The sequence below is a fragment of the Theropithecus gelada genome, chromosome 20 (genome assembly GCF_003255815.1).
Source record: "Theropithecus gelada isolate Dixy chromosome 20, Tgel_1.0, whole genome shotgun sequence".
NCBI classification, from domain to species: Eukaryota; Metazoa; Chordata; class Mammalia; order Primates; family Cercopithecidae; genus Theropithecus; species Theropithecus gelada.
In genome coordinates, this window is record NC_037688.1 from 24,231,265 (window position 1) to 24,516,057 (window position 284,793).

At 47.5% G+C, this 284,793-nt stretch overlaps 8 protein-coding genes and 1 long non-coding RNA gene across 31 annotated transcripts; 5 read left to right on the top strand and 4 right to left on the bottom strand.

The window, feature by feature from the left end:
• Positions 1–6,597: 6,597 nt before the first annotated feature.
• Positions 6,598–78,581, top strand: BEAN1 (brain expressed associated with NEDD4 1). Of its 3 annotated transcripts, none has more exons than XM_025370063.1 (5): positions 6,598–6,729; positions 17,483–17,589; positions 52,942–53,205; positions 61,382–61,532; positions 64,486–66,288. In XM_025370063.1, the coding sequence occupies exons 2-5, from the start codon at positions 17,565–17,567 to the stop codon at positions 64,823–64,825; spliced, it is 780 nt and encodes a 259-aa protein (XP_025225848.1). In that variant the 5' UTR covers positions 6,598–6,729; positions 17,483–17,564; the 3' UTR covers positions 64,826–66,288. The 3 variants fall into 3 exon arrangements, with proteins under 3 accessions (XP_025225848.1, XP_025225850.1, XP_025225849.1); XM_025370065.1 differs by lacking the exons at positions 17,483–17,589; positions 64,486–66,288 and adding exons at positions 66,744–66,781; positions 76,252–78,581 and having other exon boundaries at positions 6,604–6,729; XM_025370064.1 differs by lacking the exon at positions 17,483–17,589 and having other exon boundaries at positions 6,675–6,729.
• On the bottom strand, positions 52,914–60,192 carry LOC112614013. Its single transcript, XR_003117027.1, has 3 exons — positions 60,054–60,192; positions 59,725–59,801; positions 52,914–53,402 (listed from the first exon to the last, which is right to left on the bottom strand). It is a non-coding gene; the product is annotated as an uncharacterized LOC112614013 (long non-coding RNA).
• Positions 68,728–69,335, bottom strand: LOC112614011. The gene is given in 4 exon segments (XM_025370067.1): positions 68,728–68,823; positions 68,826–68,862; positions 68,864–69,020; positions 69,023–69,335. Coding segments are annotated over 4 exon segments (603 nt in total).
• A 6,645-nt stretch (positions 78,582–85,226) lies between the features above and the next one.
• On the bottom strand, positions 85,227–127,240 carry TK2 (thymidine kinase 2, mitochondrial). 7 transcript variants are annotated; one of them, XM_025370055.1, is made up of 11 exons: positions 127,083–127,110; positions 125,997–125,999; positions 125,476–125,507; positions 119,228–119,302; positions 114,134–114,187; positions 106,876–106,965; positions 104,763–104,836; positions 93,519–93,607; positions 92,871–92,950; positions 90,545–90,625; positions 86,208–88,878 (listed from the first exon to the last, which is right to left on the bottom strand). In XM_025370055.1, the coding sequence occupies exons 1-11, from the start codon at positions 127,108–127,110 to the stop codon at positions 88,780–88,782; spliced, it is 705 nt and encodes a 234-aa protein (XP_025225840.1). In that variant the 3' UTR covers positions 86,208–88,779. The 7 variants fall into 7 exon arrangements, with proteins under 7 accessions (XP_025225834.1, XP_025225836.1, XP_025225838.1 ...); XM_025370049.1 differs by lacking the exons at positions 125,997–125,999; positions 127,083–127,110 and adding an exon at positions 126,388–126,619 and having other exon boundaries at positions 85,227–88,878; XM_025370051.1 differs by lacking the exon at positions 125,997–125,999 and having other exon boundaries at positions 86,146–88,878; positions 126,737–127,240.
• A 1,566-nt stretch (positions 127,241–128,806) lies between these two features.
• LOC112614012 (chemokine-like factor) lies at positions 128,807–143,682 on the top strand. 5 transcript variants are annotated; one of them, XM_025370070.1, is made up of 4 exons: positions 128,807–129,611; positions 135,044–135,202; positions 140,512–140,607; positions 143,485–143,682. In XM_025370070.1, the coding sequence occupies exons 1-4, from the start codon at positions 129,534–129,536 to the stop codon at positions 143,491–143,493; spliced, it is 342 nt and encodes a 113-aa protein (XP_025225855.1). In that variant the 5' UTR covers positions 128,807–129,533; the 3' UTR covers positions 143,494–143,682. The 5 variants fall into 5 exon arrangements, with proteins under 5 accessions (XP_025225855.1, XP_025225853.1, XP_025225854.1 ...); XM_025370068.1 differs by lacking the exon at positions 143,485–143,682 and adding an exon at positions 143,288–143,474; XM_025370069.1 differs by lacking the exons at positions 140,512–140,607; positions 143,485–143,682 and adding an exon at positions 143,288–143,472.
• A 108-nt stretch (positions 143,683–143,790) lies between these two features.
• Positions 143,791–157,198, top strand: CMTM1 (CKLF like MARVEL transmembrane domain containing 1). Of its 5 annotated transcripts, none has more exons than XM_025370058.1 (4): positions 143,830–144,359; positions 147,639–147,797; positions 154,784–154,882; positions 156,892–157,198. In XM_025370058.1, the coding sequence occupies exons 1-4, from the start codon at positions 143,907–143,909 to the stop codon at positions 157,060–157,062; spliced, it is 882 nt and encodes a 293-aa protein (XP_025225843.1). In that variant the 5' UTR covers positions 143,830–143,906; the 3' UTR covers positions 157,063–157,198. The 5 variants fall into 5 exon arrangements, with proteins under 5 accessions (XP_025225846.1, XP_025225843.1, XP_025225844.1 ...); XM_025370059.1 differs by having other exon boundaries at positions 156,908–157,190; XM_025370060.1 differs by having other exon boundaries at positions 143,887–144,002; positions 156,892–157,190.
• A 268-nt stretch (positions 157,199–157,466) lies between these two features.
• Positions 157,467–171,704, top strand: CMTM2 (CKLF like MARVEL transmembrane domain containing 2). Of its 2 annotated transcripts, XM_025370619.1 has the most exons (4): positions 157,467–157,929; positions 158,065–158,223; positions 170,450–170,551; positions 171,366–171,704. In XM_025370619.1, the coding sequence occupies exons 1-4, from the start codon at positions 157,693–157,695 to the stop codon at positions 171,546–171,548; spliced, it is 681 nt and encodes a 226-aa protein (XP_025226404.1). In that variant the 5' UTR covers positions 157,467–157,692; the 3' UTR covers positions 171,549–171,704. The 2 variants fall into 2 exon arrangements, with proteins under 2 accessions (XP_025226404.1, XP_025226405.1); XM_025370620.1 differs by lacking the exon at positions 158,065–158,223.
• Positions 171,705–186,961: 15,257 nt separating this feature from the next.
• On the top strand, positions 186,962–197,496 carry CMTM3 (CKLF like MARVEL transmembrane domain containing 3). 5 transcript variants are annotated; one of them, XM_025369703.1, is made up of 6 exons: positions 186,962–188,173; positions 188,349–188,570; positions 191,898–192,053; positions 193,031–193,126; positions 193,477–193,597; positions 196,205–197,496. In XM_025369703.1, the coding sequence occupies exons 2-6, from the start codon at positions 188,424–188,426 to the stop codon at positions 196,231–196,233; spliced, it is 549 nt and encodes a 182-aa protein (XP_025225488.1). In that variant the 5' UTR covers positions 186,962–188,173; positions 188,349–188,423; the 3' UTR covers positions 196,234–197,496. The 5 variants fall into 5 exon arrangements, with proteins under 5 accessions (XP_025225488.1, XP_025225491.1, XP_025225489.1 ...); XM_025369706.1 differs by having other exon boundaries at positions 186,962–188,161; positions 196,208–197,496; XM_025369704.1 differs by having other exon boundaries at positions 186,962–188,067.
• Positions 197,497–198,336: 840 nt separating this feature from the next.
• Positions 198,337–280,319, bottom strand: CMTM4 (CKLF like MARVEL transmembrane domain containing 4). 2 transcript variants are annotated; one of them, XM_025369701.1, is made up of 5 exons: positions 279,788–280,319; positions 219,298–219,474; positions 207,292–207,390; positions 205,612–205,772; positions 198,337–200,917 (listed from the first exon to the last, which is right to left on the bottom strand). In XM_025369701.1, exons 1-5 carry the CDS (start codon positions 279,971–279,973, stop codon positions 200,896–200,898), a joined length of 645 nt encoding a protein of 214 aa, XP_025225486.1. In that variant the 5' UTR covers positions 279,974–280,319; the 3' UTR covers positions 198,337–200,895. The 2 variants fall into 2 exon arrangements, with proteins under 2 accessions (XP_025225486.1, XP_025225487.1); XM_025369702.1 differs by having other exon boundaries at positions 198,337–205,772; positions 279,875–280,319.
• Between the last annotated feature and the right edge of the window lie 4,474 nt (positions 280,320–284,793).

Here is a 284,793-nt window from a genome sequence, read left to right on the forward strand (position 1 = left end):
TTCAGGAGATGCCAACGTTATTTTTCTAAACTTTTAAATTAGACTCAAATACAACATCCAAAAACTGTCAGTCTGGCAACTGACATTATTTTGAAGACTGAAATCTATTTTTGTAACCAAAGATGTCTTAGTCCTGTGGCCAGGGGAGCAACAAGCAAATAGAAAAGGCATAAGAAATGTTTTTTCTTTGCTCTTGTACAAATATACATTCAACATGTGTAGGCAACATTTATTGAGACGTTATTATGTGTCAGGAACTGTACTAAATACTTTGCATGTATTATTACATTCAATCCTGACAACAACCCTCTGAAATAGCTTTACTTGAATTACTCTCAATTTTCAAGCTCTGTCTGTGTCATCCCATCTTTCTCATCCTCAAGACTTACTGTGGGATCCCGTATAACCAGGCACTCAATAAATGCTTATTAAATAGAGCAATGAATGAATAACAGCAGCAACCATTTATTGAGCCCTTAGTATATACAAGGCACTGTGCCAAATGCTTACATCCGTTATCCTGTTTAATCTTACCAACAAATCTGTGAGGACATAGGGAACAACTTCCGGGTTTTTGCCAGGCTCATGAGTCCCACCTTTTCTGAGAATGATGAATGCACATGTCCACAAGCTGCCATATTTGTGCTACCTGATCCCATCCTTTGGTCACAGTTAATTGGACTGGGGTGCAGTTCCACCAGTTAGATTATTTCTTGGGAATTTGGACTTGTGGTTAAAAGATGGCCAGTTAGTCCTGCCTGTGGCTAGAATTGAGGAACTGTAAACTCATTCTCAAGCTGCAGTGAAGGCTTTTTTTTTTTTTTTTTTTTTTTACAAAATAATGGAAAAAGAAGGTCTGCAGGGAGAAAAAAAAATTAAGTGATTAAGCACAGGGGCACAGAGACAAGAGGCAGAGTCTTTCCTAGGTTCCTGTCTGTTTCTCTGGTTCTCACTCCAAGGCCTCCAAAAGCCCAGACTTGAGTTCTGGTAAATTCTCCAGGTTTTGTTAAAATGGCCCAAGTTGGTTCCTACTAGTTACTACCAAAAAAATAAAAATCTAAGCCAGGGACAGTGGCTCACACCTATAATCCCAGCAACTTGGGAGCCTGAGGCAGGAGGATTGCTTGAGACAAGGAGTTCAAGACCAGCCTAGGCAGCGTTGCAAGACCCTGTCTCTAAAAAATAAATAAATCTAAATGAGGATAAGTCAATATTATTTTTCCCATTCCACAGATGACAAAATGGAGGCTCTGAAGAAGTAAAGTGACTTGCCCAAGGTCACACATTCAGTGTGGCAGAGCAAAGACTTAAGCCCAAGCCCACCCAAGTCTCTGCAGCCTGAGCAGCCTCCCCTTCCACACACCAGTGTTGCTTGGTACATCTGTCCAAGCCGATGGGACATCTGTCTTCCCCCCACCACCCCCGCTAGTTTTTTGAGGGCTGGGGTCATGTCTGACTCACTGTAGCAGCTCCACCTAGGCTATACACCATCAGGTGTCACTTGCAAACCACCAGGGTGGAGATTTCACAGGGTTAGAAGAAACATCATGGCATGACTGATGGAAAATTAATGGGTTTTGGTGGCTGCAAATTGTAGAGGCAGAAAAGTGGAACATGGAACTGAGACACTCCGTGATGACCTGGACAGAGAAGCCAGTGAGAAATTGATTAAAGTTGGTGGCAATGGACTTTGGATCCTAGATCAGAAGAGGGACAACCATAGACTAAAGCCCTTGGTGGCAGTACTGTACGTCACTGAAAATAGAGAGCTCCAGAACCTTCCTCATGCCCACAGTCTCAGCCCAACTGACCTGACTTCGGCCTTGGCAAAGGAAGTGGTTTTGGGTCCAGGCCAAATGTGGGCCTGGGCTGACCCCAGAGGCTGGACTCAGAGAATCCTAAGTCCTCACTCTTCAGAGCCTGGACCATTTGATCCCCGCTGCATCCACATACCCCAACTTATCTTCCACGCAGCAGAGAGATCTTTCTAAAACAACCTGACCATGCCACCCCTCTTGAAGCCCTTATATGGCTCCCAAGGCCTTCACCCTGTCATTCAAGGCCTTTTACGACCTGCCTTTCCTGTCTTTCCTCATAACACACCATTCATTCACACTCAACTTTGCTCCCAATGCTCCGAGTTACCTGTGTCCCTGGAATCACCTTGGTCTCTCGACACCTATTCTATCATTGTACACATCAGCTATTCTGTCTCCTGAAACATCTCACTCACTGCATCCCATTCATCTGATGAAATCTTGATTGAACTTTAACCTCAACTCAAGAAACACACCCTCAAAGAAGCCTTTTCTGACCTCCACAGACTGGGTTAAATGTTCTTTCTTTGAGCACACATCTGGCACACAAAATATATTGTTCTGGGATCATTTGTTTATACATCTGCTTCTTTTAACACATTGTCAGCTCCTAGAGGGCAGAGACCTTGTTTTCCATACCCTTTTTTTCCCATCAGTTCACAGCAGAGTTCTTGGCTTGTAGTGAGCATCAGTAAGTATGCATGGGACATATGGGTGGATAGATGCAAATGGGGTAAGTTTATGGGTGATGGGAGTTTGAATGGATAGATGAGGAGTGAGGGAATGGGAGGAAGAATAAATGCATGTGTAGGAGGATGGGGAGGTGGTTAGAATAGAGGAAGGAAGGAATGAAGACAGGAAGGAAGGAAGGAATGAAGACAGGAAGGAAGGAAGGAAGGAAGGAAGGAAGGAAGGAAGGAAGGAAGGACTGAAAGATGGGAGGAGGCCTAGGTAGATAAGTGGGAGGACAGATGGGTGAATGGATAGATAAATGGATAGGTCATAGGAGGATGGAGAAAGGATAAGTGGACCCATAGGAGGATAGATGAGTGGATGGATAGGTGGGTGGATGGATGGATCAATCAGTTCTGCCTAGGCTTAGGGTTCAGTTCTTAGATTGTCTTTGTGGCCTGGACTCCTCTCAGAGTTCTGCTGCCTGCCGATGACTCCTGAAATTGAACGTGTGTATAATCAAACTCATATTCTCCTTCCTCACATTTGATTCCCTTCTAGCATTCTGTTCCTTGGTGACTAGCAACACCACCCACCTGGCTGCACCGGGTTGCCCTAACTTGTTTGGGGCAGGATTAGGTAGAAATCTGGGTTCTGCTCCTAATTAGCTATGTGTCCTTGAGCAAGTTACTTGAGTGCCATAAACCTCACTGCTGCATGTGAAATATAAAGAAAATATTACCCACCTCCTCAGGATGTTGGGAGGATGGAATTAAAGGCTGCAGGTAGCGTGACTAACTCATTGTCAGGCCTCTCTAAGGAGATGCCAGGACTGGGCTGGGGGCAGGAGAGGAAGTTCTATACCCAGTCCCTGCTCAGCCCTCAGCCACTTACCCTGAAATAAGCTCTACCCTGAATACAGACCTTCAAGAAGCCCCAGAAATAAGTTTCCCCAGAAAGGCCCCTGGAGATAGGAGAGGAGAGGCTGCCTTTTATACTTCAGCTCCTGGAGACCTAGCCCAGGGTCCCAGAGGAGAGGCTTCCCTCCTAAGGGGAGACAGAAGGGGCAGCCTGGCTGTGTTAAACCATTCTTACATTACTATAAAGGAATATATGAGACTGGGTAATTTGTAAGGGGGTAAAGCAAAGATTTCAAAGAAGGAAGGATGGTAGGGAGGTATGAGCTGATCAGGCTCAAGAGACCCCTCCAACATCTCCATGCCATGGGCTCTGTTTGGGATGAATGACATCATGGATACTGTTCTTTGCAAACAGAAAAGACGTTTCTTGGGATTCCCTGTGAGCAGCTGGGGTAACATGAAGCACACTCTAGGGCAAGCCCCAAAGCCCAGCACTTGAGGACTCTCTGGGCATCTCACTGTCCTGAGATCTCACTTCCTGATTTCCCTCAGACTCCTCCCTCCAGCATCCCTACCTATCCCTGGACCAAGCAAACACTAAACACCACTGTGCCTCCCTGGAACCCAGTAGATGCCCCTTCTGCAAATCTGACCCTACACGGAAGAAAGCCTCAAAACTATGACATACCTAGAGACATAAAGAATAGTCATGGGCATGCACAAGCCTCCCCATGAAGATGTCTGTTGCAGTGTTGTGTAGAAGTATGAAAAATGGAAACAAACTAAATGCCCAGAAACAAGGGATTGCTTTAAAAAATATGTGCAATACAACCATCTGATCCCATGCTAGGCAGCCACTAGAAGTGTGACATAGGAGAGGAGATATCAGTCAGCAAGCTCACTCCATTTAAGGACACTTGTAGAGTTACACAAGTAAAAAGAAAAGAAAACAGGAAACCTCAATATTCACAATGACTGGTTTTTCTTTTCTTCTTTCTCCTTTTGGTGTTTTCCAAGTGCCCTACACTAATATATATTTGCGGATGGATACATAGACACACAAAGATTGGTAGGCACGCTGTCATAAGCCAACTCCCGGAAGCTACACCCAACACCACTGGAAAACAATCCTGGGTTCCAGTCTGAGGCGCAAGCCAGATTTGCCAGGCCAGTGATGCACAAATAGGGCAGTGGAGGGGAATGACCTCTTTAAGGCTGGGACTCTCCGCAAGGACTCATTCAAAGTGTGCCACACACACTTACCCCCAGCCCCCTCACCCCCACCACAACGCACACACACACACACAGTCTTGCCAAAGGGGGCAGCTTACAGGTAAAACCATTCAACAACTAGAATATCCATCCTGGAACGGTCAGCTGGTGTCCTCAGAGAGATCAAGGTTATACCGTGGGCACAGCCCTCGCTTGGGAGTCATAAAGCCTCCAATCCTAGCTCTTTGACCCTAGCCTATCCCCTCCTTTCTCTGATCCTTCATTTGTTCATTCATAAAATAAATGCATGAGGTTGGACAAAGAGTCTCTCAGGTCTCCTTCGGTTCTCTGAGAATTGTTTCCCTTTATTCTAGCCTCATCCCTTACTCAGAGCTGATGCCCCCATGACAGCCCCAGTCTGCAGGATGGGTGGGGTAAAGCAGTGCAGGGAGCAGAGCTCAGAACGAACAGTTACCAGAGGAGGCTGGGAGATGTCCTTAGGCACCCAAGCCCTAGACCACGAAGCTTCCCCTGCCTGGCCCCAGGGAAGCCCAAGACGTGATGACTGGCAGGAGTGGGGTGGAGTGAGGTTTGTTTTCTCCACTGGAGCCTGCTCTGCCCCATCCTCCCTGCAGGGCCAGTCCCTGGCCAACTTTCCCTTCCACACCATCCCCATGGCTTCACTGCTTCCCCAAGGTTTAGCATCAACATGTTCAGCCCTTTGTCACCGTGCTTTATTTTTGAGAACCACTTTCCGGCCAGTGACAAGCCTTTGGGTTTTGAAACAAACCAGCTTTTGACTCCCCTTGCCTCCTAAGCCCCATTTCCTCATCAACAGTAGTGGTTCAGAGAGTATCATCAACAACACAGTTCATCAATTCCTGGAGCAAATTCACTGAGTGCCCACTCTGTGCAGACCCCTGCAGCCCTACCCAGACACTGCCCTCCTGGCGCTCCCAGGCAAGTGGCAGAGGTTAAATAACTAACTTCTCCATGCTGGTGAGCACCCCAACAGAGTAGGGGTGCAATCACTGGGATCAATATCCTAATGAGGACATGGAGGTCTGAGATATGGGCTGGGATTTATCCAAGGCCCCAAAGCAGGGTGGGGACAGAGCAGGTCCTGGAAGCCTGGAATCTCGGCCTGAGCCAGGCATCCCCTCGGGGCAGGCTTCCACCTGCCAGGGCTGAGCTCTATGCCCTGAGGTTTGGGCAGAGGGGAACGGGGGCACAGGGAGGGTGAGGGGGGTGAAGGAAACAGGCCTGCTGGTGGCTCCGAGGGAAGGTTTCGGCCAGGCCTAGCTGGCATCCCAAAACTTACCTGCCAGCAACCGCGAGCGGGAAGCCCTGCCAGGCTCGCCTGCCCCTTTCAGCGGCTCAGCCACTCTGGGTCCCCCTCTCCATCCCACCCTTTGCCCTTTGCCCGCGACAGGGGTCCCCTGCTCAAATGCCCAGTCTAGCCTTGATCCAACCCGTCTGGCTGTCTTCCCTGACACCTCGTTTGTCTACCCTTCTCTGCACGTGTCAGTGGCTCCCTACTTGCGTCCGTGTGTCATTCCCTACACACGCCTGTGTGTCCTCTTCACACGTCTGGCTGGAGCGCCGGCCTCCCGCATTTCCCGGCCTCCTCGCCACCCTGCCCCGCCTGCCGCTGTGTGGGTGTCGGGCTGGCTGTGCGCAGAGGGGCGCGGCTCGGCCCTCCCCCGCACCCGCGTCCCCCCATCTCTGAGTGACCCGGGCCGCGGCGCCGCGGTGCTGAGGCCCGGGAGCCGCGCCGCCGCCGAGGGAGGCCAGAGCCGGTGACGGTGGCGTGGGCGGCGGCGCGGGGACGACGGGCGGCCGGGCGGGGCTGCAGCAGGGCAGGGGCAGGGCCAGGGCCGGGGCCTGGGAAGCCGCCGCCGCCGCTGCCTCGGCCGGGGATCGCTGGCGGCGAGTCGGCCGGGCTCGCCCGGCCCCGCCTGGCCCGCCCCGCCCCGCCCCTGCGCGCCCAGCAGGCCGAGGCGTAGCGGCGCGCCCCCCGCGGCGCCCGAGCCCGAGCCCGAGCCGGAGTGCAGTGGCCTCCGAGCGGGAACCGGACTGGGAGCCGGAGCCGGAGCGGGAACCGGAGCTGGAGCCGAAGCTGGAGCCGGCACTGCGGCGCACGGAGCGGAGCGCTGCAGCCAAGCCGAGTAAGGGGCGTGGGGCCGGGCGGCGCGGGGGAGGGGCGGGCGGGGGTCCCGGCCCCCTTCCCCGTAGCTCTGCGGCGATACCGGCGAACGACACACCCGGGGGCGCGCCGCGCGGAGCCTGGGTGCGCGGGGCGGGCGGATGCGCGGTCCGGAACGGAACCGCAGCGCGCTCGGAAGGGAATGGGATCCCCGGTCTCCCGCGGACCCTCGACCCTGGGCTGGCCACCGGGATCTGCGCGAGCCGAGGCTGACCCTCAGCGCGCCCTCGGACCGGGGAAGGGGAGGTGTCCAGGGTTTCTGCCTGACTCGAGTCCCCGACGAGCATCCACCCCGTGTGAGGAACCCAAGACAGCCTCCCCAGCTCCTTGCCCTCGGTTTTGGGGACCCCTGAGCAACCCAACCGAGAAGGGAAAACTAGGGCGCACTCTTGGCCGGAGTGGGAGAGGAAAGGGACTGGGGCTTCGCGGAGTTTGGAGTTTGAACCCACCCCCACCCCTTTGAGCTAGGAAGTTTGTCGCCTGGGGTATGCCCCCGTCTCCATGCCTCTTTCTCAGCACCGAGCGTGGGAGAGAGAGCGCGCCCTCCGCACCTTCTTCCCCTTTGGGGCAGACTTTCCCTTACGCTGTCAGAGGGACCCGAGGCTGAGTACGAGGCGACAGCTCAGGCTGGCTGCGCAGCGCTGAGTGGCACCGCCGCGGCTCCCCAGGGGCAGGGCCCACCCCACCCCCGGCTGACTCGCGCTGCCTTTCCTCTCTCCCCATCGGGTTCCGCGGTCTGGAGGCTGGAGAGCGTGAGGACCAGGGGCTGCCCTCTCAATCTCAGGCGGATGCCGGCGTGGGTGGCCGGGCGCAGGCTGGGAAAGGGAGGGCACAAGTAACTGGTGCGAGAGGCAGGGGTTCAGGGATCCTTAGTCTTGAGCCACGATTTCCGATGGGCACCTGCTGAGAGCATGCCGCTCTGGACTCACTCCTCAAACATCATAACTGCTCTGCTGGAAAGAGAGACTTCACCACCCTGTGCCTCAATTTCCTCATCTGCAAGTAAGCAGGAGTCTGTTGTGAGCGGAATGTTTAAGGGCTTTGGAGCCAGAAGGTGGGCTTGGCTGACTTCCTGGCTGTACAACCTTAGGCAAGACACGAACCTCTCTGAGCCTCAGTTTCCCCATCTGGAACATGGGGAAGGTGAATTGGGAGCATTAAATGAGATGATGCTGGTGGGGCTATGTAGCCTGGTGTCTGGCACACAGCCTGTGGTCAATTGTGGTGGGCTACAGGTGTCATGAGGTGTCCAGCACCAGTAGATACTGAGATTGAGTGCCTCTGAATCTGAAGTGGTGCTTCCAGCCCCCTCCAAGGAGGCCTTTGAATTCCCCAAGTTGTTGACGTTTAATTGCAAAGCAAAACTTGCTCCTTAGGGCCCACCCTTTCTCAGACATTCCCTCCTCCAAGTTTCTCTGCCACCCAGTCTAGTTCTCCCCTGCTTCCCCCCAACTGTCTCCAGGGTGAAAAGGCTGCATCAGACTGTAAGGTGCACCCTTTTCCTCCTTGCCGTTGGCTGGTGCCTGCTGCCCCAGCGAGGGGCACCCGCCCATTGCTTGAGTTCTGTACAAGCGAATTTACACACCTCCCTCCACTCCCAGGTGGAGGATTGCTTTCCCTGAGGAGCCATCAGGCTGTCGGGTGGCTTGGACACACCAATAGTGACGGTTCAGATAGGCAGCAAGAAGCACCAGGGAGACAGCCTAGAGGTCTGAGGGTCCCAGCCTTGATTCCTCGAAGACTGTGATGTATTCATCCAGGCGACTGGGCCATGAGGCACCAGAAATGAAGGATGTCGGGGATGAAATGGAGCCAGAGATTGACTCCATCTGAGGTTCAAACTTCAGAGCGCGATGTCCCCAGGAAGGGATTTGCTCCAGTCTGTGTGGCTGGGACCTTAGACCCCGAGCAGAGTAGGGCATAGGCCCAGGGAATAGGGGAGGATGCTGGGATCCTGGAGGTGGCAAGGAGTGGTTAGGCAGGCAGGAGTGTTGGGAAGAAAGCGGTGGTCCAGTTCACACCCATGCTGGTCCCTGGCCACCTGTGGCCCAGCTGCCCAGAACAAGGATGAGGGAGGAATCTCAGATGAGGAAACATGTCCACATGGCGCCAGGGGACACCTGGTGAGACGGGCAGGATGCGCTGCCACCTGGGGACTCCTACACGGAATCCCCCCTCTCTCCTCTTTTTCCTCTGTAGCTTCCCCCTCCCCTTCCCCATTCACCCACTAGGGGTCACATCACTGCCTCTTCCAAAATCTTCACTTCTCATCTTCCCAAAGGAGTTAATCAGAACTAATTAGGCTTGAGTCTCCTGCTTCGCTCAGGATTTGGAACACAGCCAGTGGGGAACGTGACGGGGATGCAGGCATTACTGTCAGACTTCAGGAATAATCAGCCAGACACCCTCAGAGGACCATTGCCTGAAACCCTTGCCCTGGAAGTACTCAGAGGATAGAGTGAGGGGTATCTGCTGTCAGCCTCCTAAAGGGAGCAACTGAGGCCAGCAGGGCTTCTACAGTCCCTTAGCAAGCAGGCACAAACAAGAGTCACAGCTGAGAGCAGTTTTTTGGAGCTGGACTGCCTGGGTTTATAATATGTGATTCTGGGCAGGTGACTTATTTTTTAAAGCCTCAGTTCCCTCTTGAAAATGGGAATAAACATTACACACCTCCCAGAATAGTGTGAGGATGAAGAAATCATATACAGACAGCACATAGCCAGTAGACCTCTGCCAGTGGCCCGCGGTGTCGACATTGTGAACATGCGTCACGCACATGCTGTTTCCTAAACGTACACATTTTCTCTTTGAATTCTGATAACCAGCTCTCTGATTTAGGAACTATACTTGTCCTCATTTTATTGATGAGAACACCGAGGCTTAAAAAGTTTAAGGACCATCTAACTCTGCCAGGTATCGAATACTTAAAACATCACTGTGATTCATCATAATTGTACGAGTTTGTAAAACTGATAATTACCACATTGTAATTTAGATGACATGTAATCAATTATTAGAATGATTCTTTCATGTACATCTTCAATCATTTTATGTCTGAGAACTGAAAAAGAGTATATTAATTGTCCACAGGCTATAGAATTTTTGGACACCCTCATATTTTGTTTTCCTGTTAGAACAGTAATCAAACTGATTTAAAAGAGCAGCTCCCTGTTCATTACCTGTCCTTCTTCTCTCCATTTTTCTCCAGAGCATTTATTACCCCCAACATCTATATATCTTATTCATTTGTTTATTGTATGCCCATACCAATATAATGTGAGCCCTGCAAGAACAAGGACTTTTGACTGTTTTATTCACTATAATATCCTCAGAGCCTAGACTAGTGCTCAGCACTTATTGTGCCTTCCAAAATTAAAAAGTGTTTTACAAACATATGGTCTATTATTGTTATTATTTTTGCCAAGTGTATAGATTGATGAAAATAAAACATTAAGTTAATAGCAGAAACCATTCCCTCAAGTATTTGGCAAATAGAACTTGCTTGAGTGCCAGGGATAATTTGATAAAGGTTAAAAACAATGGATATTATTTTTCTAATATTATAATAAAGTTTATCAGTGAGTTCAATGACAAGTAAATTAAATTTTTTTAAATAACAAATGACATGTTCAAAGGCAATTAGATTAGCCTTAAATTTTTTTCATTGAGAATACCCCAGCATGGTGGCACATGCCTGTAGTCTCAGCTGCTCCAGAGGCTGAGGCAGGATCTCTTGAGCCCAAGAGTTCAAGACCAGCCTAGGCAACCCTGGCTCTTTACAACAAACAAACAAAAATCCCACCATTTCTAATGAATTAACGATCACTGACTTGCTCACTTAATTGCTTTTCATTTTGTTAGCACAAAATTTTTTTTGAGTCTTCATTTTAGTGATTTTTCAGATTATTAAAAGTCATACATGTTCATTGTAAGAAATAAATTGTAAAATTATTAAAAATGTAAAAAGCATAAAAATCCTCCTTAATCCCAACATTGCCCAGAGAGCACAATGACTGTGAACACGTTAGTGTTCTTTCTATCTGTGTTCTGTGCTTTCTAATCTTTTGCTATGTATTAATATATTCCCTAGGTTTTTTTTTTTTTTCTTTTACAAAATAAGGATCATGGTATATGCACAGTTCTACAACCTGTTGTGTGTGTGTGTGTGTTTTAAAAAATAACAGGGATTTTCCCCCCTTTAACATTATACTGAAAGTCTTTTTTACTTTTTTTTTTCTTTTTTCCCCCGGAAAGTTGTCTTTAGACTGGACTGAAAGTCTTTATGTTATTAATTTGTTTGTTTGCTTGTTTGAGACAGAGCTTCACTCTGTCCCAGGCTGGAGTGCGGTGGATTTCGGCTCACTGCAACCTCTGCCTCCTGGGTTTAAGCGATTCTCCTGCCTCAGTCTCCCGAGTAGCTGGGATTACAGGCTCACGCCACCAGGCCCAGCTAATTTCTGTATGTTCTGTAGAGATGAGGTTTCACCATGTTGGCCAGGCTGATCTCAAACTCCTGACAAGTCATCTACCCGACTCAGCCTCCCAAAGTGCTGGGATTACAGGTGTGAGCCACCGCACCCAGCCAAGCATTTCTTTAGAAACATGATTTCACAGCCATAGAATATTTCATTGTAAGTGTGTGCCATGGTTTGCTTAGCCTATCCTCCCTTGTTTGGCTTTCCTCCCATGCTTCACTGCTACAAATAATGCTTGTCTGTGTCTCTGTATTTTCTGAGCCCTGAATCAGGCTTCTCTATACATTTGGTCAGGACCTATTTACAACTCGCAGATGAACTGGTTTACGCAGATAGACAGTAAATCAAGCCTTCTAAGTTTGGGCCATGATGGTGGAGAAGAGGCTGGCAGTTGATTCTGTAGAGGGCTACTCCAGGTCCATTAAGGTAACATGGAGACCCAGTAATCTCCAGACATACCCTGGCCACCACTAGTAGAGCACACATGTGGCCAGATGTTGCATGGAGACAGAGGCATCCTTGCGGCTGGGCATAGTGGCTCACACCTGTAGTCCCAGAACTTTGGGAGGCCGAGGTGGGTGGATCACCTGAGGTTGGGAGTTCATGACCAGCCTGACCAACATGGTAAAACCCCCGTCTCTACTAAAAATACAAAAATTAGCAGAACATGGTGGTGCACGCCTGTAATCCCAGATACTCAGGAGGCTGAGGCACAATAATCGCTTGAACCCAGGAGGCAGCGGTTGCAGTGAGCCAAGATCGCACCACTGCACTCCAGCCTGGGCAACAGAGTAAGACCTTATCTGAAAAAACAAAGAAAGAAAGAAGGCCTCCTTACTTTGAAGGCTATCAAACACCTGGATCCCTTTTCTAGTATCAAGACCAAGTTACCTATTTGCAAACCTCAGTGCCTCCTGCCCACCTCTTTGCCACTGGCCTCTTGTTACTTTTCTCCCCAACTCCTAAATTCATTGATTCCTTTATTCAATCATGTGACAAACATGAGGGTATCCACACTGGCCAAAGCATGTTCTCTATTAGGGAAGTTACTAGCTGGGTCTCACCTCATATGAAGACCTTCCTGGGACAGGAGAAAGGTGTTGCCTGCTGCCTGAGGGTCCCCAACTGCAGCTCCACGAGTGAGCCCCTGCCTTGGTGAGGCAGATGCAGTCCTTTCAAGATGAGTGCAACTGACCAAAGTCCCTGGGATTTCTGAATTCCTTCTGGCTCTAGACAATCACATGCACACCCATAGATTCATGAAATCCCTGTGAGATGGCATCATGCATTCACTCAGCAAACAGTCACGGAGCACTTCCTATGCGCCAGGCACCATGCTGAGTGCCTGGGACACAGTGATTGTCTGAGCTGTCAAGACCCGGAGTCACCATCTCTCCCATCTCCGCCATCTGCTGGTCACCCAGGCAGACACAGGGAATCACCTTACACTCCTCCTTCTTCCTCAACCTCTCTATCAGATCCATCTGTCCCTAAAACCCACCAAGGGTGTTCCCGCCCCGAGTCCTTTGCCCTCTCTGCTACCTCTACCCAGAATTCTCTCTCCCCAAGTATCTGCCCACTTAGCTTGCTTCCTCCAGTCTTTGCTTACCTGTCACCCTCTCACCAGGGCTTTCTGCAGCCACTGTATCTAACCATCTAACAGTGCAATTCCCACCTGCACACAATGCCTCTGCTTTTCCTGTACCGTTAGCTTGCAGACTCCACCCTTACCATTGCATCTCCGGTCCAAGTCAGAAAGGGACTGTCAAAGTGTGGCTCACCTGTCTGTCCCCAGCACCTAAAACCTGCTGCACCAGGGACTTTCTTTCTTCGTTTTATTTTATTTATTATATTTGTTTTTAGATGGAGTCTCCCTCTGTTGCCTAGGCTGGAGTACAGTAGTGCAATCTCAGCTCACTGCAACTCCACCTCCTGGGTTCAAGTGATTTTCCTGCCTCAGCTTCCTGAGTAGCTGGGACTACAGGCGCACACCACCACACTCAGCTAATTTTTTTTGTATTTTTAGTAGAGACGGGATTTCACTATGTTGGCCAGGCTGGTCTCGAACTCCTAACCCCAAGTAATCCACCCTCTTTGGCCTCCCAAAGTGCTGGGATTACAGACGTGAGCCACTGCACTCAGCTGAGACTTTCAATAAACACTTGAACCAGTAGTGGCAGCCTCTGCCCCTCCTCTGCAGTCACCGTTGCCTTTGTTTAGGCCCCATCACCTCTGGCCAGAGCCTCCCATGCTCCCCGCCTCCTGTTTCCCTCACCTGGGACCCACTCTACCTTCCTAAAGAGAGAATAGCTGAGCAAGCCGATCTCCTGCTTCAAATCCTCCTACGAACCCTCTTGGGACAGGGGCTCACCACCTCATCAGGCCCCTTATTCTTCTGAGTCTCAGTGTTGTCATCTGTGAACTGGGGATTTGTTTTGAGGATCCAGTAAGCAGACAGCATGTGGTAGCAACTGAGCAGAGACTGTGTAAACAGGCGGCCATCCTGTGGCCTCTTTCACAAGGCCAGCCCGCCCCCACAGCCCATCTCTGTCTGCCCCACATGGTGCAAGGCTGGCCACTCCTGGAGCCTTCCAGCTCTGTGAGCCTCTGCCACGAGGATCCCCTGACACTGGCGTGTCAGCAGACCCAGGTTCTCTCCCCTTAGCCACACACTCCCCTGCCAAACTCTGAGTGTCACAGCAGAGCCCAGAGTGGAGATATTCCAGGAGCGGGGACATGAAGGGGAGTGGGAATGACGTGGACTTGCCACACACCATTCAGCCACTTCAAAGCCTGGAGTGCCACCCGCCCGCCCTCGAGTTCCCAGCCAGACAATCCAGTCGGAGATGAGTCACCGGCAGGAGCGAGCCTCGCATGCTGGGCTCAAAGAGAGGCAGGCAGGGGGAGAGGTGACCATGCTTGGCCCAGCAACTGGGGTGGGCCTGCCCCCAACCCTGACCCTGACCCTAGCAAAGGAACCACAGTCTCAGCCCATCTGTGCCCCTCATGGCTGTCTCCTCACAGCAGCTCCAGTCACATGCATGCGGGACACCAGGATGGGCACTTGCTCACCTGGACCCCCCACACCCAGCTCCTTTGTCTTGATGACCCGACAAAGCTCTACCCTAGCAGAGGGTCTGATGCCACCAGGGAGTGGTTTTCTTCTGGGTCCTCAGGCAGAAATCCTGGAGTGGGGGAAGGGAGAAGGAAACAGGCAACCAGGTTGAAAATCCAGCTCCTATTTTAGGACCCCAAAAGCCCCTCCGTGTGTTTTCCAAGGGTTTTGTGGGACACCATGTAGGTGCTTGGGAAATGAATCAATGGATGCAAGCCCGGGGTGCTAGGAGGTTGCAGCGGGAGCCTGTGTTTAAAGTGCTGATGGCATTGCAGGAGGCAGGGAGTGGCAGCCCGGGTTACTGTCAGCACCGTGGTCACCAAGGGTGACAAGATGCCTGGGAAGCATTTCAGTTCTTTGCGTAGAGATCCTCCTCTTCAGCAAGCCAAGCACCGTTGAAAGGCAGCCTCCACCCCTCAGTCGTGCATTTGCATCAGGCTGAGGTTGGCTTGCTCTAGTGTTTACATACACTTTTCAACTTCCCCTCAGTTCCCAGCCCTGAGCTAGTTTGCAGAGGCCACACTTACCCTCCACGCCCTCAAGGAGCTACTGGTCTAGAATAATTTAGATCCAGAGTTGTCCTGGAAGGGCATCCAGGTGTGACAGAAACACAGCCAGAGTGATCATTCTGTCTCCAGCAGTGAAGGAGGACCTCACTGAAGAGGTGTCTTGATCTGGGTATTGACAGCTACATAGGAGTTTGCCAAGTGGAAGGAATGGCATGCCGGGGAGAGGAACAGCCCAGAAGGATGATCAGCCCAGTGTGTCTAGGAAGCAGCACCAGGACAGCCAGTCTCTAGGGGTGTGTCCCTGGCAGTAACTGAGAGGTACTGGGGGTGACAGAGTCCCTCCGCACACAGCTCTTCCTCCATCTCTTCTCTGTGACCTTGGATGGGTTATTTCCCTAAGCCTGTTCTCTCATCTGCACAATGGAAATGATGTCCCCCACCTCAAAGGTCTGTTGCAATACCATTGGTGACATTAGGCACATACAGGTGTTTGGTGAATGTGAGCCACAGCTGGAGGCCCCAGTGCCCAGAAGGCTTCCTCGTAGGGAAATACAGCCAAAGTGAATAACTGTTTTTTGTTTTTGTTTTTGTTTTTATTTTTGTTGTTGTTGTTTTGTTTGAGATGGAGTCTCACTCTGTCACCCAGGCTGGAGTGCAGTGGCCCCATCTCAGCTCACTGCAACCTGCACCTCCCGGGTTCAAGCGATTCTCCTGCTTCAGCCTCCCGAGTAACTGGGACTACAGGTGCCTGCCACCATGCCCAGCTAATTTTTTAGCTGTGTTAGCCAGGATAGTCTCAATCTCCTGACATCATAATCCACCCACCTCGGCCTCCCAAAGTGCTGGGATTACAAGTGTGAGCCACCGTACCCAACCAAAATAACTGGTTTTTCTATTTAACATGAATCAGAGAACTGCCTATGGAGTCTCTGCTCAAAAGTCTAATCCTTCAGTGCTAATACCAACTCTGCCACTTCTTGGCAGCGTTTTGCCTCTCTGAGCCCTGGTGTCCTCACATTCTTCTTAGACCCCCAAGCAGGGATGGCAAGCCTCAATTTGTTTTAGGGATGAGGGATATGTACCCCATCATGACCCCTGCGGGGCCAAACTCTTTTCCCCTTGGCTTTGGGGCTGCCAGCTTTGCCCTGCAAAAGCCCACAGGGCTTGGCACTCATGGCCTCTGCTCACCAATCCCCACAGGTGCAGTTTGGCTTCTGCAAGGCAAGTGACCACGCTCCCAGGAACTAAGAACCTTATCTCTCTCCTGTTCCTATAGATCTTCAGCAACATGGGAGAATGGGTTCCTTTTTTTTTTTGAGATGGAGTCTTGCTCCATCGCCCAGGCTGGAGTGCAGTGGTGCGATCTCGGCTCACTGCAAGCTCTGCCTCCAGGGTTCACGCCATTCTCCTGCCTCAGTCTCCCAAGTAGCTGGGTAGCTGGGACTACAGATGCCCACCACCATGCCTGGCTAATTTTTTGTATTTTTTTTTTTTTTTTTTTTAGTAGAGATGGGGTTTCACTGTGTTAGCCAGGATGCTCTCCATCTCCTGACCTCGTGATCTGCCCACCTCGGCCTCCCAAATTGCTGGGATTATAGGTGTGAGCCACCATGCCTGGCTCCTTTTTTTTAAGAGAGGGTCTCACTCTGTCACCCAAGCTGGAGTGCAGTGGTGTGAACATGGCCCACTGCAGCCTTAACCTCCTGGACTCAAGCATTCCTCCCACCACAGCCTCCCAAAATGCTGGGATTATAGGTGTGAGCCATTGCACCCAGCCATGAGTTACCTTTTTAAAATGTTTCCTCCATTGCAAATTGGAGTCAAAGTGACCTGGCATTCCCTCCCTGCTCTAGACATCCACATGTTCATCGAGTTCATACTGGGGAGCCGGGAGGGAGGGAAAGAAGCATTTTCATTCTGTAGGCCTTTGTTTCTGAATCGGTAATTTAATATACAGGCGCCTTCTAAAGAATTGTGCTGCTGACAGTGTGGGCTCTGGAGTCAAACTGATCTGGACTCAAGTCTCAGCCTAGTTAGAAGCTATGTGGCCTTGGGCAAGCTGCATAACCAGTCTGAGTCTCAACTTCCTTGTTCGTAAAATGAGAATGAAAAGAGCATCCTATTATGTTGGGGCAATAATAATAATATGGTTTGGGCTAGGTGTCAATGAACACCCTTCCAAAGCCAGCTGTGAGAGCTTAAACTAGCCCCTCACCCTCTCCAGGTCTCAGTGTTTCCAGCCCTGATAGTTCCAAGTGGCTCATGATGCCGTGGTCTGTTGAAGTTGTCCGAGGCAGTGGGGTCTCACATTTTCATCATGAGACAGAAGAACTCTGGGATCCTAATTCCCACTCAAGGGTCCACCCAAGAGAGATATCTCCTCCCTACCACTCCCCGCTACTGGGACCCCAACACACACTTGCCCTACCCCTGTGTTCCTCTCCCCATGCTACAGCCCAGAGGTCCCCCAGGCCCTTGCCCAGACTGGGCACGTGCTCTCAAAGTCACTATCCTCTTCTGCAGAGGTTGACAGCTCAGGAGATGTGAGCGCCCAGCCTACAGGGGCTATGGGTGTGGCATGGGCACCCCAACACCTGCCTGTTTGTGTCTCTGCAGGTGAGTGGAGGGGCCTTCCCTGCGAGAAGTCAGAGCCGTGCCCGTGGGCAGGCTGGCTCCGCTGTTCTGCTCCAAGGATTACATGTCCTTCAAACGTCCCTGCCCCTGTAAGTTTCCTCCCTGCATCCTTCCGCCGCTTGGGGCCAGGCCAGGGCCGAGCCTGGAGTCGAGCTGCCGAGACCGGCTTGAGATGCTTGGCCAAAGAACTGCGGGGGTCCAACCAGAGGCTAATGTGGCATGCTGGGTGGGGAGAGGGCAACACGGAAGACCCCTGACGTCTGCGAGATGCTCCCTGAAAACTGAAAATTGCACTTTGGCCCATTCTCCTGTATCAGCCCTTCCCAAAGTGTGGATCGGAGTTCCTCTGAGGGATGTTAATGGGATGACACACACCCACACACAAATAAAAGACTCCATGGCCAAGTAAGTGGGAAAAATGCTGGGGGAGTCACGTTAAGAAAGTTTTGCTCCTGCAGGACTTTCCTGAGCTTTTAATATGGTGATGTGTGGCCAGCGTGGTGGTTCATGCCTGTAATCCCAGCCCTTTGGGAAGCCGAGGCGGATGGATCACCTGAGGTCAGGAGTTCGAGACCAGCCTCACCAACATGGTGAAACCCCATCTCTACTAAAAATACAAACATTAGCTGGGCATGGTAGTGGGTGCCTGTAATCCCAGCTACTCAGGAAGCTGAGGCAGGAGAATGGCGTGAAGTATGAACCCGGGAGGCAGAGGTTGCAGTGAGCCGAGATCACACCTTTGCACTCCAGCCTGGGCGACAGAGCAAAACTCTGTCTCAAAAAAAATATTAATAATATGATGATGTGTGTTGCGAGGCTCCCATAGATAAGAGAAAACCTGCTGCTCCTGTCAAACATTAACCACAAGGAATGTTTCATGGGATTGATGTTCCCCAGAACATACTTCTTGGGGTTTACTCTCCTAAGGAAACCCATCCCGAGCATCCCCCCCATGAAGTTCCTCATTCGCGGAAGCCGGTAGACGATCTTGCCCCTCAACAGTCTTCTCGTGGCTCCCTGAGGCCCCTGAGTCCAAGTGATGGGCTCAGTCAGGGGTACCCCTGATGTCCAAGACTGCAGCCCCCTTGACTTCTCCCCTAGTCTCCACCTGCTCGACTCATGCCACCACCCTTGCCCCAGCGTCCCTTTCGTTTCTCCCATAGCACCACCTGCTTTCTTCCATGATGTTCCCTGAGCCCTCCCAAACCACCACCACTTGCTATAATTTGGGGAGACATGCATGACCACCCCGTCCCTTCTCCTTGATAAGTCAGGACTGTGAGTCTGTGAAATCAGGGACCCCAGCCTCAGAGGGGGACCCTCTCCGCTCTCCTGTGCTTCCTCTGGGTAATGCCTCCCCCGCTCACCAATGTCTGCTCCAATCTGTGCCATTGATTACATGGATCACGGGGTGGGGGGCCTGTCTTCCAAAAAGTCAAAGCCCTGATTGTTAAATCATTTGGATATCAAGGAACAGCTGCAGTGGGAGGTAGGGGAGGCTGACATGTCCCACCTGGGTGAGATCATCACCAGGCATGCCAGGGGGATGAGCTGGCTGCGGGGTTCATTGTTCAAAGAGTGGTGTCCAGAGGGTGGCGGAGCTCAAACTGGCTGCTGTGGGTACCCAAGGAGGGTACAGGTTATTTCCAATAAGAGCTGATAAGATTATTTCTAATGGATAGTACAGGCTCAATACATTGTTGTTACTGTTGTCACTGTGGCTGTGGCATGATCAGGAAAGGAAAGCCCACGTCCCAGGCCAGGAGAGGAGGCTGCTATTCACGGCACCCCAGAGCCCAGGGACACCTGCCCTGCAGAGCGCTGGGATGGTCACATTCTTGCTCCTATCTTCTGACCAGGCAGGAGCAGCCTGGCATGGAGAAGCCTGGGAAAAGTCAAGGCTGGGGATGCTGGGTGCGGAGGGCTTTCCAGAACCTTTTGAGGTGAACCCCAGGCCATTGGAAGCTGGGTCCATCTCACTAACAGAGGCCATTCCGGCAGGGCAGCCCTCTGCGTATCCACCTCCTGAGGACTTCAGGGTGTGGTCACCGACATTCTAGGCCATTTAGAAGCGGCTCCTGCACATCTCTGAATTTCCCCCTTCCCCAAAGACCCAATACCTACCATGCAGTAAGCACTCAATAAATGTTTGTTGCGTGAACAAACACATAATTAAACACCTTGGAGGAGGAGCTAGAGGCCATTGGTCAGGGAGAAGCTGAAGACCCTGACTCTGCCACCAGATCCTTCCTTGACTTTGACCCAGACACATCTCTGAGACAAAGGGGTCCACCAAGCCCAGTGGATTCCAGGAGCTCAGGGCTGCTGCGAGGCTCCATGGAGGCTCTGTCATCGTCTCTGCCAAATTCTCCTCACATTGTCCAATCTGAACTTGTCCAAAAAGCACCCGCTGTCCCTTTCCAGTACCCACAGTTGGCTTCAGTCTGGCTTGTACACTTGCACCCCAACATCCCATCGACTTCCGTATAGTTAAAGCCATTCTATAGTTTCCATTTCTCAGCTGCGTCTGACCCTGTTGGGTACTTACTTACTTACTTATTTATTTATTTATTTATTTATTTAGAGACGGAGTTTCACTCTGCCACCCAGGCTGGAGTGCAGTGTCATGATCTCGGCTCACTGCAGGCTCCGCCTCCAAGATTCAAGTGATTCTCCTGACTCAGCCTCCCGAGTAGCTGGGACTACAGGCACCCACCACCACACCTGGCTAATTTTTTGTGTTTTTAATAGAGATAGGGTTTCACCATTTGACCAGGTTCGTCTCGAACTCCTGACCTCAGGTGATCCGCCTGCCTTGGCCTCCCCAAACTCTGGGGTTACAGGCATGAGCCACAGAGCCCGGCCCCTGTTGGGTGCTTCTGTTTGTGATGACTTCTCCTGCTTTGGGTTCCCTGACTCAGAGTCCTCCCCGTGTCCTCCAGCCAGCCGCTCGGACCATCTGACCTTCCATTGGTGGTCTCCTTCGGCGGTGGTAGAGGAGCGGGGATTCTCCCTGCACCTGCCCTGGGATGCTGGGCCCCCAGGGCCCCAGTGTAGCCCCCGCCCTTCTCGCTGTGCATGCCCCAGATCTTCTCATCCTCACTCTGCTTTCAGCTGCAGCCTCTAGGCCAGTAGCTTCCAACAGTCTTTCCCACCCTAGTTTCTTCCTGGGCTTTCGATTCCTTCTTCCTCCTGCTGTCTGTCTGCCTTGGGCAGCCCCCACCCCTAACCTGAGATTCAACCTGACCCAAACTGAACTCTTTGTCTTCCCCTGTAGGCCAGCTTTGCTTGATTTTGCTGTATTGGTTTGGGGCGCTCAAGTCAGAAATCTGAAAATGAACCTCAGTTCCCCTCCTGTCATACATCCATCACTGCCAGCTGCCCAAGGACACCCTTGGGGTTCTGAATTGACTCAACACATTATCATTCTGACCTGACCCCATCTCAGCCCCCTCTTCAGACCTAATCTAGAAATTGCTCATTCATTAAGTCTCTTCTGTTTGTTCACTTGTTTGTGCCGCCAGTGGACGGTGAATGTCCAGGAAGCAGGGGCCATGCCTGCTGGATTCCCGCTTCACCTGCAGCACCGTGCTCAGTGCCTGGCACATAGGAGGTGCTCAGTGTTTATTGAGCAACCGAACAAGCAAATGAGTCGAGATGAAGCAGATGCTTTGTGAGCAGCCTCCATGGCTCGCAGACCAGAGGCCCTCACACGGGTTATGGGAGGGATGCTGAACCCCGAGCACTCCGGACCCCCCAAAACAGACATAGGAACACTCCGGAAGGAAACCCGGAAATCCCAGGAGAGCACTCACATGGACACACACCCCTGTTTTTAACTCTTCATTCCAGACCTGGAGCTGTTGTGCATTTAGAAACATAGAGAATTGCTTTAACTTCCTTAGCCCCAAAAATGAGCTTGCCAGGTTCATGTGAAGATACTGAAGCCCCCACAAAATGGAAAAGTTAGAGCAGGAGCCCTAGCCTGTTCCCATTTGGGCTTCTCCACCCCTCCTCCCTGCCGGCTTAGAAGAGTAGCCAGAAAAGTCTGCAGAAGGTAAAACAAGCCCAGACGTTTCCCAAGCAAGACCCTGCCCCCAGGAGTCAGTGCACGTGAGTCTGGAGAGAGTGAACAGCTATGCCCTCGGAGTGCAGCGTGGCAAGGCGAGTGGCGCCAGCCCACCTGTAACCCGGGCCTGCCAGCTTCCATGGCTGCAGGCCCTGGGGGAGCAGGCTTGTCCATCAGCCCCTCAGGAGTCGGGCGGGTATTAATCGGCCAGGCTGGGGTGACCCCTCCTAGGTATTGCTCACACCCCAACTTCCCCACCCCTCAATACCATCTTACTTTCAGGCATTTCAGCTCATCCCTGCCCCTCACAGAGATAGTGCCAGCAGCTCTTATTAATCCCCTCCTTTCAATTTGGCAGATGAGAAGACCAAGGCAGAGGGAGGAGGCAAAAACAAGAAAGGGGAAGGCAGGCAAACCCTGATCCAGGGCAGCCCAGAGGGGTTTTGGCCAAGTGGCTGCAAGAGGGAGGTCAGTTTCTCTGCCTGCAAATGCCAGGCCTGTGAGCCATTTCCCAGCCTTCAGAGGACCTGCCTCAAGCACTGAGTGAGTAGGAGAACAAGCCTGGCTCTTCAGGAAGGCTGGAGGTGGAGGAGCCTTCTCCATCAGGCCCCAGCTGGGAAAGGTGGCCCAGGACTCCCCTAGGATGCAGGCTCCAAGAACAGATGCTTCACAACCTCTTTCTGCCACCGGCTGATGGCAGTTCCGTGGAGCTCCCTGAGAGATGGGGCAGCCCGCCTCCCTCTGGCCTTTGGGAACAGATCTGAGGAAGGAGGGGTTTGGGAGCCCCAGAAGAGACTGAGTCTGTAGCAAAGCAGGAAGAAGAAGGGTGGAAGGTAGCATCTGATCATCCACAGAGAAGTCAAGTGGGGCTTGTCTCTGCTGGGCTCATGGTGGCTGCCTGCAGGCTGGCAGGAATTGCAGCCAGGCAGGGCCTCTGGGTGGGCTTGGATCTCCCTTAGAGATGGTGTGATATACAGTGTGTGGGTTCCAGTGCAAAACCTGGCCCTGCTTATTATCAGCGGGAGCAAGCAGCCTAATTTCTAAAAACCTCAATTCGCTCATCTATAAAATAGAAATAACAATAGCACCCTTTTGGTTTCGTGCTCAAAATTGACATGCTACATGGAGAGTCTAGCTTGGTGCCTGGCACTGAGAAGATGCTCAAGAAATTTGAAAGTCTCGTCCTTTTAGCCACTTTCTCCCTACAGAAGTCTGTATTGAGGGACAGGGGGAAATAGAGAGAGATAGGGACTCTAGAGATGAATTTGGAGTTCAGACCAGATGTTGCTGTTTTTTTGCTCTGCTTATTGTGACAGTTATCTCTGCAGAGACCTAGCTACCAGTAGAAGAAAGGACTTGAGGGCAAGGAGGGCAAATGATGGCACACACTGCAAAATTCACCACTTCCGTGTCCAGAGCAGACATCACTAATCAATTGTAGCAGTTTTTCCCACTGAGCCCGGAACACATGCAGACACTGCCCAATGATCTCATTTCAATGGTGAAATGAAACCATTGTCCATCCTTTGCTGAAGTGTGACTTTGGAGTGGGCAAGGGGATAGAGGGAGTGACTTCAGCCAGTGCTCTGTCTCTGAGGGTTGCTGTGAGGATCAAATAAGATATCACAGGTGAAGGAATTACGAGGCCTTATGATCATTTCTTTGTGTGGCCTCCTTGCTTCCTTGAAGAAGTCCTGCAAGGGAGGGGTCAGTGTGCCTATTCCGCACATGAGGAAGCTGAGACTCAAGGAGATGAAGAAATTAGTCTAGATGGCACAGCTAGAAAATGGTGGGGTCAGGGCTACACCCCAAGTGACTTTGTCCGGGGCTCAATTTTAGCCAAACCACAGCTGGAAAAAGGACAAAGGTGCAGCCAAATCTATTCCTTCATCGCTACAACAGGGGTGGGGAATCCACTCTGCCTCAGGACTTCACGGCCCCTGAACATCCTGGCTTCCCCTCCTCACAGTTCTCTGGTCCAGCGCAGAGTCTGACCCTAGTGAGTACTCAGCATTTGATAGCTCATCTTAATTTTATTGATAGCTCATCTTAATTTTATTGATAGCTTATCTTAATTTTCTTTTGTTTTTGTTTTTGTTTTTTTGTTTTAATACAAACTCTTGCTCTGTCAGCCAGGCTAGAGTGCAGTGGCACAATCTCAGCTCACTGCAACCTCTGCCTCCCCAGTTCAAGTGATTCTCCTGCCTCAGCCTCCCGAGTAGCTAGGATTACAGGTGTCCATCACCACGCCTGGCTAATTTTTTGTATTTTTAGTAGAGACGGGGTTTCACCATGTTGACCAGACTGGTCTTAAAACTCCTGGCCTCAAGTGATCCGCCCGCCTCAGCCTCCCAAAGTACTGGGATTATAGGCGTGAGCCACCACACCCAGCCCACTCATCTTAATTTTCAGTGCACAATCATATCATATTCAGGTCTCTGGCAAGAGGGCATTCAACCTGGCTGGAGCACTAAATGCAGTCTTAATAACAATAGCCCCAACTGTTGCAGAGCACTCTAGGCTGGCAAAGTGCTTGCATTTCACTGCTCCCCACCCCCCAGTGGTGAGCTCACTGTCCCTGGTGGCAGCCCTGTCTGACAGCAGCTGGGTGGCTCTTGGCTCTTCCCCTGTGTCCACCATGCCCAGAGGAAGGGCTTCCTGAGCTCTTCCCCAGAGCTCCCTTTGTTCTCTGAACTTAGATTTTCCCCAATGTGATCCTTCCCTTTCCTCGTAGAGAGGTCTCAAGCCCCTCCTTCCTGATCTCCCTCCAGGACAAAGGGCAAGTCAGGGCTGCAGGCCAGAGGAACATCAGCCCTCATGGCTTTTAGAGGGGCTTTGAGGTTGCAGGTGGAGCCAGCCCATCACAGGTGGCTGGAGGCAGGTCCCCTCAGTGGTCCCCGCTGGTTACAGTGCAGGGGGAGGATGGAAGGGAGGAAGGCAGAGAGAGTGGGTGGCAAAGACCTAAGCCATCTGTGAAATTTGCAGTTGTTGGCAGGTCTTTCTGGGAACTGGGGCTTGAGGACACTGACTTGAGCTGTGTCTTTCTCACCAACAGCCCAGAAGAGGGTAACTGGAGCTGTGTTTTGGAGCACACAGACCTGAGTTTGAATCTTACTCATGTCATTTGTGTACTACCTGACCTCCCTGAGCCTCAGTTCCCCCAGGTGTAAAATGGGAGTATCCTGGTGCTATGAGAGTTACCATGAGGATTACCTGTCATGAGCGGAAGGTGGGGGCTTGAGCTAATATGTGCCAAATGCCTGGCACTGTGGCGGAAGCATTGCTGTCCTCCAGTTCAAGCTGGCCATGGGTTCCACAAGCCAGAAGGAAGCCTGAGGCTTGGTTATCTGCAATGTCACTCCATCATGGTTCCTGTTGTAAACTGTGGACAGTCATCCCTGATATCAGGCATCCTCTTCCATTCATTTATTCACTTATTCAACAAATATTAATTAAGCATATGCTACATGCTGAAACCTTTCTGGGTGCCAGGGTTACAGCCTTGAACAAAGCAAAGTCCCAGCTCTCATAGTGCTGACATAGCCAGAAGAGACAGACACAGACAAATGAGTATCTAATATGTCAAATTGGGGAAGGAGTTACGAAGCCAAAAAAAAAGCAGAGTGAGGTGATGGATCAGGACATAGGCTCAACAAGAAGGTAACACTGGAACAGAAGTTGCTAGAAGGAGGAGGGGGAGCCATACAGGTGTCCAGAGGAAGAGGGTCCAGGCAGAGGATTCTGAATCGGAGCAGGTTTGGCTTGATCCATCAACAGCACGAAGGCCAGGGTGTCTGAAGAGGAGAAGAGGAAAGGTACCAGAAGCAGTAGGGACCAGATGATGTAGGGTCTTGGAAGCCATGGGAGGACTTTGGCATCTAATCAAGCAGTCATTGGAGGGGTTTGAGCTGAGAAGGGACCTGATCATCCTAGTTGTGGTAGAAAAGGCTAGAGGAGGACCCAGCTGGAAGCAAGTAGACCAGTTAGGAGGTTAAGACAGTGGTCCAGGCCAGGCAGCTCATGCCTGTAATCCCAGCATTTTGGGCGGCTGAGGAGGATGGATCACCTGAGGTCAGGAGTTCAAGACCAGCCTGGCCAACATGGTGAACTCCTGTCTCTACTAAAAATACAAAAATTAGCCAGGTGTGGTGGTGCGCACCTGTAATCCCAGCTACTCAGGAGACTGAGGCGTGAGAATCGCTTGAACCTGGGAGGTGGAGGCTGCAGTGAGCCAAGATGGTGCCACTGATCTCTAGCCTGGGTGATAGAGTGAGACTCTGTCTCAGAAAAAACAAAAAAAAAGGACAGTGGTCTAGGTGATGACAATGGTACCTTGGACCAGGAGGTTCACAGTGGAAGTGTCAATATGGGGTCAGATTTGAAGGTGAAACTGGATTTGGGGTGGATGAGAAGGAAGGGGTCAAAAAGGACAGTGTCTGGGGCTTGAAATGCGAAGGACTGAGCTGCCATTTGCTGAGATGGGGAATATTATAGGCAGGTTTGGTGGGGGACTGTAAGTCAAGATGCAGTGTTTTGACATGTGGTATCTGAGACGCTTTGCAGGCATTGGAGTAGAGATACAGGGCAGACAGTTGGGTACATGAATGTGGAGTTCAGAGAAGAGTCTGGAGCTGGGGATGTAAATTTGGGGACTGTCAGTGTGTGAATGCTGCTCAGTGCTGTGAAGTGGGATGAGATCACGCAGGGAGCGAGTGTGGGAATGTGGGGAAGGGAGGGGTCGAAAGACTGAGCCTTGGACTGGTGAAGGGCAAAATGATTTCTGTATTTAGAAGTCTTGCCAAGGAAAGCATGACACCCTGGGTCGTCACCCATGGCACCCCAAAACCAAGTACACTGGGGAAGGGATTTTCCTACTAACAGGAATGAGTAAGGACATTTCTGTTTCTCTGCCAAGGGCTACCCTAAATTAGCTACCCTGACGCTCAGCTCTGCCTGCATCTGGACCTGTGCCCAGGTGATTGGGAAAGCCTGGTTGTCCTCTGCAGGCATCACTGCAGAAGCATACAGCCTGCATGCTTCAAAGACAAGAGAGAGGAACCCAGCCAGGTGAGGTGGCTCACACCTGTAGTCCCAGCACTTTGGGAGGCCAAGGCAGGAGGATCACTTGAGCTCAAGAGTTTGACACCAGCCTGGGCAGCATACCGAGACCCTGTCTCTACAAAAAATTTAAAGATTAGCTGAGCATGGTGGTACATGCCTGTAGTCCCAGCTACCCGGGAGACTGAGGTAGGAGGATAACTTGAGCCCAGGAGTTCGAGGGTGCCTTCATACCTGGGTGGCACCTGTGTCCCCCCTAAGGAAGAGGATTGGAGGCGAATGTGGCCTAATGTAGTAACAACAGCAAGAGCTAAGAGACCCAGGTTTGAAAACCACTGGAGCAAACGTATTTCAATCATCTGAGCCTTTGTTTTTTCACCTGTAAAACTGGATCATCAGACCTGGTTTCCAATGTGACTCTGAGAGTTTGGTGAACACATGGGTGCTCAGTGAGCATGTGTTCTTTTCTTTCTTTTTCAGAATGTTAATCCTACAGTGACTGTTGCAGAACTAACTCAGTCTTCCCTGCAGGATTCTACCCAGACTGCCCAGGGAGAGAACACATCTTTTCTCTCCCTTCCCTACCAACCCCAGGTTGGTGTTGAGAGGCAACTTGGCAGGGCAGCCCACCTGCATTTGCCAAGTTCCAGCAGGGGCCAGCCAGGTGCCAGCCTTGTACGTGACCCCATTACAAGCACCTGATGGGGTAACTCGGGCAAATAGATTCTCCCTACCTCATAGGTTGGTTGCAAGAGGTCATCTGCCAAGCCTGTGAGTCTTACCCTGGGGCTCTACCTTAACTGTCTCACACTATAGGTGTGGAAACTTAGTCCAGAAAGGAATGGGACCAGGTCACACAGTATGTTCATGGCTGAAACTTTAACCTCCCATCCTGAGTCCACGTAAGGTGCTCTTTCTACATAAATGTGGAAAATGCCCCAGGAGGGAGCCTGCTGCTCTGTTCTCAATGAAGATGCAGAGGAGAAGCCCTCTTTGGAAAGTAAAAAGACAAATGTTGTCACAACCCAGTCCCTACCAGCCACTTAGGAGGCAGTGGACAGTCATACTAGCAAAACTTTCCCCTCCTGCCTGTTGTAATCCCTCCCCTGTAGGCCCCAAGACATCAGGAGAATCTCTGAACATCTATAGCAAGAACTGAGAATTCCTTTTCTAGAGAGATGCTCTAGGCATTTTTTTTTTTTTTTTTTTTTTAGTAGAAATACCAGCTCACAAGAGCCAATAGCTAAATAAGCAGGAGTTTCATGAGCCAGTTGCTAAATCACTGGTAACTTGAAATTCACCACAGTGAAAGTGTTGACACTGGAAAATGACAAACGGTACAAATCGGGATTTTTTTTTTCTTTCTTCCTTTCCTTTTCATTTTTTCCTGAAAGCTGGTTTGCCAGCATACCACTAAATATAGCATACATACGGAAAAGTGCACCAACCATCGGTGCAAGCTCAAGGAATGTTCACAAACTGAACACACATATCAAGAAACACGGCTGGGCGTGGTGGTTGACGCCTGTAATCCCAGCACTTTGGGAGGCCGAGGCAGGCAGATCACCTGAGGTCAGGAGTTCAAGACCAGCCTGGCCAGCATGGCAAAACCCCATCTCTACTAAAAAATACAAAAATTAGCTAGGCATGGTGGCGGGCACCTGTAATCCCAGCTACTTGGGAGGTTGAGGCAGGAGAATCTCTTGAACCCAGGAGGCAGAGGTTGTGGTGAGCTGCTATCATACCACTGCACTCCAGCCTGGGCAACAGAACGAGACTCTCTCAAAAAAAAAGAAAGAAAAAAGAAAAGAAAAGAAAAAGAAAGAAAGAAAAGAAACACATCCTTGGCCAGGCTCAGTGGCTCATGGCCTATGATCCCAACACTTTGGGAGGCTAAGGCAGGAGGATTGCCAGAGTCCAGGAGTTCAAGGCTTCGGTGAGCTACAATCTTACCACTGTACTCCAGCCTGGGTAACAGAGTGAGACCCTGTCTCAAAAAAGAAAAAGATAAACACATCCTTACTTGCAACTTAGAACTCCCCTGATGTGTCCTCCTAGTCACTATCCCATGTCAAGGGTAATCATTAACTTGACTTTTGTCACCGTAAATTAGTTTTGCTTATTTTTGCATTTTATACATATGGAGTTGTATGTTTTCCTTCAGGACTGGCTACTTTTGCTCAGTATTATATTGTGAGATTCACCCATATGAGTGCACCACTGCGCTCCAGCCTGGGCAACAGAGCAAGACCTTGTCTCAAAATAAAATTCAGATTTTAAGTTAACTAAAATTTAAAAGATCACTCATGGGCCAGGCACGGCAGCTCACACCTGTAATCCCAGCACTTTGGGAGACCAATGTGGGCAGATCACCTGAGGTCGGGAGTTGGAGATCAGCCTGGCTAACATGGAGGAAACCCTGTCTCTACTAAATATACAAAATTAGGTGGGCATGATGGCACACGCCTGTAATCCCAGCTACTCGGGAGGCTGAGGCAGGAGAATTGCTTGAACCCAGGAGGCAAATGTTGCAGTGAGCCGGGATCGCACCACTATACTTCAGTCTGGGTGACAGAGTGAGACTTCGTCTCCAAAATAAAAAATCACTCATGAAACAATTGAAAGTTTTTCAAAAAGATTATATTTTTTCAAGATAAAAAGGTACCTCCAATACTTTAAAGTATCAGCAGTGATCCCAATAGTTCAAGGGCTATTATGAGTACATATGGCTGTTATACACACACAATATGTCACCAACACACTCTAAACACTGAGAATAGAGCACCGTGGCATTGCTCCCATATTATTCTTCCGAGGGAGTAGGATGATCAATTACACCTGCAATACTAGTGTGCTGGCATGTCTACCAAGTGTAAAATCCAATTATCTAAAATAATACGATGATCAAATTCCCAGACATTATGTAATTTATAACTGAATTTGTATGTTCAGAAACCTGGGGAGTTCTCTTTAAATTCCTTCAAACTAGAAATTATCCTGAGCATTAAATAAAAACACTGAACTAAATAGTGTAACCACAAGAGTGGCTGAAGTTCAGTATCTGGCTTAACAAATGTTTACCTATCATTTCAATATCAATTTTAGCTCAATCTTAGCACATCCAGGGTTTCTCCAGCAGTGGGGCTTATTTTTCAGTGTGCAAGAATAAAAGCCCAGCTCTACGCGATTGTCTTATTACGAGAGACGTGGGGATGGCGAGCTGATGAAACACAGGCAGGAGAACATAGGTGCTCACAGCACTTTCCCTTTGTCTGACATTGGCTTTGATTGGCTTTGATTTAGAATAGAATGCAAAAACATGTAAAAGCTAAATGAGGGTCTATTTCTAAGTGTACTGCAATAACCAAGACCTGTACTTCAACTGCAAAAATCTTTGCAGGGTAGGTCTGGATGGGGTGGCTCACACCTGTAATCCCAGCACTTTGGGAGGCTGAAACGGGAGGATTGCTTGAGGTCAGGAGTTTGAGACCAGCCTGGGCAACATAGCAAGACCCTGTGTATACAAACAAAATTTTGAGATTAGCCAGGTGTGGTGGTATACAACTATAGTCCCAGCTACTTGGAAGGCAAAGGCAGGAGGATCGCTTGAGCATAGGAGTTCGAGGCGGCAGTGAGCCATGACTGTGCCACTGCACTCCAGCCTCCAGCCTGGGTTACTGAGCAAGAAGACCCTGTCTCAAAAAAAGAAAAGAAAAAGAAAAAATCTTTTCAGGATGAGAAGTATTCAAGGGACACCTATACTGAAGCATAGGTGAGCAGAGGTATCAAAGGCACTGATAATATGAGTCATCATTAAAAGACAGTCTAGGTAAATATCACACATTTCCATTCAGCAGCTGCTGCGGCTGCATAGTTTGAACTGAAAAGGAATCCTATGGGGGCTTTTCACTTATCACTTATTTGAAGAAAGGCTGTTTTAGGCGCCCTCATTGAACACAAGGCCTAGGTTTCAAAATTAGTTTTCCAGTATCATCACCAGACATATTATACTCTGTTAATACTGTTTGACACTGAACTGCTATAATTGATGGTGCAACTACTCTCTTGTGTATCCAGCAAAGGACAAACCTATTAGAGTGAAAAGCTAATCATGAAAAAATGGATGATTCCATAAAGACATGAAGAAGGAACTCTTTGTGTCTGGGGATCTATTAACCACTTCCAGGCACCTGTACAGACAGATCCCTCCCTGAGAAACATTCTCCAGTGTTCTGGGGCAGGTTGCAAATAATGAATATATTTAGAGAATCTTCTTTCAAAAATCTTTCACTTGTTCCAGCCATGTCCTTGACCTTGACCCTGGACGCCTCAGTCCCTGTGCAGGCCCTCAGCCCTCCACCACTTTGCAACCCAAACTCCAACCAGAGTTTTTTATTTTAATATAGTCCAATGTATCCATTTGTAAATGGTTAGTATCTTCTGTGTCCTGTTTAAGAAATGCAAGGTCGTGAAGATGTTCTCTGATGTTTTCCACTTCAAGTTTTACTCTTTTGTCTTTCACATTTAGTTCTGTGTCTAGGAGATGTCTTTAAATTTTGACTATTTGATTGTCATATATTAGGCACCTATTATGAGCCGGGCATCCTGCTAGGCAGTTTGCTTTGATTAGCTCATAGCCGAAATTGCTGCTCCCATTTTACAGATGAGGCAATGGAGGCCTAGAGATCTGACTTGCTCAGTGAGCACTGCCAGCAAGAGGCAGCGCCAGGACTTGAACCCAGGATTGTCTGTGTCTTATTTAACCAGAGTGCTGTCCTAGTCCCAGAAGCAGGTCAGCTCCAGCAAAGGAACTCGGGGCTTTCACTGCCCAAGAAAGGTGGCTGAGTAGTGATTCTTTTCCAGAGACCCTAGAGCTGCTCACCTTCTCAGGATACTGAATGTTGGTGAACACAAGGCCTGGTACTGGGACTGGTTTGATTCTCAAAATAGCTCAGGCCTGCAAAGCAATCCGATGGGGAGTGGGGGATAAAGAACTTCTCCCCAAATGCCCCAGGGTTCAAATCCTGTCTCCCTCCCCACAACTAAAAATTGTCTTTGTGATCTTGGGCAAGTCACTTCACCTGCCTGAGCCTCAGGACCCTCATCTATTAAATCAGATTACTAGCACCTACCTCATAAGGCTGCTAAGATTTGTAAATTTTATCTTTTCAAAAAAACAACTTTTGGTTTCATTGATATTCTTATTTCCTGCCTTTACTTGCTTTGGGTTTTGTTTACTCTTCTTTCTCTAGTTTCTTAACATGAAAGCTTAGGTTTTCAAGTTGAGGCCTTTCTTCTTTTCCGTTCTTCTTTTCTAATGTAAGTATTTAAAGCTGTGAATTAGCTGTATTCCATAAATTTTGATACTATGTTGTGTTTTGTTTTCATTCTGTTCCATATATATATATATATACACACACACACACACACACACATTTTTTTGTTTTGTTTTTTGAAGACAAAGGCTTCACAAGGCTGGAGTGCAGTGGTGCAATCATAGCTCTCTGAAACCTTGAACTCCTGGGCTCAAGCAGTCCTCCCACTTCAGCCTCCCAAGTAGCTGGGACTATAGGCATGCATCACCATACCCAGCTAATTTTTATTATTTTTGTAGATATAGGGTCTCATTATGTTGCCCAGGCTGGTGTCAAACTCCTGGGCTCAAGTGATCCTCCCACTTAACCCTCCCAAGTATCTGGAACCATAGGCTCGCACGACCATGCCCGGCTAACTTTTTATTATTTTTTGTAGATACAGGGTCTCACTATGTTGCCCAGGCTGGTGTCAAACTCCTGGGCTCAAGCAATCCTCCCACCTTGGCCTTCCAAAGTGTTGGGATTACAGGCATGAGCCACAGTGCCTAGCCTAAAATATATTTTTATTTTTACTGTGATTTCTTCTTTGACCCATAGGTTATTTAGAAGCATGTAGTTTAATTTCTTTTCTTTTCTTTTTTTTTTTTTGAGACAGAGTCTTGCTCTGTCGCCCAGGCTAGAGTGCAGTGGCACGATCTCGGCTCACTGCAACCTCTGCCTCCTGGGTTCAAACGATTCTCCTGCCTCAGCCTCCCAAGTAGCTGGGATTACAGGCACATGCCCCCACTCCTGGCTAATTTTTGTATTTTTAGTGGAGACGGGGTTTTGCCATGTTGGCCAGGATGGTCTCAAACTCCTGACCTCAAGTGATCCTCCTGCCTCAGCCTCCCAAAGTGCTGGGATTCCAGACGTGAGTCCACCATGCCCGGCTTAATTTCTAAATAGTTGGGGTTTTCCCAGACATTTTTCTATTTTGGATCTCTAATTCTATTGTGGTCAGAGAACATATTTTGTATGATTTAAATCTTTTTAAATCTATTGAGACTTGTTTTATGGTCCACATATAGTCTATCCTGGAGAAGTCTCATGTGCACTGGAAAAGAATGTGTAATCTTCAGTTGGTGAAGGCTTCTAGGAATGTCATATTGGTTGATAGTGTCATTCAAGTCTTCTGTATCCTGGCTGAGTTTCTAATTGCTTTGTCAGTTATTGAGATTGAGACATTAAAATCTCCACTATTATTGTTGAATTGTCTAGATCTTCTTTCAATTTTCACAGTTTTTACTTCATGTTTTTGGGGGCTTGTTAAGTGCATATATAATACATATGTAATTGTTATATCTTCCTAATATGTTGACCTTTTTGTCATTATGAAATGTCTTTATCTCAAGAAATATATATCTTACCTTAAAGTCTATTTTGTCTAATATCAGCATAACCACTCAAGCTGTTTGTATGCTATATCTCCTTCCATCTTTTTACTTTCAAACTATATGTGTCTCTGAATCAGGTGTGTTTCTTGCAGCCAGCATACAGGTAGGTCTTGCCTTTTTATTTACTCTGACAATATCTGCCCTGTAAGTGGAGTTATTAATCCATTCATATATCTTCCTTTTATTTTATTTATTTTTTTTGTGAGACAAGGTTTCACTCTGTCACCCAGGCTGGAGTTCAGTGGCTCTCTATAGACCTCGCAGGCTCAAGCAATCCTCACAGGCACACACCACCAAGCCCAGATAATTTTTTCTACTTTTTATAGAGATAGGGGTCTTGCTGTGTTGCCTAGGTTCCATTCATTATCTCTGTGTTTTGGGGGTTTTTTGTTTGCTTGCTTGCTTGCTTGTTTTTTGAGACGGAGTCTCACTCCATCACCCAGGCTGGAGTGCAAGTGGCACGATATTGGCTCACTACAACCTCTGCCTCCCAGATTTAAGCAATTCTCCTGCCTCAGCCTCCCAAGTAGCTGGGATTACAGGCATTCGCCACCACGGCCAGCTAATTTTTGTATTTTTAGTACAGATAGGGTTTCACCATGTTGGCCAGGCTTGTCTTGAACTCCTGACCTCAAATGATCCACCTGCTTCGGCCTCCCAAAGTGCTGGGATTATAGGCGTGAGCAACCGTGCCCGGCCACCATTCATATCTTTTTTAAAACACAAGTTAATTTAATAAAATATAAATGTTGATATGGTTAGATGTTACATCAGCCATTTTGCTATTTGTTTTCTTTTTGTTTCATGTCTTTTTTGTTTATCTGCTCTTCCTTTACTTCCTTCTTTTGTGTTAAACATGTTTAATGTACTATTTTGATTCTTTTGGGGTTTTTCCCTGTTTAATTATTATTATTATTTGTTTTGTTTTGTTTTGTTTTTGAGACAGAGTCTTGCTCTGTTGCCCAGGCTGGAGTGTGGTGGCGCAAACTCAGCTCACTGCAGGTTCACGCCATTCTCCTGCCTCAGCCTCCCCAGTAGCTGGGACTACAGGTGCCCGCCACCATGCCCGGCTAATTTTTTTTGTGTTTTTTAGTAGAGACAGGGTTTCACCGTGTTAGTCAGAATGGTCTCGATCTCCTGACCTCATGATCTGTCCGCCTCGGCCTCCCAAAGTGCTGGGATTACAGGCGTGAGCCACTGCGGCCAGCCTTTCCTGTTTAATTATTTAGTTAGGGGTTAGTTAGGGATTACATATACATCTTACTTTATCACAATCTACTTTGGTATAATATTAAGTCAAATCCAATAAGATATCTAAAACTTGACAATGTATTTCATTTTCCTCTCCCCAGTTTTGTGCTTTTATTGTAATATATATTATACCTATATATATAAATCCAACAAAATGGTATTATAATTATTGTTTATATAATCTTATATCTTTTAAAGAAGTTATGAGAATAAATGAGAAAGAGCTGTAGAGAGAACCTTTGATATTTACCTATATATTTACCATATCCAGAACTTTTCATTTCTTCCTGCGGATTTAAGTTAGCATCTAGCATCAATCATTTCCTATCAGCCTAAAAGACTACCTTTAGTAATTATCATAAGGCATATCTGCTAGCAACAAAATCTCTCATTTTTTTTCTAGAAATGTATTTGTTTTACCTTCAATTTTGAAGCCCCTTTCTCTCCTTTCCTTCTGGGACTCCCATTACACATATTTTGCTATGCTTGATGTTGTTCCAGAAGTTTTTGAGTCTCTGTTCATTTTTTTCTTCAATCCATTTTTCTCCCTCTTCTTCACATTGGATTGCTCTTTAATCAATTCATTTTCAAGCTCATATAGAACTCTTCTTTGATCCGAACATAGTGTTTCACACCTGTAATCCCAGCACTTTGGGAGGCTGAGGTGGGCAAATCACTTGAGCTCAGGACCAGCCTAAGCAACATGACGACACCCATGTCTACCAAAAATACATAAAATTAGCCAGGTGTGGTGGGGTACACCTGTGGTCCCAGGGGGGACCTACTCAGGAGGCTGAGGCCAGAGGATCACTTGAGCCCAGGAGGCAGAGGTTGCAGTGAGCCGAGATTGCACCGTTAGGCAATACGGTAAGACTCTCAAAAAAAAAGAGAGAGAAAAGAAAAAACTCTTCTTTGTTTAGTTTTGGTTTTAGCTTTTGTCTCTTTTCTTTTCTTTTTTTTCCTAGCACTTTGGGATTGTTTGGTTTATGGAGTGGCGTGATCTCGGCTCACTGTAAAACCTCCATCTCCTGGGTTTAAGCGATTCTTGTGCCTCAGCCTCCTGAATAGCTGAGATTACAGGTGTGTGCCACTATGCCCAGCTAATCTTTTGTATTTTTTAGTAAAGATGGGGTTTCACCATGTTGGCCAGGCTGCTTTTGAACTCCTGGCCTCAAGTGACCCACCGGCCTCAGCCTCCCGAAGTGCTGGGATTACAGGCATGAGCCACCATGCCCAGCCTTTCCTAGCACTTTGAACATGTCATTCCACTGCCTTCTGCCCACCACTGTTTCTGATTAGACATTAACCATTAATCAATTGCTGTTCCCCCTGTTTGTGATGAGCAGGTTTTCTCTTGGTGCTTTCATGATTTCTCTTTGTCTTTTGTCTCTGGTTTTCAGTAGTTTGACTGTGATGTGTGTAGGTATGGATCTCTTTGTGTTTATTCTACATGAGATTTGTTGAATTTCATGGATATGTAGTTTTTTTGTCAGACTTGGGGAATTGTCACCATTATTTCTTCAAATATTTTTTCAGCCCCTTTCTCTCCTTTCCTTCTGGGACTCCCATTACACATATTTTGCTATGCTTGATGTTGTTCCAGAAGTTTTTGAGTCTCTGTTCATTTTTTTCTTCAATCCATTTTTCTCCCTCTTCTTCACATTGGATTGCTCTTTAATCAATTCATTTTCAAGCTCATCTGTTCTTTCTTCTGCCATCTCAAATCTGCCAATGAATCCCTCCAATGAGTTCTTATTTAAGTTATTGTATTTTCCAAATCAGAATTTCCATTTGGTTATTGTAATTTCTGTCTCTTTATTAAGATTCTCTATTCATTGAGACATTGTCATCCTACTCTCCTTTAATTATTTAGACGTGACTTTGTTTAGTTATTCAAACATATTTATAATAGCTGCTTTAAACTCTTTGCTAAATCCAACACCTGAGGACACTCACCCACAGCTTCTATTGATGGGTTTTTTGCTTTGGTTTTGGTTTCTTATTTTGTTATTTTTATTTTTTCCTGAATATGAATCATACTTTATAAGACAAAGAAACAAGAAAGTGTGATCCATTTGGATGGGCTCTTTCCAACAGTAGCAGGGAAGCTGCTGGTTTTCACAGACCGGGGAGCAGAGTTGGTGGGGAGGGGTATGGAGGCAGTCATAGGCAAGAACATTACAGGTTCACACTGTATTGAGTCTTTTTCATAATAAGTGCTTCTCAGTTCATTGTATACCTTTGGTCAATTTCCAGAGAACTGCAATGGTACTTTGACAATTTTGTCCAGCTTTATAGTTGCATGTATGGACTGCTAAATTATCTCCCTTAATCCTCACAGAAACACTCTGAGTGGTCATTACTCTGTTTTAGAGATGAGGAAGCTAAGGTACATAGGTGTTAAATACCCCGGTTGGTGTCATAAACCAGGTTCTTAAACACTGCATTTACCACTTCCAGGTACATCCTCTCCCAATAGCTTTTAGAGCAATGCAAGAAACACCCCCAAATCAGAATGATTATTCACAGCTACAATAGCAAGTAATGTAATGGTGATGTGCACATACCGTAAGTTGGCTCATTCTCCCAAATCTGACTCACAGAGGGAATCTGTGAATTGGCTGTATTGAATGATGCTAACTAGCACCAGAGAGCCAAAGACAGACTGGTTTCCTTTCCTTTTGAAGTTGAGCTACAGAGTGTCTCTGAGCTTCCTGGAGGCCAAAGCGAAACAGCAAAGGGGATCAGTTACATGATTCTCATGGTCTATAAGGAGAAAGTAGCTCTTTCCAAGAAAGAAAAGCTTTTCCTGGCCCTCATATCTTGGAGAAATTTATTACATGGAGCCTTACCTAGGGGTACCGAGAAGTATAGTGGACAATACCTGCAGCAACACACTTATAATAAAGCTACTTTTTTTTTTTTTTAAACAGAGTCTCATTCTATCGCCCAAGCTGGAGTACAGTGGTGCAATCACAGCTCACTACAGCCTTGACCTCCCAAGTTCAAGTGATCCTCCCACCTCAACCTCCCAAGTAGCTGGGACTACAGGCACACAACACCATGCCCAACTAATTTTGGTATTTTTTGAAGAGTCAGGATTTCACCATGTTGCCCAGGATGGTCTTGAGCTCCTGGGCTCAAGCAGTCTGCCTACCTCAGCCTCCGGGATTACAGGTGTGAGCCACTGCTCCTGGCTATGATAAAGCTACTTCTTAAGCTAGTCCCCTCAATACAAGCTCTGAGCATAAGGCCAAAGCCCAACTCCAAGAAGCTCGTTCTTGGGAAGGAGGTTCAATCACTGTGGCCTAAGAACACAGCTCTAGGCTGGTTGAACTTGTTCCAAGGACTAAAACTTTTACTGAGCAGAGCAGCGTGCAGATGACATGGCCTTCACACAATCCTTTGTATTCTGTCTCCCCTGGGTGGGATAGCTGATGAAAATTCACAGCATTCATGAATTTAACATTTTACATGTCAATTATTCACTAGCTTCCTGGAAAGTCCATATTATAGTCAAAGGTCATTTTTCTGAGCCATGATTTTGAGTAACAAAATGCAAGCTGGGGTGTGGGAGCAAATACCCTAGCTGGTAGGTGGGTCCAGCCAGCCCCCTAGAATCTGCTTCTCAACCCAATTGCACTTATCAGGCACGCACAGTAACTCCACTGGCATTATATATATACATACATGTATGTGTGTGTGTGTATATATACGTGTGTGTATATATATATTTATATATTTTATATATATATAATATATATATATATTTTTTTAAGCCTCTGGGCTGTTTGTGGAAAATGGCCCAAAAGCCAACTCTAGGTGGTGATGAAAGAGAAGAAAATATGAGCAGGTTGAGTCCAGTCATTATTCTAGCAAGAAAATGAGAGCTTGGTGTGGGTTCCATTGGAATGTTTAATTCTACTGTGGCTTGGTTCTGTGATGTCAACCAGTTTGCCACTTCCTCTGCAGAAATAGGGAAAAGTAATTTGTGAAATTGTTTCAGTGAGTTTTTCAGCCAATAAATAAGTTCTTTAAGCCGGAGTTAAAACCTTAGTGAATGATGACAAGGTGGTAAACTTAAGGAAGTTAGATACGCAGAGGAATATGTGAGTTAATTTTAGTGAGTTTATTTAAATAAACTCAAGTGGCAGAATGTATCTTAATAGTGGAATGAATTGCTTTCACCTTACATTTATAGAACCATTAAGGGTTTGTGGGTGGTCACTTGTATTTTTCCAGTTACGTTTTAACACAATGGTTGAAAAGCTTCTATTTGGCAGTGAAGTGCTCTCCTGTTCACTCTTGACACATTAAACAGATGGAAGCAGAGGTGGGAGCAGGGAACTCTGTGATGCACCAAGACTCCCCCCACGGTGCCAGGGCAGCTGTGTGGGACCTCTTGCTTTCCCCAGTTTTAGAGGTCCATTTTAGTCTGATTCATATTTGTGTTCCCAGTATCTAGCATATCTCCAGGCATGGATTAAGCGTTTGGTGAGTATTGATGAGGGGATGGATGGATGGATGATGGATGGATGGATGGATGGATGGATGATGGATGGATGGATGATGGATGGATGGATGGATGGATAAGGGGATGGTGGAGTGGATGCTGAGTAGATGCATAGATAGGTAAATGCCTGAGAGGACGGATGATTTGTTGGCTGGGTGAATTGATGGAGGATTGATGAATAGGTTTATGACTTCACTTTCCATTTCTCCTGTCCACTGTAATCTGCCCCGCTCCCAATACCACAAATGCCAGGTGGCATGGACCATGAAAAGACATTAGTTGACTTCTTGTAGAGATGCGTCCCCATTGTGAGAAGTAGTCTGAACACCCAGTATCCTTTTCCTCACCCAATGATCCTCATGTTCAGCTGCCATCAAGGTGACATCCCAAAGGCTCACCCCTCTGTGTTCCTGCCCATGCTCCTCTCTCCCTTTACTGATCCCGATATGCTTAGTTCATCCTTCGAGATCCAGCCCTTCTGTGTCCTCCTCTCTGAGATGTCCCTGGCCTGTCCCCAGACCTCCAACATCCCTCTATCAGTCTCCTGGTGACCAGAGGACAGGTATCAGCAAGTGAGCTAAAAAGTTGCCCGAAATAAACAGCAGCAGAGGAGACTCAGAAGTGTCCAATTCAATTAGCCCTGCCCTGCCATGTCCCCTCCCCCAGCCCTTCTTGAAGTCCCTGCTTGGAGGACGGGACCAGCCAATGGTGAACAGAGGGAAAATGGTGCCTGAATCATGTTCCCTACACTCCCTCCAATGACTCCACGCCTCACCCCGTCCATTTCAGCCGTGGAGGAAGAGTGCACTACTGAGGCCAGACTTGCCAGGGAAGTGGACCTGTGATAAATGTCTTTGGAATTTTTGTGACAGGAGCCATCCGTTAGTTCTGAGTCCTTGGCCCCCCTTCTCCCTCTAACCAGCATCTCTGAGAGAGTGGGCAGGATTGGCAGCCTGAAGGTGCTGAGTCAGCACTTCTGCATCTGTTCCTTCCCTTTGTCACTGCAGCTCAGGTAGCTTCAGGCTGCAAAGAACACTTCCCTGAACCCAGACAGATTGTCTGTGGAGCTGCCTCCATGCTACACTCAGCAAGGACTTGGGAGTGATAGTCTGCCTCAGTTTCCCTGCCCTTAATGTTCCCCAGGTTCCCCACACTGGAGCCAGCCCTGACCTAAGCCACCTGATATAGGCCTGGATCTCACTGCCTCCCCTCATAGTTTTTGGCCCCCTCCTCTCCCACCCTGGAGGGAGTTGAATAATCAGTGCCTCTTCAAACAGATAGCCAGCAGGTTCAGAGAGGGCAAGGGGCATGCCCAAGGTCACACAGTGAATGAGTGACAGAACCAGGAACAGAGCCCAGTTCTCCAGCCCCCAACCCAAACCCCCCCGCCCCACAAAACCCTGCTCTCTTCTTCTGCTCTGTGCTACTATTTGATAAATTATCAGATAAACCTGAGTTTAAACTCCAGATCTGCCACAAAACTAGGTGGGCAATCTTGAACACATAACTTTAGCTCACCAAGGCAAAATGTCCTCATCTGGAAATGAGGGTGACAATGGCATCCACACAGAGAGGAAGCAAGCCCCAGACTCATTCCCACATCCAGGTCTGCGGCATGTAGGACCTTCTGATTCCCTGCAGTTCCCAGTCCCAGCCCTGGACTAGAAGCTGGAGGAGCCAGAGCTGGCTTTTGCCTTGCATAGCAGAGGCCCATGGACCCAGGCACCACTCCTGCCTCGTCAGAGGACTTGGGGTCCCATCTGTGGAATGGGAATAATACCAGGGCTGTTTCTGAAGCCTGCTCAGAGGACAACTAATTGGAGAGGCCAAGGATCTCCCTGCAGTGTCATCCTGTGGCATGGAGTGTGCTCATCCAAGCCGTGCTCAGCTCTGTGCTCAGCTCTGTGCAGGGCAGGGGCTGTGGGCTCAGCCTCCTCTAGCCCCAGTTCCAGGCTCATGGAGACCCTTGCAGCAGCCTCCTCCCTGGTCTCCTACCCCAAACACTGCCTCTGCCCATCTGTCCTCCATCTGCAACCAGAGGCTCTCCTGAAACGCTCTGGCCACGCCCCTCTTTGCCCTTGGGGAAAAAGACAATCTCTCTCTCCCTCTCCCTCTCTCCCTCTCTCCCTCTCTCCCTCTCTCCCTCTCCCTCTCCCTCTCCCTCTCCCTCTCCCTCTCCCTCTCCCTCTCCCTCTCCCTCTCTCGAGGTGGAGTTTCACTCTGTCACCCAAGCTGGAGTGCAGTGGCACAATCTCAGCTCACTGCAACCTCTGCCTCCCGGGTTCAAGCGATTCTCCTGCCTCAGCTTCCTGAGTAGCTGGGATTACAGGCATGCGCCACTACACAAGGCTAATTTTTTGTATTTTTAGTAGAGACAGATTTTCACCATGCTGACCAGGCTGGTCTCAAACTCCTGACCTCAGGTGGTCCACCCACCTCGGCCTCCCAAAGTGCTGGGATTACAGGCATGAGCCACTGCACCCATCCCAAAGGACAGTCTCTTAATGTGATCTTCAAGACCCCTCATGGCCTGGCCCCTGCAAGCCCCTCCAAATTTAGCCCCCACCAGGCTTCCCTCCAGCCTCCTCCTCTCTTATGATTCCTCAAATGCATCAAGTCCTCAGCAGTGCCCCAAGGATCTCCTATAATGGAATTTGCCAAATCGATTTATCATTGATGGGTAGCCCATTGCAGACCAGGACTCTTTAATTTTAAGTCCTGACTTGCTCTTCTGGCTGAAAGCACCTACTCTGTTCCGACACTCTGCCAGTGCTTGTAAATGTCTGTGGATCCCACGATTGGGCTGTGGGGGTTGGGTGGGTGATGGATGGGAGGATGGGCCAATGGGTGACTGGGAGCAGCTCCCCTAGGACGCACTCAGCCACACCGTACACACCAAGCAACCAGTCACAGACTCCCCCTGGTCCAATTCAAATGGCTCCTGAGCTTCCTCTCTGCACCAGCCCTGCCCGGTATCCTAGGCAGATGGGGTGACGAGAGAGAGACACAGGCCCCACCCTGCTGGCGTTCTCAGTCCCCATGCAACCAGAGCGCTGGAGAGTGCCAGTTCAGGAATTGCAAAGAGCATTCCAGGCTCACCATTTTAACCAGCTCTGTGCTCAGCTTCCCTATCTTTAAGATGGAGGAAAGACAATCTCCACTTCTCGGGGCTGCTGTGAAGATTCAATGAAAGAAGCATGCACGAAAAGAGTTTAGAGCCTGATGGATGTTCAGTAAGTGCTGCCGGTGAGAGCTCTCTTATCACTATCATTGTTCCTCTTCGGTGAAATCACCCATGGGTCCCTACCTGCAATCTAGAACATCTCTAAGACATACCTAGAGATAGAACAGATACAGAACAGGAGGTCCTCGCACATCCCTGGATGATTTGCTTCTCCCCAAGCACCTGCCTGCTGTGGCCCATCTCTTCTAAGACACACAGGCTCCCATCTCTGGAATCCTGGTATCTTATCAGCAATGTTCAGCTGTTGATACTCCTTCATCCTGAATAGCCCCAGGTCATGGGTGGCTCTGGCTATATATCGAGTGGCTCAGAAGAAGCAAAACATCATTTTGGGGAGAAGAGCATTTTCCCTTCACAAGATTTAAAAAACCAGAACTCCCAGTACATGGTGCCTGGTAGCCACAGAATAGCAGCTAAGAGCACAGGGCTTCAGTTTCCCACTGACCCAGGTCTCTATCTGTGGGGCTGTGTGACCTTTGGAAAGTTACTTAACCTCTCTGAGGCTGTTTCCTTACCTGTTAACTGGGGATCCCATCATAGACCATCATGAGGATTAAATGAGATAATATGGTGCATGACAAATACCATGTATGGTGTAAGGCATCGTAGGTGCTCAGGAGATGGTAATTACTCATGCTGGCATGGCGGGGGAAGTGGTATCTCAGAGAAGAGCCTATTTTTTTTTTGAGGTTTCCACTTGATCATGAACACCTTTGTAAAAACTGCTCGGGAAGAAAGTCCAGAAAGGAGGCAAAGCTTGTTTCATCTTCTATCCTTGCCGCAGCTGGTACAGGGTGACAGGGAGGCCGGGGGTGGGAAGGGGGATTGTCATCATGTTATTTCTCTGCAGTCATATTTATCTTTTTGATAAAATAGGCCCTTGGTATGGAAATTGGAAGAATTTCCCTCATAATTTAAAGCAGCGCCTACCTCTGCCGGTTGTGGTGACTGGGAGATTAATTTCCTAGCCATTCAAGCAGGCAGATGCCTGCACCAACTGGCTCCGTCTTGCAGGCATGGGTGATGCCATCTCCCTCCCAGCTGGTAATGGACCTGGTGCTGCCAGACAAGGGCAAGGCTCTCATCTGCTGCTGAGGCAGGGAGGGGCATCTTCAAGGTGACCCAATGGGGCTGGTCCCAGAGGCAGGTTCTGCATGCTGTGCAGGGCAGGCAGACACACACACACACACACACACACACACACACACACACACGCATGCACGCACGCACATCCGACTCTAGGTTTGTAATCTAAGCACCTGCAGCCCTGGCATGGCCAGGGGTCATGGGGGATCGTGGGGTGACCAGTGTGTCCCAAACCACTGCAACATCTGGGGTCAGAAGACATTCCTGAGCCCCACTGGGGACAAGATTCTTGGAGCCAGCCCACTATTCTGCAGCAGTGTGAACCCCTCACACTACCCTCCTAAGGAGGGCTGGTGTCCCTGACACTCCCAAGTCCTGCCTGGGCTCTGAAGGTGAGAGGCTGCATGACAGAGAGCGATCAGAGTGGCCATTGGCTCAGGAGTAGTAGCAGGGAGGACTAGATCATGCTAGATGAGTGGTAGCCAAAAGCTCTATTTCATAACCAACTGTAGCCAGTTGTAGTCTCAGCATGGAGTGCTGTGTTGAGAAGGATGCTGAGGCTACCTTCTGAACCGAACTGGAAAGAGAACCATGGTCAATTAGTAATGTCTGCCATTGGCATAGACTTAGAAAGTGGTGGCAGGTATACTATAGATTCACCAGACAAGGACTAGATTTCTCCTAAGTTCAGGTCAAACAAGGCAAATTAAACTGATTCCATTTGCCTGCAAGAAAAAAAATGGAGGAGAGCCTCACCTTGCCACGTTTTCTCTGTGAGTCTTAAAGAAAAATGACAAACTTTAGTTTACTGTAGAGAATAAAAATTAGAGGTTGGCACTTCATCCAAAACTCAAGCTGTCACAATCAGTCAAAAAATAGAGAAGAAACTGAATTCTAGACTAATGAAGAGACAGACACAGAGCCAACTAAGTTCTCTGCAGTTCACTCAGTCACCCAACAAATATTTAATGAGCACCTATTATGTGCCCAGTACCTGGCTGGGTGCTACAGATTCACGCAATAAAAGAGTCAAGACAAGGCCAGGGGCAGTGGCTCACACCTGTAATCCCAGCACTTTGGGAGGCCAAAGTGGGTGGATCACCTGAGGTCGGGAGTTCGAGACCAGCCTGGCCAACATGGTAAAACCCTGTCTCTACTAAAATTACAAAATTAGCCAGGCATGGTGGCACATGCCTATAATCCCAGCTACTTGGGAGGCTGAGGCAGGAGAATTGCTTGAACCTGGGAGGTGGAGGTTGCGGTGAGCTGAGTTCGCACCATTGCACTCCAGCCTGAACAACAAGAGTGAAACTGTCTCAAAAACAAACAAACAAAAAAAAACTGTCAGGACAGATGGGATGTCTGCCTTCAAAGATCTAACAATCTAATGAGGTGGACAGGGAATCCAAAGACATCATAATTTAATAAACAAGTAAACAAATAAATAGGCAGGATGTTTAGGGATTGTGATGACTGCTGTTCAAAGAAAACACATGGGGTGATATAACATAGTGGCATGGAGGCCAATCAGGAGCAACCTCTCTGAGGAGCTGACTTTCAATGAAAGATCTAAAGGATGAGAAAGAGGCAGCTGTGCACCGTATACTTTGTGGGACTACCATGAATAATACTCATATTCATGTACAAATTTTTGTGTGGACTTATGTTTTTATTTCTCTTGGGCATATGCCTAGGAGTGCAATTGCTGGATCATGTGATAATTATGTTTAACCATTTGAGAACTGCCAGTCTGTGTTCACAAAGCACCTGTACCTTTTACATTCCCACCAGCAGTTGATAAGGGTTTCCATTTCTCCACATCCTCATCAACACTTGGCATTATCTGTCTTTCTTATTATAGCCATCCTACTGGGTATGAAATGGTATCTCATTGTGGCTTTGATTTGCATTTCTCTGATGGCTAATGATGTTGGGCAACTTTTCATGTGCTTACTGGCCAATTGTATCTTCTTTGGAGAAATGTCTATTCAGATATTTTGACAATTTTTAATTGGGTTATCTTTTTATTATTGAGTTGTAATAGCTTTTTACATATTCTAGGTACAAGTTCCTTATGAGATAAGTGATGCACAAATATCTTCTCCCATTCTACAGACTGTCTTTTCACTTTCTTGAAGGTATCCTTTGATGCACTAGTTTTTTAATTTTGATGTTTATCTATTTTTCTTTTGCTTCTTGTGCTCTTGGTGTCGTATCTAAAAATCATTTGCCAAATCCAAAATCACAACAACTTATCCCTATGCTTTTATCTAAGAGTTTTATAGTTTTAGGTCATACATTTAGGTCTTTAATCCATTTTCAGTTGATTTTTCTATATTATATAGGGAACCCAACTTCATTCTTTTGAATGTAAGCATTCAGTTATCCTAACACCATTTGTTGAAAAGACTATTCTTTCTTCCATTTAATTGTCTTGGCACCCTTGCTGAAAATCCACTGACCATAAATGTGAGGGTCTGTTTCTCAACTCTCACGTCTAGTCCATTTATTTATATGTCTATCTCCATGCTAGTACCACACTATCTTGATCACAGTAGCTCTGTAGTAAGTTTTGAAATCAGGAAATGTGTCCCCTCCAACTGTGTTCTTTTTTGAGGTTATTTTAGCTATGTTTGGCCCCTTGAATTTTCATGTGAATTTTAAGATCAGCATAAGATTATTTCAGTTTCTGCAAGGAAGGCTGGAACTTTGATCAGCATTGTGTTGAATCTTCAGATGAATTTGGGGAGTATTGTCATCTTAATATTTAGTCTTCTGAAACACAAACATGGGATGTCTTTCTATTTATATGGGTCTTTAATTTCTTTTGAAAATGTTTTAGAGTTTTCAGAGTATACATTTTGTGTTTTTTTTTTTTTCTTGAGACAGAGTCTCGCTCTGTCGCCCTGGCTGGAGTGCAGTGGCGCGATCTCGGCTCACTGCAAACTCCATCTCCCGGGCTCAAACGATTCTCCTGCCGCAGCCTCCTGAGTAGCTGGGATTACAGGCACCTGCCACCACACTGGGCTAATTTTATTTGTACTGTTAGTAGAGATGGATTTCACCATGTTGGCCAGGCTGGTTTCAAACTCCTGACCTCAGGTGATCCACTGGCCTCAGCCTCCCAAAGTGCTAGGATTACAGGTGTCAGCCACTGTGCCCAGCCTAAGTTTTGTACTTCTTTTGTTAAATTTGCTCCTGAGTATTTCATTCTTAATTTCATTTTAGATTTGGTCATTGCTACTATATAAATAAACTATTGATTTTTATATATCAGTCTTGTATCCTGCAACCTTGCTGAATTTATTAGTTCTAATAGTTTGTAAATGAATTCCTTAGGATTTTTTATATACAAGATTATGTCATCTGCAAATGTAGTTTTACTTCTTCCTTTATTGTATTTGACAATACATTAAATGCATATTGTATTGCCTTTTATTTCATTTTCTTGCCTAAGTTTCCCCATCTAGAATCTCCAATATAATGTTGAATAGAAGTGGCAAAAGTGGACATTCTTGTCTAGATCCTGATCTTAGGGAGAAGGTTTTAGTCTTTCACCATTAAGCACCATGTTATCTGTGGGTCTTTCATAAATGCCCTTTATCAGGTTGAGGAAGTTCCCTTCTATTTTTAGTTTGTTGAGTGTTTTTATCAAGAAGAATTCCATTTTGTCATGTTTTTCTCTGTTTTGATCATGTAGTTTTTGTCCTAAAGTCTATTGATGTGGTATATTACATTAATTGATTTTTTGGATATTAAACCAATCTTGCATTCCCGGGATAAATCTTATCTAGTCCTGGTGTATAATCCTTCTTATGTGTTAGATCCAATTTGCTAGTATTTTGTTGGGGATTTTTGCATCTATATTCCTAGGAGATATTGTTCTGTAATTTTCTTTTCTTGTAATGTCTTTGTCTAGTTTTGGTATCATGGGAATGCTGGACTTATAGAATGAGTTGATAAGTGTTCCCTCCTCTTCTATTTTTTAGAAAAGTGTACGGAAATTGGTATTATTTCCTTTTTAGCTTTTTGTGTTGTGATAAAATATATATAACATAAAATTTATCACTTTAACCATTTTTAAGTATACAGTTTGCTGGTATTGAGTACAGTCACATTGCTGTGCAGCCATCAACACTATCCATCTCCAGAACTCTTCTCTCATCCCAAACCAAAATCCTGTATGCATTAAAGTTATTATTTATTCTGTAAATTTTTGGCAGAATTCTCCAATGAGTTATCTGGTCCTGGGATTTTTTTTCTGGAAAAGGAAGCTGAAAAGTTTTCTCATGTTAATAATTCAATCTCTTTGCTTGTGATAGGACTCGTCAGAGTTTCTGTTTCTTTTTAAGTCTTTTTCCTTACTTTTGTGTATTTCTTGGAATTTGTACATTTTATCCAAGTTATCCAATTTGTTGGCATACAGTTAGTTGTTCATAGAATTCCTTGAAAATTCTTATTTCTGCAAAGTCTGTGGTAACACCTGTAACTGGGACCACAGGTGTGAGCCACCACACCTGGCTAATATTTTGTATTTTTAGTAGAGATAGAGTTTCACCATGTTGGCCAGGCTGGACTTGGAACTCCTGGCCTCAAGTGATCCACCCACCTTGGCCTCCCAAAGTGTTGGGATTACAGGTGTGAGCCACTGTGCCCAGCCAAATTTGTTAATCTTTTTAAAGAACCAACTTCTAGACTGGGCGAGGTGGCTCACACCTATGCTCCCAATTACTCAGGAGGCTGAGGCAGGAGAATCACTTGAACCTGGGAGGCAGAGGTTGCAGCTGCACTCCAGCCTGGGAGACAATGTGAGACTCTATCTCAAAAAAAAAAAAAAAAGAAAGAAAAGAAAACTTCTGGTTTTATTGGCTTTCTCTATTGTTTTTATATTCTTTATTTCACTAATTTCCACTCTGATCTTTATTATTTCCTTCCCTCTGCCCACTTCAGATTTAATTTGCTCTTCTCTTCCCAGTATCTTAAGGTAGAAGGTTAGGTTGTTGATTTGAGATCTTTTTTCATTTTTAATGTAGACATGTACATACACAAATTTCCCTCTAAACACTGCATTAGCTGCATCCTGCAAGTTTTTTCTTTTGAGATGGAGTTTCGCTCTTGTTGCCCAGGCTGGTGTGCAATGGCACAATCTTTGCTCACTGCAACCTCTGCCTCCTGGGTTCAAGTGATTCTCCTGCCTCAGCCTCCCACGTTGCTGGGATTACAAGCACCCACCACCATGCCCAGGTAAATATTTTTTTATTTTTAGTAGAGATGGAGTTTCACCATCTTAGTCAGGCGGGTCTCAAACTCCTGACCTCAAGTGATCCACCCACCTCACCCTCCTAAAGTGCTGGGATTACAGGCATGAGCCGCTGCGCCCAGCCTGCATCCCACAAGTTTTAGTGCAATGTCATTTTAACTTATCTCAAAGTATTTTCTAATTTCCTTTATGCTTTTCTCTTTATTTGACTATTTATTAGTGTGCTGTTTAATTTCCATGTATTTGTGAATTTCACAAATTTTTTTGTTATTAATTTCAAATTTTTTATTGTAACCAGAAACATACTTTGTACAATTTCAATCATTTTAAAATCTATTGAGGCTTGTATTATGGCCTATCCTTAAAAATGTTCCACGTGTGCTTCAGAAGAATGCATATTCTGCTGTTGTTGGGTGAAGTGTTCTATAGATGTCTATTAGGTCTAGTTTGTGTATAATGCTGTTCTAATCTTATATTTCCTGATTGGTCTCTGCCTAGTTTCTCTATACCTTATTAAAAATGGAATATTGAAGTCCCCAACTATTATTATTTTATTGTATTTTCCCTCAATTTGTTAAACTTTGCTTCATGAATTTGGGGACTCTATTATTAGGTGCATATATGTTTATAATTGTTATAACTTCCTGATGAATTAACTCTATCACTATAAAATGACATTTTTTGTCTTCAAGTCTATTTTTTCTGATATTATGGCCACTGCATCTTTCTTATTATTGCAATTTGCATGGCATTTCTTTTTCCTTCCTTTTAGTTTCAACCTATTTGTGTCTTTGGTTCACAAGTGAGACTCTTATAGACAGTATATAGTTGGATTCTGTTTTTTACCCATTCTGACAATCTTTCTTTTGATGGGATTATTTAATCAATCAAATTTAATGTTATTCATACAGCTGGATTTACATCTGCCATTTTGCTTTTTGTCTTGTGTATGTTTCATGTCTTTTTTGTTTCTCTTTTTCTCCTTTTTGCTTCCAGTGAATATTTTCTAATGTAATATTTTAATTTCTTTAATGATTTTTTCACTATATTTGAGTTATGTCCTTAGTGGTTGCTCTAGGGCTTGCCATATACATCTTAACTCATTAGAATCTACTTAATACTTATACTAACTTCATTCCAATGAGAATTAAGTTACTCCAATATAACTCTATTCCCTCATCCCTCTTTTTGTGCTATTTTTCTTATATATCTGAGAACTTCTTATCCAGCTCCTTAGGTTTACTGGGGAGAGCAAGACCCAGAGAGAGTCTGGCTGGGCTATGTACTGGCTGTCTGACCACAGATGAATCACTTAAAATTCCTTGAGCCTCAGTGTCCTCACCTGTAAAATGGCGAGAAAATGGCTGCTCCAAGAATGAAATGAGCTCTTATCACTTATCCTACACATAGTAGGAGCTCTGAAAACAGTGGCCTGTGTTTGACCCTCAAAGAATTCCAGGAATTTTTATACCCCATTGTTCTTTAAAAGGCCATATATGCAAAGCAACCCCCAAATGCAGAAGTAGCCAAGAACTCACAATGTGAGGCAGACAAATCTAATTTTTCAGTACAGAGTGACTTATTTGGGGAACTTAAGGATGGAAGCGTAGTCTTGGACAGCAGCAAAACAGGTAGATCTCCACACTGTTAATCCCCAGACCCAGGGCTTATATATCATAGGGAAAGAGTATACATGCTCTGTGCAAGACAATTAAAGGCAGCCCTCCAGAACAGGCAAGAATGCTACATGCGTCATAACCTATAATTTGTGCAATAACATCAAGGCTGACATGTTCTTATGCTAAGGACAGTAAATAAAGTGAGAATCAGGAGGCTTTCACAGGACTGGGGCTAATCAGAAGTCAACATGGCGGATTAGCATCTGTATTAGTCCATTCTTACATTGCTATGAATACCTGAGGCTAGATAATTTATAAAGAAAAGAGGTTTAATTGACTCACAGTTCCACATGGCTGGAGAGGCCTCAAGAAACTGACAATCATGGCAGAAGGCACCTCTTCACAGGGCAGTAGGAGAGAGAATGAGTGCAAGCAGGGGAAATGCCAGACACTTATAAAACCATCAGATCTCATGAGACTCACTCATTATCACGAGAACAGCACTGGGGAGAGAAACAGCCCCCAAGATTCAATTACCTCCACCTGGTCCTGCCCTTAACACATGAGGATTATAGGGATTACAATTAAAGGTGAAATTTGGATGGGGACACAGAGCCAAACTATATCAGCATCCAAGATGGAGTCACTCTTATCTCCACACCCCGCATTCTCACATCGGAGAGTCAGGAAGCATGCATGTCCAACCGAAGCCTTAGGGCGCTCCCTCTCTCCCGTGCATGCCTCTCCAGGGGAGCGTCTCACAGTGAACTTCAGCAAAGGCTTGGCTCTCAGGGTGGGATGACATACAGGCCCAGACACTAGGGCCTCCATCTCAGTCCCTCCTGATGAAGGCCAGTAGGCTGCAAGAGCCACCAGCATGGGTCAGACCTGCCCCAAGGGCATGTTTCTCGCCCCAGCTAAGGTCCTGAGTTTGTGCTTTACCACCTGTTCCTGTTGTAGGTTGAATGTGGTTGAGGCTTTTGGAGTCAGTGCTAGAAAGGTATGGGAAGGAGAAGCGATCACAGCTGAATGTCAAGCCTCTGATTGGTAGATGACCAGGCCCTCACCTGGGAAAAAAGCCCTTCTACAGCTACTTAGGCAGGTGGTCACCCATGCTGTCCTTGATTACCACCCAAGACAGAGGCGTTACTCTCCTGAGGCATCGCAAGGCCTCCCTGCCATTTCCCCATCTGGTCTCAAGACTGGAGCTACTCACTCAATACATGCATTAGGCAACTTTGGAGTGCCCAGCCCCATTGTTGAGTTTGAGGACACAGAGAGTGATCAAACACAAGCCCTGGAAACCAGACATGATCATATGTAACAAATGCAAAGCTGGGGCTTGAACATGGGCTCTGGGAGAATGTGCAAGGGGACCCTTCTCAGAACAGAGCCCAGGAAAGATCTGACCTTCCTGGTGCTTGCCCGTGACCCTGTGGTTCATTAAGTATCTGAAGCTGGCTCCCTACTGCTGTTCAGAGACCCGGCTGGCAGCCTCAGGAAGGGTTTGCACTGAGAGCAGGAGATGCACTGAGGGCAGAAGAGCAAGCACTGGACTTTGAAGCCAGATCTAGGTTCTAGCTTAGCTCTGCCATGGAGTAACTGAGTGACCATGGGCCAGTCACTTACCAGTGCTGAGTCTTAGTCCACCTATCTGTGAAAGGAGAAAGCTGCATCCTGAGTTGCAGGGCTGAGTTGGAGGGAATTCAGTGACACTCCAAGACACTCACTAATGAGGAGCTGACTGTCCAAGTGAGGCAGTGGGTGCCTATGGCTGCCCCTAGCTGACTCTGACCCCTCCCCAGGACCCCAGCTCCCAAGGCTCCATCATTTTTTCCAGTGGGAGGACTAAGTCACCTGTCCCCAGGAGTTTCTTTCTGTAGGACTCTCAAGGATCCAGCTGTTAGTCCTGGAGGAGGTTCCTGCACTCTCCTCTTGCTCCCACCACACCACATCCTCCCTGGAAGTCCCCTCCACCCCTCTGTGCCTTTGTCCCGCCTGGAATGCCTCTCCCTGCCTTCCCTGAGCTAACTCATCCTCACCCTCCAAGATCACCTTGGCCTTCCCTCTTCTGGGAAACCTTCTCTCATCTGATCCAACCCCCTGATGCAACTGGGTGAATTTCAGCCCACAGCCCCAGGCCTGCCTGAAGCCAGCAGAATCGTTCCTCATACTCTGTCCCCCTATACATCCCCCATTGCTTCCTAAGACATTGGTAAAATCATGTTGACCTTTCAACTTGTCTAGCTTTAAGAGTCTTGGATTCACTAATTTGCTGTGTGACCTTGGGCAAGTCCACTGCCCTCTCTGAGCTTCCCTTTTCCTATCTGTGAGGTAGTTCAGCTTGTGGGCAGAGGCTTCAGAGGAGAGGAGGGACAGTCAGCCCTCACTACCAGAGGCTCCTGTAGGCAGTGGAGTGAGGTGCTGCTCTCCTTCTCCCTCCCAGGAGCAGACAGGATAGAGTCTGTGGGCCTGAGCCCAGACCCTCCTCCATTTATTTAGGGAGCAACAGCTCACAGGGCAGCAGGGGCAGAGGAGGAAGGGGTGTGGCAGGCCTGGGCTCCAGCTTAGTGTCCTCTCTCTCTGTCCACAGTAGCACGATACAACCGCACCAACTACTTCTACCCCACATTCTCAGAGAGCTCAGAGCACAGCCATCTGCTCGTGTCCCCCGTGCTGGTGGCGAGTGCTGTCATAGGTGTGGTCATCATCCTCTCCTGCATCACCATCATCGTGGGCAGCATCCGCAGGGACAGGCAGGCCCGGCTTCAGCGGCACCGCCACCGCCACCGCCGCCACCACCACCACCACCATCACCACCGCCGGCGTCGACACCGAGAGTACGAGCACGGCTACGGTGAGCTGCTGCCCAGCCTGGGGCCCTGGGACCTCATCTGATTGCAATTGCAACCTAGGAGGCATCAAGGAGTTGGCAACTCTGCCCTGGGTGGAGCAGGGTGGTCGGGAAATCATCCTAGAAGTCTTGGGTGATCAGGAAGAGCTCACAGGTGCCCACCATAATGTTCTCAGTGGCATGAGAGGCCCAGTTGACTGCTAAGAGAGAAACTCAGGCCGGGCACAGTGGCTCACGCCTGTAATCCCAGCACTTTGGGAGGCCAAGGCGGGCGGATCACGAGGTCAGGAGATCGAGACCATCCTGGCTAACACGGTGAAACCCCGTCTCTACTAAAAATACAAAAAATTAGATGGGCACGGTGGCGGGCGCCTGTAGTCCCAGCTACTCGGGAGGCTGAGGCAGGAGAATGGCGTGAACCCGGAAGGCGGAGCTTGCAGTGAGCCAAGATTGCGCCACTGTACTCCAGCCTGGGTGACAGAGCGAGACTCTGTCTCAAAAAAAAAAAAAAAAGAAACTCAGAGTGAGGCTGAAGGCAGAGGGAGACTGTATCATTCCTCCCCTGCCACTGTTGGTCCAGGCTGCACCAAGGGCTGGTCCAGCTGGTGCCTGGATGGATGGACAGATGGATGGATGCATGGATGGATGGATGCATGGATGGATGCATGGATGGAGAGATGAGTGGATGAATGAAGAGAGGAATGGATGGGTGAGAAGGGAGAAGGACTCATAGGGAAATGGATGGATGAGGGGTGAGGCGATGGATAGATGGAGGTTGAGTGGAAGAGTCAGTGGATGGGTGGAGAGATGGATGGGTGGAGAGTATGAATGGATAAATGGGTAGATGAAAGGATGGATGAATGAGAAAATGGAGGGATGGATAGATGGGTGGATTGAGTGTTATGCCTGAGTGGAGGGATGGAAGGGAGGGCTGAGTGGAGGAATGGAAAGATAAATAGGTGGGTAGTGGGATGGGCTGATGGGGGTGAATATATGAATAAGTGAATGGATGAACTGATGGAATGAATGATGAGTGAATGAAACTATCCCTGGTGAGAGCCAGCAGAGTGCAAATAGAACTGATCTGAGGGTCTCCCAGTTGTTGGGATCACCCTTAAACGGAGTTGGTGGCTAATTCTTGGCTGACCAGTCCCAAATCTGTGCATGTGGCCAGAATGCCTGAACTTTTTACAGAACGCAGCCACCTGACTGTGTCACTCCTGGAAGGGGCCAGCTGTCGAAGGCAGCAGGAAAAAATTCAATTGCATTCCATTCTCAGACAATTTTCAACGGCAGGAAAAAGTCAGACTCTTCCTTCCCAAATCACCATCCACAGGCCTTCAGAGGCTTCTGCCTAGGCCCAAGGCCACCACCAGACAGGGAAAAGAAAAGCAGGACCTTGGAGATGCTGAACAGCAATAGGCACCCTTCACACTGTGGGGTGAAGTGATGCCAACCTCCTAGGAGCCACAGCCATGGCCAGACCTGAGGCGTTTCGCCCTCCAAGGCAGGAAGAGCTTGGGGAAAAGGAAGATAGGAAACATTTTTAAAATAGATTGAATTGGGCCGGGTGCGGTGGCTCAAGCCTGTAATCCCAGCACTTTGGGAGGCCGAGACGGGTGGATCACAAGATCAGGAGATCGAGACCATCATGGCTAACCCGGTGAAACCCCATCTCTATGAAAAAATACAAAAAACTAGCCGGGCGAGGTGGCGGGCACCTGTAGTCCCAGCTACTCGGGAGGCTGAGGCAGGAGAATGGCGTGAACCCGGGAGGCGGAGCTTGCAGTGAGCGGAGATCTGGCCACTGCACTCCAGCCTGGGCGACAGAGCGAGACTCCGTCTCAAACAACAACAAAAAAATAGATTGAATTGGATCTGATCAGCCCTGGCCTTTGGAGCCCCTCCTCCCCCTCGCAGACACACCCTGATTAGCCAGGTTTGGGGTATTTCCTGTCCTTTATCACAGAGTTAACTGATTAAGAAGGGGACTAAGGGGTAGCTGGAGTTAGTGAACAGGTGCCTGGTAGTAATGGCCAATAAGTAAGGAGTGCTTGCTGGGTGCCTGGCGCTGTTTGTGCATAATCTCACTGTGCAAAATCCTCACCATAGTCCTAGTGAGATGATAAAAGTCCTACCTTTTATCATCATTCCAATTGACAGATCAGAAAGTTCAGGCTGGAGTGATTAAGTAACAGGGTGGGACCACCCAGCCAGCGAGTTGTGGATCCCAGACTTGAGCCCAGGCAGCCTGACCTGGCACCCACAGGCTGCCGGCTGCATAGCACTGCCTGGAGGTGGAGATGTCAGGGAGACGCCCCTGGGAGCCACCCCATGGGCTCAAGGCAGTGTCCAGCAGACACGTACATGGCCACAGTGGGTGTCACTCAGACCTGGATGTCGCTCCCCTGGGAAAGCTGTTAGGAGAACCAGAAGAGCAGGAGGCTGGACCTTATGTAAGACACAGAGGGACATCCCAGGACAAGTCGGGACAAGTGGCCACAGCAGGCTAGTGGACTGTTCTCACTGTCCAACAATGAGGATCAAAGAGAAAGTTCAGCATAAATAAAACAGACGTCAAAAACTCAGACGTGGAAAACTCAGCCCACCCAGTCTCCGCAAGTCTCCCCAGAAGCCAGGGACTCCCCAAGGAGACAAGCCAGGAGCACTCCTAAGCCAGGACGGGCCAGTCCCACCCCCGCATCACCAGCCTGAGCCTGGAGAGTCCAGGGCTCCTGCCCAGAGCATGCCCATCCCCGCCAAGAGAAACCCAGGACCCCCAGCCCTGGAGGGTGTCGGGCAGACCCAGGATGGTCATCCTGCCGCCTGCCCTTTGCACAGCCTGGCCCTTACCCAGCTCCTCCCACTCCTCTCCAGTGTCCTGTCCATGCTCCTTCCAGCCCCTTTGCCTGGGCTCTTCTCTCTGCCCTGACTGCCATTCCCTGGGCTTCTCCAACCGAAAAAAGCCTTCCAGGCCCCACTCAAAGGCTGCCTCCTTATGGGAGCTTGTCTGGCCTCTCCTCACACCTACCAGGCAGAGGTGAATGGGTGTCCCCCTCCCCTGTACCTCCTCAGCATTGCACTCACGCCTGCCTCAGTGTCTCAGTCACGGGGTGATTATGCTGCATCCATGAGAGCAGGGCCCACAGGTGACTCCCGGCTACCCAGCCTTGGGCCTGGAGGAAGCGCTCCACGGGCAAGGTAGGAGCCACCATATTTTATCCTCAAGGCAAAAGATGTAGTGGCCCCCTTTAAAGACTAGGAAACTAGTCAGGTGCAGTGGCTCATGCCTGTAATCCTAGCACTTTGGGAGGCTGAGGCGGACGGATAGGTCAGGAGTTCAAGACCAGCCTGGCCAACATGGCAAAACCTTGTCTCTACTAAAAATACAAACATTAGCCAGGCATGGTGGCACATGCCTCTAATCCCAGCTACTCGGGAGGCTGAGGCACAAGAATCGCTTGAACCTGGGAGGCATAGGTTACAGTGAGCAGAGACCATGCCACTGCCCTCCAGCCTGGGTGACAGAGCGAGACTCTGTATCAAAAAATAAAAAATAAATAAAGAATAGGAAACTGGGCTGGGTGCCATGGCTCACCCCTGTAATTTCAACACTTTGGGAGGCCGAGGTGGGAGGAACGCTTCAGATCAGGAGTTTGAGACCAGCCTGGGCAGCACAGCAAAACCCCATCTCTACAAAAAAAAAAAAAAAAAAAAAAAAGTAAAAATTATCCAGGTGTGGTGGCACATGCCTGTAGTCCCAGCAACTCAGGAGACTAAGTCGGGAGGGTCCCTTGAGCCCTGATCAAGGCTTCAGTGAGCTATGATCTCACCACTTCATGCCAGCCTGGGTGACAGCAGAGAGAGACCCTGTCTCTAAAGAAATAAGAAAAAAATTAAGACTGGAAAACTGAGGCACAAAGAAGCAACTTGTTCAATGACTTATCTTGGAGCGCATGCTAGGAGCCCACAGTAGTTCCCAAGCTGAGAGGGCTGAGCCGTTGGCCTTGGCGCAGAGGAAAGAGATGTACCTGGGGGTGGGCCAGCCCCTCTGTAGCCTATGGTGGCCTCGGGACTGGTGCCAATGAACGAGGCCTCAGCTCTGTCCCTGGAGTGCGTGGGATGACCGAGGTCACAGCTCTGCCAAGCAGGATCAGGCCTTGGCTTCCCCGCTGTAGCCTGTGGTAGTGGTGACCCCTGTGGGGTTCTGGCCTCCCTGCCCCACTTCTGCTCTCAGCTCCAACTTTGGCACCTCCTGGGGCCTCGGCAGGGAGCCCAGAGGTGCTGTTGCCCCACACCTTCCCCTGGCCTTCTGGAGGGTGCGCAGGGGCTGCTGGGAGCCTTGGGAGGGTGTCAGGGAAGAGGGAAACACACTGTGAGCAGCTGTGGGAGGACATGAAAGCAGCACTACCAGGCATGGTTCCTAACACCTGTAATCTCAGCACTTTGGAAGGCCAAGGTGGGAGGATGGCTTGAGCTCAGGAGTTTGAGGCTGCAGTGAGCTATGATCACACCACTGCACTCCAGCCTGAGCAACAGAGCAAGACCCTGTCCCTTAAAAAAAAAAAAAAAAAAAATTAAAAAAGGGAGGGGCAGTGCACCAGCAAGCCCCAACCTTTGGCACTGGGCCCCTTCCACCTGTCAGACACACCCACAGCCCCCCAGCTCTGGTGACTGAAGCCCTCTTGGCCTCTGTCCCACCCCTCTGGCTATGGATTCCTCTCCTCTGTCCCTTTATAGGTGAAGGTCCCTCAGATCCCACACCTTGGTCCTGCTCCTCTCTCTACACCCACTCCCTGCTCCACCTCATCCACCATCCATCATCCTCCCTTACCTGGCTCCAGCTCTCAGGTCAGCTCCAGAACGACATGCCCAGAAGTCCCCTGGACATCACCCCGCGAAGCCCCACAGGCACCTCAGGCTCCAGGTGTCCACAGAGGCCTGATTTCCTACTTCCTATGCGCATCCTCAGGAAAGTTGCCAAAACTCTCTGTGCCTCAGGCGAGTTGTCTATAAAACTGGTACCGGAGGATCCATCTCAAATAGTTATTGTGAGGACTAAATTAGCACAGCACCTGGCTAATGGGTATATACATGCTCAATAAATGTGAGCTATTTTCAGCATCTCTTTTTCTCCAAGAAAACCTGCTCCCAGGCCACTGCACTAATGCCAGCTGTCCCTGCCTGCCAGCCACCAGCCTGGCACCTCTAAGGCATTCTCCACAAGGCGACCAAAGTGACAGGACTGTGACCACTTCCCAATGGCTCCCCATTGCCCTCAGGACAGAGCTGGCCCTCTGCCTGCCCACAGAACCTTTCTGTAGTCTAGCCAGACAGAGAGAGGAGCCACAGATGTTTGAGAATGAGATGGGGGTGGGGCAGGAAGAAGAAAGAGGGAGGGAGGGAGGGACAGAGGAAGGAAGGAGGGAGAAATAAAGAGAGAAAAAGAAAGAAAGAAAAGAAAGAAGAGAGAGAAAAAGAAAAAGGAGAAAGAAGAAAGAAGAAAGATGAAAGGAAAGAAAAGAAAGGCAAAGAAAGAAAGAAAGAAAGAAAGAAAGAAAGAAAGAAAGAAAGAAAGAAAGAAAGAAAGAAAGAAAGAAAGAAAGAAAGAAAGAAGGAAGGAAGGAAGGAAGGAAGGAAGGAAGAAAGGAAGGAAGGAAGGAAGGAAGGAGAGGGAAAGAAAGAAAGAAGAGAGAAGGAAAGAAAGAAAAAGAAAATTCTGTAATTCTGTTCCATTTTGAGCTTCAAGAGAGATCTGGTGGCTGACTCTGTCTCCTGTCACTTGCTGCAGGTTTAGAGCAAGTGACTTCACTCTCGGTCCCTTCATCTGGTGGAAGGGGTAACCACTGCTCTCCTCCCACAGTGGGCTGTGAGGTAGATGAGATCATAGAAATTGAGCACAGCAGGTCCTCATGGGTGCCAGTTCCTCTTCCTCCCTCTCCCAGAACCTGTCAAGGGGCAGTGAACTTGGAGTGATGTTAAATAATGAACCACGGTATTGGGGTGAAGAGGAGGTTTCACCTTAGTGAAGTGGGAAGCAGGGCTTCCGGATTCCTGGACTATCTGGGTCTGTGCTGACAGGGAAGTCAGGAGAGAAGGGAAAAGAAGGGATTTGGGAAGTTCGAATGGGGGTGAAGGGTGCTCGTTTCTTTCCAGTTGTTTCTCAGGAGCTCTGCCCAGCTGCATGTCTCAGGTTTGGGGTCTGAGCACCTTAGGGCAGCCTCAGTTTTCCCAAGATGCTCCCCTCTGGGAAGTCCAAGAAAAAGCAGCCCAAGAAGAAAGGGTAGATAGCAGCTTGCTTCAGCCCTAACAGCTCTCAGTGCTGCCCACCAGCCAATCCACTCAGATCCGGGAAGCAGCCCTGACTTTCCCCAGGGATCCCTGTGTGACCAGCACACCTGCTGCCCTGCAGGTGGAACCCTCCCCTGAACCCAAAACCCCTTCCCTGGCAATGCTGGCTAGTGGGGGGAAGGGGTGCCTGGCACCCGAGCCCAGCAGCCCTGGTTCAACTTCCAGCCTCACCTTGTTGCTGTGTGCTGTTGTCTTTCCTTAGTTTCTTCCCTAAGTTCTTCCAAAAATTCTGTCTCTCAGCTGGTGCCCTGAACAGGAGAAACAAATCTCATTTCAGCTCCTTTTTAACAGCATATGTTATTGACTTCATTTCTCCTAGTAGAAAAGTAATGTGTGTTCATTATAGAAAACCTTAAAAATATAGACAATATAAGAAAAGAAATATAAAGAAAGAAATAAGGGTCGTGATCCTGTCATCTGGACAGGGCCACCATCAACGTGTTTGGAATATTTTCTTCTGAGAGCTTTCTTGGTGTCGGTATATAACCCTGGAATTGTACCAGTAGATATCGTTTCATATCCAGATTCTTCCACTCACTATCATATGAAGAGTGGGGAAAAGAGTTTAGGGGAGTGGGAAGAGCAGTCTTTGGGTTTATACAGACTGCATAAATTCCAACTCCGTGCTTCACCACGTATGTGACCCTGAGCATCAGCTTCCTTGTCTGCAGAATGGGGGTGGCAACTGCGCCACTCACAGCGGAGAAAGGTTATAGCTCCGCCCCTGATGTCAAGCCCCACCCCCAGAGGGGAGGAGGCACCTGGGAGCCCTGGGCTGGGGAGACCTCGTGTCGGAGCCACCTTTGCAGCTCCCACTGTTCCCATCCAGGACTACACCTGTCAGAAACTAGGCTGTAGAGAACTTAGCAAGGAGGAACCAAGACACCCAGCTGCCCTCCAGCCCAACCACTCACTGTGCGTTGTCCTCCAGCAAGTCACTGGTCCTCCCGGAACTTCAGCTGTGGAATGAGAGGATTCTGCTCTAGCAGTATTTCCTAAGCAGTGTTACTAGGTCTAAGAAAGGAAGATTCTGAGGTCGAATGCTGGACAAGCACAGTTAAATGTGTTTCTTAGCTGCAGGACTTTTCAGAGCCTTTGATGTACTGATACATGGTAAAAAAAAAAAAAAAAAAAAAAAAAAAAAAAAAAAAAAAAAACGCAGAGGAGAATGCAGTGTGGGGAGGTGCCAGACTCATCACAGATGCCTTTTTCCCCCCAAGATACCTAAAGGGAATTGATTGTGGTTGGGGTGGGGGAGGGCTGATCCCAGAGTTCTCTGCAGCCCTCGTTCCTTGCTACTCTCCTCCCCATTTTCCATGCCCAGCCCAACTCCACAGAAAGCACTCTTCTTTCTTATCTCCCTCCTTGGAAAGCTATTCAGTTCCCTTCTCCCAGCCTTCCCCTCTTCCCCTGGTTAAATCCTAGACAAGACTCAGCTGTAGCAGCCCCTCCTCCAGGAAGCCCTCCCTGACTTCCCAACTGGTCAGGCCTGCCTCTACTCCCACAGTCCCAGTACCAGAGGTCCCTCTACCAAACCTCACAACACACTGCCCAGTACCAGGCTATCCCCAAGGCAGGCTGCCACCACCTTGGGAGCTGGCCAGGACAGGGCCAGCTCTGCTTCCTCTCTGTATCCCCATGCCCAACACGACAATGGCACTCACATTCTGAAGCTGTCACTGATGGATGAAGGTAGATGCGATTGGCGAGGAGAGGAGTGGTCAGGTGGGGAATCTGAGCCTCCATGGCCCCAGGTAGACCCATAGACCCATGAGGACCGTCCCTGCATGCTGGTCTGAGGCCCAGGCCGGTGGTCTGTTCCCTGCAGTGTTGGACGGGCACACATACAGCCACTCAAGCCACAGGATGCGCTATGCCTGCAGCTCCTCGGAGGACTGGCCCCCACCCTTGGACATCAGCTCTGATGGGGACGTGGATGCCATGGTACTCAGGGAGCTGTACCCAGATTCTCCACCAGGGTAAGGAGGCTATGTGGGGAAGGGGGCATTAGAGGATGGGGCCCTGGACACAAAGACCCCCCAACTCCATCACGGGAAAGAGTGGCACCTCTCCACATAGTATAAATGCAGAAAACACCTGCTCAGTGGGCATGGCCACCTCCTCCCCACTCCTGACCAAGTAGGTCCCATTGAGGCAGTGTGACTTAGCAGATGTCACCTGGAAGTGCTAGGAAAGGAAGAGACAAGCCCAGCTCCTCAGGCTGCTGACTAGGTGTGCCAGGAATGCCTTTGCAGTTTCAGGGGAGGTTCCATGGCAGCTGTCCTGAGTTCCCTGGGGATCTGCTCCTCCGGCTGTCTCCCTGGAGGTGGGAGGGAAGGCCAGAGAGTATTTGGTTATTTCAGTGACCATGGGATCAACTTCCCCTAGGGAAAAAAAGTTCATTGTGTTTCAATAAATAACACCAGGGACTAGGGCAGCAAAGAGGGGACGAACCCATATGCCGACATCTGATGGCCCCAGGTGCACTCGCTCTGGAAACTCTTTCTTGTATGATCATGAGCAAGTTACTTAATCCTGCGGTGCCTGCTTCTCCATTGTTGAAATGTCCATGTAATAATACCTGCCCCGGCTGGGCACGGGGGCTCACGCCTGTAATCCCAGCACTTTGGGAGGCTGAGGTGGGCAGATCACGAGGTCAGGAGATCGAGACCATCCTGGCTAACACGGTGAAACCCCATCTCTACTAAAAATACAAAAAATTAGCCGGGCATGGTGGTGGGCGCCTGTAGTCCCAGCTACTCGGGAGGCTGAGGCAGGAGAATCGCTTGAACCCAGGAGGTGGAGGTTGCAGTGAGCTGAGATCGCACCACTGCACGCCAGCCTTGGCGACAGAGCGAGACTTCATCTAAAAAAATAATAATAAAATAATAATAATAATACCTGCCCCAAAGGATACTCATGAAAATGACACAGAAGTGCTGGTAAAATGCTCAGCAAGGCATTGGCTCTTCCCACCAGTGGTGTCGCTACTATTTCGAGGCCACAGGTGATAAACTATCCATGCTGAGGAGGACGAGGGGAGGGGATCAGGGAGGATGGGCTGACACGGGAAATCGGCCTTTGTCAAGCATGTGTGGTGCTTGGGTTGGGAGGAACTGGGACCTTCAGAGATACAGAGGAGGGTGTGACCAGCAGAGGGCACAGATGAACAAAGGCCCAGAGGCAGGTGAGCTCGCGTGTGCCGCACTACAGTGGGCACAGTGGGGCTTGACCTCTTCTCCCCTTCCCCTGCCCCGGCTTTCCAGTCAGACCCACCTGGGTTTGAGCCCATCCTGGACGCTGCCCAGGTTGATGCTCTCAGGCATGTCACTGTGGCTCTCAAGGGCTCCATTTCTTCATTTATGAAATAGGGACAAATAACCCTGCTTCCTGGGTTTTCCTGGAGAGGAAGATACTGTGGGTATCTGGGGATGTGGCTCAGGGTTAGACCTGAGCCCTCGGCTCCTGAGGCCATAGCCTGAGGACACAGGCACCTCCCCCCACCCCTAGGAGTCAGTGGCTCTAGCCTGTGTAGGGAAGGGCCAGCTGGGTCCCAGAGACCAGGAGCTGGACCCCAAGGAGACTGCCTCTGCCCATGAGGCTCATCAAAAGGACAGGAACCGGTGGGGCTGCTTCTGATGGAGGTGGAGGCACACAGATGCCCTGGGGGTACCTGGGAGCAGACTTCTCCCTGAGTCAGAGCAGAGCATTGGGTTGGCCTCAGGCACGAAGGGGTGCCCCAGCTGCAGGCCTCCACTGTGGTCAGGCACCTCCCCCCAGGCTGGTTGGGTTCAGGGCCTGGACAGGGCTGGGCAGGCATGAGACAGGGGTGGGGAGGGGTGGGGAAGGTGGGGGCAAGACTAGGAAGACAGAGGTGATTCCCCCTCCAAACACACACACACACACACACACACACACACACACACCTGCCGAGACCTCCCAGGCAACAAGGTCTGGCTGAGCCCGGGGCCTCTGTGGTCTCATCTGCAGCCACCGAGGCAGAGACTGGCCTTAGAGATCAAGACGGGTTTGTCTCAGAGAAGTGGGGGGGTCATGGAGCTAGAAGGAGAGAGTTATGCCCCTCAGCTCCTGGGGGCCCCAGAGACAGTGGCAGTGGGAAGAGAAAGGGACAGGTGGAGCTTGTGGCCAGGAGGGCCCTGTGCCTGTGATCATGCCCACAGGAATGGCTGTGTCCAAACGGCCCTCGGGGCCCTCGAGCAGCCCCCTCCCCATGGGGAGCTCTTCTCTGGAGGGACTTTGGTCCCCTCCTGCCAGCCCCTCTCAGGCAGATCACCCATCAGTACTCGAAGAGGGAAAGGGGTCAGGGCCTCCACCATTCCGTGCTAGGAGACCCCTCCAGTCCTGGATGAATGGCCCGTGTCCTCCCCCTTGCCCTTCCACCTTCACCCCTGCCCCAGGGGCTTGAGCAGGGGTGGTGCGGCCAGTCCTTTCCAGGGCAGTGGGTGCTTTTTTGCTCTGCATCTGTAGGTTCAGAGGGGCCCAGGTCACTCTTTCCTAAACTGAGAATGGGAACTTTGGAGTGGCTGGAGACCAAGGTGTCTTGTAGCCTGAGGTTGGTCCTACCCAGCCCCCACACACCCAGTGCGCTGCAGGGAGATGCTCCCTAGACAGTGGTCCCTGCTGCTGCGAGGCTTGCGAGGCACCGGAGACCCGGGGCAGCTCAGTGTTCATGCGTTGAGCTCACACCGCACACGAGGGCTGAGTCAGGTCCCGAATCCAGGTCCTAGGGGTTCTGAGGTCCCCCTCTGGAGGTGGAGGGAAGTAGTAGGGTTTCACTGGAGCCAGCGTGGACAAGGCCCACCCTGGTCCACAGCCAGGACAGCTTGTCACTGCAGATAGACACCTAGGCCTTTGGGAGAGACCCAGCCCTAAGGCCTAGGTGGGGCACTGAGGGAGCCTCTTCTCTTGTAGCTACGAGGAGTGTGTGGGGCCAGGGGCCACTCAGCTGTATGTCCCCACGGACGCACCGCCACCCTACTCTCTGACTGATTCCTGCCCCACGCTGGACGGCACCTCCAACTCAGGCAGCAGCCACAGCCCCGGCCGACACCAGCAGGAGCAGAGAACCCCGGCCCAAAGTGGCCTCCACACGGTCTCCATGGACACCCTTCCCCCCTATGAGGCTGTGTGTGGAGCCGGCCCCCCATCGGGCCTGCTGCCACTGCCAGGACCAGGCCCAGGGTCAAGGGGCTCCCAGGGCTCACCCACCCCAACCCGGGCCCTAGCCTCCGGCCCAGAGAGGATTGTGTGAGGGACCCAGCCGGCCGGGTCCTGCTGGTCCCTATGGGCTGAACCACATTCTTTAGGCACACAAAGGCATGCAGACACACACACACACACACAGAGATGCACTCATGACTCATACACGCACAGACCAAACTTGTATACACACAGACATCTACACTGACATACCCCGTGTACACACACAGATCTAGACATGCTCCACGTGTGTGTGCACATGCGCACACACAGGCCCACCACAAACACAAAACCCACCGGCAAAGGTTTCACAGAATGTGGAGCTCTCCTGGCCTCCCGTCCCTCCTCCTGGCCTGTTGGTTGTGCCTCTGTAGACAGTGCTGCGGGGAAAGAGGCGAAGTAGGAAGTTGGACTTTCTCTTCCCTCTCCCAGGCCCGTTTGCCCCTACCCTTGCCGGCAAGCTGTGCCCAAATTCTGATTCTGCCTCTGGAAACTGCTGGACCATCCAAGGTCAGCCGCCTGCCCTGACCCCTACCCCAGGGCCAGCTTGTCCTCCTGGGAGGCGGGACAGGCCCCAGTGAGGTTCCATTGTGCGCTGTGCCTATCTCTCAATTCCAGGGCAGATGAGCCACAACATCACCACCCTGCCACTTACAAAGTGGGGGACCTGGGTCTGGGGGCTCAGGTGCAACCTGGAGGCCCTCACAGCCCACCAGGCCCCCTCCTGACCCCAGTACCCTCAGTCAGGTGGTGCTAGTAGAGCCATCTCCTAAGCTGCAGGCCCCAGGTGGATGGGCAGGGCCCTTCATGGGTGTGCAGTGGCGGTTCCCTCGTCAGTCCAGCCACTGCCCAGGACTAAGGGTCTTCAAGGAAGATGAGGTCATTGTCCTTCTCCAGGTGGCTTCACCGCAGTGCTGCCTGGGCACCTCTCTGAGGCAGAGAAGTGGCCCCTCGCTCAGTCCCTGCCCGGCCGACCACTGTGGCCTGCACGCAAATGGGTCAGAGCCAGATCCCGGAGCTGGTGCTGTCCTCCTAGGTGGCCGCTCATAGCTGGGGATGGTGAGTGAATGTGTTCTGGCCTTGCCCACGTGGGTGTTTGCAGAGACAAAATGAAGGGGATATACTCCCCATAAATACCACCTTGCCACCACAAGAGGACCAGAAGGCTACTTGGCCTTGCTGCCACAGAAGGGGATTTGTAGGGTCAGCCTGGCTGCAGAAAGGCTGGCTCAGATCTTGACCGAGAAACCCCAGTGATTTCCATCAAAGACCACGCAGGTAATGGAAGTGATTCCTGAAGACCCAACCCACCGAGGGTGGCAGCCAAGCGTCCTTGAGGAGTGTCCCCGCCAGCATCGCCAGCAGCCATCACTCTGCCTCCCTCCCACCTCTTGTCCCCCATCGTTAAACAACAGCACCCTACCCAGCCTCCCCACATTTCTGTTCCTGTAATGAAGGGCTAAGACGATTTAGTAATCTCTTTCTTAAGCAGAGGAGTGGCAAGGATGGCAATCTGTTCTGGTGTGGAGCCGAAAGGAACCCACCCAGAGGTTCTGTAGCATCCTGCGTGCCGCCTCCTGGAGCCCCAGACTCCACCTGGGGGAGGGACTTGTTTACAAGCAGTTCTGACCACCTTAGTGGTGTACTGTTTTCTAGGCAAAAAATATCTGTCTGTTGTACTGTATAGCCTTTAAAATGCTCCAGGAACGAGACTCTTTTAAGAAACACATCCTGCTTCTGCAACTCCAGAGAGTGCTGGGGGAAAAAAAGGGATAAAAATTCCTACCTACTCATCAGTGTTTGAACGATGGAGCTGAATCCTTGTTCCTGGACTAGGCAATGAATAAGCAACAATGTATCTTTTCTGTGTTCAAAATAAATATATCATCAATAAAATGTAGCAAGAAGTAACACTTTGAGAGAGTGCATTAGGGTTCTTTTTTTCTTTCTTTTTTTTTTTTTTTCTTCAGACAGGGTCTCTCTCAGTCACCTAGGCTGGAGTGCAATGGTATGAACATAGCTCACTGTAGCCTTGAACTCCTGCCCTCAAGTGATCCTCCCACCTCAGCCTCCCAGGCAGCTGGGACTATAGGCGTGCCCCACCACACCCAGCTAATTTTTGATTTTTAACTTTTATAAAGACAGGGTCTCACTATGTTGCCCAGGCTAGTCTCAAACTCCTGGTCTCAAGCGATCCTCTCACCTCAGCCTCCCGAGTAGGGTTTATACCTTCTGAAACTTGTAAGGAAAGGAAACACTAAATAGCAACAAAATAAAAATGCACCTCCAGCTAGCAATCCCTACTCATTCATTACCTCTCAACATGAAGCACCACTGAAGCCTTGTCAGTTTCCTGTCTATGTGAATATTTGGATAGTCAGTGCCTTACAGGAGTTGCTTTTTTTTTTTTAATCCCCACTGAAACTTGACATCATTTCTCTGGGATATGGCTGATGTAACGTCACGAGGATGGGCCATCAACTTCAGGACCTGACTCTAGGAACTTCACAGACTACACGTTTTACTCTAACAGTGGTTGGTTTGTAGCACCCCGATGGTCTGTACTACCAGGAAAGAGAGGAAAACGGCAATGAGACTGAAATGAGCTGTTGTCTCGCCCTCTGCAGGAACTCCCCTCTTCCTTTCCATGCCTTCCACAAGACCACGGCTTGAGCTATTAATCTCTTGGAGGACAGAGCCTGGGCCCCTTCCTCTGTCACATTTCCCTCCCAGCAGAACTCCAATAGAGCCCACTAACATAGTCCTAGGCCCCTTCAAATGCCTTGAAAGTGGGGTGCAATCCTGAAGGAGGGTGCAGCGGGGGGAAAGACCGTGAAATAGGCTCATCCTTCTGGTTCTCCAGCCCATGTCTCTGCTGGACAAGACAAGGCTGGCTCTGACATGGTCACCACCCCGACTCTGAGCCCACACTGCCACCTGCTGGCTTCCTGCTGCCACTGTTCAAAGTGAACAAGTCGGGTTCTGAAGAATGAGGAAGCCCCCTTCTATCACCTTGAAACACACTACCCACCGACACTCATAATTGCAGACAAAACCTGTCATTTTAATCCTGGGCTTTGCTTCCACCCTTGAGATGTTCCATAAGGTTTAACCCATTAACATCACCACCCTGCCATTTACAAAGTGGGGGACCCAGTTCTGGGGGCTCAGGTGTAACCTGGAGGGCCTCACAGCCCACCAGGCCCCCTCCCAACCCCAGTACCCTCAGTCAGGTGGTGCTAGTAGAGCCATCTCCGAAGCTGCAGGCCCCAGGCAGATGGGCGGGGCCCTTCATGGGTGTGCAGTAGCGGTTCCCTCGTCAGTCCAGCCACTGCCCAGGACTAAGGGTCTTCAAGGAAGATGAGGCCATTGTCCTTCTCCAGGTGGCTTCACCGCAGTGCTGCCTGGGCACCTCTCTGAGGCAGAGAAGTGGCCCCTCGCTCAGTCCCTGCCCGGCCGACCACTGTGGCCTGCACACGAATGGGTCAAAGCCAGATCCCGGAGCTGGTGCTGTCCTAGGTGGCCGCTCACCCCCGCCCCGCCAGCATCTCTCTCTGGACACAGCCAGACACTTATATCCCCTTCTCTGTATGCAAAGTAATCGCTCCTCTGTTCTGAACACCACTAGGCATGGCTCCCGTGCCACCTCTGTGCTCTGGGGCTCCACTTCCCGGGAAAGAATGCAGAAACTTCCACAGTGATGGCGTCCAGCCATGTGCTGCCGCCAACCTGAACCACCCCACACCGACACCCAGCTCCTACCACAAAGGCTCAGGATCCCACAGGCCTTTGGGACTGTCACGCTCTTGACTTTTCCTGCTCCTCCATCCACGACATGCCCTATGCTGTGGTGTGTCACATATGGCACCATATTCGAGGTCCTTTGCACATTCCTAAGGAGATACCTCCTGTCTGTGCTAGGGCCAAGGAGAACACCCCGGGTACCTGGGCTCATCAGAGGCCCAAGGAGATGGAAGGTGAAGCTGCATCACAGGATGGTGGAGACAGGAGCATCAGGGCCAGACCCTGGGATGAGGATGTGGGTGCGAGGGTTTGGTTAGGGAGGTGATCCCTGGAGTACCTGATGGAGAGGCAGTAAACAAGGAAGGCAAGGAAGCTAGTGAGGGGGTCACCAAGCAGGTCACCACTGCAGGCCACTGAGTGCAGTCCCACTGGTGACTCTGAGAGACAGAGTAGAACGCACCTTGAAGTGACGCCCGCCCTCGGGTGGCAGAGATGGGTTGTTTTATCCTGATACTCAGCAGACATTTTTGGAGGCTGCCCTTTGGAGAATGTTCATTCCTGCCCTTTGTGGAGGCGAAACGAGCTCCTCTGGCCAGAAAAAGTCTTCAGGCAGGGAGGTCACTGTGCTGGCGATGACACCATCGTGATAGTCCACAAGAGCCATCATTGGGTCCCCATGTATGGGCATGGTGAGGTCCCAGGTCTCTGCACAGCGCTCCAGCAGCTGCTGCCACACACAAGAAACAGGCATCGCCCAGAAGAGGGCGGAAAGAGGGTTGATACAAAGTAAGGCTGTTCACAGCCACCATGGGGAGCATCCTCTGTCACACCGGCCAAGCCCCATGCACATACACACACTGGGGCCCCTCCCATCAAGTTCCTAGAGACACCCCTGGCACACACTCACATGTAGCATCCCCTCAGCTCTACCTCCTGTGGTTTTGTGGACATTTGCTCAGACAGCTTTGGTGCACACACACTAGTGCCCTTCTCACTTAGAGCTTGTGCATGTACACACTTGGCGTCGCACACTCCAGTGCCACTGACACTCCCACTCAACTGTTCCTATCCGTTGATACTAGCGGTATCCTATCCGCTAATACCCACCTGCAGGTTCAAACAGGCTCTGTGTATTAGCAGTGGAGAGACAGTAAGTTTCATCGTCTGAGGAAGTGAATCTTCTGTCCTGGTCTCTGCTTTGCTTGACCCCACACTGCACCTCCTCGGGGCCAGAGGAACTCTCTGGAGCCCAGGAATGGCTGCCTAGATCAGGCCGGACATCTCTGGACTTGGGGGCTGGGCAGATCTCTACCCCCAGGGTGGCAGCCCAGTTGTGCCAGCCCAACATGTCTCCAAGAAATCCAAGGTTGCAGGTCCTCAGGCCCTGCCGTCCCCACCTCAGCCATACCACCACTGACCATCCCCACCAGCATGACTCCTGGGGGCCTGGGGCTGCCTGTCTCTCTTCCACCGCCAGTGGCTGCCTGGTCCACAGCCCACCACAAGGCTGGCACCACCTGAACTGTGTGGTGGAGTAGGAGGGCATCCCTTGAAAAGGACCCTTCACTCCCTGCCACTCTGAGCCTCATTATCCAACTGCAAGAGACAGAAACCCAACTGGAATCTTCATAAGCAAGGAAGAATACTTACTGAATTGTCCAAGTCAAGCATGGCTGGATCCAGAAAGTGCAGGAATATGGGCAGGTATGTCATCTCTCTCTGGACGCTGCTGTCCACCACAGCGCCTTCATTCTCCCATCAGAACAAAAGTATGGAAGCCCCAAGTCTACTTTGGTTGGTTCATAATCCAAAACAAAGATATCCCCTCTCCCCCAGAGAGCAAATACCAAGTCTCAGAGAAAACTGACTGGCCCAGACATGTCCTCATCCCTGACTCTCTGAATGGCTGTGGCTGGGATTAAGGTCTCTGTTGTTTGTTTGTTTGTTTTTGAGTCAAAGTCTCACCCCGTCTCCCACACTGGAGTGCAGTGGTACGATCTCGGCTCACTGCAACCTCCATCTCCCAGGTTCAAGCAATTCTCCTGCCTCAGCCTCCCGAGTAGCTGGGATTACGGGCACATGCTACTGCGCCCGACTAAATTTTTGTATTTTTAGTAGAGACAGGGTCTCACCATGTTGGCCAGGCTGGCCTTGAACTCCTAACCTCAGGTGATCTGCCTGCCTTGGCCTCCCAAAGTGCTGGGATTACAGGCATGAGCCACCGCACCCAGCCGGGAGTAGGGCCTCTGGCTGGCTCAGCCTGGGTCATGCCAAAGCAGTCCCTGCAGATCTCCCGTGCCTCCACCTCTCCTCCCTGCCTGCCACTCTGTAGAGGGTGAGGAGGAGGAGCCACATTTGTCTCTCCTGGAATGGGTTTTGCAAAGAAAAGAGGGGAGGAGGCTGGGAGAACTGGAGACACACAGATGAGCAGCCTCTGCCATGTTCCCTTGACAGGGCCAGGCCCTATCCCTCAGATCTCAGTCTGAGCGATGACCCCAAGCCACAGATAGGCAAGGAGCTGGGCAGTGAGTGAAGGCAGGTGCTGGGGCAGGGTCAGGCAGAGAGTGGTTGCTAAACAGGGCCCATGGCAAAGAAAGGAGGAAAGAGCAACAGCCTCCAGCCAGGCCTGGGGGCTCCAGGCTCACTGGACACCATCTTGAGTCTGTGCCAGCTCTTTCCCATGGTGGCCATAGCAGGGCGGGGGCTTAGACCAGAGAGGCCCAGCTCCACTGCCCACTGGCAGAGGCCCCAGCCAGCTGCAGGGAGCCAGTCGAGCTCCACACTGAGGGCAGTCTGTGACTTGTGGACTTACAAGACTCTCCCAAGGAATACACTCACCTACAGTGTATGGTTACACAGTTTTGTTCCTGAAGAGGAACATAAATTCGGGCAAAAGGTCAAGGTATGAATCTACGCAACTGGGCCTGAGACTCCACTCCAGGCACTGACTTTTCCCCAGGACAATCTCACCATGGGCTCCTGCTGCTTCTCCTCCTCCTTACAGCCCTTCCCTTCCTGGGCTGTCCCCAAGGACCTGAGTCATGCCTCCCAGACTAGGGGCCTGGAACTGTGGCCCAAGCTGACTCCTGTCCAGGTGGCGGGCCCAGCACAGAGCCCAGGAGGGTTATGGGGTAGATAATCAGCAGGAACTCCCAGCTCAATTATGAGAGAAATGGTGCTTCCTGCCAGTCACGTGTAGACTTGATGACAGTAAGTGCTGAGTTCCAGACATGAGACCCTCTGCCCAGCCAGCATCCCCATCCAGCTCCTCCTCCTCACCCTCTGCAGAGTGGGCACAAGACCCAGGCTCAGTCAGCCAGAGACCCTGTGGCCTCTGAGCTCCTAAGTTCTGCAAGGAACCTGGGAGCTGCTGTGAGTGAAGGCTGAGTATGGGGATCCAGAGGTCTGGTTTCTCTGCTTCTGTCATCAGCTCACCACGTGAACTTGAACCAGGCCTCAGGACCCCCATGCCCCATCAGCCCACCTAGGCCAAAGCAGCCCCTGCAGATCTCCCGTGCCTCCACCTCCCCTCCCTGCCTGCACTGTTCCCAAAGCCAGTCACACTGACAGGCAGAGAGAGCAGATTCTCACGAAGTCAGTCACTCCCCCAAGGACCCAGAAAATGTGAACAATGCAATTAACACCAAATCCAAAACAGTTCAAGGAGGCTGTAGCAATCCAATGGGAACGAGCAAGGCTGACTCCAGCACAAGAGGGCAGGGAAGGGGTGTTTCTAGGCACCATGCCCAGCGTTCTCACCCTCACTGTCTCAGCCACCCTGGGAAAGATGAGGGTGGCTGGCAGTTCACAGGCATGACAGGTTCCCCATGAGGGGAACTGGGGACTAAGATGTTCAGAATGAATGTAGTTAGTAAGCAACCAAAACCAATAGAAGAATCCCAGTGTGAGCAGGGTTGGGGGGGCCGGGCCTTAAGAGTGTACCAATTTGTGAAATTTTGGCTATTAACAAGAAAAAAACAAAGGCCATTCCAGGCCTCTCCCCAGGGAACAAATCTGCCTGGGGTCAAAAATGAGAGAAAAAGAGAGAACCTTGGCCTGGTGATTATACTCTACAACACAACTCAGGGAGGCCAGGTGCGGTGGCTCACACCTATAACCCCAACACTTTGGGAGGCAGAGGTGGGAGGATAGCTTGAGCCCAGGAGTTAGAAAACAGACTGAGCAACAAAGTAAGACCTTATCACTACCCCCCAAAAAAAAAAATTGTTTTATTTAGCCAGATGCTATGGTGTGTGCCTGTAGTCCCAGCTACAGGGGAGGCTAGGACAGGAGGATTGTTTGAGCCCAGGAGGTCAAGGCTGCAGTGAACTATGACTGTGCCACTGCACTCCAGCCTGTGAGTGCTCCAGAGTGACTGTGCCACTCACTCCACAGAGTGAGATCATATCTCAAAAAACAAAAAATAAAAAGAAACAAACAAAAAACTACACTGCTGGCTTTTAAGATGGAGGAAGGGGCCCTGAGCCAAGGAATGTAGGCGGCCTCTAGGAACTGGAAAAAGCAAGGAAATGAATTCTCCCAAAGGAACAAGCCCAGTGAGACTGATTTTGGACCTCGGTCTGACCTTTAAAAGTATAAGATAATAGGCCAGGGGAGGTGGCTCACACCTGTAATCCCAGCACTTTGGGAGGCCGAGGCAGGTGGATTGTCTGAGGTCAGGAGTTCAAGACCAGCCTGGCCAACATGGTGAAACCCCATCTCTACTAAAAAAAAAAAAAAAAAGATACAAAAATTAGCCAGGCATAGTGGCAAATGCATGTAGTCCCAACTACTTGGGAGGGAGGCTGAGGCAGGAGAATTGCTTGAACCCAGAAGGTGGAGGTTGCAATGAGCCAAGATCGTGTCACTGCACTCCAGCCTCATCAACAAAGCAAGAATCTGTTTCAATAAAATAAAATAAAATAAACCTCTAAATTGATTGAGATAAGCCTCCGACACTTTTCGGTTTACAAAAAACATACCTAAGAATTGGCCACCCAGGGGCAGGAAGCTGGGGTTTCTATCCAGTAACTCTAACCCTGCTGGCCCTTGGTTGGTTGAGGGTTGCCAGCTTCCTGGTGCTTCCAGCCTGTACCGCACACCAGCAGAGCATGCCTCTGGGGACATCCGGATGGGATGGTGGTATGGAAAGATGCTGGTGCTGATGTGCCTGGCCCTCATTTTTTGTGGGGCCGGAGGACAAGGAAAACACAAATCCTGACCTAGGCCCTGCTCTACCGGGAGGGGCCCGGTCACCCTGCAATCTCAGCCTTTCAGAGTGACAAGCACTGGCAAGGCCTGGCTGCACATAGCTTTATCTTTTGCTAGCACAACTTCCTCCTTTGCTTCCAGATTGGGCGTTGGAGCAGGACAGAGGCAGGACCCATCCACTCCTCCAAGTGCCCAGCCTAGGACAGGACTCTCTCCTCCATATCCAGCTCCCTCGGAGCCACCATGAACAGGCCCCAATCCCCAGGCCCAGGCGAAGCTGCTCTGGGCGAGACCCTCTTGGGCGACCTCATCAGCTACTACCGGGAGAGGGCAGGGGAGGGCCGGCTCCATGTCTGCAGGAAAGCAGCCCTCACCCACAGGGCCAGGTGGCTCCTGGGAAAGGGGGGCCCTCCATGGCTGTGTCTGCCAGAGTAAGTGGCCCTTGCTCTGGGTGGCTGCTGTTGTGGGGGTCCCAGTCCTGTCAGCCCTGTCCCAAAAGTTGGCCCCGAGCTGGTGCGTGCACTAGAGTTCCTGGAGCTGATCTCCGTCAACCTGCTTCTGTTTCCCTGGAGGAAGGAAATCAGGTCCCTGAAGGTAGGCACTGCCACACGTCTGAGCAAGGGGGGTTCAGGCAGGGGTTGGGGCTCTGCCTCTGGGGGAACAGCATGCCCATCATACCCACTGACTTCAGTCCCATTTCAGTTTAAGAAACTGAGGGCTCAAGAGACAGACGCAACTCATCTGTGGTCAACAGCTAGCAAGTGACACAACTGCTCCTAGCCACGAGACCAGCGGTCCCCAACCTTTTTGGCACCAGGGACCAGTTTCGTAGAAGACAATTTTTCCACAGACAGGGTGGAGGGATGGGGGTGGGGTTGGTTTCGGGATGAAACTCTTCCATCTCAGACCATCAGGCATTAGATTTTCATTAGGAACATGCAACCTAGATCCCTCTCATGCACAGTTCATAATAGGGTTCCCACTCCTGTGAGAATCTAATGCCACTGCTGATCGTGACAGGAGGCGGAGCTCAGGTGGTAATGCTTGCTTGCCCGCCACTCACCACCTGCTGTGGGGCCAGGTTCCTAACAGACCACAGACCAGTACTGATCCAAGGCCTGGGGATTGGGGACCCCTGCACTGGACTGTACTGCCTCTCCAAGGAAAGATGAACCAAGGAGCTCATAATAAACAAGGAGAGGAGTTGGGCTTTGGAGATCTAACGGAGAGGTTTTTTTTGTTGTTGTTTTTCGTTTTGTTTTTGAGACAGAGTCTCGCTGTCACCAGGCTGGAGTACAGTGGCGCGATCTTGGTTCACTGCAACTTCCACCTCTCAGGATCAAGCGATTCTCCTGCCTCGGCCTCCCAAGTAGCTGGGATTACCGGTGCCCACCACCACACCCGGCTAATTTTTGTATTTTTTTTTTTTTTTTTTTTTTTGAGACGGAGTTTCGCTCTATCGCCCAGGCTGGAGTGCAGTGGCCAGATCTCAGCTCACTGCAAGCTCTGCCTCCCGGGTTCACGCCATTCTCCTGCCTCAGCCTCCCAAGTAGCTGGGACTACAGGCGCCCGTCACCACGCCCGGCTAGTTTTTTTTTTTTGTACTTTTTAGTAGAGACGGGGTTTCACCATATTAACCAGGATGGTCTCGATCTCCTGACCTCGTGATCCGCCCATCTCGGCCTCCCAAAGTGCTGGGATTACAGGCTTGAGCCACCGCGCCCGGCCAATTTTTGTATTTTTAATAGAGATGAGATTTCACCATGTTGCCCAGGCTGGTCTCAAACTCCTGACCTGAAGTGATCTGCCTGCCTCAGCCTCCCAAAGTGCTGGGTTTACAGACGTGAGCCATCGCACTCGATCCCTACCAGAGAGTTTTAATCTCTTCCTGCTCCAGGCCCTGACTGCTAGGCTGGGAGGTGGGATACCTAGAGCCTTACCCCAGCTCAGTCACTATCTTTCTGCATTTTTTTTGTTTGTTTTTTGTTTGTTTGAGATGAAGTCTCACTCTGTGGCCCAGGCTGGAGTGCAGTGGTGCCATCTCAGCTCACTGCAACCTCCACCTCCTGGTTTCAAGTGATTCTCCTGCCTCAGCCTCCCAAGTAGCTGGGATTACAGGCACCCACCACCGCACTAAAAATAATCTTCTTGTATTTTTAGTACAGACAGGGTTTCACCATGTTGGCCAGGCTGGTCTCCAGCTCCTGACCTCAGGTGATCCACCCGCCTTGGCCTCCCAAAGTGCTGGGATTACAGACATAAGCCACCACACCCAGCCATTTTCTGTGTCTTTGGACAGATCCTGCTTTGTCTTTGAGCCTCAGTGTACCCCTCTGTAAAAGGGGACAGAGGATAACATGATCATGGACCAGGCTTTCCTTTGGCCAAATGCCCTCATCCACGTGCTTCTCAGGAGCCCCTGGTGTCCCTCGGCACCAGCCCTTGATCCTGCCTGGCCTGGCCCCTCTCAGCCACTCTGCTGAGGCCTATCCCACTCCTAACAAGCTCCCTTGTCTGTTCTAGATGTACACTGGGAGCTTTACCTACTGGGTGTGATCTGTGCTTTCCAGACACACAGTGGACACCATCCTGGGCAGGCTGGGCTACACGACCACCTTGGAGTCTGAGTTCTCACTGGTCCAGGCCATCAGTAAAGAGGATGTCAAGCAGATGGTGTTCAAGATCTTCCTGGTGAGGGTCTCATGTGAGGCCGTTCTTAGAACTATGGGCACACGGGTGCTTGAGCTGGGCACAGAGAAACTTGCCAGGCCCCACAGCAGGCACAACTCAAAGAAAAGGCTGGTGAAGCCCTGCAGCTGCCTCTAGGGGGTTCAGCCAGGCCCAGGTTGTGGGGGACCACAGCAAGGTTCCTCAGAAGGGGTGGGATCCGAGAGGGCCCTGGGAGAGGGCACTGCTGACCAGAGATCTCTGCCCATGGCTCTGAGCCCATCTGAGGTCTCAACAGCCCCCAACAGCCTCCCCAACAGCTCCCCAGTCCCCTGGGGCCCCCAGTGCCATGCCAGCACATGCTCGGACAGTGAGGAGGTCCTGCCTTGCTTCAGTGACCCTGTCTTATACTGGATGCCCTGGTTTCCCAAGGACATTTTCCTGAGAAGCCTGAAGGGAAACCAACTCCCAGGCCTAGCCCTGGCCCCTGGCCCTTCCTCGGGTGACGTGGTCACCGCCTCAGGGTGCAGCAGGGAGCAGTCCCTGGACTCAGATGCAGTTCTTGAGAGCAGAGAAGTCACCATTCTCAGCCAGCTCTGCCCAACACCAGGTCCCCAATCTCCAGGGTAGTCCTTAGACCAGAAGCCACAAGCATAGCTGGAGCTGGCCAGCCCCAGAACAGACGCCGCACCTCCCAGCACCTCTTCAGAGAGGAATGAGCTCTGAGTGCTCCCCTACCTTCTGGGCCCCTCAACTCCTGCAGGCCATCCTAGAGGCATCCCGCACCCTGGGGTGGAGGAAGATGGACAACTAGGGCCTCTCATGGGGCCCGCGTCAACTGGTGATGATGTCAGCCCAGAAAGTGGAGTTACTCCGCTCCGGAGGTCTACCCAGGCTCCCCTGCATGGATGAGAGTCCCCCAACACCCACTATACCCCCCAGTGGGGGCTGGTGACACCAGTTCCCACCCAAAGACACCATCCCAGCAATGGCTGAGGGAGTAATCTCTGGCTGGTACAGGGCAGGCACCCTGAATAAGCAAATAACTCTCACTGCAATGTCCACCAGGAAGTGACTGCTGGGAGAGGTGCTAGACCTGGGATCATGGCACGGGAGGAGAAGCAGGGCACAGGGGAAGAGTGGCCAAACCTATGGCTTGCTTGTGAGGCATAGGAGCCAATCTGCTAACCCCAAAAGCTCTCAAATTCCAGCCCTGCCATCGATGACTTGCGTGACTTTGGGCAACTCACTCCACCTCTCTGAGCCTCGTTTTCCTCATCTGTAAAGTGACTATGGTCAGACGTCTTCCCAGGAGGCTGGGAAGAGTTAGTGAGGTGAGGTGTGCTCAGAGCCCATTAGAGACCGACCCAGAGAAGGGTCCCTCCCTTTAGGCTTTCTGTCCCCTTCATGTCCCAGCTCAGTTGTGTGACCCTGGGTAAGTCATCCTGCAGCTCTGAGCAGCTGCTTCCCTCAGCAGCCTTCAGACCCATTCCACCAGTCACAGTGCAAATAAAGAGGGCAGAGATGTGTAGACAACTGGATGTGTAGTACACCCTTAATTCATCTAGGATCCACTATTGCCCTCCCTTTTCTCTCGGCTAATTTGTTGGGAGCCCAGGGTCAGCTCTCATGCCTGCTCTCCAACCAGGAGTGGGGGCACCCCCTCTACCTGCCATCTCCTTCCCCTTTATGTACACATATACATGCACACATGCACACAAGTGGGTACATTCAGCACGGCACATGCATATACACATGTCCTTAGTCATTCCTCATTGAGATCCCAACAGAGGGCATCCTCCTCCAACCAGGGGCTTCTTTATGCGGTGGCAGGTGTCACTAACCCAGGGACGGCCTCTCGGGCTTCCCATCTGTGAAATGGGAAACATTAAATAGGTGAAGGTCCCTTCAGGGTGCAAAGCAGGTGTGTAATAAATGTTGGTACCTGCCTTTGCTCTCCCTGAAACTGAGCATATAACCACACCACTTTCAGTCCTTAAGACCAAGATAAGGCCTCAGGCTGGAAGGATTTTAAAAGCTTTGGCTCCACCTCCATCCAAGTCAGAGAGAGTTGTCCACTAAGATAGCCCCTACACAGGCTTTTTGAGACACAAATCAGGAAGCAGTATGCACTGGGCAGCACAGGGCACGCTGGTTAATCACCCACTCATCCATCCAACCATCCATCCATCCCTGCCTTCCATCCTCCCTCCCTCCCTTGATCCTTCCTTCCCTCCATCCAACTGTCCATTCATCCCTGCCTCCCACCTCTCTCCTGCCCTTGATCCTTCCTTCCTTCCTTCCTTCCTTCCTTCCTTCCTTCCTTCCTTCCCTTCCTTTCCTTCCTTCCTGCCTTCCTTCCTTCCATCCAACCATCCATCCATCCATTCTTCCATCCATCCATCCCCACCTCCCACCCTCGATCCTTCCCTCCTTCCTTCCTTCCTTCCTTCTATCCAGCCAGCCATTCATCCATGCAACCATCCATTCATCCATCCATCCATCCATCCTAATCACTTAGCACAGCATCTGGTAGCCCACAGCCAAGCTGGAGAGCTGTCAGGGTGTAGAGCATTATGGGGAAAGTGAGGGAGCCACACCCCAGCCACAAGCCTCCATCAGGAACATCAAAAACAAGTGGGGCCAGGTGCGGTGGCTCACACCTATAATCCCAGCACTTTGGGAGGCCAAGATGGGAGGATCACTTGAGCCCAGGAGTTTGAGACCAGCCCGGACAACATAGCAAGACCTTGTCCCTATAAAAAAATATTTTTAAATCAGCCAGCCATGTAGTCTCAGCTACTCAGGAGGCTGAGATGGGAGGAATGCTTGAGCCCAGGAGCTCAAGGCAGGAGTGAGCCATGATTACACCACTGCACTCCAGCCTGGATGACAGAGTGAGACCCTGTCTCTTAAAATAAAAATAAATAAATGGGGGGGAAAAAAAAAGAACAGGCTGATCGGGAGGCAGAACAGGTCAGCAATCTCAGGAGAAAGATGAGGCAAGAGGCTGCATCGGAACCACGACAGCCACTCCAAGGCACATCCCCCAGGGCACCTGACCTGCAGCAAAGGAGCCTGGGAGAGCAACTTAGGCCAAGGATTCCAGGGGCAGGAAAGGCGAGCTAATTATTTTTCATTTTTATTCATTCTTTTCTGACCATTAACATAATAAGCATGCTTATTCCAAACCAAAACAGAACTTTTGCTCACTTCACTAAGCCTGCCCCTCCCACATTCCCCATCTGGGTGAAAGAGTCCATCATCCACTCACTCACTCCAATCCAATGCAGACATCATCCCTGACTGACATCTCTCTCTCTCCTCTCTCTCTCCTCCTCCCCCCGCTCTCTCTCTCTATCACATCCTTCATCCAATTCCTAGCTCCTCTCTTTCACAAGAGAGTCTGAATCCAACCCCTTCCCACCTCCTTCCACAGTAATCAAATTCACCGTCGTCTCTCACTCACGTCCCTGGAGGCTGCCAGCCTTCTGCAGCCTGTGCTCCACCCAAATGCTGAAGGATTCTGTTAAAACCTACATTAGGGCTCTGCATGGTGGCACATGCCTGTAATACCAGCACTTTGGGAAGCTAAGGTGGGAGGATTGCTTGAGTCCAGGATTTTGGGACCAGCCTGGGAAACACAGAAAGACTCCATCTCTATATATTTAAAAATAATAATAATAAAATAAAAATGTTTTAAAAAAAAAACCCTACATTTGATCATGATCCTCATGTGTTCAGTTCCCTCCAGGGGTACCTGAGGCCATATCAAGTCCCAGGCTCAGCCTCTCACTTCCCCTCTGAACTCATCTCAGGTCCCTTCCCCAATGTCCACTGTAGCCAAAGCCACCCTGGCTTCTGCAAGGTTCTGGAACATGCTGAGCCTGGCCCTATTCCCAGCCTCTGCACAGACTGTTCCCTCTGCTCTGTCTCCCTACCCCACCCTGCCATGTTCTCTTTCTTGTTATTCACATCTCCCCTTAAACGTCACCTTCTCAGAGAGGCCCCCTCTGACCAACCCTCTCTCTATCACATCAGCTTAGTTTAATTTTCTGCACAAAGATTTGAACTCATGTATTCATTTTCCATTTCCCCCCATTAGAAGATAAACTCCATGAGAGTTAAACTTCATCTTGTCTCATTCACCATTATTTCCAAGGATCCATCATATTAAACCATCAAATGAGCAGAAAACTTAAAAAGTACAGATGAATATGAAAACAAAAGCAAACATTACTATAATTTCCACCATTCAGAGATACCCAACATCATCAGATTCCTGCAATTCCTCCCAGTCTTTTTTCTATATACGCATATATTAAACATTTGGGATTGTAATATTTACAGTGTTGTGCTCTGCCTTTATTTCCCATGAAGGGCGTTATTCTAACTAATTTTAGACCGAGAGAAAAGTTATAAAATAGTACAAAGAACTCCTTTCCACTCCTGGCCCTGCTTCTCCTGAAGCTGACATCTTATGTAACCATAGTATAATGATCAACAACAGGAAATTAATATTGATACAATGTTATTAACTATACTACAAACATTATTTAAGTTTCCCCAGTGTTCCATTAATATCCTTTCTCTACTCCAGGAGCATATACAGGATCCCACATTGCACCGAAGTTGACATCTTATGTAACCATAATATAACGATCAAGAACAGGAAATTAATATTGATACAATGTTATTAACTATATTACAAACATTATTTAAGTTTCCCAGTGTTCTATTAATATCCTTTCTCTATTCAGGAGCCTATCCAGGATCCCACATTGCATTTATATATTTTCCTTTGTCTCCTCCAGTCTATAATAGTTCTTCAGTTTTTTCCCTGTCTAACATGACCTTGGTGCTTTTAAAGAGCTTTTTCCAATCAGTTATTTTGTTGAATGGCCCTCCATTTGGGTTTGTCTGGTGCTGTCTTATTACTGGAGTCAAGTATGCATTTCTGGCAAGGATACCACACCAAAAAAAAAAGATACTGCCAGGCACAATGGCTCACACGGTAATCCCAGCACTTTCAGAGGCCAAGGCAGGCAGATCACTTGAGCTCAGTTAGAGTCTAGCCTGGGCAACATGACAAAGGCCTACTCTACAAAAAATACCAAAAATTATCCAGGCCTGGTGGCATGCACCTGTAGCCCCAGCTCCCCAGGAAGCTGAGGAGGATCACCTGAGCCCAGGAGGTCGAGGCTGCAGTGAGCTGTGATTGTGCCACTGTTTTCCAGCCTGGGTGACAGAGCGAGACCCTGTCTCAAAAGGAAAAAAAAAAATGATGCTGTCCTCAATGCGTCTTCGTAAAGGCTTCATGATGTCACTATGTCTTATTACCTTGATCACTTATTAAGCTGGTGTCTATGGGGTTGCCATCTCCACTGTCAAATTAGTTACTTTCTTTCCCTTTTTACTTGATAAATAATATTGCGGAAAACAGAAACTATGCAAATCTTGTTTCTCCTCAAACTTCTGTCCACTAATTTTAGTATCGACAGGTAAATCTTGTGTATGTGTGCATATATATATGTGTATATATATGTGTGTGTTGTGTATATATATATATATATGTGTGTGTGTGTGTGTGTGTATATATATATATTTTAGGCAGTCTCGTTCTGTCGCCCAGGCTGGAGTGCAATGGCACGATCTCGGCTCACTGCAAGCTTCACCTCCCAGGTTCACGCCATTCTCCTGCGTCAGCCTCCAGAGTAGCTGGGACTACAGGCGCCTACCACCATACCCAGCTAATTTTTTTTGCATTTTTAGTACAGACGGGGTTTCACTGTGTTAGCCAGGATGGTCTGGATCTCCTGACTTCATGATCTACCCACTTTGGCCTCCCAAAGTGCTGGGATTACAGGCATGAGCCACCGCACCTGGCCTGTGATATTTTTAACTGTGGTGTTTGTGTAATGGCAAGTCTCTGTTTCTCTCTTGCCTTTTATGTGTATTAACTGGAAATCTATTATAAGGAAGCACTCCCTTTCTTCCCTGTTTATTTCTTCAATTGTTTATTTATAGCAGCATGGATTCATGGATATTTATTTTAGTCTATGTGTTAGAATCCAATACTATCGTAATTTATTTTTTCCTCAAACTGTTCCAGCTTTGGCCATTAGGAACTTCAGGCAAGCTCCATTCCCTTGACATGGTTTCATCACCCCCGACCCCCCTGCACCTTCTTTCTAGCACCACAAGATATTCCAGGCTCATCTTGTCATTCCCCTGTGGCATCCCTGGAATCAACCACATCTCCTAGGAGCCCTGGTTCCTTTTACAGGAGAATGATGTTTAGAGACCAAGAACTGGGTACCAGGTGTGCTCACTGTTACTGGGTGCCATTGCTTCTAGACCCACTCAGGACAGAGCTAGGAAACACAGGTATGTGTACTAAGCACACATAAACATACACACAGATCTATATTTCTGTATCCATCTATATATAATTTTATTTATTATTTATTTAGAGACAGGCACTTGCTTAGTTACCCAGGCTGGAGTGCAGTGGTACAATCACAGCTCTCTGCAGCCTTGAACCCCTGGACTCAATCTATTCTCACACCGCAGCCTCCCAAGTAGCTGGGACTACAGGCACACACCATCACACCTGGCTAATTTTTGTATTTTTTGTAGAGACGGGGTTTTGCCATGTTGCCCAGGCTGATCTCTAACTCCCGGGCTCAAGCAATTCATCTGCCTTGGCCTCCTGAAGTGCTGGGATTACAAGGGTGAGTCACTAGAGCCTAAAATTTTAAAATCATGAGTTTAGACTGACATCTCCTATTCTAACACAGCACCACAGGGTTTATTCTGGCCCCCTCTCTATTATTTATAACCTCTTTCACTAACAATAAGAAATCCAGCCCTCATAGTCCACAATCTATTTACTTGTTTGTTCAACTTTAGTATACATAGTTTCAGAATCACTAACCTATACTCCTGTGAGAAACAGCTTTTTTTTTTGCCCATTGCAACCTCTGCCTCCTGGGTTCAAGCAATTCTCATGCCTCAGCCTCCCGACATAGCTGGAATTACAGGCGTGTACCACCACACTTGGCTAATTTTTGTATTTTTAGTAGAGACAGGGTTTCACCATGTTGGCCAGGCTGGTCTCTAACTCCTGACCTCAGGTGATCCACCCACCCTGGCCTCCCAAAGTGCTGGGATTACAGGCGTGAGCCACCATGCATGGTCGAGAAACACTTTTAATAACTATACTATAACTTTTATGTTCAGAAATTTTTGCCTTTACTCTTACCATATCCAGTAAAGATACTGTTTTCCATAGTTATATGTTAGTTCTGTTCTTTCCTGCCCCTTCGGTATGGTTATGTTACTCACCTGTGGTATAGTGGAGTTCATCTTGTTTTCTGTTTTCCCTACATCCTGGTTGCTCTTATTTATTTTGGCAGTATGTGAAAGGTATGTGAAACATTGCTATATCACAGTATGTAACAGTCACAGTTATAGAAAAAGACATTTCAGGCTGGGCACAGTGGTTCACTAATCCCAGCCCTTTGGGAGACCAAGGCGGGCATGTCACCTGAGGTCAGGAGTTTGAGACCAGCCAGGCCAACCTGGGGAAACCCCGTCTCTACTAAAAGTACAAAAATTAGCCAGGCATGGTGGCACACACCTGTAATCCCAGCTACTCAGGAGGCTGAGGCATGAGAATCACTTGAGCCCGGGAGGCGGAGTTGCAGTGAGCCAAGAACACACCACTGCACTCCAGCCTGGGCGACAGGTAAGACCCTGTCTCAAAAAAATAAAAATAAAAAGATATTTCAGAGAAGTTTCATTCCCTTCTCATCCCTGTAGCCCAGTCTCATCATTTCCTTCTTTCCAGCCTTTTCCCACCAACTTATTTTGTCTCTGGGTGTCCTTCCTATATTTCCTTTGCATCTGTTTATTTTCTTCTATCGCTTTTTTTTAAAATTTATTTTTCGAGATGGAGTTTCATTCTTGTTGCCCAAGCTAGAATGCAATGGCATGGTCTCGGCTCACTCCAGCCTCCACCTCCTGGGTTCAAGTGATTCTCTTGCCTCAGCCTCTCAAGTAGCTGGGATTACAGGCACCCACCACCACGCCTGGCTATTTTTTTTGTATTTTTAGTAGAGATGGGGTTTCGTCATGTTGCAGGCTGGTCTTGAACTCCTGACCTCAGGTGATCCACCCACCTCCCAAAGTGCTGGGATTACAGGCATAAGCCACCGCACCCAGACTCTCTACTTTCTAATACAAAGTATCTATAGCAAACTATAGATACTCATTTGGGCATTGCTTTTTTCATATAACTTTATGTCCTAGAAATTATTTCATATCTATTCAGAGATCTTCCTCATTCTTCTGTACAGCTGCATAGTACTCCATCATGTGAATGGAAAATAGTTTACTTAACCACTCTCTTATATATGCATCTTTAGATTGTTTCCAATATTTTGTAATGATTAACTATCTCCCAGGATACCTGCGTTCCACAGAGCCCAGAGCCCAGTCTAGTAAACAGAAAAAGAAGAAGAAACACAGAAAGAAATTCAAGACAGCTTCTGTGGACAGCAGTAAATGGCAATACCCATTCTGGATTCCATGACATAGGCTTTCTCTTAGCTTCTGTTTAATGATAGCTTCTGCCAAGTTCACTGTCTTATGTAAACTAGAGGAACACGAAATTCACTCCAGCCTTAGGGAAGCTGAGGGGATGGGATTATTAGGAAAAGAAAGTGTGTGCCAGTAACCCTGAGGCCTTCAGTGAGTAATTCTGGCCAAGCCCAGAGCAGCCAGGGATGTATTATTACTATTCCATTCTGAACAATGGATGACTGACATTTGCAAGAGCTTGTCAATTATTTTAATAACTAACTCTTCAGGGTGGAGAGGGCCAAGGAGATGGGTGTTCCTCATTCCACACATACTTGAACACTTGAGGGAGCTCCCCACCCCAGGGCTCTAGGAAAACAGAAGTGATTCAGATTCCATAGTACCCTGTGGGTAGACAGGTTTCAGGACCACCTTTTACCTGCTCTGAGGTTTAAATGGCACCACCGTCCCAGGTCTAATGGTGTGAGTCTGCAGGAAGATTGTTCTGACTGATATATTTCCCCAGGTGGGGGGGACACTTCTCATCTAGGTGAAGAGCTCCTACGGAAATGAAAGGGGCAGAAAGAGAAAGTGAAAGGCAAAAACAAGCTGGGTAATGTTTCCAGAGGTCCACATTCACTCATTTGTAAATTCGGTCACTCATGTCATTGGAACAAGGACAAGGTGGTTTCATTCCTCACAGGGTTAGGCCTTGCAAGGGACATTACGGTGTGGGATGGGGATGGTGAGGGTGAGGATGAGGGTGGGATGACATGGGAGCAGAGGGGAGAGGGAGGTGAGGCCCAGAGGACTCCGCAGCGCTGATGCCAGGTCATGTGACCGGTTCTGTGGGTGGGTACTGCCCTCTTGCCTTTCCCCCAGCTCCCAGGGCCTCTAGCAAAGCCTTGTAGGAACCTTCCAACTTAACTTAGTTATGCCTTGGAAAGGGACATTATCAGCATCTGGATTACGGTGTGGATGGGGAGCAGTGGGCTCTGATGCCAACTGTGGCCAGAGCAGGAGCTCCAGGCACCATCCTGGACAGTCAGGCCCTGGAAGAAGGAAGCCAGGAGCCAAGAGGTGGAACCAAAAGAGAAAGGTGGGAAGAGCCTGGGACCCCGATGGCCCCTAAGCCACCACAAAGCCCGAGACCACCCCGCTACACACTTCTTTTGTGTAAAAGATAAATATATTTCTATCTAGTTTCCAAAAAAAACAGGTACATAAGATATTTTTAAATGGTTATAATCACGTATTTTACATGTACAGTCAAAAAGCTTAAATAAAAACTGGAATAAACGCTAACTGAAAGAAAATGTATATGACGTGCAACATTTTTAAAAAGTCAGCGAGAGGTAGAGCAGCTGAGCAGCTCTGGCGTGTACTGATTTCATGTCCCCATGGAACTACAGTCTCAAAGCAAGGATGAGGTAGGCCCAACACATCTGGAATGTCACTGCCCTGGGTGGCCCCTCTGGCTCTACAGGGATGCCAGCCCCTGCCATGCCCCTCCCAGCCACGGCCAGGAGCCTCTGGGGAGGACCCGCCAGTGCTCTAAGGACAAGGCCCCATTGTGCCCATGTCCCACCTGTCCTTCTCCTGCCCCGGTCCACAGTGTCCATGACTGCTCTGTGGCCCCTGCCCCCACCAGCCCTGCCTGCCACAGGGGGACAGCAGCCCTTGTGCAAGCTGGCTTCAGCCATTTCAGGTATGGTCTCTAGGATGGGAGGATTTTGCGACCTGCCCTGGCCACTGCTGATGCACCCAGCCTCCTCTCCAAGGTGGAAGGCAGGGAGGACAGCAAGCTCGTCTTGGACCCATACATTCCATGGTAGGAAACATGGGGTTTGAAAAATAAAAACACGTTACTCTACTGGCAAAAGGATGCTGGCAGGAGCTAAAATCACTGGCCCAGGAAGCACTTCAAAATCAACAACAGGGCTTAGGTGAAGGAGTTACTGGGTATCACAGAGTAAGAGAAAAATCATGGGTACATGTTCTCAGGACCTCTTGAGATTGTGCCTTGGGCAAAAAAAAAAAAAAAGTGGAAAAAAAAAAAAGAGAAATCACATTTGCCCCAAAATGGATGCGCAAAATGAGCCTAGGGGAAATATTGGACTGTTCATTTAAAAATTCTCAAGATGGACCCCACATGTCAAGATTCCTGGTAGCAAAGGTTCTGCCTTCCCCAGTTTTCCAGCTAATTAGCAGCACGTGGGCTACAGGTGCTGCTAGACACAGCTCCCGCCTGGCTGCTGCCTCTCATCCTGTCAATGGCACAAGAACTGGTCTGAACAGGAAGAACCAGCAGTTGAAGGCCTTGACTTCTTAACTCTCTGGGACTGGCCCAGCAGGGTCACTTGGCACCTCTGCAGAGTCGGAGCACTGCATGTACAGGTGCCCATACTCACAGGGGCCTGGGAGTGGCCTTGCTACCTCTATTTACAGCTAACGGCTGCTCTGAGAGCCCATGGCCTGTTTCTCCAGAGTTGAGCCTTAATCCTTCCCACGGTTTGCATCCAGTCTTCTTGAAGCTCGCTCTGCCCACCTCCGAAGCTTCAGGACTAGCAATGCTTCCAGAGCCTTTATTTGCGAATCCCAGTTTTCCAGACTGTCCCCAAAGGGAATATTCTTTCTTTCTCTTGTTTTCTGCTTGATCCAAGGGACAGCCTTGCTTTCAACGCAGTTCCAGCTGAGTGAAGCTAAGGTATTTTCTGAACCAACAAAGATGATTTCAGGCTCTATGGCTCGAGGCATTCCCCTGGATGAAAGAACATTTCAAAAAGACTTAAGGCCACTTGTATCTCTCCCTTGGGCCACAGACTTTCAGTAATTCCAAGAGCAAAGCTCCTTATAGAAGGACACAGATAGTACGGGAGCCTTGGAAGCCAGGGCTGGCTGCCCCTTGCCTCCGCTTGGCTCTGGGCAAACCAGCCACACACCAAAAGCGACTTCCCTGACATGGAGTTGGCAGCAGCTCAAGCAGGACCTTCATCGCCAAGGAGACAGAGCACCATTCAGGAGCCAGCGTGTGAATCTCCTAAGGTCAACATCCACAGGAGGACGTGGTGGATGGGCCTGCAGTGGCCTCGGGCAGGGAAACCACTGAACACCGGGCTCCAGTCAAATGCAGCACAATTTTGTGGAAGTCTAGAAATGCTGACTGTCCTTGGGAACTGCTCAACACTGAGAAAATGTTATCGGCTCCACACACTGCCAGCTCTCCCCAAAGAGACACGAGAGCCTCCAACCAGAAGAGGCAGGGCGGTGGGGAACAGCTCTCAGGAGGAGGCAGCCAGGGCAAAGGAAAGTTGTGGAGTTGGCTGAAAGTCTGAATGGTGCCAGCTCCACCGCACACTGGCTGTGTGACCTCTGGGGAGCCCTCAATCTTTCTGAGCTTCAAATTCCTCACCTGGGACATAAGACTCCTACCTCAGCCTCCTGATGAAGGCTGAGATGATTGGTGCACAGCTCCAGCGGGACGTCAGGCACACAGCAGGTGCTCTCCCTAAGGGCTTCATGAAAGCAACTCGGCAGCACGAAGCCACTGGAAGAGGCACCGGGGGAATGTGAGGCTGCGAACAGCAAAGGGCTTGGCAAACCCATTGGTCCCGTTTGTCACTTACCCACGAGGGCCAGAGACTTATGACAAAGACACTAGCAAAGGAGATGAGACTATTAGGAAAATCAAGCCGCCCAGACACAAAGCCCTCCTGGGAGCAAGTTTTTCCAGATTGCTCATAATAGCTAACTTGGCAGCAGCAGGCATTTTTCAGACATGATCCATAGACCTTCTGCCTCCTATGGGCCAAGTTTCCGATTCTCTGGAGTTAATATTCGATCCCGATTTTGTTCAAAGAGTTGTAACATCCTCTCCATGTGGTGGTCAGCCTCGATCACCTGGAAATTAGACACACAGGTCACAGGGCTGCACTGACCTCAGCAGCATCCTCCCTTCACAGCTGGAGAGAGAGACATGGAAGCAGGCAGCAGACAGCAGGGGGCAGGGGGCACAGAGAAGGTTGCAGGCAGATAAAAAGGAAGGTTAGAGCCAAACTGCTCTCAGCTCTAGGGCAATCTACATTTCCAATGAGGTTTTCACTTAAGAATGTACTATAAGAGCCAGGTATGGTGGCTCATGTCTATTATCCAAGCACTTTGGGAGGCTGACACCTGAAGATGACATGAGCCCAGGAGTTTGAGACCAGCCTGGGCAACATAGTGAGACCCTGTAAGCTCATGAATGATTTGCTTTTTTCCCTCATCACTTTCTACCCTCCTTTTTTTTTCATAATGAGGGAGAAAAATAAACTGTACTTATTTAAAAACCTACTACAGTAGGCCGGGTGCAGTGGCTCATGCCTGTAATCCCAGAATTTTGGGAGGCCGAGGCAGACAGATTACTTGAGGCCAGGAGTTTGAGACTAGCCTGGACAACATGACAAAACCCCATCTCTACGAAAAATATAAAAAATCAGTCAGGCATGGTGGCATGCACCTATAGTCCCAGCTACTCGGGAGGCTGAGGCAAGAGAATCACTTGAACCCAGGTGGCAGAGGTTGCAGCAAGCCGAGACTATCACTGCATTCCAGCCCGGGCAACAGAGCGAGACTCTGTCTCAAAAACAAACAAACAAAAAACTACTACAGTAATATCTCACTTTTCAGAGCCTCACTGCTTACAAGAGCCATGAGCAGAAGTGTTTGAGCCCAAACAGATGTTCCTATGGCCACGCACAAAAGCTGATGCATAGCCCTGCCTCACAGTCCATCAAACATTGTTCCTATAGCCATGCACAAAAGCTTGCACACAGCCCTGCCTCACAGCCCATCCCATGTTGTATATGTAACCATCTTAGGTTCCCTCCAATCAAGACTCAGAGGGACCCCAGACTCCACATTTCTTGGGAGCATCTGGGCCACTGTGCATTTGTGTGAGTAAAGAAATCTGGAAACAGCAAACTGGAAAACAAGGATGGGGAAGTGAGGAAATGCTGACAGGGGCAGATACATCAGTATCAGTCAGAAATGATACACGGCAGCAAGAGAAAGGAGGGTTACTGTAAAAAGTAAACACAGGAATGCAGAGACATTAGTGGGCAGGACAGACAGTTCCACACCTCAGCACTTCGTAAGGGCATCACCGTGTGGCAGCCCAGACCAGACACTGACATTCCTTCTGATGACCTGAGTCACCAAACAAAGGTGAAATGAGGTTCTGTGTCATCCACGGAAGAAGGAAGGTCACATCAGAGGAACCACCATCCCAAATGGTGAAAACTGAAACCCGGGTCTACAGTCTTCACTGAAGATGCTGGATCAGTGACAACCGCCAGGTGTGATGGCACTGACACAGACTGCCTTCCCTTGGGTCTGGCCAACTCACTCTGAGACTCAGCCCAGAAACAGGGACTAGGAGAGAGAGGACCAGCCTTCCCACCTTCCTCCTTCCAAGTTGTCAAACTCTAAAGGACTGTGCCCTCCCCTGTCTGCAAGATGGCTGACATTCCCTGGGTCACTCCTCTTTCTAGAACAGTCTCGTACCCTGTAAGGGAGTCTTACTTACCAGAACAGGGGCTGCCACGGGGAAAAGGCTGCCTTTGATGAGCCACTCCTCATGGAGATGGTGAATTGCTTCCAGGTATTCCTGCCAGGGAAACATAAACAGTCTGTCGGGAGTGGGCAGGGCACACCCCGCCCACCAAGGGTCTCAAGCAGAGGGGGACAAAATAGTCAATGACCCTGGGCAGTGACTCGGACAAAGCAACCCTGCAAGAGCAAACCTGGCTCAGGCAGACCGTGGCAGACGCAGCTGCACACTCGGTGGCCAGGTTGAGCAAAACGACAGCAGAAGTGTCACCAGCCACCCTGCTTTGCTCCACTGGGGGTTCATAGGCACAAACACTGGCCCTTCCTCCGGCACCTGAATCAAAGCCAAGGCAAAAGGCAGGACCCACACCTGCCTTCTCCCATTTACTGCCACTTCTGCAGCAGCAAGGCCTCAGTTCCTTCAGACAGGGGCCCAGCCCCAGGCAGCCTCTAAACCCTCCCCTCTGTCTTGCAACCAAGAGGACCACGACCCTCACCTCTTGCCCTTCTAGCCCCTCAACAACTCATAACCTGTAGACCCTCGAGACTATAAAGACCGCCAGCTGCAGAAAGCCTGATGTGGTGGAGCCCAAGGAAAAAGGGGCACAGGCCCTCTCGAGCCATGGGGCCTACATATCGGGCAGAGCAGATACTCGTGCTCTCCCAGGCACAGAGTGGGATGGCTCCTCACACAGATTTCACTCGCCAACAGAGGCTCGCGTGTCAACTCTGCAGCTGCCTTTTCATCTGCTGCCCAGCTTTCCCTTGGCAACAGGAGCCAGATGTGTCCCATGGACTTGGTCAAACCCTTAAGACAATGGCTTAGATCACAACTTGGAGGGACCCCAGACTTGGGGAGCATCTGGGTCACTGCAGAGTTGCTGTGCCCATCACAGCACAGTCCAGCCTGGCCCCATTCCACCACACTCCATCTTCCTAGCATTCTTGTCTCCAAGATTTCAAAGGAGCTGCCCGGAGTGAAGCCCGGGCCTTCATAGCAGGAATGCATCGTGCTGGCACCAGGGAAAAACAAGGCTGAGCAAGGCTTCAGGAGTTGGATGGGCCTCCCAGGGCCCCCAGTCCAGCCTATCCTGAGCTCAGAACCCCTGACGCCCCACTGAATGCTTGCCCAACTTCTGTCTCCCTCCAGAGGCAGCTTTTCACATGGGACATTCAGTTCAATACTAACTGAGCAACTACTAGGCACCAGGCCCCAAGGCACGTGCAGAGGACACAGAGAGAATAAGACCCAATCTTAAAAAGCCGATATTAATGAGGGATGGGGAAAAAAAGGTATAAACAAATAGTGTCAGTATACTGTCCTAAGGCCTGTGATCAAAGAAAGCCAGTGGGTGGGTTTGGGGGGGTTACAATGGAAGGAAGGTCAGGGGTGGCTTCCTGGAGAAGGTGACATCTGAGTAATACTTTAAAGTCAAAGGAAACAACAGTGCAAAGGCACATTTGCATAGCTCCACTGTGCGTGTAGATGTTTGTGTGTGGCCACAACTAGTTCCTTACAGCCACAGCATAGAAAGTAAGGAATGGAGGAAGATAATGCCAGAGAGGCAGTTGGGGCCAGGTCATAAGCCATATTACAAAGTGAGGACTGCATCCTAGCCAGCAGCAAGGCACCGAAGGGTTCTGGGCTGGGAAATTGCACGAGTGGTGATAAGTATTGGAAATATCAGCTGCGCAGCAGCCTGGAGGCTGGATTTTGAGGGAGATGTGAGGAGGGAAGGACCAGGGCAAGAAGCACAGCCCGGGCCTGTACTGGCAGAGTCCCCATGAGAGTCAGTGTGGCCTGAGCAGAACTCAGAGGGGCATGGCATCTGTCCAGTGGGCAAGCACTACTAAGCATGAGCACTGCCTCCATGCTGGGCACTGCGCTGAGCACTAGGGATGCAGCAGTGCACAAGGGGGCTGGTCCTGTCCTCCTGGAACTCACATTCTAGGGAGGACCCAGAGAGCACAAGGCCAGGCAATCTTCAGGAGGCAGAAGAGACAAGCCCTGGTGCTGACAAGATGGGAAGGGGCAGGTGGGGAGGGGAGGGGAACACCTCCAAGTAGGAGGGTTGCCAAACCATGAGTCAGCGACCACAGGAAGCCAAGCAGATCTGGACATCCACGTGGGTCTCTGGCCAAACAGGAAGTCAGAGTTCACCCCCTGATACACTTGGTTCCTGTTTCTCTCTCTGCAGACAAGGGCACAATGATCTCATGGGGGTGGGGCTAGGAGAGGAAGCCGGGCGTGGACAGAGGTGGTTTCCCAGTTTGTCTTTAACCAAGCCAAAGAGGCCTCTTACCAGTGGAATGACCTTCTCCTCTTCCCTGCATCTCCTCTTTAACCTCTGGTAACAAGTCTCAGGATTGGTCCGAAGATAAACTGAGGTTAAAAGAATACGTGGCTCTCAGGACTCTGCTCATGGCTTGGAAGCGAAGCAGGCACATGGGCAAAGGCGGGAGGAAGGTCTGCACAGTTCAAGCAGGAGGCAGGGAGGGCCAGCTCTCGGCTTGACCACTGACCCTCGGCCCCGATTTTCATTCTCTTTCTGTGTCACCAGCCCCGTGGGGTCGTTTTGAGGCTGAATGGGATTCTGTTCATAGACAGAGCTCAGCACAGGCCTCACACCAAGCAGGTCTCAGTGAATGTTCAGGCTCTGTCCTTCCTGTTCTTTACCAACTAGAAAACCCATCAGATCACAGTGGATTTGGGTCTGAAAGTAGCGGAGGCAGGGAGGAGGGAAGTTTAAAGAACAAAGGCCAGGGTTCTTCTCCATGACAGACCAGAAGCCCCAAATTCTGTCTGCCCTCAGGTAGAAGGCTGAACTCCTATGGGGAAGGAATTGCCGAGTGCCTCACCCATTGCCCCCAAGGGTTGGGGCCCAGCCAAGCACATCCTCAAGGGGCCCAGGAGAGAGACCAGAGATGGAGGTGGGAGGGGTGCATCTCACCAATCAAATCAATGGACACGTCCATGTTCCTCAAGATCCAATCAAACCATTCCGACAGAACTACATAGTCCACTTCTGGCATCTTCCCACTGCAATGAGAGTTGTAAGGGCTTATTCACCTAAGAGAAAGCTTCTGGGCTATGCAATTCCCCCAAAAGGATCTGGAGATGGCTCTCACTGAAAGGGAGTCACCAAGGGTACCAGGGCACAAAGTGATCCATGCAATACTGGACATGCAGTGACAAGGACCCTAAGCATTCCCGACTTCCTGCTGCCTGGGGGCAGCTTATGGTGCAATGCTGCAAGGGCCATGGCACAGAGTGATGGGAGAATTCACTTGGGATTGGAACTCTAGGCAGAGAAAGGGACTTTAAAGCTTGTGCCCTGAGAACAGAGACAGTGCTCAGGTTGGGCAATGAATCAGCAAACCAATTTCACTTTTAGAAATTTATTTTGTGGACCAGGGTGGTGGCTCCTGCCTGTAATCCCAGCACTTTGGGAGGGTGAAGTGGGAGGATCGCTTGAGGCCAGAAGTTCAAGACCTGCCTGGGCAACATGGAAAGACCCCCATCTCTACAAAAACTACAAAAAAATTAGCTAGGTGTGGTGGCACATGCCTATGGTCCCAGCTACTCGGGAGACTGAGGCAGGAGGATCACTCGAGCCCAGGGGTTCAAGGCTATAGTGGGTCATGATCATGCCACTGCACTCCAGCCTGGGCAACAGAGTGAGACCCCTGACTCTGACAAAACAAAAAATTTATTTTGTGAAAATAATCATGATGCTCACTGTTGCACTGTTTAAAACAATAAAAAACTAAATCTTGGTAAATCTATATAACAGAAAATTCATGCAGTAACTGAAGGATGATATTGTAAAATAATATTTAATGGCATGGAAAAATTTCAAATCTAATGTTCAGTGAAAGCAACATGATCTAAAACTGTGTATACCCCAACCACATTTCCAAAACTATTCACCAATGCATCTTGGAAAGGCAGGAAAGAAAAATATCAAAATGTAAACAGTGCTTTTCTCGAGCTGCAGGACTATGTGAGACTTTTATCCTTTATACCATTTTGTATTTTCCAAATTTTAACAACACATTACTTCTCAAATCAGCAAATCAGCAGTGGGGGTTGGGGAGCATTACTACACATTCTATTTTTTATTTTTTTAAGACAGAATCTTACTCTGTCACCCAGGCTGGAGTGCAGTGGCGTGATCTCAGCTCACTGCTCGGTTCAAGCAATTCTCCTGCCTCAGCCTCCTGAGTAGCTGGGACTACAGGCGTGCACCACCATGCCAGGCTAATTTTTGTATTTTTAGTAGAGACAGAGTTTCACTATATTGGCCAGGCCGGTCTCGAACTCCTGACCTCAAATGATCCACCTGTTTCGGCCTACCAAAGTGCTGGGATTACAGGCATGAGCCACTGCGCCCGGCCTACTACATATTTTAAATGTTAACTTTAAAAGAAAGAAAAGAAGGCAAGAAAGTGGGAAGGAAGAACAAGCCCAGGGTGAAGGAGAAATCTGGCATCTATTCCTGGTATTTCTGTGGGTTTCCTGTGACCTGGGAGGAAATCAACAGGAAAGAGAGAGCAGGAATGGCCACGGCTGGAGGGCACAAGCCTATCAGCAGGCAGATGACCCTCACAGGCCTAGCAGAGGAATTCTCCCTTTAACATCCTCCATTCCACTAGTGGCTCCATGTGGGACCCGCTCAGAGCTGGGTTCAGCAAGACTGGCCGTGGAGGAGTGATCATACCTGAGCCGTGTGCAATGGGAGGCTCCCAGGGGGGGAGGGCGAGGAGGGGCTGACTCCATCCCATGAGGGGATGAGGATAGAAGGAAGTAAGAGGCTGGAAAAGTGAGGCAGGAACTCTAGGAGGTCAAGGGCACAAGCAGCCCTGTCTTGGGGCCTAACAGCAAGGCATGACACCAACTGGGGAGGGACATTCTCCCCTAGTCTATGAGACCACCCCCATGTTCTCAGCAGAGAAGAGCATTTGACAGAGGAGCAGGACAGTGGACAGAGAACAGCAGGGGGGCCTGAGCAGACTGCAGCACAGAGGCCAGGGCAGACCAACCTGTGGGACTGCCAGGACTCCCAGCTGTGTGGGGGAGGGGAGGCGGGAGGAGTGGGAAGGAAATCCTGCAGCATTAGAGAGGGGATTCCCAGTCAACAAAACTCAGGCACTATAAGTTCAGGTGACGACTTTGTGCCCACAGGCTGCCTCCCTGCCTCCTCTCCACTTACCTCCTTAAAAGTAGCCTATTCTTTATTCAGGGTCCATCCACAGACACAAGGGCTTCAGGGAAACCTGACCCACCCCAAGCTTCCAAGCCTTAGGGTAGGCACAATTGATCTAAGGGAAGTCGTCTGCCCTGGTTCCAGCAATGTGTTCGGGAAGCCAAGCTAAGTCAATCAGTGCAGGGCCTCCCCCAGACAGGGGCCCGATTTGGATTAGGCAGGCATGAGGGAGGTTTGCAGGGACTTACAGAAAAGATACTTCCGCACGCTTGGGGAAGAGCCACTAGCAAGACACCTGCCCTTACTCCAACCAGCGAGTGAGAAGCCCAATGCTGCCGCGACTACATTGTCCCCCTGAAAGAATCGCACTGAGGACATGAACAGGATGCAGAGCAGGAAAATGAAGAGAAACAAGGCCAGAGGCATCAAATTAAGCCATCTGTTGGGAGTTGACAACAACTCATTGTTCAGGCTACCCTGAGTTGGGTTTCAGTTAGTTCAGCTCTGAATATTTGATGTTCAAGAAACCAAACCACTCTCTCTTATTTTCCGTTTCTGGAAAAATTAGACTGAGAAAAAATTGGCTCCAAGAAAATGAGGATGTGCAATGAGGAAGCTGCTGATTAGCTTCTCCCCTACTCCAGCAAACTCACAGCTTGAGGGCACAGAAGAGGTGGCACCGAGGGGGTGGAGCCAGTTAGCAGCAATTGAGGAGAAGTTAAGCTGCCCATGGGACAGTCTCCCAAGTCTCCAAGGCTGGACTAACCGCCAGAGGACCTCATGTGTCTACATAGTTCAAGGAAGACTGTCCAATCCCAGAGCTGGGAGGGTGCCCACAGATATGACCATGGAACTGAACCACAGCTCAGAACACATGAAGCAGTGTTAACTAAAACCAAACCGACCACCACTGCAGAACGGTCACAGTGCACAGAGGTCCACACATGGAGACATGGGGAGGGGGTCACACCTGTGGGGGACTCTGGGACTGAGAGATTCTGGTGGCTCTGCCCCCGCCACAGCTCCCCTGGGAATCGGCTCCAGGTAGTCACAGGGGCCTCCCACTCCCACCCCCACCATAGTCAAACAAAAGGCTTCCCCCACAGGGTTGGTGCCGACTGAGGGGCAGCCTCTCCCTTCCCAATGTTCTTGGAAGGGGTCCTTGGTGGGGTGGACTCCCGTGGGCAGGGTCAGTAGGCCAGACCTATCGAAAACCCTTCCATGACTGGAACTGTGTGCCGGAAGAGGCTGGGGGATCCAGGAGGACTGATTGACCAGTGGCTGAGCTGAGTGAGGAAACAGAAGCCTGATCTCCATGACTCCGAGGGACATGGGGCACGGCAGGCGCTATTCTAACTGTACTTCCTCCTAGGAACTCTGCCCAGCTCCTCCTGTGTCTGTCTCAAGCATGGGGCTCCCCACACCACCGACAAGACAAGCCACAGCCTTTATTTCTACAGAACACACAGAGAGTAATACCAAGCAAATCCAAGTCTGGCAAATCCAAGCACATGACTCAACAGTGGGCATGGGAGTCTCACCCCGCCCCTGACCCCAAGGGGGCAAAACCAAGGTCTTCGTCCACATGAATACATGAATCCTGCTGTTACATCAGCACAATTTCTTGCATCCTTCCTTGAGGCCCAGAGAGCCCCCAGTCTGTGTGGAATGGATTAGAAGAGCTCCCTTGTATACGTTATTTCCTTTTGTTTTCACAAGACCTTGTGAGGCTAGCTTCAGTCCCAATTTGTAGAAGAAACCTGAGGATCAGAGAAGTGAAGGCCAACTCTGTCTGAGCAGGGGTTCAAGCCTGGCTCTCCCTACCCCCAAACCCAAATGCTCTCCACTGCACCACCCGCCCGCCCCACTCTGTCAGCTGACCTGGATCAAGTCCAGTCTCTCTCTAGCCTGAGCTGCAGGAAGGCCACAGCTCTTAGGCCCATGACCCAGACAGAAGGCTTCAGTCTAGACAGGAGCTAGGAAGCGCCTAAGCCCCTGGGCCAATCAGCAGGGGAGGAGGCCCAGCCTGTGGTTCCAAACACCAGGTCTTACTTAGTATCTCCAACCACCAGCCACAGGTGAGTCAGCATGTCATTTCCTCAGCTGGGCCCCACTCCACGCCCTCACTTCTGTTCTTAGAAAAGGACGACCAGGCAATCTTGTAAAACCTTTGCTTCCCATTACTTGGCCCACACAGTCACCTGCGTGGCCTCTTTAGCTACATGAATTTTGCTCACCACCTTCAGCTTTTCATGCTAGCCAGCTGCCCGCCCCTTACAAGTTCCCGTCTTTGGCCAGGCACAGTGGCTCACTGTGGCAGGCTGAGGCAGACAGATCACCTGAGGTTGGGAGTTTGAGACCAGCCTGACCAACATGGAGAAACCCCGTCTCTACTAAAAATACAAAATTAGCCGGGCGTGGTGGCACATGACTGTAATCCCAGCTATTCAGGAGGCTGAAGCAGGAGAATCGCTTGAACTCAGAGGTGGAGGTTGCAGTAAGCCGAGATTGCACCATTGCACTCCAGCCTGGGCAATAAGAGCAAAACTCCGACTCCCAAAAAAAAAAAAAAAAGTTCCCATCTTTAAGGACACTGTGTAACTGGAATCTTCCTCTCCAGCAATTAACACAGCCCTCTCAAACCCCTGGTGGCATAACTGCACTTACATTCTGCACACCCCAACCTCGCCAGGGTAGACAGTGCCCGAAGAGGCGGGTCTCTCCCCTGACGAGCTCTTCATTTGTTCACGGCCCAAAGAGCAAGAACACCTTTCAAGAAATTTTACGGCCGGGCGCGGTGGCTCAACCCTGTAATCCCAGCACTTTGGGAGGCCGAGGCGGGTGATTCACGAGGTCAGGAGATCGAGACCATCCTGGCTAACATGGTGAAACCCCGTCTCTACTAAAAAAATACAAAAAACTAGCCGGGCGTGGTGGCGGGCGCCTGTAGTCCCAGCTACTCGGAGGCTGAGGCAGGAGAATGGCGTAAACCCGGGAGGCGGAGCTTGCAGTGAGCCGAGATCGCGCCACTGCACTCCAGCCTGGGTGACACAGCGAGACTCCGTCTCAAAAAAAAAAAAAAAAAGAAATTTTACTTTGAGGAGATGCAGGATTCCAACATGTGGGCTTTTCTGGGGACCTGAGCCTGCCGTACACCCTTCTATCCAGACCCCCACAGATCCCGAACCAAGGTTGCAAGAGTTCCTGAGAGGGAGAAAAAGACCAACTCGAGCACTGAAGGGGCAGTGGTAATGTGCCCTCCCACCTTGTGAAGGGCTCCCCATCACGGCATTTTGGGAAGCCTTTTCCTAGAGCATCCCAGGAAATGAGGAAACACGAGCTCCCAGGCAGGAGCTGACGCCCCACATGCCACCGTGTGGTTCCCAGTACCCAGCTGAACTCCCTGCAGGTGGGAACCAAGACACCTTATTCTAGGTATGGGCAAAGGACCCAGCCAAACTCGGTTTTATGCTACATTTTGCATAGGTAGTAACAATGATAGTAATCTGCATTGGAGGAGCAGAAACCTCTAAAAACATCTACTTTGGCCAGGCACAGTGGCTCACGCCTGTAATCCCAACACTTTGGGAGGCTGAGGTGGGCAGATCACTTGAGGTCAGGAGTTTGAGACCAGCCTGGCCAACATGGTGAAACCCCACCTCCACTAAAAACACAAAAATGAGCTGGGCATGGTGGTGGGCGCCTGTAATCCCAGCTACTCGGGAGGCTGAGGCAGGAGAATCGCTTGAATCTGGGAAGCAAAGGTTGCAGTGAGCTGAGATCGCACCACTGCACTCCAGCCTGAGCAACAGAGCAAGACTCCATCTCAAAAACAAACAAAAAACCCACATCTACTTTCTCAGTAATACTTCGTTGTGGATGACCGCTGCATCGAGGGCAGCTGGAGTTGTCCGGAGAGTAGCCAAGCTCTAGTATTCCTTCCCTTCATCCTTGCTGTGGCTCTGGCTAAAAATACTTTTTACTTTGCCCTATGGCTGCCTGACTCTTGGCCTAGGCATAAGTTCACAAACCTTAAAAACAAAGGTAACACAACATAGCCCTCAGCAACCCAAATATGAAGCAACAAAGGTGAAATTAAGAAACCACAGGCCAGGTGCAGGAAACAGGAAATCCTGCACCATGCAGAACTTTTCACCATGGCCCCGAAGACAATCCTCAGGCCAGGGCTCTTGCTCTTATGACCCCCAAAGGTCCAGTGAAGCCCCAAGGAAGCCCACCTCACCGTCAGAACTCCAGGGGAAAAGGGTCGCAGCACAGGGATGGAGGGTGCCCTGTGGACCACCTGGCTACCAGCCTTTTTTATTTATTAATTTATTTTTTAGACAAAGTCTCACTAAGTCACTTGTCACTTGGGCAGTGGCATGCTCATGGATCACTGCAGCCCTGACCTCCTGGGCTCAAGCAATCCTCCTGCCTCAGCCTCCTGAGTAGCTGGGACTACAGATGTGTACAACCAGGCCCAGCTAATTTTTATTTTTTTTTGTAGAGATGGGGGGTCTTACTTTGTTGCCCAGGCTGGTCTCGAACTCCTGGCTTCAAGTGATCCTTCCCCTTCTGCCTCCCAAAGTGCTGGGATTACAAGCATAAGCCACTACACCTGGCCCTGCCACCTTTTTGTAAGGCCCATATTCCTCAAAGTGTGATCCCTGACCAGCAGGAGTGTGGTCCCACCCGGGCACCTGCTAGAAATGTGGCCTCTCGGGCCCCACCTCAGTGCTACTGAAGCGGAATCTACCCGTAAACAAGATGCACAGGTGATCGTGGGAGAAGCTTAGAGTAAGGCCTGTCTGGAAGAGGCAGAGTCTCCCCCTGGGGCTAGTACCTCAGGATTCTCAGCTTTGGGGGCCCCAGTGGGCCCTGAAGCCTTTGGCCTTGATGAGAGAAATCTAGATGCCTCCTGCCACTTCCTCATTTGCTGCTTGCCCCCACACAGCAGGGTTCAAAAAACGTTCCCCTCCTGTGGTTAGTTCCTGCTCGATCAGGAAGGAGCACTGGCTTTGTAATCCTTTCTCAGTTCCGTATCTGCCCAATAGGGTCAACAACCAGAGAACAAATGCAGCTCCTGTCCATGGGTCCCTGCCCTGTTCCTTAACCATGAGAGCAGACGCCCCAGTTTCCAGGGAACACATAAGCAGGTGCAGTTCACAAGTGAATCACGCCCTGGGAAGGTGTTTTGAATGCCCCTACCCCTCTGTTCTCTGCCTCCTGGACCTAGGGACTCTGGGGTATGTGGCTGAGGGTGTGGGAACTCCAAGGCACATGCAAAGCATGGTGTTTAATACAGCATCCATTGTCCTCAATGGTAAGTATGTAAATTATTATTTTTAGATACAAAACAAGAACATACTATGGAGGAAAATGCAAAATCCTAATGAATTCTAGGTTAAAACAGGAGACTCCAAGAAACTTCCAGGTTGTTGGCAGGTGGCTGCTTTGGACCACAGGGGCTGGGAGGATGAGTAAGCAGTGCTATGGGAAGCTTTCCTCTGCCTTCAGAGGATTTCCATGAAAGGGTCTGAGGAACACCACCTTTTCTCATCTCCCTAGAGACCATGGTGGATAGCCTGGCCCTCCGGGCAGCCACAGTGCTCCCAGCAGCCTCTGGAGTGCCCGAGGCCACATGCCCACTGACAGCTTTTGGCTTCAAGAGATCTCAGTGATGGGTCTCAAGGCCCCAACAAGGTCTTCAGGGGAATCTGAGCCCCCGGAAAGCCATATGAACTTAAAACAATTAGATCCCAAGAACAGAAAGAAGGACACTGTAAGTTTCTTCTGTGGTTCACTGTCCCACAGAAATCCTAACCACAGAGGCCATGCATTCTGGGAGGGCCGGGGAGAGACATAAATATAAAGTCATCAGGGCAGGAAAAGAGCTAAAAAAATTGAAAGCTACATTCTCTTCCTAAACCACCCACAAAACAGCTCCAGGCGAGGCCCATGTCATCCGGACCAATGCCATAACCATAGAGATTGGGAGATACAGAACTGACACATCAGAAATGTGATGACACAGGACCATGGGTGGGAGTTACCACAGCCTGTGGCCATCAGCAGGAACTGTGACCCGGGCCAGACAAAGACAAATGGCTCCTGAGGAAATCTACCTGGTGCTGGGTGGCCTATAGGTTTGGGGGTGGGACTGGGCAACTCACAAATTTAATAAAGACCAAGGTGGGCAAGGACCCGCAAAAGGGTCCTAAGACATGAAGGAGGCGGCAGGTCAAAAGGCTCTTCAAAGATGGATGAGAGGAATCAGAGATGAGAGATGGGCTCAGAGAAATTTAGAAACTTGGTCTTCCTCATAAACAGAGCAAACTTCAGAGCCAGGATAGAACCCAGGCCCACCAAATGCCACACTCTATCCTCTCCCCTTAACCTCTGGCCATTCCATTCCAGATTACTAGCTTCAAAAAGAGCCATCAGGCCAAGCACAGCTGTAATCAGGCTCATGCCTGTAATCCCAGTACTTTGGGAAGCTGAGGCAGGAGGATCACTTGAGCCCAGGAGTTTTGAGACCAGCCTGGGCAACACAGGGAGACTCTGTCTCTACAAAAAATAAGAAATAAATTAACCAGAAATGGTGACATGTGCTGTAGTCCCAGCTATTCAGGAGGTTGAAGTGGGAGGATCTCTTGAGCCCAGGACATCAAGGCCACAGTGAGCCATGATCATGGCACTGCACTCCAGTCTGGGTGACAGAGCACGAGCCCATCTCAAAAAAAAAAGCAGTAAGAGTCACTGGGCCCACACAAAACAGGCCAAGCTGAATGTGATTCAGACAGACACAGCCCCACTCTGTGAGGTTCACAGGTAATCCTACCCCACCGCCAAGATCTGTTCCTCGGGCTACCGTTCTTTTTTTGAGACAGAGTCTCACTCTGTTGCCCAGGCTGGCGTGCAGTGGTGTGATCTCGGCTCATTGCAACCTCCACCTTGGGCTACAGTTCTAATCAGAGCAGTACACTTCTAAGCAGAGCAGTACACAAACATAACAGGCTCCCTTCTGCTCTCGCTCTCCTCTGTCCTGCCTGTCCTCCCTCTGGCTGAGGTGCTAAAGAGCAGGAGCTGAGGGCAGAGGGCTGGATAAACCTAGCAGTGGACACCTGGAAACCCAGGCTGTCAGGTGAAAATGGGGCTCTAAGGTCAGGAATGCCACCTGCTGAGAGGGCAAGCTGCAGCCCACAAGAAAAGTCTGAGGTCAGGGGGCAAAGCCACAGCCAGGACTCACCTTGGCTGCCAGCCTCTGAGCCCACAGCATTGCTCTGATGTTCTGAGCGGAGGCTCTCATTTTGGGGGGGTGATACAGGCTCAAAGGTATGATCCATGGCAGCTCAGGGCTCCTAGGAGAAGCCTTTTTAGCGGCCCCTCAAATGAAAGGTACAAAACAGCAGGGGGCCAGAGCCTGGGGAACAAGTTGGGCTGGAGACCAAAGCACAGTCGCAGGTCCCCTCATCCAACAATAGCTAACAAGTATCAACCAGGAGCTCGCGCTGTGCTGGGTCCACACTAGGCAAGGACACCAAACTTGGTGCCTGCCGTTAGGAGCTTATGGTCCCGTGTGGAGGGGCGGGGCAGGCAATAAACAATTAGACACATACTAAGTTGAACCACACAAAACTGCCATTTTTGTAGGTCATAGTTGGTTAAATCATTTCATATGATTGCCTTAAATACTACAAAGAAAACTAACAGAAGGTAGTCATTAAGAATAACAAGGGGGCCAGGCACAGTGGCTCACACCTGTAAACCCAGCACTTTGGGAGGCCGAGGCAAAAGGATCACTTGAGCCCAGGAGTGCAAGACCAACCTGGGCAACATGACGAAATCCTGTCTCTACTAAAAATACAAAAAAAAATAGCCAGGCGTGGTGGTGTGTGCCTGTAGTCCCAGCTACTTGGGAGGCTGAGGCGGGAGGATGGCTTGAGCCTGGGGGAAGGAGGTTGCAGCGAGCTGAGATTGTGCCACCGTACTCCAGCTTGGGTGATAGAGCCAGACCCTGCCTCAAAAAACAAAAACCAAAACCAAAAACGAAACAAAGACTAACAAGGAGCTTGCCCTATCTAGACAGGGTGGTCGGGGAGGGCTAGGAGACAGGGCGACATTTAGGAAGGCAGCTGCAGATGAGAGTGGGAGGAAGGGCCTTCAGCGCTGACATCCAAACAGCTCTGAGAGGGAGGGACAGCAGTATCCCAAGCTCACAGCGGGGACAGGTGGGGTCTGCAACCCATTTCCCCAAGACCCTGAGAAATCAGCAGTCTCTGAGCACAGGGATGGAGGGCCCCATGCCTGAGCCCTTGGCACTGACGGGCCACCAGAAGCCCCCTAACTAGGTATATATCACAGAGTCCGCTCTCATGAGGGAAGCTTTTAGCGAAAAACACAACAAATGCGATGCACACCATGCGTCTGACTTGCCCAACTCTCCACCCTTCCCTATAGCCTTGCACCATGCTGTGTAACTCACTGGACCCTCCCACCTTTCCACCCTGGGCTCATGTGACCATGTGACCTGCTTTGGCCAATGGAATGTTAGCTAACTTGGAGCAGAGGCCTGAAGACATGTCCTTGCATCTCTGCTCTTGCTTCTACCCTCTGTCACCGTGAGAAGTGAACACCTGGGCTGGTTTGCTGGTCACAGAAGGAGGGTGACAGGCAAGAGGAAGAGAGATAAGCCACCTCCAGTCACCCTTGCTTAGGCCCTCCTACATCAGCTGATTCCCAGACATCTCATTGAGCCCAGCCAAGGTCAGCAGAGCTGCCTGGTGACCAACCTGGCTGACTGGGCAACGAATGCAGATAGCTGTCTGCTATGAGGATTAGTGGCTGTTTGTTATACCACGTTGCTATGGCAATGGTTAACTGATACAACAGCGGGTACTCCGTATCTGTCAATCAAATAAACAAGTTTCTATTTCATTTTGAAAAATTAGTAGTTTAATAAATTATCAATTATGCAAACTACAGTACCTTCTATACAGGTTTTCTACAAAAATGTATCTTGCGCTGTGAATCGACCTCTCCATCAACCGTACAGATGACACCTAAAGGAAAACAAAAAGAGAATCACAAACTCAGGGGAAGAGGAGACAGCCAGGAGGCCTTGAGAAATGTCTGTTACTTCCCCTGCCTGGGGACTTTGCTGAATATGAGAATCAAGGCGGAGGAGAGAGTGAGGCAGGAGGACCTCCTCACTCCTCTGCTGGGAGGAGAAGCCACATCTGCCACCAGGCTCAGGCTATATGCCCCTTCCACCCTGACCTGCCCCACACCCCAAAGCTGCATACATGGCCCAGCAATGCTGAGGCTGACGGCTCATCAGCAGCCACCTCTTTGATGGGAGGTGAGGCTCAATTGGAACATGGCCATGCCCTGGAGAAACCATCCAAAGCTGTCCACTTGTGGCAACATGTGGTGACTATCATGGACCTAAATAGGGTGACTTTGCTTAAGTGGAGGGACCGCATGCATGAAGTACAGCCCCACGAGGGTCAGGTTGGCGGTGACGTTCTGGGGGCTCTGCCCATGGAAACTGGGAAGGACGATGCCCAAGAGGGAGGAAGACAGCCTGACAGCATCCCTCTCTGCCAGGATGCTCACACCCTCTGCAGACGATCTTGCCCTTCGTCCAGCATTCCTCTGGGAAGCAAAAGGTACCTGACCCTTGATGCCCGGCAGACAAACACCACTCTCACTTGGCCATGGCCCACAGCACCCATGGAACCTGGGCCAACAAATCCGAGGCAGATTCAAAGCATTTGAAAACCCAGGCATTTCTTCCCTCTCCCTGCTGTCCCTCTGTCCATCCATCCTCTGCCCATCCATCTTCCTTTCCATTCTTCCATCCTCTCTTTCCTTACTTCCTAGCTTCCCATTCATCCTTCTGTCTCCTTCTGCTCATCCCGCTCACATCTTTCAATTTGAAAAGACAGATTTACAGAAGAATGGTACCTATTGTTGCAAGTACCCAGACTGGGACTGAACTGTCCAGTCCAGCAGCTGTGCCAGTGTTAAATGCTGTAGGGATAGTCTGTCTCCTTCATGCAGAGCCTTAAAGCTGGCATCATAGGTTGTGCTTACAGCCTTGAAACAGGTGCCGATCAGGACCTCCTCAGCCCCCTTTCTTCTAAGAGACTGTCTCTAGATGCACCCTCACTGATGGAATAGGCCTAAGCAGCCATGTTTGTGCCTTGGGGTCCTGTACCCAACACCTGATTGAACCAGGGCTGGACACCTGACCAAAGCTGAACCAATCAGATTTTTTGTCTCAAGAATTTGAACTAAGAGCCAGACCCCATGAAGGTTAAATTAGTGGTTCTCAAATATGAAAACAAACAAAGCATGCATTCAAGTCACCTGGAGGGCTTGATAAAACACAGATTGCTGGGCCTCATCCCTAGAATTTATAATTCAGCAGGTCTGGGATGTGACCAGAAAATTTGCATTTCTTTTTTTTTTTTTTTTTGAGATGGAGACTCACTCTGTCACCCTAGCTGGAGTGCAGTAATGCAATCTCAGCTCACTGCAACCTCCGCCTCCCGGGTTCAAGCCATTCTCCTGACTCAGCCTCCCAAGTGGCTGGGATTATAGGTGCGCACCACCACGCCAGACTAATTCTTGTATTTTTTAGTAGAGATGGGGTTTCACCACGTTGGCCAGGCTGGCCTTGAACTCCTGACCTCAGGTGATCCGCATGCCTCGGCCTCCCAAAGTGCTAGGATTACAGGTGGAATCCACCACACCCAGCTGAAAATGTGCATTTCTAACAAGTTTCCAGGTCATGCTTCTGCTGCTGGTCCAGGGACCACACTTTGAGAAGAACTGAGTGAAACGGCATTGAGTCCAGCAGTGGTCCTGACCTGACAGGGGCACCACCTGGCTGGCTGAGGTTTGTGGGTAGGGGCACTAGAGGCTGCTCAGAAGAGAATTGCAGGAGCCAGTGACCTTGGCCCCACACACAGAGGCCTGCACAGCACTGAAGGCCTAGCCTGGCTTCCTTGTGAAGTTTCCCTTCCTGGCAATCACATACCCCAAGTCTGAAGAAAACGTTTAAGAAGGCTGAAACTGAGCATTTGAAACGTACCTGAGGACAAGTATGCCTGTCCAGCATGGTGAGCTGCACATAAGTCTGTAGCGTAAGGCCCCAGCGAGAGGCATCTTGGTACATCAGGCCCTGCAGAAGGGAAAACACAGCACTTTCCGTCAGAGTGGCATCTGCAGGAGGACCCTGGTCTCACAAGGCACTGAAGGACAGCTCAAGAAATCTACACACGCAGGGTTGGGGCTGAAGATGAACCCAGCATGATCACAGGGCTCTGACAGCAGGGTGGACAAAGGCAGACACTGAAACAATTAGAGGACGGTACGGTAACAGCTATCATAGGAGCCTATGGAAAGTCTCCAAGGGACCAGAGCAATTAGGCCAGACAAAGAAATGAAGGGCATCCAAATTGGAAAGGAAGAAGTCATCTTAACCTTGTTCACAGACAACATGATCTTACACTTAGAAAAGCTTAAAGACTCAGGCCATTATCCTAAGCTTATTAATGCAGGAACAGAGAACCAAATACTGCATGTTCTCACTTTAAGTGGGTACTTACAAGAGGGTACAATGGGTACTCATGGACATAAAGATGGCAACAACAGACATTGGGGACTCCTGGAGTGGGGAGGAAGGGAGAGGGCAAAGGTTGAAAAGTACCTATTGGGTACTATGTTCAGTACCTACTTGATGGGATCCATCATACCCTACACCTCAGCATCATGAAATATACCCAGGTAACAAACCTGCGCATGTACCCCCACAAAACGAAAATAAAAGTTGAAATTACCAAAAAAAAAAAAAAAAAAAAAAACCTTACAGACTCCACCAAACAACTGTTAGAACTGATGAACGAACTCAGTAATACTGCAGGAATCAAATCAACGTACAAAAATCAGTAGCATGTATACACACCAACAGTGAACAATCTGAGAAAGAAATCAAGAAAAGAATCCCATTTGCAAGAGCTACAAAGAATATAAAATAACAGCCAGGCACAGTGGCTCCTGTCTGTAATCCCAGCACTCTGGGAGGTTCAGGCGGGTGGATCACTTGAGGCCAGGAGTTCAAGACCAGCCTGGACAACATGACAAAATCCTGTCTCTATTAAAAATACAAAAAAATTAGCTAGGTGTGGTGGTGCACACCTGTGATCCCAGCTACTCTGGAGGCTGAGACACGAGAATCGCTTGAACCCAGGAGGCAGAGGCTGTAGTGAGCCGAGATCGCACCACTGTACTCCAGCCCGAGCGACAGAAGAGACCCTGTCTCGAAATATAAATAAATAAATAAATAAATGTAAAATACCTAGGAATCTATTTAACCAAAGAAGTGAAAGATCTATACAAGGAAAACTATAAAACACTGATGAAAGGAACTGAAGATAACACATACAAAAAAGGAGATATTCTACACTCATGGATTAGAAGAACTAATATTGTTAAAATGACAATACTACCCAAAGCAATTTACAGATTCAATGTAATCTCTATCAAAATACCTATGACAGTCTTTGCAAAAACAGGAAAAAAAAATCCTAAAATTGATATGAAACCACAAAAGACCCCAAAGAGCCAAAGCAATCCTAAGCAAAAACAAAAATAAAAACAAAACAAAGTTGGAAGCATCACACCGCCCGACTTCAAAATTTACTACAAAGCTGTAGTAACAGCTGGGTGCACTGGCTCTTGCCTGTAATCCTGTTACTTTGGGTGGCCAAGGAGGGAGGGTTGCTTCAGGTCAGAAATTCAAGCCCAGCCTAAGCAACAAAGTGAGATCTCGTCTCTAAAAAATTAAAATAAGGAAATTTAGCCAGACATGGTGGTGCACACCTGTAGTCCCAGTTACTTGGAGGCTGAGGCAAGAGGATCGCTTGAGCTCAGGAGTTCAAGGTTACATTGAGCTATGATTATGCCAACTGTGCTCTAGCCTGGGTGACAGAGCAAGACCCTGTCTCAAAAAAAATTTTTTTAATGCTATAAGTACCCACGTCAGCATGATACTCACATAAAAACAGACACAAAGACCAGTGGACAGAATAGAGAATAGAGTTGGCATTTACAGCCAACTCATCTTTGACAAAGGCACCAAGAACATTCAGTGGGGAAAGGACAATCTCTTCAATAAATGGTGCTGGGGTAACTGAATAACTATATGTAGAACAACTGAAACTAAACCCCTATCTCTCACCATATACAGAAATCAAATCAAAAACAGACTAAAGACTTAGAAATCTGAGACCTGAAACTAAGAAACTACTAAGAGAAACCACTGGGGAAATGCTCCAGGACATTGGTCTGGGCGAAGACTTTTCTGTGTAAGACCCAAAAGCACAGGCAACTAAAGCAAAACCAGACAAATGGGATTAAATCAAGCTATAAAGCTTCACAGGAAACCATCAACGAAGTGAAGAGATAACTTGAAGAATGGAGAAAGTGTTTGCAAGCTACCCATCTGACAAAGGATTAATAACCAGAATATATCAGGAGCTCAAACAACTCAACAGTAGGAAAAAAAAAAATTCTGATTTTTAAATTAGCAAAAAATCTGAATAGACAGTTCTCAATAGAAGACATAAAAACAGCCAACAGGTATATTTTAAAATGTTCAACATCACTAATAATCAGAGAAAAGCAAATCAAAAGTACGAGATATCATCTCACCCCAGTTAAAACGGCTTTTATCAGGCCAGGGGCGGTGGCTCAGGCCTGTAATCCCAGCACTCTGGGAGGCTAAGGCAGGTGCATCACCCGAGGTCAGGAGTTCAAGACCAGCCTGGCCAGCATGGTAAAACCCCGTGTCTACTAAAAATACAAAAAAAAATTCAGCTGGGTGTGGTGGTGCACACCTGTAATCCTAGCTACTTGGGAGGCTGAGGTAGGAGAATCGCTTGAACCCAGGAGGTGGAGGTTGCAGTGAGCTGAGATCATGCCACTGCACTTCAGTCTGGGTGACAGAGCAAGACTCTGTTTAAAAAAAAAAAAAAGACTTGTATCAGAAAGACAGGCGATACGTGTGGAGAAAGGAGAACCCTCATACATATTTGTTGGGAATGTAAATTAGTACAGCCACTATGGACAACAGTATGAAGGTTTCTCAAAAAACTAAAAATAGAGCTACCATGTGATCCAGCAATCCCACTATCGGGTATATATTCCAATGAAAGGGAATCGGTATATTAAAAAGATACCTGCACTCCCATGTTTGTTACAGCAGTATTCACAGTAACCCAAGTATGGAATCAACCTAAGTGCCTATCAATGATGAATAGTTAAAGAAAACATGGTATATATACATAATGAAATATTATTCAGCCATGAATAAGGATGAAATCTTGCCATTTGCAGTAACATGGTCGGAACTGGAGGTTATTAGGTTAAGTGAAATAAGCCAAGCACAGAAAGACAAATATCATATGTTCTCATTCATATGTGGGAGCTAAAAAAAAAAAACGGATCTCATGGAGCTAGACAGTTGCTGGGTTCGGTGGCTTGAGCCTGTAATTACAGCTACTCAGAGGCTAAAGTGGGAGGACCACCTGAGGTCAGGAGTTCCAGAGTGGATTACTGGTTACCAGAGGCCAGAAGGGGTAGGGGAGAGAGGGGGATGAAGAGAAGTGATTAAAGGGTACAAATATATGGTATGATAGAAGAAGTAACACCTAGTGTTAGATAGATCAATAGGGTGACAATAGTTTACAATAACCTGTTGTGAATCTCAAAATAGCTAGAAGAGGCCAGGCACGGTGACTCACGCCTGTAATCCCAGTACTTTGGGAGGCTGAGGCAGGCAGATCACTTGAGGCCAGGAGTTTGAGACCAGCCTGGCCAACATGGTGAAATCCCATCTCTACAAAAAAATACAAAAAAATTAGCCGGGTATGGTGGCGCATGCCTGCAATCCCAGTTACTTGGGAGGCTGAGGCAGAAGAATCGCTTGAACCTGGTAGGCAGAGGTTGGACTGAGCCAAGATCATGCCACTGTACTCCAGCCTGGGTAATAGAGTGAGACTTCATCTCAAAAAAAAAAAAAAAAAAGCTGTAAGAGAATAATTTGAATGTTTCTAGCATAAAGAAAAGCAAGCCAGGTGCAATGGCTCATGCCTATAATCACAGCACTTTGGGAGCCCAAGGCAGGAGGATCACTTGAGCCCAGGAGTTCAAGGTTACAGTGAGCTATCATTGTGCCACTGCACTCAAGCCTGGGTGATACAGCAAGACCCTCCAAATAAATAAATAAATAAATAAATAAATAAGTTTTAAATTTAAAAAAAAAAGTTAAGCTCTTTAAGATAATCCTTAAAAAGTAATGCTCTGGTTTGAATGAATCCCCCAAATTTCATGTGTTGGAAACTTAATCCCCAATGTGGCAGCATGTAGCAGGTGGTGCCTTTAAGAAATGATTGGGTCAGGAGTGCACAGCCCTTTTGAATGGATTAATCTATTCATGGATTAATAGGTTAATGGGTTATCTTACACTGGTGGCTTTATGAGAAAAGGGAGAGAGACCTGACCTAGCATGCTCAGCCCCCTCACCATGTGACACCCTGTACCACCTCAGAACTCTTTGAAGAGTCCCCACTAGCAAGAAAGCCCTCACCAGATGCACCCCCTCAACCTTGGACTTCTCAGCTGCTCTAACTGTAAAAAATAAATTCCTTTTCTTTGGAAATTCAGAAAATAAAATAAAATCACCAAGGAACATGCGCACAAGTCATTCAGTGAATGGCTTTGAGCCCTCTGTAGTCTGTTCTCTATCTAGCCACCAGAGTGAGTCTGTGAAACCTGAATCAGTTCTTGCCACTCCCCTGCTCAGAACCTTCCAGTGGCTTCCCATTGCAAGCAGAATGAAATCCAAACCCTTATCATGGTCCACAGGGCCTTCTCTCATTTCCTATAACTCTTCCTCTGGCTTCCAACCACATGAGCTTACTTAGCGTTCCTCAAACATGCCAAGCATGGTCCCACCTCAGGGCCTTTGCATCTGCAGCGCCTTCTGCCTAAACACTCTTTATCCAGGTATCTGCAGTGCTCACACCCTCATGTTTAGGCACCTTATCATAGACACGGTCCCTACTTATCTCATGTAAAACAGAAGCCCACCCACCTACTCAATCACTCTCCATCCCCTCTAGGTGCAAAACACTTCATGCTCCAGCGTACTTGCTAAGAAACCTGTTCTGCTCTTTTCCTCATTTTTAAATTAATTTTATTTATTTTTTATTTCTTTTAGAGATGGGGGTCTCACTATGTTGACCAGGGTGGTCTCAAACTCCTGGCTTCAAGCAATCCTCTGATCTTGGCCTTCCAAAGTGCTAGGATTACAGGCATGAGCCACTATACCCGGACTTTTCCTCATTTTTGCTTTTCATTTTTATCTTGGTGCAAACTAATGAAACTCCAGTGCTCTTCACTGAGAACTGCAGACTCCTCTGACAGCAGTTGAGAGAAAATCTCATAAAGGCTAGGAGAAACACTCCCTCTTGCTTGATGGCCGCAGAAACAGTCATGTTTCTGCATCAGAAAACCAATTCAGATAAAGTGATGAATTAAGATTTTTCAAAGTATCGATCTTTCTTTTGGTCTAGAGTGGAAACTTATATAAAAATAGCTACTTCTATTGTATTTTTTATTAGGAAACTCTCATTGAAAAGGCTATCTGTAACAAGGACACTCAGACTTCTGAGGCTGTGATTCTGTCCTGGGAAATGTCACTTATGATCCCTAACTCTAGTTGTCTTACTTAATAACCGAGCCTGGGTTCCTCCTTGGCTTCTAGAGAATATGAATGTTACAGAGGTTTCTTTGTGATATTCAAAGAAGATGACTGGCATTCCATCTTCTCGCGAATGCACAGAGAAGAAATTCTTCTCATGTCTCTTTAGGATTCTTTATTGAAAGACTGAGAGGTTTTGCCTTATTTAAGAAACATCATTTCACCTGCTTTAGTTTTCTTCCTAGCTCCTATCACCACCCACCAGATTATATGTTTGCCTTCTGGCTCCCCACACTGGAATACTAGGGGCAGGAGAGCAAGAGCTTCGAATTTCTCACTGCCATATCATCCAGAACAGTGTCTGCCACGTGGCTGACAAGCACTGAATATTGGTTGAATGAATGGATGAATGCACAAGCCCCTACTAAGTGCTAGGCAGTGCGCCTAGGTTTTAGCAAATAACAGTGAACAAAGTAGACACAGTCCCTGCTCCTAGTAGAACTCGGAGTCTAATGAACCACACAAGAGATGCCAATTGTGTTGCTAAAAATCAGGGGGCATGGCAGGGCACGGTGGCTCACGTCCGTAATCCCAGCACTTTGGGAGTCTGAGGTGGGTGGATCATGTGGGTCAGGAGATTGAGACCATCCTGGCCAACATGCTGAAACCCTGTCTCCACTAAAAACACAAAAATAAGCTGGGCATGGTAGCGGGCGCCTGTAGTCCCAGCTAGTCAGGAGAGTGAGGAAGAAGAATCGCTTGAACCCGGGAGGTGGAGCTTGCAGTGAGCCGAGATCGCGCCACTGCACTCCAGTCTAGAGACAGACTGAGACTGCATCTCAAAAAAAAAAAAGAATCAGGGGGCAGCACAGGCTTCCAAGTCCATTTACTAGCTGTGTGACCTCAGGCAACTTATTTAAGTGCAATCTCCTAAACTGAAAAATGAGACTAATCATCCCTACCTCACGGGACGGGAGCTCAGAACCAACATCCCCTTCTAACTCTTGCAGGACCCAGATTCTACCCATCTCTCTCAAGCAGCCAGAGCAGAACCTCAAAATGGGGAAGGTGAAGGAAGGGCCACAGCACACTACAACCCCTGTTGCTAGGTTCACCCTTGGGAAAGCAGGCTGGCGGCTTCCAGGTAAGCCAGAGGCGGCCCCTGTTACTAGACAGGGCCAAGTTGCAAACCCAAGTCAGGGGTCCACCAAGGATCCTGGTTACTTAGAGATAGGTCCTGGGGGGTTAGGTCTGAGAAGTCCTGGGTTCTGATAGGTTTCTTCTAGGGGAGGGGAGGATTGGAATGAGCAACAAGAAATGAACACCCCTAGTGGCTAAGGTTGGCCACTGGGAATAGTATGGGATAGGAAGTCCCTGGGCTCTGTGCCTAGCCACGCAGGCCTCAGAGATCCTTGACCTCAGAACACCAACATGCCACCATTTTCTGCTTGTCCCTCCCTGGTCTTCTCCAACTCAGCTAAGAGCACAGAGGATGCCTGGGCAGTCTCAGGCTCAGGCAGAGGCATCACCATTCTCGGGTGCTTAAGGGGAAGCTGGGGGTTCATGCAACCAACAACCCACTCACCAGAGGATTGTGGCCACGGACATTTCTCCACTTGGACACAGGCTCCGTTAACACCTGGAAGGAAAGAAAACATCAGAACTGCTGCTTCTCAGTGCTGAATCCTATAAAAGTATGTAAGTGTTGAGGGGAAAGCAAGGAGAGAAGGGAAAAAGAGAGAAAAAGACTATCCAAATTTGGGTGCCCAAGGTAGGCCAAAATAGCTGACAACCCCTGTGAGGTCACAACTCTATCTAGACACGGATTCATCACATTACTTCCAGAAACATCCTGAGAACAACTCTATCCATCCCTGTACCCAATGTGCCAAGCATAGGTACGTCCTACCTCTCTATTGCCCTGGTAGCCTCCCCAAGGTCAGAGCTGGCTCTGTCCATCCCTCTTCAATGTATTCTATCCCAGCCCTGCCTGCCTACCACATCAAGCTGGCAGGTGGGTGGGTGAAGCCAGGAGGGACACTGGACAGGGCTAGGCCTGGGCAGGCCACCTGCCTCCATTTCCTGCCTCTGATCACTGCACTGGGTGCGCTGGCTACTGAGAGTCCCTGTTTCTTTAGTACGCTCCCTGTCTCACTGATTGGAGGCATTCTTTCCCTCTGGTCCTGTTTGTACCTTTTAGGATGACTGCCAATTTCTCCAACATCCTGTGTGTTTTCAGACACATATCAGGATCTCTGCTGGGCATTTCTAGAGCCTCCATCTGTGGTCTAGACACACAAATCTAGGACAACCCCAGACTCTGCTAGAGCCTTTCTGGGTATGCAGGTGTGCGCTAGAAAAGATTTAAATGGTGTTCTTGAGGCCAAGATCTTTAGAGTGCCAGGATCCACCTGGGAACTTTCAGAGTACATGTGAGAAGGGGCCATAGGTGACAAAAGACCAAAGGCAGGCAATGCATGGAACTCCTGAAAAGTAACCACCCTGGCTGGGCGCAGTGGCTCACACCTGTAATCCCAGCACTTTGGGAGGCCGAGGCAGGCAGACCACTTGAGGTCAGGAGTTCAAGGCCAGCCTGGCCAACATGGTGAAACCCCATCTCTACTAAAAATATGAAAATTAGCAAGATGTAGTGGCGCATTCCTGTAATCTCAGATACTTGGGAGACTGAGGCAGGAGAATCACTTGAACCCAGGAGGCAAAGGTTGCAGTGAGCCAAGATCACACTACTGCACTCCAGCCTGGGTGACAGAGCAAGACTCCATCTCAAAAAGGAAAGAAGGAGATGCAAGGGGAGGGGAGGGGAGGGGAGGGAAGGGAAGGGATCACCCCTCACCCTCACACCTCTGTGTCTTTGCTTATGTTGTTTCTTCTGCCCAGCATTCCCACCCCATCCCACTTCACATCAACTTTCATCACATGGAAAACTCCTATATACTCTTCAAAATCCAGTTCAAATATGCCCTCCCACTGCCCCTCTCAAACCCCCTCTCCTTCTTCTAGATCTTCTTCCCAGCCCCTAAGTAGCATACACAACACCACACAGGCCCACCAGAGTCTGGGTCACAAGGAGCCTTGCTCCCCGACCCAGTTCAGGGGTGCTTCATCCATAGCATTGTCACCCAACAAACATTTATTGAGTGCCCACTATCTGCCAGATACCCATGCTAGGCACTGAGGATACAACAATAGCAAAACCAGTCCAGCCTTTGCCTTCACAGAACCTTAAGCCTACCAGGGGAAGCAGACATTACTCAGGTAATCACAGAAGCCAACGTTTTCAAACCCCAAGAAGTGGTATAAAAGAGAGGTACAGAGCGGCCAGGGAATGCTCCATCAGGAAGCATAACCTCGCTGGGAAGGTCAGGGGACACGGAGCTCAGATCTGAAGGGAGAGTGGTCTTCCTAAAGCCAAGAAAGCTCTTCATAGCACAGAAGAACCAAACAAGGGTGTGGCCCCTGCAGCCAGACAGCCTTGGCTGGGATCTGGCTGTATCACGCACTGGCCAAGTGACCCTGGACAAGCCACTAAACCTCACTGAGCCATGGTTTCCTCATCTAAAACTGCGGTAAAAATGGTACCTACTTCAGAGGGACTCTTCTTGGGAGGATAAGATCATTTAGTATTTATGATGAACCCTTAACAGTGCTGGGCAAATAGCAGTATACTTATTGGATGTTAACTATCATTGTTGTTAATCAGCTCCAAGGCCTTCAGTGAGACAATAAGCACTTCTAAAGTGCCATTAAGAGTCATATCAGTCAGGACAGGTGTCAAGAGTCCCCAAGACCCCCCTCCTCCCCAGGTTTGATGATCCATGAGAACTCACAGGACACGGCACACAGTCATACTCACAGCTAAGATGGATTACACCAAAAGGACACAAAACAAGATCCGCAAAGGGGACCAGGTACGGTGGCTCACGCCTGTAATCCCAGCACTTTGGGAGGCTGAAGCGGGTGGATCACTTGAGGTCACGAGTTCGAAACCAACCTGGCCAACATGGTGAAACCCCATCTCTACTAAAAATACAAAAAAAAAAATAGCCAGGCATGGTGGTGGGCGCCTGTAATCCCAGCTACTTGGGAGGCTGAGGCAGGAGAATTGCTTGAACCTGGGAGGTGGAGGTTGCAGTGAGCTGAGATCATGCCACTGTACTGCAGCCTGGGTGACAGAGCGAGACTCCATCTCGGGGAAAAAAAAAAAAAGAAAGAAAGCAAAAGAAAAAAGGATCAGCAAAGGGAAAAAGGGCAGGCTACAAAGTCTGGAGGAAACCAGGCACAAGCTTCCAAGGGTCCTCTCCCAGAGGAACTGCACAGTACACACTGAATTCCCCAGGCAACAAGATGTGACAATACATGTGAAATGTTGTCCAGCAGGCAAGCTGGCCTGAACCTGGGAGTTCAAGGTTTTCATCAGCGCTCAGCCATGCAGGCAGCCACTTCCTGACATGTACCAAAATTCCGCACTCCCAGGAAGAAAGCAGGTGTCAGCATAAACCACACTGTTTGCAGAAACAGTTTAGGCAGAGAGCCTGTTATCAGTTAGGAATGGTGGGGGCACTCCCAAGATCTAAGTTCCCAGATGCCAAAGACCACCCTTGCAAGCAGGTGTTTCTAAAGGGCAGAAGTCTTAGGTCTGCTATGTTAACTCTTTCCTGCACAGCAGCACATGAACACAGCAGGACAAGGGCTATACAATGTTTATTATTTTTATCAAACTATATATAGAGATATATTTCTTTTCTTTTTTTTTTTTTTTTTGAGACAGGGCCTCACTGTCACCCAGGCTGGAGTTCAATGGCACAATCATGGCTCACCACAGCCTCAATCTCCTGGGCTCAAACAATCCTCCCACCTCAGCCTCCTGAGCAGCTGGGACTACAGGCACGTGCCACCACCTCCAGCTAAGTTTTGTACTTTTTGTAGACATGTGGTTTCGTCATGTTGGCCAGGCCACTCTCAAACTACTGGGCTCAGGTGATCCTCCCCACTCAGCCTCTAAAGTGCTGGGATTACAGGCATGAGCCACCACACCTGGCCATACATATATTTCTAACAGAAGTAAAAACAGGAAAGGAAGGGAAGAAGGACAGAAAATGACTATAAAAGTATAGAAATTGTAGCTTCTGTAGTAACAAAAGAGAGCCATCAATAGAGAAGATTAAACCACTAAAATCTAGAACAAGTAAGACAGGTCAATGTCTTATTGTAGAGATGATTCTTAAACATCTCTGAAGTTAGTTTTAGTGACTACGCTTTAAATGAACTAGAAATTAAATTAATTGCCTATGCATAGTAATAATACCCACTGCTCAGACATTGCTGTCTCGGATGTCACACTTCTAGCCCTGCTCAATAGCCTGACCTTTCTTCTCACCCATGTAGACTCTTTTCCTAACCAGACTTTAGGGCAGTCAACACTTGCACTGTCCAATACAGTGGCCATGAGCCACAAGCAGCTATTGAGACCTTGAAATGTGACCAGTCCAATTAAGATATGCTCTAAGTTACACTTATTTTACAAACAGTTTGAGCGTCCCTAATTGAAAAATCCAAAATCCTAAATGCTTCAAACTCCAAAACTTTCTGAAAACCGACATGACACTTCAAATGAAAAATTCCACACATAAATACTTAAGACAAATTTGTTTCATTCACAAAATTATTTAAAATATTGTATAAAATTACCTTCAGGCTATCTATATATGAAACACAAATGAATTTCGTGTTTTGGCTTGGGTCCCATCCCCAAGATATCTCATTACGTTTATGCAAATAGTCCAAAATCTGAAAAATTCTGAAATCTAAAACACTTCTGGTCTCAAGCATTTCAGATAAGGGATGCTCAACCAGTATCATATTCCAAAGACTTAGTATAACAAGATAGAATGCAAAATAGCTCATTGGTGATTTTTATATTGATTAAATGTTGACAAGATCACATTTGTCATATGTTATATGAAATAAAATGTCCTTTTTATTTTCTGTGGGTTTTTTTCTTTTTTTGAGACAGGGTTTCACTCCTGTTGCTCAGGATGCAGTGCAATGGCGTGATCTCAGCTCACTGCAACCTCTGCCTGAGCTTAAGCAATCCTCCCATCTCAGCTTCCCAAGTAGCTGGGGCTACAGGCACGCCCCACCATGCCTGGCATATTTTTGTAGAGATGGGGTCTCGCCATGTGGCCCAGGCTGGTCTGGAACTCCTGGGCTCAAGCGATCCACCTGCCTCCGCCTCTAGCATTACAGGCTTGAGCCACAGCACCCGGCCCTTTTTGTTTTTTTAATGAGGCTATTAGAAATGTTAAATTACACCTGTGGCTTGCACTTGTGGCTCAAATTATAGTCCTATTGGACAAGGTTAGTCCACACCCTCTATAAATTATCCCATCAAGGGGATAATTTGTTGGCCAGGCCACTCGCAAACTACTGGGCTCAGGTGATCCTCCCCCTTTAGCCTCTAAAGTGCTGGGATTACAGGCATGAGCCACCACACCTGGCCATACATATATTTCTAACAGAAGTAAAAACAGGAAAGGGAAGAAGGAAAGAAAATGACTATAAAAGTATAGAAATTGTAGCTTCTGCAATAACAAAAGAGAGCCATCAACAGGAAAATTCTAGGTTACGGCTTCCTTCAAACCTAGCGTGGAGGCCGTACCTCAACGTCTGTCGCGTTGGAGAAGAATTCCAGGCATGTCGTCTTCCCACTTGCAATATTGCCCTCGACACAGATCTGGCAAAAGACAAATGCACATTAGAGTCAGAACTCAAGCGACCAGGGAAACCTCAGGGAATGATGGCTAGGGAAAGGGCTCAGGTGAACAGCATAAATGGTTCAGTACAAGATTTTCAAATGTAAACCAAAATCCCTCCTCAGGAAACTGGCAAGGTCCCATTGTTAGTAATAACAGATAAGCTGATCCTCCCCGAGTGGCAGGCTCAGGTTGGTCCCCCGAGACCAGACCCTCCTTTACGTCAACTCCTAAACCATACACAGCTTGTCTGCCCAGCCCAGCTCTGCCCTTCCCTAGTTCAACCCCACAGACTATTAGATTTTAGGCCTAAGTGTCCTGCCTCCTTAACGAGAGCTTAAGCGATGGCTTTGAGGCTAGGAAACACATACATGTTATCTAGAATCGAATTCACTGCTTTACAGAAAAAAAAGCACTTGGTCACTGACTGGAAATTATTAGGAAAGGGGAGAAGAAAAAAAGAGCAAGGACTTTGTTAAGCACCTTGTCACAGGCCAATCCCTGAGACAGGTAACACACCATTATCATATGTAACCTCACCAAAACCTGAGAAGGGTAAGTCCTAACATTTTTCACAGAAAAGAAAAATGAGGCTTGTAGGAGACAATAAAGCAAGGACAGCTTGAACCTAGACTCTGCTGACACTGACTGCACCTGGGAGGGAAAGGGGGTCATGGCACTAGTGGGAGGGGCCGGAAACAGCCATCTGGGGCCTACCTATACCAAAGACCAAGAAGCATCCTAGAAGTAACTCATCTTAGGGAGAGAAGGTATTCCAGGCAGCGGTTCTCAGCTCCGGCTATACGCTAGGACCACCTGGGACCTTTTAAAAATCTCTACAGGGATGCCACGGCCCAGACCAATTACACCACAATCTCTAGAGTGAGACTCAAGCCTCAGTAACTTTTTTTTTCTTTGAGACAGTTTCGCTCTTGTCGCCCAGGCTGGAGCAATGTCGCAATCGCGGCTCACTGCAGCCTCCACCTCTGGGTTCAAGCCATTCTCCTGCCTCAGCCTCCCGAGTAGCTGGGATGACAGGTGCCCACCACCACACCCGACTAATTTTTTGTATTTTTAGTAGAGACAGGGTTTCACCATGTTGGCCAGGCTGGTCTCAAACTCCTGACCTCAGGTGATCCACCCACCTCAGCCTCCCAAAGTGCTGGGATTACAGGCGTGAGCCACCATGCCTGACCAACCCTCAATAACTTTTGGGGGGCTTTTGTTTGTTTGGTTTTGTTTTTTTGAGACAGAGTTTTGCTCTTGTTGCCCAGGCTGGAGTGCAATGGTGCAATCTCAGCTCGCTGCAAACTCCGCCTCCTGGGTTCCAGTGATTTGCCTGCCTCAGCCTCCTGAGTAGCTGGGAATTACCGGTGCCCAACACCACACCTGGCTAATTGTTGTATTTTTAGTAGAGACAGGGTTTCTCCATGTTGGTCAGGCTGGTCTTGAACTCTGACCTCAGGTGATCCTCCTGCCTCAGCCTCCCAAAGTGCTGGGATTACAGGTGTGAGCGACTGCACCCGGCCAAGCCTCAGTAACTTTTAAAGCGCTCCAGGCGAATTTCAATGTGCAGGCAAGGTTGGGCACCACAAGGCTGGAGCAGAGCTTCTCCACGTCTAGTCCACAGACGCCTGCTTCAGATGCACCAGAGGAGCTGGTTAAACACGAGGTGGCACCAGGTAGCATCCAGACCCTCTAAATCAGACTCTGGGCTTGAGCCCCTGATCCTGTGGCCCAGTGATTCTGACCAAGTTCTGCTCAGCCAGGCACTGCTGATGACACAGGCCCAGTGGCTCTGGCTCCAGCAGATGGCCACAGGGAACGGGCAGCTTCAATACATAAGAAGACAAATTGGCCCGTGAGAACACATGATAGACATCCTCCAGGGGCACACACAGTCAGAGAGGGGCCCGGCTGCTGCACAGAGGCCTCTTCCTCTGCACTCAGGCTGGAGGCACCCAGAGAAACCTGGGCAACGTAGGTAACTTGCCCAAGTGCCAGACCTGGCAAGGGAAGAGTCAGAGTTAGAATTCACATCCAGGCCGCTTCTCACAACTCCTGATGGAGCCTCAGTCACACCTCACATAAACACCAGGTCACAGTGGGCCGTCTCACACCACTCCACTACAGTCTCCCCAGCAACTAGAACTCTGTCAGCTGGTGGAGAAGGTTCCTCCTGCCTTGATCCTAACAGGTATCCAGGAGACACAAGGCCACTCTCCCATCCTGGGTCCCTCCCGGCCCACTCCTTTCGAGCCCCGAACTACAAAATGAACCCAAGGGAATGAACAAAAGGGCATGAAAAGACCCCATTAGGGCACTAATGGATTTAATTTTTTTTTTACTGTTCTTTAAAGAAAACTTTTCCTCTTCCTAGATCTATAAAAAGAGCTCAAACTAGACATCATTCTACATAGCCTTTTTTCTTTCCTGTTCATTGCAGCATTTTAACAGGTTGTTCAGATAAGCCCTTCTCCCAGAAACGTGTTCCTATTCCCAGCATGAAATCCTGAAGAATTGGTGAATGTCAGGCCCTGAATGAGCTCAGCCAATCTCCCCTCCGGTTTAGAGCAGGCAACACAGGAAGAATCTCACAAAGTTCCCCTGAAATGGAAGGGGGAACAGGAAGCAAGCAAAGGGAGTCTTTACATTTCTTTTTAAAGTGATGTCTAAAAATATTATAAGAGGAGTGCATGCCCATTGAAGAAAATACAGAAAATCAAAAAGGAGAAACTATCACCATAATCCCAATACTAAGAGATAAACCCCATGACATGTGAGCATATTTCATGCCAAATATTTTCTATACAGTCCTCATCTTTGAGCACGTTTCAACTGCTTATTGAAGGCCTATGCTGTGCCAGGTACTGTGTACTCAAGACCCCGTTGCAACGGCTAAAGAGCTCATGAGTGTGTGGAGGAAAGCAATAAGAAACTGTGAAAAGGAGATGGTCCCCACGCTATGGAAGCACATGGCCGGCCTGGCCCAACGCTCTGTGACTGCACTACAATTTATTTCCATTTTCCTCTGCTGTGAGGCCTTGAGTACAATTTTCCATGATTATAACTGAAACTGTGATGAGCCATCTATCCCTATTATAAATAACAATATTTAATCTTTTCTAAAAATGGAAATTAAGCATTCTTGTGCTAAGAAATACATTCTCAGTGGCCAGGCGCAGTGGCTCAGGCCTGTAATCCCAGCACTTTGGGAGGCCGAGGCAGGGGATCATTTGAGGGCAAGAGTTCGAGACCAGCCTGGCCAACATGGTGAAACCCTGTCTCTACTAAAAATACAAAAATTAGCCAGGCATGGTGGCATGTGCCTGTAGTCCCAGCTACTTGGAAGGCTGACATGGGAGGATCACCTGAGCCCGGGAAGTCGAGGCTGCAGTAAGCCGTGATTGTGCCACTGTCATCAAGCCTGGACAACAGAGCCAGACTTTGTCTCAAAAAATAAAAAATAAAAATAAAATAAAATTAGATTGCAGTGGCATTTACTCTGTAGTGCTGTTTACTCTGCAAATTTACTAAAAATCAATGAATTACACACTTAAAATGGGTGAATTTTGTGGTATGCAAATTATAACTCAGTAAAGCTGTTTTAAAAAGGAACCCAGCTAATTTCATTTAACATTCAAATAACTAAGAGAAGACACTTTTACCCCATCACACCCCAAACTCTCTCTTACGTGCTCCTTGTTAACCCCACAACTATCTCTTAAATAGACTGAGAATTTCGGCATTAATGTTTATATTTCTTTCCTGTTTGTTTCCTAAGGACAGTTTTTTTTTTCTTTCATTTGAATCACACTTCATATACTTTTATTGGTTTTGTTGTTGTTGTTTTTTTTTCATCTTTTACATAGTGAGTGCCTTCCCAGGTCACTATTTTTCAAAAACATGGTTTTTAATGGCTTTACATATTCCACTACATAAGATCTGTCACAATTTATTGAACTCCTTACTATTTGATTTTTTTTTTTTTTTTTTTTTTTTTTTTGAGACAGGGTCTTGTTCTGTTGCCCAGGATGGAGTGCAGCAATGCAATAACAGCTCACTGCAGCCTCGACCTTCCAGGCTCAATCAACCCTCCCACCTCAGTCTCCCGAGTAGCTAGGACTACTGGTGCACACCACCATGCCCAGCTAATTTTTTTTATTTTTTGTAGAAACAGCATTTTGCCACGTTGCCCAGGCTGGTCTCAGACTCCTGAGCTCAAGTGATCCTCCCACCTTGGCCTCCCGAAGTGCTGGGATTACAGGTATGAGCCATTAGGCATGGCCCTGTTGGATATTGTTCTGTCCAGCTATTTTATTAAAAAATTTTGTTGTGATACTCAATTATTTGATATTGTAAACTGTGCCATGTGATGGCTGCACTATCCACCCAGACACCGTCAACACTCTGGACATCTCTCCTCACCCAGCAACACCAGTCAACCAACCAACAACTCCCCTAGGCCCTGCTTTCCCACTCAGCTGCAGGCTGTGTGCCATCTCTAGCTTACTTAAGGTCTCTCTCCTTCCAGTCTGGCCCAGCTGGGCCCTCCACTCATGGTCCCTCACATCGCTCCCTGAGAGGCAACCTGGATGGTGCTGGGTCGGAGTAAAGCCCTTCAGTGACTCTGGGTTTTAAGACCTATTCGCAGTCCCTCTGCACCTATCCTCCAGCCCTCCCCAGCTGCCTCTCTAGGGACTGGCCACATGCCCAGGCCTGCAGGTTCTCTTTCTTCTGTGACTTGTACCTGTTACAACACTCCTGCCTCAAACTCTCCTCCATCTCCCAGCAGGCAATAAGGCGCTGCCCAAAGCTCCTCTCAGTCATCAGCCCCCCTACTCACAGCCCCCATGCTCACTGCTATTCTAGTTCCACCATTCTCCTAGTTACTGCTGTCTCCCCCATCAGACAGACCGCAGATTCCCAAATGTCAGGGCTGTTTGACTGCCAGGTCCCCAGGTCCTAGCCCAGTGCCTCCCACACAGGAGCTCACAGGACTTGAATGGTTACAAACAGTCCTGAGCCTGAATGCAGGCTCCATACAACTTTCTATGAACTAGCTACTGTGTGTCTGGGGGCACATCAAACCACACCCAAAAAGCACAGAGAACAGGCCCAGCTCACATCAATGCTAGCTCAATAATGAATAAATAGCCAGGCACAGTGGCTCATACTTGTCATCACAGCTACTCAGGAGGCTGATGCCAGAGAATCACCTGAGCCCAGGAGCTGGAGGCCAGCCTGGGCAACGCAGCAAGACCCTGTCTCTTAAATATATAAACAAACAATAATACATTAATTACCATCCAGCTCAACTTTGCATTTCCCTCCCCTTCTATGACGCCTGCTGCCATATCCTTCTCCTAATTTCAACAAACTTCCACAAATCTCAAGCATTTCAATCCTTTCTGTGTGATTTCACTACTTCCCAAGAGCTCTCTATCACCCTGAGCACCCTGGGGGCCTGCCCACACTGTCTACCCTCTGCAGATCCCAGCCACGGTACTCCTGCCACCACTTGCCTAGCCACCCCCTTTCCAGCCACAGGAGCTAGGAACTTTCAGTTCTCTTAAGGAATTGAGCCTTGGTTGGTGACCAAAATATCACTCCCTACCCCAGCCAGTAAAGCACCCAACATCCCCGTGGACACCAACCTGACCGTCCTTTGACCTTCAACCTCACACTAGTCATAGCCCCAGCCCAGAGCCAGCATCTCAAAGCCACCCTGATGCCTGAACCCACATATGTGGACCCTCAAGGTTTCTCTCTGATCCCCTGCCCACCCATCAGTCTCAGCACTGCGGGGAGAGGGTGGTGGTCGATAGAGCTTCCCTCACATCTGAGCTGCCCAACCCAAGATGAAACTGACCTTCCCCATAACACAATGAGGGTTTTTCAAATACTTTCACAATCATCCCTTAAGCTTTAACCAAATCTACCTGAAGGATACAAATACCTGTGTGCTCCTACCTGTGCAGACTCTGGGGAAAGACACAAGAAATTGGTAACAGAGGTGGCCTCCTGGGAGGGTGACAGATTTCCTTCTCCCTGGAGATTCTCTTGTATTTTTGCTTTTTACTCTGCTTTTTTCTCTCTCCTCTTCAAAAAAATAAATATTATCCTAGACAGTACACATAAAAGAGGGACTTACCACTGATTTTTTCTCTTTTTCCCGTTCTTTATCTACAAAAGAAAGGAAATCAGTTTTTAAACTCACTTTTAAATAACTCTCCTCTGCCCTAATTTGCTACATGACCACAAAAACACTAATTTTTTTTTTTTTTTTTTTTTTTTTTTTTTTTTTTGAGACGGAGTCTCGCTCTGTCACCCAGGCTGGAGTGCAGTGGCCGGATCTCAGCTCACTGCAAGCTCCGCCTCCCGGGTTCACGCCATTCTCCTGTCTCAGCCTCCCGAGTAGCTGGGACTACAGGCGCCCGCCACCTCGCCCGGCTAGTTTTTTGTATTTCTTAATAGAGACGGGGTTTCACCGTGTTAGCCAGGATGGTCTCGATCTCCTGACCTCGTGATCCGCCCGTCTCGGCCTCCCAAAGTGCTGGGATTACAGGCTTGAGCCACCGCGCCCGGCCCAAAAACACTAATTTTTATGCTCACTCCCTGGCCTAAAAATATTTTCCATTTTGGGCGCCCTCCAAGGTTGGAGGCGCGCACCACCGTCTCGCCGATGTGCCGCCCTGGGCTGCGGCTGCGTGGGTCCCCAGTGTGCTCGGGTTCTTTCACTTACTACATTGTACTTTGTATTTTCCACGTTATCTATTTAGATCTTCACAGACTGGGTGTTAAGCAAGTGGAAAGGCAGAGCAGCCTCCACTCGCGGTGCACGGGGAAGAGTGGGCGGCGGGCATGGGTTTGGGCCTGGGACGCAGGTGCTCCTCTAGGCCCAGGGCGGGCATCGCTGCCCATCCGCCCCACAGGAGGTTCTCTCAACAGCCATATGGCGGACACCAGAACCCGGGTGTAAGAGTGACCCGTTTCTGAGTGGGTCCCCACTCCCGGGGAGGGCAGGAGAGCGCTGGGGGCGTAACCCCCTCCCCTACGCTGGCACCAGAGTGTGAGGAGAATCGGCTTAGGGTAGCTCCCAGTCCCCATCGCCCCCAAGGTCGAAAGAATCGCGCCAGGAAACGGGTCGGGGGACCCGAGTTTGGGCTGCTCTTTAACGCCTCTCTTCCCATCCCAGAACAAGAGCCGGGCGCAGAACCCCATCCCCCCCGCGCTCGCTGCGGTCTAGCGCCCGGGTAACTGCCGATGGCCGCCCCCGCCCCCGCCGCAGCCGGGGAGGAAATCCCGCGCCTCGGAGGAGGCGCTTCGGGCTCGGGTGGTTTCCGGGAGCCCAGGAACCGGGAGTAGGTGGGCACATAGGGGCTGCTGGGAGGCGGGACCAAGACGCGCGTTACCCGAAGGCCAGGCCCCGCGCTGCACCCTCCGCGACCCGGGGCCTGAGGCCGGGCTCCCGGGGCTTCCCGGCCCAAAGCAGCGCAGCGCCAGGGCGGCCCAGCCCCGCAGCGGCCGCAGCAGCATAGCTGGGCGAGCGGATCCAGAGGCCCTGGAGAGTTGATTCAGAGGCCCGGGCTTCCTTCCTCCTGTGAGAGTCGGCGCGGGCTACTGCTCGTCCAGCCCTTGCGCGCCGCCTGGATCCCGGCGCCTGGCCCTTAAAGAGACCCGGTCACATTTCATCTTCTCAGCGAGAGGAGAAATACTCGAAGGGAGAGGTTCGCCGCTGGCAGCCAGAAGCCTTCCCACTGCTAGGACGCTGGCAGAACGCACCCATAACTTGGCAACACTGGGAGGATGGATGGCACATAATACCAGTGACTGATGGGTTGATTAATGATTGCAGATTACTTAATTGAACACCTTCTGTAATCAGACTCCTGGCACACACTCATGTCACTTATTCCTCCCAACAACCCTGCATATAGATATTGTCTCTCCCATTCTTCGAGCTTGTCCTCAGAGAATTAGGTAACTTGTTCAAATGGTCAGAAGCAACAGATATAATTCCTTGCTCTACTCTTTCCCCTCTTCTCACTACTGCACTTGCCTAGTCTTTTTACAAAGTAAATTTTTTGGCCCAGGCGCCGTGGCTCACACCTGTAATCCCAGCACTTTGGGAGGCCAAGGAAGGCGGATCACCTGAGGCCAGAAGTTCGAGACCAACCTTGGCCAACATGGCGAAACCCCATCTCTACTAAAAATGCAAAAAGTAGCTGGGTGTGGTGGCGGGCACCTATAATCCCAGCTACTCCGGAGGCTGAGGCAGAAAAATCGCTTGAACCTGGGAGGCGGAGATTGCAGTGAGCCAAGATCGCTGCACTGCACTCCAGCCTGAGCAACAGAGGGACACTTCGTTCCCCCTGCCAAAAAAAAAAAAAAAATTTTTTTTTTTTTAATGATCAGAAGTGGCTGGGCGTGGTGGCTCAGGCCTGTAACCCCAGCACTTTGGGAGGCCGAGGAGGGTAGATCACTTGAGGTCATGAGTTCAAGACCAGCCTGACCAACATGGCAAAACACTGTCTCTACTAAAAATACAAAAATTAGCCAGGTGTGGTGGCACAAGCCTGTAATCCCAGCTACTCAGGAGGCTGAGGCACGAGAATCACTTGAGTCTGGGAGGCGGAGGTTGCAGTGAACTGAGATGTGCCACTGCAATCCAGCCTGGGTGACAGAGACTACGTCTCAAAAAAAAAAAAAAAAATCAGAAGCATTCATTAAGGGGTGAAGCTAGAATTCCAGCCCATTTCTCTTGCTTGGCAGCTGGAGCTCTTTCCTCTGAACTTTGACAGTTCCAACGTCTAGACTCTAAACGCACTAGATCCCTCCAGAGGACGCAACCAAATATTCCAACTGGACAGACAAGTAGGGGCTAGGAAGGAAGCATGTCAATTCCATCATACTCAGCAAAAATTCAGCCTAGATGTGGAGTCACAGTGTATTAGAATTCAACAGGCCCAGGTCCAGTAATCAGAGCTGTTGCCACTCTTGACTCTGAAGGGTCCAGTGCTTGCGTGGAGGGGTTTCTTACCTCTCCCAGGAGGGCATGATACTGGCAGTCACCTCTAGGCAGGGAGAAGGAAGTCATTTGCCTCTAGATCTGTTGCCTCATCTTGTGCTTCCTGCATATCTGCCACACACCTAGCAAGTGTGCTCTCTGTAAATAAACTTCAGGATTAAGGCCATTTTTGAGTGATTTGTGATGAAGCTGTTGGAGGTAACTGCTGATTAGATTTAAAGGAATGAAATGGACTGAAGCTGAGATGGGCAGGATCCAAACAGATCTGAATGAACTAGGGTGACGGCCGAATTATCCAAGACAGAATTTAAATCACATAAGAGGAGAGATATATACTTCCCATCCCTAAAAAGGAATGCCCCAAGACGGTGGCTTCATGGGAGCACTTGAGAAAACATGAATTGAAGTATCTCAAGGGACTCAGGCTGTTCCACGGAAGAACGAGTACCAGTGGGAGGCAAAAGTAAAAATATGCAGAACAAGTCCAGACTGTGATGCCCTGGGGGCTTGGATAGGACGTGAGGCTGCACACATTCTGCACCAACTATGTGCCAGAACCTGGACCCTGCAGGGAGAGCAGCAGACCAGTCCCTGCTTTTGTAGAATTTGTATTTTTATGATATACGTCAGCTAGCAATAAATGCTGAGAAGTGATGGTGGCTGCTCTACACAGGATTACCAAGGGAGATCCCCTTTAAGGAGGTGATATTCACGATGCCCAAGGTGTTGGGAGATGGGGCCGCCATTTCTAGACCTCCCTCCCTCTCCTCTGCTCCCAACCCTGGCAGGGCTTCTCGACAGGAAAACTCCTCAGGAAAGCTAGAGGGCTGCCGTCATTAACGCCAGGCCAGAACAGGGCGGGCTAACAGGGCGCTAGCCGGCGTGCCCACCTCTAGGTCCGCTAATGTATGCCCAGCTCCAGCTCCGCTAAAGTACTACGCAACAACTAAAAGACAGGACGAGCCAGAGCTGCCGGCCCAGAGATGCCGTGGGGGCGCATGCGCGAGAGCGACCGCGGCGCCGTGCGCATGCGCGCGGGAGAGCGGGAAGTCCAGCTGGGCGAGAAGTCTAGGAGGGCGGTGCTCCGCCGCGGCGGCCGTTGCTGTAGCTGCGCAGAACCTACTCGGGCAGCGTGCTGAGAAGAGTTGAGGAGAACTGCGGCTGCTCGGTCTGCAGGCGCGATGGCTAACGTGCAGCCGAAAATAAAACATCGCCCCTTCTGCTTCAGTGTGAAAGGACACGTGAAGATGCTGCGGCTGGTGAGGCCCCGCCGCGGAGGGCGGGAGGCTGTTGAAGCTGCTCGGGGGGCGGGAGATGTGGGTATGAAGTGCAAAGCTGAACGCCCTGTTTGCTTTTCAGCCTCGCTTTGATCAAGATTGAAAGGCAAGGCACGGCTTCGTGAGGGAAGAAGGAGAGAGATACGGCACCGTCCTCCCCTTAGGAGGGTTTAGGGACACACATTCATGAAAACCAGAGAGGGCGGGGCGCCGTGGCGCACACCTGTGGTCCCAGCACTTTGGGAGGCCAGGATGGGAGGATCGCTTGAGCCCAGGATTTCGAGGCTGCAGTGAACCTCGATCGCACCACTGCACACAAGCCTAGGCGACAGAGAGATCCTGTCTCTTTAAAAACAAAAACAAAAACAAAACAAAACAAAACCTTTTTTTTTTTAATTAAAAATCCACAGACCAGGTACCCCGGTTACCAGGCGAGACAGCCGCAGTTACACCTGTCAGAAGCCCACAAGATTTGAAAGGAAAAAAAAAGCCTCAGGGGTTTCGGGAAATGTTATGTGGACTTCTATAAGACAAACGTTTGATGTGATTGAGTTCAAGGCTGATACAACCCAGAACCAGGACAAAGAGAGAACTGCTCGTTTCTAGCAGCAGACTTCCTACCGGGAGCACTGCAGTCGCTTCTGAACAGTTTGGAGAAAGTTGATCATTTGGAGAGAAGTGACCTAGCTAGTTAGAGAAGTGGAAACTGTCCTAGTTGAAGGAATCTATCCTAGAAACTCATCATTGAAGGAATTCACAGAGAAACCTTAAAGGGAAGGAAAAAATAAATTGTTTTAAGTTTTAAAGAGTTGACATGGAAGAGGCAAAATGGAGATAGTTCAAAGTTACAAGGAAAACATTTCCAATTAATGTGAGGAGGAATCTTATATTGGGAGATCTCCCAAAACTAAATGGCCACTTGGGAAGGCAGTGCATTCCCAGACAAAAATACCAGGCATAGGTGAGCACTTGGTGAGGATGTTATAAAGGAGACTTAAACTTAAGGTGAGCGGGTTGAACAAAGTGCATATAAGATCCTTCCCACACCAAAAGTCTGTGATTGTGAGAAGTAGCTTTCATATCATGTAAGTTGAGATACATAAGAGATTTAGAAAACAACTCTGGAGTCGAGGGAAGGAGAGATCACTTTTGATTGGGAGTAAATACTCAGGACAAAAGTGACGAGAAGGTCTGGGATCTTGAACACTGAAAAAGGAAACATCTTGAACACTGAAGGGGGAACCATGTTCTGTGAGAATGGTTAGTTTTTGACATATTAATTTCCTCAACAAACCATTTGAATACTTACTATGGTCCAGACTCTGGGCTAGGAGCTGGAACAGCAAGGACAAACCAGGGCAAAAATCCCTGACTTACAGAGTTCTTTAGTTTAGTTATGAGACAGACACATGAGCAGATAGTTAAGATACGTGATAAGGTGGAGATAGAACACAGAAGTGAGGCGTCTAACCAAGGAGATAGGTGTCAGAAAAAAACTCTTCCTAGAGCAATCTAGGGTTGGATCTAAGAGCCACCTGACTAAAGGCATGGAGGCAAAAAATAGCACAATTGCTGCAGAGAAATATAAGAAGTTGAGTGTTACCTCATTTATTCAAATAATCTGTGTAATGCATGTCATGTGCCAGGCACTGTTCCAGCCTCCTGAAAAATACTAGTGAACAAAAAACAAAGATCCCTGCCCTCGTGGAGTACACATATTGGGATGGGAGGGCAGAGGAGGCAAACACAATAAATTTTAGTATTCTAGAAGGTGGTATGTGCAGTGGAACAAGAGAAAAGTAAAAGCCAGGTAAGGGAGTTTGTAAGGCGGGGAGGGAGTTGCAGAGAAAAGTTGCAATAATGAATAGAATTCTAGGCTTTGTTGAGATGACATCTGATCAAAGATTTGAGTGAGATGAGGGAGTTAGCTATAAGAATACCTGGAACAAGAGTGTTTGAAGCAGAGAAAATCCAGTGCAGTGTGGCCCTATGGCAGGAATGTGCGGGAAGGCATCAAGAAAGAGCAAGGAAACCAGCATAACCGGACTGGGGTGAGTGAGTGAAGATGAGGAAGGTTTTAAGTAAAGTATATGATCTAATTTGTATTTTTAAAGTATACTAGGCCAGGCCCAGTGGCTCACCCTGTAATCCCCGCACTTTGGGAGGCCAAGGCAGGCAGATCATTTGAAGTTAGGAGTTCTAGCAGCCTGACCAACATGGTGAAACCCCATCTCTACTAAAAATACAAAAAAAAAAAAAAAAAAAATTAGCCAGGTGTGGTGGCATGTGCCTATAATCTCAGCTACTCACGAGGCTGAGGCAGGAGAATCACTGGAACCTGGGAGACAGAGGTTGAGGTAAGCCAAAATCACCCCACTGCACTCCAGCCTGGGTGACAGAGTGAGACTCCCTCTCAAAAACAAACAAACAAAAAACAATATACTAGCTGCTATGTTAACTAGATTGGTAGGGAAGGACAGAAGGGGATTACTGCAGGGGCAAAGGTAGAACCAAAGAGACCAATTGTAGTAATCTGGGCAAGAGATGATGATGGTGGCTGGTAGTAGCAGAGCAGGTAATAAGAAGTGGTCACATTTGGAATATAATATTTTGAAAGTAGCACCAACAAGATTTGCTGATGAGCCAGATGTGGGGTAAATGAAAGAGGAGTCCAAGACAGCTTCTAAAGTTTTTGGTTTAAGCAACTGGAAGGATGAGTCGCCATCCACTGAGATGAGACAGCCTATTGATGAAGCAAATGTGAAAAGAGGATCAGGAGTTTGATTCATGTGGATAAATTGTGAAGTAAGTCTTTTCTCAAGAAGTAGACAGGAGCCAAATTGTGGAAGATCTTGAAAACATGGTGAGAAGCAGGCTCTATTCTAAAGACCCTGGAGAGCCATTGAAGAATTTTAAATAGATGAAGAAATGCGTAAACAAACCTGCATGTTAGAAATTTCGTCATGATAGTTCATGGAAAAGATGCTGACGGCAGTAGTTGTAAGGATGAAGAGGAGGGGGTGCCCAAAATGTTTAGGCATTAAGTGAGCAGGACCTGATTATTGATCAGTTGGGGAATGGGTAAGGACAGTGATCTTAGGTTCCTGGCATGGGTGATAAGGTAGACTGTGGTACCACCAGTTGAGGCTGTGAATCCAGGAGGAAGGGGCAGGATTTCAGCTTTAGACATGGTGAATTGAGATTCCTGTAGGTTATCCAGATAGGGATTCTAAATGGCTACTTAGGTGTGAAATGTGGGGAATGGACCTGGGTTAAAGACCCAGACTCATTGAGTGGAATGAGAATGACAGCATTTTACAGGGGTGAATAAAATGAGAGGAACCCACCAAGAGAGAACAGTAGCATTGGTTTAAAATCTCGGAGAAGTGACACAGGAGCCAAAAGAAAACAGTAGTAGGGGAAGGACAGCCAATGGCAATAACGTCATAGGGTTCACTAGGATAAGGAATGAAAAGTGTTCATTATAAAACAGCACCTCAAAGTACTGGAAAAATAAAAAAACATTCATTAAATTTAGTATTTCTGAAATCACTGATGTTAGCAAAGGCAATATCCATAGAGTGGTAATGTCTGAGATACTATTAGTGAGATATTTAAAAGATAACTGGAAACAAAGGCCAGGAGCTTAGGAAAGATGTAAGAACTGTAAATATAAATCACAGGAGAACCCAGTTTGACAGAAACCATAGAAAGGTTTAAGGAAATGGAATAATCACCAGTGCAAATTACCATGATGCAAAAAGGTTACAGAGGATAGGGACTGAAAAAGTGACCCTTCATTTCATAATCTGTGGGCTGAAGACCTTGGTCCAGTAGAGTAATTGGAGCAGTTTGAGATGATGTGTTGCTAATAGTAATTATATTAATTATAAAGAATGAAGTTACATAGTAACTAGTTATTAGTAATCAAACTGACCAATTTAGAAGTTTAAAAGAAGGGCATATTTATGCTAATAAAGTAATTGGAAGAATTATGAATAAGTAACCTATATGGACTTAAAGTTAAAATGAGTATGTATATATTACCAGCTGACAGGATATTTTACAAGTCTAGCCAGGGAAGACTCTTAACCAAACCATTTACCAACAGCACAGAGCTTTGGAGAGAGCTTTATTTCCCAAGAACATTGACAGAACTCCCCTGGGACCCACCAGCTTAATTTTTTTTTCACTTAACATTGCCGTGTTCTGTATCTTCATTTGGAAATGAAGAAATTTCAGAGTTGTTTTTTTTGTTTGTTTTTTTTTTGTTTTTTTCCACTTAAAATAGCATAGATTCTGATTTCATTGTTTAGGTAGAAGTGTATAAAAAGTGGTACTTTGGTAATAAAGCTATTAAACATCAGAATTGTTTTTCTCTGACAATTTTTTTTGTTTTTGTTTTTGAGACAGGGTCTGGCTCTGTCACCCAGGCTGGATGAAGTGCAGTGGTGTGATCTCAGCTTACTGCAACCCCCACATCCTGGGTTCAAGCAATTCTCCTGCCTCAGCCACCCGAGTAGCTGGGATTACAGGCGCCTGCTACCACACCTGGATAATTTTTGTATTTTTAGTAGAGACAAGGTTTCACTATGTTGGCCAGGCTGGTCTCAAACTCCTGACTTCAGGCGATCCGCTTGCCTTGGCCTCCCAAAGTGCTGGGATTACAGGCATGAGCCACCGCCCCTGCCCTGACAATTTGTTTTGAACTTTGCTCCTCAATATTTTTCTGGCAACATTCTAAGTTTAAATCTGACAGTAGACTCCAGATTGTTAAGAGTTAAGGAGTGATAAATGGATGGTAAGAAATTATAGACAGCCAGTATACAGACTTTTTGAGGAAGCATAACAACAATAGAAAACAAAACAAGGGTTTCTGTGGAGAGCAGGATAAAAGGAAAGAGTATGTGTGTATATATTTTAAAAGAAGACAACTGAGATGTTTCTAGGATGATGAGAAAAGGAGTTAGCAGAGGATGGATTGAAAGTACAAGAGGGAATGGAGGTATTTGGTGGAAAAAGATCAAGAGAACTGATGTGGGAAGTGATGGTGTCAGAAGCACAAGAGGAATAGTTAATTAGACTTAAAATAGAGAGGAATACTCAGTCCTCTAAAAGACAAAGAGAAGTCAATATCCATACACTCTAGCCATGGCTGTTTTATATGTGTGTGTATATGGCAGAAACCCCAGTATCTGGTTATTTTTGTTTATTTGGAGATGAGGTCTCATTATGTTGCCCAGGCTGGTCTTGAACTCCTATCCTCAAGCGATCCTCCTACCTCAGCCTCCCAGAATGCTGGGATTACAGGCATGACCCACTGTGCCCAGCCTATTATTTTAGAAATTATCATTTTTACAGTTTAAATTTGTATTCAGTTGTCACTGAATAAATCATGGGTTTTTTTCTTCTAGGCACTAACTGTGACATCTATGACCTTGTTTATTATCGCAGAAGCCCCTGAACCATATATTGTTATCACTGGATTTGAAGTCACCGTTATTTTGTTTTTCATACTTTTATATATACTCAGACTTGATCGACTAATGAAGTGGTTATTTTGGCCTTTGCTTGTAAGTGTTCAGTTTCATCCTTAAATTTTACTTTTTCCTACCATAATGAGATATTTTAATGAACTCTGTTTTTTGTTTCTCTTAAACCCTTAAGGTAATCTCTGATAGGCTTAGGAAGGAGGAGCCCTACCCATTGCTAGTGTGCCCTGTATTACCTTGTGAGAGGGTCTTAAGGATGCAGGGCAGCCACAGAGCATACCTTCTCTGTGCACATCTATCAGTAGATTCAGCTGATACTTCTGTTAGAATTCGCTTGGATACATCTTCTAAAGAAATTTAAATTTAGGACCATGTTAATAAAATTATAGTGCTTTCTTAATCTTTATTACCTATTTGAATGCATGTTAATATGGCCTCAAAATTGGGATAGAGATGGAAACAGATACACAAGTGTCTATCCTTGCACATCCTTGGTCACTAAATGGAAAATCAAACTAATTGAGGAAGCTAACGTACAATGTTATCTCACTTGAAAATATCTGTAGTTGTTAGTAAATAATGTTAGCACCTCTTATATTTCATAGTATATAGACTGCAACCTGCCATACTCATATCATTAGGAATAACTGCCCAGTGGAATGCCCAGATGGTTCTGAAAACTGTCAAATTGGGCAGATTAAAGTTATTCGTTAAGGTGTATGCAGCCCCTCAGACTGGACTAGAAGCTGACTCTAAGAAAAACTGAGTGACTTCTCCTCTGTCCTCTTGCAAGTCTCATCCCCAGCATCCTGTCTCCGTAGATCTCCCTCCTAAACCCTCCTGCTGCCCTTCTCCTCTTTGGCTGTACTAATTGCTGCCATGTCTTCCTTGGCTGCACTGGTCTCATCCTCTTGGATGCCACAGTGCTAATATCCAAGCTGATAATTCGTATTAACAAGAAAAGACTTCAGAGTTATTCTTAAACCATAAGCATGCCTTTAAATGATACCTTCTGGAACCAACTTCAAGGCCAGTGGCAAGCATTTCAGGCAAATCGTAAACTTTTTAAAAGTCCTAAAAGGGAAAAGCTGGGAAGTAGGATATTCATAGCACCTCTCAAAACTATTTGATCTACACTTCAGGGCTGGACTTGGTTGGAGGGAGGTCTAGGAAAAGAGATTGCAAAGTCTTCCTCAGTTGGACCTCATTTAGTGGCAGAAAGGGTTAAACTAAATTGTTCTAAAGATTTCTTCAAGAAGATAATGAACACTGGTCCACATCCTCTTTGTCTTGCATAGTTGCTCTTCACACTCTGCTTCTCTAGAGTTTAATAAAACTAACACATTTTAGCCTTTCTTTTTCTCCAAACATAATTCCTTGGAGTTTCTTACATGTCCCAGTAATAAACCTAGAGCCGGGAGTGTAACAGAATAGACTGAGAGAGAGTAGCTTATATGTAGCACACTAAAAGGAATAGTCCCCGGCCGGGCGTGGTGGCTCAAGCCTGTAATCCCAGCACTTTGGGAGGCCGAGACGGGCAGATCACGAGGTCAGGAGATCGAGACCATCCTGGGTAACATGGTGAAACCCCGTCTCTACTAAAAAAAAAAAAAAAAAAAAAAATACAAAAAACTAGCCGGGCGAGGTGGCGGGCGTCTGTAGTCCCAGCTACTCGGGAAGCTGAGGCAGGAGAATAGCGTAAACCCAGGAGGCGGAGCTTGCAGTGAGCTGAGATCCAGCCGCTGCACTCCAGCCTGGGCGACAGAGCGAGACTCCATCCCCCCCCAAAAAAAAATAGTCCCCAAACCTCTAAGGATCAAACTTTACTGATATTGTATCTCTTAGAAATGGGGTGTTATATGGGTAACTAAGTTTTTGCCCCGTTACGAAACCCAGAATCCTTTCTGATCTTTATCTAATGAAATTATTTATTCAGTAAATGTTAAGTATTTGCTAATCCTAGATTCTGTAATTGGTTCTTTGGTAAGACAAAACAAAAATCTTGTATCTCAGAAACTTTAAATGCACCCAGAAAGCAACACAGAGAATAGGTGCTGTGATAGATATACACCTAGGATGGCATGGATGCAACCCAGCAAGGGAAAGGGACCAGATCACAGTAGGCTGTGAAGAAAAACTGCCCAAACTGAGGGCTGAAGGATGAAACGTAGTTAGCAGATGACTGAGACAGGGAAGGGAAAGTGCTTTTCTGCTAGAAAAAAAGCAGCATATGTGAGGGTCTAGGTGAAGAAAGAGCATGACCCTCCAGGACCTGCAGGTGTATCTGAATGGTTGGGTATTAAGTTGTGAACAAGAGCCGAGACAAGAGTGAGGTTTGAGACAATGGGGTCAGGGCATACAAGGGTTTATGTGCTCTGGACTTTAACCCAAAGCCTAATGGGAGTTTTTGGGGGTTTTTAAGTAGGAGAGTGGCATGATCAGATGATCAGCCTCCATATCTTGAGAGGATACTGACAGAGGAAGAATATGTTTAAGGAAGGGTGCAGGAGAGCAGTATGTAATGAGTTTAGCTTGATAAATACAGATTTTAGTTACTTATGCGATATTCATATGGAGATGTTCAGAAATGGTGTGAAACTTAAGAGGAGCTAGAGCCACACTTTAGGAGTCATCACCTTGTGATGTTAACTGAGCTCGGACTGGCCAAAATGGCTCAGAAAGAGCGTAGAGAGAGCTGAAGGTAAAACTGGGAAACGCCAACATATGAGATGAGATGTGGCCAGAAAAGTCTCTCTGTCTCTCTCTCTCTCTCCCCCCCGCCACCCCGGTGACCTTTTCCAGAGGAGTTTGCCTCCAGTGGGCAAGTGACAGGAAAGTTGTGGGACTGAGAAGGGAAGGAAAGAGACAACTAGAGGGGTCATCTCTGAGTTGAGGAAATATGGCCAGGGACAAATAAAAGTAATGAATAGAGTGAGGTCCCTGCAGAGTGGAATTGGAGCCAGAGCACAGGTGGAGAAGTTGCCTGGGGCTCTTACCTAAAGTGTAGGACACAGAGATGGCTGACTGTTCCAATTTATCTGTAGGTGGGGAAAATGTAAGTTGTAAGTACTTCCATCTGCTAGCCACTGCCTTTGCTAACTAGGAGAGGGCTTGGTCATCTCCACTCAAATTGTCCCAAAGTTGTTGTCCCTGATACAGTCTGCAGAGCAGGCCTTCTCTGTTCCCCGCAAGAGCCTCAAATGACAGAAAACAGAAAAAAATGAGTCAACCCATGGCTTTGAGGTGGTATCTAAGCATAGGCTCAGAATTCCTTTGAAATCCCTATTTTTGTAATTAAGTTTACATTCTACTCTGTGACATATAGATGTTTCATTTTTAATATAAAAGAAATGGTCTAGGCCGGGCGCGGTGGCTCAAGCCTGTAATCCCAGCACTTTGGGAGGCCGAGGCGGGTGGATCACAAGGTCAGGAGATCGAGACTATCCTGGCTAACATGGTGAAACCCCGTCTCTACTAAAAATACAAAAAACTAGCCGGGCGTGGTAGCGGGCGCCTGTAGTCCCAGCTACTTGGGAGGCTGAGGCGGGAGAATGGCGTGAACCGGGGGGGCGGAGCTTGCAGTGAGCCGAGATCGCCCCACGGCACTCCAGCCTGGGAGACACAGTGAGACTCCGTCTCAAAAAAAAAAAAAAAAGAAATGGTCTAAATTACTCTTGAGGATCATTGGTGTTCCAGGGCAGGCATATCCTTTTTTTTCCCCCTGTGGTTCTCTGCCCTCCCTAGAACACTGCTTTGATCCAAAGCCATCTATAAACACTTGCCCAGATTGCTCACAGGAGGCAGGCTGCCTGTCTGAAGCAGGAGTATGGTCTGTTGCCTTTTGAAGCAGAGCAAAAAATCCAACACAAAAGAGAGTTAACCTAGAATAGTTGTCTCAGTGTCTCCTACAAATGAGAACTTTTTTCTTCCTAAGTATATCTGATCTTGCCCTGCCCCCATTGAACCTCTTCCTACTTTCTTCCTAATTGCTTTTCTAAATTACCAGAGTTTTGCAGTTTGCTATTTGTGTTATTCCTTCCCACCTGTGGTTATCTGCAAACCATACATAAGCCTTTCTCAGCTAAACAGTTTACCTTTCCCACACTACACATCCATTTTAAAAATGTAAAATTGCACTTCTTGACATCACAGTTAAGAATGAAACTAATTTTTACTTTGTAAAAGTATTAAGCGAATGAGCTGTATCATCAGCAATAATAGCATAATTGGTCATCCATTGCTAGAGATGTCTGTGGGGATTTCCTGAAAATTACCACTTTCTCTTAAGTGTGTGCTATTTTAAGTTTTATTAATTGCCTTTTTTTTTTTTTTTTTTTGAGACTGAGTCTCAGAGTCTCGCTCTGTCACCCAGGCTGGAATGCAGTGGTGCAATCTCAGCTCACTGCAATCTCCATCTCCTGGCTTCAAGCAATTCTCCTGCCTCAGCCTCCCAAGTAGCTGGGACCACAGGCGCCCACCACCATGCCTGGCTAATTTTTGTATTTTTTAATAAAGACAGAGTTTCACCATGTTGGTTAGACTGGCCTTGAACTCCTGACCTCAGGTGATCCAACCGCCTCAGCCTCCCAAAGTGTTGGGATTACAGACATGAGCCACAGCGCCCAGCATTAATTGCATTTTAGTAACTTAAAGTTTGATATACAATGTAGACTACTCTGCATTTTCTTATGTTATTAAAAATGAGCAGTTTTACTTCCCATGGCACCCCTTCTCCCTTAAACTTTCTACATAATACATCATCTACTTTATTTCCTAATCAGATGAATTTTCCCTCCAACTACATTTATGTTAAGTAAAAAAGAAATAAAAAGCTTTTTAAGTAAGATTGGCATATTACAGGTAAAAGAAAACCACTAGGTGTCATTATAGACCAGATACTATCTAGGTATCATTTTACTGTGATATTTTGGTTTCCTGAAAGATATGTGCTAAATGAATTTGTTTAATAAAATGAAACTTTCAAAATATTTAGGAAGCTGACTCCTTTTGTTGAAACAGAGTCTCACTCTGTTGCCCAGGCTGTAGTGCAATGGCGTGATCTCAGTTCACTGCAACTTCTACCGCCCGGGTTTAAGCAATTTTTGTGCCTCAGCCTCCCGAGTAGCTGGGATTACAGGCATGTACCACCATGCCCGGCTAATTTTTGCTTTTTTAGTAGAGACGGGGTTTCACCATGTTGGCCAGGCTGGTCTCAAACTCCAGGCTTCAGGTGATCTGTCCGCCTCCCAAAGTGCTGGGATTACAGGCGGGAGCCAGTGCATTCGACCTGCTGACTTTTGTTTTGTTTTGTTTTGTTTTGTTTTGTTTTGTTTTGTTTAGCATTGCTTGGTAGTCTTCATGTAAGACTCAGCTTTATTGTGTGTTTTTAGGATATTATCAACTCAATGGTAACAACAGTATTCATGCTCATCGTATCTGTGTTGGCTCTGATACCAGAAACCACACCATTGACAGTTGGTGGAGGGGTAAGTGGAAGTCTTTCTGCTTTCTTTCTTCAGGTTTTATCAGAATGCAAATTTATTTGGAAAACAGATGTAAGAATAGAAAGCTATACTGTATTCATCCTTGAGATTCTTAGGCCAATATACAGTGCCTAGTGGCTCAATAGTTTTGTCTGAATGCTTGCCCTGATTAACGTGAAGGAGTATGATTTTATACTAGAAGCAGAATTAACCCAATAAAGAGGTTCCTACAGATTTCTTATAGGTATGTAGGGCTAGACTAGACCAACAAAAGCTACTGGAATCAGTTACAGCACTTAGCTCTGAGAAACCTGATACCAAGCAAAACAAAACAAAAAGATGGATGAGTTTCATAGCTCTCCCTTTTATAGAAAAGGATACATACTACTTGTTAAGATGAGAGACTGTTTTGAGCTCAGTTATTTCTTGTTCAGATCCTTCAGATAGAATATAATAGATGATGTCCTTACAGTAAGGGAACATTGGCAGGGCACCTTGCAACTAAAGGATCATTTTGAACACTGCTTGAAGAGAAGCAGATCCATTCCATCAGACTTCATCCTAGAAAGCAAGCCAGAAAATGACTCAGGTAATTTAGTTATAGTTCTATCTGATATTCTTCTGAGATTTCTCATACAAGGTTCAACATCACTTAGCTTTTCTAGGTTCTGACCTAAAGAAGTGAATTAGAAAGTTCTTAAATAAATCTTCTTCCATGTTCTTTCATAGTATGAGTCACTTAGGAGAGTTCTCAGCCATATATGTCAGAACCCATGATTTTCATCTCCCTTAGGCCCTGAGCAACTTCATGAGGAGTCAGAATTATTCTAGAAATGAGATAGCTCTGTGTCAACTTCCCCCAGTTGTTTTTGAAGATAATACACATCTTTCTACTATGAAGGAGGAGGGACCAGGCATAGGATTTACTTTCATTCACTTTTTTACTCGTTCATTAATTTACTCATTTCTTAAGTGTACTTTGGCAGGGGCTGACAAAATATAGAGTTGTGCTGTTCAGTATAGTAACCATAGTTGCTAGGCAATGGGGCTACTCAGCACTTGAAATGTGGCTAGTCTAGTCTGAATCAAGATCAGCTGTAAGCATAAAAATACACATTGAATTTCAAAGATTCATTACCCCCAACAAGGATTGTAGAATATTTTGTTAATAACTTTGTTGATTACATGTTAAATGATAATATTTTAGATATACTGAGCTAAATATATTAAAATCTATGACTTTTCTTTCTTTTTTTTTTTTTTTTTGAGACGGAGTCTAGCTCTGTCACCCAGGCTGGATGGAGTGCAGTGGCGCCATCTCGGCTCACTGCAAGCTCCGCCTCCCGGATTCACACCATTCTACCTCAGCCTCCCGACTAGCTGGGACTACAGGCGCCCGCCACCACGCCGGCTAATTTTTTGTATTTTTAGTAGATACGGAGTTTTACTGTGTTAACCAGGATGGTCTCGATCTTCTGACCTTGTGATCTGCCCACCTCGGCCTCCCAAAGTGCTGGGATTACAGGTGGGAGCCACCACGCCTGGCTGACTTATTTTTTTCTTTACGTTGATAATGTGGCTGTTAAAAAATCTTTAATTATGTGGCTATGTTACATTGGTGACTCACATTATGCTGCTTTCAGACAGCACTGACTAGAGTGTGAACCCTGTCCTCAAGTTGCTCAGAACCTAACACAGGAGACACAAGTGGAAACCGCTGTATATAAGTTGTTGACAGGGAGCTGCAGAGGGCAGAAAAGAGGAAACTACCTCTCTGGCAGTGGAATTGCTGTTTGCTGAGAATAAGGGAGAAAAAAAGAGAAGAATTTCCAGGTAGAGGAGCCAATAGTGTACAGAGTGCTAGTCATGAAAAGATTGGTAGGAGGTATTCAGTGTGGTCAGAACCTAGGAGGCAGTGGCTTGAGACTCTAGGTGGAAAAGGAGACTGTGAGAGCCATGTCTGGAGCCAGGAAACCAAACTGCCTGACCACTGGATGAAGCTGACCAAACAGCATGCAAGGAATGGCATCCCCCTCCCCAACCAGGCCCAGCTCTCAGATAGCCATCAGAGAGTCTGAAGGTCCCCACGTGTTCTTGTTTATTGCTTTTATCTCAATTTTACTTTCTTAAGGCCCATTTAGAATCCTACCTCTTAAGCAGATGTAACCTAGCCTTTGAGAGTTCACTTTGGATCATCTTATTAAACTGATTAAAACATCATTCAGTTTTCTGGAGCTGCAGTCCCCATGATTTAATACTGAGCTGGTGTTAACTTTGACCTTTTCTTCTATAGAGTTTGTCAGTAGAGAAGTCAAAGAGTTGAACACTGAGGTTAGAAATATTGATAACTAAATATCCTCAGTAGGGCTTAAAAGAATACATGCAAGAGCAGGTCAAGAGATAAAAGCAAACAAGTATGAATTTCAGAGCCCACACTGCTTCATTATTTTTCTGCTCCCTTAAATTATCTTTCCTCTTTCTATAGGCAAGTATTTAGAGAACTTAGCAATGAAGAGAATAAGATGATCTCTGAAGTCTCTCCATGTTAGTATTAGGTGAAGCACAGGGAGCAATCCGAGTACCCTAGCAAGAGAGGAATCTGGTGGGCAGACCACTTAAAACTTGTGTGAACGACAGGAGTGGGGACCATGGTTAGGGCAGTGACGCGTGTCTTTCTTTCCAGGTGTTTGCACTTGTGACAGCAGTGTGCTGTCTTGCCGACGGGGCCCTTATTTACCGGAAGCTTCTGTTCAATCCCAGCGGTCCTTACCAGAAAAAGCCTGTGCATGAAAGAAAAGTAGTTTTGTGATTTTATATTACTTTTTAGTTTGATACTAAGTATTAAACATATTTCTGTATTCTTCCACATATTTTCTGCAGTTATTTTAACTCAGTATAGGAGCTGGAGGAAGAGATTTCCCAACTCTGCGCCCGGCTTAGAGCACTACTGTAACTTCCAAGGGAGCGCTGGGAGCAGCGGGATCAGGTTTTCCGGCTCCCCGGCCTGGGTGGCAGGGAAGAATGTGCCGGGATCCACCTCAGGGATCTTTGACTCTCTTTACTGCCTGGCTGGCTAGCAGCTCAGAGGGGTGGAGTTACAGAGTTTTGAGTTCTCAGGCTAGACGGTGGCATTGCACCCCCTGTGGCAATGAAGTGGCTGAAAGGCTGGGCTTATCGGTGGGGCAGCAGGTGCTCGCGCCGGAGGGGTTGCCAACAGCCGTTGGGACGCGACACTGGTTCCCAGGGGAGAGCCAGCCGCTGCTGCGGCCCTGGGTCGGACGGCCAGGCCCTAGGGACCCACCATGGATCCTGGAGACGCCAAACCTGGGTCGCCCGAGGCACCTTCAGGGAACCTGAAACAACCAAAGACTGCCACAGCCCTGCCAAGTAGCGGCAGCGTAGTGAGTTCTGTACCCAAGGCACAGCGCAACGCCTCAGCGAAGACCGCATCCGGGAAGCACCCTGCAGCCTCAGTTCGCACTGCGAAGTCCGCAGCCACCGCACGTCCCCAAGGCAGTGAGGGCACCGCACCCTCAAAGAAAGCCACCACACGCCCACCCCCAACGCCCACACTCCCACCCCCAACACCCACACTCCCACCCCCAACGCCCTCTGCACACACTGAATCCAAACTCTTAAATGAGACGGCGATCAAAGAGCGTGCGGAGGGCCGAGCCAAAGTCCCGTACGAATTCAGGGACAGCCTCAAGCGTTTTTCCTTCTCGCCCACTGGAGTATTGAAGATCCTGAGAATGGTGAGCAGAGAGCTGGTGAGATCTAGCTGGGGGATGTGGCCGGCAGTGGCCTCGGGGAAATGCCCAGGGGGTGCCAGCTCCAGAAAGCTTCCATAATTTACTTTGCCACTCACCTTTGTTTTGCTTCACCTTTCCTCCCCACCGCCCCTTGCTCCCCACACACTAAACCGTTCCTACTAAGCTTGCCTCTTTTTTCCCCCTATTTTTTTTTCTTTTCTTTATTATACTTTAAGTTCTAGGGTACACGTGCAGAACGTGCAGTTTTGTTACATAGGTATACACATGCCATTGTGGTTTGCTGCACCCATCAACCCGTCACCTACATGAGGTATTTCTCCTAATGCTATCCCTCCCCTAGTCCCCCACTCCCTACAGGCCCTGGTGTGTGATGTTCCCCTCCCTGTGTCCATGTTTTCAACTCCCACTTATGAGTGAGAACATGCAATGTTTGGTTTTCTGTTCTTGCGTTAGTTTGCTGAGAATGATGGTTTCCAGCTGCATCCATGTCCCTGCAAAGGACATGAACTCATCCTTTTTTATGGCTGCATAGTATTCCATGGTGTATATGTGCCACATTTTCTTTATCCAGTCTATCATTGATGGACATTTGGGTTGGTTCGGTTTCCTCTCACAAAGGAAATTAGGGAAGCAATGAAGATAATAGGAATTTATAAGTTAGGAAACAAAAATAATAGAATCAATCAATACAAGAGCTGTCATTTGAAAGTCCTATTAAATTGATAAACCATTGGCCAACCAAGAAAAAAAGGGGGAAGAAAGGACATATATTTAAAATTAGAAACCAGAAGGGGAAAAAAATCACAAACATCAGTGAAACTGAAAGGATCTACAGGAGTACCTTGCAAAACAGATGTGAATAATTGGATGGAATGGTTGATTTTCTAGAAGAATGTAAATTACCAAAACTGATCCCAGAATAAGGAAAAATCTAAACAGGGCAGTATAAACATAGAAGAAAATGAGAATTTTACCAAATGAGTATCTTTCAAAAATGTATCAGGCCTAGACCCTTTTACAAGTTAACTCTTTCAAGCCTTCATGGGATATAATTCTGACACTACTATAACTTTGTCAAAGAATAGAGAAAGAAGAATTACTTCTGAACTATCTTTACACATTCAGTATAATACTGATAGGAAAACTTGACGGAGTTCAGAAAAAGAAAACAAAGTAGAGATCTCACTTGCATCAGAACAAAACATCAATGTATTAGCAGATAATATTCATTAGTACTTTTTGAAAATACAATACCACAAGAAAGAAACAGGATGATTCAACATTAAGACTCTATTAAAATAATTAACTGTATTATAAGTAAAACGGAAAATGAGATTATATCTATCACATTATAAAAAATTAGAAGATTATGTCACAGAACATGTGACAAAATTCAACATTTGTCCCTGATTGCCAAGAATGGAGACCAGTAAGACAGGAGTATATAAATATTCCATTGACATTGTAAAAATAAACATTTCAAACTAAGAGTCAACATATTTAAACATCAGAAGTATTATTTATTAAGTGAGGGAAAAAATGATGCCTACTACACCATAAGTCAATTTTTTCTGAAACCACTAGTCATAATTAGGAAAGGGAAATACTATTTGAAAAGAGGTGGCCAGGCGCAGTGGCTCACATCTGTAATCCCAGCCCTTTGGGAGGCCAAGATGGGCAGATCACCTCAGTCAGGAATTCAAGACCAGCCTGGCCAATATGGTGAAACCCCATCTCTACTAAAAATACAAAAATTAGCCAGGCTTGGTGGAGCTCACCTGTAGTCCCAGCTACTCAGGAGGCTGCGGCAGGAGAATCCTTCCAACCCAGGAGGCAGAGGTTGCAGTGAGCTGAGATCACGCCACTGCACTCCAGCCTGGGCGACAGAGCAAAACTGTCTCAAAAAAACAAAAAGAGGTAAAATATATCCTTTCTTTCAGCTAATATGATTGTATATCTAGAAGAACCCAAATCAACTGGAAACAATTTAGAGCCAGATAATTTAGTTAGGTGAGTCATTATTGTGTTAATAAATAAAAGCTTTCCTAGACAAATAACCACTTAAAATAAAGAAAATATTTCAGCCGGGCGCGGTGGCTCACGCCTGTAATCCCAGCACTTTGGGAGGCCGAGGGAGGCAGATCACAAGGTCAGGAGATCGAGACCATCCTGGCCAACATGGTGAAACCCTGCCTCTACTAAAAATACAAAAATTAGCCGGGTGTAGTGGCACGTGCCTGTAATTCCAGCTACTCGGGAGGCTGAGGCAGGAGAATCGCTTGAACCTGGGAGGTGGAGGCTGCAGTGAGCTGAGATTGCGCCACCGCACTCCAGCCTGGCGATAGAGCAGGACTCCATCTCAAAAAAAAAAGAAAAAAGGAAAATATTTCTCTTTACAACAGTAATCAAAATGATCAAATATCTAAAAATAAGTGAAATGTGATATACATACAGGAAAAAAACTTTAAAACTCTCCTGAGAGATATTTTTTGAAAACCACTAAAATGACTGGAAGACATACTTTGTTCTTGAGAATAACTAAATTCTGTAATTTTTCCAAATTATAAGTGAGTATTTCATTTAGAAATCCCAACTCAAATGCCAGCAGGCTTAGTCTGGGGAACTTGACCAACACAAACATGGCAGACATAAAACAGTCTGAGAATTAGTAATAAGAGGAAGACTGGGCCAAACAATAACTCTGTATAGAGTGAATTGTCTATAACTTAGAGTACTAGAGAAGGAAGCAGCAATTCAATGGAAGAGAACAGTCTCAAGAGACCAAACTACATCTGAGAATTTAGTATACGATAAAGGTTGGATTGATCTGAAATCAGATCAGTGGGGATAATACTGGCATTTGCCAATAAATGATGTTGAGATAATCAGCAGCTGTTTGGAAAGAAAGAAAACGGAGGCTCTTCCTCATGGTTTCTACCAAAATCAATGTATATGTACTTTACCAGTATATATACAGACTTCTTTCTAGTATGAAATATAAACTGCTAATAGTGGTTACTTTTAAGGAGAGAGACTAAGGTTGGGTTGGGGGAAGATAAATAAATTGATTTTTTTTATCCTTCTGTACTATGTGCTTTTATTATTTTCATGTATTTCATTTCTTCAAAATATAAGAAATGTTAAAAATGTATGTGCAAAGCAGTATAGGCCACTGTACTGTAATATAATCATATTTATATACTGACAATGTAGATTTTTTTAAATCATGCATTAAAACAAATCCTGTTTCTTTTATTGCAGAGTCTTATCATAGGAGCATTAGCTTGTTTCATCATCGCCCAAGCCAATGAGTCATTTATAACAATCACAATTCTGGAAATCTTCATCGTCCTTTTTTTTATTCTAATATATATGCTAACCCTTCACCACTTGCTGACCTATTTACATTGGCCCTTACTTGTAAGTGTTCATTTTTACAATTCTTCAAATCCAAGCTTTGCCCTCAGCCCCAGAGTAAGGGCTCTCCTTAAGTGAAAACAACAGAGCTATCTCTCTAGACAAGGACATAGCTGAGCTGTGACAGTTAGGGTGTTGCCCTGGTCCAGAAAGATTCCTTGGACCCTTGTGCCTGCAGGACAGCCAACACACCCCTGCTCCAGCCCTCATTATGGCACTAGACACATGGTACTTTTCAGCTTGTCCTAAAAAAAAAAATCTACTTAGTACATAAAGTAGGTAAGCACATTTCTCACCCATTGCTTGTGAAACAGTGCATGCTTCTACTTTGCAGAGAGCACTCTGATTATAAACATTCTCCCCAAAAGCAAAAGTTGATATGATGGCATTGTAGAAAATTGCCGTGCATACCCTTAAAGATTGTACAGTCAACCTGTGTGTGTGTGTTAAGGTCCCTATCACAAAGAGGTGCCGGACTATCCAGAAAAAGACATTACAGAGCCTTCTTTAATAGCTTTTCCCAGACTTTCACATTCTTTTGAACAATTGCTAAAGCTAATCCCTCAGGTCTCAGACTAGAGAGGCAGTATGGTTTTGTCCAGAGACAGCCATGGGCCTGGATTCTGGCCCTGCCAGCTTACTAGCTATGTAACCTTTAGCCTCAGTTTCCCCATTTAAGAAATACGGAGAAGGAAAAGTGTGATAATAACTACCTCATAGGGTTCCTGAAACATTTAAATGTGTACAAAGCCAATAACATAGTATGTGACACAAAGTAAACATTCTAATGTCCAAAAAGAACAGCCACCCATCAGACCCATCAGATAGCTGGGTGGCATTTGCCATTCTATCTTGCGCTGTGAGCGATCCTAATTCAGAGCTTGGGCCTCTTCCACATCCCACTTCCTTATAGAACATTTTTCTAACCTTAAAGTCAGAATGTTCCTTTTGAGCTAAAAGTCAAATATTGTCTTCAAATCTCTGAGAGATTTTCTGCAAAGGCTGCTGAGCTCTCTCTGTCCCACAGAATGCGGAGTACAGGAAGCAGACAAAGCAAATTTGAGCAACTTTGATTGAACATGTGGAAGACCTTTTTAGTTATGGAGAGGTTTCTCAGGGGAAACTCAAATCTCTGTCCATGGAAATTTTCAAGAAGGGAAGGTAAAGTAACCATTTTTGAGCATATACCATGTGCCAGACACTTTTTCATGTTACCTTATTTAATCCTCACAACAACCCAGTGAGGTTATGGTCATCCCTCACCCCCCATTTAACAGATGAGAAAATTGGATTAAAGACATTCAGTTGTCCATGGCCATATGTAGGTGCCAGAAACTCAGATATGCACCCAGGTCTGTCTGACTCTAAAGCCCAGACTCTCTCCAGACTTTACAAACTATTATCTTGTGATGGTTTTCTATCTCCATTCTCCATTAAGGTAAGAAACTCAGTGAAACTACGACTCTATGTCATCCTCAGATTCTCTACATTTTTTCTCTGTATCTTGTTTCCTCATGATTTTCTTAAAATACAGCACCAAAGGTGAATTGGTTATCCTGGTGGGTGTACACAGGCCCTTGGGGGTGGGTGACTGATGGCTCCACAGCACCATCAGCTATGGTCAGGAGGACCAGAGCCCTCTGAGAAATGGACTCATGCAGGCTGGGTCCACACATAAAGCTGGAGAGGGCCAGGAGATGTCATATTTTGCTGTAGGGTCCAGCGGTAATGCCCAAGAAGTATCCCAGACAGAGGTAAGAACTAGGATCACCTGAGCATGAACCGTGAGTGTCCTATGAGAGAACCTGTTCTCACAGTGGTCACAGAAAGTTCAACCCAGCTCTTATAGGGTTACAGGCCCTTGGTCAACTCCAGTAAAGCCAGCCCCCCTTGCTGTGTCTGTCCTAAGTGACAGTATCCTCTTTTTGGGGGATGACTATGGGAGCCCAGAGGTGATTCAGAGCCCCTGTCTTTTCCTGCTACTGTCCTCAAGAGCACGGCCCAGACCTGGCACAGCACAGGATATGCCTTGTGAGCTCCCAGGAGCTTCATGGTGGGGAAACTGTGTTACCAAGATAGTTGCCCAGTTATTCTGATGTTCAGCCCCCACTATCAGGATACATAGGACACATACTGAGCAACCACACAGTTGGTCAGATGGTAAGTGATCTAATTAACTTGGGAGTTTTTGAAAAAGACTTATCAAAACAGGACCCAAATTGCGTTCTCTTCTCCTATCCAGTCCTTTCCTTTCAAATCCGCTCTTTCAGATTCTGTGAGATGAAGGATGTGTACCTACACAATTTTTCAGAGGGGCAAGTAGCTACACTGTGAGGCCTTGGCACAGCAGGAAATGTGCTAGTTTCGTAAGGGTATTGGTGCTAGGAGGTGATGACTTGGCACTTCAGAAGGTAGGCAGGCTTAGAATTAAGCTTCAAGAGTCACTTGGGACCTTATAATAAGGTCAGTGCGGGAAGCCATGGAACACACGGTCAATTTCATACTAGAACTGTTTTGAGTTGAGCTCTGCACAGCTTCAGAGACTTGCCCACAGCTGAGAGTGCCCAACATGCAGCTACCACTTCTTTCAGCCCTTCCCTCCAGGCGAGAAGGCTTGGCTCCCAGGAGGTATGGCATTAGGGTAAGGAGTACTGACTTTAAGTGGTGATTTCTAACTTAAAGGCTCATAAAAGGATAGAGTTCCTTATTTCCCTATTCCAATTATTGTCTGACAAAGGGGTGAGGGTAAAAGTCTCTACCAGGGAGATAAGAGTGTGATACATCAGGGCTTGGACTCAGCAGGGAAGCACCAAAGAGAACTGACTGCAGATACAGGTGACCTGCTGAGATCTGTGGGCTCTGGGACCATATTTTGTCAAGGCCCCCTCCTCTAGACAGAGGATGGACCCATACTCAGTCTCTGAGTTGCAGCTGTGAAGGGTATGCCGGGGACCCTGACACCATGGGGAAGGCACAGGTCCCGCTCTCAACCCCTAACCTATGTTAGGGCCTATGAGGTCTCCTCAGATGGACTCTTGGTGTTCTTGATTCATGTGAACTCACAGAATAAATGTGTCAGCTTCCACAGCACTGGTTTTACCTGCAGACTTGAGAGTGGAATTAAATCAGTAAATAATTTAAACCCATTTTTACCAGCATGAGTCTGCATCAAAGCTAGGAAAAGTGCAATTTTCCTCACCCCACACATACTCTTCATTTTTAGGTTTACCAACTCTACCCACTCTAGCCTAGTGTCAGGTACCAAGATACCTAAGAAATTATGAATTCGAATTATTGTCTTCTAAATAGCTGATATTTTAAACACTTCTACATCATAAAGAATATAATCCGGCATGGTCAGAGAAACTGAGTTCTGGTGAAGCAGATGTTTTTGCCAACAGAAAGCAATTTTTTAAAAAGAACATAATAAACATTTTAAACTAAAACAAAACAAAAAATGAAACCAATGAAAGTTGCAGTTAGTTGAATACCAGATAATATTCATTGTTTGTAAATTCCTATTACAAATACTACATTTTGTGAAACAATTCATGTTTAATGTTTTTCTTTTTTTTTTTTTTTTGAGATGGAGTATTACTGTGTTGCCCAGGCTGGAATGCAATGGCACGATCTTGGCTCACTACAAGCTCCACCTCCCAGGTTCAAGCGATTCTCCTGCCTCAGCCTCCTGAGTAGCTGGGATTATAGGCACGTGCCACTGTGCCTGGCTAATTTTTGTATTTTTGGTAGAGACAGGATTTCACCATGTTGGCCAGGCTGGTCTCAAACTCCTGACCTCAGGTGATTCACCCACCTCAGCCTCCCAAAGTGCTGGGATTACAAGCTTGAGTCACCGTGCCTGGCCTGTTTAACTTTTTTCCTAATATTCGGTGCTTTTTTTTTTTTTTTTTTTTAAATAATGAGCACTCACCATTAAGGCATCTTTCTTTTTCCCACTTATAATTCTACATGATTTTAATATCTCAGAGAATAGTTTGGAAGCTTTATGGAATAATTGTCAAGAAAAAACACATTTCTCATTTTAGTCAGAGAAAGCTACTTGACCCAATAAGGTATTTAAGGGGGAAAGAAAAATATAACAAGTAAGGATGATATTTATGAGGGAAGTGGAAGTCCTCCCGCACATGGCCAAGCTCGGCTGCAATTTTAACACAGCCATCAGGGATATCTGTCTCTGTCCAGATGAGGCAAATGAGAGGGTCTGTGTCTGAGGCAAAAGGGAGGAGGTTAGCAGAAGAAGGCCCATGGGTACTCAGATCAGACTGCCCAAGGTCACAGCCACTTACTGGCCGAACAACCCTGGGCAGGTTGCTTACCCATCTGTAAACTGGGGATAATGAGAGTTTTGTTGTGAGAATCAAATGAGATCACATATTAACACATTGGCACAGTAAGTGCTCAATAAATGTGAGCTAGCTATAATAGAAATGTTAGATGCAAGGCGAACCTTAGCTCCAGTGAACAGTTCAGGAGAGCACTTCTTTGTAAGTAAGGACCACAGTAAACTATAATGTCCATAGTCCCACAAGGAGATAAAATTATGACAGAAAGTTAAAGACTGGCTGGGCCTGATCTGTGGTTGGTTTATTATTATCATTATTGATGTGCTTTTGTTCAAATTGTTGTAATCTAAGACCACACCTGGTTAGTGGTCAGAGAAACTGAGCTCTGGTTATATAGATATTTTGGCCAACAGAGAGCAATTTTTAAAAAAAGAATATTTGATTTTTGAAGTTTACACTCTGCTTCTCAGTTGTAAAAGTCCTTGTTCACATCTTTGACTACCTTGGTTTATACAATCCTCAGGTGTAAGCTTCCTGCAAAGCTGCAAACCACTGTACCTGCCTCAGTCAGGCCTGCCCACTATGGGCAGACCTCTCGCTTAGCCTGCAGAACCCCGCTGGGACTTACTTCCAACCTCCACCAGCCCTGCTACATACCCCTGTTCCAGCGTTAACTACCAGGCACCAAAACAGTAGGCATTAGTGCCTTTCCAAGAGGCAAGTCACATTCCACAATAGGGCTCCTCGGTTGCCAACCCCAACAGGAAGAACACCTAGAGTTTGCAGAGAGTTTATTATCTGTTAACATTTTGAGGGCAGATATGAACCTATATTTTGATGCACTCCCACCAGCTACAAATGCCAGGCATGTTATCAGATGCTTTCAGATTCATTATGCCATTTAATCCTTAGACCCAATGAACCGCAGTCATTGTCCCCATATTACAAATTAGCAATTTGGCAGACTGGTGATAAAATATGCCACATCTAGGAATTGGCAGGCCAAAAGAGTTCATCAACAAAAATACTCAACTGATTGGTGCTGTATCATTTTGACCCTCCAGACCCATTCTGGTCTGGAGGGCAGAAAATGCCAAAGATGGATTGGACGCTGCACTTCCAGACTAGGAGAATAGCTCATTTCCTCCTTATTTGGGTGTCACTGATGGGAGGCAATAGTGAGATGAGTTCTGATTCCACCCGTTATTCAGTCCTAGGCAGCTGAAAAACTCCAAGCCTCCACCATGTCCTTTGTAAACGGGATGATGACAATTCTGACTCTGGAGGCTGCTTTGTGAGGGTTAAATGAGGTCAAATGATGGACTGGGAAATGCTTGGCACATCAAAGAGCTCCATTGGAGCCATTGTGATTCCATGATAACATACACTGGATGGCAGTGCTCCTTGCTGTGTTTGGACTAGTGCACCAGAAAGATGACATTACCAAGGCAGACCATCAAGACTCAAAGACTTAAGCTATTCAGATAAGGTGTCTGGCCAATATTGTGGTTATGTTCTCTAGGCTTTTGCCTCTAGCCATACACTGCTGCCACTGACACACTGCGTTCTCGTTCTTCCATTATTGTTTTGCTAAGAAAGCTCAGCCACTGCTCACCCAGGAGGGCACTGCCACCCACTCATCCTCACTCTTCATTTCAGCACACAAAGAAGCAGATTGGGCTAGCAGTTAAAGAACTCAGGACTGGCCAGGCACAGTGGCCCACGCCTATGATTCCAGCACTTTGGGAGGCCGAGGCAGATGGATCACCTGAGGTCAGGAGTTCATGACCATTCTGGCCAACATGGAGAAGCCCCATCTCTACTAAAAAATACAAAAATTAGCTAGGCGTGGTGGCAGGCACCTGTAATCCCACCTACTCGGGAGGCCGAGGCAGAGATTTGCTTGAACCTGGGAGGCGGAGGTTGCAATGAGCCAAGATCGCACCATTGCACTCCAGCCTGGGCGACAAGAGCGAAACTCCGTCTCAAAAAAACACAAAAGACTCAGGACTGAAATCCAGTTGAAACGCAGAAGGGGCACAATGAGCCTGCAGATGTCGGGGCACACCCAATTCTGGCCATCTTTCAGGAAAGAGCAAAAAACATTCACTCCAGAATATCAGGCCTGCTCCTCAGATGAGTTCATATGCTCCTGGGACACGTGAACTCACAAAATAAATGTGGCCTAATTTCCAGAGCATTGGCTTTACCTGCAGATTTGGGAGAAGTAAACCAATAATTAAAGTGCTCATCTAAAATTTTATTTTTATGTTAAAACAAATGAGTTATGGAATAGAATGCAGAATTTACATTAAAAAAACAAGACTTTCCAAAAAAATCACATTTATGGAGAGCCAATTTGGGCTAGGCCCCTTGACCACTAGGTTTTTTCATGCTCACTTTCCTATTCCCTTTATAGAAAAAGTTGTCAGCTTTTTTTCTAATGGTATTCTTTAATGAAAATAAACCTGTTTCTACAGACAAAGTCATATCTAGGATCTTAAAATCACATAAACTCATGTCTCTGGACGATGTAAGAATTATGCCTCTGAGGGTGCCTCCTCATCTTAATCAAATGGAAAGTTTTTAAAAGGCATCTATTCTTAGATGTGTAATTGACCAGTTTTAATATTTATGAAATTATATTTTTGTGTAAACTTGATAAATTTCAATTCTTTATTACAGGATCTTACCAACAGTATCATTACAGCTGTGTTCCTTTCAGTAGTTGCCATCTTGGCCATGCAAGAAAAGAAAAGAAGGCATTTATTCTATGTCGGAGGGGTAAGTAGAGGCCTTCATGACTCCATTTAAGATCAGTATTCCGGCCAGGCACGGTGGCTTACGCCTGTAATCTCCGCACTTGGGAGGCCGAGGCGGGCAGGTCACAAGGTCAGGAGATCGAAACCATCCTGGCTAACACGGTGAAACCCTGTCTTTACTAAAAAATACAAAAACTTAGCCAGGCATGGTGGCGGGCACCTGTAGTCCCAGCTACTTGGGAGGCTGAGGCTGGAGAATGGTGTAAACCTGGGAGGCAGAGCTTGCAGTAAGCCGAGATAGCGCCACTGCACTCCAGCCTAGGCGACAGAACGAGACCCCGTCTCAAAAAAAAAAAAATTCAGTATTCCAAGACTTTGAAAAGGGAAATTGGCAGACCCCGTTATATCTTTAACCAAGCGAAATCCCCACTACCACCCACTCTCCTTCTTGCACTGACTTCTTCAGGTGATATGAAGTTGCACAAACTCTGAGCTCATGAAAATCTTAATTCTAACATGCATTCTCCAAATAGGTACAAAAACAAGAGTCTGCTAACCCCCTTTTGAGACTTGTAGACACTATTTTTGAAATGTTAAGCAAGATCTTTTTGTCTATAAATAGGACTTTGATTTTCTGGACTAGAGAATTGTATTTTAAAGACAGATAAGAGAGATTGTAAGGGGGGAAAAGTGCACTGTCTAAAGTGAATAATCCAGCCTATTCAGGAAGGAAGGAAGAGGAAGGAAGGAAGGAAGGAAGGAAGGAAGGAAGGAAGGAAGGAAGGAAGCAAGCTAGCTNAAGGAAGGAAGGAAGGAAGGAAGGAAGGAAGGAAGGAAGGAAGGAAGCAAGCTAGCTGCCACACATTGAAGTGCCCAGTATATGCCCTGCACCAGGCGAGGCACACTCTGATTTAATCTTTACAACTCTCATTTGTACAGATATAGGAACTGAGGTTAAATACCTTGCTCTGGGTCACAAGACTGGGACAAACTGGCACTCAAAAGAAATGGCAGATCAAATGCTTGGAAGATTCAGGGGGTCAGGAGGGGAGGTAGGGCTTTGCAAGAAGTTAAACAATGAGAACATAAATTAATGCAGAAAAAGGAGTTTATTTGAATTCATTCCATAATCAATAAATATCTGTCAATCCCATTGGATCGTGCCAGACATGAGCTCAGTGCTGGGGATAGAGCCCCTTCCCCTTTGGGTAAGCTCACAGATTCGCTAGGGCAAGACACCTAGGAAAACTCATTAAGCAGCCAGGAATTAAGTGACGGTAAAGAGAGGCATCCAAGGCTGTCAAGAGTCCTGGAGTGCACAGGGGAATATCTGTGCCATGGGCCTCTGGTCCCCATCGGCTGACTCCGCAATCACTCCTTCTACTGCCAGGAGTTCCCACCCCCAGTTCTCCATTTCTTGCCTGGAGGGCAGCATCCCACCACACCCCTCACTGGTCTTCCGGCCTCCAGCCTGGTTCACTTTCCATTCACCTCATGGCCACTGAAAATAGGTTTTCGGAGTCTCACACCTGACCTCTTTGATAGAGTCCCAGATCCTGCACCTCTCCAGCCTCAACTCTGCCCACTTCTCAGCTGGCTCCGGAGGTCCTGGGCACACCAGATTCCCTAGAGACCCTAGTCCAGTGCCTGGGTTCTCCTCCTCCCCTTAGGAATTCCTTCCTGCCCTTTGCAAACATAGCCCAAAAGTCTTTCCACGGAGAGGCCTTTTCAGGACCTACCCCTACCTGCAGCCACTGCCCTTCCCTAGTCCTTTCCTGGTGCCTCAGACATCAAGCGAGGCTATAACTGGCAACAAAATCCCCCATTTCCAAAATCCCTTTTTCTGGGAAAGGCAGAGTGGACCTGCAGCAGCTAACTGGGCAGGCGCCAAGAAAGTAGTGAAGGGTCGGTCAGAGAGGACAGGAGGCCGCCCGCAGCGCCCACCCTGGATAGGGATAGGTTCAAGGGGTTGCTACCGACCTGCAAAATAACCCGGTCTTTCCTTCTCGCATATGGTCTTGTATCTGACAGTCCCTGTGTCTCACAGCGGTAATCGTGTGTTGCATCGATGCGTTTGTGGTCACCAAGATGATGAGGACTAACTTGAAAAGATTTCTGGGAATCGAATTTGAAAGCAAGTTTTCCTCCGCCAAGGACGCCTACCCCGAAACCGGCCCCGACGCCCCGCAGAGGCCCGCCTGAAGCCAGCCCCGCGCCCTAGCAGATGCACGTGTCTGTCCAATCTCTGCCTCCGAGCCCACCCCCGAGCTCGCGTGCTGTCACCCATTCCGGCCTAAATGTGACCATAAAATTAGGGCTACTGCTTTTATTCAGAACACCTGCTTCCTCTCTTTGCCTTGTGTAAAAGTCGTGTTGTATTTTCCTGCGCAAGTCGCGTTGTATTTTCCTGCGCGTGGCGCTGCGCCCGCGGAGCTCAGGGTGGTGACCCGGTGCTCGCAGCCCCCCGACCCGGCAGCGGAGCGGCGGCTTACAGACCTGGGGCTGCCTGGAGACGCCGGGATGGGACCGCGAGGGCAGCTCCGCGCCGAGGTGGGACCAGCGGTTTGAGAACGGAGGTGGGGCCCGTCGGGGGCCGGCGCGTGGAGGGTGGGCGGATCCGGCCACTGCGGGGTGGATGGGAGCTGCGCCAGGAGACGGGCGCGCGTGGAGAGGGCGTGGGAGTTGGCATTCGGTGGTCCTGGCAGTTAGCTGAGCGCGCCGTCTGAGCCGCTCGGTTGACACCAGGCTCTCTAGTAGGCCTGGCCTACCCAGAAACAGCAGGAGAGAGAAGAAACAGGCCAGCTGTGAGAAGTCAAGGACACCGAGTCAGTCATGGCACCTAAGGCGGCAAAAGGGGCCAAGACAGAGCCAGCTCCACCTCCAGCTGGGGCCAAACCCCAGGAGGACAAGAAGGACGATAAGGAGCCATTGGAAAAACCTCAAAAGTTGGTGCAGCCCAAGCACGAAGTGGGCACGAGGAAGGGGTGTCGCCGCTACCGGTGGGAATTAAAAGACAGCAATAAAGAGTTCTGGCTCTTGGGGCACGCTGAGATCAAGATTCTGAGTTTGGTGAGTTAGACTGGTATGCCTGGATGGGGGGCTTTGGCTGAGGGTGGGGAGAAGGAGGAGTAGGCTCCAGGAGTCCTCACAGAGAGATGGTGAGAGGCCCTTGCTGCTGGCTGAGGTGTCTATGTCTCACTGCAGGGCTGCCTAATAGCGGCAATGATACTGTTGTCCTCACTCAGCGTGCACCCCATCTTGACGCTTATCATCACCATGGAGATATCCATCTTCAGTTTCTTCATCATAATGTACAGCTTTGCCGTTCATAGATACATACCCTTCATCCTGTGGCCCATTTCTGTAAGTAAGGGGCGATGGGGAGTGCCTGAATCCGGAACGCTGATTATGTGTGTGTCTTGGCACCTGGAAAGTCACAGAACGGAGAGACACACCTCACCTCCCATATCTGTGCCTGGGTCAGGGGCTCACAACATCAGTGGGGCCCAGGCAGAGGCAGCTGGGTGCAAGAGGGGTAGCTAGGCAGAAAATGCTCCAAAAAAGCCTGTGTGTGTGTTGGAGTGAGAGTGGGGAACTCTTACCTACCCGGTGGTCAAAGAGAGCCTGAGCCTTTGGTCTCTTTAGGGGAAGGGGAGGTATAGCAATCAGTTGTTCCTCCGAACTCCTGTGCCAGCTCACACTTGACAGGAAATCACCCCGGAAGGACCCCATTCCCAAAATTCAAAGAAGAAAATTACTCTCCCGTAAGTCAATAAAATAAGACAAAAATGGGAATTTTTTTTTTTTAAATCACTTCTAAAGCAGCGTTAGGTCTCCAGTGAATATCCCTATAAAGAATGCTTGGATCAGGATGTTCAACCCAAAGCAGTCATCTAGTGGAATGAGACAGAACTGAGCAAAGTACTCATTCCTAGCCTGTTTCCTCATCTGTAACATGGGGACAGTCATATGCCTTGCAGAATTGACGTTCAATCCTGAGGATTAAATGTAAATTGCTTGACACCGTGCCTGAGGACTCATGGAGTTGAATCCCTCACCTGTGTAATCACAGGGCACACCCACCTAACCCCTTGCCAGTCAATGAAGACCCCAATTCCCAAGTCCCTTTGTTCATTGCACATTCACAGCCTGCCTCCAGAGCCCTCTTGTTCACTGTTTCACTCACGTTACACTTGAGGAAATTGGCTTTGAATGGCCAAGTAACTTGCCCCCAGCTCACTCAGCTGGTAAGTAGCAGAAAAAAAGCTTCGAACTTAGCTTTATGAGTACATTTCATCCTGCCTTCTTGTTAAAATCTATTAGGGTCCAGGGATCCAGAGGTCTTGGTGAGGTAGATGAGGACCTCCAATACAAGGAGAAAGGACAGGAGGGCCAAATAAGGACTCTCAGAAAAGGGACAAGCAGAGGACAAGGTAAAAGGACAGGCAGAGGACAAGTTCCTAAACAAGGAGCCTGAGAAGACATTTTTAGTTCCAGCAAGATGAAAAACCAATGAACCCTGAAAATCTTCCTGCTGTGCTTATCTAAAAATACCAGGGGAAATGTAACCAGTATTGCTTTAACTGAATGAATGGTGGACAAAAAAGAAATGAAAACACAGAGGCACCAGAAATGGAAAACGGGGCAGTGATCACATAAGCTGCAAAGTATGAGTGGGAATGGTCCACGAGGTAGTGTCTCAGGAACCTACAGCATGAATTTTCATGCACTCTCAAGTCAGGAAATAAGGCCTTGATCCTAAGCAAAGTGGGAATTTAGAACTGAAAACCCTGTATAAAGCCAGCACCCTGGAAAGACTACCCACTGAGGGAAAACATGGACAAAGACACATACCCTTCTTATTCCCAACACAGAGGAATAAGAAAACATGTTCATCTGTGCCTGAGTGTTGAGTGGGCAGAGAGGAAGTCTTCCTTGAGAAATAGAAACCTTAAGCCTGCCCTTTGTACAGATTGGAGTTTGAATTTTTGTTACCTGCAGCCTAGAAACCTTCATGTAGCCCAGAAACCTTCATCCCTGGGAATTGCCATAAAAATTGATCCCAGTCTGACGACATTCTGCTGATATCCTCGGACTCCTGATAGAAACAAATGCAAAATCACAATCAGGGCATGAAGAGATTCTTACAGAGGGGCAGGGGGAAAACCTTGTCAAAAATGAACTAATAATTCAAAACTACAAAACACCTAATTTTAAAAAAATCCCCATTACTTAGAATCAACAAACACAACAGATGGATTAGAATCCTGAGAATATGAGATAATAGAAGAGCTATCTGAGAATAATAACATATTTTAAGTGATTATAGACATAAGAGTCCTGAGAAAAGAATAAAACACTATGAGGACAGAATAGACAGATTTTTTTAAAAGTACAGTGTCTAGAATAGAAAATATAGTTATTGAAATAAAAATGTCAGTAGATGAACTCAAAAACAGATCAGACATAGCTGAAGAGGGAACTGTTAACTGAAAGGTACGGGGAAATTACCCAGAACACAGCACACAGAGAGAAAGAAAATAAGAAAGAGATTGAGACAGAACATGGAGTGAGAACATCCATCAAGGTTGTTGGGCTGGGTCTGGTGGCTCATACCTGTAATCCCAGCACTTTGGGAGGCTGAGGTGAATAGGTCCCTTCGGTCCAGGAGTTTGAGACCAGCCTGGGCAACACAGGGAGACCCTGTCTCTACAAAAAAAAATTTAAAAATTAGCCAAGCATAGTGGCACATGCCTGTCGTTCTAGCTACTCAGGAGACCAAGGTGGAAGAATGACTTGAACCCAGGAGGTCAAGGCTACAGAGAGCTCTGATGGTGCCACTGCACTCCAATCTGAGTGACAGAGCGAGACCCTGTCTAAAAAATAATAAAAGAGGTGTCAAGAAGCTAGGCACAGTGAGTTGTGCCTATAGTCCCAGCTACTCAGGAGGCTGAGGCAAAAGGATCTCTTGAGTCCAGGAGTTCAAGGCTGTAGTGTGCAGTGATCACACCTGTGAATAACCACTGCACTCCAGCCTGGGAAACAAACAAGACCCTATCTCTTAAAAAAAAAAACAAGCAGGGGGAGGGGTTGGCATGTGGTTCACGCCTGTAATTCCAACACTTTGGGAGGCCGAAGTGGGAGGATTTCTTGAGGCCAGGAGTTCAAGATAAAGAAAAAAACTTCAATAAAAATTTTTAAAACTTATTAAGAGAATAGATGAGAGGAAATATTCAAGAGAATGGAGATCCAGAATAGTGGCTTACACCTGTAGTCCCAGCACTTTGGGAGTCCAACATGGGAGGATTGCTTGAGCCCAGGAATTCAAGACCAGCCTGGACAACATCATGAGACCTTCCGCTTGTCTCCACAAAAAATTAGCCAGGCATGGTGGCATATGCCTGAGGTCCCATCTACTCAGGAGGCAGAGTTGGGAGGATCGCTTGAGCCCAGGAAGCTGAGGCTGAGTGAGCTGTAATCCCATCACTGCATTCCAGACTGGGAGACAGACAGAGACCCTGTCTCAGAAAAAAAAAAAAAAAAAGTAGCAAGAATGGAGAAGAGGAAATATTCATACTGATAATGACTGAGAACATTCCGTATTTAATGAGAGTGGTGTCACTGAAAAATGGCATAATAGGGAACTCCAAAATTTTGTCTCTCTACTGTAGTGATGAGTAACCTAGCAAAAACTGTCAGAACTAACTTATTCAGAAACCAAATCTAATTAAAAACTTAGAACAGCCAGAGGAGTGCTTAATGAAGGAAGAAGCTGCTGGATTTTGGTAAGAGAGGACTGTGCACTTTAACTTACCTGCTGGGCATCTCTTACCCCCACAGCTTGGCAATGGCTATGAAGACAGCAGCCCAAATTCCTGGCGAAGTCTGCTAGTGACCAGCATAAAGAGCTATTTTCGCGTGTGTGTTGTGAGACAGGGTCTTACACTGTCATCCAGGCTGGAGTGCAGCGGTGCAATCGGTATCTCATCACATTACAGACTTCGTTCTCAAAGAATTGTGGTTGTATGTTTGTTTGGACCTGTCTGATGATTACCTAAGAGATTGGTCCAGGGACTTGCCTTTGTTTCACCTGCCTCAGAACTTTCTCAGGGATGAAGCAGCCTCCCAGGTAGCATTTGTCAAAAACATTTAAAGGGAAATATACTTGCCTCACCCACTTGAGACAAGAGAAAACAGGTGAGTCAAGCAGTAGACAGACCAGAAAGTCTGGGAAGAAAGAGACTGAGAAAGGAGATATATTAGGGAATCTAGAAGACTACACACATTCCCAGGGCTGGACAAATACTCAGAAATGACCTAAGAAGACCCTAAGCTTCCACCTTTGGTCGACCATTAGGCTCTGCACAATCAGGAGGTGAGAACTACGACAGAGTTGTAAACAGCCTGGCCAAATGTTGATAAAGTGCCCCAACACAGAACCAACCTGCAAAGACCAGTAATGTTTTTGTTCATTTGTTTCCAAGCATTTAGGGAAATCTCTGTCAAATCACTAGCTGAGGCCGGGCGCGGTGGCTCACGCCTATAATCCCAGCATTTTGGGAGGCCGAGGCGGGCGGATCACGAGGTCAGGAGATCGAGACCATCCTGGCTAACACAGTGAAACCCTGTCTCTACTAAAAATACAAAAAATTAGCCGGGCATGGTGGCAGGCGCCTGTAATCCCAGCTACTCGGGAGGCTGAAGCAGGTGGATCACTTGAGGTCAGGAGTTTGAAACCAGCCTGGCCAACATGGTGAAGTCCCATTTCTACTAAAAGTATTTAAAACTTAGCTGGGCATGGTGGCGGGTGCTTATAATCCTAGCTACTCAGGAGGCTGAGGTAGGAGAATCCCTTGAACCCGGGAGGTGTAGGTTGCAGTGAGCTGAGATCGTGCCACTGCACTCCAGCCTGGGCAACAAGAGTGAAACCCCGTCTCAAAAAAAAGCTGATGTAGTTTTTGTTTTGGTTTTTTTTTTTTTTTTTTTTTTTTGAGACGGAGTCTCACTCTGTCGCCAGGCTGGAGTGGATCTCAGCTCACTGCAAGCTCCGCCTCCTGGGTTCACATCATTCTCCTGCCTCAGCCCCCCGAGTAGCTGGGACCACAGGCGCACGCCGCCACGCCCAGCTAATTTTTTGTCTTTTTAGTAGAGACGGGGTTTCACCGTGTTAGCCAGGATGGTTTCGATCTCCTGACCTTGGGATCTGCCCACCTCAGCCTCCCAAAGTGCTGGGATTACAGGCGTGAGCCACCGCGCCCAGCCAAAAGCTGACATAGTTTTAATACCAGACTAAACCAATTTTATATATAAAAAAAGAAGATCACTACATATAGTAATTTTGAACTTGTGTGTACCTAACAATATAGCCCCAAAATATAAAAGCTAAACATAGACTTAATTATAAGAAAGAATTAACAAATAGTAACCACAGCAGGAGATTTTAACATGTGTCCCTCAGTAATTAACAGTTTGATCCACTGACATGTAAAACATAGAACCATACATCCATAATAACAGGCTTTATATTCTTTTTAAGCTCACTTGAAACAATCATAAAAATTATCCTCACATAAGACCACAAAGCCAATATAAATAAATAACAAGGAACTGACAAAATATAGACTACATTCTCCAATTCAATGAAATACAGTTAGAAATCAGTAACTAAAATGTAACTAAAGCCTTGTATGTTTGGGGGATAAATCTACTGTTTTTCCCTCAGTATATGAGGATTTAGTTATATGTAGTATTTGCAGATACTACCTGTAAAATGCAGATAATTCAAATTCAAATCTGTATACTTAGAAAAGAAGAATGAACATTAACAAATCAAATGTCTATATGAAGATGATACCAAAACAAAACAAAATAATGAAATTAAGGAAATGCCAAAGATAAGAACTAAAAATTAATGAAATAGGAAACAAAGATTTATGGGGAGGATTAATAAAACTAAAAATCTGGTTATTTGAAAAGACAAAAGTAGACAAACTTCAAGAAAAAGAAAAGTAGGAACAAAAACAGTACAAAGATCAAGAAGAGATTTTAAAGATCACAAGGGAAGCCAGCTGGATGGCTCATGCCTGTAACAGCAATGTGGGAGGCTGAGGCAGGAAGATCAGTTGAGCCCAGGAGTTCAAGACCATCCTGGGCAACACAGTGGGACCTCATCTCTACAGAAAATAAAAAAAGTAGCTGGGTGTGGTGGCATGCACTTGTAGTCCTAGCTACTTGGGCTGAGGTGGAAGGATCGCCTAAGCTGCAGAGTCAAGGCTGCAGTGAGACAGTGATTGCACCACTGCACTCCAGCCTGGATGACAGAGTAAGACCCTGTCTCCCAACAAACACACACACACAAGGGAAAATAGGTGGGGTTTTTTGTTTTGTTTTGTTTTGAGACAGAGTCTCACTTTGTTGCCCAGGCTGGAGTGCAGTGGCACGATCTCAGCTCACTGCAAGCTCCGCCTCCCAGGTTCACGCCATTCTCCTGCCTCAGCCTCCCAAGTATCTGGGACTACAGGCGCCCACCACCACGCCCAGCTAATTTTTTTGTGTTTTTAGTAGAGATGGGGTTTCACCATGTTAGCCAGGATGGTCTCGATCTCCTGACCTCGTGATCCGCCCGCCTCAACCTCCCAAAGTGCTGGGATTACAGGTGTGAGCTACAGGGCTCACGCCTGTAATCCCAGCACTCAGCCGGAAAATAGCTTTTTATACCAATAAACTAGAAAGTTCAGATAAAATAATTTTCTAGAAAAAAAATCATTTACAAAAATTGACTCAAAAATAAATAGAAAAACAGGTTATAAAAGAATTCATCCATGTTTTCATCTGGCACTTTTATTGTTTCACATTTTACATTTGATTCATTTGAGTGATTTAGGGATATGATATGAACCATGGTTCCATTTTTATATCCTGATGGCTTTCCAGTTGTTCCACCCCATTACCTGATTTATTCTTGTATTGAAGAGTACGTCTTTTCCGCCATGGATTTGAAATGGCATATTTGTTAAATGCTAAAAATTCCATATGTAGGGTTTATTTCTAGATTTTATATTCAGTTCTATTTTGTCTATCTCTTTTTTTTCTTTTAAAAAGTGTTATAATATGTCCTACTCTCTGCTAGCGCCTTGATCTTAAGACCAGACATTATAAGGAAAGTAAACTATAGGTCTATCGTATTTGAAGATAGCCATAAAAATTCTAAATAAAATATTATCATAGTGAGGCCGGGCGCGGTGGCTCATGCCTGTAATCCCAGCACTTTGGGAGGCCGAAGCAGGCGGATCACTTGAGGCCAGGAGTTTGAGACCAGACTGGCCAACATAGTGAAACCCGTCTCTACTAAAAATACAAAAAATTAGCTGGGCATGGTGGTGGCCATCTGTAATCCCAGCTATTCAGGAGGCTGAAGCAGGAGAATCGCTTGAACCTGGGAGGCAGAGGCTGCAGTGAGCCAAGATAGCACCACTGCACTCCAACCTGGGCAATAAAGCAAGACACCTTTCCAAAAAATAGTAATAATAATAATAGCATAGTGAATCAAGCAATATATAAGAAAGCAATACATCATTATGAAGCAGCATTGATGCCAGGAATACAAAGATGGTTTTGCCATACATACACACACACACATATATAAATTATTATATATAATATACATATTAATATATTTCACTATAATATATTCACATAATATATTTTACTGCTTTATTTAAAGGAAAAAATATATCCTACAAGCTGCAGCAAAACCATTTAGTAATATTCAATACCAATTTTTAGAAAACTCTTAGCCAACTAGGAATAAAGAGAACTTCCTTATCTTAATATAGGTATCAGGGCCAGGCGCGGTGGCTCACGCCTGTAATCCCAGCACCTTGGGAGGCCTGGGCCAGCAGATCACAAGGTTAGGAGATTGAGACCATCCTGGCTAACACAGTGAGACCTCATCTCTACTAAAAATACAAAAAAATTAGCCAGGCGTGGTGGCAGGCGCTTGTAGTCCCAGCTACTCAGGAGGCGGAGGCAGGAGAATGGCGTGAACCCAGGAAGCAGAGCTTGCAGTGAGCCAAGACTGTGCCACTGCACTCCAGCCTGGGTGACAGAGTGAGACTCTGTCTCAAAAAAAAAAAAAAAAAAAAAAAGGCATTTATCCAAACCCACACAAACTGTATTTTATAGTGACACTCCAGGAGCATTTCCTTAGAGATGCGTACTAGCTTTTCTTCTATTCAACATTGTGAGGGAGATCTTAGTACAATACGATAAGGAAAACAAAAGGTAATAGAAATTGGGAAGAAACAAAATCTCATGGAATTATCTACACAGAAAATCTAGGAGAATCTACAGTGAAATCACTAGAACTGATTGAGTTCCACAAGGTTACCAGACACAAAAGCAATAGTGTTCCTGAATACCAACAATGAACAATGAGAAATATATGATTTTTTTTGGCTGGGCGCGGGGACTCACGCCTGTAATCCCAGCATTTTGGGAGGCCCAGGTGGGTGGATCACTTGAGGTCAGGAGTTTGAGTCCAGCCTGGCCAACATGGTGAATCACCGTCTCTACTAAAAATACAAAAATTAACCAGGCATGGTGGTGCCTGCCTGTAATCCCAGCTACTCGGGAGGCTGAGGCAAGAAAATCTCTTGAATGCAGGAGGCGGAGGTTGGGATGAGCCGAGATGGAGCCACTGCACTCCAACCTGGGTGACAGAGTGAGACTCTGTCTCAAAAAAAAAAAAAAAAAAAAAAGCTCTTTAAAAGAAACCACTTAAAACAGCAAGAGAAACTACAAAGTGACTAAGAATAAACCTACTGAAAGATATGTAAGACGCTACATAGAGAATATAAGACTTTATTAATGGATATCAAAGGAAAATGTAAATAGAGAAACATTCCACATTCATAAATATGAAAACTTATTATCATAGAGATATCAATTCAATTCTGAATTAATCTATAAATTAAATAAAATTTCAACCTAACATGGGTTTTTCATGGAACTTTACGGGGTGATTCTAAAATTCTTATGGAGGAAGAAAAAATACTAACAAGGATGGACTCAGACAACAAGATATCAGATTTACCATAAAGCTTTGGTACTAGCTCAGGGACTTGACAAGAAGACTAATGAAATTGTTACAGATTGAATGTTTGTGTCCCCCACTCTGCAAAACCATATGCTGAGGCTCTAACCCCACTGTAGCTGTACTTGAAGATGCGGCCTCTAAGGAGGTAATTAAGGTTAAATGAGGTCAGAATATTGGGGCCCTGATCAAATAAGTGTCTTGTTTTTTGTTTGTTGGTTTTGAGACAGAGTTTTGCTCTTGTCACGCAGGCTAGAGTGCAGTGGCACAATCTCAGCTCACTGCAACTTCCACCGCCCGGTTCAAGCATTCTCCTGCCTCAGCCTCCTGAGTAGCTAGGATTACAGGCATGCACCACTGCACCCAGCTAATTTTGTATTTTTACTAGAGACAGCGTTTTGCCATGTTGGCCTAGCTGGTCTTGAACTCCTGGCCTCAGGTGATCTGCCTGCCTTGGCCTCCCAAAGTGCTATGATTACAGGTATGAGCCACCACACCCAGCCAGTAAGTAAGTATCTTTATAAGAAGAGAGCAGAGAATTCTCTCTCCCTCTTGCTCTCTCTCTACACACACACACACACACGCACACATGCACACACACATACACACGCACGCATCAAAGAAAGGCCATGTGAAAACGTAGTGAGAAGACAGCCATCTGCAAGCCCGGAAGAGAGCCCTCACCAGAAACTGAATTTCCTGGCACCTTGCTCATGGACTTCAGCCTCCAAAACTGCGAGAAAGTTAATGTCTGTTGTTTAAGTCACCCAGTCTGGGATATTTTATTATGGCATCCTGAGTAGACTAATACAGGAATAGAAAAGAAAACTCAGAAATAGATCTACAAACATATGGCAACTTGGTATATGACGGAGGTAGCATTATAAAACAGTTGAATAGAATATTCAATAAATGTCCCTGGGATTTGTGGAGAGAGAGGAAGGGAGGGAGAGAGACAGACTATGTATCCCATTAAAATTAAAACTTCAACAGAAGACATCATAGGCCAGGTAGTGGCTCACACCTATAATCCTGACACTTTGGGAGGCCAAGGTGGGAGGATCACTTGAGTCCCGGAGTCCAGGGCTTGGAGACCAGCCTGGGCAACATAGGGAAACCCTGCCTCTACAAAAACAATTTTTTTTTTTTTTTTGAGATGGAGTTTTGCTCTTGTTGCCCAGGCTAGAGTGCAATGGCATGATCTTGGCTCACTGCAACCTCTGCCTCCTAGGTTCAAGAGATTCTCATACCTCAGCCTCCTGAGTAGCTGGGATTACAGGCATGCACCACCACACCTAGCTAATTTTGTATTTTTCGTAGAGATGGGGTTTCTCCATGTTGGTCAGGCTGGTCTCGAACTCCCAACCTCAGGTGATCCGCCCGCCTTGGCCTCCCAAAGTCCTGGGATTACAGGCGTGAGCCACTGCGCCCAGCTTACAAAAACAATGTTTTTAATTGCACAGTGGCAGGCGCCTGTAGTCCCAACTGAGGCTGAGGTGGGGAGGATCGCTTGAGCCCAGGAGTTCAAGATTACAGGGCATGGTAGAAACACCCTGAGTCTCATTTTGTTCATTCCTATAGTAGGCTACATCAGTTAAAATTAATAAATCTGGCCATGCGCGGTGGCTCACGCCTGTAATCCCAGCACTTTAGGAGGCCAAGGCGGGCGGATCACGAGGTCAGGAGATCAAGACCATCCTGGCTAACATGGTGAAACTCCATCTCTACTGAAAATACAAAAAATTAGCCAGGTGTGGTGGCAGGCGCTTGTAGTCCCAGCTACTCAGGAGGCTGAGGCAGGAGAATGGCGTGAACCCAGGAGGCAGAGCTTGCAGTGAGCCGAGATTGGGCCACTGCACTCCAGCCTGGGCAATAGAGCAAGACTCTGTCTCAAAAAAAAAAAAAAAAAAAAAAAGGAATAAATCTATATTTCTCAATGTGGATAAATCTCAAAAGGCAAAAAGCAAGCATTGAAAGGTAGGATACTTTTTATTTAAATATATAAAAAGTGTATTTTGAAATACACAAAATAGTATACATTGTTTATGAATATATAATATGTAGAAAAGCACAAATTCAGACAGGAAAACTACACATCAGCTTCCAAAAGTTGGAGGAGGGAGGCATGAGGGACAGGAAGAGGGAAGGAAGCGAGGGGGCTGCAGCTCCATCTGTGAAGTTGGATTTCTTGATTTCAAAGAGGCCTAAAGGGGACATTGGCAAGACGGTAACATCTGTTAAATGTCAGTGGCTCCTGGCCTGGTAGAGGTGGGAGTTGGAGGTAGGATGTTCTATTATTTTCTGGGCATTTGAAATGTATCAAAATTCAAAACATTAAAAAAGAAAAGGCCTGAAGCAAAGTGGCCAGGGAAGGACAACAGCAGGAAATGGCATTATAGAAACCAAGGGGAATGGCAGGTGTCTTCCAGCGCTGCAGGATCAGCTGCTTCTCACCCCATCCTCTAGCCCCAGGAGAGATGCGGGAGGAAGCCAGCCTGCTATGGCCATGGTTTGGCCAGCTCTGAGAAGTTTGGCAATGCCTTGCCAGTAGCGGGAGGGAAACGAGTATATGGTATGGGGAGGGTGAGACTGAAGTCACAGGGGATGGGCAGGAGGGTTGAGGAAGGAAGAGGTGGTACCACCTTGTAAGGAGGGAAAGGGGTCTAGGAAGTCAGGCTGAGGGCAGCGGGTTGCAGAGGAAGCTGCCAGGCTCCCATTGAGATGCTAAAGTCCATCAGAGCCAATGCAGCCCACCCAGCCAGAGCGGGGAGCTGGCCCTGGGAGCTGAAAGTCAGTGGTGGGGTCCTTAAGAGGGACATCATGATGTTTTATAGTTGTGTATTTATTTAAATGAGTATTGACTGGGTGCTGTGGCCCAGGCCTATAATCCCAGCGCTTTGGGAGGCTGAGGAAGGCAGATCGCTTGAGTCCAGGAGTTTGAGACCAGCCTGGATAACATGGTGAAACCCTATCTCTACTAAAAATACAAAAAAAAAAGAAAAAAAATTAGCTGTGCTTGGTGGCACACGCCTGTAGTGGCAGTCGGAGGTGGGAGAATCACCTGAGCCTGAGGAGGTCGAGGCTGCAGTGAGCAGAAATTGCGCCACCACACTCCAGCCTGCGTAATCAGAGTAAGACCCTGTCTCAAAAAATAGAAAATAAAAATAATAAATGAGTATTGGTGGGAGGAGACATAGGCAGAAACCAAATGTGTGATTTCACAGAGAGATGGTAGAAGAGGGGGCTGGTGACTTCACAGGCTTCAGCATGAGGGCATTTTAGCATCCTGGACTTTTTAGGTTTCAATTTAAAAAGCCCAGCTGGAGGGCCACAGATATGTCCACCTAGCCCAGTGTGTGTTTATCTTTATGCATACATTTTTAAATCAGGTGGAAGTTTGCAAATCATTCCTTTGGAGGAAGCTAACCAGGGTGCAGTGTTTGTTGCTGGGAGGGCCCGGCTTTGGCTGAGGCTGACTCACCTCTCCACCTTCAGGACCTCTTCAACGACCTGTTTGCCTGTGCGTTCCTGGTGGGAGCCGTGGTCTTTGCTGTGAGAAGTCGGCGATCCATGCATCTCCACTACTTACTTGCTGTGGTGAGTCTTTCCAGGCTGGGCCGTGCATTTGCTCTGAATTCACCTCTTTTGGAGGATGAGTGTTGTCCTCTGTTTAAGGAAAGGGCTTCTTTATTTTTCACAAAAATCTTGGGATCAAAGTAAAGTTTAAAAGTGAAGTAGGCCGGGCGCAGTGGCTCATGCCTGTAATCCCAGCACTTTGGGAGGCCGAAGCGAGTGGATCACCTGAGGTCAGGAGTTTGTAGACCAGCCTGGCCAACATGGTGAAATACAAAAATACAAAATTTACAAAATTTAGTAGAAAATGTATTTTCTACTAAAAATACAAAAATTAGCTAGGCATGGTGGCGCATGCCTGTAATCCCAGCAACTTGGGAGGCTGAGGCAGGAGAATTGCTTAAATCCAGGAGGCAGAGGTTGCAGTTAGCAGAGATTGTGGCACTGCACTCCACCCTGGACGACAGAGCAAGACTTCGTCTCAAAGGAAAAAAAAGTAAAGTAGACAGATGTTTCCAATGGAGCCACCATTTAAATAAAGATGATGTCTGGGGAACCAGCCCAGGTTCCTTCCTGTAGCTGCCGACCCCAGAGCAAAAAGTCCCACTCTGGCTGGGTTTCAAGACAGAAAAGAAACAGGTGAGATGGCAGGATGGGGGAGTGGAGAAGGCCGAGGCTGAAGGAGTAGGCATGCTTCTAGCCTCTCAGGGCTGGTTGACATTTGAGGGGACATGGGGGACATGTGAAACAGCACCCCCTGATGAACGAGAAACCAGGAGGGAAACTCACCACGTTTGGAATGAAAAGCAAAAGTCATGAGGACCCTTTTGTTTTCCAGATCCTGATTGGTGTGGCTGGAGTTTTTGCTTTGATCGATGTGTGTCTTCAAAGAAACAACTTCAGAGGCAAGAGGGCCAAAAAGCATATGCTGATTTCTCCTCCAGGCAAAGAAAAAGAACCCCAGCAGGGCAAGGGACCAGAGCCCGCCAAGCCACCAGAGCCAGCAAAGGGAAAGAAATGACTTGGAGGAGGCTCCTACTGTCTGAAACGGCAGTGTATTTTACAGCAATACATTTCCACTCTCTTCCTTGTCTTCTTTCTAGAATGGTTTTCTTTTCCATTTTCATTACCACCTTTGCTTGGAAAAGAATGGATTAATGGATTCTAAAAGCCTAAAGTTGATGTAAGCATTATTTTGTTCATTCAGCAAAAGTTACTGATTGGCAGGGTGCAGAGGGTAATGCCAGGACAGGGCCCAGGAGCCAAGGCTTCTGAAGTGCTCCCAGGCTACTGGGCACCAAGGGCCTGGGGGACCAGAAGTGTAGCTGTTTCCGGCTAGCGACCCCAACCAACTGGCAGGGGGCGGGGGCCAGGGCGCCGGGGGCAGAGGAAGATGAGAAACCAGAAAAAAAAAGGATTTTGTTCACACTGATTATTTTAATTTTACTTTTTAAAAAAAGCATCCGCCGGGCGCGGTGGCTCAAGCCTGTAATCCCAGCACTTTGGGAGGCCGAGACGGGCGGATCACGAGGTCAGGAGATCGAGACCATCCTGGCTAACACAGTGAAACCCCGTCTCTACTAAGAAATACAAAAAACTAGCCGGGCGAGGTGGCAGGCGCCTGTAGTCCCAGCTACTCGGGAGGCTGAGGCAGGAGAATGGCGTGAACCCGGGAGGCGGAGCTTGCAGTGAGCTGAGATCCGGCCACTGCACTCCAGCCTGGGCTACAGAGCGAGACTCCGTCTCAAAAAAAAAATAAAAAAATAAAAAAATAAAAAAAATAAAAAAAGCATCCAAGCAATTGTTATGAGAAAAATAAATTTGATGGCCTTCCTTGCAGTTTAGTTTTTAGGTTTTTTTGTTTTTTTGTTTTTTGTTTTTTTGGTGAGTCAGAGTTTTGCTCTTGTTGCCCAGGCTGGAGTGCAATGACGTGATCTTGACTCAGCTTACCGCAACCTACACCTCCCAGGTTCAAGCAATTCTCCTGCCTCAGCCTCCTTGAGTAGCTGGTATTATAGGCATCTGCCACCACACCTGGCTAATTTTCTGTATCTCTAGTAGAGACAGGATTTCACCATGTTGGCCAGGCTGGTCTCAAACCCCTGACCTCAGGTGATCCACCCTCCTTGGCCTCCCAGGGTGCTGGGATTACAGGCGTGAGCCACCGTGCCCGGCCTGCAACTTAGTATTGATCCTCACTGAGGTTCACTCCGGTGGAGGTGAGGAGGGCAGGGGGTGTCAATTCCTCAGAGATCAGGGTCTCTAAGGGTCTGAGTCAGGCTGGCATATGGGCTGAGCAGGGTGGGCACAGGAGAAGCCTAGGGGCTGTTTCCCTCTGGGACCTGGAGTGTCTCCCTCCACTGACGACCTGAGCATAAGGCCTGGAGTCCCCACATGCAGGCCTTGCAGATCTTTCCAACAGAGAAGGCCCTGCTCTCACTGGACAGTCCAGCCATCCTGGCAGGGGAAGGGTTGTCTCCATGACAGGAAAGCCAGGCCCCAAACTGACCCATGAGGAGCTGGAAGGGGGCATGTAGGAGGAAGCGTGGAGCCCCGAGCGCAGCCTGGGCAACAGGCTTGGAGGGTCCACTGAGCTTTGGGGACAGGATCATGACTTGGGCCAAGGGGATCACTGAAGGCTGTGAGAATGCCACGTGCTTAGCTGCTGCCTCAAAGGTGTGTGAGAGGAAGGAGGGCCCTGCAGGTCCTTCAGGTGGGCAGACGGGCAGCCAGCGGCCTCTAGGGGTGAAGACCTGGAACTTGGGGTGGCCCCAGGCTCCTCTACCCTTCAAGTCCACTGTCCCCTCTGTAGCCTCACAGCGCCTCCTGCAGGCCAGGCAGTGTGAGGCACACCTAACTCTAGCTTTGTAGAGAAAAACTCAAAAATGCACACTATCCCACCACATGACCCAGAATTCTTCTCCTATGTATTTAGCCAAGAGAAATGGTATACTAGAATGTTCCTAACAGCCAAAAACTAGAAACAGCCACATGTTCAAAAGGAGGTAAATGTGCTACATTCAGAAAACGGAATGCGCTACTCAGCGGCAAAAAAAAAAAAAAAAACTATGAATACGACAAAACAAGGAGGGACTTCACATTATAGAAACATACCAGATGATTCCATTTCTAAGCAGTTCAAAAATAGGCAAAAATACAGTGAAAGAAAACAGTGGTTGCTTGGGGATTGATTATGTAAACCAAAAAGTATCTGAGACAGGCCACAATTGATTTAGAAGTTTATTTTGGCCAGGTCCAGTGGTTCATGCCTGTAATCTCAGCACTTTGGGAGGCTGAGGTGGACAGAGCACTTGAGCCCAGGAGTTTGAGACCAGCCTGTACTACATGGCGAAACCCCGTCTTTTCTAAAAATACAAAAATTCACCGGGCATGCACACACCTGTAGTTCCAGCTACTCTGGGGGCTGAGGCAGAAGAATTGCTTGAACCCGGGAGGTGGAGGTTGCAGTGAGCTGAGATCACGCCACTGCACTCTAGCCTGGGTGACAGCAAGACTCTATCTAAAAAAAAAAAGAGGTGCCACAGTCAAGGACAATGCCTCAGAAACAGGTCTGTGCCTTTCTCCAAATCATCCAAATGTGATATGAGGGCTTCAATATTTACAGGGGCAAAGCGGGCTGAAAGGGAAAGAGAAAGAGTCACATTCAGTAGAGTCACATTACTGAATCCACAAGTTGTAAGAGAAAAGGAGCAGGTAGGGAAGAGTGAATGATGTCTTCTTCTGGCACTCAGGAAACTGGCATTTGACATAAGATGAGATAAACATAGAGCAGCTACCTGTGGAGGTATTTCACCTTTCATCTGTAGCTCTCTTGTTAGGAACAAAAGGAAAGGCGGCTTCTTGCATGACTCAGCTCTCAGCTTAATTTGTTTCTTTTGGCACAGTGAATCGGGGTCCCAAGTATTTTATTTTCCTTTCACGTTTCCAAAGAGACATAAGGGAGCTTTTGTGGGTACCAGAAATGTCATCTCTTCTTGGAGGAGCTGGTCACACAGGTGTACACTTTTGTCAAAACATTCAATAGTATACTTAAGATCAGTGCATTTCATTGTATATAAATTTTACCTAACAATGTAAGCTCAATATGACTTATGCTCAGAATCCTGTGGAAAAGTGTCAACTTTCCTAAACGACTTTGGTCACTCCTCTCAACTCCAAGGGTGACACTTGTGAGCAGGCAGGGTTTCTGCAAATCTCAGGGTATAATGAGCATGAAGTGGGGGCTGGGCTGGGGCTGAGCAAGACTTCAGGTATCATGCTAAGAAGAGGACCCTGGGAGAGGGACATGGGCTGTAGGAAGATGCCCCTTCAGAACAAAACTACATCAGGTAAGTACCTGTCTGGAGCAGGGAATGGCCTGGGTGTAGAGCATGTCACTTACACATCTGGTTGGAATGCGGATTCAGCAGAAAGCCTAATTAATTAATTAATACACACAGAATAAAAATAGATACTGTGTCCTTCAGACGAAAGTGACTCAAAAAGGGCAACCAGCAAACAAGAGTTCCTGGGGTAGGAGTGTGGGAAACTACAACAAAGATTTTAAATTTTTGTTGCTGTTGTTATTGAGATAGTCTCATTCTGTCGCCCAGGCTGGAGTGCAGTGGTGCCATCTCGGCTCATTGCAACCTCTACCTCCCTGGTTCAAGCGATTGTCCTGCCTCAGCCTCCCAAGTACCTGCGATTACAGGTACCTACCACCATGTCTGGCTAATTTTTTTTTTTTTTTTTTTTTTTTGTATTTTTAACAGAAACGGGATTTCACCATGTTGTCCAGGCTGCTTTCGAACTCCTGACCTCAAGTGATCCACTCGCCTCAACCTCCCAGAATGCTGCGATTACAGGCGTGAGACACCACATCCAGCCAAGATTTTAAAATTTAACAGAGGGATTGAATAATAGAATAGACATAATTTAAGATGCCAATTCATGATTTGAAAAATAAAGGAAATCTAGAAAATCCAGCAAAAAGGCAGACTTTTCTCTTTTGGAAAAAAAGAAAGACATAGAGGATAAATCCAGGAGGATTTATCCAACAACCATCTCAAAGGAGTCACAGGGGGTGAGAAAATGAAGAGAAGAAAATAAATAGAAAAAAAATTTCAGTTAAATTAAAACTAACCCACCAAGGCAGGGTGCGGTGGCTCACGCCTATAATCCCAGCACTTTGGGAAGCCAAGGCAGGCGGATCGCTTGAGCTCAGGAGTTAGAGATCAGCCTGGCCAACATGGCAAAACTCTGTCTCTACAAAAAAAAAAAAAAAAAAATTAGCCAGGCAGACTGGTGCGCGCCTGTAGTCCCAGCTGTTCCAGAGGCTGAAGTGGGAAAATCAATCACTTCAGGCTGGGAGGTCGAGGCTGCAGCGAACCAAGATTGCAACACTGCACTTTGGGTGACAAAGCCTAGGTGACAAAGCAAGACCCTGTTTCAAAAAAAAAAAGAAGAAGAAGGAAGGAAGAGAGAGAGAAAGAAAAAAAGAAAGAAGGAAGGAAGGAAGGAAGAAAGGAAGGAAAAAGGGAAGGGAAGGGGAGGGGAGGGGAGGGGAGGGGAGGGAGAGGGCCTACCAAATGTTGAGCAGGTTTACTGGGAAAGCATCCTCACCTGCCTACACATTTCTTGGTGAAATATGGGAATTCTAAAGATTAAGAGAAAATCCTAAATGTTGAGAGAGAGAGAGAGAACACAAAGATGACACTGACAACAGAAAAACCCAAACATCAGAGTCCACTCAGGACATTAGAAAACAATGGAGCTGGGCTGGACACGGCTGGGAGCAAAAAACTCCATCTCAAAAAAAAATTAAAGTGAAATTTTAATTTAAATGAAAATTTAAGTGGCTTTTAGTACATTCACAGTGTTGTTCAACCACCACTTCTATCTAGTTCCAAAACATTTCTATAATTTCATTTTTTATGGCTGAATAATATTCCATTGTATGGCTGTATCACTTTTTTTTTTTTTTTTTTTTTTTTTTTTGAGACAGTGTCTCACTCTGTCACCCAGGCTGGAGTACAGTGGCATGATCTCGGCTCACTGCAAGCTCCGCCTCCCGGGTTCACACCATTCTCCTGCCTCAGCCCCCCGAGTAGCTGGGACTATAGGCACCTGCCACCACACCAGGCTAATTTTTTGTATTTTTAGTAGAGACAAGGTTTCAGCATGTTAGCCAGGATGGTCTCGATCTCCTGACCTCATGATCTGCCCTCCTTGGCCTCCCAAAGTGCTGGGATTACAGGCGTGAGCCACCACACCCGGCCTCACTTTTTTTTTTTAAGAGACAGTGTTTCGCTCTGTTGCCAGGGGGTTTCCTGACCTCAGGTGATCCACCCACCTCAGCCTCCTCAAGTGCTGGGATTACAGGTGGGAGCCACTGTGCCCAGCCCATAATGTTGATATTTTAAAACTTATTGAACTTGTTTTTTGTCCTAACATATGGTCTGTCCTAGAGAATGTTCCAAGTGCATTTAAGAAGAATGTGTATTCTGTTGTTGGGTGGAGTGTTAGGTGGCCTAGTTTCTGTCTTTTAATAGAAAAATGGATTCAGGCCAGGTGTGGTGACTCACACCTGTAATCCCAGCACTTTGAGAGGCCAAGGTGGGCAGATCACAAGGTCAGGAGATTGAGACCATCCTGGCCAACATGGTGAAACCCTATCTCTACTAAAAATATAAAAATTAGCCAGGCGTGTTGGCACACGCCTATAATCCCAGCTACTTGGGAGGCTGAGGCAGGAGAATTGCTTGAACCCAGGAGGCAGAGGTTGCAGTGAGCTGAGATCAGGCCACTGCACTCCAGCCTGGGCTACAGAGCTGGACTCCATCTCAAACAAACAAAGAACAACAACAAAAAAGACAGAAACTATCAGATTGTTGAGGTTTTCTAAATCCAACTTCATAATTTGTATACGAGATACACCTATAACAAAATGACACAAAAAGGTTATAAATGCAACAATTTTTTTTTTTTTTTTTGAGACGGAGTCTCACTCTGTCGCCCAGGCTGGAGTACAGTGGCACGATCTCGGCTCACTGCAAGCTTCGCCTCCCAGGTTTATGCCATTCCCCTGCCTCAGCCTCCCGAGTAGCTGGGACTACAGGCGCCTGCCACCTCGCCCGGCTAGTTTTTCGTACTTTTTAGTACAGACGGGGTTTCACCGTGTTAGCCAGGATGGTCTCGATCTCCTGACCTCGTGATCCGCCCATCTCGGCCTCCCAAAGTGCTGGGATTACAGGCTTGAGCCACCGCGCCCGGCCAAATGCAACGATTTTTAAAAGCCAGCTCTGAGGAAGATGGAGGAGGCATATCACATTCTTTCTCCTGCTGAAAGCAATGAATGCAACAAAAAGCCTTGGACAGAGTGCATGGAGCAGCTGTCTAGTGCTTCTGAAAAGCAAATAGTAGCAAGTAGTTTGGGGGAAGAGACCAGAATATAAAGTTCCACTTAACCAGCAGTACATTTCCTGGGGTTTTTGTTTTTCCTTTGGTGTCTCCTGCCCTGGACTCATAGGTAATCCAAATCCAAAACTACACATTGGGTATGGACAGAAAGAGTTCCAAGAGAAACCTTCTATTCCTAGTTTTTATTGCCTGAACGTGTCTGCCTCCCAAAAAAATCATATGCTGAAGCACTCATCTTTAGTGTGAAAATGGAGTCTCTAAGGAAGTAGTTAAGGTTAAATGAGGGAATAAGGATGGGGCCCTGATCTGATAGAATTAGTGTCCTCATAAGGAAAGACACCAGGGTGTGTTCTCCCCAACCTAATACGACACAGAGGAAAGACCGTGTGAGGAGACAGTGGTACAGGCCACCTGCAAGCTGAGAAGAGGCTCCTCACCAGAAACCCAATTTGCTGGCACCTTGATCACGGATATCCAGCCTCCAGAACTGTGAAACAATAACTGTCTATCATTTAAGTGATGCAGTTTGTGGTATTTTGATACAGAAGCCTGAGCTAACAAATACACTAGTCCAAGGAGCAAGAAACAGAGCCCTTACAGATCAGGGAGGAGGGGAAGCCCTGGGTGGGGTGGGGGGAGTGGAAATAGTCTGTTTTTATCATTCTGTCTGGCCCCAGTCCCCAGACAACGTCACAATAGCAATGGCAATGATGGCAGCAGTTTAACAAGCAGGAACTTGGCAGGGCGCGGTGGCTCACACCTGTATCCCAGCACTTTGGGAGGCTGAGGCAGGCAGATTGCCTGAGGTCAGGAGTTCAAGACCAGTCTGGCCAACATGGTGAAACCCCATCTCTACTAAAAATACAAAAACACTAGCCGGGTGTGGTGGTGGGTGCCTGTAATCCCAGCTACTCGGGAGGCTGAGGCAGGGGAATTGCTTGAACTAGGGATTGCAGTGACCCAAGATTGCACCACTACACTCCAGCCTGGGCGACAGAGCGAGACTTCGTCTCAAAAAAAAAAAAGCAGGAACTTGAAGGTCCAAGGCAGGGGAAGCTTTCTCTCTGACCAGAACTGTGAGCCCAAGAGTGTGGGGGGAAATCTCCTTGACTTTTTTCTCTATCATCTCACTGCTCTCCTCTGAAGGCGTAAGCGATGTCGGGAAGTGTGGAACAGAGTGGAGAAACGAAAGCCCACGCTTTCTAAACAGGGGACCCCTAGGAACTTGAAAGTGTCAGTAAGGCCATGGACAGGAGAGAGCTGAAAGAAGAGATGCTGTCAAGTTGTCCATGAATCCTGGGATCACCCTCAAACTCTGTATGCATGGATTTGATCCTAGACAGCACAGCAAAGTCCTATAGAACTAAACTACAGGGTATACTAGGACTCAGATCCTAGACTGGTCGCTCAGGCACACAAATGACAAATCCAAATAGTACTGCAGAGAAGGGATAGGTCATCTAGCAGAATAAGAATACGGAGGACCTGAACAACACTAGAAGCCATCTAGACCCAACAAATGTGCATTGAATACTCCACCCAACAGCAGAATACACATTCTTCTTTTTAATTTTTATTTAATTAATTTATTTATTGAGATGGAGTCTTGCTCTGTCGCCCAGGCTGGAGTGCAGTGGTGTGATCTTGGCTCACTGCAAGCTCTGCCTCCCAAGTTCAAGTGATTCTCCTGCCTCAGCCTCCCTAATAGCTGGACTACAGGCACCCACTACCACGCCCCGCTAATTTTTTGTATTTTTAGTAGAGACAGGGTTTCACCGTGTTAGCCAGGGTGATCTCGACCTCCTGACCTCGTGATCCACCCACCTCAGCCTCTCAAAGTGCTGGGATTACAGGCATGAGCCACTGTGCCCAGCTCCAAATTCTTCCTAAGTGCACATGGAACATTCTCTAGGACAGACCATATGTTAGGACACAAAACAAGTTCAATAAGTTTTAAAATATCAACATATCAACTAGGCACAGTGGTTCACACCTGTAATCCCAGCACTTTGGGAGGCCAAGTCGGGTGTATCACCTGAGGTCAGGAGTTCGAGACCAGCCTGGCCAACATGGCGAAACCCTGTCTCTACTAAAAATACAAAAATTAGCCAGGCATGGTGGCACGCACCTGTAATCCCAGCTACTCAGGAGGCTGAGGTATGAGAATCTCTTGAACCCGGGAGGCAGAGGTTGCAGTGAGCCAAGATCATGCCATTGCACTCTAGCCTGGGCAACAAGAGCGAAACTCCATCTCAAAAAAAAAAAAAAAAAAAAAAAATCAACATTATACAAAGTATCTTCTCTAGTTACAACAGAATAAAGCTAGAAATGAATAATAGAAGGAAAAGAGCTGCAAAAATATACAACAGCAACCTACTAGAAATGCAAGAACAGCCTGGGCGCAGTGGCTCACCCCATAATCCCAGCACTTTGGGAGGTTGAGGCAGGTGGATTGCTTGAGCCCAGGACTTTGAGGCCAGTGTGGGCAACATAGTGAGACCTCGTTGTTCCAAAAAATACAAAAAATTAGGCTGGGTACAGTGGCTCACATCTGTAATCCCAGCACTTAGGGAGGCTGAGGCGGGTGGATCACCTGAGGTCAGGAGTTTGAGACCAGCCTGACCAACCCGGTGAAACCTCATCTCTACTAAAAATACAGCAATTGGCTGGGTGCGGTGGCTCAAGCCTGTAATCCCACCACTTTGGGAGGCCGAGACGGGCAGATCACGAGGTCAGGAGATCGAGACCATCCTGGCTAACACGGTGAAACCCCGTCTCTACTAAAAAATACAAAAAACTAGCCGGGCGAGGTGGCGGGCGCCTGTAGTCCCAGCTACTCGGGAGGCTGAGAGAGGAGAATGGCGTAAACCCGGGAGGTGGAGCTTGCAGTGAGCTGAGATCTGGCCACTGCACTCCAGCCTGGGCGACAGAGCGAGACTCCGTCTCAAAAAAAAAAAAAAAAAATACAGCAATTAGTCAGGCGCAGTAGTGGGCGCCTGTAATCCCAGCTACTCAGGATGCTGAGGCAGGAGAATCATTTGAACCTAGGCAGCCAAGGTTGCAGTGAGCTGAGATCGTGCCACTGCACTCCAGCCTGGACAACAAAAGTGAAACTCCATCTCAAAACACACACACACACACAAACACACAAATTAGCCAGACATGGTGGTGTGTGCCTGTGGTCCAGCAACTCTGGAGGCTGAGGTGGGAGGATCACCTGAGCCTGGGAGTCAAGGCTGCAGTGAACCATGGTTGCACCACTGCACTCCAGCTTGGGTAACAGAGTGCAACCCTGTTTCCACCCCTAAAAAAGAAAGAAATGTAAGGACAGAGTGATAAATCTAAAATTTTAGTTAGCAGCTTTAACATACCTGTTTTAATAAGTTAATACATCAAGTAAAAGCAAAAAGTATGCAGAGGGTTTAAATTACACAATTAGCAAAGTATGATAGATATACAGATAAACTTTGTACCCACTGAAAGAGAATATTCAGTCTCCTTTTTTTTTTTTTTTTTTTTTTTTTTTAGTGAGACAGGGTCTCACACTCTCAACCCAGGCTGGAGTGCAGTGGTGCAGTCATAGCTCACTGTAGCCTAGAACTCTTGGACTCAAGCAATCCTCCCACTTCAGCCTCCTGAGTAGCTGGGACCACAGGGGTGCACCACCAGGCACAGCTGATTGTTAAAAATGTTTTGTAGAGGCAGGGTCTCCATATGTTGCCCAGGCTGGTCTTGAACTTCTGGGCTCAAGCAATCCTCCTGCCTCAGCATCTCAAAGTACAGGGATTACAGGCATGAGTCACTGCACCCAGCCTTATGTGTTTAAATATATCAATTTTAAAGACCAGCAATTCAAAAGAAAAACATACAAAGGATGTGAACAGTCACTTCTCAGAAAAGGAGATGCAAATGGCTCTTACACATGTGAAAAATGCTTGATCTACTCATAACCAGAGAAATGCAAATTCTCTAATGCAAACTGCCCAGAGAGACCTTGGTGTCTAAATACCATTCTCCAGTGAAAAGAACCAGAACTTCTGGAGGAATGGGTGATTCTACAGCTGGGATGCAGAGAATACAAAATGAACCTGGAGCATCTTACAGTGTTATAAAATAAGGAAATGGAGAGGGGAAGATGGGGGTCATGTTAAGTACACAGGAGCTCACTTACATACTGAATGAAGTCCCTAACGAAGGGGGCCTAGGGGCCAAATCGAAACAACTTAGCTAACACAATTAAGTATGATGGGTTTTGTTTGTTTGTTTTTTTGTTTTTGAGACAGAGTCACGCTCTGTCGCCCAGGCTGGAGTGCAGTGGCATAATCTTGGCTCACTGCAATCTCCTCCTCCCAGGTTCAAGCAATTCTCCTGCCTCAGCCTCCCGAGTAGCTGAGATTACAGGCGCATGCCACCAAGCCCAGCTAATTTTTTTGTATTTTTTAGTAGAGACGGGGTTTCACTATGTTGGCCAGGCTGTTCTCTATGTTGGCCAGGCTATTCTTGAACTCCCTGATCTTGTGATCCACCCCCTTTGGCATCTCAAAGTGCTAGGATTACAGGAGTGAGCCACCGCGCCTGGCCAGTATGATGGTTTTTAATTATAACAAAAAGAATTAAATAAACAAATGAAGAAGAAAAAAATCTTCCTCACCGGAGGCATGTGGAGGAAATAGAGCCACCCTGCCTTCATTCCATAGCAGACATCTCCTGATGTCATCCTATGTGACAGGATCTGGGCTGGGGCTGGACTATGACAGGCCCCCTCAGGAGCTCACAGTCTCCTGGCAGGACGGAGGTGACATCATGAGTGTGCAGTTATCTTGTATACAGGCACCCACCCACTTCTCCTCTTTCAGCTTCTCTAGTTGAGTGCCATATTTTGCTTTTTCTCGGTACTCTTTTTGTAAATTGAGATATAAATTACATGAAATAAAATGCACCCATTGTAAGTATACAGTTTGATGTGTTTTGACACATGTAGGTCCCTGTGTAACTGCCACCCTAATCAAAACAAAGAACATTTCTTAGCACTCCAGGAAGCTTTCTCCTGCCCCCACCTCAGGCAACCACCAATCTAATTTCTGTTACTGCAGCTTACTTTTGCTTGCTCTAGAATTTCATAAAAATGAAATCATGCAGTATGTACCTTTTGAGTCTGGCTTCCTTCCCTCACCTTGCTGTCGGAAGAATGCATCCACATTGCTTTGTTTATTAATGGTTCGTTCCTTTTTCTTGCTGAGTAGTATTCCATTGTGTGGATGTACGACAGTTTCTTTATCCCTTCACCTGTTGATGGCCACTTCACCTGTTGATGGACTACTTCACCTGTAGTCCCAGTTACTTGGGAGGCTGAGGCAGGAGAATCGCGTGAACCCCGAAGGTGGAGCTTGCAGTGAGCTGAGATCATGCCACTGCACTCCAGCCTGGGCGACAGAGTGAGACTCTGTCTCAAAAAATAAAAAAAATAAAAAAATAAAAAAAAAAACAAGATTAGGAAACAAAAAGAAGCCAGAAAGAGCCGAACCAGGACTGCACAGGCACAAGTGTCCCAACTCCCCACATCCTCACCAGCAGCTGGTAGTGCCTCCTTTTGAAGCCATGTCAGTAGACGTGCAGTAGTATCTCATTATGGTTTTAATTTGCATTCCTAGATGTCTCATGATGTTGAGCACCTTTTAACGTGCTTATTGGACATTCATATATCTCTTTTAGTGAATCGTCTGTTCAAATCTTTGGCCCATTAAAAAAATTGGGTTGCTTCTTCTTAAGAATGAGTTGCAGTTCAGAGCCATCACTGTGTGTGTGTGTGTGTGTGTGTGTGTGTGTGTGTGTGTGTGTGTGTGTGTGTTTGAGACGGAGTCTCCCTCTGTCACCCAGGCTGGAGTGCAGTGGCACGATCTCAGCTCACTGCAACCTCAGCCTCCCAGGTTCAAGCAATTCTCCTGCCTTAGCCTCCTGAGTAGCTAGAACTACAGGGGGCACGCCACCACACCTGGCTAATTTTTTGTGTTTTTAGTAAAGATGGGGTTTCACCATGTTGGCCAGGCTGGTCTCTAACTCCTGACCTCAGATCAACCTGCCTCGGCCTCCCGAAGTGCTGAGATTACAGGTGTGAACCACTGCGCCCGGCCCAGGGCCATGTTTTTAATAACACCAATGGGAACCAGATTTCTCTCTGTTAGAACCCTCACCTGGCCTCCTCCTAGGGAATTGTCAGTAAAATCCAAACACCAGGTTCTGGTCCTTCACAGTCTAGCCCTGCCCCTTCTCTGACCAGCTCCCCCCATCTTCCCCCTCCCGCCACACACCTTGGCTCAGTCCTTTCTTTGACGCTCCCTGCCTGGCTGTCCTCCCAACCAGCCAGACATCGGTTATCTATTACCAGGAACACCTTAATCAGGATTCTCTGAATATGTTTAGTGTTTATTTCACCACCACCACCAGTAGTAGCAGAAAAAGCCGGGGCCTTGCTGTACCCTAGGCTGTTGGATGAATAAATGAATGTCAAGAAAGGCTTCTCCGAGGAAGCAGTACTGCATTACAGTCACTGAAGAATAAGGAGGAGTTAATTAGAGAAGAAGGTGGAGAAGCATTCTGGGTAGAGGGGTCAGCATGGACAATGGCTCTGTGGCATAGTTTGTTTCAGGAACTGTAAGAGGTCCATGGGAGAGGTAGGGGAGGGAAGAACAGCAAGGGGTTATGTTTTCCTTCTATACCAAGACCCTGTACAGGATGGGAAGCTCCCAAGGTTTTGTGTGTGTGTGCATGTGTGTGTGTGTGTGTGTGTTTATCTTTGTGGGGAGGAAATGGAAGTGTTACGGGATCTCTGGGGTGTTAATTTTCTGGTTGGAAACCTCTGTGGCCAGTGTGGCACCTTTGCCTGAGTTCTTGTCTTGCCACCAGGAAGAATGAGGTACACAGACAAGTGGAGGGAGAACAAGTCAACAAGGAGGTTTACTGAGTGCTAGAAAGCTCAGAGGAGACCCACAGTGGGTAGCTCTTCTCTGTAGGGAGATCATCCCATTGAGTGTTCAGCTCTCAGCAGAGAGGAGGCCCTAGAGAGTGTGGCTCCTCTCTGTAGCTGGTCCCCCCAACCTCTGCTCAGCTTTGGCTGAGCCTGGGGCTTTTATGGGCCTCAGAGTGGAGGAAGTGTGAGCCCAGTTGATCTATGGGCAGCCATGGGTGGGCCAGAAAAGGCAGTACAAGTTCCCACTCTGGTTGGTTGGACTGGCAACCTGGCCCCCAGCCTTCAGGCGCCTGGCCTGAAGGTGGGGCCTCACTGGGACCTGCCCGCTTCCAACCAGGAATCTATCTGCCTCTTGCTGCCATTCATGAAGCCCAGGCTTGCCCTGACTTTGCTCCCAGATCAAAGCAGGTGTCCAAAGCAGGAAGAAGCCAGGCAGCAGCAGAAGGCACTTCTGAGCCTGGGAGAGCAGGTGAGGGCCTTCCTGGGCCCCTAAGAGTATAGGGATGCCTGAGCCTGCAGCTGTGGTTTGGGTGGCTGTAGCTGTGGGAAGAGGGGGCTGGGGGCTCCTGTCTGCCCCATGGAGGAGGCCCCAGTCTGCAGCTGCGGTTTGGGTAGCTGCAGCTGCACCTGGGAGGGCAGGGCTCCTGCCTGCTCCATAGAGTGTGTAGCCCAGGCCATGCCTCCCTGCTGTGGCTGAGTGTTGACAGCAGCAGGTTGTCTGGAGCCATGGCTGCCATCAGAAGTGACCAATGACTGGTGATTGTCATGAGTGGTACAAGGTCAAGAGATAACCAGGTCTGGCCAGGGGTGGTGGCTCACGCCTGTAATCCCAAACTTTTGGGAGGCCAAGGCAGGAAGATTGCTGGAGGCCAGGAGTTCAAGACCAGCCTGACCAACATGGTGAAACTCTGTCTCTACTAAAAATACAAAAATTAACTGGCTGTGGTGGCACAGGTCTGTAATCCCAGCTACTTGGGAGACTGAGGCAGGAGAATCGCTTGAATCTGGGAGGCAGAGGTTGCAATTGCAATGAGCCAAGATCATGCCACTGCACTGCAGCCTGGGTGACAGAGTGAGACTCTGTCTCAAGAAAGAAAAAATAGATAACCAGGTCCACACATGTTTGTGTCTTTCTACAATGTCAGATTTTTATTCACCCTATACCCAAGAGTAAAAAAACAAAAGCCACGAGATATCCCAAGGAGCCAATTTGCTGCTGCTGCTTCTTTTTTTTTTTTTTTTTTTTTTCGATACAGAATCTCACTCTGTTGCCCAGGCTGGAGTGCAGCTGGAGTGCAGTGGCACAATCTCAGCTCACTGCAACCTCTGACTTCCGGGTTCAAGCAATTCTCATGCCTCACCCTCCCAAGTAGCTGGGGTTACAGGCCTGTGCTACCATGCCCAGCTAATTTTTGTATTTTTAGTGGAGATGGGTTTTCACCATGTTGGCCAAGCTGGTCTCAAACTCCTGACCTCAGGTGGTCTGCCTGCTTCAGCCTCCCAAAATGCTGGAATTATAGGCAAGGGCCACCATGCCCAGACCCAAGGAGCCAATTTTCCTTAGTACTTCCTGTTCACTCAGTAGTTAGCACACGGGCTCAAGCCACTATACAAGTCAGTCAGTCAATATTGCAAACCATACCTAATAGTATACTTAATCCACAAGTAAATGTTATAGATTAAACATTCCACAACAAACAAAGTAGCATTTAGCATCAAGAGAAAAAGAGATAGGAGAAATGGTTAAGGAACCAGCCCCAGGGGAAGGAAGCAGACAAAAGGAATCCTGGTCTGGGCTTGAGGGTCTTGCAGTCTTTGAGGGGCAGAGCCTTGGGAGGCAGATGCAGAGTTCTTATCAAGTATGGCAGTGGGATGGTTGTCAGTTAAGGCTGCTGGGCTGCTGTTTTGTACTCACAGAGTGCTCTGGTGAGAAATGAGAGTGGAACAGTGTGCTTCATTGGATGCAGTCTTTATTTATTTATTTATTTATTGAGATGGAGTCTTGTTCTGTCGCCCAGGCTGGAGTGCAGTGGTGTGATTTCGGCTCACTGCAACCTATGCCTCCCGGGTTCAAGCAATTCTTGTGCCTCAGCCTCCCGAATAGCTGAGATTACAGGCATGTGCCACCACACCCAGCTAATTTTTGTATTTATAGTAGAGATGGGGTTTCACTGTATTGGCCAGGCTGGTCTTGAACTCCTGACCTCGTGATCCACCCACCTCAGCCTCCCAACGTGCTGGGATTACAGGCATGAGCCACAGCACCTGACCTTCTATTTTTTATTAAACAAAACATCTTGTCCTTGTTGACAAAGCACCCTATGAAATATAAAATGAAGTCTTTCTAAGATGGAGTTAATTATATCAAGGGTGCGCAGTACTGTGGTACAAGCTGTCTCCCGGCTGCTGAGAGAGAAAACCTAAGGGCCTCTTAAAGACACCATCACAGCAGTTCAGCAGGTAGCGGGCAGGAATGGTTTCGGATCTAGTGGTGGTGAGAAGTGGACAGAGATCAGAGAAAGCTACAGGAGGTGAAAGTGGGAGGACCTTGGTTACAGACTGCCAGTGAAGACGGACAAGGACAACCTGCAGGTCTCTGCTAGTCGGGTGGAAGGAAAGGAGGGGGCAGTGCCCTTCACAGAGGCACAGCAAGCTGGGTCTTGATCACGCTGAACTCCAGACACTCTCCAGACGTGCACGCATGAACGTGGCGTGTGTGTGTGTGTGTGTGTGTGTGTGTGTGAGAGAGAGAGAGAGAGAGAGAGATGTGTTGGGGTTGGGGGACTGCAGGTCAGGAAGTCCTGCAGATGTGCCTGCCTGTGTGTGTGTGCGTGTGTGTTTGCGCGCGTGTGTGTGTCTGTGTGTGTGCCTGGAGCTGCGCTTGCAGGTCTGAGAGTCCTCCAAGAATGGGTTGGGGGAGGCGGGTGCAGGACCGAGGCCTGGAACAGCCAACAAAGAGGCCCTGGAGGAGGGTGGGGCTGGCCGAGGACTGGAGGGGTGGCCAAGGAAGTCGCAAGAAAACTCCGGCCCCCAAGAAAGAGAGAGGACATGGGGTGCGGAGCTGACATCACGGCCGGGGTCTTTGCTGTTTAGACGCCTGGGTTCCCGGATTCCAGACACGCGCACGGGCAGGAAGTTAGACCAGAGACAGCGAGTATAGACAGCCCTTGTGGATAGGGGCAGACGGCTAGGAGCTCCGAACGGGTGCCGCGGCGGTGATCGGGAAGCCTCCAGCGGCCCGAACCAGGGTGAGGGAGAAGGCGGAGTCTGCAGAGGCCCCAGGCCCAGGCGCGGGCGGGTCGGACCCAGCATCCCCCGCCGCTGGGGTCCGAGGGGGAGGGGCGGGCCGGAGGAGCGGGTGGGGGCGGGGCGGGGCGGGGCGGCGGGGGATGCGCCCCTGCGCTAGGCAGTGTCGCCTACCCTCCTTCCGCACAGCCCGGGTTTCCGCTTCCCTCCGGGCGTGAGAAGAGGGGTTCCAGGCCGAGCCCCGGCCGTGCCGCCGCCGCTGCCATGTGGCCCCCAGACCCCGACCCCGACCCGGACCCCGAGCCCGCCGGCAGCTCCCGTCCCGGCCCCGCTGTCCCCGGGCTCCGCGCTCTACTGCCGGCGCGCGCTTTCCTCTGCTCTCTCAAAGGCCGCCTCCTGCTGGCCGAGTCGGTGAGTGCGGCGGGACCCTCGGCCGCCCGCTGAGACTGCGCGGCTCCTTTTGGAGGAGGACGTCGGGGCGCGGGTGGGGTCCGGGGGCGGCCGCTGTACTCCGATACCTCCCCTCCCCGCGCCGCCTCGGCCGATTTCTCTTGGGCGCCCGGCGAAGTTGGGCCGAGGTCCCCAAACTTTGGACGGCGGGGCGGGGCCAGAGCCCAGGCCATCCGCGGTGCTGTCCCCGCGAGTCCAGAGCTGGGGGCCTTGGGAAGCGGGCGGGGCCCGGGGAGGTGGGTCCCGCTGTGTGACCCGGGCGCCCCCGCCCTCTCTGGGCCCCGGGGACTCAGGCCGCTCGGTCCTCCTGGACTCCCGGGCCGCGGCGGGGTCCGCTTTCCTGCGCGCGGGGAGGGCGGGCCGGGGCCTCGACTTGAGGGGCGGAGGCGGGGCCGAGCGGGCGGGGGCCGTGCGGAGCGGGAGGGACACCCCCACCCCCGGGACTGGGTGAGGCGGCCCCGCGGTGACTTCATCGCCCTCCTCCCCTCCGCGGCCGGGCTCCTTCCTACTCCGCGCTCGTCCCTACCCCGGCCGGTGGGGATTCTTTGTCCTCTGGACATCGTAGGCGCCCGCACTGTTCTCCGTGGGGTGGTGGTGGCGCTGGGCCGCCGGGGTTGGTGAGGGAGAGGCCGGACCAGAGGCAGGGGGATGCGCACGGCGGCGGCCACTTGTTGCTTAGATCCCAGCGACTTGGCCCTTCCTGCCCACGTCCCCACTTTACAGATGAGAGCGCTCAGGCGCCTAATTTGACAGGTGGCTCAACTGAGGGGCCCAGTGAGAGCGGGTGGGAGGGTGGGGGCAGGAGGGAGGGGGATTCTGCTCCGGGACCTCTCTCTGGTCGCTCAGGGCAGAGGGTAGAAGGTGGTCCTGCAGCCTCTCCCGCGGTCAGCCCAGAGGCCACCTGCCCAACGCCCAAGTGAGACACCAAGTCCACACTCCCAGCCCCACCCTGGAGACCACTGGGAGCCACTTGAGGGGAGAAGCCTCGAATCCACCGTCCCCTGAGGGACTTGAACCGCCCCCCATCCTCACCCAGGACCACCTCATGGGGGGAGGCATATGCCCAGCAGGAGCATAGAGGCCACCCTGGGCCCAGCAGATGTCAGGAATCCAGGTCAGGGAGGATAAGGAAGGGTGAATGGTCGGCACTCAGGGTTCACAGGAGCCGCTGAGGGCACTCCTGCCTCCCTAGTCCCCTCACTCCCACCCCCAGGCCAAGCAAGTGCAGAGGCTGACATGGACAGAAACAGAGAGAGGAAGTGGCCCCAGAAATCGCGGGATGAGAAAACAGGAATTGAGAGGGGAATCCCCAGAATTAGGCTTTGGGGCCTGGGCATAGGAGACAGGAAGGGGAGGGCCAGGGCTGGGTCGGTCCCACGGAAGGCCTTCCTGGGAGGCCCCAGCAGCCTCCCAGCCCCTGTCTATGCCTTAGTCTATCTGTCCAAAGGGGGCTCAGCTGCACCCAAGGCCATGTGCAGAGCGAATGGGGGTGCCCTGGGGACCCCCTGGGATCCCTGCAGTTCATTTGTCTGAAGCAGCCACAGTGCTTCCTGTGAGGCATCTGGGTGTCCCCATGGGGCCTCCAGCACCCACTAGAAGCTACTCAGCCATGGACGTGTTCAAATGCAGCCACAGTGACAGAAACCAGGACAGATGGCCTCCCCAACACCCACAGGGCCAAGTTGCTTAAGAACTCTGTCTGGGACGGGTGCGGTGGCTCACACCTGTAATCCCGACACTTTAGGAGGCCGAGGTGGGTGGATCACCTGAGGTCAGGAATTCGAGACCAGCCTGGCCAGCATGGTGAAACCCTGTCTCTACTAAAAATACAAAAATTAGCTGGGTGTGGTGGCGGTCGCCTGTAATCCCACCTACTCCGGAAGGCTGAGGCAGAAGAATCGCTTAAACCCGGGAGGTGGAGGTTGCAGTGAACTGAGATTGTGCCACTGCACTCCAGCCTGGGAGACAGAGCAAGACTCCATCTTGAGGGCAGCGGGAGGTGGGTAAGAGAACTCTATCGGGGGGGTCGGCCAGTCCTGGGTTCAAATTCTAGTAGCCTCTGATTAGCCATGTAACAGAGTCTTCTCATCTGTAAAGTGGGGCTGTGCTCATGGGTGGATGTGAGGGTCAGAGGAGATGCCCGTGAGCCTCAGGGCACCAGGCACTGTGGAGCCCCAGGCTGGCCAACAGGTCACCTTGGCCTGCTCTGCAGCGCACCTAAGCTGCAGGACTTACCAGGGCTGGACATCCTCCTGCATCAGCTCTTCCCACCTACAGAGTTGTGGGCAAGACCGCAGTGAACATTTATTGATTCTTATAGTTCAAGTACAGCTGGCCCTGTGTGAATAAGGCAGCAGGGCCTGAGGTCAGTGCCAACGCACCCTCTCTTGGATGTTCCTTTCTTACTATTATGAAAATTTGCAAATACATTAAAATGCTAAAAGGTTTTTTTGCTTTATCTATCTGTCCATCAATCCATTTTATCTTTTAACACAAAATAAATTGCAGACATCAGGACATTTCAACTCTGAACACTTCAGCATGCATATCATTAACTAAGATTCAAGATTTGTTTTTTGTTTTCAAGGTGAAATTTACATTCAGTGACAAGCGCACGTCTTCAGTGTTGGGTGTTACTTTTTGGAAACTGGTTCCTAACTTTGATTTCCCTCCACAGGGCAGAGTGGAGTGGATGTGCTTGGGAGGCTGGGGCTTTCTGACTCGGTCCTGGCAGGGAGCTGGGGTGGGGTGAGGTGAGGACTTAGGGCCATGCCCAGGACTGGGAGGCAGCATAGGCGTGGGCCTGGGCCATGCTGGGGTTCTTTTTTTTCAGCAGGGGGGGCGGACAGAGTCTCTCACTCTCTCACCCAGGATGGAGTGCAGTGGCCTGATCACACCTCACTGCAGCCTCAACCTCCCCGGGCTCAGGTGATGCTCCCACCTCAGCCTCCCCAGTAGCTGGGATTACAGGCACACACCACCACGCCCAGCTAATTTTTGTATATTTTGCAGAGATGAGGTTTTGCCATGTTACCCAAGAGGGGGTCAAATTTCTGGGCTCAAGCAATCCACCTGCCTTGGCCTCCCAAAGTGCTGGGATTACAGGTGTGAGCCACTGCGCTTGGCCTGGGATTCTAATCTGGCTCTGCCACTTCCCAGCTGTGGGACTGAGCAGTTGGCTTCCCCTGCTGGAGCCTCCTCTATCCTGACCACAGGGCCTGGCTCAGAGGAGCACTGGGCAAGGAGCACGAAAAGGCTCTGACTTTACCTCAAACTCCTTCCCTGCAGGGTCTCTCGTTCATCACTTTTATCTGCTATGTGGCATCCTCAGCATCTGCCTTCCTCACAGCACCTCTACTGGAGTTCCTGCTGGCCTTGTTCTTCCTCTTTGCTGATGCCATGCAGCTGAATGACAAGTGGCAGGGCTTGTGCTGGCCCATGATGGTGAGGACAGGGGCCCCAGGAGGGAGGGGTACCCTGCACAAAGTGACCAAATGAGGAGTCTGGAGTCATGCACTTGGGCCCTTATCCTTTCTCCAGTGTGCTGGAGTTTGCAGTTGGTTAGAACTGGATGGAGAGACCAAGCTTCAGATCATCCCAGCTCCACTCCTTAGCAGCCCTGTGATCTGAAGTGGGCTCTGGTGCTTCTAGAGCACGTCTTTGAGGCAGGGAACCCGGAGAGGGGTCTCTGGCCACCAGGTGGCGCTGGTGCTCCCCACGGGGCTTGCAGGAATGAGCTGCCACCACAGGAATTCAAGCCATTTCCACGCGGGCAGGACAGGTTAACTGAGGACTTGCAGGGCTTACCCAGACCTCAGCCATCGGCAACCCTGACCTCGTTTTGTCACCTGTGAGGGCCCAGACCCCAGTGGACTTCGCTGAATGAAATGTGTCCTAGAGAAAGGGCAGCAAAGGCTGGACTTTAACCCTTGTCTCTTGACTTCATATCCAGCATCTGCTGCCTCAGGAGGGCTGCACCTCCCAAGTGTCCCCATCTTAAGGACAGGTCAGCAGAAACTGTGATCCATAAATGGATCGGCCACAAGAGTGTGGCAAAGCCGAGGCGCAGAAACAGATCTCCCCATCGGAGAACAGCAAGGGAGCAGGTGGAGGTGTTTCCAACTTCTGCTTCCACCGCGTCGCAGGGCAGGCTGCAGCCTGATCCACAGTTTTTTGTCCAGAGCTTAGGACAGCAGTCCCACTGGACCTGGGATAGGGCAGTGTCAGCTGCTGGCAGGGCAGCAGAGGCACCTGGCGGGTGGGACGAGGGCCTAGGCATGTGGGTAGGGCCAGGATGGGGTAGGAGCCCTCAGGTGCTAGGCCTGGGGCTGGGAACAAGACCAGGCTGCCAGGCCTCCTCCCCATGCTGTGCTCAGCTCCAGGGGGCTCAAGGCAGCATGATGGTGTCCCTCTCTCCCCAGGACTTCCTGCGCTGTGTCACCGCAGCCCTCATCTACTTTGCCATCTCCATCACGGCCGTCGCCAAGTACTCGGATGGGGCTTCCAAAGCCGCTGGGGTGAGCAGCCGCCCCACCCCTCCGGAAACTGCAGATGCCACTCTAGCTGCTCACTTAGGGTGGGACCTGGGGCAGAGCCTTTCCCTGCTGGGGCCCCCCTGGGGTCTCATGTGGGTCCCGATGATGATTCCAAAGTCCTCTCATTAGAGATTGACTCTACCCGGAGTTTTGAAAGGCTGTTTGTCAAACCAAGTTCACAGCTCATTTTCCCACTTCTGTTACTCAGAGGGGTCTGTGCCTGTCACTCGGGCTGTCTGTCCAAGCAGGTCTGAAATGGGCCACAAGGCTGGGGCAGCCCTCCCGGAGCAGGGAGTCAGCGCTGTGATACGTCCCATCCACCCTGTCCACAGGTATTTGGCTTCTTTGCTACCATCGTGTTTGCAATTGATTTCTACCTGATCTTTAACGACGTGGCCAAATTCCTCAAACAAGGGGACTCTGCAGATGAGACCACAGCCCACAAGACAGAAGGTGAGCGGCCGGCCTGAACACCCCAGCAATGCTGCAACAGGGGCCTGTCCTCCCTTGGGGATGGCCGGCTAGTTTGAGGCTGGGGTGGGATCATTTCCTCTCTCCCCATGGCAGTGTTTTTACAGCCCATTCTCACCTACTCTCATGCAGCACTGATCCAAAGCCAGTTTCATTCCCCTTGTGCCCCTCACCCCAGCCTTTTTAGGAAGGGCAAGCAGTGGGCATGGCTGAGCCAAGTCTCCCTGGACGACCCCCCCTGGGCAGCCAGTCACTCTCAGGGCACCTGTCCACCTGGGATCCAGAGTGGCCACCCCCCCAACCCAGCCCCTCTGCTGTCTTACCCATCCAGGCCTGCCCTGGGGAGCTCAGAGGCCAGAGAGCAGTCAGACCCAGAAACCATGGCAACGGACACAAGATGTGTCCCATACCAGGGGAGGGGCCAGATGGGACAGCAATGACAACAGTAAAACAGGAGCCGATAGAAGTAGGGATACAGTAGCTGAAAGCAGGCCCACACTGAGTGCCAGCCAGCCTGAGGCTCCAGAGGGGACGCTAGAGCTGGGTCTTGATGGATGGCGGTAGAGGGTGCAGGCAGAAGAGACCAGGCTGGTGCGGGAAGAAAACTGAGAGCAGAGACAGCAGGTGCTTCTGCCCGGGAGATGCTTCTCTGGACCAGGCGGATGTGCCCCTGTGCTGGCAGTGCCTGTGGCTGGGCAGGTAGACAAGGGCAGCTCTGGAAGGGCCTGCAGGCCCCACCCTGTGGTTGGGATCTTCCCCAGGCAGAACCAGGCTTAAGAGACACTAGTTTCCTAATAGCCAGGTGCTGGGGCCATGGGGATTCGTGAATCCCAGAAACTGTCCTTTTGCTCAAAATGAATGCCACTCATCCCATTCCATCCCTTGGCAAATACTAGGTTAGAGCTCCCAGGCGGTTTCCTCTGGCTCTGCAGCCTGCTCCCAGTTGCCCACAGCAAGTGATCCCAGCCAGCCAGCCCAGGGAACAATTAGTAAACGTCAGTGGAAACTTGGGAGGTTTTTTTTTTTCTTTTTTTACTATTTGAAGAGTTTCACATATGTAACAATTATTTTGCTGTAAAATTATTCCTGACTTGTATGTTAGAATTGAATGCAGCGGCCAAACACAGTGGCTCATGCCTGTCATCTCAACACTTTGGGAGGCCGAGGTGGGTGGATCACTTGAGGTCAGGAGTTTGAGACTAGCCTGGCCAACATGGTGAAACCCCATCTCTACTAAAAATACAAAAATTAGCCGAGCATGGTGGTGCCCACCTGTAATCCCAGCTACTTGGGAGGTTGAGGCAGGATAATCGCCTATTTTGGGAGGTGGAGGTTGCAGTGACTTGAGATCACAACATTGCACTCCAGCCTGGGCAACAGAGCGAGACTCCGTCTCGGGGGGAAAACAAAAAATTGAATATAGCAAATCCCACAAAATCTGAGGAGTGCAGCCCAGGAAGAGGAGTAAGGGGCAGAGCTGGGGTTTAGGGACTAGGCTGCCCACACCCAAGCCCTGGGCCCGGCCATGAGCCAGTGACAGCGTGGGGACTGACTGGGGTTCTGAGAGACAGAGGCTGGCCAAGGAGGGGATGAACATCAGGAAGTAGCAACCAGCACTGGGGCGGAGTGGGGGGTTAGTGACTCTGGTGCTTTTCCTTCTGGGGTGGAGGTTCCAGAAGGCTCTACAGAGCTCCCTTCAGTATTGGGATTTCAGGAACCCTCGAGGCACACCTCATAGGCAGACCCTTACCATTATAAAATTGTTTCTGATTATAATATTAAACAAGGATTGGGAAAGGGGATTGAAGATATAAAATGGCTAAAAAGAGGCTTGCTGATTTTCCAGGATATTTAGTTTGGGGGACAAGAAAATCATCATCCTTACCTTGTCCTGCTGAACCTGGGGGTGGGGATAGAGCTGGGATGCAGAGGTAGAGCCCTGACCCGCCCAGCTGAGAACAGCCCAGGGAGACTCGGGAGGGGCTGGGCCTGAGGAAGGGGTACCTGGGCTTCAGTCTTGGGGTGGAAACACCCCCACCTGCACCCGTACCCACACCCTGGAGGTGCAAGTGGCTGCTGTGGCCGGGCACGGTGGCTCACGCCTGTTACCCCAGCACTTTGGGAGGCCGAGGCAGATAGATCACCTGAGTTCAGGAGTTCAAGATCAGCCTGACCAATATGGTGAAACCCCATCTCTACTAAAAATACAAAAATTAGCCGGGCGTGGTGGCACACGCTTATAATCCCAGCTACCAGAGGCTGAAGCAGGAGAATCGCTTGAACCCGGGAAGGTGGAAGTTGCAGTGAGCCGAGATCGTGCCATTGCACTCCAGCCTGGGTGATGAGCAAGACTCCATCCAAAAAAAAAAAAAAAAAAAAAAAAAACCAACAGAAAGTGGCTGCTGCCTCTGGAAGGCCTCAGGCCTGGGGCCTGCCCTGATGCCAGCGATCACTGGGAATGGTAGCGTCAGCTGTGAGCAGCCTACACCCAGGCTCCTGCCAGCAACCCAGCTGTGCTTCCCCAGAGACCATTCCCGGGCACCACTGCCCTGAGCCTCCTGCCAAGCATCGTCTCTGCTTTCCTTTCAGAAGAGAATTCCGACTCGGACTCTGACTGAAGGCCTGGCGGGTGCCCTGGCAACCTGAGCCACACAGGCCTCCACTCCTGCGCCTCACAGGGGACACTGGCGTTGGAGGGGAAGCCTGGACTTCTGAGTTGCAGAGGGGGCTGCAGACACAGCAGGCCCCCACAGCTTCAGGTTCTGCCTGAGCCCAGCCTACCAGGCTTGCCCCTCAGCTCAGCACTGTTGACCATGCTGCGTGTGAGGGCATCTTGGGTGTCCCACCCCTTCTCCCCATTTCTGTCCCACAAGCCTTCAGCCCTTTAACCTCTCTGCCAAAAACCAGCACAAGGAGACAAAGCAGAGCCTTGTCTCCACCTGGGCAGCAGGCGTTCCAAGCTGCTAGGTGGTGGGGGTCGGGGGTCTTCTGTTTCACTAACAGGAACAAAGACAGAAACCGTGACAGGGCTGCCCCGCCAGGCCCCGCTGGGTTTGTCTGCACTTGGTGCTCCTGCCCACGCCAGGCACTTTGGTGACAATGACCCTTCCAAGAATCTTTGGTTCAAGGAGCACCAGTTCCCTCTTCATTCGTGAAGCAGGGAGAAACTGACCTTTGCCTTGTCGCTCAGGAGAGTGGGGCTCCACACCCATAACTGACACCTCCCACCCTTGGAAACCATGTTTTCTGGGGGTGAGATGACCATTCTGGGTCTAAGACTGTTTCAAAGAAGAGCTCATAGACTAACTGGACCAGAAGACAGAGGGTACAACAGTGACGTCACAGTGACAGTGTCGTCACAGTGACAGTGTCACGGGCAGCTGGGCGGGCCCAGCCAAACCCTTCTTCTTCCTAGAGCCCAGGCAGCAGGCAGGAGTTCCTGGACCCTCAGGACAGTGAACTTCCAGACCCCAGGGCAGGTCTATGGGCCACTGCGGGAGATGAGACCAGCCTTCTGTGTTCACCTAACGACTTATACTGTGTATCTGTCTTTGATGGAATTTTGTAACTTTTTATATATTTTTTATACAAAAGCAGCTTCTTAACAGATGGCATTTTCTGTGACTCTAGGCCTCACAAAAGAGCCAGAGTTCTGGACCCATGTTTGGAGCATCTGTAGCCTTATTCTCTTGCATGTGAATCTCTTACCCTGAAAAAAAAGCCATAATGAATTAAGCCAGACTGACCACTTGCTTGGAGTGTGTGTTTGAAAAAACTGGAGTAATACTGTTGGGTATCATGTCAGGCTTCAGTACAAGCTGGTAAGGCCAGTGTGGATCCTGTCAGTTTTCAGTGTTAGCAAAAATACACATGAAATCTGACTACCATTTAATCCTTTATTTCAGTGGTCCCTAACCTTTTTGGCACCAGGGACCAGTTTCGTGGAAGACAGTTTTTCCACAGACTGGGGATTGGGGGGTAGGTTGGGGTGAGGGTGGGAGGGGATGGTTTCAGGATGAAACTGTTCCATCTCACATCATCAAGCATTAGATGTTCATAAGGAGCACACAACCTAGATCCACAGCATGCACAGTTTACAACAGGATTCGTGTTCCTATGAAAACCTAATCCCACTGCCGGGCTGACAGGAGGTGGAGCTCAGTTGCTTGCCACTCACCTCCTGCTGTGCAGCCTGGCTTCTAACAGGCCCCATGGTACCAGTCCACTGCCCAGGGGTTGGGGACCCTGGCTCTAGTTCTCACACTATCCTGTTTTACAAACAAAGAAACTGAGACAAAGGTCGGGTAACTGGCCCAGGGCCCTCTCACTTACATATCAGGATAGTGTCTCACAGCAGCCTCAGGCAGCGGGAACCCTGGGGCTCTCTAACAGCCCAGAGAACTGCAGCCCTGGAGGACCCAGGTCAGCGTTCTTGTCCAGGCTGATGGGAAAAGACAAGACATTCCACCCAAACTGTCACACACCACATATGCTGAAAATGCATATGAAAGCTGGGTGTGCAGGAGCGGAGAGGCCCCTGGTGGAATTTACGTTCCACCTTGTCAGCCCTGGCAAAGCGGCAAAGCTGGCGTCACAGAGGCCTTGTTCCACCGAGGATCATGGCTCTGTTCAACCTCCACACAGCAGCCCTGTTTCAGGAACTGGATCCATAACCTTTAAGGGGCAGAGGAGGCCAGCCAGAGTGAGGAGAGACAACGACATCCTTACACGTCCATTTATTAAACAAGAGTTCCTTCATGACGATTTAATACAATAGTTATTAACGATTAGTGTTGAGAAAATTATTTTCCTCTACATACAAAAATACAGATTTGAACACTATGAAAAAGATCAAGACAAGTACCGTGAAAAATTGGTCCTTCAAATGAAAGGGGGAAAATTGAGGGCAATGTGAGGCTTTGCCTGCTGTCGGGGACAAATCAATAGCAGCAAAGCTTTGGGGCCCCAACCCACTCCAGACATACAGACTTGAACCCGAGAGCCAGGCCAGCCAGGGGGCACCCACCCAGGGCTTCCGTAGCTGAAAAACCAAACACATAAACCTAAGTTTGCCCAATGGGCATTGCCTCAGAAAGCCCACAGTTGTGTCTTTAAACTGCCAGAATGAAAGAGACTTAACAAGTAAAATGTGATAGTTGTTAATATTGCCCCCCAAAAGTGCCACCAGGTGAAGTACCACGGATAAATCATATTGGAAAGTTACTACTTAGCCATCTGGCTTGACTTCCTTGGTTATCAAATAATTACATATTCTGACCCTTCAGAAGGACATCAAAAGCTACGATTTTATGTTTCAATCCATCTGTACCTTCATTTGCAATGGCTCAGCTAGTTTATTCAAGGGTTTTGGGACCAGCCATAACTCACGCCCTGCAGGAAGGAGAGGCGAAAGGAGCTGCTAAAGAGTATATGTCTGTGTCTTGGTGTCATCTAGCTCCTCACAGCAAGCAGCCTGTTTTGTTCAGGCCTGAAGCCTGGAATATGCTACCAAGCCTAGCCAGAGCATCCACAACGAACCAATACGAGATCCGAGTGGAAGGTGAGAGCTCCGGAGCCGGCTGAGGTCCCCCGGGAAGCTTCCCACTCTGTAGTGGCAGGAAGGCTGCGCCTCTGCAGGACGCCTGCACTGATCCTGGAAGGGGCCCGGGCCAGAGAATACACCTGGGCTCAGTTCACCAGCCCAAACCACAGGGGAAGGAGCCAGACGCCGGCCTTTCACCATTTTACACCCAAAGACAGGTCAGGGCTCTGATGCTACTCTTTTGTTTGTAAAATATGGAACCACTTTCTTTGTACTGTTTGAGGTGAGCAGTGGCTCCAAACTGAGCAAGTGGTTAAAAAATGCCAATGCAATTATACTGACTTATAATTATTTCAAAGAAATATACTCTTACTCTCAGACTATTTAAATAAGCAGGAACAAGATGTGGGAGAAGCAGCAGCAGAGAGGAAAGAGGAATAGCCAGGGAATTTTTTTGTTGTTTTTTTCTTCTTTAAAATACATACGAAGTGTAAAGAGAAAATGGCCAAAACCTCAAAACTACCATTGTTGAAAACAATATTAAAAGGACACAATCTAAAATCATGCTACAAAAATAGTGTTATCTGGCTTAACTAAATGTACATCTTTTTTTCCAATTCCATGATTGACAAGAGTGCTTATGCGACGCATGGAAGGCACCAGAGGTGAAGTGATTATTTGCCTTAAAATATACAAAGACAGAATTGCCTACTTTGAAAAAAAAATAGTCATACTTGTAAATAAATATGTTTCTGCCATGGGTTCCTGAACCCCTACAAATTTCAACATATACAAATAGTTTCAATTCCTAGCATTCTCTTAGAGGGAACCATGTCAAACAAAATCAAGTTAGGAAAAGCACTGATTTTATCCAAGTAGGTCAATTTGAGGCAAGATTCAAAAACTCATTTTAAAATGGGTTACAGAGTGAAAGAGTTGGGAGCAGGCAGCCCCCTTTGGGCCTGGGCCAGCCTACAAGTCCATCCCAGGTGTCCTGCCCTCGCATCTGCCAGCCCTCGAGCCAGCCAGGTCTCTCTTCAAACCCTGAGTATTTGCCTTCCTCACTTCTGCAAAGAGGGGAACAGAGTCTTGAAACTTGCAAAATCGACTCTGGAAAAAGCAGGCAAGCAAAGCAGGGCCTGTGGGGGGAAGCAGCGTGAGTCAGGCCTCACCCTGGTGCAAGGGCACCAAGTCTCCCTCCTCTCCCCTCGTCTCCTCACCATCCCTTCGCGTGACTGACTTTCCTGATAAAAATGGGGTACTTCCTACTGGGTGTCTGCACTGTCATCCTAAGGCAACTCAAGACATGATAGTTTTAGACTATGATCAAATCTCACACAAACCATTATCAGAATCTTGTTTCACACCATCTCTCTTTTCAGCAACAGTTAGGAAAAGAAACTCTGGCCTGGCCCTAAATCCCATTAGCAAAGCTGACTAAGGTGGTCTGAGATATGTTCTTACTCCTAAACTTAAACTTCAAAAGTTTCGATAGCTCCCTGGGGTCCAAGCCAAAGGCTCCCTGGCCTTTCTGTATTATGCATCCCAAAGAAAACACGCCACCCCAGGTGTCTAGATAGCAGTCACCTGAATTAAAGCCTCAGCATAAAAAAACATAGACAACAAACTTACCCTATGAAATAGATACACCATTCAAGGACCCATCATCTAAACTTTTCTAGGCAAGCTGCGAGTGATTCAAACTCAGTGGGCTTGTGGGTGATTTTTTCCCTTACTGTTATGTTTGTGAATAGGAAAAACTAGAAAGGAAAAAAAAAAATCCCAAAGGTTGAAAAACTGTATTCAAATGGAAAAAGAATATATCCCAGACAAAAGAAGAGAATATAACAGGAGCTATTCCGCTTCAAGCTGAAGAGTGTACAAATGCTACTCACTCACATGAAGAAGAATTAAACAGAACATTCACTTTCAGAAGAACATTCTTCTAGACGTAATAGATATTGAAGGTATTTTCTCTCACAGTTTCTAAATAAAAGAAACATAAAAGGTCAAATATTTTAAATTACTTTCTCGACCAGACAGTTTTGTGATTTGAATGACATCTGCTGAGAAGAGAAGAAACACAAGATTCTATAAAGCGCCAGGGAAGTTTACAAAGCTGAAAGCTGAGGGTGTCAGGCCTGCGTCCTGTCTGAGATGGCAGCCAAGCCAGCTTCAGAGTCACCTGCTGGACCCACATGTTCCTGAGCCAGATGCCAGGAGCTCACCCATAGCACGGGGAAGACCTGTCCCCAGCATCCCACTCTTGCCCTCAGGCTGACTGTGGAACATGAGACAGCTTTCAAAGACAAGAGGACAGGAAGGCAGTTAACCAAGTACACGTTTCCAAGATAGCCTGAGCTGTCTAGTGCTGATGGAAGACAGGCGGGGTGTTCCAGGCCACCGCTTCCTCCCTCATCTCCCAGACCTGACTGTGTGTGGACCTCACCAGCCTACCAAGCTGTTGGGCCTGGACATGGGTGCTGATAAAATAAGACAAACCTGGAAAAAACCCTGGATTCTGCAACTTCACTGGGAACTAACAAGGCACCTGGAGACCTCACAAGCTAATGGCAGTCCCTGGAGCAGGAAGCAACTTGTTATTCTGCTCAAGAGAATCCACCAGTAGCTCTTGGCCTAGAAACTTTTTTCCCCTTTCTGATACCTGTTTAACGTCATTATTTCTCTGTAAACAAGATCTGGAGAAGATGACAGTCAGGCAGTGGCACAAAGACTTCATGATTGCTTTGTTTTGAACACAGATGAGACAACGGGAACCCTTAAATCATCACTGCCTTGCAGAATCACTAAATTGGTCAGGTGTCTCCACGCTCTATTCATCTCCTAGGTGTTAAGACCAACCCACAGAAAATCTGGCGATTTACCTTGCCAGAGAGGGATTAGACCTCAGTCCACCTCTTCGAGCACATGGATAGGTGAGGTTTTCTCATGTGAATCTACAGGAAAACACGTCTGGGCCACACGCAGGACATGGCACACACTAGGGTTGTTCAGGGCTCATTCACTGCAAGCAAGAATTCATATACATGAGTGCACAAAGGTGTTGGAGCTTGGTCTCCTCAGGCTTAACCCAATGCTGACTCACTAGGACAGCTTCCAAGAACCACAGATGAAACTGCAAACTTGAAGAGAGTCAAAATGTTTTCAACTGAGTCACGAAGCTCTCCCAGAAGCACCCGACATAGGGTGGAGGTCAGACACATTCTGTGGCTGCCCACAGGCGTGAGCCTTCCCGCCAGGGGACAGTAACAGGACCCAAAGGGCTGCGGGTGCCGCCGACTTCCCAGGGCCAAGCCCTCAGAGCTGGGCTGGCCTTGCCCATGCTGGCTTTAGCTCACGTTGCCAAGGAAGATGTGTATTGGGGCTGTGCAGGGTGCCACATTCTTGCTTTTTCTGTAGACAAAAGTCACCTCCCTCGGATGGCTGTTCACTTCAAATCGAACTTATCTGACGAGATTTTAATCTGTAACTGCATCTGCTCTTCCCAGCTTTATGTGGGGCCAGCAAGTATCTTCAGCCTTTCATGACTGCAATCCCTCTTTAAGGCAGGGAAAGCGTATTTCCCTCCCCTGCCTTCAGCAGTGTGAAGGAAGGATATCAAAGAGAATCAGAGGGAAAAAATACCAAATCCACCCAATCAGTGCCAAAATAAACTTTCTCTGAGGACGTCAGTGTTTGCATCCATCTAAAACCACCAGAGGTTCCACCAAATGCTTGAGGGTTTCAGCTGTACAGTGTCCAGGAACAAATCCAAATGCACATAGCAACTGCAGTTTCTTCAAGTTTTGCTTGAAATGTGAAAACCTATATCAACCCACCAGAACAGTGAGAAAAATTAAGGTCACTCAGCCTTCAAATGCCCCAAACCAAACTGATATTGGTCCCTACTGAAACTATTAAATGCAAAAACACTTCCTTCAATTTGCCAAGAGGTCATTTTAAGGCCCCCAGATATAGATTGTCTTCTGTTTGCACAGAGGCAATATAAGAAAAATATAGGCATCTTCACGTTCACCGTGGACAACCCTATTCCCTCCAGAACTTTCGTCACCACATGGTCTATACATGATGAGATGTGCAACCACACATTACATCAACTAGAAAGTGTCCATGGCACCACTTCCGGTCCTAGTGGGAGTTAATTAAATACAAGGAGAACATTTACAAAACCACGGGGGAGCCTCATGGCACAAAGGATATTAAATAGTTACAGGGACATAAATAATTCTGAAGAGTCTATCACGAAGATGCAAATTGACTCGTAAGTCACTCTGTGGCGTGGCATCCTTTTTGGTCATTCATCTGCATTTAGTTTCAGTGACTTCGGAACTATTTCTTGCAGCTGACAACATATCCTCGGGAGGCCGACCACCTGCTCCCACTTTCACCAGATGATCAAGTGGTTTTACTGAAGTGAACTGGAAAACTTGGGCAACAAGCCCACCTGAATGGTGTTGTTTTTAATCCCACTTCAAAGGTGGCCTTTTTTGGGGGCCAAGTAACAAGATTCCCAGCAAGAGATTTCTGATAAAGCTCAGGGTGGTCCTTCCAAGTGGGCCCCATTTAATGCAAGGCTGAGCCTCTATGGCCCTATTTTAAAAGGGACTCTTAAAGGGAGATAAGCCCAGTTTTGACTTTGCAAACACACTCAACAGACCTGCCAGGCAGCACACCCAGCTGTGAGCTGGCTTGGCTGCCCTCTCTGTGGGACCAGAGGGGAGACAGTTGTTAACAGGCTAGCAGGGTCAGCCCGAGACAGACATGGTGCTCAGCCACATAGCCTGGGCCACTGCTCTGAACTCAGATCGTACTCAAGGTGTTGGTGCAGGGAGCTAACCCCAGCTCCGACCCCCAGCCCAGCAGTGTTGCCTGATCAACACTGTGAGATCAGATGCTATCCTTTCCCGGGGAATGAGATGCCACATGTGCATAAGGGGACGCTTTCTCACAAAGACCCCCGCCGCCCCCTCAGAGTTATTTATTACGCAGTACACTGCTAAAGCTGTCAACATTTGCCAGCACTTGATCTTGGGGATTTCTCCACATTACTGCAAAATCTTCCTACCACAGTAAGTGCTTTTTGGTGAGGGCTAAACACAAAATGTTAGAGCTAGAGTGAGGTTTGTAAACATTAAAAACAGTTCAAAGAGTGAAAACCTGACAAACTAAACCAACTTTTTTCCATAAAAGATATAATTAATCTCTAATTAAAAAAAAAAAAAAACTACTGCATCATGGGGACTCACTGAACTCATTCACCACACACAGTAATCTTCACTTTATCAATAATCAATCAGAAACCTTAAGCAGCTAGGATTTTTCACCCCAACAACTCCCAAGAATGATGTCTGTAGTTATGACACTGAGGCGCCCAAAGCAACAGTTAGTGCCTTTTGAAACATGGGTGGAAGGGTGTGTTCTGGTGCAAATTCAAGTATTTTCAAATCCTAGACGAATCTGCTCAGAATCACGTTAGAACTCTTTGCAGGCATTTAGAAAATTAGCACACAACCCTAACATAGAGGAGGGTGTGTGTGTGTGTGCGTGCGTGCGCATGTGCATGCTGTTTTTTAACACAACCACATACCTCCCACCTGCAGTCCATGAAGCCAGCAAATGGGCAAGTGCTTTGGCTGGTGGAATAGGCTTGTTTCTTTCATGGCTTTTACCTGAGAAGGTAAAATGACTGAAAATCTGCAGTTCAGCCTCAAAGTACTTAGGGTAGGCAGGAAACTGGAAAACAAGATGGTCCCCATATTCCTGGAGAAGAATCTGGGGTTCAGGAAGCTGATTCATTTGAGGAAGAATCAAGTGATTTCTCATCAGAGTAGGAAACAAAAGGTAACCCTCCCATGAGTCACAGGTCCCTGGGAGCCATCCCAATAGGACATCAGCTTTCCCCAACCCTGTGGCCTTTGGGTTGGTGCTGGCTGCCTGGGGGCCCTGGCATGGAAGACGAGGAGTGGGTTGGATCCTGGCAGCCAGACTCAACACTGACTTGGAGCAGGTGGTGCCTAAGGCTGCCTGAGAACCACTGCCGACTGACCGTTCCAATGCTGTCCCTTCATTCCTTCATATTTCCCCCCCTTTTAGCAGCCCCATTTAATCCAAAGTCATCTTGTTACAAATACACATGACAGGGTGGCTCAAAGTCAAAGGAAGCCTGTGCTTCAGGGCAGGTAAGACCACAAGTGGACCTGGGCAGTGACACTGGCTGCTCCACAGCCCCAAACACCAAGGAACATGGGTCTCCTGACTCCACCGTGGACCCGCCCACTGGGCCACTCGGGAAACCCTTTCCCAAAATGAACTTTTACCAAAGAGGACAAAATTCAACTGAATCACATGGAAATCTGACACAACAAGGGAAAGAAAACTTGACTGAGAGACGGGCACAAGGACGGGAGGGAGGAGGATCCAGGCAGGTCCTCACGTGTCCAGGCGCTGGATCTCAGGGCGACTGTCCACATCCCTGGACTCTGTGCGGGCTCGGATGTAGTCATTGGTGCTCTGCTGGCGGACGCTGACTCTCCATTTCTGCACTGCCAGGAATGTGTTCACTGCATATGCTGCAGTCGCCAAGAAGCCAAATATCTAAAACACACCAGCACAGTTAGTCCTCGGGCACGTGGCCTAGCCCCCCCAAGGCTTCTGTGGTGACCCAAGCCACGTGCAGCCCCTTCCTGCTCTGCCAACTGACCACTACAACCCTGTGCCTTCATTCTTTGATCTCTTTCCCCTCTCAGCAGCCCCATTTAATCTAAAGTCTTGTTTCAAATACATATGACAGGGTGGCTCAGAGTCAAAGGAAAGCCTGTGCTCAGCCCTGCTGGATGTGTGGCTGTCACACCACGGCTGAGTCTCTAGTCATGTGACACACAGAAAATCTTGCCTGACCTAAAGACAGCCTAAGGTTTCCTTTGAAGTATTGTGGACCTATAAGAAAAAAAAATCACAAAAGTACCTCTTTTACTGCACCTTCAGGGCCTCTGGTCCCAGATGAGAAAATACAGTGCAGACAAAATGTAACGTAGACAGAAAATCAGGGTTTTGCATGTGGGTCCCAAATCAAGCCACAGGGCCAAACGTTCCACATCACAGCCCCCATCCCACACCTGCCTCTCACTGGGCAGCTCCAAGGAAGCAGCTCCAGAGTGAGAAGCACAGAGTTTTAATTATTAAGACTGACAAATCTCCTGAGTGGTACCTGAGAGAACAGCTAGTTTAATCATTTATAAACCTTTTAATCCCCCCATTACAAAAAGGATACCTGTTCCTCATAAACTGAGAGCAATACAGAAATGCAGGGCATGCAGAGGGAAAGTCCTACATTATCTGGTCCCCACCCGCCATGGCATTTCCACCTTGAAATGTCATGTGACTGCTAAACGGCATCATGACTGCATTCAAGAACCCTCCCCTCCCTTCCCCAGGCAGGCAAGGCTCTTTCTTTTTTTTCTTTTTCTTTTTTTCTTTTGAGACAGAGGCTCGCTCAGTCGCCCAGGCTGGAGTTCAGTGGCATGTGATCTCAGCTCACCGCAAGCTCCGCCTGCCAGGTTCACGCCATTCTCCTGCCTCAGCCTCCTGAGTATCTGGGACTACAGGCACCTGCCACCACACCTAGCTAATTTTTTTGTATTTTTGATAGAGACAGGGTTTCACCGTGGTCTCGATCTCCTGACCTCATGATCCGCCCGCCTCAGCCTTCCAAAGTGCTGGGATTATAGGCGTGAGCCACCATGCCCGGCCAGGTAAGGCTCTTAAACAACATCACTGACAATCATCAAGGACTGTGTTGGAAATGAACCAAAGCAGGGGTTCTTGAACTTGAGTATGCATCTGTATCATCCAGAGGGTTCATTCAAATACATTTCTGACTCAGTAGCTCTGGAGTGGAGCCTAAGGATGTCTAACAGATGCTGAGATTGCTGTTCTGGGGCCCATACTTTGAGAACCACAGCACTGAAGGGACTGGGACCCCCACTGGCCCAGTAACATCATCTTTAGCAAAGAAAAAGCCATAGGAGGGGGAGCAGGACAAATGCCAGGGACAGGAGAGCAGGTCACAGGAGGTCCCCAGATCAGCCTGCTTTAACCATTTGAGTTTGCTTACCACGGCAGCAATTTCTGCTCCGGCTCTGTGATTTAAAGTAGCCAGTACGATTGAAGCAATAAAGAAAAGGAAAGTGCTGAGTCCAGTGTTGACCAAATCCTAGAGAGAGAGAGACAAAATAAAACAAATGAGAAGAACCATTCCATCTTTGCTCTAAAAGCAACTGAAGAACTTTCAAAATAAGACCTACAATACCCAACCTCCCTGGTGGCTCCATATTTCAGTCTCAGTGTCACAGGGTTACTGGTCACACAAAAGAAGGCAAAGTTTATGACACTACTTGATAAATCACCACCACAAAATCTTCATTTTCACCAACCCCACTACCCTTTCTGAAGAAATACTAACCAAAATTGATAACAGTAATTACCATTTAGAGGTCTGGTACCATCCTTTAAAAACCACACTCAAATCATCTTGCTATGGACAAAGCTCTCCAGGGGTCCAAATGTACTAAAACTGGTGAAATCCCTCCAGCATTCCCCACACTCACATGTGACATTCAAAACAAACTTTCACACATAGAAAGCACACAGCCAGACCTCACGCTCTTTCTCAAGCAGTCTTTCAAGCCTCTATGTCACTAAAGCCTGGAGAATTTTCTCCTAAGCTTCTTGCACAGCACACATCCACCGTTTCACAGATTTAACTCCTGTCTTATTTGTAGAAGGGAACATAGCACGGTAATGAAAGGTCACAGCCTAAGCAGGGTCCAAACCACCCATATGACTTTGGACAAGTTACTTTGTTTCTGTGCTTTACCTGAGAATGTACCCCATTCCTCCCAGAGTTGTTGAAGGAATTAAATGGAACTATACAGGTAAAGAGCCCAGCATGGTGCCTGGCCCACAGCTACGGTTGCTTACACATTTACTGTCACTTCTATTATTACCACTTTGGCCTGAGGCCCCCAGTAGCCTGGGTCATAACAGAGTACCTCTAAAACCTCTATAGGAAAAAAAAATTCAAGAAAAAGCCTAAACTGCCTGAGTGCCAGGCTGATTACACTATAAACACCTGATGGGTCCTCTGGTCTGGCCTGGCTCCAAGGTCGATTTCCTCTTTTTGAAGATGTAAAGATGGCTGGTGTGGTGGCTCACACCTGTAATCCCAGCAGTTTGGGAGGCTGAGGTGGATGGATCACTTGAGGTCAGGTGTTCGAGACCAGCCTGGTCAACATGGTGAAACCCCATCTCTACTAAAAATACAAAAATTAGCTGGGCATGGTGGTGCACACCTGTAATCCCAGCTACTTGGGCAACTGAAGCATGAGAATCACTTGAACCCGGGAGGTAGAGGTTGCAGTGAGTTAAGATTGCGCCACTGCACTCCAGCCCGGGTGACAGAGCAAGACTCTGTCTCAATAAAATAATAAAATAAGATGTAAAGAGACAATGCTGGCATCGTAACAGTGCTGAGCCTTGCAGCAGACACCCAACCTGCTCCTGGCTCACGGAAAGCTCTGCTCAGATACATCTGCCAGCAGGATGGGTTTCAGCTACGACCTGCGTAAGCCAGGGCAAATTTTTCACAAATTCAAACCAGAAAGCATTTAGTTACACTCAGCTCTGGTAAGATGCTATAGGGGTAAAAAGAGAATATAGAATATACTTCCCAAAGCAAAGACTATTCAGAAACAAGGGGAAAATATAATACACTGTGAGGTCAAACATCAAATAAAACAGTATCGACATTAACAGTGACTTTTTAAAAATAGAGATGCAGCAAAGGGCTAGAAAACAAACAGGCCAGGCGTGGTGGCTCATGCCTGTAATCCCAGCACTTTGGGAGGCCGAGGCGGGCGGATCAGCTGAGGTTGGGAGTTCGAGACCAGCCTGACCAACACGGAAAAACCCCGTCTCTACTAAAAACACAAAATTAGCCGGGTGTGGTGGCACATGCCTGTAATCCCAGCTACTCAGGAGGCTGAGGCAGGAGAATTGCTGGAACCCGGGAGGTGGAGGTTGCCGTGAGCTGAGACTGCACCATTGCACTCCAGTCTAGGCAACAAGAGCGAAACTCCGTCTCAAAAAAAAAAAAAAGAAAGAAAGAAAAAGAAAAGAGAAAACAGTCAAAAATGTTAAAGTTGTAGGAGTATCCATAGTTTTAAATTTGTGTTAGCAATGATCATTAACAATAGTGAATGGAGAATGAGATGATGAATGGGATCAGCGAATACAGGGAAAAAAATTTCAAAAAGCCTATTTTAAAAAGATACAAAATAATCTTCCAATATGATCTGAGGCTAAGGGACCAGATTAAACCAGGGGAAAAAAATGCCAGCAACTGCCAATAAGAGCATAACATATCTGCCTCCTCAAATCCCACTGAATTATATTTAAATACTGAAGCACTTGCTTAAAAGATGAATCTAAATATAATTGAGCTTCTAGGACTGTGCTGTCCAATAGGGCAAACACTAGCCATGTGTGACTAAAGTTAAACTAATTCATATAAGATAAAAAATTCCACTCTTCAATCACACTAGCCACAATTCAAGTGCTCGGTAGCCACATGTGACAAGTGGCTGCCTCAAGGGCAGAGCAAATCAGAAAACATTTCAATTATCAGAGCAGCTGCTATGGCACCACATTGCCCTGAGACCAATGACTAGGTCACAGAGATGGGGAAAGAAGGACATGTGAAACACTACCATGAGGGTGCACACAGTCAACTCAACTGCAGGACCCTCTACAGGATAAATGACCCAGTTTTTCTAACAAGTCAACAGAATAAAAAGAAAAAGGGGGGCCAGGTATGGTGACTCACGCCTATAATCCCAGCACTTTGGGAGGCCGAGGTGGGAGGATCACCTGAGGTCAGGAGATAGAGAGACCAGCCTGGCAAACATGGTAAAACCCCGTCTCTACTAAAAATACAAAAATTAGCTGGACCCCATCTCTACTAAAAATACAAAATTAGCCGTGGCCAGGTGTGGTGGCTCACACCTGTAATCCCAGCACTTTGGGAGGCTGAGGTGGGTGGACTGCCCGAACTCCTGAGCTCAGGAGTTCGAGACCACCCTAGGCAACACAGCAAAACCCCATCTCTACTAAAACACAAAAAATTAGCCAGGCACAGTGGCATGCACCTGTAGTCCCAGTTACTCGGCAGGCTGGGGCAAGAGAATCGCTGGAGGCCAAGAGGCGGAGGTTGCAATGAGCCAAGATCTCGCCACTGCACTCCAGCCTGGGCGACAGAGTGAGACTCCCTCTCAAAAAAAAAAAAAAAATTAGCTGGGCATAGTAGCATGCGCCTGTAGTCCCAGCTACTCAGGAGGCTGAGGCAGGAGACCTGCTTGAACCCGGGAGGCAGAGGTTGCAGTGAGCCCAGAATGTGCCACTGCACTCCTCTGAGCAACAGAGAGAGACTCTGTCTCAACAACAACAACAAAAGCGCAGGGCTGGGGGAATGGAGCTGTTTGCGGGGACCTTGTGTGCATCAAGATTTGAACAAAACAAATGTTGGCCGGGTGCAGTAGCTCACGCCTGTAATCCCAGCATTTTGGGAGGCCGAGGTGGGCGGATCACAAGGTCAGGAGATTGAGACCATCCTGGCTAACATGGTGAAACCCTATCTCTACCAAAAAATACAACAAAAATTAGCCAGGCCTGGTGGTGTGCACCTGTAGTCCCAGCTACTGGGGAAGCTAAGGCAGGAAAATGACGTAAACCCGGGAGACGGAGCTTGTAGTTTGCCGAGATCGCGCCACTGCACTCCAGCCTGGGCGACAGAGCAAGGCTCTGTTTCAAAAACAAATAAAAAAAAAGTAAAAAGACATTGTGGGCCGGGCCCGGTGGCTCAAGCCTGTAATCCCACCACTTTGGGAGGCCGAGACGGGCAGATCATGAGGTCAGGAGATCGAGACCATCCTGGCTAACATGGTGACACCCCGTCTCTACTAAAAAATACAAAAAACTAGCCGGGCGAGGTGGCGGGTGGCTGTAGTCCCACCTACTCGGGAGGCTGAGGCAGGAGAATGGCATAAACCCGGGAGGTGGAGCTTGCAGTGAGCTGAGATCCGGCCACTGCACTCCAGCCTGGGTGACAAAGCAAGACTCTGTCTCAAAAAAAAAAAAAAAAAAAAAGACATTGTGAGACAAAGGGGAAATCTGAATATGAACTGGATATTAAATAAAATTAAATATTGCTAATTCTATTGAGTATGACAATGGAATAGTGCCATTTGAAACACCGTGCTGTATTTTAAAAAGAAAGGTAGTGAGGAAACAAATGACAATGTTAAGCAACTATTGAACAAATACTTTTAAAAATGTGTATTCCTACCTAACACCTTAAAGCAAAATAAATCAAAGAGAATAAAAATTACGTTTAAAAAGCAAAACCACAAAAGTATGTGTGTGTGTTTAAATAACCCTGGTCAAGAAGAACTTTCTAAGCATTATACCAAATGTAGAAACCTGCACGTATAATCTTGACAAATATTAAACCTTAAATAACCATTTGACAAAATGGTCAATATTGGCCAGGCACAGTGGCTCACGTCTGTAATCCCAGCACTGTGGGTGGCTGAGGCAGATGGACCACTTGAGGTCAGGAGTTTGAGACCACCCTGGCCAACATGGTGAACCGCTGTCTCTACTAAAAACACAAAAAATTAGCTGGACATGGTGGTGGGTGCCTGCAGTGCCAGCTACTCAGGAGGCTGAGTCAGGAGAATTGCTGGATTCTGGGAGGCAGAGGATGCAATGAGCAAAACTGCACCCCTGCACTCCAGCCTGGGTGACAGAGCAAGACTCTGTCTCAAAAAAAAAAAAATTTGGCCGGGCGCAGTGTCTCATGTCTATAATCCTAACACTTTGGGAGGCTGAGGCAGGCAGATCACCTGAAGTCAGGAGTTCAAGACAAAACTGGCCAAGATGGTGAAATCCCATCTCTACTAAAATACAAAAATTAGCCAGGCGTGATGGCAGGTGCCTGTAATCCCAGCTACTCGAGAGGCCGAGGCAGGAGAATTGCTTGAACCCGGGAGACGGTGGTTGCAATGAGCCAAGATCGCGCCACTGCACTCCAGCCTGGGTGGCTGAGTGACACTCCGTCTCAAAAACCAAAAAACCAAAAAAAAAAAAAGTTCAGTATCTTTAATTTATAAATAGCTCTTGCAAATTAATGAGAAAAAGTAACAAAGTGAGAAAAGGACATACATAAGCAATTTGAAAAAGAATACTACTGGGTAATAAGCAGGAACAAATATTCAAATTTACTTATAGCCAAAGAAATGAAAATTAAATTGGCAATCATATACTACTATTCACCTGTGGGACTAGCAGACTATACACCTGGGGTAAGCATGTGTGTTGGAGACAGTGAGAAGACCAACAAGAAGGGCTTCAATGACACAACTTCCTGGAAAACCACTGCCAATAGGTATCAAGGGTTTTAAAGAGGTTCATGTCATTTTCCTATGAATCCTACAGTTGGAAATCCATCTTAAATATCATAGTGGGGGCTGGGAGTGGTGGCTCATGCCTGTAATCCCAGCACGTTGGGAGGCCGAGGCAGGCGAATCACCTGAGATCAGGAATTCTAGACCAGCCTGGCCAACATGGCGAGACCACGTCTCTACTAAACAAATACAAAAATTAGCTGGGTGTGGTGGCACATGCCTGTAACCCAGTTACTCGGGAGGCTGAGGCAGAGGAAACACTTGAACCTGGGAAACAAAGGTTGCAGTGAGCTGAGATCGCGCCACTGCACTCCAGCCTGAGAGACAGAGCGAGACTCCGTCTCGGAAAAAAAAAAAAATCATACTGGGGGCCAGGCACGGTGGCTCCTGCCTGTAATCCCAATATTTGGGAGGCTGAAGTGGGTGGATTGTTTGAGCTCAGGAGTTCGAGACCAGCCTGGGAAACACGGCAAAACCCTGTCTCTACAAAAAATTCAAAAAAATTAGCCAGGCATGGTAGTGCATTCCTGTAGTCCCAGCTACTTGGAAGGCTGAGGTGGGAGGATTGCTTGAGCCCAGGAGGTCGAGGCTGCAGTGAACGAAGACCTCGCCTCTGCACTGCAGCCTGGGGGACAGGATGAGACTCTGTCTCCAAAAAAGTAAATAAATAAATGATATAAGGCAAAAAGGTCTAAGTATAAGGAAGCACGCAAAGTGCTCAATAGGGGAGTTGTTCAATAAAATGGGATTTCCATAATGGAACACTATGCAGTCATTAAATATAATGATGTTGTTGTATATTTAACATGGAAGGTACAATAATTTAAATGAAAATGCATGACTTTAATGGTTCTATTTTTCTGCACTCACATATCACAACACAATGCATATGCGAAAAACAGCCTAGAGAGAACAGTTTAGGATTCATACTCAAGTGTTTTAAGTGGTTACCCTTCAGTGGGTCATATCACTTATTTTTAAACAGCTTTATTGAGATATAATTCACATACCATAACATACACCCAATTAAAGTATACAATTCAATCACAATGTAATTTTAGAACATTTTTAGCACTCCAAAAACAGCCTCGTACACATTAGCAGTTATTCTTCATTCCTCCCCCAACCCTAGGCAACCACCAATCTGCTTTCTGTCTCTATGGATTTGCCTATTCTGGACATTTGTGTGTGTGTGTGTGTGTGTGCGTGCGCGCGCACGTGCACGCGTGTGTGTGAACTCTGCCACAAATATACAAATATTCTGGACATTTCATACAAATAGAATGATATAACATGTCTTTCGTGCCTGGCCTCTTCCATTTAGTATAATGGTTCTAAGGTTTATTCATGTTGTAGCATGTATCAGTACTCATTCCTTTTTATTACTGAATAATAGTCCATTGTATAGATACACCACATGTTATTTATCCTTCATCAGTTGATGCACATTTATTTCTACTTTTTGGTTATTACAGATAATGTAGCTGTGAACCTACAAGCTTCTGTGTGGACAAGTTTTCATTTCTCTTCAGTCATCAGATGATTTTTTTTAAATTACCTATTATCTTCTAGTTTTTGGGGGTTTGTTTTTTGTTTTGTTTTGTTTTGTTTACAATAAGCACTTATTATTCACACAATTTGAAAGGCTCAATACTGGAATACTGCAAATCTTAGTCAGCATCAAGCACTTGAGTTCCTGGGCCATGAAACAAATCAAGGCTGAACTGATAACAGATGAAATATTTGTACACAGAATCAGCCTGGGACTGTCACTGCAATCCTGGTTGGCCCTCAAACCAATGTGCTGTGTGGCTGGCTCTAGCCTCTGTCCTACACATCCAGGAGACAAGAACGTTTGCAAGCACTCGGCCCACGCTTTGCACTCACTTGTACTTGAACGGCCCCAGGATCAAAGGGATAATTATAATGTTGATGACAGTAGCAGCTACTATCTATGGAGTCACTGTGCCAATCACATCACTCCCAGTGAATTCTAAATTATGATCCAAAATGAACAAGTTTTGTTCTACTTTCATAGATGAGGAAACTGGGTCCCAGAAAGAATGAGTGTGCTACAATGAAAAATATTTAATCAAATCCTTGAATCTCGTGAGTGATATGAGCGTCTTTTGTTATTCATAATGAGTCCCTTTCAATCATACCCAAGTTTACGCTAATGAAGTGACTTTTGTGGGAATAGGGTGGTAGACAGCTTCAGGATAAGGGCAGGTCGCCAGAAAAGCCAGCCAGGTGATTAGAGAGTGGGAATTTTCAGCCCCATCCCCTGGACCTCCAGGGAAGTTAGAGGAGCTGGACATTGAGTTCAATCACCAAATGGCCAATCAGTCATGCCTACCTAGTGAAATCTCCAGAAAAAATATCTAAACGATGGGGTCTGGGGAGCTTCTGAGTGGAGCTCATTCTGACTCCATAAGGACGGAGGCTCCTGCATCTGACGGCCTCACCCTATGGATCTCTCCCATGTGGCTGTTCCTGAGTTGTATCCTTTAAAACATATCAGTGATTGTTTAAGTAAAGCACCTTCCTGAGTCCTGTGAGTCACTGCAGAAAATGACTGAACCTGAGGAGGGGCGGTGGAAACCATCGAATCTGTACTCAGCCAGACAGAAGTGCCTCTGCGCCCCTTCTGCAGCTGGTGTCTAAAGTGGGGCCATCTTGTGGGACTGGGCCCTCACCTGTGGGATCTGTGCTAACCCTGAGAGTTAGTGTCAGAATTGAATGGAACTGTTGAATATCCAGTCAGAGTCAAAGAATTACAGAACAGCTTGGTGTGGAAAATGTATTTGGTATCAGAAAAAAAAAAAAAACACAAGGGCTCAGGGCTCAGCCAGTGGACCCTACGGGTGATTGCCAACTGTTCTCAACCCACCACAGCACCCGGCCTAGGTTCTGAGATAGAGGCCTAAGAGGTCTCCTGGGCCACAGATCCCACTAAGAAAAGGTGACCAAAGCGGCAGAAGAAAAACAGAACAGTGTGGGGGGTCAGGATGCGAGATGAGAGAGTATGGCAGGAGGGACAGAGTGCCCCATAGCAGACACTGCCAGGACGTTGGGTAGGGTGAGAACCCAAGAGCAACCAGAGGATCCAGGAACACGGAGGCCCCATCCCAGGCTCCTGACCAGGGGACTTCAATGCCGCCGGACTGGAGTGGGCTGAAGATGAACTGGGCAAGACCACCACATAGTCAGGATGGTGGACTGGGGGAAGGGGCAGGAGGTGTGTTTGGCTGGAAAATACACATGGGAAGCTTCTGGGGTGTTGACAATCTCCTATTTGTTGACCCAGGTGGTGACTGTATATTAAACTCCATATTTACTTTCATAATTTTTTCAGAATTTGACAATAAGAGATTAGAAAAGAGAGATCAGGAGAGGGGGAAGTAGAGAAGGCAGGTGCAGAGCTCCTCTTCAGGGAAGTCTGGCTGAGCTGGCCCTGGGCTCTAGGGCCAGTTGAGTAGGAGCCACTGGCAGGCTTTTGGGATGGGGGAGGATCAGACATGCCTTTTAGATAGCACCACATCCCAGAAGGGAAGGGGAGGAAAGGAGGAGCCCTGTGGCACTAATCAAAGTAAACAGGGGTGGAATATGTGAGTGTGTGAGCTCCTAGGACACAGAGCAAAACAAATATCACCAGGCGTGGCGGCTCACGCCTGCAATCCCAGCACTTTGGGAGGCTGAGGCGGGCAGATCACCTGAGGTTGGGAGTCCAAGACCAGTCTGACCAACATGGAGAAACCCCCTCTCTACTAAAAATACAAAAAAATTAGCTGGTCATGGTGGTGCATGCCTGTAATCCCAGCTACTCGGGAGGCTGAGGCAGGAGAATCATTTGAACCAAGAAGGTGGAGGTTGTGGTGAGCCAAGATTGCACCATTGCACTCCAGCCTGGGCAACAAGAGCAAAACTCCATCTCAAAAAATAAAAAAGTATATATATATATACTTTTTTGAGATATATATATATCAAAGAACAAGTCCCACAATCCATCCAAAAAAGAAAACACAACCCAAACCAAAAACTTGACATTAACAGAATCTTTCAAATTCCATCAAATTATGCTTGCAGAAAATTATGCATTGTCCTCCTTATTTATCATTTCTCATCCATATTTATGTCAACCTGGGCTCCGGGAATGACCTGTGTTTTTAAATCCATACCAATCATACCCTATTTTAACCATCAGGCTGGCTCTGCTGGAGACAAAAATACTCCCAATACTCCCACCACCTTGTTATAGAAACACAACACAGCCAAGGCTAACCCTTCTGCAGCGAGTTGATGAGCTAAGATGGGCCCTGAGGAGCTCACTTTTTCACCCCTCTCAGAGAACACTGGACACGAGCTGCCTTTAATAGGTACCATCTTGGCTGGACGCGGTGGCTCACACCTGTAACTTCAGCACTTTGGGAGGCCGAGGTGGGCAGATCACCTAAGGTCAGGAGTTGGAGACCAGCCTGGCCAATGTGGCGAAACCTCGTCTCTACTGAAAATACAAAAATTAGCTGGGCATGGTGGTGCACGCCTGTAATCCCAGCTACTCAGCAGGCTGAGACAGGAGAATCACTTGAACCCAGGAGGCAAAGGTTGCAGTGAGCCGAGATCACGCCATTGCACTCCAGCCTAGGCGACAGAGCAAGACTCCATCTCAAAAAAAAAAAAAAGGTACCATCTCCTCAAGTTCATGTAATATATATGGCCTTTTGTTGGGCAAACACACAGCTTTTATCTGCTCCAAAAGAGTAGAAAGCCTGGAATGGATCCCAACGAACAGGATGGTATTCTCAAGTGATCACATCACCACCCAGCCACAGGCCCAATCTTAACCTTTCCAGCAGCTGCTTCTTTGTCAAATAGGTCCTCCCGCAGGATTTCACAGCCCAGTCCCTTACTTAACAAGTATTTATTGACAGGCTTCAGGAACACCAGGCAAGTAGGATAGCAATGAACAAGATGCTGACCTTGACCCTGACCCTGCATCCATGGTATGAGCATTTTAACTGCGGGAGGTTTGCAAAGTTCTCTTAAACTGTCTACTACATGCTCTGTAAGCATTTTCTTATGGATAACATAAACCTCATTTTAAAAATAGTTGAGACATTACAACCTGTCACAAAAACTCAGACAAAATGCTTCTAGTTATCTTGAGGTTTTAGAGCTTAAATTTAAAATACCACCACATTTTTCTCAGCTTTCGGTGCTAAGACAAAAAACAGCTAAGTTTTTAACTGACATCTACTTTTCTAGATCAGCAGCTCTCCTTTTTCCTCCTTTAGGAGTCTGTGCCAGGTAGGACAACCCAGAAAACACCTGTAAGGAGGACCTTCCCCACCCAGGGCACACCGGGAGAGCAGCCCTGCCAAGGAGATGGCAGCTCCAGCCTCCTCCTTGGGGCCCACACTTTGTCATGGGCCCAGCAGCAGCCACACACAGAGCCATGTGTGGCTTCTGTGTGGCTCCCGATCTCAGGGAAGGGTAGCTGGTCTGAGGCATTCTCCTCCTGCTTCCCCCTCAGCAGCTGAGGTTTCCACGGCATTTTCATCCCACAGGCACAGCAGGGTGAGGCAGCCGACGATGCTTACGTGGATTTCCCTGACTGACTCTCTTTAAGCTCTTGCACATGCTAATTTGCAAATAAATATCAAGAAAACCAAATGATATTAAAATCCCTTTCTCATTCAGCACAGTAAGGACACAGTCTAGGAAAGGGAGTCTAGGACTGACCAGCTCTGTGCTTCCTGTCTGATTAACAAGGGTGGCCAAACAGGGCTAAGAACCCAAACCATGGGGAGAAAAGGGCAGGTTTCCACTCAAGACTTTCTGATCAAACCACCAAACCCCCCAGGTCCTCCTAGCTGCTTTGAATTTAATAATATTCCTAGGCTCAGGTTGGGCACGTGGCTCACGCCTGTAATCCCAGCACTTTGGGAGGCTGAGGCGAATCCTGGCTAACACGGTGAAACCCTGTCTCTACTAAAAAAACACAAAAAAATTAGCCGGGCATGGTGGCAGGCACCTGTAGTCCCAGCTACTCGGGAGGCTGAGGTAGGAGAAAGGCGTGAACCTGGGAGGCGGAGCTTGCAGTGAGCCCGAGATCATGCCACTGCACTCCAACCTGGGCGACAAGAGTGACATTCCACCTCGAAAAAAAAAAAAAAATTCCTAGGCTCTGTAAGTTATTGGCATTTTCATTCACATTTTCAATTCTTCCAGAATCAATATTTTTATAAATGGCTTTTAGGTGCAGTCTGAAAAATATGTAAATGTCTACACCGTATTATTTCCCATATTCTCCAAATATCAACATGACCAGTCTTCTCAGATGATCGCAAAACTGAAATGACATATTTAAAGTGGCCAAAATAATTGTTACGATGTTTCCCCCATTAGTTAAGATTCAGCTTATTTTGTAGTTTTACTCAACCCAGTAAAGAAATTTAAAATTTCACAGTTGAATTAAAATGGAATATTTAAGGATCAAAATGAACTAGAACCAAACACAACCTAGAGAGATTCCAACTTTTCCTTGGAGCCAACCGGCACGTGATCCTTTCGTGGCCAGAGTGGCCACTTGTACTCACTGTCAGGTTCCAGTTGATCTGGGGGATCCTCATGTGCAGGTTGAGACTGAACATAATCAGCAAGACGCCAGTCACCACAAACGCACTGCAGCTCACAAACTCAAAAAAGTAGAGGCCTTCACACGGGGAGCACGCCATGATGGTCTCTATACAGATGAATGCAATCAGGGCCAAGATCTAGGAAGAAAATTGGAAACATATATGTATGTATATATTTAATATACATCTGTGGACATACGTACCTGCCATGCTTAAATAACACTGAACAACAACAATATACTGCCCCAATATACTGGGGACAGCATTGTAACTGTCGGAAATCAGACCTGCTTCAATTCTTACACAAAGAATAGGTGCAGGGGTCTTAATGAAAGGATCAAATTACTAATGTAAACAGTGAAGGCCCACCACATACACTAAAATCAATCTGGTGTGATGTGGCCCGCGGGTGTAAACTGCTGGCCCTTGGGAGGAAGCAGAAACATCTCTACGATGTTTCTAGGTCTTCCCCTGCCACCAATAAGTAAGTGGGTATTGCCTATGTGTGTTTCTAATTCATGGTCTCCACCACAATTATCCCAAACACTGCAAGAGCAGAATTCTGATGGTACCCAACTTAGGCCATCTGCAGTTACCTTGGTGGCTCCTGCTAAAGTTACACAGGTTAACTGAGACTCCTGACAGCTTTAAAATGATGACTGATATAATCTCCTCTTCCCCCAATTAGGCAGGAACAAGAGGCCCACCTCATTAATTCATATGGTTTTTGTTTGTTTGTTTGTTTTTTTGTTTTTTTTTTTTTTTGAGACGGAGTCTGGCTCTGTCTCCCAGACTGGATGGAGTGCAGTGGCCGGATCTCGGCTCACTGCAAGCTCTGCCTCCCGGGTTCACGCCATTCTCCTGCCTCAGCCTCCCGAGTAGCTGGGACCACAGGCGCCCGCCACCTCGCCCGGCTAGTTTTTTGTATTTTTTAGTAGAGACGGGGTTTCACCGTGTTCGCCAGGGTGGTCTCGATCTCCTGACCTCGTGATCCGCCCGTCTCGGCCTCCCAAAGTGCTGGGATTACAGGCTTGAGCCACCGCGCCCGGCCCATATGGTTTTTAAAAATATATTTTTTGAACTTGATCACAAGAAGATGGCAGCTTATTAAAAAAACATTAAGAAATCTACCAATAATAGAATAAATTTCTAGGCTGGGCACTGTGGCTCACGCCTGTAATCCCAGTACTTTGGGAGGCCAAGGTGGGTGGATCACCAGAGGTCGGGAGTTCGAGACCAGCCTGAACAACATGGAGAAACCCCATCTCTACTAAAAATACAAAATTCGCTGGGCATGGTGGCGGATGTCTGTAATCCCAGCTACTCGGGAGGCTGAGGCAGAAGAATCGCATGAACCTGGGAGGTGGAGGTTGCAGTGAGCTGAGATTGCGCCATTGCACTCCAGCCTGGGCAACAAGAATGAAATTCCGTCTCAAAAAAAGAAAAAAGAATAAATTTTTTTCTGAAGGACCAAAGTAACATTCTGGCAATATGTCCTAAGAGTTCACAGATCATAAAATCAAACAGATATCGACGGAAATTACCAAGTGAACTTTTAAAAGAGGATTTCAGGAGAAGGAGGAGGCCCAAAGGCAGAGTTAATGGCCCTGTGATCAAAGAAAGGTTTCGAGCACCTAAAGCCAGATCAGTCTTGGGCTCCCGCTCCGCTCAGTTCAATAGCATCTGAAGCCTGTGCCGCTGCTTCCAGGCTGGCCTCCACTTCACAGGACAAGGAAGCAGAGGCAGGCAGCTCTGTGGTCCTCTAGAGACTTGTCCTTTAGAGCTTGTGAGAAATGTAGAATCTTTGCTTCCTCCCCTTGAACTACAGAATCAGAATCTGCTTTCTGATGAGATCTTCAGATCATTAAAATGCCAGCAGCATCCAAGGCACAGGCTGTTCTGGGGCCTTTCTCCACCTGCTGAAGTCCTACTGGTGCTTTCCAGTGCTCCACTTGATGCTGCCGCCGCCTCCTCCCCATGTCTTCCCTGACTGCTTCTCCCTGCCAGACATCAGCTTATCCTACTCTCTACCAGGAAAGCTGGTTCGCCTGTGATTGCATTCTATCCTTACCATCTTGCAGCCTCTGCCTCCTGAGCTTTTAGGGGGCAGGGCAGTCCATCCCCATCTACTCCCAAGACACCAAGCACAGTAACTTGCACATAGCCAGCAGACGGGGGCTGAATGAGCCATTAGAAAACCCACATCTACAATTCCTGGCTGCCTGGTCAGTGTCTTCAGGTGAATGGAACAGTGGTTATGCCTTTCCCATTGTCAACTGTCTTCTACACAGAACCTCTTTCCTAACAATATGTGGTCTTTTCTAAGTCAACACATTAAAGATGCCAGTCTTCTTAGTCAAAGGATACAAAATTTCAGTTAGACAGAAAGAATAAGTTCAAGAGATCTATTGGACAATATGGTGACTTAGTCAACAACAATGTATTGCATTGTATTGTTAAGAGTAGATTTTAGATATATAGTAAGAGTAAAGGCAAAAATTTCTGAACATAAAAGTTGTAGTATAGTTATTAAAAGTGTTTCTCCACCATGCGTGGTGGCTCACACCGGTAATCCCAGCAGTTTCGGAGGCAGAGGCAGGTGGATCACCTGAGGTCAGGAGTTCGAGACCAGTCTGATTAACATGGTGAAACCCCATCTCTACTAAAAATACAAAAATTAAGGCCAGGCACGGTGGCTCAAGCCTGTAATCCCAGCACTTTGGGAGGCCGAGACGGGTGGATCACGAGGTCAGGAGATCGAGACCATCCTGGCTAACACGGTGAAACCCTGTTTCTACTAAAAAATACAAAAAACTAGCCTGTAGTCCCAGCTACTCAGGAGGCTGAGGCAGGAGAATGGCGTAAACCCGGAAGGCGGAGCTTGCAGTGAGCTGAGATCTGGCCACTGCACTCCAGCCTGGGCAACAGAGCGAGACTCCATCTCAAAAAAAAAAAAAAAATACAAAAATTAGATGGACATGGTGGTGGGCGCCTGTAATCCTGGCTACTCGGGAGGCTGACGCAGGAAAATCGCTTGAAACCCGGGAGGCGGAGGTTGTGGTGAGCCAAGATCGTGCCACTGCACTCTAGCCTGGGCGACAGAGTGAGACTCCATCTCAAAAAAAACAAAAACAAAACAAACAAACAGAAAGAGTAGATTTTAAGTGTTCTCACCCCCCACCAAAAAAAAAAAAAAAAAAAAAAAAAAAGGTAAGTATGTGAGATAATGCACGTTACCTTGCTGGATTAAGCCATTCCACGTTGTATACACATTTAGAAACATCATGCTGTACACAGTAATATAGAAATTTTTACTTGTCAATAACACCAAAGATATGCGTCATTAAATATACACACTGTGCTTCTCCTAATGGCTCTTCTTAAAATTCTCTATGGCACCATAGACTTTAATTCTCCATCTGAATTACATGCCTAACTTGCAATCAATTCACAAAAGAAATAGTTCACATAAGGGAAACTCCTAAACTTTCTCCTTTTTTTCACCCCAGTAATCAGATCTAGTAATCCTGGGCAAGAAATAACATACTGTACTGATGAGTTACAAATGTTTCTGGTATGCTAACTTCAACCATATTTGTGTGGGGAGGTAACACCTACATTCTTAAATATTAACATAAAAATGGCTTCATGGATATGCAAATCTAATAGACCATTTGTTGTGGCAGTGAACAAAATGGACAAAAATTCCTGCTCTTAGCTAACAGTCTAATAAAGGAGGTTTTTTTTTTTGAATTACATTTAAAAACAGAGTGAGTGAGACAGTGATAAGAACGAAGGAGAAAAATGGAAGCAGGAAAGCTGAACAAAGCATAGCTGGGGCAAAGGCGTTTGAAACTTTAGACACAGAGACCAGGAAGAGTGGCTCACGCCTGTAATCCCTTTGGGATTACAACACTTCAGGAGGTTGAGACGGGTGGATTGCTTGAGGCCAGGAGTTCCATACCAGCTTGGCCAACATGGCGAAATCCTATCTCTACTAAAAATACAAAAATTAGCTGGGCATGGTAGTACATGCCTGTAATCCCAGCACTTCAAAAGGCTGAGGCGGGTGGATAGCTTGAGGCCAGGAGTTCTAGACCAGCACGGCCAACATGACAAAACTTTGTCTCTACTAAAAATACAAAAATTAGTTGGACGTGGTGCTGTACACCTGTAATCCCAGCTACCAGGGAGGCTAATGCATGAGAATCTCTTGAACCTGGGAAGCGGAGGTTGCAGTGAGTGGCGACTGTGCCACTGCACTCCAGCTTGGGTGACAGAGTGAGACTCTGTCTAAAAGAAATTTAACATAAAACAAAATAAAGTTTAAGGCGGGCGCAGTGGCTCATGACTGTAATCCCAGCAATATGGGAGGCAGAGGCAGGTGGATCACACGAGGTCAGGAGTTCGAGATCAGCCTGGCCAACATGGTGAAACCACATCTCTACTAAAAATGCGAAAATTAGGTGGGCATGGTGGCACACGCCTGTAATCCCAGCAGTTTCGTAATCCCAGTAGCTGTAATTCCAGCTACTCAGGAGGCTGAAACAAGAGAACTGCTTGAGCCTGGGGGCAGAGGTTGCAGTGAGCTGAGATCGCACCACTGCACTGCACTCCAGCCTAGGCAATAGAGTGAGACTCTGCCTCAAAAAATAATAATAAAAATAAATAAAGTTTAGACAGAGTGTCCCTGGAGGGTGCTATTTGAGACAGCTGTCTGGAAAAAGAGCACTGGAGGCAGAAGGAGGAGTGAGGTGAGATCCCTGGGAAGGGGGTCAGGTGGCCCCTGGGGAGAATCACAGGAGGGATGTCAGACCCAAAGAGCCCTTGGGTGCAGCGACATCTGCGGCTCCCACTGTGAGTATGATGGAAGCACCAGAGTGGCAGGATCTCCTTTGGGTCGTAAAAGGCCACCAGCTACTTCGTGGAGAACAGACTACAGTGAGGATGAGGGCAGAAGCTGGGAGGAGAGTGAGAAGACCCGTGCGACAATGAACAGGGCTGACCTATTACCTTGCAGAAATGACTTCACAGGTGTGTGACTGCACAGGCTGAATCAGAAAAGTTAGCATGGTTCCTGCCTTGCTCTCTCTTGGATCATTCATGATGGGGAAAAACCAGTTGTCATGTCTTGAGGGCACTCAAACAGCCCTATGGAGAAGTATAAGTGCCAATACCTAAAGCCTCCTGCCAACAGCCATGTTGAACAAGCCATCTTAGACATGGGTCCTCCAGCCCCAGGCAAGCCTTCAGATGACACAGCCCTAGCCGAAAGCTTGACTGCAACCTCCTGAGAGAACCAGAGCAAAGCCATCCCCCAAATTCCTGACACACAGAAATGAAAAGAAAATAAAGATCTGATTTTTGTTTGTTTGCTTTTTTAAGACAGGGTCTTCCTCTGTCACCCAGGCTGGAGTGCAGTGATGCAATCATAGCTCACTGCAACCTTGAACTCCTAGACTCAAGTGACCCTCCCACCTCAAACTCTTGAGCAGCTGGAACTACAGGTGCACACCACCATGCCCAGATAATTCTTTATTTTGTGGAGACAGGGTGGTCTCAAACTCCTGGCCTCAAGCGATCCTCCCACCTCAGCCTCCCAAAGCACTGGGATTATTGGTCTGAACCACTGTGAACCACCTAAGATGTCTTGTTTTAAGTCACAAAGTTTTAGGGTAATTAGTTATGCAGCAACAAATAATATATCAGGGAGGGAAAACTCTTGTTGTTATAAAACATTAATATTCTACTCATTACTCATTGATTACAAGTACCTACAAATCCAACACCTGATAGGCACTTCTTGTTTATCATTTAGTTCCCCAGCACAACCTTATGAGGTAGATATTAGCCCCATTTTACACACAAGGAAATTAAGGTTCTGTGACACCTAGATAGCAAGAAGCAGTGCCAGGATGTAATAGCCAAGATTTGATTCTCAATCTCTCCAGTTCTTACTGCCTCACTATGTTATTTCCCTATTAGCTTTTCACCTATAAAATGATACCTGCCTCCTCTCCAAATCTCAATGGTCACTGTGTTCAAAACCCAAGCAAAAATATATGTAAAAGGGATCTACAAATGATAAAATGCTATATACCAAATAAGGAAATAACATGTTATAACACCTATTTAAATCATAAAATACATATTATACATCTTGTTTTCTAGCCCACTTTTTCTGCTAAATAGTGTATCCACAGGTATTTCCACATATAGATGTTACTTTTAATAATTACATAGTATTCACATGTAGTTACATAAATACACACATATACACCTCTATACACATACCACAATTTAATTGATCACCTCTTGGTAGGCACTTAGATGGTTTCTAATACTCCGCTGTTACAAGCAAAACATTTTTTTGTCTGACATTGGACAAAGCAAAATGTTAACATTTTCTCTAGCACAGTGAAATCTACTCACTGCTGAAATAAAAACTACCTGTTGGGCCAGGCGTGGTGGCTCAAGCCTGTAATCCCAGCACTGTGGGAGGCCGAGACAGGCGGATCACGAGGTCAGGAGATTGAGACCATCCTGGCTAACCCGGTGAAACCCCATCTCTACTAAAAAAATACAAAAAACTAGCCGGGCGAGGTAGTGGGCACCTGTAGTCCCAGTTACTCGGGAGGCTGAGGCAAGAGAATGGCATAAACCCAGGAGGCGGAGCTTGCAGTGAGCTGAGATCCAGCCACTGCACTCCAGGCTGGGCGACAGAGCGACACTCCGTCTCAAAAAAAAAAAAAAAAAAAACCTACCTGTTGACCAACAAGAAGGGCTCAGATAAAGTGATACTAGAAGCCATCAACTTCAAGGGAACCAAAGAGTCAAAAATAGTTTAACTTATAACAACCTTGAAGTGAGCAAATGTCACGTGTACAAATTATACAGAGATGTCCAGGAAGATGTATATAAGAAAAAACTTTTTTGTTTGCTAATCATGAGATTACGGATGCCCTTGGAGAGTACTTTCCAGGTGGCACCAGCAAATTGACCAGAGTAAATATTTTCGTATTTGGTAAGTAAACTGGGCCGGGCACAGTGGCTCACACCTTTAATCCCAGCACTTTGGGAGGCCCAGGCAGTTGGATCACTTGAGGCCAGGAATTCCAGACCAGCCTGACCAACACAGTGAAACCCTGTCTCTACTAAAAATACAAAAATTAGCTGGGTGTGGTGGCACATGCCTGTAATCTCAGCTAGGCAGGAGGCTGAGGCATGAAAATCGCTTGAACCCTGGAGGTAGTTTGCAGTGAGCCGAGATTGCACCACTGCACTCCAGCCTGGGTGACAAAAGGAGACTTCATCACCAAAACAAACAAACAAACAAAACCAGAATTGATATTAACAGGTTGTCAGATTTCCACAACTGAGGCAAATTATGATTGGCAGCATCAAAAAGCAGGAAGAGAAGCAGAGAGGACTGGCTGATGAAGTTACCAAAATAGTCGCCCTTACACTCCAACTTTCGGTCACGGCTTCTTGTGCCAGGCGATAATGAAATAGCAATAGCCATTTTTGGTTTTGTTTTGTTTTGTTTGTTTGTTTGTTTGTTGCCAGAGTCTCTGTCACCCAGGCTGGTAAGATATTGATTGGCTCACTGCAATCTCTGCCTCCCATGTTTAAGTGATTCTCCTGCTTCAGCCTCCCGAATAATTGGGATTACAGGCGCCCGCCACCACGGCTGGCTAATTTTTGCACTTTTAGTAGAGACAGGGTTTCGTCATGTTGGCCAGGCTGGTCTTGAACTCCTGACCTCAAGTGATCCACCCACCTCGGCCCTGCAAAGTACTGGGATTACAGGCATGAGCCACTGCACCCGGCCACAATGGGCATTTTTGGCATTCAGCTAACTGGAAGTTGAGTGAAGGATACATTAAATTTGGGTTTAGCTGCTGGTTCCACGTGTGGTTAAGCTACCGTAGCACTCCCAGTGGAGGAATGGCTTTCATATATGTTCTGACACCAATGCACAGGCTCGGACATTATGACAACGGAACAGATCCCAAACTTCATGAGATAAACTGTCCTACGATGACCAACTAGAAATAAGTGGGTAGTGGAGGAGAAACAGGGTTTGAAACATATGGAGCCAGAAGCTTGTCTGTGGGAAATTCTTCAGATCATCAAATGCATAAAATTGTAAGTAGAGAATTCTATTGTCATCAGTGCCTAAATGGGAGTTGTGTCTTATCAGGAAAATACTCAATAATGTAGTGTATGCAACTATAAATGCACTACATATTTTCTCCCTGTTTTTGATGGGAACCACATGAAATAGAATTTATCAGAATTCCAGTGAGTGCAGGGCACAAAACTATAGCAGTACTATAAACAGCAAGTACTTCTTATTTTTATTATTATTATTTTTTTGAGACGGAGTTTCACTCTTATAGCCCAGGCTGGAGTCCAATGGCATGATCTTGGCTCACTGCAACCTCTGCCTTCCAGGTTCAAGTGATTCTCCTATCTCAGCCTCCCGAGTAGCTGGGATTACAGGCACCCACCACCACGCTCAGCTAGCTTTTGTATTTTTAGTAGAGACAGGGTTTCATCATGTTGGCCAGGCTGGTCTCAAACTCCTGACCTCAGGTAATCCACCCACCTCAGCCTCCCAAAGTGCTGGGATTACAGGCGTGGGCCACCGCCCCCAGCCAACAGTCAAGTACTTCTGTGCAGGAGTTTGGAGTTTTATGTATCCCAGTGTACCAGATCGCATCTTGATACTGCTGACGAATTTTAAATTGACAAAGTCTGACAATCCCAAATAAAATGGCACACAAAATTGCTTCCAACTCACTGAAACAGCATGAAGAAACAAGTGTTCAGCGACAGACTCCTAAACATGTTCATCAATAAATCAGTGAATGGAGCCTCAGAACATACTGATTATATAATGATGTGATGTTGCTCGAAACAATGCAGTGGCAACCTAAAATCTGAACTGTACTTGTGTACGCCGAAATGTCAGGAAGACTTGGTATACTTTTTCAGAATTACTGATCATACTGAAGTTCAAATCTACAAAGGATCTATTGCAACGGAGGCCAAAACAAAAACAGAAAGAAAATGCTTTTTAAATTTGTAATTTATTGTTTCCTGTTGGGTGTCAAACGAAGGCCTCCCCCCAAAAATTTGTCATTTAGTGTGTTTCTTATTTTAAAACAATATTCACTATTGTACCTGTTTTGTGTTTTTAATTGTCTTTCTTTTTCCAAAATCATGAGTCTTAAGCTCCTCAAAACCTGGACCAACTGCTAGGTTTGGGCAATGAAGTGTGAGTTGGGGAGACACCTGTGGTGACCCTTGGCAGCAGCCTTTTGGAACTACACACAGTTCCACCATGCTCCTTCCCTGCCACAGCAGCCTGCAATGTTCCAGACCCAGACCAGGGGAGGGGAATGACCAACACATAAACAGATGCTCAACTTCTCTTCCGACAAGAGCAATGCAGATTGAGGCACCCTTTTCATCTACCCGATTCATAAAAATTGTAAAGTCATATCCCATGCTGGTGAGAGAATGCCAAATCAGGCCATTTTCCACACTGATGGTGAGGGTACAGACCGGCATGGCATGCAGACAGTGATCTCCCAATCCTTGTCAAAATTGGCCAGGCACAGTGGCTCACACCTGTAATCCCAGCATTTTGGGAGGCCAAGGTGGGCTGATCACCTGAGGTGAGGAGTTCCAGACCAGCCTACCAACATGGTGAAACCCTATCTCTACTAAAAATACAAAAATTAGCCGGGCATGGTGGCAGGCGCCTGTAATCCCAACTACTTGGGAGGCTGAGGCAAGAGAATCACTTGAACCTGGGAGGCGGAGGTTGCAGTGAGCTGAGATTGCATCACTGCACTCCAGCCTAGGCAACAATAGCAAAACTCCATCTCAAAGAAAAAACAAGGCCAGGAGCAGTGGCTCACGCTTGTAATCCCAGTACTTTGGGAGGCCAAGGCGGGCGGATCATGAGGTCAGGAGTTTAAGATCAGCCTGGCCCAAGATGGTGAAACCCCATCTCTACTAAAAATACAAAAATTAGCCAGGCATGGTGGTGGGCACCTATAATCCCAGCTATTCGGGAGGCTGAGGCAGAGAACTGCTTAAACCCGGGAGGCAGAGGTTGCAGTGAGCCAAGATCGTGCCACTGCACTTCAGCCTGGGCGACAGAGACTCCGTCTCAAAAACAAAAAACAAAAAAACTGTAACCGTGCACACCTTTAGACCCAGAAATTCTAGGACTATGTCCCCTATGAATAAATGTACATGTACAATGCTGCACTGTGTGTCATATTAAAAAGCATCCAGGCCGGCCGTGGTGGCTCATGCCTGTAATCCCAGCACTTTGGGAGGCTGGGGCGGGTGGATCACCTGAGGTCAGGAGTTCAAGACCACCCTGGCCAACATAGTGAAACTCTGTCTCTACTAAAAATACAAAAATTAGCCGAGTATGGTGGTGCGTGCCTGTAATCCCAGCTACTCAGGAGGCTGAGGCAGGAGAATCACTTGAACCCGGGAAGTGGAGGTTGAAGTGAGCTGAGATTGCACCACTGCACTCCAGCCTGGGCGACAGAGCGAGACTCTGTCTCGAAAACAAACAAACAAACAAACAAAAGTGTCCAGCAGGAGAGCCATGGTGAATAAATGACGACACATCTACATACAGTAAGAAACACAAGGCAGAGATGGGGATTCCGTGGACTGGAGGGGAAAGGGTCCAAGGGATACTTAGAGAAAGAACAGAGTACAGAACACAAGGCATAAAGTGACCCCATTTTTGGTGAAGAACAAAAAGTAAGTATATTTGTGTTTACAAACACATTTATGTGCACTGAAGGATTTAACCTAACCAGTAAAAAATCAATATCTCTCTATGGATTAGGATTGGGTGGGGAACAGGGGAATCACGGAGATTTTTCCTTTTTTAATTAACACTCCTGTAGTGTTTGAATATGTAAGAAATATGCATGCTTATATGTATATGTATTTATAATACATGCATATAGTATATACACATATATGTACACATTGTATATAACTATGCATGTATGTAAATATATCACATGTATATATTAATAGATTCAGGAATAATCTATAGTAAAATATTGATAGTGAACCCATCTATATGGTAGAAATGTGGATAGGTTTATTTTCATTGAGCCTGCTTTCATTTTCCAAAATTTCTACAAAGAGTATATGTGCTCTTAATTAGAAAAAAAAAATTAGGCCGGGCGCGGTGGCTCAAGCCTGTAATCCCAGCACTTTGGGAGGCCGAGGCGGGCGGATCACGAGGTCAGGAGATCGAGACCATCCTGGCTAACATGGTGAAACCCCGTCTCTACTAAAAATACAAAAAAAAACTAGCCGGGCGTGGTGGCGGGCGCCTGTAGTCCCAGCTACTCGGAGGCTGAGGCAGGAGAATGGCCTGAACCTGGGAGGCGGAGCTTGCAGTGAGCCGAGATCCGGCCACTGCACTCCAGCCTGGGTGACACAGCGCGAGACTCCGTCTCAAAAAAAAAAAAAAGAAAAAAGAAAAAAAAATTAAATGCCCTATGTGTGGACACTTTTTTGAAACATCCAAGTTATGAGTTAAATTTTAATGACCTCTAAGAACCAATTCTTATTTGTTTTGAAATCATTCATAATTTTTTTTTTTTTTTTTTTTTTTGAGACAGTCTCGCTGTGTTACCCAGGCTGGAGTGCAATGGCGCGATCTCAGCTCACTGCAACCTCTGCCTCCTGGGTTCAAACGATTCTCTTACCTCAGCCTCCTGAGTAGCTGGGATTACAGGCGTGTGCCACCACGGCTGGCTAATTTTTGTATTTTTAGTAGAGACGGGGTTTCACCATGTTGGCCAGGATGGTCTCGAACTCCTGACCTCACGTGATCTACCCACTTTGGCCTCCCAAAGTGCTGGGATTACAGGCGTGATCCACCACACCCAGCCCGGTCAGGACTTTTTAAAAGTCCTTTTGGCTGGGTGCGGTGGCTCACACCTGTAAACCCAACACTTTGGGAGGCCAAGACGGGTGGATCAAGAGTTCAGGAGATCGAGACCATTCTGGCTAGCACAGTGAAACCCTGTCTCTACTTAAAAAAAAAAAAAAAAAAAAAAAGATTAGTCAGGTGTGGTGGCAGGTGCCTGTAGTCCCAGCTACTCAGGAGGCTGAGGCAGGAGAATCGCTTGAAATGGGGAGGTGGAGGTTACAGTGAGCCGAGATCGTGCCACTGCACTCCAGCCTGGGTGACAGTGCGAGACTCTGTCTCAAAAAAAAAAAAAAAGTCCTTTTAAAAAGTACACAGGCACCACAATTATAGCCTGTTTTCATAAAAGAAAGTTCTCTTTTTAGTCCAGATTTAATCTTGTCAGTCGTCTGAGAAGTCAAAAACGTATCCTGTTTTTCCATCTAAAAAAGCAATCTATGACATCACTTAGAAATACGTGAGCATCGAACGTAAGCATCGCTTCTGATACACCGTGGGTGGTAAGGAAGGTGCGCGCAGGGCCAACTGTAAGGAAACTGGGGAAGAAGTTGGACAAAAGGGCAAGTGAGGAATGTGAACATATGTCTGAGTGCTACTCAAAGAAGTTCAGGATCCAGCCTTAATCACCCACACAAAACACCAGAGAACCTAACTTCAAACTACTGTTCTTTCTTTTTTTTTTTTTAAGAGATGAGTCTCACTATGTTGCCCAGGCTGGACTCAAACTCCTGGCTCAAGAGATCCTCCCACCTCAGCCTCCTGAGTAGCTGGGATTACAGGTGCAGGCCACCACACCCTGCTTTGCTGTTCTTTGATTACTCATTAGACATCTGTGTGAGAGAAATTGTGAAATCATTTGATAAAAGCGGTATTTTTATTTACAGTGATGGTGACCCATTGCTTTAAATGCACTTTCTATTCACTTGAATAAAAGCAACTCTCATCCTATAAAAGACAGTCTGTCATTAAGGTTGTAGGAGTCATTAACGCTGGCTGCCAAATATTTGTGGTTCTCCACCATCCAGCACCTTCCCTGCATCCTTTGAATTTGTGTGGGGCCACAAGACTACTTCTGGCTAATGAGGTGCCATGTGCATCACTTTCAGGTGGAAGACTTTGTTGCCAGTGTGAGATGTTCCAGAGACCTCCCTTCACCATGGTGCCCAGCAAGTTCTGAAATGTAGCTGGTCTACCAGCAGTGAGGACATACAGGCTAGACAGAGTAAGCACGAAAATGAACCTTGGTTGTTACTATTTAGTATTCTTGCTTATCCCAACTGCTACGAGGATGGTGCCTTCATCTGTTTGGGAATGAAAATATTTTTCCTGGATCTGGGTTTTTCCTCATCATTAATATCTTAAGAAAATCTTAGCCCTTTGGGAGGCCGAGGCTGGTGAATCACGTGAGGTCAGGAGTTCAAAGACCAGCCTGACCAACACGTTGAAACCCCGTCTCTGCTAAAAATACAAAATTAGCCAGGCCTGGTGGCACATGCCTATAATCTCAGCTACTCGGGAGGCTGAGGCAGAAGAATCACTTGAACCCAGGAGGCAGAGGTTGCAGTGAGCCGAGATCACGCAATTGTACTCTGGCCTGGGCAACAAGAGTGAAACTCCATCTCAAGAAAAAAGAAAGAAAAAAAGAGAGAAAAGAACAAAAGAAATCTTAGCCCCCAGGCTGGGCACAGTAGCTCACGCCTGTAATCCCAACATTTTGGGAGGCTGAAGCAGGCTAATGACCTGAGGTCAGGAATCCAAAACCAGCCTGGCCAACATGGTAAAACCCCGTCTCTACTAAAAATACAAAAATTAGCTAGGTGTGGTAGCACAGGCCTGTAATCCCAGCTACTGAGGAGGCTAAGGCAGGAGAATCGCTTGAACCCAAAAGGCAGAGGTTACAGTGAGCCAAGATCGTTCCACTGCACTCCAGCCTGGCTGACATGGCAAGACTCTGTCTGGAGAAGAGGGGAGGGGAGGGGAGGGGAGGGGAGGGCAGGGGAGGGGAGACCTTAGCCCCCAAACACTATGTCCTAAAGAGTGACTGAGGTTGCTGGGCACAGTGGTGCACACCTGTATTCCTAGCTACCCAGGAGGCCTAGGCGGGAGGATCGCCTGTGCCCAGGAGTTTGAGGCTGCCTGCCGTGAGCTATGCTCATGGCTGTGTGATAGCCACTGCACTCCAGCCTGGGCAATAGTGCGAGACCCTGTCTCTTAAAAAAAGAAAAAGTTACTGAGGTGGGTGTGGACATTTACCTTTAGATTTTAAAAGTCCATTTTTTTAAAAAGTAATATTTAGGCAAGTACCATCCCTTCATTCAGCTAAAATTAACTGAGGATCTACTATGTGCCAGGCACAATCCTAACTCTAGGGATGCAATGGTGAACAAGCTCCTTAGGGAGCAAATACTCCTGATTTTTTTCTTCCTGATATATGCATTATTTCCATGACAAGTCATTTCAAATCTATTGAAGAGTATATCCCAATTTAATCACGACGTATATCACCTGGTGTCCTGCAGACTCCACAGTGGGAAGGGGTATGGTCCGTCCTCAGCAGCCCCACCTCCCACTCTCCAAGCCTGGGCTCAACCTCAGCCTTGCACTGGGTTCACACCCTCCTACGAACACGAGTCAGGTCCAGAGCCTGACTCCCTCCTCATGGGGGGCAGGGGCAGGGCTCTCACTGGCACTCGTCTGCTGCCCTCCTCTCCCGAGTGTGGCTTCTTTCAAGGCCCCTAATCCCTGTACATGTCGGGATCACATATATGTACGAGAAGGGTCATGCCCCAGGCAAACAGGGTGAGGCCAAACAACTTCTCCCTCAACCCTGATCATTCTGTGGCACTTGGAGACTCTCTGTGCTTAAGGTCTCAATTCCAGTCTAGCAAACACACGCCATTATACACAAAAAGAACTAACCAGGTACATGGCTCAGTGCTCAGGTATCGAGACAGAAAGTGCAGCTGGGGTTTGGAAGAGGGAGAGTCAACGAGGGCTTGGGCAGCAGCAGAGGCTTTAGGAGGCTTCACAGTCAACACCTAACTCAGGTGGTCTTAGAGGAAAAGCGGGAGAGAACGTTTGTGTGAGATAGTGCCTAGCTTTCAAGATGTGTTCCTTGGTTGGCTGGAGGTGGGTGGAAGGTTGGGACAGAATAGTTCCTCACCAAAGTGCCTCTGTTTTATGTTTATATTCCCATTAGCAGTGGTTCGTAAAGTTTTCTGGCCAAAGAACAGAACACCTGTTAATAGCCTTCTCCTAAACTAATATTCCAAGAAGACTAGTTTGCAAACCATCGTTCGGGTTTATACATTGGGAAAGTATTTCTGTTGCACTTTTAAAAAAAATTTTTTAAGGCTGAAACTACAGATGCAGTCTGGCCCTTTCCCTCACGGAGGAGCAGCCCCAAATTGACACAAGTGTGCACAGTGGTGGGCCCCGCAGACACACAGCTTTGGGTCTTCTCATACTAAGCCCCATGCTGTTCCCACCTTAACTATATCCCTGGTCTTAGGGTATCAGGCACACCAGCATCTTAACAGTTCTGAAAAGCCTCACGGTAAAACCTGTTTACCTTTACTTGATACATGGATGTTACATAAGCACAGATTTCTTCCCCCAGCACACCTCTTAACACTTTGCACAGCCATGTCTGGAGGGAAACTAGTTTGGGAAACACAAAAGGCATGTGCTGGTCAACACTCAGCTTTGTCATGTCATGCACAATTTACAGAGTAAAAACATGGAAGCTCATTTACCCAGCAGGGGAGCAACTATTAAGGACCCTGTTAACTTAGTGAAGACCTACGAAGCTGAGTGGTGACCACACACGCACACACAGCAGGGTTCAAAGTGTCTTCAGAATCAGACGGAACTCTAATCAACTCCAGCACATTCGAAATCAAAATGTCTCTATTCCTGCCAATACTGAAAAAATATCTAGAAGACGAGACAGGGCTTGTATTTAGCCACAGACGAAAAAGGCTACTTGTTAAGGCTGCTGAAGACCTCAGGATGTGCACAACGGAGAATCCAGAGGGGGCAGTAGAGGGCAAGGCAGGGACTCCAATTCCGAAGCCAGCTCCACTCTTAGCAACCAACAGGGGATGTTATGATGGGCTCCTGGAGCCAGAACTACAGAAGAGGCACGAGGCCTCTCCCCACCATCTTTCAGTGTTGAGATCGGGGGTTTTAAGCCACTCTTTATACACACGCTAAACAACAGATCACCTTAAAACATAAGTTCCCAGGCCAGAAGCCATTTATATGGTCTGCAAAGGGGGACAAATTGTTATGCAATGCCAAGCACCTCGGAATAACAATGGTTTCCACTTACGGAGCATCAACAATGTAAGGAAGCTACAGGGCTCTGCACCAGGCACAGTCCAAACATCTCTGATCCTCATATCCCGACTCAGGAAGCAGGCAGCACCTCCATCGTGTGGCCAGGTTTGTCCAAGGTCCCAAAGCTAGTTCCTCCCCTACCTCATTCTCCTAAATAAGATGCCTAACATATGACTTATCCAGAGTCTTCCCACCCCTTTCACCATGGAAAAATCACCATGTATGATTTCTCTTCAAGGAAAGCAATACAAGACCTGGGGTAGCCAGTAGTGAGAGTCTGACAAAGCCCACAACGTGACAGCTCATTCTCAAAAGAATCTAGCTGTAGTAGCATCTTAATTTTTTCTAAGAAAAATAATCCATGAGTTTTTTCACCCCTCCCAAGGGAGGCCATCCCATGAGGAAGATAAATTTAAAATATCACCCTCCTCTCCCTTGAGACAATCAGGCAATGAGCAAATAATGTTTGGTTCTGAAACAAAGGAGCTAATTGCAGGTACAAATTATTTAATCTGCAACCAAGGTGTTTGCATGTGATCTCTGGTTTCATTGCTTTTCTCTAGCAGTGCCCAAGCTAGGACCTGAGGGTAGCAAAGAAGTAATAGAAAACTACCTGCTCTGGAAGGGCAGAGACGGCCCTCGGGAGCTAAAGCCACCTAGGCTGGCCAGAAGGACTAATTAGTCAACAGTGATTAGTTGAGCAAAGGAGCCAAGGGGTGGAGGCAAGTGAGTTCCTCATTGTTGACAAGAAAGGGAGAGATGAGGTCAAAGGGAGAGGCTTCCAAGGACTCAGGATGGTCAAAAGAAAACAGAGTGCAGGCAAGACCGGGGTGCAGCAGAGGGCAGCAAGGTGTGCACCCCCAAAGGAAGCCCGCCGGCCTCGGCAGCCACACTTCACTCTAAGTCGTGCTTACCGCAGACCCCTGAAGGCACCGTTTTCCACCGAGGACAGAAGCATTGGGTTGTTGATGCCCCAGAAAGCTTGGTTGGGTCTGGGTGTGGCCTGTGTCACTAAGGCCTATTCAATCAGTGTCCCTGACAGATGTTTCAAGCAGGTTCTCTGTGTAAACAATTTTGCTATTTTGGAATTCTAAAGTCATAAATAAGAGTGGAACTTCGGACATTGCACTTAATTTCCATTTTCCGCAAGATTCTCACCTTCAACGTAAATTTTCATACTTAGAAACATGCTCTAACACATACATTAAACCCACAGGTTACCCATCAACAACGGCTGGACACAGTGTATCACAGGCTCCAATTAAAATAGGTTTATTTTTTGATATCTAACTACTTAGAGCACACAAACAGGGTTATCCAATAAAGTGCAAAACATTTTCTTATTTTTAAAAGAAAATCCAGAAATCCTTATTATGTGGTTTGATGATATAACTGCACATGATTTCAGAAAACCACAGGACAGTCAGCATCTTTCTTGCCAAGAGAATGCCCACAGAATTCTACTGCGAATGCTACCCTGCTCAAAAAGCCAAATTTTCAGACCGTTTAAATTAGTAATGGGGCAAAAACAAAGCACATGTACAGGACAGAGGAAACAAACTGCCTTTAAACCATAAACATCTGAAGCTGTTTAACTACACTGCTGCCATTAGGATCTTCTTGTCCCCCTTCCTTTCTCATGGTCCTAGCTTCATCGATGAGGCTGAAATCCCAGAAAGCAGCACCGCATCCCCACAATTCAAAAGCAAAACCTCCCCCTTTCCTTCCTCTTCCTGCTTTACTTCCTGGGTACTTCCCCAACCTAACAACTCTGGCCAACCACCTTAACTGAGAGCAAGGGCACAGTATTTCTCATTGAACGAGAAACGAGCAGGCTGGGAGAAGCTTTTTGCTAAAGATTGATTTCAGCCAAAATAGTGAACCGCATATCATAGGAGGCCAGGTGGAAGTCCAATGGGAAAACCCAGCTCAGTCGTGAGACCCACTACCCTGGCAACCCCCAGGACCTCTGCACCATCCAGAGAGGTCTTGGGACCAGTCTCTAGGATAGGGAGATGCAGTGAGCTAAGGTTTAGCAGTACAAGCCCAAACCTATGACCCCCAGGGCCGCCATCCTTACCCCACAGGTCAGGGACTACTGCTCAGCATGGTGTTTATAATGATGTCCCCAGCTCCAGAGACAGTGAGAACAGTGGAACCTAGAATGTGTGACACTGTGGCCTTCTTTAAAAAGTCTACGTTTGCTAAGCCCTCCTACTATGAGTCAAATACAATGCTGGGCACTTCTATAAGCATTCTACCCTTTAATTTAAAATTCATTCCATCCTGATAGAAACATGGTTAGTTGGTTTTCATCTGTTTAAGACAGAGTCTTGCTCTGTTGCCCAGGCTGGAGTGCAGTGGCGTGATCTCAGCTCACTGCAACCTCCGCCTCCAGGGTTCAAACAATTCTCCCTGCCTCAGCCTCTCAAGTAGCTGGGATTAGAGGCATGTGCCACCATGCCTGGCTAATTTTTATGTATTTTTTAGTAGAGACAGGGTTTGCCATGTTGGCCAGGCCGGTCTCAAACTCCTGGCCTCAAGCAATCCACCTGCCTCAGCCTCCGAAAGTGCTGGGATTAAAGGCGTGAGCCACAGCACCCAGCCAGTTTTTAATTAAGATATAATTCACACACCATAAAATTCACTCTCTAAAATATATAATTGAGTGGCTTTTAGTATATTCAAAGTTGTGCAACCATCACTATTATGCAGTTACAAAACATTTTCATCACCCCAGGAAGAACATGGTTTTTAATCACCATCCTATTGATAAGTAAAGTGAAGCGAAGTTGTTAAGCAACCCAGCCAAGATAAGTCTTGTTAACAGCAGAGTTGGGGTTCAAATCAGGACCCCAAAACTCTCTACAGCACTAGGCACTGGTGATCACCCTCAACCTGCACTGGACTTGCACTGCTCCCCCTTCCCATCCTGCCTCCCGTCACATGACGTGTGCTCTCCAGGGCCTGGCCCCTGCTGCCTTCTCATGAAACACACACTTACCCACAAATTCCCTCCTCTGGACTCACACTTCCAAATCCACCCTTCCAGTCTGAATGTCTATCTAAGCCCCAGACCCAGGCCATAACTGTTTCCCCACAAACTGGGCACCTCTATGTAATATCACCAGGCACCCACAAATGTGAGTGCAAAAATTCCCTTGCCGTTAGCACAGCCTGTTGCACAGTAGTTAAGGAGTGGGGCTCTGGAGGCTCGGGGCTCTGGAGGCTCACGGCCCTGCGCCCTGATCCCAGTTCTGCCACTCATTAGTTCTGTGACCCTGGGCATATTTACTTCTCTTCTCCGAGCCTCTCTTTATAAATCATAAAATGGGTTTTCTTTTATTTATTCAACTGTAAAATGAATTAAGGGGTAATTCTGATGCTACAGGATTGCTGTGAGGATTAAATGTAAAATACTTTGCTCCATGCCCAACAGTGAGTATTCAGCTAAATGGCAGTCACTGTCCTTACTACATGAAAGGGCCAACAGAGCCCTCAGACATATTTCCTGTCTTCACCAAGCTCTAGTCCAGTAAAGAAATGTGAACATGTAGCATGTATCAGAATTTCCTTTTTGTTTTTTGGGTTTTGGGGGGTTTTCTTGAGACAGTCTCACCCTGTCACCCAGGCTAGAGTGTTGTGCTCACTGAAACCTCCACCACTCAGGCTCAAGCCAACCTCCCACCTCAGCCTCCTGAGCAGCTGGTACCACAGGCACACACCACCACACCCGGCTAATTTTTCTAATTTTTGTAGAGACAGGGTTTCGCCATGTTGCCAAGGCTGGGACTCAAGCAATCCACCTACCTCCCAAAGTGCTGAGATTACAGGTGTGAGGTACTGAGCCCAGCTGAACTTACTTCTTTTTAAAAAATAGCTATTATCGGCCAAAAAGACCCAGAAGTAATAACTCAGTGACAATGAGCACCCCAAGTACCCAGATTGAGGTCTCTAAATAATATTTCCTACAAAAAGTAACAAGGGTTTCTTAGAGAAATGGCTAATTCAGGTCTGGGACAGGACATACACAGGATAAATATTAATTCCCACTAAAGGAACAGGGATTTCTTGGTAAAATGCCTAACTGAGGTCTAGGGCAGAAATGTGTGTATGTGTGGGTGTGTGTGTGTGTTTATGTATGTGTATATATGTATTATATACATATATATGAGATATAAGATCCAAATCTTAGTTTCTAAATACTACCATTTCTCACTTAAAGGAAGCTGGGCTCCCTGGAAAATCCAGGGCTGGGGTAGAGAGTCCAAGATGAGCGTGAAACATCTTGTGCCCAGAGAATGAAGGGAACATGTCTAAAGGACACTGGAACCAGTGTAGAGGGGCTCCCATTGGCCAAATCTGAGACAACTTGAGCATCAAAATAAATAATTATAGTTTGGCTGGGTGCAGTGGTTCATGCCTGTAATCTCAATGCTTTAGGAGGCTAAGGCATGAGGATCACTTGAGCCTAGAAGTTGGAGACCAGCCTGGGCAACATAGTGAGACACCATCTCTACAAAAATAAAAAAATTAGCCAGGAATGGTGGCCCATACCTATGGTCCCAGCTACGCAGGAGGCTGAGTTGGGAGGATCTCTTGAGCCCAGGAGGTCAAGGCTCCAGTGAGCTATGATCGTGCCAATGCATTCTAGCCTGGGCAACAGAGCATAGTCTCTGGGAGACAGAGTATTTGTCTCCAAAAACAAACAAAAATAATAATTATTAAGTATTAAAATCAATGAAAAAAATCCAAACTCATGAGTTCACACAAATATAAATGAAGAATGGAGAAGGAAAAACTCTTTCCTACAGTTGAAAATCCAACCAACAAATATAGAAGGAATAGTGGATTTTAAAAACTGCCATTTGGCAGCTATCATAATAATTCTTGATTCAGGCAAGAGTCATCAATGGACCTTAAAACTAATGAATGAAAGGGTTTTTTGTTGTTGTTATTGTTGTTTCTTTTGAGACAGAGTCTCACTCTGTTGTCCAGCCTGGAGCATAGCAGCGCGATCTTGGCTCACTGCAACCTCTGCCTCCCAGTCTCAAAACATCTTCCCACCTCAGCCTCCCGAGTAGCTGGGACTATAGGCATGCCCCACAGAGCCCAGCTAGCTTTTGTATTTTTTGTAGTTTCACTGTGTTGCCCAGGCTGTGAAAGGTTGAGAAGTTATAAGATATTTACATTGTCTGAAAGTATCTTCCCACACACACAAAAAATACTAACTACACAGGAAAAAAAAAAAAAAAAAAAACAACAGTAACTCAACAGTGAAGAATCTGGGCAGACATCCCCTTAACCAGGTTAAGATCTTCAATAATGGGTCAAATCTACATCATCTGCCTCTGATATGGCGCACTGAAAGGACACATCGTCACTTCTGTGGTGTTCCCGACACTACCACAAAATAACCAGAATCCAAACAGAAGACAGCGTCAGACAAACCCAAATTGAGGGACAGTCTACAAAATAACTCGCCTGTATTCTTCAAATGTCAATGACATGAAACAAAGCTAAAGAACTATCCCACACTCAAGGAGATTAAAGAGACATGACAACTAAATGACAACATGATCTAGGATTTTCATTTATTAAACAGATTTTTGAGACAAAGAGGGAAGCATGAATAGTATAGATTAGCTAAGAGTACTGAATCAGTGTTAATTTCCTGAAAAATTTTTTTTTTTTTTTTTTTTAGATGGAGTCTCACTCTGTCACCCCAGCTGGAGTGCAATGGTGTGATCTCGGCTCACTGCAACCTCTGCCTCCCAGGTTCATGCGGTTCTCCTGCCTCAGCCTCCTGAGTAGCTTGGGCTATAGGTGCCCGCCACCACGTCTGGCTAATTTTTGTATTTTTAGTAGAGACAGGGTTTCACCATGTTGGCCAGGCTGGTCTCAAACTCCAGGCTGGTCACAAACTCAGGTGATCTGCCTGCCTCGGTCTCCCAAAATGCTGGGATTATAGGCATGAGCCACCACAGCCAGCCCTAATTTCCTGATTTTGATAACTATAGTGTGGTTATGTAAGAAAGTAATCTTGTTTTTAGGACACTGAAGTTTTTAGAGATAAAAGAGACATCAAGTCTGTACCTTCAAAAGACTTAAAATATTCTGTAAATATACATATGCAGATATATAAACACAGAGAGAGAGTAAAGGAAGGATAAAGCTAATATGGTAAAAGTTAACATTTGGAGAATCTAGGTGAAAGTATATATTGTTTTATACTACTCTTGCAATCTTTCAGTCTGTAATTATTTCAAAATAAAGGCTTTTAAATCACATATATCAAATCTGTAAAAATCCACGAGTTTGGAGAAAAAAAAAAAATCCATTGTTCACCTTTAGAGGTTGCTAAAGCATTAACTTGTTATTAGGAAAATTAATGAAGGAAAAGAATCAAAAGAATCAAGCATTTACCTTGCCTTTCCTGTACAAACCGTATTTCAGGACAATGAAATGAATGGTGAGGAAAAGATCTTTACAAAATTCCAGTTAATAAATGCAAAACGAATGATCGAATTAGAAAATCATCAGCCAGGCGCCACAACCCATGCCTATAATCCCCGCACTTTGGGAGGCCAAGGTGGAAAGACCACTTGAGGCCTAGAGTTCGAGACCAACCTAGGCAACATACTAAGACTCCATCTCTACAAAAAATATTTAAAAATTAGCTGGACGTTGTGATGCATGCCTGTAGTCCCAGCTACTCAAAGGGGTGAGGTGGGAGGATCACTTGAGCTCAGGAGGTCTAGGCTGCAGTGAGTTATGATTCCAAGAAAGCAAAGAAAGAGAAAGAAGAAAGGAAGGGAGGGAGGGAAGGAAGGAGAGAGGGAGGGAAGGAGGGAGGGAGGAAGGGAGTAAATCATCATTTTGAAATGATCTGGACCCAGATTCTCAATCCATCTGAACACCAGGAGTTAGAGGGCATTAACTGCTGAACTCAACCAAAAAAACATTCTTTTTCTGCCTGTTCATTTATCAAAGTCATACTCCTAACTCCCATTCGAGTCGCATTTCCTCCACCAAAGCTTTCTGTGGCCCTTTCTTCAGCCCAAACCAGTTTTATCGCTCTGTGATTTCCTGTGGCCCTTGATCTATGCCAGTGGTTCATATACTCGGTTCATCCGGGGGTCCTTTCAAAATCCTGATACCCACATTGGGCTCTAGAATAAGGTTTCTCAAACTCAGCACTATTGGCATCTAGGACCAGATCACTCTTCGTTGTGAGGAGCTGTCCTGTGCATTGTAGGATGTTTAGCAGCATCCCCAGCCTCCACGCCACTAGGTGCCAGTACTCCTCCCACCCCCATGTGGAGAAAACCAAAAATGTCTCCAGATACTGTCAAATATCCCCTGGGGGGCAAACTCTCCTTCCACAGGGAGGAAGAATGGCTGATCTAGCTTGTGAGCATCAGTAGCTATTAAAGCCACAGATGAGGAATTTCAAACAGATGGATCAAGCACCCACCAATCAATCTTGGCTTCACTAAAAGCAAGACAATCAGCTGCTCCGCCTGCTAGTGTGGATGCAGTAGGACGAAGCCAGCAGACCTGAGACAGCTTCTTTTCATCCCACCCCCAACCCCATCCCACAGTCAAGCTATATAGAGTAACCAGGTTACAGGAAACAGAGAAGTTGAAGGAGCACGATAAAATCACACTAGAGGCTGGGCGCGGTGGCTCACACCTGTAATCCCAGCATTTTGGGAGGCCAAGGCAGGCAGATCACTTGAGGTCAGGAGTTTGAGACCAGCCTGGCCAACACGGCACCATCTCTACTAAAAATACAAAAATTAGCTGGGCATGGTGGTGTGCACCTGTAGTCCCAGCTACTTGGGAAGCTGATGCAGAAGAATCACTTGAACCTGAGAGGCAGAGGTTACAGTGAGCTGAGATAGTGCCACTGCACTGCAGCCTGGACGACAGAGTGAGACTCTGCCTCAAAAAAAAAAAAAAAAAATCACACTAGAGAAGGCCACCAGTCAAGGCCAAAATGTGGGAAATCTATATAACACATTACCCCATTTCATCAGCAAACAAATGACATTAAGGGAGATGAGGGCTGTTGTAAGATTAAGACAGACTTCAGACACAGCAAGCAAATGCAATCATGTATAGATCTTGTTTAGACCCTAATTCAAACAAACCAAAAGGGCATTTTGGAGATCACTGGGGAAAAGTGAACATAGGATAGTCAATGACATTAAGCAATAATTATATGTTATTTTGAAGTAATACTGATATTGTGGATGTGTCATTTAAAATAAAGTTCGTAACTGATAGAGATGCATACTTCATATTTAGAGTTGAAATGCTATGATATTGAAGACTTGTTTTAAAATATTACAACAAAAAAGGAGGGGAGTGTTGATTACACAAAAATGCAAAATAGTGGCTGGGCGCAGGGGCTCATGCCTGTAATCCCAGCACTTTGGGAGGCTGAGGCGGGCGGATCACAAGGTCGGGAGATCGAGACTATCCTGGCTAACATGGTGAAACTCTGTCTCTACTAAAAAAAAAAAAAAAAAAAAAAAAATATTAGCTGGGCATGGTGGCGGGTACCTGTAGTCCCAGCTACTCGGGAGGTTGAGGCAGAAGAATGGTGTGAACCTGGGAGGCAGAGCTTGCAGTGAGCCGAGATCGTGCCACTGCACTCCAGCCTGGGCGACAGAGTGAGACTCCATCTCAAAAAAAAAAAAAGGCAAAATGGTGATAACTGTAAAAGCTGGATAAAAAGTATGTGGGGACTTGTTGTACTATATGGTGAAGATATATATATCTTCACTAGTATATGTTTCAAAGTTTCCATAATAAAAATTTAAACTTTTTTAAAATGTTGAAGAACTTATATCCAGAACATACAAAAAACTCAAATCTCCACAATAAGAAACAACCCAATTAAAAAGTGGGTAAAAGATATGAGCACATCACGAAAGAAGATACATAGATGGCAAACGAGCACACGGAAAGATCCTTAACATCACTAGCTATTAGGAAAATGCAAATTAAAACTACAAGGCAGAGCATGGTGGCTCACGCCTGTAATCCCAGCACTTTGGGAGGCTAAGGCAGGAGGAGCACTCGAGCCTAGGAGTTGGAGACCAGACTGGGCAATCTAGTGAGACTCCATCTCTACAAAAACAGAAAAAATTAGCCGGGCGTGGTGGTACATCTGTGGTCCCAGTTACTCGGAAGGCAGAGGTAGGAGGATTGCTTGAGCCTGGGAGGTAGAGGCTGCAGTGAGCCCTGATTATGCCACTGTACTCCAGCCTGGACAACAGGGTGAGATCCTGTCTCAAAACAAACAAACAAAAAAAACTCCACCATAAAAAGTGAAATTTATTGCATGTAAATTAAAAAGAAAAATTTTAAATGTTGTGACGTCTATTGATAAGGAGAAACATGCATAAAACAGTCACGTTACAAAGCAATCTGTACTTGTAAATATATAGACACATATGTGAACAAATATATATGGAGACAAAAGTATTACACACAATGTGACTAGTGTTCATCTCTGATGAGTAAGATACCAGGACGTGTGTTTTTTTTTCTTTTAACTTACAGGTATTTTCTAATTTTTCTTAAATTGGTATTACTTGTGTGATTTCTTTAAGAAGTAATTTAAAAACAAGTAAATAAAAAAATAACTGCAAGCTGCTCTGGGAAGCCTTTCCTCATCCCTCCGCAATAAGCCTCTCCCTCTGCAGGCTTCCTGCTGTCTCCTCGAATCTCCTAACACTTGGCTGCCCTGTCCCCATAGTCAGCTCTTCCCTCTCCTGCTCGCTGTGCTGAGTGAGGAAGTGCAGTTTACCGCATGGTGGGGCCTGTCTCCGGAATAGTGTCTAGCTGGCTCCCTGCTCTATCCCTCCCGAACAGACACTCAGGAAAATAGCTGAAAAAAAAAAAAAAAAAAAGAAAATAGCTGAGCAATGACTTACCAACAGGGCATGAACAGGCATCTAAGAAACAGTCATTAAACCATGTCTACAGGCAACTGGACACTCCAAAGGTTGATAATTAATGTTCCATGTCAGCCTAAAACATGGGCTCAGGTGAAGGGCCCCTTAAGTTTCTAGAAATTATTTGGGAGAAAACATACAAAGCTGATTTATCACTTGCCACATCTGTGAATAAGAGACTTCAGATTGCTAATATGTAAGATGATGAGCTTCAAAATTATCCCAACATCAGCCAGACTGGTGCTGCAGATGGACTCTAACCCGTATAAATTTCAGGTTCAAAGATTCAGCTACAGGAATATAGAGTAGGGAGAAAAGACTTGATAAACGCAGCCAAGTGAAAACAGACCTGGTGATTTTAGCTGACATCAGTCACACTGAGACTAAATGCTTGTCAGTTAAGGAGGAAGTAAAAAACTGTCATTTTTGGTGGGAAGTAGAGCTGAGCAGTCCCAAATCTTTTCTATAATGCTCTGTTTTCATATTCACAGGCAGAAAAGCCTGTTCATTAATATGAAAACATAGTAACATTAAGTCCAAATTTTATTAAAATGGATCCTTTCATATGATTCCTCACACATGCCAGGAATACCCCAGAGTAATATTTAAAACATTTCCTTACTACAGGCCAGGCGTGGTGGCTCACATCTGTAATCCCAGCACTTTGGGAGGCCAAGGTGGGTGGATCACCTGAGATCAGAAGTTCAAGACCAGCCTGGCCAACATGGTGAAACCCTCTCTCTACTAAAACAACAAAAAAATTAGCCGGGCATGGTGGTGCATGCCTGTAATTCCAGCTACTCAGGAGGCTGAAGCAGGAGAATTGCGTGAACCCAGGAGGCAGAGACTGCAGTGAACCGAGATTGCACCACTGTACTCCAGCCTGGGCAACAGAGCAAGACTCTGTCTCCAAAAAAATAAAATAAAATAAAAATAAAACATTTCCTTACTACAAAAACAAACAAAAAACCAAAACACTATGCCACCCCGCCCTGATTCATCTCTACACAAGCCAGGGCCCCAGCAGCCTGCAAGCCAGGAGCCTCTTTAGCTATCAGACAATAAAAACAGACAACAAAAACAAATTTGAAGGCTTCCAAGTATCACAAATTTGGAATTCCAGTTCAGTTAATGAAGTAGATACACTCCAGCCTGTCTGTCCCACTGAATACTGCTATCAAACTGAAAACAATGCACAGAGCAGCTATTTCAGGATGCTGAAAAACAAATCCAAGTAGGCAGATAGGGAAGATGACCAGAGTTCAAAGCATCACAGAACCAACAGTCAGGTTCCTATTTTTCCTCCAGTGTTCCCCAGCTTAGACTCAAAGGAGCCTCAAACCCAGAAAAGGGAGTCTGGTATAGATAGGGAGACCAGGACAATCCTCTAGTTCTGGCCAGAAAAGTGGACAGGGGCGTTTTCCTAACACTCATAGACACTGAAGACAATCCTGGGTTTTATTTTCCTTTTAACTTTTTTTCCCTTCATTCTCACTTAGATTTCAGACCCCAGACAATCCTGAAGTGGCAGAGGCAATGCAGCAGCAGGAGGCTACAGATGCCCACATCAGAGGAGCTGACTCACAGGAACCCGAGTTTTTACGGCATGAGCAAACCCCATGGCTTTCCCCTTCCCCTGTCCCCCCACCATATGGCCTAGGACATGGACACAGTTGTGGAAACTGTTCAACAGAGTACGGTAACTAAAGGACCAGCTTTTGGGACACAGACCCTAAAGAGGAGTTGTAAGGGCTAGAAAATGCCAAGGAATTAGCAGAAAGAGGAAGCAAACCCATGAAGTTCCATAAACTCCTGTTTATAAATCAAAAAACCAAGCTCATAAAGCTTATAAACTCCTGGGCTCACCCCAAGTTGTATATATGTGAATCTGACCCTAAATAGTGCAGTAAAGACGTTGAGAATGAACTACGGGATAGGTCACCACCTAGGTCCCAGACTGGCCACTGGGTGGCATATACCAAGCAAAGGTTCAAATAGCATCACAAAGGCTTTGAAACAGAATTGATATTGAACCTTCAACACACAGAAGGCTGACCAGAACTTCTCACTTGAACCTAGCCAGGTCGATTGCTTTCTAAAACAAAACAAAAAGCAACATTCTTCATAGGATTTAAACAAGACCAGAGTCCCATAACATAATAAACAAATGTCCATGATATAATTCTAAATTACTTGGCGTACAAAGGACCAGGAAAATCTCAATTCAGATCGAAAAAAACAATCAACAGATGCCAATGCCAAGATGACACAGTTGTTGGAATTATCAGATTGTAAAGCAGCTATAATAAAATAACCCAAGATTAGCCAGGCATGGTGGTATACCCCTACAGTCCCAGCTAATCAGGAGGCTAAAGGGTGAGGACTGCTTAAGCCCAGGAGTTCAAGGTTACAGTGAGTGATGAGCTACATTCTGCTATTCAGCCCATCTATTTTTATTTTGGATACTATGTTCTATGGTACTAAGATTTTCATTTGCTTTTTTTTTTTTTTTTTTTTTTTTTTTTGAGATGGAGTCTAGCTCTGTTGTCAGGCGGCTGGAGTTCAGTGGTGCCATCTCAGCTCACTATAACTTCCGCCTCCCAAATTCAAGCGATTCTCCTGCCTCAGCCTCCCAAGTAGCTGGGATTACAGGCATATGCCGCCACACCCAGCTAATTTTTGTATTTTTAGTAGAGACAGGGATTCACCATGTTGGCCAGGATGGTCTCAATCTCCTGACCTCGTGATCCATCCACCTCAGCCTCCCAAAGTGCTGGGATTACAGGTGTGAGCCACCGCACCTGGCCCATTTGCTTCTTTATATCTTCTATTTCTTAGCTGAGACTTTCTGTCTTTCCACTTGTTTAAAGAGTATGCATCCCTACTTCTTGGATTGTTTTATACAAAGCTTAGAACAGACCAGGTGCAGACCTTAGCTACTCTGGAGGCTAAGGCAGAAGAACTGCTTGAACCCGGGAGGCAGAGGTTGCAGTGAGCCAATATGGCACCACTGCACTCCAGCCTGGGTGACAGAGCAAGTCTCCATTTCAAAAAAAAAAAAAAAATTCAGATAAAGGAAAATGAAGAGAACTCATAGCCAACAAACCTGCTCTAAATGAAACGCTACGAGTTTCTTCATGGAGAACAGAAATGATACCAGAGGGAAACTTGGAACATCAGTAGTGAAAGAAAAGCAACAGAAACGGTAAAAACCTCAGTAAACAGAATAACGATTCTTCTCAAGTTATTTAAAGTATTCATGATGGTTAAGAGCAAAATCTATAACAATGTTGGGATTTCAACGTATTTGACAAAGAAAACAAAGTAGGAGGGTAAAGGCACCTATGTACTTGCAAGGTTTGTGTATTTCATTCTAAGTAATGAAATATTAATTATAAGTAAACTGCAAGCCGGGCGCGGTGGCTCACGCCTGTAATCCCAGCACTTTGGGAGGCTGAGGCGGGCGGATCACGAGGTCAGGAGATCGAGACCATCCTGGCTAACACGGTGAAACCCCGTCTCTACTAAAAATACAAAAAATTAGCCGGGCGTGGTGGTGCGTGCCTGTAGTCCCAGCTACTCGGAGGCTGAGGCAGGAGAATGGCGTGAACCCAGGAGGCGGAGCTTGCAGTGAGCCGAGATGGTGCCACTGCACTCCAGCCTGGGCGACAAAGCGAGACTCCGTCTCCAAAAAAAAAAAAAGTAAACTGCAAAATATTAATGTTATAATTATGTGTATGTATAATGTAATTCCTAGAACAAACACTTAAAAAAAAAACTATACAAAGAGATACTAGTCAAAACTCAATAAATCAATTATAATGAAATACTAACAAATATTCAAAGACTCCAAAAGAAAAGAGGAAAGGGAAAACAGGAACAAAACAGAGGGAACAAACAGAAAATAAATAACAAAATGGTAGGTTTAAATTTAAGCATACTAGTAATTACATTAAATATAGGCAGGACATGGTGGCTCACACCTGTAATCCTAGCACTTTGGGAGGCCAAAGCAGGAGGGCTGCCTTGAGGCCAGGAGTTCAGGACCAGTCTGGGTGACAGAGCAAAACCCTGTTTCTCTGAAAGACAGCCTTGCTCTGTAGCCCTGGAGTACAGCAGTGCAATCACGGCTCAGTACAGCCTTGACCTACCAGGCTCAAGTATCCTTCCACCGCAGCCTCCTTAGCAGCTAGGATTACAGGCACATGCCAACATGCCCAGCTAATTGTTTTGGTCAGGCATGGTGGCTCATGCCTGTAATCCTAGCCCTTTGGGAGTCTGAGGTGGATGGATTGCTTGAGGTCAGGAGTTTGAGACCAGCCTGGATATCGTGGCAAAACCCTGTCTCTACTGAAAACACACAAAAAAATAGCAGGGCATTGTGGCACACAGCTGTAATCTCAGCTACGTGGGAGGCTGAGGCAGGAGAATGGCTTGAACCCAGGAAGCGGAGGTTGTGCCACTGAACTCCAGCCTGGGTGACAGAGTGAGAGGAAAGGAGGGAGGGAGGGAGGGAGGGAGGAAGGAAGGAAGGAAAGAAGTGCTTCAACAAAAAGGAAAGAAGGAAGGAAGGAAGGAAGGAAGGAAGGAAGGAAGGAAGGAAGGAAGGAAGGAAGGAAGGAAGGAAGGGAGGAAGGAAGGAAGGAAGGAAGGAAGGAAGGAAGGAAGGAAGGAAGGAAGGAAAAGAAACTTGTTCTGCAAAGGAAATTGTTAAGAAAATAAGAAGACAAGCCACAGAGTTAAAACATTTGTAAGTCATGTATCTGACAAAAGTCTTATATCCAAAGTATATAAAGAATTCTCAAAATTCAATAGTAAGAAAACAAACTGCCCAATAAAAGTTACTTGAACAGGTTCTTCACCTAAGAGATGGCAAATAAGCACAAGATGCTTGACATCATTAGCATTAGCCATTTTAGGGAAATGCAAAATAAAGCTACTATGAGATGCCACTACACACCAATTAGAATGTTACAATGGCAGTCATAAAAAAGAATGAGATCATGCCCTTTGCAGCAAAATGGAAGGAGCTGGAGGCCATAATCCTAAGTAAATTAACACAGGAACAGAAAACCAAATACCACATGTTTTCACTCAAAGTGGGACCTAAACATTAAGCTCCTGTGGACATAAACATGGGAACAATAGACACCTCAGATTACTTGGAGGAAGGGAGGGAGTGAGGAATGGGTGGAAAAACTACCTAGCAGGTACTATGTTCACTACCTGGGTGCGATATAGCCACGTAACAAACCTGCACATGTACCCCCTGTATCTAAAATAAAAGTTGGGGCCAGGAGCAGTGGCTCATGCCTGTAATCCTAACACTTTGGGAGGCCGAGGCGGGCGGATCACCTGAGGTCAGAAGGTCAAGACCAGCCTGGCCAACATGGCAAAACCCGGTCTCTGCTAAAAATACAAAAATTAGCTGGGTGTGATGACACATGCCTGTAATCCCAGCTACCCAGGAGGCTAAGGAAGGAGAATCGCTGGAACCTGGGAGGCGGAGGCTACAGCGAGCTGAGATGGTGCCACAACACTCCAGCCTGGGCACCAGAGCGAGACTCCATCTCAAAAAAAAAAATTAAATTAAAAATAAAGAAATAAAAGTTGTAAAATAAAACAACAACAAATGTGAAGGTTCTATAAAGCAATGAACTGGGGACCTGTTATGTACTACGTTTCAGGTTGTGATATTAAATAACTACATTTTCTTTGTAGAAATGTGTCTTGTCATATGTAGCATCACACCTACATATGTAAGATGCATTTACACACAGTTCAAAATGCGTATCAGCTTCCCTTACATTCCCTTTTGATATTAACATACAAACTTTACAAAGTTTAAAAAAGAAAAAAGGGCCGAGCGCGGTGGCTTACGCCTGTAACCCCAGCCCTTTGGGAGGCCGAGGCGGGCGGATCACGAGGTCAGAAGTTCAAGACCAGCCTTCACTGCACTCCAACCTGGCCAACAGGGCGAGACTCTGTCTCAAAAAAAAAAAAAAAAAAGTAGTTACCATCTTTGGAAATAGTATTTCTTCTGTTTTTGCTTTATATGAACCAAAACTTTTCTCTGTTTTTTTTTTTTTTTTGCTTTTGGTTTTTGAGAGACAGGGTCTTACTGTTGCCCAAGTTGGAGTACAGTGGCAGAATTATTGCTCACTGAAGCCTCCAACTGCTCATCTCAAGGGTCCTCCCACCTCAGTCTCCTGAGTAGCTAGGACTACAGGTCATGCCACCAACACAGCAATTTTGTGTGTGTGTGTGTGTGTGTAAAGACAGAGTTTCACTATGTTGCCCAGGCTGGTCTCAAATTCCTGGACTCAAGTGATCCTCCCATCTCAGCCCCCCAAAGTGCTGGGATTACAGGCATGAGCCACCACGCCCAGCCCCCTTTTTCTAGTTGGTTTATATGCTTGATTCTATACAAATTAAGCTCTGCTTACGGCCATTCTGATGCCTTGCTGGTGTTCTGTAGAGTTGTTATGACCACAGAACTTACAGATTGTTTTCGGAAATATCTGTCCATGTTTTTGCTTTTTCTTTACTATTCTTAGAATATACTAAAATTTTTTGTTGATCCTAAAGTAAATATACATAATTTGATTTAACTCCTCATTTTTGGCATTTGGAATATAATAAACTCTGGATAACTTTAAAGTGTCATAATATTATGAGTTAGATTTGAATTGTTGAACTTGGAAATCTAGAATGTCATGTATTTTAGGATCTCTGAGAAAAACAGATGATAACACTTCATTGTCCCTAAATAAGCTTTTGACTATTACCTTAAAATCACCATGAGTTTTGAAGAGTTGAGAAACTTGCCAGTATTTATTTCTTTACATTATTCCTAATAAAATTACTCATCTGCTTCAACAAAAAGAATATTACAACAGCTTTAAAAAAAAAAAAAAAAAAAAAAAAGACCATGAAGTGCTAGCCAAGAGGCAGAGCGACTGGAACTCCCATGAACTGCTGGGAAGAATTCAAAATGGTATAGCCATGCTGGAAAACTGTTTAACTGTTTCCTGTACAGTGAAACGCTTACTCTATTACCCACCAATTTCACTCCTGGGTATTAACCCCAGTGAGATAAAAAAACTACGTTCGCACAAAAAACAGTATGAGTATTTATAGCAACTCCATTCATAATCACCAAAAGTTGCAAATAACTCAAATGTCCTTCAACGGGTGAATAAAGAAACTGGGACATGCCTACGATGGAAAACTACTCAGCAATAAAAAGGAATGACTATTCATAAAATACAACATGAATGAATATCAAATGCATTACACTGAATGAAAGACAGTCTTAAGAGTACATACTTATGATTCCATTTCTGTGACATTCTGGAAATGACAAAACTATACTGATGAGAAACAGATGAGGTTGCCAAGAACTGGATGTGACTACAAAGAAAGGGAACGAGGAAGTTTTGTGGCTTGAGGAAACTGTTCTGTATCCTCATTATGGTAGTGGCTACACGAATATATGCATATGCTAAAACTCATAGTACTGTACACCAAAAAAAGTAAATTTACTACATATTTAAAAAAAAAAAAAAAGGCACGTGAAGACCACCAACATCCTTGGCATGTACCCAAACCTCTACAGCTCAAACATTTGTTGGATTTTTTTTTTTTTTTTTTGAGACAGAGTCTCACTCTGTCACCCAGGCTGGAGTGCAGTGGCGCGATCTCAGCTCACTGCAAGCTCCGCCTCCCAGGTTCACACAATTCTCCTGCCTCAGCCTCCCAAGTAGCTGAGACTACAGGCGCCTGCCACCATGCCAGGCTAACCTTTTTTTTGTATGTTTAGTACAGACCAGGTTTCACCGTGTTAGCCAGGATGGTCTCGATCTCCTAACCTTGTGATCCACCCGCCTTGGCCTCCCAAAGTGCTGGGATTACAGGCATGAGCCACCGCACCGAGCCATTTGCTGGATTTTTTAATGCTCTCAGAAAGAAAATGGTGCACACTCCTTTATTAGGTTTAATTCAAACCCATATGACAAATTCTAAATTAGCTTTAATTATTTGTTTTAGATTCAAAACAGAGAATAAAGCCTTCAATTCTGCCACTTAAGCATGAAACAAAAATAATGTAAAGAAGGAAACAAAGCAATTTTCAAAATGGCAACCAAAACAAAAGCAAGAGAGAATCTACTAGATGGAGTCAACCAGAGAGAGGCTAAAGCGTAACAAAGCATCATGTTCTGACCTTAGCTGTGTATTTAAAATTCAAGCACTTCGGCCTGGCGCGGTGACTCACGCCTGTAATCCCAGCACTTTGGGACGCTAAGGCAGGCAGCCCACCTGAGGTCAGGAGTTCGAGACCAGCCTGGTCAACATGGTGAAACCCCGTCTCTATCAAAAAAAATACAAAATTAGCCGGGCGTGGTGGTGTGCGCCTGTAATCCCAGCTACCCAGGAGGCTGAGGCAGGAGAATCACTGGAACCCGGGAGGTAGAGGCTGCAGTGAGCTGAGATCCAGCCTGGGCGACAGAGCAAGACTCTCTCAAAAAAAAAAAAAAAAAAAATCGTGCACTTCTCTATATGTATATTGCACTTCCATAAAAAGTTCTTAAAAGTAATAATGTAGCCGGGTGTGGTGGCTCACGCCTGTAATCCCAGCACTTTGGGAGGCCGAAGTGAGCAGATCACGAGGTCAAGAGATCGAGACCATCCTGGCCAACATGGTGAAACCCTGCCTCTACTAAAAATAAAAAAATTAGCGGGGCATAGTGGCACGCGCCTGTAGTCCCAGCTACTCGGGAGGCTGAGGCAGGAAAATCGCCTGAACCCAGGAGGTGGAGGTTGCAGTGAGCCGAGATCAGGCCACTGCACTCCAGCCTGGAGACAGAGCAAGACTCTGTCTAAAAAAAAAAAAAAAAAAAAGGAATAATGTAAATCTGTAATTCCAAAAACTACTCTGTACCCCAAAGTAAACTGTGGTATGTGTAATAGCCGATTTTTACATGTGCATGGGAACAAAGTCTAGAATAATGTAAACCTAACTGTTAATGGGAGTCCTCTCTAGCTGAGGAGAACACCAGTATTTTTACTTTTTTCTCTATTTTTCTACATCAGTCTGACTTGTTAAAACAAGGGACACAAATTCTTTTGTAATCAGAAAATAATTTTTTGCCATTTTGGAAAATAGTATTCAAGATAAAAAACTGATATTTATATTACAGACAATTTATGTATGACTTGACTGTAAGCTCCTTGACATAAAGCAGCTTTGTAAGCCTCATATAGTACCAGATTCCCAAAAGACACTTCACCAGATGTACGGCTAAAGAATGAAGAATAGAAACAGGGAAGCCTTCTCAAAGAGAAGGGCTAGCTTCAGCAGTCTCCAAATAGAGGGGAAGGAATCAGGCAAGCGGCACAGGTGGCTGGATGGAAGGAGACCTGTGAGTGACGGTAAAGAGGCCGAAGGCCTCCTGAGATGGAACAAAGACAGGGAAGTGGGCCCAGGGGAGACAGAAAATTTGGAAGAGGTGTGAAGGAAAGGGTAGCACTCAGCAAAGAGTTGTGATGGAGAGACCAAAAATGGTTTCATAGGAAAACATCAGCGGGTTCACTGATCCCTTCTAGAACTAACCATTCCGTTCTCCTCCCTTATCTTTTCCTCCTCTCCCCTGAACCTCCAAGGAAAGTGACTCCAGCCTGTTGCTTACACAGCTTGTCATGCTCAGGTTCCTTTAGTGCCCAAGAGGAGTGGGCACCTGACCCAGGGGCACCAACCCACAGGCTGGCCAGGCACCTACAACTTGGCCTAGCTAGGAAAACTCTACCCAAATAGACCATCAGATGCTCTCTGGCATTCAACTGAAGTTAGCATCATGATGAGAGAACAGACAGACTAGTAATGAATATTTCAAATATATAATCTCCAGCCTGGGCAACACAGGGAAACCCGGTCTTTATAAAAAATATTAAAAAAAAAAAATTAGCCAGGAGTGGTGTGGTGACACACACCTGTGGTCCCAGCTACTCGGGAGACTTACAGAGGATCACTTGGGCCTGGCAGGTCAAGGCTGCAGTGAACCATGATCATGATTGCACTCCAGCCTGGGCAACACAGTGAGACCCTGTCTCAAAATACACACACACACGTATATATAATCTATCAGGATATATTTATAACATATTATAACATATATGTTGGTGCAAAAGTAATCATAGTTTTTGTCATTAAAAGTAATGACCAGGCCGGGCACAGTGCCTCATGCCTGTAATCTCAGCACTTTGGGAGGCTGAGGCGGGTGGATAACTTGAGACCAGCCTGGCCAAAATGGTGAAACACTGTCTCTACTAAAAACACACACACAAAAAATTAGCTGGGTGTGGCAGCGCACACCTGTAATCCCAGCTTCTCAGGAGGCTGAAACAGGAGAATCACTTAAACCCAGGAGGCAGAGGCTGTAATAAGCCGAGATTGAGCCACTGCACTCCAGCCTGGGAGACAGATGGGAGACAGAGCAAGACTCCGTCTCAAAAAAAAAAACCTAATGACCAGACCTGCAATTACTTTTGTAACAACTTATATATATAATATGAATATATTATTATATATAGATTGATAATATATTATAAGCTATGTAATATATAAGTTAGTAACATATCTCAGAAAATGTAATAACTGCAACTCCACTAAACAATCTTTTATTATTCCTCCGATTCTTAAGGGTTACTTTTGAGTTACACTTTTTTTTTTTTTGAGATGGAGTCTCGCTCTGATCTCGGCTCACTACAACCTCAGCCTCCCGGGTTCAAGCAATTCCCCTGCCTCAGCCTCCCAAGAAGCTGGGATTACAGGCACGTGCCACCACACCCAGTTCATTTTTTTTTTTTTTTAATTTTTAGTAGGGACAGAGTTTCACATGTTGGCCAGGCTAGTCTTGAACTCCTGACCTCAAGTGATCCTCCCACCTCAGCCTCCCAAAGTGCTGGGATCACAGGTGTGAGCCACTGCACCTGGCCTTTTTTTTTTTTTGAGACAGAGTCTCACTCTGCCATCCAGGCTGGAGGGCAGCGGCACAATCAGAGCTCACTGCAGCCTCAACCTCCCAAACTCAAGCAATCCTCCCACCTCAGCCTCCCAAGTAGCTGGGACTACAGGTTCACACCACCATGCTCGGCTAATTTTTTTATTTTTTGTAGAGACAGGGTCTCCCTGTGATGCCCAGGCTGGTCTCGAACTCCTGGACACAAGGGATCCACCCACCTCAGCCTCCCAAAGGGCTGGGATTAGGCATAAGCCACTGCACCGGGCTCAGGTTATACTATTATTTACAGAAAATGCCTAAGTGTGCACACTGCAGATTCTCAATGTTGTACTGTACTTTTGTGCAGCTACTTAACAGTGAAATGTGGTTTGTTCCACAGGGCCTCTTAATATGGCATTCCTTAAAGCAAGAGATTGTGTTTCCCACCGCAAACAAGCCAGGCAGCAATGTATTTTACATACTCCTTGCAGTTTACTTACTTTAAAACACAGTATTTTCCTCAGCCAGTGTTCTCTTCTTGGCAGTAACCAAACAGGGAATTGACATTTTATTGAGACCACCTTCCTTTGCATGTTTGCAACTTCTGCTCAGGTCCTGAAATAGTTTTGGTCGTGGGATTCTTTCAGGTCAATGGTGGCCAGTTATCTGAAACAAAGTACCATGTGCTGCCTTCCACAATGTGGCATGGCCTCTGCACTCCACCAGCCAGTTTTTGCCCCCAAGTTCTCGGAGCAAGGCAGTCAGTGCTCATCAGCCCCTGCCAGACAAGCCTGGTGGACAGATCCCTCTCCATGCCCAGTTGGCAGAAGGGGAAGCTGTGGCTGGCTTTAGGCTAGTGAGGCTAGCAAGGAGCTAGGCAGAGCCAAGTTCTCTTTCAGATGCAGCTGGGTCACAATCTGGTCTGTGAAGGGAGGACATAGGCCTTTGTGACTCAGGGGCCACAGGCTGCCCTTGACCAGATAGATGGAAAAGCTGAGTCCCTTTGGATTCATGAGTCCCCAAGATTCATGAGGCCCAGCTGCTTGGCCCTTCCAAGGCTCCCTCAAAGGCCTGGCTTACTAGTGGGTCCTCCAGGAAACCCAAAGGAATCCAGGTATCTGCTCCTGGCAACTCAGGCCAACACTGCAGAGGCAGGGACGGACATGGCCCAGGAGCAGCCCAGATGGTCACAAAGGCCCCTCAGTGCACACACCCAGACAGGGATAACTACAGTGGAAATTCTAACAGGTTATCTGCATCAGTCTCTATTGCCCATCACACATCAACTGCTTGACAGATATCTTGATGGTAACTTAGGTTCTCAGTGGAAACTAATTTCCACTAGAATTAGGTTCAAGTGGAATTTCAACAAATGGATGCTCTCATCAAAATGAGTCAGCAAACTACCTGTGTATCTGTATTCATTTAGTCATTCGGTGTTGAATACATCATCATCTACAGACCTCACAGAGGACCAAGTGCTGAAAAGTGTTACATACTCTTTTTTTTTTTGAGAAGGAGTTTTGCTCTTGTTGCCCAGGCTGGAGTGCACTAGCACAATCTCAGCTCACTGCAACCTCCACCTCCTGGGTTCGAGCAATTCTCCTGCCTCAACCTCCTGAGTAGCTGGGATTACAGGTGCCTCCCACCACACCCAGCTAATTTTCTGTATTTTTAGTAGAGACGGGGTTTCACCATGTTGGCCAGGCTGCTCTCAAACTTCTGACTGGTGATCCACCCGCCTAGGCCTCCCAAAATGCTGGGATTACAGGCGTGAGCCACCATGCCCGCCTGGTGCTACATATTCTTTTCTTTACCCTTAAAAAAAATTTTTTTTTATTTTTTTTTTTTAGACAGAGTCTCACTCTGTTGGCCAGGTTGGAGTGCAATGGCACGATCTCAGCTCACTGCAACCTCTACCTCATGGGTTCAAGTGATTCTCCTGCCTCAGCCTCCCAAGTAGCTGGGATTACAGGCATGCACCACCACGCCTGGCTAATTTTTGTATTTTTAGTAGAAATGGGGTTTCACTATGTTGGCCAGGCTGGTCTCAAACTCCTGACCTCAGGTGATCTGCCTCCTCGGGCCTCCCAAAGTGCTGGGATTACAGGTGTGAGACACCACGCCCGGCCAACAGCCAGAATTTTAACAAAACTTTTTTCCTTTATATTGATCTGAGACACAATGGTAGACTTTATTATTCATTTAAAAAAAAAAAAAAACCTAACAGGCCACCTACAGAACTCTATGGAGGCAGAGACACAAAGGAGAAGTTCTGCAGACCCCTGGCCCTGTTGGGCTCCCTGAGACCTAGCAGTTAGTCATTTCCTGGGGGCTTCACTCATTTAACCAGCCTGGCAGTCCCTGGACCCCCAACCCAAACCAAGAGCTGAAGCTTTTCCAAAGCATCTAGTGAAGGTGAGACATGGGCATGCACAGTGACTCCTCAGCCACCTTTCAGCAAGACACTGCCACTCACCACCACCTCCACCAGCGCCACACACTGCAGGACCGAACAGTGTGCAAATTATTTACACATGACAATTGGGGGCCTATTTCCCCAGTTCCAGCTATAAAACCACACTATTTTTTTTAAATACTTATTTTATTTTTTTAAGATAGGACCTCACTCTGTCACCCAGGCTGGAGTGCACTGGTGCGATCATAGCTCATTGTAACCTCGTACTCCCAGTCTCCTCGTACTCCTCCTGCCTCTGCCACCCAAGGAACTGGGACTATAAGAGCATGCCACCATGCCCAGCTAAATAAAAATAAAAATAAATCACACTCTAACGGGAATTAAACAAATTTGCTTTCAAATTATCCTGTTCTCACTTTACTATCATAGAGAGTAAGGCAAAGTTATAACCAACACCAGGGTTTTGTTGGAATCCAAACTTTGGGGCGCTCAGTCAATTAATTGCCTGCCCCAGGACATTCACTTGGGCAATTGCCTGAGTTGGTTACACACTTGCTGTTTATACAGAACATCACTAAGAGTTGATGTGTCATATATAGTCTTTACTAAACTATTATTCTAAAAAATGCCTAAGTCTCTTCATAATTCATCTGTCTCTCCCCATAATCATATAATGGACAAGAAAGATGATCACAAATCACAGAACCGTCCCACATCTGGCCTCACAGAAAGGATCAAATCTCCACCCCTGTGGCAGCAACAGCAAAGCATGGCGAAAGAACAGGACCCTGAGGCTCAGATCCCAGGGCCACCAACCAACGGGGTAGCTACAGGAAAGTCCCAACTTCTCTAGGGGTCAGATTCCTCAACTATAAAACAAGGGAGGTGCACAATAGCTTCATGATCCCTCAGAGTCTAAAACTCTTGAGTTTCTGACTGTTTGGAGCCACCTTGACCTTTCGTTATTGATTTATACCATGCATTCACCTTCAACATGAATTACTGTTTCTTTTCTTCCTTGATTTGGGACTCGTTCCAAACTTTCCAGCACCATCAAACTGAACTTGGATGAGCCGGCAAATGCTTGCCAAGTGATCACCACTGTGAGCACTGTACTGAAAAAAACTGGGCCTCTGCCATGCGGATGTTTATGAACTTACTACAGTAGAACATAGTATTCCTTATTATCCAAATCTGTTCAGAAAGTCAGTGCCCAGAGAGTCAGGGACATATGTAATGTAAGATAGTGCTTCATCATAGGACACCAATCAGAGCAGAGAAAAACCAGTGACAGCCAGGCGTGGTGGGTCATGCCTGTAATCCCAGCACTTTGGGGACCAGGGCAGCTTAAGCCCAGGATTTCAAGAGCAGCTGAGGCAACATGTTAAGACCCTGTCTCTACAAAACACAAAATTAGCCAGGAGTGGTAGCACACCCGTAGTCCCAGCTACTCTAGAGGCTGAGGGTGTAGGACCACTTGGGACCAGGAGGTTGAGGCTGCAGTGAGCCCTGATTGTGCCATTGTACTCCAGCCTGGGAAACAGAACAAGACCCTGTCTCGAAAAAATATATAAAAAAGAAAAGAAAAAACAGTGAAGCCAGGCATGGCAGGACCAGAGGACACAGGTGGGGGCAGGGAAGTAGGGAAGGGGACACGAGGCCCTGCCTCGCCCTGGCCCACTGACTTCTGGGGCATCTGTAGGCTGGGCAAAGGGCAGCAGCGGCCTTGCAGCAACAGTGTGTTATTGTGGGGAACAAGAGCTTCCAGCCAGGCTGAGGCTGGCAGATTTACGTGGAGAGAATCTGAATGGGAAAGTGACTGGACCAGAACCTGGCTAAATGAAGTGCCCATGGACATTTTAACAATAAAAACACTCATCAAATGTTTCCCACGGCCACCTCATACCAACCCTATGGTGACAGGTAGTGTTATCTGTATTCCTACTCCTAATCATTCTAGCCTGACTCAGGCCCTTAAAGACCAAACTGAGGGCCGGGCGCGGTGGCTCAAGCCTGTAATCCCAGCACTTTGGGAGGCCGAGGCGGGTGGATCACGAGGTCAGGAAATCGAGACCATCCTGGCTAACATGGTGAAACCCCGTCTCTACTAAAAATACAAAAAACTAGCCGGGCGTGGTGGCGGGCGCCTGTAGTCCCAGCTACTCGGAGGCTGAAGCAGGAGAATGGCGTGAACCTGAGAGGCGGAGCTTGCAGTGAGCCGAGATCGCGCCACTGCACTCCAGCCTGGGTGACACAGCGCGAGACTCTTTCTAAAAAAAAAAAAAAAAAAAAAAAAAAAGACCAAACTGAGGCGTAAAGGGCATGGTCCTAAGTGTAGGTGGGATAGATAGATGGATGGATGGATAGATAGATAGATAGATAGATAGATAGATAGATAGATTTTTTTTTTTTTTTTTTTTTTTAGACAGAATCTTACTCTGTTGCCCAGGCTAGAGTGCAATGACATGATCTCAGCTCACTGCAACCTCCACCTCCCGGGTTCAAGCAATTCTCCTGTCTCAGCCTCCCGAGTAGCTGGGATTAAAGGCGTGTGCCATGATGCTATGCTAAGTTTTTTTGTTTTTTTTTTTTTTTTTTTTTGAGACAGAGTCTCGCTCTGTCGCCCGGGCTGGAGTGCAGTGGCCGGATCTCAGCTCACTGCAAGCTCCGCCACCCGGGTTCACGCCATTCTCCTGCCTCAGCCTCCTGAGTAGCTGGGACTACAGGCGCCCGCCACCTCGCCCGGCTAATTTTTTTGTAGTGTTTAGTAGAGACGGGGTTTCACCATGTTAGCCAGGATGGTCTCGATCTCCTGACCGCGTGATCCATCCATCTCGGCCTCCCAAAGTGCTGGGATTACAGGCTTGAGCCACCGCGCCCGGCCGCTAAGTTTTATATTAGGAGTCTGGATTTCACCACGTTGGCCAGGCAGGTCTCAAACTCCTGACCTCAGGTGATTTGCTCACCTCAGCCTCCCAAAGTGCTGGAATTACAGGTATCAGCCACTGCGCCCAGCCTCAAGATCTATTTTCGTGAAGAAAAGTGACCAGGGTCAGGTGTGGTGGTATGTGCCTATAGTCCCAGCTACTCAGGAAACTGAAGCAGGAGGATCACTTGAGTCCAGGAATTCAAGGCTGCAGTGAGCCATGATCACACCGCTGTACTCTAGCTTGGGCGACACAGTGAGGCCCCATCTCTAAAAACAAAAGAAATGAAAAGAAAAGCCATCAGGGGAAAAAGAGAAAAATGAAAATCCAGACAGGGGAGCAGAAAGCCATAAAGAATGCTCCTCCAGCAACCCGGAGATACAGGGTTCCCCTCTCAGGCTAGAGGAACAGAGGAAAGGGAGAGAAAGAAACAAATGAAATTTGGAGGTTCTAACATGATGAGCTGGATAAAAAATCCAGTCCACCCAGCCCCCTCTCGCCACATAGTCTGCATTTCAAGATAAATTGTGAATGCTTTTGAAATGAACCAAAAATATCAAGTATCTTCGATGGAAAACTAGGCCTTATTAGAACATAACTTTCCAAGTTATCTGATCCTATGGAATTTGCACCTTTCATTGTCCTTGAGCTATTTGTAACTCTGTTAAACTGTACATAACTGACAGCAATGCAAATGATCCTCATCTATAAATAGGCAAATTAATTCTGTCTGGTGGAGAGACAATTGATTCACCTCCAAGCCAGAGTAGCATGTATTTGAAATTGACTTCATGGAACGTGTGTGTGCATGTGTCTGCTCTTTAAATTTTCCTTTGAGCTGGTTGTAACGTCCTACTGGTTCCCTCATTCATTAATAAAATACTTTACATTTGTATGAGTCATGATTTTATCTTTAAAAAATTATTTTTTGGCCAGGAGCAGTGGCTCACACCTGTAATCCCAGCACTTTGGGAGGCTGAGGTGGATGGATCGCTTGAGTCCAGGAATTCAAGACCAGCCTGGGCAACATGGCGAAACCCCATCTCTACAAAATGTACAAAAATTAGTCAGGCATGGTGGTGCATGCCTGTGGTCCCAGCTACTTGGGGGGCTGAGGTGGGAGGATCGTTTGAGCCCAGGAGACACAGGTTGCAGTATGTCAAGATCATGCCACTGCACTCCAGCCTGGGTGACAGAGCGAGACTCTGTCTAAAAAAAAAAAAAAAAAAATCCTTTAATAGCTACAAACAAGTTAAAAGTCCAAAAATGGTGCCAATACTCTGTATTAGCTGTTCTAAGAAGTAAAGAAAAAGATTCCAGGTCAATAATTCATCCAACCCCAAACACTTTGAAGTCTGCTGGCAAGAAGGACAATCAAGTCTCAATTTTCACCTCTTTACCCTGCTCCATGGGAAAAGACGGCCTCCAGCTTCCTCATCACTTTTACTGGTTCTGATTTTAGCAATTCTTAAATTTTATCAATAATCCAAGGAGAAAGAAGAACTGAGGGCCCCCCTTCTCCCCTGACTCTGACAGATGTGACCCCTGAATTATGCAAAAAGGGTTCTCTTAAGGCTGGAGACACCCCAGGAGCACAGCCAGCAGAGGGGAAAACAGAAATGGACCAAGTCACTGTAAGATGGGACCGATGAGGCCGGGCGTGATGGCTCATGCCTGTAATCCCAGCAGTTTGGGAGGCCAAGGTGGGCAGATCACTTGAGGTCAGGAGTTAGAGACCAGCCTGGCCAACATGGTGAAACCCTGTCTCTACTAAAAATATAAAAATTAGCAGGGCGTGGTGGTAGGTGCTTGTAATTCCAGCTACTCGGGAGGCTGAGGCCCGAGAATTGCTTGAACCCAGGAGGCAGAGGTTGCAGTGAGCTGAGATCACACCACTGCACTGCAGCCTGGGTGACAGAGCAAGATTCCATCTCAAAAAAAAAAAAAGATTTAATAGGGAAAAAAGCATGTCATCTATCATTAATAATTTTATACTGATTACATATTGAAGTAATATTTTTCATTTGTTTTTCCTTTATAGAGACAGGATCTCACTATGTTGCCCAGGCTGACCTCGAACTGCTGGCTTCAAGTGACCCTTCTGCCTCAGCCTCCCAAAGTACTAGGATTGCAGGCGTGAGCCACTTTGCCTGGTCAATATTTTGGATATATTGGATTAAATAAAATATACTATCCAAATTCTACTTTTTACTTTTTAAAACATGGCTATTAGAAAATTTTCAGTTGCATGTATGGCTTACGTATTTCTGTTGGATATCTCTAGGTTAGACGGTGTGTGCAATGGCTTTGAGAAGGGTAAGATTATTGCAGCAGAGCCTGGTCAGAGACTTTGGTAGATCCAGTGAGAAAAGAAGGCTTAACTAACTGGTCTTTTGGCAGTGGAGATGGAAAGGACATAGCTAAATGAGAGAGAGTTAAGAGGTGGAGGTGGCCATTACGTTTTTTTTTGTTTTTTGTTTGAGATGGAATCTTGCTCTGTTGCCCACGCTGGAGTGCAGTGGCACGATCTCCGCTCACTGCAAGCTCTGCCTCCCTGGTTCACGTCATTCTCCTGCCTCAGCCTCCTGAGTAGCTGGGACTACAGGTGCCTGCCACCACGCCTGGCTAATTTTTGTATTTTTAGTAGAGACGGGGTTTCTCCATGTTGGTCAGGCTGGTCTCAAACTCCTGACCTCAAGTGATCCACCCACCTCGGCATCCCAAAGTGCTGGGATTACAGACGTGAGCCACCGTGCCCGGCCTTCTCTATTAAATCTTTAAAATTCAGGGTGTATTTTGTATTTACGCATATTTCAATTCGTACCAACCACATTTCAAGCGTTCAATGGCCACAGTTATAACTGTTCCCCATGTCATTTAGAAAAATCCAAATTCATCAGTCTAACAAACCAACCCCTCCCCAGCCTGGGTCCCCCTCACCCTGCCCCATTTGTCGAATCACTTGCCCTTCCCTTCCATACCTTTGCCTGGTGAACTACACTTGACTCACCTCTTACCACCCCTTTCTGGGCTGGACCCTGGCACCTGGGATATTCCTTTGCCACAGGCACACCCTCCTTATTCCAGGCATTGGCCATTCAGCATCTTACAGCAATGTGCCCCTTTCCCAAATGGCCACAAGTGCTTCCTGCCAAGCCCACTATTCCCAGGCCTTTATCACAGCCCCTGGCTCAGGTGGTCCAATGGTTTGAGTACTTCTGTCTGCCCCATTCCAAACCCTTACTCCCAAGAGCTCTGGGAGCTCTTCGGAAGCAGAGATTTTTGTCTTATTTATGTCTGTCTAATAGTACCTGGCCCACCCTAGGCACTCAAGTGTATATAAAGTATGGATTTTTTTAAAAGGGGTGAATGATAGCATTTTTACCAACATCTAGTTACTGATCTTGATCTAACTTTCAAGTTATTTAGCCAACTCTTAATCTCAAGTTATACGCATTTCTAGGGCTTGGCCTGAAAATGGGTGAAAGAAAGTAGACAAGCTGAGGAAGCAACTACCACTGGAAGACTCATTGTTTCTGGGTTGTTTTTTTTTTTACTGGCACAAAAATCTTTTAGCCTTAAACTGTTTTTCACAGTGGTGCTGGAATAAACGGGAAACCACAAAAATGAAGGCTTCCACTGCACCAGTCATCAAATCGCAGTGGCAGCAAAGAAAACATCCAGAACTATCCACATCTGATTAAACTCTGAACATTTTAAGTGTTTACTAACTCATTTAATTCTCAGACTTATCCATTCATTTGAAATTGTCAGCAACAAAATTCTGGCTTAACAGTATTTCCTATAGCCTTCTCTAGCCTTCACTGAAGATCTCCAGTCTCCCTTTGCAGGCCTCATGGAATGGCTGTTCTTTTATTTTAATCAGAAAGCTTTATAAAAATAATCACTATGACCCTCAGCTTCAATCCCAGTTGGGACTTTTTCTTTGCCTGAAAAGTGTTTCTTGAAAGATACTGGCTTGACAGATACAAGCCTCTCTCTTTCTGAACGTGTTAATCAGAAAGCAGACAACTTCAATAATAATTACAGAATCCTGGTTTTCATTTTACACTGTTCTAGGCAAAAAGATTGGCAAAGCCTCTTATGGTTTCCCCAACTTTTACAAAAATCTGTCTCCTAAGCAAAAGCTTCTGTTTCCTAGTAGCAATAGATAGTCTACTTAAAGTTAAAAAAAGAAAAAGTAATTACAATGGCATTTTATTTCCATACTTTCTCTCCAATAGTTTCCACCTCAAATAGTCTAGTTTTGTGTGTGTGTGTGTGTGTGTGTGTGTGTGTGTGTGTATAAATTTTCCCCATGGATTCCATGTTTTCAAAAACTTGACCTTACAAACTATATTAGTAACCCATTTTTTTCTTTTTTTTTTTTTTTTTTTTTTGAGACGGAGTCTTGCTCTGTCACCCAGGCTGGAGTGCAGTGGCACCATCTCGGCTCACTGCAAGCTCCGCCTCCCGGGCTCACGCCATTCTCCTGCCTCAGCCTCCCGAGTAGCTGGGACTACAGGCGCCCGCCACCACACCCAGCTAATCTTTTGTATTTTCAATAGAGACGGAGTTTCACCATGTTAGCCAGGATGGTCTTGATCTCCTGACCTCGTGATCCGCCCGCCTCAGCCTCCCAAAGTGCTGGGATTACAGGCGTGAGCCAACACCCCCGGCCCATTTTTTTCTTTTATTAAACAAATACGTACATTCAACTGTGTGCCAGACCCTGGTTTAGACATGGGACACGGCAGGGAACTTGAAAGCTAAGTCTTTGCTCCTGTGGAGCTGACCTTCCAGCTGGATGGTCAATGCTCCGGAGAAGAATCAAGCAGGGTGAGAGGGGTCAATAGTGTCAACAGTAAGGCAGAGTGAGGTGGGGGAGTGTTCTATTCCAGATGCGGGGGATAGGGAAGGTCTCTTTTGAGCAGGAACCAGAAGAACAGAGCCAAGTGGGAATCTCTTTGAGCCTATTCTGGTGCAGGAGGCTGCCTAATTTAAAAAATAAAAATAGCTAAGTGGGCATTTTCAGGAAGGGGGTGAGGGATGAGAGAATAAACCCTGAGTGCAAAGATGACAGGTGCATATTAATCAAAAGCTTACTGAAAGCTCTGATCAACCTGAAGTAATCAGTATTATAAAATTCCAGTCAGAGGGAAGAAATTTTACTTCATTCTGCTTAATGTAAGCAGAAATCTGCCTTATTCTGCTTACTGTCATTTAGAGTATAGACTTTTTGAAATATAATTAGTACCCAGGCCCTCTTTTTTTTGTTTGTTTTTGAGACAGAGTCTCCCTCGGTCGCCCAGGCTGGAGAGCAGTGGCACGATCTCAGCTTACCGAAACCTCCACCTCCCCGGGTTCAAGCGATTCTCCTGCCTCATCCTCCCGAGTAGCTGGGATTACAGGCACCCACCACCAAGCCCAGCTAATTTTTTTTTTTTTTTTTTTTTTTTTTTTGCATTTTTAGTAGAGTCTGGATTTTACCATGTTGGCCAGGCTGGTCTCGAACTCCTGACCTCAAGTGATCTGCCTGCCTCGGCCTCCCAAAGTGCTGGGATTACAGGCGTGAGCCACTGCACCCCCCAGCCCTCATTCTAACTCTCAATCCCCCATTACTACCTTAATAAACTCTAGTGATCCCAGGACCCCACTCTGAAAACCAGTGATAGCCAGCATCAGGAGAAAAGGCCACACACGAGAGGCATTGCAATGAAGCCCGAACACCTCCACCCACCCACTGCTTTAAGTTGAGAATTTTTCACAAAAATCCTCCCCCATCAAGAAGTTAAACTGTTTAAAAATAGGATAGTTTCCAAATACTTAAACAAGCAGTATCTTCTCCCCCCGGAGGTGTCACTTTCTGAGCTTGAGCCCTTCTACTTATCAGCCTCTTCTCCAGCCTGCTGCAGCCCTGCTCTAGAGCCATGCTCTGGAGGTCAAAGTTTAAGTCAGCAGACAGGCCAAAGTCATCCCCCTGAGCAGGGGTTCCTGCTCTCTTCCTCTCTACCTCTCCCAGTCTATATCCTTCCTCCTTCCTGGAGCCCTGAGGCCCCACCTTGCCAATAAGCCCAAATCCCATCTCATCTCCCCTTGCTTGTTACTTCTCTTGTACACACAGCCTGTTCTCCAGGAATCACCTTATTTTCCAAACAAAAATATCAGGGTATATTGTGAGCACATGGGTACTGTTACATGAATTGCTATAATTTCAACGCTTAGAATACTTTGCAATTTATAGTAAAATAAGTATTTAAAATTTAGGATTATACTTATATATGGTCTGATGAGGCAGCACAGGAAATTGAGACTGTCTGGGAAAATGTATTATCTGTGATCACTTCTGCTCTATTCTCTAATAAGTAACTTTATTTTCCAAAGGAAACCCATGTCATCCTGCAAAAAGCGTTTGGGGTTACTTCCAGAAATAAGGATGCGAGAGTCAGTGATAGCAGCTATAGGTTGAAGACCCCATGCTGGTATTTCCAGGCTATTTCAATGGCTCAGGGAAGACCGCTGTGGGGGAAGAAAAAAAAAAAAAATCAACCCCAGCTTCCATACATATCTCAGTCCTTAATGGGGTAGGCCACACGTGTGGTGCTGCTCAAGTCTGTACAGCATGACTTTAGGCTGGAAAGAGCTCTCTCCCAGGCACCCAGGTATGCATTCATTCTACCGAGAGAGAAGCATCCTGACACATAGCCCTATCCTTACCTCTAAGCATCCTTTGGAGTGCCATAACCTGGGAAAGATTCTTACTGATTTCCTCTTCGTTTGTTTTTTGAGGCAGGGTCTCACTCTATCGCCCAGGCTGGAGTGCTGTGGTGCAATTTTGGCTCACTGCAACCTCCGTCTCCCAGGTTCAAGCGATTCTTGTGCCTCAGCCTCCTGAGTAGCTGGGACTACAGGCATGTACCACCACACCCGGACAATTTTTTGTATTTTTAGTAGAGATGCTGTTTCACCATGTTACCCAGGCTGGTCTCGAACTCCTGAGCTCACGCTATCTGTACACTTTGGCCTCCCAAAGCGCTAGGATTACAGGCATGACCCACCGTGCCTGGCCTGATTTCTAAGTAAGAACAAAGTTCCAGAGCAGGGCACGGTGGCTCATGCCTGTAATCCCAGCATTTTGGGAGGCCGAGGCGGGCGGATCACGAGGTCAAGAGATCGAGATCATCCTGGCCAACATGGTGAAACCCCATCTGTACTAAAAATATAAAAGTTAGCTAGGCATGGTGGCACATGCCTGTAGTCCCAGCTAGTTGGGAAGTCTGAGGCAGAAGAATCACTTGAATCCAGGAGGTGGAGGTTGCAGTGAGCCGAGATTGCGCCACTGCACTCCAGCCTCGGTGACAGACTGAGACTCTGTCTCAAAAAAAAAAGAACAAAGTTCCTCCAAAGTTGTGCAGAAAGAATTAATTTAGCCCTGTAGTCCAGGAGGAGCCATTAAGACTTACAGAGGTCACCATTTCCCAGTTGTCTGTACCTGTGGGTAAGCACACTGGGAAACCTGGAATAAACTGAGACCTTCAGATATGTTGTGGGGGAAAATGTCAACCAAGTCTGTATATTTTTTTTTTGGAATGTTCAGAAATGTGGTGGTCTTGTCCTCTGATGTAGTAAAAGCACTCCCTGAAATTTAACCAAAAATAATAATTCAAAAGAAGAATCCAGGCTACACTCATGAGGACATTTATTGACGCATCTTCCTAATAGCAAAAAACTAGAAACCGTAATCACCAGACTTTGCCACAGGGGATCATATGTAGCCTTTAGAAAGGAACAAAATCCCAAGTTCTTTTCATTTGAGTCTGTCCTAATACAATGATTATTTTTCTGATTTCTAATTTTCTTTAATGCTACAACATTTTCACTAACAAAATGAGGGTAAATTTCCTTCAAATGGAAGAAGTTTTCCATTAGCATCAACAAATTTATTAAGCACCCACTATTGTGTAGAATGCTTGTTTTTTTTACAGAAAAGTGCATTTTAAAACAATTTAAGCTTCAAGTTTGTCCAAGTGGTCTGTATTATTTAAATCATTCTTCCCAAGGGCCTCCAAATTACAAAGAAAGTTATGAAAAGTTAAAGATTACAGTCAGTATATGAGCTTTAAGGCTATACTAAGGTAGAGCTAGTAACATCTACTATTTTAGTAATTTTTGAATAGAAGGTACTTGCATGTGGTATAAAATTCAAGGGCTGGGAGCAGTGTGGCTCATGCCTGTAAACCTAGGACTTTGAGAGCTGAAGGCAAGAGGATCGCTTGAGCCCAGGAGTTTGTGACCAGCCTAGGCAACATAGCGAGACACTGTCTCAAAAATAAAATAAAATACAAAAGGTACAAATAGTTATACAGCACAAAATGTCTCCCTGCTACCCTGGCCCTCAGCCACCCAGTTCCCCAACTTGTATCATTCCAGAGATATTCTGTATCACCATAAGTCTGTTCAGGTTGCTATAACCAAATACCGTAAAATAGGTAATTTATAAATAGAAATTTATTGCTCATAGTTCTGGAGGCTAGAAAGTACAAGATCCAGGTGCCAGCAGATTCAGTATCTGAGTGAGGGCCCATTCTTCACAGATGGCACTTTCTATGTGTCCTCACATGGCAGAATGAGCAAGGACACTCCCTTCAACCTCTTTTAAAAGGGCACTAATCCCATTCACGAGGGCTGAGCCCTCATGACTTAATTACTTCCCAAAAAGCTCCACCTCTTAATACTATCACACTGGGTGTGGGGTTACAACATCTGAATTTTGGGGGAACACCAACATTCAGACCATAGCAACCTCCAACAGGCTTTGATGACGTGGTGTCTTGAGACGCTGAGCTAGGGAGCATGGTGGGCTCACCAGCACCGTAGTACTACCATTATCCCCAACTTAAAATCCCCAAGTGAGAGACCTGCAGGAGATCTGCTTGTTGCCTGAGTGAACAAGTAACTTGCCAAACGTCTCAAGGCCAATAAAAGATACAAAGTCCATCATCCTCTCAGAAACACTCCCCTCAACACACACACACACACACACACACACACACACACACATTCTACCCTAAACAAGGGTGACTTCATGTCCTGTTATTCTCTCTCCCTGGAACATACCTCCATCAACCACCACTAGCCCTTTGCCTGGCTAACTTGACTTTCCATATGAAGTTTAGAATCAGCATTCTTCTACCTACAAAAAAACCTTGCTAGGATTGTATTAAACCTATAGATCATTTGTGGAGAACTAATATTTTAACTATATCGAGTTTTCCAATCCCAATGAACACAGAATGCCTGTCCACTTATTTTGGTTATCTTTGATTTCTTTCTTCAGTGTTTCGTAGTTTTCACTGAGCAGATCCTAAACGTGTTTTGTGAGATTTATATCTAAGAATTTCATTTTTTTCGGTGCTGTTATAACTGATGCTGGTTTTTTGTTTTAATTTCCAATGATTTATTGCTAGGATGTAAAAATACTACTGATTACTGTGTGTTGACCTTATATCATGTAACCTTGCTAACTCACTTAGTTCTAGGAGGATTTTTATATATTCCCATGTGATTATTTACCTAGATAATCACGCCATATGCAAATAGGAACAGCTTTATTTATTTCCATTCTGTATGCCTCCTATTAATTTTTTTGCAATGTCTAGGACTCCAGTGTCATCTTGAATATGAGTGATGACAGCAGACGTCATTGCCTGCTTCCCATCATAGGGGGGAAGCATTCATTATTTCCCCACTAAGTATAATGTTAGCTGTAGTTTTTTTGTAGATGCCCTTTTTCAGGTTGAAGAAGTTCCTTTCTCTTCCAAGTTTGCTGACAACATTTATTATGGAAAAGTACTGAATTTTGTCAAAAGTTTTTCTTTGTGCATCAAATGATATAATCATGTGGCTTTGCGTTTTATTTTGTTTTTGAGAAAGGGTCTCACTCTGTTGCCCAGGCTGGAGTGTAGTGGTACAATCATGGCTCACCGCAGCCTTGACCTCCTGGGCTCAAGCAATTCTCCCACCTTATCCTATAGCTGGGACTACAGGCATGCACAAGCATGCCATGCTAATTTTTGTATTTTTTGTAGAGAAGCGGCTTCACCATGTTACCCAGGCTGGTCTTGAACTCCTGGGCTCAAGCAATCCACCTGCCTCAGCCTCCCAAAGTGCTGGGACTACAGACATAAGCTACTGTGCCTGGCCTGTTGTTTTAAGCTGTTAATATGGTGTACACCTATAACATTTACTTTCAAAAACTGCACCAACCTTTTGTTCCCGGGATAAATCACAATTGGTTTGGTGCATTACTCTTTCTACATTATGCTGGGTTTTATTTTCTATATGGTATTTTGTTGAGGGTTTCTGTGTCTGTGTTCATATGAGGAATATTGGTCTGTAGTATCATTTTCTTGAACAGTCTTTGTGTGGTTTTGTAAAACACATGTATACTCTATACTTAACTTCTTTTAAGGTCGTGGATTATAATTTCACTATTTTTAATCATCAAAAAAACTTAAGAGTAATTATAACTTTGCTTTTCTGCTAGAACTTATTTGACTCCAAGTCCTTGATCAGGAAGACAACTCCAAAAGATAAGAATCTTCCTAAAGGAAAATGGGACTGTTTTACAAGAAGCCACAGAATGGTGGATCTGAGAATCCAAAATAGAGAAACCCACTGCTTCATCTACCCTTATGCGCTTGTACATGCATGACTTCAGGGCTAAATGGGAGCCAGGAGTACAAAGCAATCTTCAGTAGTAAACAAAACGCAGAACCCTTCAGGGTTTGACCAGGGTCATTGTGTTTCTGCCTGGTCATTTGACCAGCTCTTACTAATCAGGAACCCAGCTGAACCTCAACTGAACCAGCCCCTCCAACAGAACTGAGGAGATGTGGGGCTGATAAACGCAGTGCTATGTCTACAGCCAGTCATTTCTCAAAGTTGCAGCTTTGTAAATGTGGCTATATTTGTGTTGTAGATGATTTCTATCATGTATTACTGCCCCACCCCTGCACATCCTCCAGAGAACAGCAACCAGCCAGGGATTCTGCTGACTGGCTTGAGATTAAAAAACTAACAAGGTTTCCATCAAATAAAAGATATGCCATTACCCACCCCTGAAGTGCAAATACTCACATTTGTTTTTGAGTTACATAGGAAAGCAACTATCAAACATTAACCTCTTAATTCTTACAATTCCTAAAATGCTCAGTCATTACCACCCATACTGTACAAATGAGGAACTCAGATGTGATGAGACTAAGAGGCATCAAAATCAGCAGAGCTAAAATTTGCGTTTAAACATTTCCAGGTCAGGCGCAGTCACTCACACTTGTAATCCCAGCACTTTGGGAGACCAAAACAGTAGGATTGCTTGAGCCCAGGAGTTCGAGATTAGCCTATAGTTTGAGGCAACATAGCAAGACCTCCTCTCTACAAAAATAAAAAAAATTAGCAGCGCCTAGTGGCGCATGCCTGTAGTCCTGGCTATTCAGGAAGCTGAGGCAGGAGGCTCCCTTGAGCCCAGAAGTTCGAAGTTACAGTGAGCTACGATCATGCCACTGCATTCCAGCCTGAGTGACAGAACAAAAAAATCTGTCTTTAAAAAAAAAAATTCCGGCCGGGCGCGGTGGCTCAAGCCTGTAATCCCAGCACTTTGTGAGGCCGAGACGGGCGGATCACGAGGTCAGGAGATCGAGACCATCCTGGCCGACACGGTGAAACCCCGTCTCTACTAAAAAATACAGAAAACTAGCCGGGCGAGGTGGCGGGCGCCTGTAGTCCCAGCTACTCGGGAGGCTGAGGCAGGAGAATGGGGTGAACCCGGGAGGCGGAGCTTGCAGTGAGCTGAGATCCGGCCACTGCACTCCAGCCTGGGCGGCAGAGCGAGACTCCAACTCAAAAAAAAAAAAAAAAAATTCCTATTACCCATCTTTTGTTATTAAAAAGTCCTACACACGGCCGGGCATGGTGGCTCAAGCCTGTAATCCCAGCACTTTGGGAGGCCGAGACGGGCGGATCACGAGGTCAGGAAATCGAGACCATCCTGGCTAACACGGTGAAACCCCGTCTCTACTAAAAAATACAAAAAACTAGCAGGGCGCAGTGGCGGGCCCCTGTACTCCCAGCTACTCCGGAGGCTGAGGCAGGAGAATGGCGTAAACCCGGCAGGGGGAGCTTGCAGTGAGCTGAGATCCGGCCACTGCACTCCAGCCTGGACGACAGAGCCAGACTCCGTCTCAAAAAAAAAAAAAAAAAAAAAAAAGTCCTACACAAATATATAGTCAGAAAGTCATCTAGGCATGGGAAGGGCTCAAGAAAGGGATGTGGATCAGGTGTGGTGGCTCACGCCTGTAATCCCAGTTTGCCACCAACCTGGGCAACATATAATGAGACTCTGTCTCTATTCATTTAAAAAAAAAAAGAATTCACACAAGGAGGAAGAAGATAATTTAAATCAGTTCATTCTCCCCAACTAAGAGATACGTACAGGTTTCATTTTGAAAAGATATAGGACAAGGTAAGTGACTCATGCCTGTAATCTCAGCACTTTGAGAAGCTGAAGAGGGAGGGCTGCTTGAGCTCACGAGTTCGAAACCAACCTCGGCAACATAGGGAGACCCTGTCTCTACAAAAAATTTAAAAATGAGCCAGGCATAGTGGCACACACCTGTAGTCCCAGCTAGTTGGAGGGCTGAGGTGGAAGGATCGCTTGAGCCCAGGAGGTCGAGGTTGCATTAAGCTATGACTGTACCACTGCACTCCAGCCTGGGCACAGAGCAGGACCTTGTCTCAAAAAGAAAAAGAAAAAAAGAATCTATGCAACTGCACAGTTTAATTTTTTCGTAATGTTTCAGATTAGCTTTACTATCAAATCACATTCCATTAAAAATACCAATTTAACTTAAATCATAAGGAATTAAACTATCTTTAGCCGGGCACGGTGGCTCAAGCCTGTAATCCCAGCACTTTGGGAGGCTGAGACGGGCGGATCACAAGGTCAGGAGATCGAGACCATCCTGGCTAACACGGTGAAACCCCGTCTCTACTAAAAAATACAAAAAAAAAACTAGCCGGGCGAGGTGGCGGGCGCCTGTGGTCCCAGCTACTCCGGAGGCTGAGGCAGGAGAATGGCGTAAACCCGGGAGGCGGAGCTTGCAGTGAGCTGAGATCCGGCCACTGCACTCCAGCCTGGGCGACAGAGCCAGACTCAGTCTCAAAAAAAAAAAATAAACTATCTTTAATTCAAATATATAATTATGTTTTTTGGTGATATTTTAACAAAGTTTCTTTAGAGACAGGCATTGTTAGCACTATGACAGCTAACATTTATTGAACATCAATTAGATGCCTGATACGGTAGGTACTAACTTACACATATTATTTCATTTTCTTAATCCTTTGAGGGAGGTATTGGCAGGCTCATTTTACAGAAAAATCTCAGCCTTAAGGTTGACTATTTATTGAAAGCTGGTTGCTAGCACCTGTGTGAGGTTTGTTTTTGGTTTTTGAGACGGAGTCTTGCTCTGTCACCCAGGCTGGAGTGCAATGACATGATCTCAGCTCACTGCAACCTCTGCCTCCCAGGTTCAAGTGCTTCTCCTGCCTCAGCCTCTGGAGTACCTGGGATTACAGGCACCCGCTACTATGCCCGGCTAATATTTTTGTATTTTTGTATTTCACCGTGGTGTCCAAGCTAGTCTTGAACTCCTGACCTCAAGTGATCCAGCCACCTCGGAATCCCAAAGTGCTGAGATTACAGGCGTGAGCCCGGCCTGTTGCAAGGTTTTTTAACACTGAAAGGATATAGAAAGGTAAGTCTCAAACTTTAACGTACACATGGATCACCTGGGGAATCTTGTTTAAATGCAGGTGACTCCGAAGTTCTGGGGTGCGGCCACTGATTCTGCATTTCTAACAAGCCCTGAGGTGATGGCAATGCTGCTGGCCGAAGGCCAAACTTGGAATAGCAAGGATCTACAGGTTGCAATAGGCCACAAAAAACATCACAAAAAAGTCTACAGCCCAACACGGGGGCTCACGCCTGTAACCCCAACCAACACTTTGGGAGACCAAAGTGGGCAGATCACTTGAGGTTGGGAGTTCAAGACCAGCCTGGCCAATATGGGGAAACCCTGTCTCTACTAAAAATTACAAAACTTAGCTGGGCGTGATAGCAGGTGGCTGTAATCTCAGCTACCCGGGAGGCTGAGGCAGGAGAATCACTTGAACCCAGGAGGTGGAGGCTGCAGTAAGCCAAGATCATGCCACTGCACTGCAGCCTGGGCAACAGAGCAAGACCCCATCTAAAAAAAATTTAAAAATCTAAAAAAACTAAATTTATGGTCGGTTGCAGTGGCTCATGCCTATAATCCCAGCACTTTGGGAGGCTGAGGCAGGTGGATCATCTGAGGTCAGAAGTTCAAGACCAGCCTGGCCAATATGGCGAAACCCCATCTCCACTAAAAATACAAAAATTAGCCAGGCGTGGTGGCAGGCGCCAGTAATCCCAGCTACTAGGGAGGCTGAGGCTGGAGAACTGCTTGAACGCAGGAGGCAGAGGTTGCGGTGAGCCGAGATGGAGCCATTGCACTACAGCCTGGGCATCAAGAGCGAAAGTCCGTCTCAAAGAAAAAAAAAAAAACGCACACACACAACTAAATTTATTTTTAGACATGGGATCCTGCTATGTTGCCCAAGCTGGAGCACAGTGGCTACTCCCAGGCACCATAATGGTTCCCTGTGACCTTGAACTCTTAGGCTCAAGCAATCCCCCTACCTTAGCTTCCTGGGTTTTAAAAGTCAAATTTTTCTCAAAACCACAGAGTTAGAACTTACTTATATTTCTTGATGGATTCTGAGTTTTGTAACATCTCAGAAGTATCTTCATAATGACTTCTTATTTTCTTTTCCAGTTTAAATTTAGAGTCCAATTTCTTGGAGTTTTGTGGGATTTTTATCAAGGCTGGGAAGCCAACTACACCAAAACCATTTCAAGTTGCCATACCCTTGAAGCGGGTCTTTTTCCTTTACTCGCCCACACATATCCTCTCAGGGTTTAAGTTCTAGAGATTAACAGAGTTAGGTGAGATTTTGGGGGCTAGGCCCAAAAGTTCTTCCAGATGAAAAGTACAATTCTAGGCCAGGCATGGTGGCTCACATCTGTAATCCAGGCACACTGGGAGGCCGAGGCAGGCAAATCACCTAAGCTCAGGAGTTTAAGACCAGCCTGGGCAACATAGTGAAACCCTGTCTCTACCAAAGATACAAAAAATTAGCTGGGCATGGTGGTGTGCGTCTGTGGTCCCAGCTACTTGGGAGATTGAGGTGGGTGGGTCTCTTGAGCCCAGGTGGCGGAAGTTGCAGTGAGCCAAGATTGTGCCACTGCACTCCAGCCTGGGTAACAGTTAGACCCAGTGTCAAAAAAAAAAAAAAAAAGAAAGAAAGAGTGAGAAGAGAGAAAGAGAGGGAGAGAGAGAAGAGAAGAGAAGAGAAGAGAAGAGAAGAGAAGAGAAGAGAAGAGAAGAGAAGAGAAGAGAAGAGAAGAGAAGAGAAGAGAAGGAAAGAAGAAAAGAACAACGCTACAACAAAACAATACTTTACCAAAAGGTAACGATAAATGACACCGGCTTCCATCCCTCGACTTAGGTGACAAAGTCCCAGCAATGCAGTAATAACTAACAGTCTACAAACTGGATTTCAGTTATTTTACTAGATTCTTTTAGGGGCAAGTTCTATTTACTTTCAAAATCCCACAGCGCAAACAAAGCAAGGTATTCGACCAAGCCCTGCTCTTTTCTTATTCGTTTCTAATTACCTGTACGGGCTATTGTGCCCATACTCAAACACTGGCTAGCTGCCTCTTTTAAAAGGCAATTGCAGGCCAGGTGTGATGGCTCATGCTTGTAATCCCAGCACTTTGGGAGGCCGAGGTGGGTGGATCATGAGGTAAGGAGTTTGAGACCAGCCTGGCCAACACAGTGAAACCCCATCTCTAATAAAATTACAAAAATTAGCTGGGCGTGGTGGTGGGCCCCTGTAATCCCAGCTACACGGGAGGCTGAGGCAGGAGAATCGCTTGAACCCCGGAGGCGGAAGTTGCAGTGAGCTGAGACTGTGCCACTGCACTCCAGCCTGGGCAACAGAGCTAGACTCCGTCTCAAAAAAAAAAAGAAAAAAGGCAATTGCACACCTCCCTTCACCTCCTACATTCTCTTTGCTAACAGCAATGCCAAACTACAAAACCAATTCATCTTTGAAAACATTCCAGTTTACCAGATAAGATAAATTTAAAATTCTGAAGAGACAGATAATCTGATCCATTTTTCTTTCCATAAAGCCCTTCAAAAATACCCTCCGGCAGTCAGCAGAACAAGCCTTTCACCCAAGAGAGACATAAAACAGCCTATGATTCTGTAATTTACAAACACCAGGACATTTATTTAAAGGGTATCCACACATTATATTATTCCCAAGGAATGCTTATGCACTCAAGTAGGAACAGGAGGACCAGGCCTGGCGCGGTGGCTCATGCCTGTAATCCCAGCACTTTGGGAAACCAAGGAGGGGTGATCGCTTGAGTCCAGTAGTTGGAGACCAGTTTGGGTAACATGGTGAAACCCCATCTCTACCAAAAATACAAAAATTAACCGGGCATGATGGAACGTGCTTGTAGTCCCAGCTACTCGGGAAGCTGAGGTGAGAAGATCACTTGAGCCTGAGAGGTCGAACCTGCAGTGAGCCACGATCGCACCACTGCACTCCACCCTGGGCGACAGAGACCCGGTCTCAAAAAAGAGAGAGAGAGAATGAACAAGAACAAGGCTTCTCTGGCTATGAGACGTCTATAAAGTTTTGAGGCTGGTGGCCTCAGAAGAAGGCCTACCTGTGACAGGGAATGTTGGGGGGGCACACAGGTTTTTCTGAATTAGAGCATGCCCTGTCCACAACAGAACTAAGCAACTGCCCGGAGAGGCATGTTACAAAACCACAAAGCAGGAACAGAGCTGAGAGGCCCCTGCCCAGAACACCCTGGAAGCCAAAACATAGGACCCTGAGAAATTAGCTCCACTACAGACAAGTCCAACAGAAAGTTCTCTGTTTCTGCTACCTCCAAAACTGGCTGCCCTCCCAGATTTAACTCTGGGTACCAATTGGGCAGTGCCAGCCACCGTGCTGGGCGGTGGATTCCGGGATGCCGAGTCTGTCTTCTTGGTTAGAAGGACAAAAACCTCTGCAGTGTAGAGATTGTGGGCAGACCTAGGCTCCCCCACGGCATCAGGGCTACCTGCCTCCATCCAACAAATACTTACTAAGCGCCTACCATATACGCCTGGCACCCAGCTAGATACCAAGGGGGAACCAAGCCACAGTCCCTCGTCTCCGCAGGCAGAAACAGACGAGCACCTTCTGGAGGTTGTGCGGGCCGGGAAAACCTGCCACAGGTTGCTAAGACCAGCCGTACCCAGGAGACAGCAGGATTCCCAGCAGCACCCAGCCCAGTAACGCCACCGACTCCCGCGAGCGAGGGCGGAACGGACAGGTAGGCCCGAGGGCAGGTGCTCAGGTAGGAGGCGCACACCTGAGGCTGCCGGCCTGGGAAGGACAGGCTCTGGCCGAGGGCGGGGTCCCTAAAGGAGGCTGCAGAGTGGCACCGGGACCCCGCGAGGGAGAGGGGGCGCGAGGAGCGGGCTCCGGCCCCGGCAAGCTGGTACGCGGCGGAGGCCCCGCAGCGGGGCGGGGAGGGAGGCGTGCGGCTAGGCCGCCCTCTGGCACCTGGGGCCCCGCCCGGCACCTACCACTTGGGCGACCTTGAGGCGGCCGAGCGCGCCGCGCAGGTAGTCGGGGTCGCAGCGCAGGCCGGCCAGCCCGCGGCGCTGGCTCACCGGCTCGGTGGTGGGCTGGTACGGGCTGCTGGCGCCCGAGATCATGGAGGTGCTCGAGGCCTCGCCCTCGAAGCCGTCCAGCTCCTCGCCGCTCCGCATGCTGCCGCCCGGCCCGGGCCGCCTCGCGCGGCAGGCTCCCGGCGCCAGGAGCGGGCGGGCTCAGCGGGGCCGCCGCATCGCCGCCGCCGCCGCCGCCGTCCAACTGACCGCCCGCGGCCCGCCCGCCGCCGCCGCCGCCTCTCGCCCGCCGCCCGGCTGCGGCTGCGGCTCGGTCCGCTCGGGCTCGGCTCCCGCCGCCTCGGCAGCGGAAAGGGAGGGAGGCGGGAGCCAGCAGAGGGAAGGAGGCGGGAGCCGGCGCGCCGGGCCGGGAGGGGCGGAGCCAGGCCTCAGCCTGCCGCTCGGAGGAGCTCCGCTGCTCGGGCGAGGTGGAGGCGGTGGCGGCGCGGGCCTCGGAGCGGGGCGGGGCGCCGACTCCTCAGGCCCCGCCCCGGCCCCGCCCCCACCTGCGCCTCGAGCCGGAGCCGGAGCCGGAGCCGGAGCCGCTGGTTGGCGCTGGCGATCCCGGCACGCGGGGTAATGGGGTTCAGGCAGCGGGGTCCTGGGGCTGAGGAAAGGGTCGAGGTGGACCTGGAGGCCATGGAGTTGCTTTCCCAGGCGCTGCCTCAGGTTCTTCTTTGGAGAAAGTGGGGTCCTCGAAGCATAGGGTGGGGAGCTTCCCAGTAAAGACCGAGACGGGCTGCTCCACCCGTGTGCCGGGAACAGTGCGTGGCCAGGGTGGGCCTGACTCGGACTCTTGGGCCGACGAGAGGTGGGTAAGTGCCTGGGCTCCCACGCTGAGCGCCTGCAACAAACCGGTTCCGAGGCCAGGGGCGGAGCAGGGCAGGGTGAGGAGCCGCCCCACTGCAGGTTGTCCCCGCCGGCCTGACCCAGGCGACCGGCACATTCCTCTCAGCTGAAAAGCTTTGCTAGCTCTGTCTAGGCATCAAGTAAGGTTAAACACAGATTTTGCCCCGAAGGGCATTAATTAGGGACCAATTTACAATTAAAGTGTGAAGGCTAATTTTAAGCTAAGTAAAACACTGACTTTCTAAGAAGTGTCGCTTTTTTTTTTTTTTTTTTTTTGAGACGGAGTCTCACTCTGCCGCCCAGGCTGGAGTGCAATGGCCGGATCTCGGCTCACTGCAAGCTCCGCCTCCCGGGTTCACGCCATTCTCCTGCCTCAGCCTCCCGAGTAGCTGGGACTACAGGCGCCCGCCACCGCACCCGGCTAGTTTTTTGTATTTTTTAGTAGAGACGGGGTTTCACCGTGTTAGCCAGGATGGTCTCGATCTCCTGACCTCGTGATCCGCCCGTCTCGGCCTCCCAAAGTGCTGGGATTACAGGCTTGAGCCACCGCGCCCGGCCAGAAGTGTCGCTTTTATATTGAACCCTTCCACAACCACAAATAACCCAGAGCTTGCCATGTTCTAGGCACCGAGCAAGGCGCTTGAAGAACGTATCGTTGTTATTGCTGTTTTACAGAAGAAGAGACTAAGGCTGCAGACTGTAAGTAGCTTGTCCAAGGTCACACAGTTCATTGGTGGGCAGAGTCCAGGTTCCTACTTTTTCTTTTTTTAAAAAAAAGTATTTATTATTATCATCATCATTATTTTTGTAGAGATAGGGCCTCACTGTGTTGCCCAGTCTGATCTCGAACTCCCGGGCTCAAGCGATCCTCCTGCCTCAGCCTGCCAAAGTGCTGGGATTACAGGTGTGAGTGACCTTGCCCAGCACTCAACTTTTTCAAAGATGGGAAGGACAGTGACTCTAATACTGTTGTCCTTCTGTATGGGGGCAGGAGAGGAAGCTTGTTTTCAGGACCCCCTCAAATACCAAAATCTGAAGATGCTCTCAAATCCTTTATATAAAATGGTGTAGTATTTACATATAACCTACACACACACCCTCTCGTATACTTTAAATAATTGTTCTACTGTATTTTTGTATCTATATTTGTGTGTGTGTATGTGTTGTTTGGGGGTTTTTTGTGTGTTTATTTTCTGAGACAGAGTCTCGCTTGTCACTCAGGCTGGAGTGCTGTGGTGAGATCTCGGCTCACGGCAACCTCCGCCTCCTGGGTTCAAGCGATTCTCCCACCTCAGCCTCCTGAGCAGCTGGGACCACAGGCATGAGCCACCACATCCAGCTTATTTTTTATTGTTTTTTCCAAATACTTTTTTTTTTTGAGACACAGTCTCATTCTGTCACCCAGTGACATGATCACAGTGCACTGCAACCTCCACCTCCCAGGTTCAAGCAATTCTTCATGCTTCAGCCTCCTGTGTAGCTGGGATTACAGGTACTCACTAACACACCTGGCTAATTTTTGTGATTTCAGTAGAGACGGGGTTTTGCCATGTTGGCCAGGCTGGTCTTGAACTCCTGACCTCAAGTGATCTGCCCACCTTGGCCTCCCAAAGTGCTGTGATTACAGGCATGAGCCACTGCGCCCAGCCTGTTTTTTTCCAAATTTTTTTTTTATCAGCAGTTGGTTGAATCCATAGCTGCAGAACCCACAGATACAGAGGACTGACCCTAAATCAACAAATATTTATTGGGCACTTACTATGGGTTAAGCAATATACTAAGAATTTGGGATAGACAACCAGCCGATGGTGACATTGAGTGGCTGGATGTAGAGTCTTGCCTCTGCTTTCTCCCAAAGTCCCAGTGAAATGACAGTTACAGGAATTTATTTGAGGGGGTGGAGGTGGGCATTAAACTGTTGGGATAAAGAATGGGAAAGGAGACCAGGCACTATGGCTCATGCCTGTAATCCTAGCACTTTGGGAGGCTGAGGTGGGAGTTCACTTGAGATCAAGAGTTCAAAACCAGCCTGACATGTTGAAACCTTGTCTCTACTAAAAATACAAAAAAAAAAAAAAAATTAGCCGTGCATGGTGGCGAGCGCCTGTAATCCCAGCTACTCGGGAGGTTGAGGCAGGAGAATTGCTTGAATCCGGGAGGCGGAGGTTGCAGTGAGCTGAGATCACCCCACTGTACTCCAGCCTGGGCCACAAAAAAAAAAAAAAAAAAAAAAAATAGAATGGGAAAGGAGACAATGGCAACAAAATGTTGGAAGCTGGGAAGCAAATGGGCAAGTGTAACTTAGCAGATCCAAGAAAGCCAAACCCTAAACTGGCAGGGGAAAGGCTGAAATATTATGCAGCGCAGGTTATATCACAGAACAAAAGACTCAGGAATGGGCAGCATCAAGTAAGTGTAGAGTTAGGGGGTGAAGGCAAGCGTAATAAACAAGAAGATCAAGTGAAAGTCTTTTAAAGAAGCAAGTGGATCCCTAGATCCCTTTTCACACCCATCCCCCAAGGCTGGAGCTTTGTTCTGTGGAGAGGGTGAAACAGAAGGCCTCTTAGTTAGAGATCACTAGGCACAGTTCAGGGAAGGAATAGTGTACTAAAAACAGGTGGAATAAGTGAAAGTTTGCTTGCTGAATGAGACCCCCCAGACATCCTTCCCTAGATCATGGTAGCCAAGACCTCACATTCTCTCTGGAAAACATGATTAGCACAAGAAGAAAGACCTAAAGATCCTGACAATGGAAGTACCCCAAAGTGGAGCCCAGCCAGATCACCCAACACTGAATCCCACAGCTGAGACTTCTCACCTACAGGCACAGAGCTTCCAATGAGCTTTTGGGGACCCTACTTTGAAATATAAATGACAACTAATAGTCACCAAACATTTGAGGAAAGCCTATAACATAACAGAGGTCAAAACCAAGAAACATATGTCATTAAATGTTTACAATGGTATATATATGTGTGTGTGTATATCTACCATTTTATACACATGTATATATCAGTATTCTCAGGTAAACTGAGAAGATACTCTAACCATAAAAAGTTTAGAATAAGGCTGGGCATGGTAGCCCATGCCTGTAATCCCAGCACTTTAGGAAGCCGAGGTGTGTGGATCATTTACAGTCAGGAGTTGGAGACCAGCCTGGCCAACATGATGAAACTCTGTCTCTACTAAAAAAAAAAAAAAAAAAAAAAATTAGCCCAGAGTGGTGGTGCATGTCTGTAGTCCCAGCTACTCAGGAGGCTGAAGCAGGAGAATCACTTAAGCCCAGGAGGCAGAGGTGGCAGTGAGCCAAGATCGCACCGCTGCACTCCAGCCTGGGTGACAGAGCAAGACTCTGTCTCAAAAAAAGTTTAGAATAAGGCTGAGTGCGGTGGCTCACGCCTGTAATCCCAGCGTTTTGGGAGGGTGAGATGGGCAGATGGCTTGAGCCCAGGAGTTCGAGACCAGCCTGAGCAACACAGCAAGACCCCATCTCTACAAAATTAAAAAAAAAAAAAAAAGTTTGGAATAAGATGTTACCAAAAAGGAATATTCAGAGAAAAAAAAAACCTCTTAGACAAGCACATGAAAATATGCTCAATGTTATTAGTTGAAGGAAATTAGGGAAATGCAAATCAAAACCACTTCATAACTACTAGGATGGCTATAATAAGAACAACAGGAAATTACAAGTGTTGGTGAGGATGTGGAGAAACTGGAACCCTTATACATTGCTGGTAAGAATGTAAATGGTGTAACTGCTGGGTTCAAAGTTTGGCAGTTCTTCAAACAGTTACATAGAATTACTATATGACCCAGTAATTCCACTCCTGCATATATACCCAAAAGAACTGATAATAGGTGGCCGGGCATAGTGGTTCATGCCTGTTATCCCAGCACTTTGGGAGGTCAAGACAGGTAGATTGCTTAAGTCCAGGAATTCAAGACCAGCCTGGGCAATATGGCAAGACCCCATCTCTACAAAAAATACAAAAAACTAGCCGGGTGTGGTGGCACGTGCCTGTAGTTCCAGCTGCTTGGGAGGCTCAGGTGGGAGGATTGCTTGAACCTGGGAG

Excerpts from the sequence above, each read along its gene's own strand:
- BEAN1 (XM_025370063.1), top strand. The coding sequence starts at position 17,565 with ATGTCCTTCAAACGTCCCTGCCCCT. Across the intron at positions 17,590-52,941 it reads CTTCAAACGTCCCTGCCCCT|TAGCACGATACAACCGCACC; the intron begins GTAAGTTTCCTC and ends CTCTGTCCACAG. Across the intron at positions 53,206-61,381 it reads AGAGTACGAGCACGGCTACG|TGTTGGACGGGCACACATAC; the intron begins GTGAGCTGCTGC and ends TGTTCCCTGCAG.
- TK2 (XM_025370049.1), bottom strand. The coding sequence starts at position 126,514 with ATGGGAAGAGAGGCGTTAAAGAGCAGCCCAAACTCGGGTCCCCCGACC. Across the intron at positions 92,951-93,518 it reads CGTGTCCATTGATTTGATTG|TTTATCTTCGGACCAATCCT; the intron begins GTGAGATGCACC and ends TTTTAACCTCAG. Across the intron at positions 88,879-90,544 it reads CCGTGGCAGCCCCTGTTCTG|GTGATCGAGGCTGACCACCA; the intron begins GTAAGTAAGACT and ends TCTAATTTCCAG.
- LOC112614012 (XM_025370068.1), top strand. The coding sequence starts at position 129,534 with ATGGCTAACGTGCAGCCGAAAATAAAACATCGCCCCTTCTGCTTCAGT. Across the intron at positions 135,203-140,511 it reads GGTTATTTTGGCCTTTGCTT|GATATTATCAACTCAATGGT; the intron begins GTAAGTGTTCAG and ends GTGTGTTTTTAG. Across the intron at positions 140,608-143,287 it reads CATTGACAGTTGGTGGAGGG|GTGTTTGCACTTGTGACAGC; the intron begins GTAAGTGGAAGT and ends CTTTCTTTCCAG.
- CMTM1 (XM_025370058.1), top strand. The coding sequence starts at position 143,907 with ATGGATCCTGGAGACGCCAAACCTGGGTCGCCCGAGGCACCTTCAGGG. Across the intron at positions 144,360-147,638 it reads TATTGAAGATCCTGAGAATG|AGTCTTATCATAGGAGCATT; the intron begins GTGAGCAGAGAG and ends CTTTTATTGCAG. Across the intron at positions 154,883-156,891 it reads ATTTATTCTATGTCGGAGGG|TCCCTGTGTCTCACAGCGGT; the intron begins GTAAGTAGAGGC and ends TGTATCTGACAG.
- CMTM2 (XM_025370619.1), top strand. The coding sequence starts at position 157,693 with ATGGCACCTAAGGCGGCAAAAGGGGCCAAGACAGAGCCAGCTCCACCT. Across the intron at positions 157,930-158,064 it reads AGATCAAGATTCTGAGTTTG|GGCTGCCTAATAGCGGCAAT; the intron begins GTGAGTTAGACT and ends GTCTCACTGCAG. Across the intron at positions 158,224-170,449 it reads TCATCCTGTGGCCCATTTCT|GACCTCTTCAACGACCTGTT; the intron begins GTAAGTAAGGGG and ends CTCCACCTTCAG.
- CMTM3 (XM_025369703.1), top strand. The coding sequence starts at position 188,424 with ATGTGGCCCCCAGACCCCGACCCCGACCCGGACCCCGAGCCCGCCGGC. Across the intron at positions 192,054-193,030 it reads GCTTGTGCTGGCCCATGATG|GACTTCCTGCGCTGTGTCAC; the intron begins GTGAGGACAGGG and ends CTCTCTCCCCAG. Across the intron at positions 193,127-193,476 it reads GGGCTTCCAAAGCCGCTGGG|GTATTTGGCTTCTTTGCTAC; the intron begins GTGAGCAGCCGC and ends CCCTGTCCACAG.
- CMTM4 (XM_025369701.1), bottom strand. The coding sequence starts at position 279,973 with ATGCGGAGCGGCGAGGAGCTGGACGGCTTCGAGGGCGAGGCCTCGAGC. Across the intron at positions 207,391-219,297 it reads AGATCAACTGGAACCTGACA|GATTTGGTCAACACTGGACT; the intron begins GTGAGTACAAGT and ends CTCTCTCTCTAG. Across the intron at positions 205,773-207,291 it reads GAGCAGAAATTGCTGCCGTG|ATATTTGGCTTCTTGGCGAC; the intron begins GTAAGCAAACTC and ends GGTGTGTTTTAG.